Genomic DNA, 288,358 nt, shown 5'->3' on the forward strand with positions numbered 1-288,358 from the left:
ATTTAATTGTTAATTCCACGCACATTTCCCTTTCCTTAGTAGCCAGAAAAATGTTGTCCACGTACTGCAGGAGTACATACAAGGATGGGGATATTGTTACCTGGGTTATCTTCCATTCCTCCAGCTCCTTGGCCACTTGGTTTCCAAAATTAGTAGGGCTATTTTTAAATCCCTATGGGATTATGGTCCATGTAAGCTGCTTCTTTCTCCCAAAATTAGGACTCTCCCACTCGAAGGCAAAATATTTCCTACTCTCTACTGCCAGTGGGATGCAGAAGAAGGCATCTTTAAGGTCAATCACTGAGAACCATTTAAACTCCTCTGATACAGATATTAACAAGGGGTAAGGATTAGCAACAACTGGATGTATGTCTTTCACTATTTCATTAAGAGCCCTCAAGTCCTGTACCAAACGGTACTTACCATTAGGTTTCTTCACTGGAAAAATTGGAGTATTATACTCCGATTCACATTCCTGTAATATTCCTTGAACCAAATATTGTTTAATTAACGGGGCTACTCCCCTCCTTGCCTCAAGCTTCAAAGGGTATTGCTTTATCCTCACTGGTCAGGCCCCTTCCTTTAGTTCCACCTTTACTGGCTGCGCAGCTTTAGATTTTCCGGGGACCCCTGACTCCCTTACCCAGGGTACTACAGCCTGCTCAATTTCTTCTGGAATAGGAGAGGCATCCACTTCCTTGATCACAAAAATGCCTGCTATTTGTTCCTCAGGTATTTCCAATTTCACCCTTCCCCCTTCAAATATTATTTTCACATCAAATCAGGACAACAGGTCTCTGCCAAGAAGAGGTGTGGGGCAGTTTGGCATATACAAAAATTGGTGATCTAATTCCTTCCCCCCAAACCTAAGATTTAAAGGCTGTAGAAATGGTTGTTCCTCTAGCTTCCCTGTTGCCCCCACCACCTGTACCGTTGTGTCACTCAAAGGTCCCAATCGTCTATTGAGTACAGAATAAGTAGCTCCAGTGTCTACCATAAATTCTTGATCTTTTCCATCTATCTCTAAAACTACCCTCAAATCCTTTTCTAGTTAGCTTTGATTCTGATAGTTTCCTAAAACTAGTGCTTGAGCGGCCTCTGCTGATCCTCCCGTAAATCCTCCCACAGGAGTGTTCCTCATTGGACCTGTCCTTAATCCCATGTTTCCCATGCCCATACCTCCTTAACTGGGCATTCATTTTTCCAGTGTCCCAATTGTCGGCAAAACGCACACTGGTTTAGATCCAACCTCCCCATGTTAGGTACAAAGCCAAATCCTCCCCGACCTCTTGCCAAACCCCTTTGTCCACGATTAGCTCCTCCCCGACCTCGACCCCTAATGGGTCTTCCTCCTACCCCTGTCTGTTGCATTACAGCCAGAATACTAGCTTGTTGTCTTTTTGCAGTTTCTTTTTCCCTGTTGTTGTATACCTTCCACGCTACCTCCAGCATTTTATCCAAACTCCGAGTATCCTCCCCTTCCAGCTTTTGTAACTTTTTCCTAATATCCTCTTGTGATTGCCCCATAAACAACAATGCCAATTGAAGTTTTCCTGATTGATCCTCTACATCTAAATTAGTAAACTTCCGAGCCATGTCTTTTAATCGTTCTAAAAAGGCAGACGGAGACTCATTCTTGTCCTGCTTGACCGAATACAACTTAGACCAGTTCATAGTCTTAGGTATTCCTGTCCTAATTCCTTCCACCAACAACTCCTGATATCATTTTACAGCCCTCATTCCTCCCGTAGAGTTTGGGTCCCACTTAGGTTCCTCACTTGGTACCAATTCATCAACTGTCTCATTTAGTTGTCTCAACCGAATTTCCTCACGAGCCTTTTCTCTAGTGGCTCTAATAACCATTTCCTTTTCCGTGGAATCCATTATAGTATCTAATAATACCTGTAAATCATTCCAGTCTGGATTCTGAGTCTTTATTACCATTTTAACCACCCTTGCCACCCTTTCAGGATCCTCCTGATAACTCCCCGCTGATTGCTTCCATATTATCAAATCCCCGGGGGAGAAAGGCACCTTTATAAGTATCCTTTCTCCCTGTGGTCCCACAGCTTCCCTTAACGGTGCAATTAACTGTGGCCCCTTCTGCCCCTTCCTTCCCTTGCGAGTCCACCCTGCTAACGGAGTTCTTTTAACATTCTCATTCTTTTCACCATCACCACCATCACTATCACTCTCACTAGATCCCGTTTTTATAGCTATATCCGCAAGGGGAGCAGGGGGCACATTAGGAGCAACCTGAACCCTCGGAGGTGCTATACAGTAAGACAAATCTTCCTCGACTGAAGGATACAAATTATGCTCCTTTCTTTACATCCCACACACTCCCTTTCATCATTCACTTCTAAAACCAATATACCACATTCCTTTTGCCATTCCTCTTTCCGATATAAAACGAAAAACAAATCCAAATATGGTATTTCATCCCATTTCTCATTTCTCCTTAAAAATTGCATCAAAGATTCCATTATCCCCAATTACGGATTCACCGGCCATCCCGCTTCCCCAATCTCATATTCAGGCCACCAATGATTACAATAATCTATCATTTTACTTTTATCCAATTCTTGATAATATCCTTCACTTTTCCACCGTTTCAATATACAACCTAATGGCGTATTTCCAGGTATTTTACCAGTGGCTTGCACTAAGGTTTTAAAAGTTTTAAAAGACATCATATTACAACCTTTAATTCCACCTTTAATCCCAATAAATCAATATACCTAAAACCAATATACCTTCTCGCTGTCCTTCCCTAAAAAAAAAACAGGAAGCGAGTTCCGGTCCTGCGTCCTTAGACGTCTTATGGAAGGAGCCTAGGCTTTTTTTTTTTTACCAACCACCAAATCCAAGTCCAATTATCAACTTTTTCCAATATAAAGCACCTTCGGGCTTACCTTACTGCAGTTGTCCGAAAGGCGCGTGGTCGGGCACGACTGATGTCTCCCCGAGAACTGCTCGGTGCCGGCTTGGAGTGGATTGGGACGCGAACCGCCCCAGCAACCTTTGGAGTCCTGCCGCGGTCGCCAGAAAACTGTTGCCCGATTGATAAATGACACAAAACTCGGATAAGTTTTGTGGGTGCTTTATTAAGGGCCCGGGGAGCTTGGGCGACTCACGTCCCAAAAACCCAAGCCCCCAAATTCACGTATGGGTGCTTCCCTCTTATACATGCGATTCACAACAAAGTCTCCAAGAAACAGTTCCCCGTTCCCCTTGCCTAGCCTCCAAGAAACAGTTCCCCGTTCCCCTTGCCTAGTCACAGGCCCCTTGTGATACATTCCTTGGTTCACAAACAAGATCATTAATCTTCTGCTTATCTTATTCTAAGAGCATTGTATGCTGCCTCCAGACAGGTTAGCATTCTTACTTTCCTGCACTAGTTTAATTATTTATTAAATCCCTAAGACTACCTGCTAGGTTACACACAAAACCCAACACACTTTCAACGGCTACAAAACTACTTTTTAAAAAACCAATTCACACAACTCACTATAATTAAATATTTTGCTAAATTTCATTTCTTTTCCAACAGCTGTGAGCAGGCTGGTGGCAAACAGCATGGCTGGGCTCTGCACGGGCCCTGGGGGAGATGGGAAGGAGCAGCAGAGCAGGGGCTGATCCATCCCCAGTGTGCTGCACAGCCCAGGACAGCGTCCCAGAGCATCCTCATGGAGCTGCCAACAACATCACCCCTCTGCAGCCCTGGCCTCTCCCCCAGTTCACACAGGTGCCCCATCCTTGCAGGCACAGACACGGCAGCACTGGCTCACCAGCCCCTGTTTGCATTGCACACAGCAGGGGCTGCACCCCCATGCTGTTGGTGTGTGGACATGAACCTGAGGGAGCAAAAATGCCATCAGTCCCTGGAGCCAGCAAGGGCTGGGGCACACCAGGGGAACCACTCAGCTTTGTCCTGGCCTCTGCAGTCAGCCTGAAAGTTTGTTCCCATCAGCTGGGAGTTTCCTGTGCCACTGCAGACACTGTTGCTCAGAGCCAGGGCTGCCTGGCAGTCCCCCCCAAATTGCCCTGACCATTTCCTGTGCTTCACCTCTGATTTCTTTACTCTTCCTACTACAAATGTCTTCCCATTTCCCACCCCTGTTCCCTCCCCTGCAAACAGCCCATCCCTGTTTGCACTTTTGTGGAGAGCATTATTAATAATTGGTTAGCTGAGAAAGGCCACACTGACATAATGCCGCTGGTTAAGCTGAAGGAGAAAAGTCAGCAGTCAGCAAGCTGAAAGGAAAAGTCTGCAGTGACCTTGCTGCAACATGAGGATAGGGAGTAGAGATTAGTCCTGAATATATCCTAAGAATATGTAGAAAGTATCAAAAGTAGAACCATAGGAATGTAGAAGTAGGCGTAGGTGCTGATATGTAACTGACCAATCCTGAGCTCAACTTTTGCAATATGTATGAAGCTCATTATTAACTGTATTTAACCCGCCGTACTGATCAATAAAATTGAGCCTGTGATGATCAAATTGATGTCCTGGTTCCCTTCCGCCGACAAATGGTGGAGAATGCGGGCATAACCAAATCTCTGCCCTTTTTCTCGGATTAAAAGAAAAAGGGATTACGCCACAGTCCAGGAAGTTGGGTTTGGGTCCTTGCAGCCGGGACGGTGCCGGAATTTGAAGCACCCTTAAGGTTCACAACTGTGACTTAAGCCAATACCTGTCCGCCGGAGCCTGGAGAGCTGCAACAGCGCGCGCTGATTAATAGGTATGGATAGGCAAGCGGCATATGATTTATTTACCGCCTATTTAGAGCGGCGTGGGATAAAAGGGATAGATTTAAAAAAGGAGTTACCAGGGTTATTAGCTTATGGCCATGCTAAGGGTATCTTTTCTAATCCTCATACAGTTCATGAGTTATCAGAGTGGAGAAAGTTTGGGGAAATATTGTGGGATACAGTACTAGACGATGATAAGTCAGCAAAGAAATTCGGGAAGTTATGGCGGGTGGTGTATAACACGTTACTTCAGCAGGTCTCTGAAAGGCAGCAGAAAGGGCAACAGAAGCTCATAAGAGGAATATAGGGTATGGTCGTGAAGATGATCCCCTGGCACCTTCTGTAACTAAGGTACTTATGCCTAAGAGTCCCCAGCAAAGTGGTGTGGAGGATTTTTCTATAGGCGCAGTGGAACCGTCTGCACCTTTCCTGTCAGAGGGGGAGGGCGAGTAGGATGGTGGGGGTAAGAGCAAACCAGCTTTGCCTCCGCCACCAGCTTCAGGCGGGTCGGATGGTGGGGGTGGGAGCAAGCCAGCTTCGCCTCCGCCGCCAGCTTTGCCTCCTCCGCTTCCCCTCAGCGAGCCGGCTCCGGTTACAGCTTCAGCGGGGGAAGGGCCCATTCCGCCGCACGAGCCGGCTCCAGCGGGGGGGCTGATTGCCCCCTGCAGGCTGGCTCCGCTTGAGTCGGCTCCGGTTTCACTGTCAGCTCCAGCGGGGCTTCCCCCGCGCGAGCCAGCCTCTGCTTCACTGCCCCCCCCGCGCGAAACCTCGTTATCTGCACCAAAGCGCCAGCAGCATAGCACCCTTAAAGAGCCAGATCCCATCCCAGAGGCACACCGTGATCCATGGGGGGAGATGGCTAAACAGAGGAGGGAAGCTTGGGCTGCTTTGGCGAAAGAAGTAATGCAAATGGGGGATGGTGAAGCAGTGGAAATAGCTTCTAGTCTTGCATGTCCAGTTACATACACACCACAGTAGGATGCACAGGGGAACCTTACGCATAATATAGCAGAATATACTCCCTTAGATTGGAAGCTGCTAACTCAGCTACGTTCTACGGTTAGTCAGTTTGGAGTAAAAAGTGAACCTGTTAAGCAAATGTTAGATTATCTTTTTAATACTCAGGTTTTATGTCCTAATGATTTAAGAGGAATAGTTCGGTTGATATTCACTCAGCATCAGCAGTTATTATTTAACGCCCATTGGCACGCGTTGGTAAATGAATCGCTTGCTGTACAACGAGCCCAGGGAGACCCATTACATGGGGTGACAGTAGAGGAGCTGATGGGCTTAGGGGCATATTTACATACAGAGGCACAGATGATATCGGGAGCTGATAAACTTAGAGAGTCTATGCGGTTGGTGCGTGCTGCAATAGACATGGTTAAAGAGCCAGGAGGGTTACCAGCTTATATGGGTATTAAGCAAGGAAGGGAAGAATCATTTGGAAATTTTATTGATAGAGCAGCTACTGCTATAGATCGGGCTGGTGTAGCAGACTATGTGAAGGGGGCGCTATTGAAGCAGTGTGTCTTGCAAAATAGCAATCCAGCAACCCAGAGAGTGTTAGCTACTTTAGGGGCAAATTGGACTATTGAGGAAGCATTGGAGCGAATGGCATTAATGCCAACAGCTTCACAGGCATTTATAGCAGAAGCCTTAAAGGAATTAGGATTGGGGTTGCAAAAGCAACCAGACTCCACTCAAAATCAGGTGCTAGCTGCTCTTGCTCCTCTCCGAAACGGCTCTTTGGCATTCACTCAAGGAGGTTCGAAGCCATTCCTCAAGTGTTACTGATGCAGCAACGAAGGACATACACGCTGAACGTGCCGAGCGACTGGCGTATGGTGTCAACACTGCTGATCCAGCTCCCACAACACTACGGCTTGTAGGCGCCGGTCGGGAAACTATTTGCGGAGCGCGAATCATGGGGGCCACGCCCAGACACAAGTTGCCGCCGTGACATCGGAGACACCAGCAGCTGCCGTGACATCACTGCCACCTCCTGTCTGCAACCCGCAACAACCGGGAGCCTCGGCTTGGACTTATCAGCAGCAGTAGACGTCACACTAATGACGAACCGGCATGAGAGGATACCCACTGGAGTAAAAGGTCCTCTTATATTAAATGGACAAACATGTGGAGCATTGTTGCTGGGACGTTCCTCTATAACTATGTTGGGATTATTTGTTTTGCCTGGTGTTATCGATGCGGACTTTACAGGGGAAATACAAATTATGGCTTACACCCTTTATCCTCCGATTAAAATTACAAAAGGACAACGCATTGCACAATTGGTACCACTGTCGCAAATGACATCAGGAATACAATCATTTACTGGGCAAGCACGGGATGAAAAAGGTTTTGGCTCTACTGGTGTTACACTTTTAACTGTGGATTTACAAAATAGACCAAAGCAAAAGGTTGAAATTACCTATGGGCATCAAAGCATAACCCTTTATGGATTATTGGATACAGGAGCAGATACTAGCATCATTTCTCCAGAAGCATGGCCACAACATTGGCCTCTATTTCCTTCATCAAACATGCTCACAGGAGTGGGAGGATTTACATTGGCAAGCAGGTCGCCGTCTTTGTCTGTGTGCATTGAGAATCAACAAATATCTGCTGTGTTTTCAATTGTTCAACTGCCTCCTACAGTTTCCTGCTTAATTGGAAGGGACATTTTAACACAATTGGGAGTGGTGTTAACTAATCAGCACCCTTTGGGGTAATTGCCATTGCTTGGACTTTCCCCATTCCACTCACCTGGAAAACGGATACACCAGTGATGGTTAAGCAATGGCCATTAAAAGGGGAGAGTCTTATGCATGCCCATGAATTGGTACAGGAACAATATGCAAAAGGGCACCTGCGACTGTCCACAAGCCCTTGGAATACACCTATTTTTGTAATCAAAAAGAAATCAGGGAAATATCGTTTGATACATGATTTGAGGGCTGTAAATGACCAAATGGAACGAATGGGGGCCTTACAGCCTGGTCTTCCAAATCCAGCTATGATTCCAGAACACTGGCCACTTTTAATTATTGACCTAAAGGATTGTTTTTTCACTATTGGCCTGCATCCTGATGACATGAAGAGATTTGCTTTTACTTTACCAGCAATAAATCGTGGGGAACCGGATAAAAGATTTGAATGGACATCTCTTCCGCAGGGCATGCGCAACTCCCCCACTTTATGTCAGCTTTATGTTGATGCAGCATTACAGCCACTACGTCGTAAATGGCCAGCAACTATAATATATCATTACATGGACGATATTTTGTTTGCACAGCAGCAGCCATTCTCCTCTTTACAGATTAACACCATTATAAATACTCTTGCTGCATATTCACTTGTTATTGCTGCAGAGAAAATTCAGACTACAAAGCCCTGGAAATATTTGGGATGGACTTTGATGGATCAAATAGTGATACCACAAAAATTAGAATTACAATTGGACATTAAAACTCTACATGATGCACAGAAGTTGCTGGGAGACTTACAGTGGCTGAAGCCTATTGTGGGAATACCAAATCACTTATTAGAAGCCCTACGGCCTTTGTTAAGAGGCGTGGACCCTACTACTCCTGTACACCTGACAAAGGAGCATCGTCTTGCCTTGCAGCAAATTAGTAACTGTGTACACAAGGGTATGTGTCTCGTCGACAACTCGACCACCCCATTGACCTTACTATCTGGAATAGCCCTTGCCACTTGCTTGGTGCTCTCTCTCAGTTGCAAAAGAAAACGGGGGAGATATGGGTGTTGGAGTGGTTATCACCACCACTACAGCATAAGAAAACAATATCTTCAAAAATTGAACAATTGGCTGCATTAATCAAAAAGGGGCGTCTCAGAATTCTTGAAGTGGATGGTAGAGAACCTGCTACTATTAGATTACCTATGGAAAAAGAAACCTTGGACTGGTACTTGATAAATTCAAAGAATTTACAAGAAGCATTATTGATGTCACCTGCTAAAGTAGAGACTAGTAAATTAGTGCCTAGAGTTTTGCAATGGATGACAGAATGGAACTGGATCACTCGACCTTTGAGAGAAGAAAACCCCATAGAAGGAGCTATTACGGTTTTTACAGATGCAGGAAAGAAATCAAGGCGTGCTGCTGTTACCTGGCAAGAAAAAGGACAATGGAAGCATCAACTCCTCACAGCAGACCCTACAGATAGCTTACAAACTTTGGAATTGTTAGCAGTAGTATGGGCGGTGTCCAACTTACAGGAGCCTTTAAATGTGGTCACAGACTCTATGTATGTTGCAGGAGTAGTCAAACGAATAGAGGAAGCAGCAATTAAGGAAGTGAATAATAAACGATTGTATGAGTTACTGATACAGTTGAGGAAGGCTTTACGAGAAAGAAATGCAGCATATTCTGTGATTCATATTTGGAGCCATAAATGGTCTGAAGGTTTAGGAGAAGGGAATGAACGTGCAGATAAATTGGTTACCCTACCCATTGATAATTCTTGTCCTATTGACAAGCACACATTGGCCAGAGAAGCACATAGTAGATATCATTAAAATGCAAGAGGTTTAGCAAAACACTTTGAGCTGAGTTTGTCAGAAGCCAAGGCCATTGTCAGAGCATGTCCAACATGTAGTTATCATAATGGTGGGATAGGTCTAGGCATCGGGGTTAATCCTCGAGGTTTAAAAATAAATGAGATATGGCAAATGGATGTTACACACATAGCTAGATTCGGTAAAGTCAAGCATGTGCACGTCACCATAGATACATACAGTCATTACATATGGGCTACGGCTCAGGCAGGACAGAAAGCTATACAGGTTATCAGACATCTGTTAAGTTGTTTCGCTGTTATGGGAGTTCCAAAGAGTATCAAAACGGATAATGGTCGAGGTTATGTAAGTGCTAGGGTCCGGAAATTTTTGAATCAGTGGTCTCTCAAGCATGTGACAGGTATTCCACACTCTTCTACTGGACAGGCAATAGTGGAAAGAGCAAACGGTACCCTTAAGCAATATATTGAAAAACATCAAGATTTGACAGATCCACAAGCATGTTTGGCTAAGGTTTTGTATGTGATTAATCATTTATGCATTTTTGGGGAAGATGATATCCCCCCTGCAATGAAACATCATCCGAGGTCAGGTCAGGAAAATACTAAGGAAGCAGAGGTCTGGGTTAAGTATAAGAACCCGAGTACAGGATTATGGGAAAAACCTGCAAAAGTATTATATTGGGGTCAGGGGTATCTTTGTGTTTCCTCACCTACAGGGCCTTTGTGGGTGCCTGCTAAGTGGACTAAACCTGTTTTTGATGCAGCCTCTGGTGGATCGCCTTACGGAGGAGGACAAGGAGCGACTGGGGAAGAAACTGCTTCTAGTCCTACAACCACTACTGTTACAATTGAAGGGGTACTCGAAAGCAGTGGACAGAGCACTGACACGTCACTATTGGACGGGTCAGGAGTTGATTAGTTTTATTGACTCATTATCAACTTTTCCCTTAACAGATCCAGCGAAACTACATTGCCTTGACTGTCATAATACACATTGTGCTGCCTGGATAGCTCTACGTTGTGGGGGTTGTAAAAGAACTTTTTGGATAGAACAATCATTATTACGGGATTTGTGGTGTCATACTTGTGAACATGAGCACACGTGGGGCAAAAGCTGGCAAGATGAATTATGGAGACAAACAGGGCAAAACGCATATATAGCTTTAAATCTTTATGAGTCTCCTGAACAGAAGGTTCTTGCTTATTATCGATGGGAAATACAATGTATTGTAAATAGAATTAAGGTTCAAAGTAAATCACGTATAGTTTCTATAAGGTGTAGGAAATTAGTGCCTTTAACACAGCATTCAGTTGTGGGACCCTTCCAAGGGGATCCTGATAGAGCATTAGATTGCTGCATTGATAAGTTGCAAAAATTAAGTTTGAAAGTGGCAGGACCAGTGAAATTAGGAGCAGCGAGATTGAAGACAGATGAGAAAAAGAAGGCAAAAAAGGGAACGGTCTCATTTGAATAGGGGTATCAGTGATTGCTAATTGATTTTCTATGATTAGAACACTTTTACAGTTGTGGGACCCTCAGGAGGATATAGTTGTTGAGGAGGATAACGAACAAGAACTATGATTACGAAATAAAATACACCTTGTGTTAAAGAAAGACCTTGAGCTGTTAGCCTCATATAGTAAAAAGGCTGAAGAGGCTTTGCGATCACCACCATTGAATTGGTTGCTTTGGGTTGAAGAACCAGAATTTTATACTGGTCCTTACTTACATTTGCTTCCTTGTTATGTTTGCAAAAAGGATAAAGATAAATGCTATGCATGGGTAGCTTTGCATTGTGCAGATTGTAATCAGGTTTATTGGTATTCACAGAGGTCATTGGGATATTTATGGTGTACATCTTGTTTTGGAAAGTGGATTCGAAATCATATCTGGGTTAGAGCTCTTGAACAAAGTACTGGCCTGCCAGGACGGACAGGATTACAGCTCTTTGAGAGTGCAGAACAAGTGATTATAGCATATCTTAGGTGGAAGTTGCAGGAAAACCTTAGAATATTTGAAATTACTAAAGCCTCATGCATCATAGCAGCTCGCTGTAAAGCTGATTTGCCTTCAAACTTACCTCATGCTATACCTGTGAGCAAGGATGCTGATTTAGAATTAGATCAGTATATTCAAAAATTGACTCAGCCTTACAATAGACAATCTAGCAAACCAGGGAAAAGACAGCGAAGAAAGGAAAAACAGCGCAAACAGAAGGAAGAAAAGGAGAAGCAAAGCAAGCAGAAAGAAAAATGAGGTTTGTTTTTGTTATACTGCTCAATGCTGTAGCAAGTGAAGCAGTAGGAGTAACACACTTTATTCAACCAAGGGAAAATTTATGGGTAACACTTGCTAATCAAACTAACCAATCATCACTTTGTCTTAGTCTTGGAGGAGTCACTAACCCATTTCGAACATGCCTGGTGGGACTTCCGGTGTGGTCTCCTGGAGAATTTTGCAGTTTGATAAACAATCAAACCTTATGTATGTCTAACATGTCAAACATCACATTGCCGGTGCAACAAGGGTATACTGCAGGTCAGAGTGATGGCTATCGTCAATGCTTACTAATCCAATCACTTAACACCTCTTTGCATTCTCCTCCTGAAGAATTGGATCTTTTCGGAAGTACAAATGCCAGCATATCTAACACTACAGCTGGTGGATGGTTTAGCTTCAAACTTTCGGGTGCTCAGAATTTAAACCAACCTAAAGAAACATGGGCCACCCTAGATTCATCCCTGAATGTGAGTGAATTCTCTCCACAGCATTACAGTCAATGTAACGGCACAAATATCACAGCACCAATGAAATTACCCACAGGAATATTTTTGATTTGTGGAGACAGGGCATGGAATGGTATACCAGCTAAACCACAGGGTGGACCCTGTTTTTTTGGAAAATTGTCACTGTTTCATCCTAATGTGTCCTTGCTAATGCAGCTGAGTCAAAATTCAAACAGGAGAAAACGTAGCATACATGACTTAGACTGCAGCAAGATAGGAGATCCACGGTTTTGGGGCACATTCAAACAGGTGGTGGTTTCAACTATCTTACCAGGAGGATCTGCCAATAAAGCCATGAATTTAGCAAAACAATTAGGATGCTGGGCAAGGGATGAGCTGAACAAGACATCACAAATCCTAGACATGCTAACTGCAGATGTGCAAAGTGTTAACCATGCTGTTTTGCAAAATAGAGCTGCTGTAGATTTTTTGCTCTTAGCACAAGGGCATGGATGGGAAGAGTTCGAGGGAATGTGTTGCATGAATCTGTCTGATCATTCAGTGTCCATTCACACTAAGATAAAAGAATTACAACAGGGACTTCACAAACTTAAGGAAGAAGACGGTTTAGGAATTGACGAATGGCTTAAAGGCTTAGGACTCGGACCGTGGCTGAGGAACCTTGTGATCTATGCTATAGGACTGCTGGGTGTAATTTTACTGTTTTTGCTTATTTTGCCTTGTATCTTTAACTGTATTCAAAACATGGTCAGCCGTACAATAGCAAAAACATGGCAAACTAATCTCCTTGCACAAGAAGAAAACGGGGGAAATGTGGAGAGCATTATTAATAATTGGTTAGCTGAGAAAGGCCACACTGCCATAATGCCACTGGTTAAGCTGAAGGAGAAAAGTCAGCAGTCAGCAGGCTGAAAGGAAGAGTCAGCAGTGACCTTGCTGCAACATGAGGATAGGGAGTAGATATTAGTCCTGAATATATCCTAAGAATATGTAGAAAGTATCAAAAGTAGAACCATAGGAATGTAGAAGTAGGCGTAGGTGCTGATATGTAAGCTGACCAATCCTGAGCTCAACTTTTGCAATATGTATGAAGCTCATTATTAACTGTATTTAACCCGCCGTACTGATCAATAAATGTGAGCCCGTGATGATCAAATTGATGTCCTGGTTCCCTTCCGCCGACACCCTTTCCTCTCTGGCCCCACTCCCCATTGCAGTTCCTGACTTGGCCCTATGGGAACGTCCCTTGGGCAGCAGCATCATGCTACAAGTGCTGCAGGAATTGTCTGCAGGCTCCTGCAGTGCCTCCTGCTGCTCCCTTGCCAGAGGCACCTCAGGCCAGGGGGGCACATCTGGGCTGCTGTGTCTGGCTCTGGGGCTCCCTGTTCTGGTCAGTGAGGAGTTTCTGCAGAGGCTCTGCAGGACTGACAGGATGGGCTTTGGGGCTGGCAGGAGATGCTGAGGGACCTGGGCGGCTGGAGCTTCTGAAGAGGAGGGCCAGGACTCATCGTGCAACTGCTCCAAGAGTGGTTTCAGAGAATCCCAGAATCAGCAAGGTTGGAAAAGTCTTTGGAGATCATCAAGTCCAGCCTGTGCCCTGACTCCACCTTGTCTGCCCTGAGCCTCCTCTTCTCCAGGATAAACAACCCCAGCGGCTCCCTCAGCCTCTCCTCACAGGACTTGTGCTCCAGACTCCTCCCCAGCCTTGTTGTCCTTCTCTGGACACGCTCCAGCCCCTCCATGGCTTTCCTAAATTGAGGGACCCAGAACTGGAAACAGCACTCGAGGTGTGGCCTCACCAGTTCTGAGCACAGGAGAAGAATCCCTGCCCTGCTCCTGCTGGCCACACCATTCCTGATCCAGGCCAGGAGCCATTGGCCTTCTTGGCCACCTGGGCACTCTGCTGGCTCATGTCCAGCCTGCTGTCCATCAGTCCCTGCAGGTCCCTTTCTGCCTGGCTGCTGTCGAGTCTCTCTGTCCACAGGCTGTAGTGCTGCAGGGGTTGTTGTCGCCTAAGTGCAGGACCCAGCACTTGGACTTGTTAAACGTCACCTTGTTAGATTTGGGCCCTGGATCCAGCCTGTCCAGGGCCCTGTGCAGAGCCCTCCTACCCTCCAGCAGATCCACACTCCCAGCCAACTTGGTGTCACCACAGTTTCATTGGGCCCCAGAGTTTCCCAATGGTCTCCATTATTCCATGAGGCGTCCCAGTGTCACAGTGTCTCTTTGGTTCCATGGGACCCCTTGGTGTCACAAAGTCCCTTGGATCCTTGGGCCCCACAGTGTCACAATGGCCCTTGGTCCCCCAAGGCCCTGCAGTGTTACAATGGATCCATGGTTCCCTGAGGTCTGGTAGTGCAGCAATGCTCTCCTTGGTTCCATATTTTCACAATGGCCTCTTGGTCCCAAGGGCCACCACGGTGTCAAACATGTTTCTTTCATCATAGGAATTCCTGAGGAGCAGCACTAGCCCCTTGGTTCCACGGGGCCCTGCAGTGTCACAATGGTCCCATCGTGACACCAGGTCCTGCTCTGTCACAAAGCTCTGCATGGTTCCACAAGGCCCTGCAGGGTCACAGTGGCCTCTTGGTTCCATGAGGCCTCAGAGTTCCATAATGATTTCCTTGGTGCTGCAGTGTCACAATGGAGCCCTGGTGACACAAGACCCTGCAGTGTCACCAGGGACCGTTGGTTCTACGGGGCACTACAGTGTCACAATTGTTCCCTCAGTTCCCAGAGTCCTTGCAATGCTGCAATGCCCACTTGATTCCATTGTAGCCATGCTCTCCCAAGGGTCTCCTTGGTTCCACAGTGGCACAATGGCCCCTTGGTTCCACAAGGCCCTGCAGCGTCCCAGTGGTTTCTGTGGTTCCAGGAGGACTCAGATTGTCACAATGGACTCCTTGCTTCCATTCAGCCCCACAGTGTCACAATGGCCCCTTGGCTCTGTGCTGCCATGTCACACACAGTGTCACGATTGTCCCCTTAGTGCTACCAGTCCCCTTGATTAGTGTCACAATGGCCCCTTGCTTCCCCAGCCCCCTTGCTTAGTGTCACAATCTTCAGAGAATCAACCAGGCTGCAAAAGACCTTGGAGAGCATCAAGTCCAACCTGGAACCCAACACCACCTTGTCACCCAGACCATGGCACTGAGTGCCACATCCAGTCTTTGCTTAAACACTTCCAGGAATGGCATCCTACCTGTTCCTGATCCATAGGATTCTCAGGGTTTGGATGAGGGAAATTGTGGGTAAGTGATGGGGACAAAGCATTACTGATTGTCAGCTTTAAACTCTTGATTTTAATATTTATTCAGACTGCATTGGAAGGTGCTGGGGTCAATATCAATTGTACATTGCTGAAATCACTCTATAAACAGGAAAAGAAAACTTAACAGGATAAATCAGTTCTCTCTTCATTGTTTTCAATACAGTATATTCAGTTTGAATACACTTCAGAAATGTGTCTAATTAACCACAAAAGAATTGAAAACCTAGAGTATTCCCTGTGGCTTTTCTTGTTCAGGTGTTTTGAACAAATTTTTATGAGCCTTTTCCCATGAATTCCTGAACTGAAGAGCTCAAGAAAGAAGAGGCCTCTGCAGCAGGAAAAATCATCATCAAACTCCAAGTGGCTGGGAACCAATCCTCATCAGAGCAGCAATGAACAGAAATGGGCACAGCTTTGTGGCTGCCCCACCTTTGGCATGGGCCCTGGGCCTGGAGCAGGAGCAGCTCTTGAGGGCCCCAAGGCCAGGGCTCTTGTGCTGCCCTGGGCAGATGGGATGGCAGCAGGGGCTGCAGAGCTCTCAGCACCTCAGCCCAAGGGCAGCAGGGCAGCCAAGGAGCTTCCTTTGGCCTTGGCCCAGCACCTTCCCCCATGGCTGGGGCTGCGTCCTGTGGCAGCTGCAGCTGCTGCTGTGCCCTTGCCAGGGGCTGAGGCCATGGGGCAGTGCCCAGAGCAGCCTGGCCTGAGCAGAGCTGTGGGGCCAGAGCCGGCTGGGCTGGGCTGGGCTGGGGAGAGGCCCTTGGTGCTGCCCAGAGCTCAGGGCAGCTGGCAGAGCTTGCAGGGAGCTGGGCAGAGCTCTGAGAGCCTGGCCCAGAAACCATCAGTGTCCAGCTCAGCCTGGCTGAGTGTGCAGGGGCAGGACTCAGGCCAGGCCTTGTGCAAGGCATTGCAAACAGGCAAGTGGCCCAGAGAGGAGGCTGCTCTGTGCCCTTGGTGGCATGGACAGAGCAGGGAGGGGGCTCAGGACATTGTCAGTGCCAGCCTCTGTGCCCAGCCCTTGGCAGCCCTGGCTGCTGAGCCCAGCTTTGGCCTGGGCTGAGTTTGGCTGTGGCCCAGCTCCATCCTCCTGTGGGGCTCAGGGCCTGTTCCCAGCCATGGCCAGCCCTGGCTGCCTCTCTGCTGTCCCAGAGGCCAGCAGAGCCCGGGGCAGGGCTGTCTGTGCAGCCCCACAGGTGCCACGGGCTCTGCAGGAGCTGGCAGAGACTGCCCAGCAGGGAGGCCATGGGGCACAGAGCCCCAAGGCTGCTGTGGGCACCACGGCACAGGGGCCGTTCCCAGCCGCAATGCTCCTTGCCTGGGCTGGGCCTTCACAGGGGCTGGGCCACCATGGATGGGCCAGCACAGGGCCACAAAGGGGCCATGCAGCCGCTGCCAGGGCTGACAGCAAGGCCAGGCACACACAAGCAATTGCTGAGCATGGCCTGCGCTGGCCAGGCCTGACTGTGCCAAAGGCAGAGCTCAGCTGCCCCTGGGGGCTGCAGGAACAGACCAGAGCCCAAAGAGCCTCCATGGCTGTGCTGGAGACCCTCCAGCCCTGCAGGAGGGAAATGCAGGGCTGCTGCGGGATGGGGAGGGCATTGAATTCCAGCACACACCTCAGCTCTCTGATAATCCTGGCACCATGCTGGGCCCTGTTTCAGACTGGAGCAGGGCAGATGTTGATGGAACAGGAGCCCTGCAGGGCTGTCAGGGACCTGCAGCTTGCAAGGATCTCTGCTCTCTCTCAGGTGCTCTCGGAGAGATCCAATCCCAGCTGGGCACCTCAGGGCACAAGTGGCACTACCTGTTCATGGCCACACCACTGATGTCTGCCTGGAAAGGGACACAGGTTTAATACTTGTACATTTCACATTATATGAGTATATTTTTGTAATTTTGGTGACATTAGTGCTTTTGAGAACTGTCAGAGTTTTCCCACCAGGAACAAAAATTTCCCGGAAGTTGGCTGATTTCATGAAAAGAAATACTGATTTTCCCAGCTACTTGTGTCACCAATTTTTAGTCTATTATTTCCTTTCCCTCTTCCTTCAAGTGTTTCCCACTCATCTGTTGAAATGGCCATGTCTAAGGACATGTCTTCACAAGACCAGCTGGATCCTGTGTAGTTCCTGTTGCTGCCAAAGTTTCTCCTCCAGATGCTCTCTGGTCATTCAAATGCCTCTCAACTGACTGGCTTCATACTTTCAGCTGCAGGGAATGACCAAATCTTTGAAGTTTAAACAAATATGAAATAAATATCTCATTGTGGTTATATCTATCACAGAATTGCCTTTTCTCAAGTTTCTGTCAAAAACTGTTCCTCTATGGAAATTCCTTGGGGGTGGGGGACATGTCAGATGCCGCTGGGATATCACAGAGAGCTGAGTGAAGAGCTGTGATGGTTATTCAACTGTTGAAATGTCCAACTTGTGTTTGTTGGCAAGAAACCTTTCTGTGCCTCTGAGTGTCACCAGTCCCTGAGCCCAAAGGACACAAACCTGATGAGTTGTGGTTCCCACTGCAGGGGCTGCACTTGGACCTTGGCTCTGCACAGGAGAGCTCTTAATGCACTTTCTCTCTTTTCCTCCCTCTTGCCATGGAGGGAGCTCCTGACTTCAGCCTGTGACTTGTGTGTGCAAAGAGCAAATCTGGGCAGAATCGGGGCAGGGAGGGTTTGGGGGGACCTTAGTATCAGTGCTGGGCACAGAAGGTGTTTTCCATTGCTCTGAGACTGTCTGCTGTGCAAAGTGGATTTAATATCCAGCAGAGGAATGACTTTTGCTTTTGATGGAGCTCTGCTTCCCTTGGCTTTGTTGGCTGATAAGAAATGAACATCCCTCTGTGTCTCGGGCAGCTGCTTCTCCAAGGAAAGCAGGTGGGAGTTGGAGCCAAGGAGCTGAAAGCTGCAGGCGTAGCCTGGGCTGGAGGGAGCTCAGATTTGCACAAGGCTGCTCTGAGTGCCAGGGCTTGGATGGGGGAAATGGTGGGGTTGGGGTAGGCACAGAGTCTGATTGATTGTCAGCCATGAAGGGTCTTGATTTTCATATCTATTCAAACTGAATGAGGAGGTACTTGGATTCAGTGTCAACTGGAAATTGCACATAACAATTCATGAACAGGGAAAAAAACCTCAACACAACCTAAAAAAATCTACTCCGACTTTCTTTTTAAATAAAATCTATTCACTTTGAATACACTACTGAAATCTGTCTAATTAACCAGAAAAGATTTGAAAATTAAAATCAAATTATTCCCAGGGGCTTGGCTTGTTAAGGCACCCTGAATGTTACTGAGCCCTGGAGGCACTGAATTCCTGCACTCAAGAACTGAAGGCTGAAGAAGCCTCTGGATCAGAAAAATTCAGCAGCAGCCTCCAAGTTGCTGAGGATGTCAGCAGCCCCCACTGAGGCCATCCCTGCCCAGAGACCGTGGGGGAATGGGCAGACAAGGAGAGCGTCCCTGGGGCTGGGGCAGCACAACTCAAAGGCACCAGCGGCTCCAGCTGGGAAATGGAGTGTGGAATGTGGCTGGGAAAGCTCTGCCTGGGCTGTGCCAAGCAGGACAGATAAACCCTGACTCCCATCTCCCAGACAACTCTCTCAATGGGACATTTACAAGGAATTACAGCTCTTTGCGTCCTCTGAGTTGGATGCACTGGAGAAACAACAGAAGAGCTCCTTAGAAGCTCAAAACATTTAAACAGCCTTTTCTGGAAACTTTAAAAAATCAGAGAAACTTTGGCATAAGGTTTATTATGGCTTTGTAGTGGTTTTTGTTTGTTAATTTAAGTTTTTTCTAATGTTGAGATTTCTTAATTAATGGATTGATGAGTGTGGTGGGTTTTAGTGTCAGTTAATTTTTTTTTTTTTGTGAGATAGGATTATGAGAAAGGTAAAGTAGGCCTAAAACTTTGAAAAGGGCATAAAATAATTTTTTTCTAAATGTAAATACAAGTACAAAGGCAGTAAGCATTAAAGTAAATGCTTTGGAACACTTTTTTTCTTTGCAACTTTCTTTTTTTTACTGACAATGTAAAGAAAGTAAACTTAAAATTTCTAGTTAAGTTATTATTTCTAGAATACTCTCTTTTTAGTTTACTTTTGGAGAGAAGTTTTCTTGTTAAGGTTCTGGAGATTTTTTTACAAGAGGAAAAACAGGGTTTTTGGGGTTTTAATTTTGTCATGGATTACAGTTGTCTGGGGAACTTTGTTATTGTGAGGCAGGTTTTATTGCTACAAGCTTTTTTACAGCTCACTGATGGGCCATGTCGACTTATGGGGTATTGTTTTAAAGATCAATTCTTTAAAAGTAAAAGTTTTAATTATTTACTTTTAAAATTATTTTTATCTCTGGGGATAGAGATCGTCTCTTGGGGATAGTGGATTGCTTTTTTTCTGTTTAAAATTTTGAAGAAATTACAGTTATTTTAACATTTGTTTATTTTGCATGGAGGTTTTTGTAATGGGTTAAAACTTTAAGTTTGTTCATCAAAGCTGACAAAGTTGCACCACCTCAATTTGTTTGCTTAAGTAAATTTCCAGACTTAAAAGGATAAGGAAGGTGAAACCAAAGACAACGGGTTTCATAAACATTTGTTTATCTGTTTAGTAAACTGTTAATATGGGTGGGGGATTTGCTATGATTGATAGCACAGTATCAGGTTATCCGCTCAGTAAACCTAAGATTCCAGGAACTCGGCAGATTGAGCCTAAAATTCCAGGAACCAGACAAAGGAAAATACCAATCTTCATCTTCAGACCCCCTGGGGATGGACTATGACCACCTAGACACAAAAGAAGAATACGCAGAGCGCTACACATCAACCGAGAAGCAGGACTGTATAAGAACTCCACGAAATATCAGAGGAGTGCGGCAGTGGTGGAGTGGGGACTCCCCTGTCGCCCAGCATGCCCGGGGCGCTGACTTTGCCTATTATCACTTGCTGTATCAATTAATAAATTTCATTTTATTTGGACTTATTAGTCAGTGATTAATTCCCCACTGCAACTAACCTATAACAAATTGGTGCTGTGACTCGGATTTGGGCTAATTCCTGGAGAAGATAACCTGTTTGGGGAGGCGCCCCACTTCCCAGTGGCTCCAGGGTTGCTATTCTCCAGGGTCACCAACCTGACGAACCAAAATTCAGGTAATAGGCAAAGGAAAGCCGGCAACAACCCCATAATCTTTGTGCACAAAGTCCAGACCAAGAGACAGGCAAGCGTTTACGTGAGTATGAACAAGGGGCAACAAGGGGCAGTCCGGTTGGGATGTTGGAGAGTGTGTTCCCGGAGTGTGGTGTATGTGACGTCATCTGGACGACGCAATTGCGGACCTCCTATAGTGCAGTTCCCACATACCCGTGAGGGACTTGGCCACAAATGGAGGGGGCAAGTGTGTGTGTGTGGAGACACTCCGGGAGGTCGATTGGGGGACAGGAGAAGAGCAAGCCCTTCAAGAACACTCCCTATTGGTATCAGGGTGTCCAGTTGAAATATATTAATTTGATTTGTCAGGCTCTGAACATAAATGTCAATTTAAGGGAATCATTTAGTATGGAAAGACCTTGATTGGTTGTTTGCTATTATTGTGGGAAGGGAGGACACCTGGAACAAACATGTCGAAAAAGGGAAAAGGATGAAGAACGATTTCAAGACCTGGGTTTCTATTTGCTGGGGACAAGAAAACAAGAGAAGCCCCTGATAACACTTAAGATAGGTCCCCAGCAACAGATACATGAGTTCCTTGTGGACTCGGGGATCAAGTGATCTACGATTCAAACCCTCCCCAAAGGATGCACCCTTTCCGCAGAAATGGTGCAGCTGAAGGGATCTAAAGGGGAACCCTTCGGGGTACCTATAATAAAAGATGTAATAATTAAAAGACCCTCCAAAATGGGAATAGGGTTTCTATTCCTGGTCCCAGAAGCTGATTGTAATCTTTTAGGGCGGGATCTTATGATTGAATTCGGAATAGGAATAGAGGTATCTAAAGGCAAATTAAGCATAAAATTATGTCCTTTAGAAATTAACAATGAACAAATGTACCCCCTAAGGGAGAAGGATGACTGCATAAATTATAAAAATAATAAGAAGGAGGAGGTTCCCTTAATACCACCATCATATACTCCTCCCCCACCAAATGCACCCCCTGTTCAAACTGGGAGTCAGAAAGGGGATCCCCTCCCCTTCCCGGAGTAGTTATCTAGACGATTGGGAACCACTGACTCCAAGCACAACTGAAAAAGCTACACCTCTATGCCCTGAGGGAAATGCCGATGCAGGTGCTCAAGCTGAGATTGAGTTTATTTCAGTTCCCCTTAAGGGACAAAATATCGACAAAGTAATTAATAAGAAACAGGAGAAAAATAATTACTTAGATGAGCTCCTAAGAGAAGCTCAGAAAGTGTATGCCAGAAGAGATGATGAAAAGGGACGAATGTTGCAAAAAAGGAAAAGGGAAGGAGCTGGAGTTCCAAGGACTAAAAGAAGGGAGGAGATTGTTTGTTTTTATTGTGGGAATAAAGGACATTTTAGGAGTGAATGCCGTAAGAGGAAGAGGGATGAGAAAAAGGAATGGATGCAAGATGAAGATGGAAGGTCTGAAAATAGGGTTTCGTGGGTAAATTGGCAAGCAATTGCAAGGGAGGCAAGAGATCATCAGGATTATGACTTCCTGAATACTATGAGTGAGATACAAGCTTTCCCTGTGGTAAATACAACCAATAGTCAGGGAAATATCGATGTCACAAATGCTCCAGTTGATCAGAAATTATTACTCAACTGCAGAGTACGGTCAATGAATCTGGCCTCCACAGCGAAACAAAAATGATAGAGGCAATTCTAACAGACAGACAGCCTCTAGATCGGTTAAAAACAATTACAACTAAAACAAAGGAAATTGAACAGGCCTACAGACAAGACTGTGAAACCTTTAGCATGGTAGTTAAGATGTTAGTAGAAAAAGACCCATCATTAGAGAAGCCCATTCAGTTCGCCCTGAGGCAGGACTTGTATGAAAGAGGTGAGCGATGCGTTGAAGAACTCAAACATTTCATTGTTCAGTATGATGCTGCGAACCAAAATGTGTTAGAGCCTCTCAGAGAAGGCTCATACTAAAGATAAAAATATGCTTTTAGATTTTTTGCATTTTGTCTACCATAGTACATAAATCTGCTTTATAGGATTACAATTTGAAGTGATAAAAGCAAATAATTTGGGGTAAAAGCTTTTATAGTAAGGAATGTACATTTTATGTAGTTTGGCCAAACTAGGTGTGTGAGTGTTTGATAGGTATTATTTGTTTTGTTTGTCAAAGTAATTGTGTTATAGCAGAGGGAAAATGTGCAATGTATACCAAAGGCTGACTAAAAGGTATAGTTTATGTCCACTACAATTTTTTTTGCAAGCTACTAATTGTAGACATTATGTTTGAAAGTTTATAAAAGAGAGGAGTTTCGCTGAAATCTCCTGGAAAATTAAGTCCTCCAATGTAGATATAAATTTTGAGAACATTATGTAATTGCTAAAGTCTGGGTAAATATTTGACAACTTTGTTTAACATTTAATAGCCTAGCTCGTTTACAGATGGCTCTAATATTTTGAACAAGATCAGAGTGTTTTCCTAATAGTAAAAGAGATATCAGCATGGTGAATGCGTTGGGCCAAAATTTGGCTGATTTGGCTTAGCATCCATTATACTGCCTTAAAAATCACCTGTATTAACATAGACTTTAAACATCAGAAGCCCAGATAACTCAGTTGGTGGAAAGTTAAATTGTCTATTAAGTGTTATTAAGGGTTAAATACTGTTAAAGTTAAGTGTTTAAAGTTCCATTTCTGTTAAGTTAAAGTGTTCTTAAGTTTAAGTTATGTAGAATTTAAAGTCGGTTGAGTTTTGTTAAAGTTAAGTTCTGTTAAATTTAAGTGATTTTACATATAAGTTCTGTTGATTTGAAAATCTGTTAAGTTTAAGTTCTGTTAAGTTTAAATTTTGTTAAAGTTAAGGTCTGCTAAACTAAGTTCTATTAAGTTGAAATTCTGTTGAGTTTAATTTCTGTTAAGTTTAAGTAAAGATAAGTTTTAGTGATGTTAAGTTCTGTTAAGCTCAAATGTTTTAAGTTTAAGTGTTTTAAGTTTAAGTGTTATTAGGTTTAAGTGATGTTAGATAAATTTATGCTAAACGCTTATTTTATGATTTGTGTGTAAAATGTTAACATGAACATCAGAGAAATTTCCATTGGAGCCTAGCCCTGTTCAAAACATATACCAATTGTCTGAGAATGGAGAACAGGCTTAGCAAGCAGTTAATACTGATGAAATTTGTACATATGTTATTCTTTTGGTTTATTGTAAAAAACCGCTCATAATTATTTTTGAACATGACAAAAATGTTTTTGTGCCTTATTCTTATTTTTTTAAGTGGTATGCAAAGAGTGAATAATCCTTTTGTATGCCTTTGAAGTTTGCCGGGAGCGGTGGCAAGTCCATCACCACCAGGAAAAGATTTTTGACTAAAAATTTATAAAGGGTGTTAAAGGGGAATAGACGGAAATTGTTCTATAATTAGAGAAGCTTTAGGGAAAATAGGTAGGACATAAATTTTAAGAATAATAGGGGTATATAACATAACAAAACAGGTAATCAGAGGATGTGTAACCTGCTGTAAGGTAAACAAAGCCCATTTTCAAGAACATCCCTTTGAGGGGCGGGGGGGGGTTGCAGACCTCTAGCTTACCGGCTATTTTCACACATTTAGATTGATTTTACTAAACTGGCTAAAGTAGGGAGACATCGATACCTGCTACATCTGGTTTGTGGAGTTAAAATTTTGTTTGAAAATATTATACCAAGATATAAGGTCATGGAAGTAATTCACTCTGATAGAAGACTACATTTTGTGTTTTAAGTTATTCAGGAAGTAATGAAAATAATGGGAGACAATGAGACCATCACACTCTGTGGCACAGGAAAAGTTGAGAGGATGAATGGGGAAATAAAGAAACAACTCACCAAATTGATGATAGAAACAAAGTCGTTATGAATCAAGTGTTTACCATTGGTACTATTAAATATTAGAACTCAGCCTAGGGCTGATGTGGGGGTTTCCCCCTTCGAAATGCTGTACGGGATACACCCCAAGACCACCCCAGCCTCAGGGACCAGCAGATTAACACATACTTGACCGCCCTAATGCAATATAGGGAAGAACTGCAGAAAAGAGCATGATAGCCCAAAGACCACCACAGAAAGAAGGTGAATTTCATGCCAGCAGAATCAAAAGACTTGTGAAGAAACCTGGAAAACGGACTATCACATTTAAACCGGGTGATTGGATATTAATTAAATCATGGAAAAAGACTTCATTTACCCCACAGTAGAGGGTGTAAATGTAAAATTTGTCAGGATAGAAGGTGGAATCAGCCACAAGAGAAAAAGGGAGGAGTCAGGTTCTTGGCAAAATCATAGACGGTGCCCCTGTAATCCGATCCCTCGTACCCTTTGATAATGAGCTCTCTCTCTCTGAAACAGCATAACAGTGATAGGTTAGACCCTCCTGAAGAAATACCCCTGCTGCCGAGAAGACTATACCTCTCTCGTAGCTCGAGGCAACCGAGTTGACGAGCAAAGGCAGAGTGGTAGTACCTGTGGAGGAATAGATTCTAACCTAACAAAGAGAAAGATTATGGAACAGGCGGAGCATAAACTCCTAAAAAGAAAAGGGGAACAGTCACTAAATGGGGGAATGAATTGGCAAATATTTCAATTCAGAGGCAATATCTACCGTCTGACCTGGCAGGTTCTGGGTTTTTTTTCTTCTAAATATTGTGACCTGAGTGGATAGGTTCTGCCAGAGTTTTATATTGGGGAAGGGGATATCCCTGTGTCTCTACTCCTACAGGAGCTGTATAACTACCTGTGAAGTGGACCAAGCCTGCTTTCAATGCAACGGCGGGTGGACAATCTGGCAGACAAAGACAAAAAGCGTCTAAGAGGAGAAGCTGCCCCTGATCCTGCGGCCACTACTGATACAACTGAAGGGACACTCAAAAGTGGTCAACAGGGCCGTGACACGCCGCCAAACGGCTAAGGAATTGATTGACACTGTTGAATCATTATCGGCTTTTTACATAAGGGGACCAGCGGGGAAAAACTGCCCTGAGTGTTATAGGCCGTATTGTGCCACTTGGGTAGCACTGTATTGGGGGAGTAGTGGTAAAACCTTTTGGGTGGAACAGTCTTTGCTCTGGCACTTATGGTGCAACACATGCCAGCACAAGCACATATTTGATAGCTGGCAGATGAACCTGAGGAGGCAGATGGGGCTGGATACAGCTTCGGCTTTAGATCTTTACGAATCTCCTGAACAGAAGATTTTGGCTTACTATCGATGGGAGATAAAGCATACTATAAAAAGGGTTAAAGCTCAAAGTAGGTCTTACATAGCTTCCGCATGGTGTACGAGATTGGTGCCCTTAACACGGCGTTCTATTTTAGGGCCCGTTAAAGGAGACTCTGATAAAGCATTAGATCAATGTATAAAAGAATTACAGGAGTTTAGAATACAACAGCCAGGAGTAAAGCTAAAGGTTGATAGAAAAAGGAAGGGAAAGAGAAAGGGAAAAGAAAAATAAAACATATTTTTTATTGTATTTCTTAGCACTGTAACAGCTAAGTAAATTTCCAGACTTAAAAGGATAAGGAAGGTGAAACCAAAGACAACGGGTTTCATAAACATTTGTTTATCTGTTTAGTGAAATGTTAATATGGGTGGGGGGTTTGCTATGATTGATAGCACAGTATCAGGTTATCCGCTCAGTAAACCTAAGATTCCAGGAACTCGGCAGATTGAGCCTAAAATTCCAGGAACCAGACAAAGGAAAATACCAATCTTCATCTTCAGACCCCCTGGGGATGGACTATGACCACCTAGACACAAAAGAAGAATATGCAGAGCACTACACATCAACCCAGAAGCAGGACTGTATAAGAACTCCACGAAATATCAGAGGAGTGCGGCAGTGGTGGAGTGGGGACTCCCCTGTCGCCCAGCATGCCCGGGGCGCTGACTTTGCCTATTATCGCTTGCTGTATCAATTAATAAATTTCATTTTATTTGGACTTATTAGTCAGTGATTAATTCCCCACCGCAACTAACCTATAACAGTTTTTATTTGATATTAATTTGTGTATTTTGATTTTTTTTATAGTTTTCTGTGTTATAATGGAAAACAATTTTTTCATTATAGTTTGTAGGAGGATTTTAGTGTTAAGATTAAAGTTTTTTGGGGTTTTTTTTATTTGCAATTTCATTTCTTCTTTAGTGATTTTGATGGGTTTATGTTGTTTTTTGTATGCTTGTATTTCGTTTTCTAGTTTTACTTGAGGGAAGATTGAAGAATTGAAAGGGTTAACACCTGACCTGCTAGTAACTTGTGGTTGGATTGTGTTAGGTCTGGTTTTATGGTTGGTTTTTGGGGTTTTTAGTGTTTAAATTTTTAGTTGTGGGGTTATTTTGTATGGGTTGTAGGTTGTAGGGGTTTTTTATTTTAGTTTTTTGGGGGGAGGGGACTTGATTGTAAGATTTTAATAGCTGTGGCTAGCTTTCTTTTGGTTGGGGTTTTGTAGCCTCTTTTGTTTTCCTGTTTGGTAGTTGTTGGGGTTTGGTTTGGTTAGAATTGGGCTGATGGGGGAGGTGGCCTGGGGATGGGTGAAGGGGCTCAGCCCACGGCAGGGTTGCTTGGTTGGGTTTGGTTTGGTTTGGTTGAGATGGGGGCTGCAGCCAGGGCCCACTGCTTCTTCGTTGACTGGAAAAGAAAGAGGAGGTTCCTGGGTTTTTTTGTCTTTAACATTTGTGTTTAACAGAGGCGTGTTCAGTATCTTAGTGGTTTAACAGATTGTCAGTTACACAAAAAGTTTTGTATTACTTTTTAAAATTCTTCTCATGTCAAACTACAACAGACATTCAACCAATAAAAAACACTTCTTAAACCATTGACTTAGTGCTTTCAACCGCACAAACTCTAAGCCTGTTTAATGTAATGTTAATCAAAATTTGCAGGAGAAACAGAAGAAGACACAGAAAGAAAGAAAAGATACAGAGAAGCACACACACAGCTACCAACTCCTGGATTTCAGGAGTGTTCACATAAAAATTCCAAGAGGAGGCTGGATCAAGATGTGTGCTCGCCTTGTGGTCAGCCTTAAATACCCCTTAGTCTCCCTGGGCCCTTCCCCCAGGTGGGACTGTGGGTCATTTGGTCCCTCAGGAGCTGGGCTGGGGGCTGCAGAGGTGGCTGTGGAGCATTGCCTGTGCTGTGCCAGGAACTGGCAGACACTGCTGGGCTGTGATAGAGGCTCTGGGGGAATTGGGGTTCCAGGGCAGGGCAGTGCTGGGGTTCCAGGGCAGGGCAAGACTGCACCTACCCCTTCCTCTCTCACACATGAAATGTTTCTGGACAACAATCTCCTCCAGTCTGACACAACAGGGAATGTTGGAGGTGAAATCCCAATTGTGGCTATGGGCACTTGGCTGAGAAGGACAGTTCTTCTCCAGAGGAAGGAAAGCACAGAGCCCCAGTGTTTGGAAGGCAGGTGAGAGCCTCACTAGTCCAAGGCCAGCCAGACTTGTCAGGAATGGCAGATTTTCTCTGGGAGCAGATATAGGGAATTATGGAGGTGGAACTCCAATCTCGCCATCAGCACCTGGAGAAGCAGGACAGTTCTTTCTCATAGGAAGGAAAGCACAGACCCTTCCCCAGGGTTTTAGGGACAAATGAGACCTGACCCTTGTGAAACCATTGCCAGCCAGACTTGTCCTGGCAATATTCCTATGGGAAAAACCTTGGATATAAGGAAATTTGGAGGTGAAATCCCAATTCTGACCATGACTGCCTGGAGGAGAAGGAGAGTTCTTTTTAATGGCAAGAAAAGCATGGAGTCCCAGTGTTTCAGTAGTAGATGAGAAGAGACCCTAACCATGGCAAGGTCAGTTGGACTAGTCAGGTGACCCCTGGGAGGCCAAACCAGCCAGTTCTGTGTTCCCTTGGTATTGTGGGGCTCACAGTGTCACAATGGTGCCTTGATTACAAGAAGACCTGCAGTGTCACACTGGCCCCTTGGTTTGATGGGGTACCAGTGTCACAGTGGCCCATGGTTCCATTGGGCCCTGCAATGTCACAATGGTCCCAACAATTCCATGAGGCCTTGCAGTGTCACAATGGTCTCTGTTGTTCCCCAGGTCCCACAATGTCACATGACTCCTCTGTTCCATGAGCCCTGCAATGTCACAATTGACCTTTGGACCCTGGGGGTTTGCAGTGTCACAATGGTCTGCTTTGGCTCCACAGTGTCACAATGGACAACTGATGAAACGAGGCCCTGCTATGTCACAATGGACCTTTGGTTCCATGCAGCCCTGCAGTGTCACAAAGGCCTCTTGGTTTTATGAGGGATCCCCAGAGTCACAGTGGTTTCACTGGTTCCATGAGGCTTCACAGTGTCACAATGCATTGTTTATTCCATGGATCGTCATAGCACCACAATGGTCTCCATGATTCCATGAGTCCCCTCAGTGTCACAATGGTCTCCTTGGTTCCATGACACCCCAAAGTGTCACAACGGTCTCCATGGCTCCATAAGGCTCAAAAATGTCACAGTGGTCTCCATGATTCCATGAAACCCCCAGAGTGTCACAATGGTCCCTTGGTCTCACAGGGGCCCACAGTGTCACTATGGCCCCTTGGTCTCACAGGGCCCCACAGTGTCACAATGGTCCCTTGGTTCCATGGCCCTGTGCTGCAGCATTTCCCCTCCCCTTCTCAGGCCACCCTGCCAGCTGAGAAATGCTCCTTGGGCTCGGCCTTGGCCAACAGCCCCTGGGCTCAGCTCCTCTGCAGCTCATCACAAACACTGTCTGCTCCAGGCACTGCTGCTGCCCAACCAGCTCCTGCTTTCTGTAGGAGCAGCCCTGGGAACTGTTTTTGTTCCCTCAATGGCACAACATCCCTGTTCACACAATGCCAAAGAAAGCTGTTGGTGCCAAGTGTGGCCAGGATGAACCATTGCTGGGACTGAAGCCCCTCTTTTGGGGCCCTGCACTCAGTGCTCCAAAAGGAGCCCTTGGAGCTCTCCTGTGCCAGCGACTCCCTCTGAGTGGGGCCTCTCCCAGCCGGGAACTCTCCCGTTTGCTGCACTCGGGGATCCCCAACAACGACGGAGCCTGGGCCGATCCCCCCACTCCTCCAGGCTCAACCCTTTGTCTGCTGGAGAGATGCCAAAGCATCAGCAGTGAGCATTTCCTGCCCTCAGGGGAATTTCTCACAGGTGCCTTGCACTGACTCTTTGTGTCTGTGTGCACACAGGAGTGCCTGTGCTGGAGAAATGGGGCAGAAATGCTTCTCTCTGAGGGGTTGGAGTGGCTTGGATAGCTGAGTCAGTCAGGCCTGTAAGTGAAGTTTAAGTCATGAAGGTCTAAGTGAAGTTAAATGCTGCTGAGAGCTGTTATTTTGCTAAACTGGTTTGTTTAATATAAGTTATAAGCTAAGTTGAATATAATTAAATGTTATTCCTCTTTTAAATAGCAAAGTCATAGATTATAAGTAAAGTTAAATACTGTTAAGTGCTGTTCTTTTGCTAAATTGTGAGGTTTAAGGTATCAGTTAAGGTTAAGGTGTAAGTTCGGTCCTGTTAAGTTTTAGCTCTGTTAAGTTTTTAGGCCATATTGCTTTTATCCTTGCCCTCAGTGTCCTTGTGTCACACACACACACACACACACACACACAGGGACAGTTCTCAGTTAATTTCTGGTTTGATTGCCTGGGTTCTGTTTGGTTTTGTGGTTGCTTTGTTTCCTTGGTGTGCCTGAAGCGTCCAGTCAGGAGAAGAAGGACTCTTGCCAAGGAACTTTGTGCTGCTGTCCCTTAATATTAAATCTGGTTTTTGCTGATCCCTTGCTGGGGATTTTTTCAGCGCTCTTAGCCCCTTGTTGGTATCAGGGTGAAGGAGCCCTGGCCCAGGCTCTGGCCCTGGGGGACATGGGGAAGCTGCCGGGGGGTCCCTGTCCCCCTGTGCCACCCCCAGGGCCCCGGCCCCCTGTCCCCGTGTCAGGCTCTGGGGTTGATCTCATGGAACATCCCATGGGGGAGGCTGCGGATCTGGGGGCGGGGGGACCCAGGGGGGACAGGGAGGGACCGCGCTGTGCATGAGCAGGGTTGGACTGCTCTGGGGGGAGCGGTGAGGGGGGCTGGGGCAGAGTGACCTCCCCAGTGACCTCACACTGCCCCTGTGATGTCACACAGCACCTGTGATGTCACACAGCCCCTGTGATGTCACACAGCTCCTGTGATGTCACACTGCCCTTGTGATGTCACACAGCCTCTTGTGATGTCACACAGCCATCTGTGATGTCACACAGCCTGTGATTTCACAGAAACAGGGGATATCGTAAATCTGCACTGTGATGTCTCAGAAGACTCTGTGATGTCACAAAGTCACACTTTCATATCACTGTCTGTTCTGTGATGTCACAGCCAGCTCTGTGATGTCACACAGTCCCCTCTATGATGTTGTAGCTTCTCAATGACCTCACACAACAAACTCTGTGATGTCACAGCCCAATCTGTGACCTCACACAGCCCACTCTGTGCTGTCACACAGCCCCTGGCTGACATCACAGCTGCTCTGTGGCTCTGTTACACAGCCACAGAGGTGCTGCTGTGACACAGCCCCCTCTGGGACATGCCACAGCCCCTGCCAGTGCTGAGCCCCTGTGAGCTCTGTCTGTGCCCTGTTGGTGTCCCTGAGGGGACCTGGCAGTGCCCCAGCCCTGCTGGGCTGTGCACAGGAGCTGCTCCTGACCAGAGCTGTCTCTCTGCAGCGCTGCCCTTGCCAGGAGCTGCCTCTGGGCCAGGAGCCCAGCCCAGCTCAGCAGCACAGACACAGCACAGGGACTTTAATGAGCCTCTGGGGCTTTGCTGCTCTTTGCATCAGACCCAGTCCCTCAGAATGTGCTCAAAAAATTTCTCAGGAACTCAATGTAAGATTGAAACACTGAAGTTTCTTGTACTTTACGTAGATACCTGTGAGGCATAAGACTGACAAAGTGTCCCCAGGTTCCAGGTGGAGGAGAAAACTGCTGGCAGGGATGACAGATGGGGACAAGCAAGGGAAAGGTGTCTCTGGTGCTGAGCAAACCTGTGTCTCTGTCTCTGTCCCTGCAGGCTGTCAGCATCCCCCGGCTGCCCCACCTGGCTGGCCCCTTCCTTTGCTGACAGCTTTGCCTCCTGCCTGCCTCTGCCTGCCCACACAGAGCCTTGGGCTGCTCCAGGCTCCTGCTGGAGATGTGCTGCACCACAGTCCTGTCCTGGAAGGGAAATTCCTTTCTCCTGGTTCCAGTCTGATTTTCCCCAGGTGCCCTTGGAATTAATTCTTTCTTTCTCTGGCTGTTTTCTACTATGTGAAAAGGATCCAACATCTCTGAAACCACCCTTCCGTCCATCCCAGGGCTCTCCTCTGCTGTCCTCACTCCCCACCTCACTGAGCACAGAGCTCCCATGTCCCTATAAATTGTCAAGTGCTTGAGGCCAGGAGCACGTGGACATGAGGGACAGTTCTTTTGTATAGGAAGGAAACCGCAGAACCCCAGGGTTTTAAGGCATATGAGAAGCAGTCACCAGAAGCCAAGGCCAGCCAGACCTGTCTATCCTTGCAGATTTTGTCTTACAGTAACCCTTAGATATTCAGGGACTTTTGGGGGTGGAATTCCATTTCAGCCATGGGTTCCTGGACTGGAATGACTGTTCTCCATAGGAAGGAAAGGTGGAGACCCAGTATTTCAAAGGCTGATTAGAGGCAGCCCTAAGGAGGCCAAGGCCAGCCAGACTTGTTGTCAGGGGAGAATCCTTGGAGAGAAAGAATTTGGGAGGCCAAACCCCACTTTCGTCTAGGGGCATTTGGATGAGAAGGACAGTTCTTTTCCATAGGATGGAAAGTACAGAGCCCCAGTGTTTCAAAGGCAGATGAGAGCTGGCCCTCAGGAAACCAAGGGAACTTGGACAGTCCTAGCAGCTTTTGTTTGGGAGCTATCCTTATATCCAAGGCAGAGTAAGAACAAGTTATTAATGAGAGCAGGGTCAGGGGACCCACTAGAGACCTTATTTTTAAAGGCAACACCTAGACTCCTTTCCCACTCTACCTTGCTCCCAGGCACAGTTTGTGATTGTCTCTGTCCACATCTCCCAGTATTACTTCATGCCCAACTGCCAATACCAGTTGCCCATCTTCACTCATCTTGTCTGGATTTATGGGACCATCTTCTTCATCCTCTTCTCCAGCTTTTGGTACCAGTCCTACACCAAGGGCAAGCGGTTGCCCAGGGTGGATCAACAAGCAGCCCAGCACAACAGTAGCAGCATCCATGAAAATGGCACTGTCACCAATGGCAAGGTCAAAGCCAACTAGAGGGTGAAGTGCTCTCAGAGCCAATGAGAGCCCCACGGCAGAGGCAGCTGGGACCTGTCCCTCTGCTCTTGGGTGCCACTAGCCAAGTCAAGTGCCTACAGACTGTTGTACCCCTGTGCCCAGTCCTGCTGCCCCCTGTCTGCATGCTCAGCCCCCCTGCTCTGAGCAGCCATGGGCCACTTCTGCTCCTGGGAGGGCTTGTGCTGTTTCGCAGTGTTGCTGAGCAGAGAGGCAGCTGCCTGCATCAGAGCTGTGGGGCTGCAGTCCCATTCCAGTGTTTCCAAAGGAACTTTCTTCAAGTGCCTACATCTGGCTCTTCTGCCTAGCCGCCATTTCCTTCTGAGTAGGACCAAAAGAAGAGACTGCTTCCTGTCCTGGTGCCCTCTCCTCTTCCCTGTCTCACAAGAGCTTGTATTCATCCCTGGCTGCTTGTTACTGCTAGCTCATGTGTGAGCGCTCCTGCTCTATGATGCCTTGTGCCACTTTGTTCCATGCCACAGTGCTGCATGTCCCTTCTGGTCTCTGTGTGCCCAGCTTGGGAGTCCTGCCCTGGCATATCTGTGCCCAGGTGTCAGTGGAGAATGTAGGGGCAGTACTTATGGGACTTAAGGGCCCAGACCTGCCCAGTACGGTACCCATGCCCTGTGCCTAGTACATAGCAGGGGCTGTGACAGCCTGAAAGACTTCCCCCTTGTGATAAGCCCAGGTTGCCTTGCTCTCCTTGTGCCTGGGCTGGGTGCTCAGTGTGTGCTTAAGCCACACTTACCTGATCCTCTAAGGCAGCTGGTGGCTTGCTCCATAGTGGGGGAGACCAAGCTCAGCCTAGTCTTGGACCATTTCCATTCCTGTAAATTCAAGACTTGAGCAATAATTGCCCCTAAAATCAGCTCCTGGGCTCTCCTGCTTGGGTCCAGCCTTGCTCTGGCCTAGCCTGAGTAGAGTAGAGGGCGGTTTTAAGTGAGCACCTCTTGCCTTTGTGGATCTGACTGGGCCTGTGTGAAGATGTGCTCTGTCCTTCAGCAAGGCAGTGCAGCAGCTCTTCTGGCCTGGTGCCCAACACCTGCCCTGATTGTAACCAAAACATGCTGATGGCCTCGAGAACGAGGTGAAGGAGCCAGGCCCTGTCAGATTGGGCTGCTCTTCTATCACAAATAAACAAACAGAAGGAGAAATGCCTCTATTCTCTTGTTTTCATGGCTCAATATAAGCAAAAGCTCTTCCAAATGCTTGGTCCTGCCCAGCGTGGTTGAAGGCAGGGCTGGGAGAAGCAGCTGGTGTAGCAGGTTTGTGCTGGGGGAAGAGGGTGATGGCTGTGTGCTGATGAAGCAGATGGCAGATTGTTTCCAACTGTTTTGGTAGAGCAGTGCTCAGGGCTGGATGTGTGTCAAGGCTTCTGTTGTGAAAGCGACTCCACCCTGTCAAAAAATGGCTGGGGTGGAGTGTGGGTGTGGGCTGGGCCCTGGGCCACCTGCCCAGGAGGAACTGCTGCTTTTCAGAAATTATGGGGATTTGAGGTGTGGCAGAGCAGGGAATAGAGACTTTGGAAACTTGAGTGCTTGAGAAACAGCAGTTTGTTGCTTTCTGAATCTGCCAAAGCAGAAACTGCTGCTATCTGTGAATGCCCCTGCAGCATGGATCTGTGCACAATGTAGCTGGTTAATGTTGCTGTCTTGCTTTTGCTGCAGAAGTGCATCTTTGCCTGGCTGGGCTTTGTTATTTTTCCAACTGTCTCATTCTGGTATCTCTTTGGTACTGTTGGGGTGTAGGGCTGCCATCCCCCTTCTCATCCCCCCATGACTGGGCCCTCTTGAGCAGAGGGCAGCCTGAGTGCTGACTCAAGCCTGGGAAGAAGAGTGGGGAGCCAGCTGGGCAGCATGTGGCTGGGAGAAATGTGTTAGATCAGCAGCCTCCAGATGCTGAGTTTCGCTGTAGGGTTGGGTTGTGGGGTGGGAGGGCTTTAGTGGATGTCCAGCGAAAGCCCTGGAGCAGAGCTTGGTGTGAGAGAGCTCTGCTGATCTGACCTGGGCTGCTGTACACCTCAAGGCCCTGCTCTGAAATGCAGGAAAACATCTTCAAGTGCCCTGAACTGGTGTGACTAATATGCCTAAGCTGCACACAGCCATCACTCTCTTTTACAGCACTCAATGTCCTTGTATGTGAGAAGTCATGCAGTGTTCTCCCAGTTGTTGATGCTTCTCTGGGAGTAAAGACTTGGATGAGAATTTGTTCTTGTCCATGCTGAAGCGGGGTGTAATGTTAGTTCAGTGCTCAGAAGTCACCACTTCAGGAGCTGTAGGTGGTCCAGCTGACATGGACCTTTTCCTGTCAAGCCTCCTTCTCCCCTCCTGCTGGCTCTTGCTTAAAGACAGGATTGTCTTTGCTTTTGCCCAAAATAGTAACAATGCTTTAAACTACTTATGCTTGGTATTTTAGAATGGGCTGTTCCCTGCATGTGCTCTGCTCTCCCTTCCTCCAATTATTCCTGTTAGCTGTGCTCTTCTATGGGCTGGCCATGGCACTTGGTAATTAATATGCTGTCATGCTGTGAACTGAATTCACACCTTATAGGGCTGTGTTTACTGGGCCTGCTGGATCAGTGCCCACTTCCTTCCTCTGCTCCTCCTCACTCCAGGACTGTGAGAGACCAGCATGGGGTCAAAGACCCTGCAGTATCATTACCCTCTGGTAATTCTCAGAGGTCCTCTAAGGACTATGTAATACACAGCATCTGGGTGTGCGGCATGTGCTAAGGAGAAAGAAAGAGTCTGTGACAAAACTGAGCTGCTCTTACATGGGACTGAAAAAATGACAGGAACTTCTGGCATATAAAGCTTTCCTTCCAGGTCAGGGACCAGGGAAGGCCTAATCAGCTGTGGCCCTACAGGACAAGTCTGTGATAACTCCCAGCACCAAGTGCAGGGCTGTGGGGCAGGGCTCCTACAACAACAGCGCAGCTCTGTGGAAGAGCCCAGCCTTGCATCAGGGTTCCTGCTTGCTTCCCCTTTAGAGACAGCTGTGGCCCTAGGATTTGTGTCTGAGGGAGAGCTCCATCCTTGGACCTCCTGATCTTTCCCAAGTGGCCAAATGGGGATGCACCAGAAGCACTGCTGGGAAGGTGCTGGCTCAGTGGCTGTTTGTTGAGACTGTGACCCCATATCAGCTTTATGTGTGTGTGGGGGGGGGTGCTCTGGTGGGTGTGGTTACACACTCACTGGCCTTGGCAGAGCACAAGTCGGAACCTTTGAAGGTTCCAGCTGCTGTGAGGCTCAGGAGGCAGAGCTGGTGCTAGGCACAGTGTGGTACTGTGCTGAGAGAAAGGTGAAAACAGTTAATAATCTACCCTCACCTAATCACTGAGGGCTGATGGGAGGCACAGGCTTGGTGGAGCTGCTTTGTACAGGCCAAGGTGCTTATCAGCTGTGCAGTGTTCCCAGCAGCCCCTGGCAATGCTGGTGCAGCTGAAGGACAGGCTTGATGGTTCCGGTGCTGCCCCACAACCTCAGACACTGCATCTCCACCGTGCAAAGCATCATGGCTGAGCTGGTTGTTGGTCAGGTAAGGGCTCAAATATATTTCCTGCAACTTGCTCCAGCACAGTTCAGCCTGGAAAAAAGGCATTTTTCCAAGTGTAGGGGATTCAAACTCCAATAAATGTCAGCTGAGCCCTGGTGCTTGCTCCCCTGCATGAAGCCTCAGTGAGGCACCAGGGCCTCCTGTCAGCAGGAGGGGAAGGGAGATCAGAGTTCTTGGAAGAATACGTGACTGAAGGCTGAGCACAGGGTTGGTGGTGCTTTGCGTGGCTCTTGCATGACATCCAGGCTGGCTGTGGCAGTGTAAGCCAACCTTTTGTTTTGCATCAGGCTTTATGCCAGAGCCAGCCCCTTTCCAGCCTTTGGGGTGATTACAGTTGTTGCTCTATATTTCCCTCCCTCCTTTTTTTTCCAACAGCTAGTCTACTCCAGCACCATAGGCAGGCAGTGATGGCTGCCTGTAGCTAACAAGACAAACTGAGATCTGCCTGCAGAGCCATAGGAAGGTGTCCCTGGGCTTGTGAGACAGGCCAGGACAACACAAACTGAGGCCACAGCCATGCTGTGCTTTCAGTTGAGCCTGTGATGGAGCTGCTGTGCTTGTAGTCAGCATCTAGATGGGGCAGGTGACATATCTATCTTAGCTGGGACAGAAACAGAAGTACAGCCCTTGCACAGCATCCTTCTGCTAGGCTGTGCTAAGCTCAGGGGCCTCTAAACTGGCCCTTAAGACCTAGGTCTCCACTCCTTGCCCAGATCCCCAGCCTCAGGGAGAAAGACTTGGGTTTAGGAGCCATGGCTTTTTCTTCCACCAGACTCCATTAAGAAAAAGTCAAGTTAAGCAGTTCATTAACATTTAAAATACTGCACAGTGTGTAAACCAAATATCCCCCTCCCCACAACAATCCTGTGCTCTCAGTGGACGCTCTGGTGAAGAATACTGCTTTTGGCATTGTTTGCCTTCTCCTTCTTCTTGTTCTTTATGAGATCCATCTCAAAACAGCGGCAGATCCGCAGTGTCTCATCAGCAGCTGCTGAGGCCACTGCTGTACCATTAGGGCTCATGGTCAGGTTCAAGATTCTATCAGTATCACCTGAGGAGGAGAAGGAATGTGCAGTCAGGGCTGAGCTGATCAGCACATGCACATTTACTCCTGTATGTTCCCATGAGCCCTGCCAGCTTGCATAGCTGTCTCCCCAGTGGCTGTGGCAGCATGATTTCAGACCCCAAGCACACACTTGGATCAATGCTATCTCTTCCACAGCCCCGTGGGCATGCTTTACTCCTAGCAGCATGGCCCCGGATACTGTCCTGTATCAGTGATGCTGCAGGCTCAAACCAAGGAGTGCAGCTGTCTTCAACCTCTGACAGCCCCCCCACCCAGGCCCTGTCCATCTACCTTACAGCTCTGCAACCTTGTTCATTCTTAGATACTTCCATATAACCAGCTGATTCTGTGCAAAGCCATGGCCTGAAATGAGCTCCTTGTAGTTTGTGGACCATAGGATAGAAGTCACCTGCAAAGAGGCAGTAACACAGGTGAGGCGAGGTGCATGTGCTGATGCTCACCACTCGGAGGCAAGCATGGTCCCCCTCCTTCCCTGTGCCTCTGGGCCTGAGGAGCCAGTAGCTCTGTGGAGGTGTGCTGCCAGAAGGTGTTTGTCTCCAAGCTGATGTTCAGCTCTCACCTGGGAAAGGGTATCAACAGCACTGAGGCAGGTGCCAGAACACACGTTCCAGATGCGGATATGTCTGTCACTAGTGCCACCTCCAGTGGCTAGAACATTCATCTGCCATGGGCACCACGCCACAGCCTGAGAGAGGAGAGTTCATTTTAAAACATACCAGAGGCAACCTGCACCCAGCCAGTGCTGCATGCCTGCCTTGCACACACATATCCGCCCGTGGCAGCTCTGTGCTCACCTTGACAGCACCCTGGTGCTGAGTGAAGGTCTGCACAGGAGCAAAGTCGCCACCCCCACCTTGGGTGCATGGCCAGACGTTCACCAGACTGTCTTGCCACCACTGTCCAGGTAGCGGCCATCCAGAGACCATCTGAGTCCACACACCTCGTGTGTGTGGCCAGCAAGGGCGGCCACGTGATGCTCAGCCACTCGGACATCGTGGTGATGGATGTGCCCAGTCCGTGCACCACTGCAGAGAGAAGAGAAGGCTTGCAGGGTCAAGCTGCACATTTTCACCTAAATCCATTTTTGTTGTTGCAAGACTGCTATAGCTGCCACTGGGTTTCAACCAGTGTTACCAGCAACACAGGTCTGTTGGTGTGAGTGAAACACTCACACAAGCTCTTTACAACTTCAGCACAAATTGCAATACAGGAAAGAGGCCTTCTCCTCACAGCCCCAACAGATAAGGCTGAGTAAGAATCCCAAGCCAGGACAAACTTCTCTCTGCCATCCCTAACCCATGCCAAACATAGATTGATGGATAGGAGTTTGCAACAACTGGAAACTGCCCTTGACCCACTGCATTACCTGGAGAGGATGTAACTGTTCCAGATGAGGGTTCCCACATGGCCACAATGGCTGGTCATGGTTCGGAGATGTTTCTGCTGCTCAGCGTCCCATAGCTGGAGAGGCAAAGCAAAAAGTTCTTCAGAAGAAACCCAATCCTGTTTCTATGCCCTAGGAACCTCACTGCACAGGCTCTGGCATTCAGCTTTCTCAGTAAGGGAACAGAGAAAGTGTGTATCTCATGACTATAGCACAGAAGGTAACGCTACTTATCAGAAAACCCCCAAACGAAACGCTGCCTTGCACACTGGGCAGTTCCACCCCACACCAGGGAAGACAAGTCAGGTGCATGGCATCCTTCCTCTGCCAGGCAAGGTTTTGTCCCCAGTTCTGTCAATCCCTAGAAAACACCTCTAGTTTTACTCTTGCATTCACCTGAACCTCAGCACTACTTGTGCCAACAGCAAGGTAGTCTCCATCTTTAATCCATGACACAGAGGAAATATAAACATCTGGATGCTCCATCTGCAGCAGGGGGATAATCTCCCTAGTAGTGTGATTCCACAGATAAACAGTGTTGTCCAGAACCACTGCCAGGAAGTTCTGGGAGCTCCAGTCTACAAGATTCAGATCTACACTTTGAAAGAGCAATGCAGGTCACACCATGCTTGGCTAGAGAGCCCTGCCCTTCACCCGTGCTGATGCAGCAGGTGTGGGTGCACATGTGCACACACACACGTACAGGTGAGGGGCAGCCTTCTGAGTGTCACTATGCCCAGCTGCTGGGGCCAGGTACCCTGCTCCAAGGCACCTACACAGTGCCCTAGACCACTGTCCCTGTAAGGCCACACAGGGACACTCCAGAAGTGGTCTGTGCTAGCCTGGGTACACAAAATAATACAGACAGCCCAGTTACACTGTCCTAGGAACAGCAATCCAGTGCAAAATGTTCTGGATGCCCAGCACTCAACCCTGTAGCCTACTTACAGTAGTCGTTGAACGTCTCTGGTGCATCCAAGACCCGTTCTGGCTTTGAGGGAATATTTCTGCTATTCTTCCTGCTGAATCCAGGTGCCATTTTCTGACTGTAGAGCACTTTCAGGTTATTCTGATAGCCTGTGTGCAGGGGAACAGGTTTGTTAACCTGAGTTAGTTTCCTCCCAGCTGAGTGCTGCTCACCCACCTAGGAATCCCTTGGAATGAAAATGAAGTCCTAAGAGAAACACTCACAAGCCTGCAGTGCACTAAAATCACTGGCAGTATGAACTGCTGAACAGGGGTGAGCTACAATTTCGTCATTCATGGAAACAAATTTAACAAACACTTGGGTTTTTGAATCCCATTATATTTAGTTGCAGTTTAAGCTAGAAAGTGCACAGCAGAGGGTTTGATGCTCTTACAGACTTCATGAAGGTTTGGAACCTGCAGTACAGGTGAAATGTCACCGACATCTTTTCATAAAAATCCTTTCTTTAGGATTTTTCTCCCTTCTGAGAAGCTGTGGCCTCAGCAACAAAATGTAAACAAATGGTTATCTGCTGCTGTGGAATGCAACAGGTGGATGCGTGATTGGTCTCGGGTGAATGTTTGGATTTACTGACCACTCACAGCAGAGCTGGGTCTCACCCTCTGCTGAGACACAGCCCTTTGTTTATTCATTCTTTTTCTATTCTTAGCTTAGCTAGCTTCTGAGAACTTTCCTTCTATTTCATTTAGTATAGTAACAATGTAATATATATCATAAAATAATAAATCAAGCCTTCTGAACATGAGGTCAAGATTCTCATCTCTCTCTTCACCCTGAAGACCCTTGCAAGCCCTGTAACAGGTGACCAACTGGCAGTCATAGCACCTCTCCTAAATAAATTCACTGTAACTGTTATGCCCTCCCTCGACCTCAGGAACCATAAGAAAGGAGACTCCAGCCTGTGCAGCTCTCAGAAACCAGTTGATTTCTCCTGTGACCACACACAGAGCCTCTGTGTTGCTGTTCCCCTGACCTGATCTCTGCTGCTGATTCAGCTCACACAGACTCTGTATCATACCTTCTGGAGCATTCTCTAGTTTTCCACTGAGGTGGAGGATCTTTGCCTCTTCTACATCAAAACCATTCAGATGCACTGCCCAGGCTTTCTGTTGCTCCTACAGAGACAAATCACCCTCAGTGCAATGCATTTAAAACAATTCCCACACTGCAATTTAAACAGACACCTAAGTCCCCTTTTCTTAGAATCTGAAGATGTTTGCCTGTGCTGCAAAGGTCAGTCACACAGAGGCAGGTCAAAGCAATTTTTCCTCAGACTTTCATATATTGTCCTGCTCACATTTTCACACAATGGCAAATTCAGTGTTATTGCCAGTGGGAAAAGCCACAGCCACAAAGCGACCAAATGCTTCACAAACAGATTTCAGAACACAGTGTAAAACATTCCAGAAGTGTTCCCTGTGGAGACATTGTCCTAGAATAGCTACCACCAGTAGTTTCACTTTGCATAGGCTTACAGCTTTGTGTTTTTGTAACCTGCTACATTTTAAAGCCTCATTAGTCAAAAGCTAAATTTTGCTTCCAGAAGCAGCATAGGCTTAGAGTGCATGGCAGTCTCTACAGCTTCAATCACATCCTAGGCTCCTGAAGCCCAGAGCTGCAAGTAGTGATGGCTGGGACTTGTCAGTCCCGTGTGCCCACTTGATAGAACCTATAGTTTACTGCTCTGTAAAGGGGCAGGAAGGAGTAGCGGTTGTTTAAGTAATTGTAACTTAGCAACATGCTCACCTTCTTGGTAGAGGAATCCTCAGCAGGGTCATTCTTTTTGCTTAGGAGGAAATTTGCCATCTCCATCTGCATAGTGCTGCGGTTGGGAATGTAGCGATCCCCCCCAGCCTTTTTGGGGATGCTTTGAATTTTGGATCAAGATTTACCTGCATTCACATATGAAAATATTGTCTTACAGCTATTTAACAGCCTGTATTAAAGCTTTCATGGGAGTAAACCCAACACTCTTCCACATCACACCCACCAGACAAGTAGGACTCTGAGGTCTCATGCCACCCAGTCACAACTAACTTATATTTTCCTCCCTGCCACCAAGTTGGTTAGGGACTGTGTGCACTTGGGTCTAGTGCAACAATTCCAGAGTCCAGAGATAAGGGGAAGATACAGAAACGCTCACAGGATGTAAAGCTGTCAGCTGACAGTCCCGCCCACACTCATCCTAGCATACAGCTGTGCCAGCAAGGCTCAGCTGGGCGAACAGCAGCTGGCCAGCCCCAGTGCTCAGAGCTCTGCCCCTCATGCTGGCAAGGAGGTGGGTGGCTGTCAGGAGCACAACCCACCTCCTCCTGCCTGAGCAGCAGCCGGTAGGGGAGCGTGGCAGGGAGCCTAGAGCCCCATGGCTACGGACAAGCAGCCTGGGCCAGGCTCCCGCACTCAACCTCTGCCGCCGGTGGCCGGCGCTCACTGGGTATCTTGGATGGCGTCTTGCTGGAGCTGTGGGAGCGATTGGCTGGCTTCATGGGCGACACGCCGACGGGGCTGGGCCCGGGGCATCTCTCCTTGGCCTTGCGCTGCCATCGCGCAGGCGGCGCATTCGGGATCAGCGTGTCCAGCTTCAGCAGCCCGTGCAGGTCCGCCTCCAACAGGAACTGCACCATGGTCCTGCGGGCGGGCGGCGTTGGCCGTGCCCACCGGCCGGGCTGTGCCTACTCCGACAGGCCCCGCCGGCCTCCCCACCACGGGACCGTGCAAGCGCTCCGGCCGCTCCTCCCCACCAACGCACACCCCCACTCTCCCCAGCCGCTCCTCGGGACACTCGGTCAGCCGATACGCCCTCCCTCCGCTCCTCGGGGGTCCTTGATCAGCCGGTACCCCTTCCAGCTGCTCTTCGGGGCACTCTCAGGTAAGCGACATTCTCCCTTCCCCTGCCTTTCAAGAGCAATCTCGTCCCTGCTCTTTCTCTTCCCCACTGTGCTTTGCCTCTGCCCTGTGCCCCTGGGGCTGCTCTTGGCCAGGCAGCCTCAGTGGGAGCCAGCATTGGCTGCAGCCCCAGCGGGCCCCCCAGGAAAAGGCCCAGCAATTAGGAGGCCAGTGAAAGCTCTGGGCAGCAGCAGAACCCTCAGCAGAGTTCTTTAAACAATCATGGACTGGCCACACCTACACTGCAGCCTCACTGGGAATGTTTCCTATGTAGAGTAGACTTTCAAAAGAAGTCTACTTTCAAAAGAAGCTGTTTGAGGGAAAGGTGAACTAAACACTCACTGTCTTCTCGTAAGTCCAAATTTGGACAGAGCGTAAGATGAAAATCAGCTCCAAAACAAGCAGGCCTGCCAGGAAGCCCAGCCAGCAGCCTGTTCACTGACAGAAACCCCTTCCAAGGCCCTTCTGGGCATCAGGAACATGTACTGTGGTTCCAGCTGCACCTGTGGGAGCAATGGGGAGCGTCAGCCCGTGCTGTGCTGCACTGCTGAGCTGGCAGCACGGTGTATGCAGGCAGGACATTCTCCGTTTCCCCCAGAGATGGGGCCTGCAGGCACCTTGCCGCACCTTGGCACAGGCTGTGCCACCCAACCAAGCCCAGCAGGCCGGGAGGAGAGCCTGGGGCCAGCAGCAAGCTGAGAGAAGGCCCTGCTCTAGAACTGAGGGAGTTCCACCAGAAGCAAACAAAGATGGTAACTTGAAGAGATGCCCACTGTGCTCATAGTTTGTCTGAGAACACTAAGACGTGAGCTTGTCAAAAATCTTAAGTAACAGGGAAAAGGTTTTATGTATGTTGGTTGTGACTAGGTACAAAGCTCCTGCGGGAAAAGAGCCTCTGCAGCAGGCTGTCTGGCTGAAGGGGTCTTACTTCTTCCTAGAATAAAGATTAGCACTGAAATGCAATTTTATTTTTTATTGTATGTGGAGAGTTTAGTTCAAGCATGGCTTAAAGAAAAAGGCCATGAAGGCATACAATTGAGAGAAAAGTAAAAGGTAGTTGCAAAGCAGTTCCAAAAGCAGTTCCCAGCCTGATTTCTATAAACAATTAGACTTTCTCAGGCATCACTTTATAAACAATAGGGTTCTCAGGCAGTCTTCCCATAACAAGCAAACACCCTCTCTGGGAAAAGATGGCACCCTGAGAACAGATGTGGAAATTTTGAGAACCTTTCATATCACAGTGGGGACACTGGTTTTGTTTTGTGTAAGCAATTAACGGTATTGTAAAACAAAGGGAGTGGTTAGAGTTTTCTCTGTTAGCCTATCATGAACCTGGATTTTGGAATATGCATGAAGTTCGTTAACACTGTTATTTAAAGTGACTGATCGATCAATAAACTTGAGTTCGATGCATTAATGGATGGTCGTTCTCCCTTCATCTCAACAAATGGTGACACCCGACCATGATAGCGAACACCTTGGGGATTGCGAACGCCACAGGAGGTGAGGATTGGTTCAGGTTCCGAAGCAGCCGGAATGGCAATAAGCACGAATAAACAAAGCGGAGGAAAAGCCGCCGAGATGCGCCGTGCCCTAGGCGACCGTATAGACGGGCCTGGCTGATACGTGTGGCCGGAAGCCTTGAGGACCTGCAAAGTGCGCACTTATATAGGTATGGAAAGGCAAGCCGCATATGAACTTTTTATTACTTTCTTGCAAAAAAGGTAAATTAAGGGAATAGACTTACAGAAAGAATTACCAGGTCTTTTGGCTTATGGTTTGGAACGGGGAATCTTTGTGAATTCCCACACAGTTCATGAATTGTCGGAATGGCATAAATTTGGTGATATATTATGGCAGGTTACGTTAGACGATGATAAAACTGCTAAAAAGTGGGGTAAATTATGGCGGGTCGTTAATACCGAACTGTTGCAGTTTCAGGCTGAAAAAAGGGCTGCCCACCAGGCTACTGCCGCTCATGATGGTAACAAAGAGTACGATCAAGACAGGGAGTTTGATACGGAGTCAGGAACTCCTCTTGGCCCCGCTATGAGGACTGTTTTATTACCAGCCTCACCAACTCCCTCTGCGAGCCAGGCTGTGAGCCAGGCTGCGAGCCAGGCTTTAAGCCAGGCGCCACAGAGCGCTGCATGACCCACTTCGCCGCCTCCCTTAATGAGCCAGCCCCCCTTAACGAGCCAAGCTCCGCAGGGTGCTTTATTGCCCGCTTTGCCGCAGGCTACACGGAGCACCTCTGAGTCTCCCGTATCTGCTGTATCGCAGCAGCCGGGGCCAAAACCGATACTCCGTTCCCGAAAAGCAGTCAGTCAGTCCCTGGGTCGGAAAACGATCTAGCAGCGATGATTGCAAGGGAAAGACGAGATGCGTGGGCTGCCCTGGCCAAGGATACAATGGAAAAGGGAGACCAAGAGCTGATAAGCATGGCGAGCAAACTGGCTTGTCCGGTTATTTTTACCCCTCAGGCCGGAGGCAGTATACAGGCGACAATCAGTGCTTTAGACTGGAAAATGTTATCTCAATTGCGAGCTACTGTTAGTCAGTTTGGATTTAAAAGCGAACCAGCCAAGCAAATGCTCGATTATATTTTTGACACCAGCATCCTTCTCGTTAATGATTGCTGTGGCATAGTTAAACTAATCTTTACCCAACATCAACAATTGCTGTTTAATGCTCACTGGCAAGAGCTCGTTAACGAGTGCGTGGCAGTTCAAAGGCAGCCAGGTGACCCCCTCCATGGCGTCACTGTTAATGAGCTTATGGGTCTGGGACCTTTCCTTCGCACTGAGGCACAAGCCTTAACAGGTCAGGAGAAGTGCCGAGAGGCAATGAGGTTAGTCAGACTCGCAATAGAAAGGGTAAAGGAACCAGGAGGGATACCAGTATATATGGGAATTAAGCAAGGCAGAGAGGAATCATTTGGCACTTTTATTGATAGAGCTGCGGCTGCAATTGAGAGCGCTGGAGTAGCAGAATATATGCGCGGGGCCCTCCTCAAACAGTGTGCGATTCAAAATTGTAATTCTGCTACTAGAAACATACTTAATACCTTAGGTGCAAATTGGACTATAGAGGAGGCATTAGAGAGGATGCCTCTCATACCAACCGGGCAGCAGGCTTTAGTGGTAGACGCAATTAAACAGTTAGGAATAGGCTTGCAAGAACAGGCAAAGTCCTCTCAGAGTCAGGTTGCAGTTAGCCGCTGTTGCACCTCTCCAAGCATCAGCCGCATTTGCAGCATCAAATAAAAGGGGCCGCGTGAAATGTTACCGATGCGGAGGCATGGGCCATGTACGCCAGGAATGCCAGGCTGTCGGAATCTGGTGCCAGAAATGCCGTATGGACAATCATAATACGAGCGCTTGTAGACGGAGGTCGGGAAACTTCTCCAGGAGCGCGTAGTCTCACAGCAGCCGCGCCCAGACACAAATTGCCACTGCAGCAACAACACCCCCCCATGCCTCCAACCCTCCGCAGCAGGCAGCCTCCAACCCATCGCAGCCGGGAGTCTCCAGCCCGCCACCGCAGGGAGCCTCGGCATGGACCTGGCAGCCGCAGTAGATGTAATGTTGATGACTCTGCACCCGCAAAAAATCCCTACGGGGGTCCAAGGACCTATTATTATACAGAACAAAGCGGTGGGTGCGCTACTATTTGGGAGATCTTCTGCATCTATGTTAGGACTGTTTGTTTTGCCTGGCGTTATTGACGCAGATTGCACGGGAGAGATTATGGTAATGGCTTACATCCCTTTTCCTCCTCTTCAAATAAACAAGGGACAAAGGATTGCTCAGCTGGTACCGCTTGAGCAAATGACGAAAGGAATACAACCCATAAAAACTCAAGAGAGGAGAGACAGTGCTTTTGGTTCCACAGCAGAACTTACCTTGTTAACTTTAAATCTTGCCGAGAGACCCAAGAAAAAAGTAGAAGTAGAATTTAACGGACAGAAAAGGTCATATTCAGGTCTGCTGGATACTGGAGCAGATTCCAGCATCATTAGTCCTAACTGCTGGCCTCATCATTGGCCTTTGCAGCCGGCAGCCACTGCAGTATCCGGGGTAGGAGGACTTACCCTGGCTAGCCGCTCACCCCCCCTTCAAGTTTATATCGACGGGAAGCAGCTGACGGCGACTTTTTCGGTGGTGCAGTTACCACCTACTGTTCAATGCCTTATAGGTCGGGACATTATGGTTCAGCTAGGGGTTGTTTTAACAAATGAACACCCTTTGGAGTAAAAGCCATTGCTTGGACTTTCCCAATTCCCATTACCTGGATCGTTGACACTCTGGTATGGGTTAAGCAATGGCCTTTGAAAGGGGAAAGTCTGCAACACGCATATCAGCTCGTCTCAGAACAGTTCCAACAGGGACACTTGCGTTTGTCTACCAGCCCCTGGAATACTCCAATTTTTGTAATTAAAAAGAAGTCAGGAAAATACAGACTGCTCCATGATTTGCGTGCTGTTAATGATCAGATGGAACCTATGGGCTCATTGCAACCTGGATTACCTAACCCAGCCATGATCCCGATGGATTGGCCTTTGCTGATTATTGATCTCAAGGACTTCTTTTTTACTATCGCCCTCCACCCGCAGGATATGCGACGGTTTGCTTTCACATTACCTGCGATTAATAAAGAAGCACCCGATCAGAGGTTTGAATGGACGGTTCTTTTGCAGGGCATGCGAAACAGCCCTACCTTGTGTCAGCTTTATGTCAGTGCAGCTTTGCAACCTCTTAGGAAACAATGGCCTAATACAGTGATATATCATTATATGGATGATGTATTGTTTGCTCAGCTGATGCCTTTCACACAACAACAAGTCCAGGAAATAAGAGCAACACTGGCACAATATTCTCTAGTAGTAGCTCCTGAGAAGATCCAAACAACTGCTCCCTGGAAATACCTGGGATGGTCTATGACAGAACAAATTATCAAACCTCAAAAGCTGCAATTAAAAACAAAAATAACCACCTTAAATGACGCTCAAAAATTCTCGGGTGATTTACAGTGGTTAAAACCAATGGTGGGAATACCCAATGAACTGCTCGATGAGTTGTGTCCCCTGTTGAAAGGGACTGACCCAACTCATCCGGTGTGTATTACTGACAAACAACAGCGGGTCATTCAGCAAATCATGGACTGTGTTATGCATGGACATGTTCATTGAAGGGATCCAGACTTACCCATAGATCTGACCATTTGGAAGGGCCCACAGTATCTTTTGGGAGCACTTACGCAAAGCAAACAAGAAACAGGGGAAACACGGATATTAGAATGGATCTCCCCCCCCACTGCAGCAAAGTAAGACTCTTTTTCAAAAAATTGAAATGTTAGCAGATCTGATAAAGAAGGGCAGAGAAAGGATGTTGCAGGAGGCTGGGGCAGAACCAGCTGCCATCAAGATACCAATGAAAAAGGATACCTTGGACTGGTATTTGACTAATTCAGAGGAAATGCAGGAAGCTCTCTTGGGTGCATGTTGCCCTATTGAAACACACCAGCTTTGACCAGATTTGATTCAATGGATAGGGGACTGGGACTGGATAACTCGTCCAAAGCGAGAAAATTCTCCTATCTCAGGTGCCATTACTGCATTTACAGACGCTGGCAGGAAATCAAGAACTGCTGCAATTACCTGGCAGGAAAAGTGAGTATGGAAGCATCATATTCTGCAAGTGGAAGCAGTGGACAACTTACAAACCATGGAACTGTTAGCAGTGGTATGGGCAATGGCACAATTTAAGGAACCTTTGAATGTTGTTACAGACTCTCTGTATGTAGCAGGAGTTGTAGCAAGAATTGAAGACGCTTCCATAAAAGAGGTGCAAAATCAAAGACTATATGAGCTATTATTGCAGTTAAATAGAGCTACAAGATCCAGGGAGCATGCTTATGCTGTAATTCATATTAGAAGTCACAAATGGGATGTTGGTTTAGGTGAAGGAAATGATAGGGCAGATAGATTGTTCACTATTACCCAAAGCACACCTCTGTCAAGTCACCAATTGGCTCGAGACGCCCACTCAATGTTTCACCAAAATGCAAAAGGCTTAAGCAGAGAATTTAAGATAACATTCTCAGAAGCAAAAGCTATTGTGAGGGCTTGCCCGATTTGTAGTCACCATAATGGGGGAAGTGGTTTAGGCCTATGAGTAAACCCACGAGGCCTGCAAACAAATGAATTATGGCAAATGGACGTTACACACGTCCCTAGCTTTGGCAGACTAAAGTATGTACATGTGTCCGTTGATACTTATAGCAAATATATATGGGCAACAGCTCAGACAGGAGAAAGAGCTATACATGTGGAAAGACCTTTGTACAGTTGCTTTGCAGTGATGGGTACACCAAAAAGAATTAAAACAGATAACGGTTCTGCCTATATCAGCCAAAGGATAGAGAAATTCTTAAGGAATTGGGGAATTGAACATGTTATAGGTATCCCAAATTCCCCAACGGGGCAGGCCATCATCGAAAGGGCACATGGTACCTTAAAGAAGTATTTAGCCAAGCATGAGGAATAACTGACCCCCCGGCAAGATTATTGAAAAGTTTATTTGTGATTAATCATTTGTGTGTATTTGGAGATGTAGGGTAACCCCCAGCAGAACTACACTATAAGCCACAAGAGATTGGTGAACAGAAAAAAGAAGTATGGGTAAAATACCGAGATCCCAAGACAGGGTTATGGAAGTATCCTGCTAAGGTCCTGTTCTGGGGAAGGGGATATCTTTGTATTTCCACCCCTACAGGAGCATTGTGGGTACCTGCCAAGTGGACTAAACCTGTTCTTGATGCAGCGATTGGTGGAACAACTCACGGAAGAGGACAAGGACCGTCTGGAGAAGAAGCTGCTCCTGATCCTGAGATCACTACTGCTTCAACTGAAGGGACACTCGAAGGCGATCGACAGGGCCATAACACGCCATTGCTGGACGACCAGGGAACTGATTGACATTATTGAATCATTATCATCTTTCCATATAAAAGGACCAGCAAAAGAGAACTGCCTTGAATGTCACAGCCCAAATTGTGCTGCTTGGGTTGCACTGTGTTGTGGAGGTTGTGATAAGACCTTTTGGGTGGATCAGTTGTCGCTTTTTCATTTATGGTGTAACACCTGTAATTATAGACATACCTGGGAACATAATTGGGAGTGGGCACTACGGAATGAAACAGGGCTAAACACTGCCTCAGCTTTAGACCTTTATGAATCTCATGAGCAGAAAATCTTGGCCTATTATTGGTGGGAGATACAGTATATTTTGAAAAGGGTTAAAGCTCAAAGTGCATCATATATAGCCTCTGTAAGGTGTAGAAAACTGGTACCTTTAACACAACATTCTGTTGTAGGGCCTATAAGAGGAGATCCCAATCAGGCATTAGATAACTGCATTAGAAGGTTACAAAAGTGTGGTCTTCAGGTATCGGGAACAGCAAGGTTAAAAACTGATAAGAAAAAGAAGGTCAAAGTAAAAACAGAAAAATGAGATTTACTTTTATTATATTGCTTGGTGTAGTGGTAGCTGAAGAATTAAGGGTAACACATTTTAGTCAACCTAGAGATAATGTATGGATAACACTTGCTAGACAGATTAATCAGTCATCACTTTGTCTCAGCCTTGGAGGAGTTACTAATCCATTTCGAACGTGTTTGGTAGGGCTTCCAGGATGGTCTCCTCAAGAATTCTGCAGTCTTATTAATAACCGTGCCTTATGTATGCGCAATATGGTAAATATTAAATTGCCCGCACAAAAAGGGTATACTGCCAGTCAGAGTGATGGCTACCGCCAATGCCTGTTAATTCAATCACTTAATACTCCTTTGCATTCCCCACCTGAGGAGTTAGTTCTTTTTGGAAGTGCAAATGCTAGCATGACCAGCACTTCCAATGGTGGGTGGTTCAGCTTTGATTACTCTAATTCTCAGAAGATGAATCAGCATAAACAGACATGGGCTACTCTGGATTCATCTCTAAGCCCAGACATAGTGTCCAAACAGCTTTATAACCAATGTAAAGGCTCTAGTAGCATGACACCTAAGAAATTACCTACAGGGAAATTTCTAATTTGCAGAGATAGAGCCTGGAATGGAATACCAGCCCAGTCGCATGGTGGACCTTGTTATTTAGGCAAGTTATCATTATTCCACCCTAATATATCTGTATTAATGCAACTAAGTCATAAGACAAGCAGGCAAAGGCGCAGCTTACACAACTTAGACTGTAGTCAAATAGGAGATCCATGGTTCTGGAGTAAATTTAAACAAGTGATGGTTTCAGCTCTCCTACCATGGGGTGCTGCAAGCAAAGCAATGACTTTAGCAAAACAAATAGGGTGTTGGGCTAAGGGTGAATTGAATAAGACATCACAGATATTAGATATGTTAACTGCAGATGTACAGAGTGTTAATCACGCTGTTTTACAAAATAGAGCTGCCATAGATTTCTTACTCTTAGCACAAGGCCAAGGGTGTGAAGAGTTTGAAGGTATGTGTTGCATGAATTTATCTGATCATTCTGTATCTATTCATTCTAAGATAAAAGAGCTACCGCTAGGGCTTAACAGCCCTAAGGAAGAAGAAGGATTGGGAACTGATGAGTGGCTTAAAAGTTTAGGACTGGGACCATGGCAAAGAAACCTTGAAATATATGCTATAGGGATATTAGGTGTACTCTTATTGCTTTTACTTATTTTACCTTGTTTCTGTAGTTGTATCCAAAATATGGTTAGTAGGATGATAGAGAAAACCTGGCAAACTAACCTCCTTTCTCAAAAAGAAAAAGACGGGGGAGATGCGGAGAGTTTAGTTCAAGCATGGCTTAAATAAAAAGGCCATGAAGGCATACAGTTGAGAGAGCAGTAAAAGGTAGTTGCGAAGCAGTTCCAAAAGCAGTTTCCAGGCTGATTTCTATAAACAATTAGGCTCTCTCATGCATCACTTTATAAACAATAAGGTTCTCAGACAGTCTTCCCATAACAAGCAAAACACCCTCTCTGGGAAAAGATGGCACCCTGAGAACAGATATGGAAGTTTTGGGAACCTTTCATATCACAGTGTGAACACTGGTTTTGTTTTTAATAAACAATTATAGGCATTGTAAAACAAAGGGAGTGGTTAGAGTTTTCTCTGTTAGCCTATCGTGAACCTGGATTTTGGAATATGCATGAAGTTAATTAGCGCTGTTATTTAAAGTGACTGATCGATCAATAAATTGGAGTTCGATGCATTAAAGGATGGTCGTCTCCCCTTCACTTCAATAGTTGCCCTTCTCTGGACATGCTCCAGCCCCTCCATGGCCTTCCTAAATTGGGGGGCCCACGACTGGACACAGCATTTAAGGGGCTGCCCAACCAGTGCCCAGCACAGGGGAAGAATCACTGCCCTGCTCCTGCTGGCCACACTATTCCTGATCCAGGCCAGGAGCCATTGGCCTTCTTGCCCACCTGGGCACTCTGCTGGCTCATGCCCCGCCTGCTGTCCATCAGTCCCTGCAGGTGCCTTTCTGCCTGGCCACTGTCCAGCCACTCTGTCCCCAGCCTGTAGCACTGCAGGGGTTGTTGTGGCCAACATGCAGGGCCCAGCACTTGGACTTGTTAAACCTCACCGTGTTGGATTTGGGTCCTGGATCCAGCCTTTCCAGGTCCCTCTGCAGAGCCCTCCTACCCTCCAGCAGATCCACACTCACACCCAGCTTGGTGTCATCTGCAAATTTGCTGATGCTGGACTCAGTCCCCTCATCCAGTTCATCAATGCAGATATTGAAATCCATGCTGGCTGGCTCTGACCCCTCGGCCATCCTGTGGGCGCCCTGTGATGGCACTCAGGGTGATCTGTTCCATAACCTTGCTGGGCACCCAGGTCAGGCTGACAGGCCTGGAGTTCCCCAGATCCTCCTTCCAGCCCTTCTTTGGGATGGGCTCACACTGGCACCTCCAGTCCTCTGGGACCTCCCCACTGAGCCAGGACTGATGGTAAATGATGGAGAGCAGCTTGGGGAGCTCATCCACCAGCTCCCTCATGCCCCTAGGATGGATTCCATCCTGTCCCATACACCTGTGAGCATCTGAGTGGCTCAGCAGGTCACCAACTGCTCCCTCCTAGATGAGAAATGCTGTTCTGCTCCCTGTGCCCATCCACCAGCTCTGGAGAACACTTGTCCTGAGGGCAACCTGTCCAAATACTGAAAATTGACAAACAAGATATTAAGTAGCTTTGTCTTTTTCTTATTTTCAGTTACTTTATTCTCCCTCCTTCTCCCTCCTGTTGCTATAAATTTTTTTATAAAAACATTTTCATTCTTTTTAGACAAGCCTCCAGGTTAAATTCTAATTGAGCTTTCACCTCTCAACTTCCCTTTCTTAATAACCTAATGACATCCTTATACACTTCCTGCAATTCTGGTCTTTTCTTCTCCTGAGTTCCCAGAAAAGCTGCATGGGAAGCCGGGACAGTCCTTTTCCTCACTAGATCATTTTTTGGCACACTGGGACAGGCTGCTCCTTCCCCCTTAAGATTACTTTTTTAAAATGTGTCCATTCTTCCTGACCCCTTTTTATTTAAGGGCTGTTTCCCTTCAAAAAATCAGTACCTGATTTGGTACTCCCAAAATCAGCATCCTAAACAGGCCGAAGTCTGCCCTTCCAAATTCCAGTGCAGAAGTTTTGTTGCTGCCCCTCCGTCTTTCACAGAACATTGAAAACTTGATTATTTCATGCTCACTGTGCCCCAGGCAGCCTCTGAGCCCCACATCTGCCACCAGCCCTTCTCTGTTTGTGAACAGCAGCAGACAGAGCTTTCCATGGCAGTGGGTGTGTTACCAAAAATTTGGTAAAACAGAAAACTCCTTAACACCAATGTAGCATTAAGAAGTAGTATTCTTTATTCAGCTGGATGCACGGGGGATAGCTCCTCCCAAAGCCGTGCAGGCTGAGTACAGGGAAGTTTCAGTTTATATTCTGTATATTGCACACATATTCATTGATTTTCCCAGACTAAACATAAATATGATAATCATTTCCCCAAAATCATTCACATATTTCCCCTCCCATTAACCCATGCATTCTTCTGTCCTGGAGGTCTCTCTGGTAGTCTCTGGTGGTCGTGGATCCCAATGTTCCAGTGGCACTGGCTGTGACATTGGTCACAAGGGTTGCAGGCGAAGAGAGAGGCGAGAACGTTGATCCATGATCAGAAGGCTTGATTTATTATTTTATGATATATATATTACATTATAACTATACTAAAAGAAATAGAAGAGAAAGGTTCTCAGAAGGCTAGCTAAGCTAAGAATAGAAAAAAAAGAATGAATAACAAAGATCTGTGTCTCAGAGAGTGAGCAGGAGCCAGCTCTGCCGTGACTGGTCAGTAAATCCAAACATCCACAGGAGACCAATCACGGATCCACCTGTTGCACTGCACAGCAGCAGATAACGATTGTTTACATTTGTTGCTGAAACTTCTCAGCTTCAGCAGGAAAAATCTTAATGAAAGGATTTTAATGAAAAGATGTCTGTGACACCTGGCTGAGCTGGCAGGACACTGAGGCTGGTGAACTTCCAGTTCCCCTTCTCACACAATGGGCATTGTGTGGTTTCCATAGGCCTGGGGTTTTGGAGAACAAGCTCCAGGTGTCAGCTCACCTGGTGGAGACAATTTATCATCGCATGTTGATTTTTGTTTCTCCTGGCTGATTTATGACCGGAGATAGCTCAGGGACGCCACTTGTCGGTTTCTCGGCTGTTTAGGTGGCCTGGAAAGGCCCAGGACAGCCTTGGACAGCCCGGCGCTTCAAAGGACGAGGAGAGACTTCTGATCTTTTCTCGGTCTCGGTGTTTATTAATTGTTTATCTAAAAGATTTTCTTTCAGCCCAACAGAGGTCTGCACAGCAAGCCAGCCATGAGCACGCTGAGAGCCCCCGGGGCGGTCACTTTTCTTTATACCCGAAGTTACGTATACAATATTTATAATTTTTCCCCAATACCTTCTACCCTTATTAACCGGTGCACTTCTAGTAATAACCAATCCCAAAGTGCCACCATCACCACAGAAGATGGAGGCCAAGAAGAAGAAGAAGAAGGACAGGACACGCCCCAATTCCTCCATCTTACTTGTTTAGACCCCCCTGTACAGAAATCCTAAACCCTGTGTTTTACACTCTAATTAACTTATCCCTTCACCATTCACCCCAGTGAAATCCTCCTATCCTCATACAGGTGTCATCTCCTGTGTAGGGTCAAAGTCCTGCCACCAGACACTTCTGGCAACATTCCAGGACTCCCGAGCCCCCCAAGGGTGTTCTTGGCCACTCTGCACCTCCATCCTGAGGTGCTGAGATCCCACATCTCCCCCTTCTGTTTGCACCAGGAAGACCTCTTTTGCTATCCGATTCATAGCGTGTTTTAAACATGCAAATATGCATGGGACAACAAGTATGAGGACTAGGAGAACTATTAAAACATAGAATCCTACCCTTAAAATTCCTCTCCAAATGGGAGAGATGTCAAAGAAGTCTACCAGCTGAACGATCCATGATCCTGTGATCTCGCCAAGCTTATTTATGCTGTCCTTTATATTTTTGATACTTTCATGAATTGACCTTGAATGATCTGAGAGATTCATGCAGCACATCTCTTCAAACTCTTCACACCCATGTCCATGAATGAGCAATAGATAATCAATCGCCGCTCTGTTTTGAAGAGTCGCCTGCCTTACACCACTGATGTCTTTTAACATGTCATCAAATGTGACAGACACAGACCGTGCATGTTTGCTCAATCAACAACCCATGCGGTCGACTTGAGTCAAGGCTACCCCTGATGCTGCTTGAGGTGAGAAGATTGCTGTAGCAATACTCGCTTTCTTGTCCCAAGAAAATATTTTATCATTGCAATCTGCCGCATATTGTTCTATTGATCTTTTTTCTCTGCGTTTTCTCTCCCTCAACATGTTCAAATCAGGCGATAGCATTGAAATTTCCCCAATGCTGCATGGACATCCCGTGGCATTAGCAAGAATGCCATGCCAAATTCTGTCCCCGCAAATTAAAAACAAACCCCGTGGCAATTGCACTGGGACCTGGACCGATCCTCTGGTAGTTTTCTCTGTATATTTACACCATGCTGACGCATTCTTATAAAATTCATGAATGGGAATCAAATCGACAGTTTTCGCCTTTGTGACATTCGGAGCCTCAAACTGCATGCAGAGTTCCATTGTCATGGACCCAAAAATCTCCAATTCCTGAGGTTCCATTGGGACTTGCATGAATAATGGTGTCGTGGATGTCATTGGTGATTCATCGTGCCTCATTCCTCGCCTTGAGGTTTTTGGCCTCGCTCCTAGATCCGAAAAGGAAACTCGAGGATCCTGTAGATATTTCTTTTTCGCAGCATCAACTGAATGCAAGAAGCTTTTTGCTGCTTCCGCTGCTGACAGCATCCATGTCGGAACACCTTCTGATGCTGTGATCCGTATGACATCTTCTCCTTGTAGTTGTTCTTCATCTGAGCTTTCATCATCTTCATGAAATCCCGAAGTCGATGGATAATCCCTTTGTTGCGTTAATATTGTTTTCTTTAAAGTGCTTTTCTTTTTATATAATGTTGGAAAATATTGCTGCATTGTTGCAGCCTCGCCACGAGATGGCGCTGTGGCTCCGCCGAACCGGTCCGGCATGTCGTGCACTTCTGTCCTCCTGCCACTAGGTGGCGCTGTCACCGGCCTCCCCAGCTCGGATGACGGAATGAGCTCGACTGCTCTTCCTTTTCCGGTCGGCTGCCGTGTCGGCGATCTCATTTGAGACCGTGTTTGCTCGGCTTTTAATTCAGCTAAAGATGGAGCTTGAACACCAGAACGTCTCCCTTGAAGGGAAGGGACTGGAACTCCGAGGGTTTCATCCGAAGGTACCAAGTCTGGAGAGGGTGTGGTGCCGGGGGACGTAGAGTCCCGAGCACGGCCCCTCCTCGCCCGAGACGTCACAGGGGATCGGGCCCACCCCCGCCCGCGCTCTACTCTCTGCGCATGCGTGCTCTCAGAGCCGCTCCCTGTCTCTCCCGAGCTGACGTCACTCTCTCCCCCTTGTTCCACCTCTGAGGTCTCCTCCCTCGGTCTGTCCCTGACTTTGACGCTGTGTCCACTCCTCCCACCGGAGTGTACAGCCCGCCCCCCGCCGGCACCCGAGCCCACCCCGCAATTCGAGCCGACTTTGCCCGCGGGTTCTTGCGAGTTTTGCCCGCCGCGCGCGTCTCCGCTATTCTGCCGACTGGGGCAGCCGCCACCCCCGGCGCTGCGCTGACAAAAGCCGCACGGGAACTTGTGTCTCCCGTTATCTCTTTACTCGCGCCCCCCGCCTGCTCCGCCGCTGCCGCGCCGCGAGAAAGCACCCCCCCCGATCCCTTCTCTCCCCTCTGCACCCCCCCCTTCCGATCCTGACTCCCCTGTACTCTCCGGGGTTTCAGGACGCTTTAGGAGCTTCCTGGGGTTTCTGGGTTTTGGGACCGGGGGCTTTAATATTGTTTCCTGCTCTCTTTTCTTGAGAGCCCTTTCCCCCTGGCTTCTTGAGGCCAGAGCTAATTTTTTCCCGGAGCTTTGCTCCCCCCTTCCTTCTGAGGGTGCCGCAACTTTTCGTTGCTCTCCCAGTCTTTTCGACTGTACCAAAATGTCTTTTAGCATTAATCTTGCCGGCGAGAGCAGCTTTAACGCTGTCTCGTCTTTTTTTGTCGCTAAGAAATATAAGTGCCTATTGATTTCCTGCCAAAACCCCACTTCGAATAGCAGGCATGTTTCGGCAAGTGGGTAATTAAGCTTTGCCCACAACAATAACTGTTTTAATTCTTTCTTTGGGATCCCTTCTGTGTATGCTTGAGCCACGCCTTGTAAGGCAGACAAAATTTCCCGTTGTTCCTGGGAGAGTGTGCAATTATGTTCTTATTTTTTGACCTTCTCACCGAATCTGTCGTCAGAGCTGTCCGAAGGCTCCCGGTCTCTGTCCAGCAGGTCACAGGAGAAGGATCCAGAGGCGCCTTCCGGTTCCAATCCGGGCTGCTCTGCTACGAACTGTCTTCGGCAGAAGCTGAGAGATGTAATTCTCAGTGACTGTTGTTTTTTGCAGACTCTTCTGGCCGTTTTTTTTTTTTTTCTTCTTTTCTTTTCTCTTTTCCTCAGGCTTCTCTCCTCAGGAGCTATCAGTGCTCTCCTGGGAACTCGTCCTAGATCGGAGCTGCCCTCTTGGCTTTTCAGCTCTTTAGCTCTTCAGCTCTTCAGGGCTGATCCCCCCCCGAAAGGGTTGGTGGGGAGTAGCCCACGCAGCGAACGCCACTTGTTGATTTCTGTTTCTCCTGGCTGATTTATGACCGGAGATAGCTCAGGGACGCCACTTGTTGATTTCTGTTTCTCCTGGCTGATTTATGACCGGAGATAGCTCAGGGACGCCACTTGTTGGTTTCTCGGCTGTTTAGGTGGCCTGGAAAGGCCCAGGGTGGCCTTGGACAGCCCGGCACTTCAAAGGACGAGGAGAGACTTCTGATCTTTTCTCGGTCTCGGTGTTTATTAATTGTTTATCTAAAAGATTTTCTTTCAGCCCAACAGAGGTCTGCACAGCAAGCCAGCCATGAGCACGCTGAGAGCCCCCGGGGCGGTCACTTTTCTTTATACCCGAAGTTACGTATACAATATTTATAATTTTTCCCCAATACCTTCTACCCTTATTAACCGGTGCACTTCTAGTAATAACCAATCCCAAAGTGCCACCATCACCACAGAAGATGGAGGCCAAGAAGAAGAAGAAGAAGGACAGGACACGCCCCAATTCCTCCATCCTACTTGTTTAGATCCCCCTGTACAGAAATCCTAAACCCTGTGTTTTACACTCTAATTAACTTATCCCTTCACCATTCACCCCAGTGAAATCCTCCTATCCTCATACAGGTGTCATCTCCTGTGTAGGATCAAAGTCCTGCCACCAGACACTTCTGGCAACATTCCAGGACTCCCGAGCCCCCCAAGGGTGTTCTCGGCCACTCTGCACCTCCATCCTGAGGTGCTGAGATCCTACAATCTCATAACGTGAGGTCACAGAGTGGGCTATGACATCACAGAGTGGGTTATGTGAGGTGTTTGGGCAATATGACATCATATACTGCCTCTGTGACATCACAGAGCCGGCTGTGACATCAGAGGGCAGATGTCTGACGTCACAGAGCAGACTGTGACATCACAGAGTTGACTGTGACCAGCTGTTACCAGCCATCAGAGATCAGCTGTGGGGCATTGGAGAATGGGCTGTGATATCACAGAGCAGGCTGTGACATCCCAGAGGGGCTGTGTGACATCCCAGCAGGGCTGTGTCAGGTCACTGGGTTGGTCACTCTGCCCCAGCTCCCCCTCACAGTTTCTCCCAACAAGTCGAATGCTGTTCATGCCCAGCAGGGTCCCTGTCCCCTGGGATCCCCCCGGCCCACCTGGAGCCACAGCCTCCACCAAAGGATGTTCCACAGGATCCACCCCAGAGCCTGACATGGGGACAAGGGCCCAGGGCTGTGTGACCAGGACATCAAGGACAGCTATTATCCAGGTCACTGTGGCCTGGGTTCGGTTGGCCAGGGCAGGAAAGATGTCTGGCAGCTGGGGCAGGGTCTGGGAAGGGCCTCCAAGGTGGGGCTGGAGCCCTTAGGCTGTGAGCAGAGGCTGAGGGAGCTGGGCTTGTCCAGCCCGGAGCAGGGAAGGTTGAGGGGCTCCTCATGCCAGCCTGGCAGTGCCAGCGAGGAGGGGATGGAGAACACAGAGCCACACTCTTGACAGGGGGCTGGGGGGAGACAAAAGCCAATGGGTGGAAGGGGAAAGAGGGGAGATCAGCCAGGACAAGAGGAGATGAAATGAGTCAGGCTGCTTTCAGCTTTTCCTCACCACCAAGAGCAGCCTGACTTCCCTTCTCCATCCACCACTGACAGCTTTGCAAATCAGGAATTGTTTGAGCTGTTTTGTCCCCAAAACACAACGAGCATCCTGATAAAGGAACTTAATTGTGTTTATATCTATCACAGAACCACGTTTCTATAAAATTAATTTTAGTATGGAAATAACGTGTGAATGGTGGACTCATCAGATGCCGCTGGGGTGTTGCACATAGCTCAGGGAAGAGCGTGATTGTTATTAATTTGTGTCCTGTTCAACTGTGGTCCGTTGGCCATTAAGAGAATCTTTCCGTGCCTCTGAGTCTCATCAGTTCCTGACCCGCAAAGGACAGAAACCCTGATGAGCTGTGCTTCCCACTCCAGTGGTGGAACTTCCACCTTCCTCCATAGCCAAAGCAGAGCTGCCTTGTACCAGAAAGTCCCTGGCAATGGAGGAATGAAGGAAACAGGAGAGGCTGTGGGGATCAGGTGTGGGGTAGATTCAGGGACAAGACTGACTTTTGCATTTGATGGAGCTGTGCCTTCCCCTGGCTTTCTTGGCTGACAAGAAATGAACATCCCTCTGTGTCTTGGGCAGCTCCTTCTCCAAGGAAAGCAGGTGGGAGTTGGAGCCAAGGAGCTGAAAGCTGCAGGTGCAGCCTGGGCTGGAGGGAGCTCAGATTTGCACAAGGCTGCTCTGAGTGCCAGGGCTTGGATGGGGGAAATGGTGGGGTGGGGGTAGAGACAGAGTCACATTGATTGTCAGCCGAGAAGGGTCTTGACTTTCATGTCTATTCAAACTGCATGAAGAGGTACTTGGATTCAGTGTCAGCTGGAGATTGCACGTATCAATAAATTAGCAGGGAGAAGAAACCTGAATTGGACCTAGGAAATCTTTTCTCACTGTCTCTTTAAATAGAATCTATTAAACTTGAATACACTACTGGAATTCGTCTAATTAACCACAAAAGATTTGAAAATTAAATCAAATTACCCCCAGAGGCTTGGCTTGTTCAGGTGTTCTGAATGTTAATGAGCCCTGGGACACTGAATTCCTGCACTCAAGAGCTGAAGGCTGAATAAGCCTCTGGAGCAGGAAAATTCAGCAGCAGCCTCCAAGGTGCTGAGGATGTCAGCAGCCCCCACTGAGGCCATCCCTGCCCAGAGACCGTGGGGGAATGGGCAGACAAGGAGAGCGTCCCTGGGGCTGGGGCAGCACAACTCAAAGGCACCAGCGGCTCCAGCTGGGAAATGGAGTGTGGAATGTGGCTGGGAAAGCCCTGCCTGGGCTGGGCCAAGCAGGACACACAAGCCCTGACTCCCATCCCCCAAACAATTCTCTCAAGGAAACATTTAAAAGGAATTACAGTTGTTTGTGTACACTGAGTTGGACTCTATGAAGAAATACCAATAAGAGATTCTCAGGAGCCCAAACCAATCAAACAGCCTATACTGGCAGCTTTAGAAAATCAGAGAAACTTTGGTAAAGGGTTATGATAACATGATAACATTGTAGTGGTTTTGATCTGTTAATTTAAGATTTTTCTCATCTTGAGATTTCTTAATTAATGGATTGATGAGTGTGGTCGGTTTTAGTGTCGGTTAATTATTTATGTGTTTATTTTGTTGTGAGATAGGATTACGAGAAAGGTAAAGAAGACTTAAAATTTTAAACGGGTATAAAGAAAATTTTATTAAAAGCAAGTAAAAGAAAAAAGGTAGTAAGAATTAAAATAAATTCTTTAGAGCACTTTTTTTTCTTTACAATTTTTTTTAAATCTGACAATATAAAGAAAATAAAGTTTCTAGTGGTTTACTATTTCTAGAATTGTCTTTTTTTTAGTTTTAGGGTGATAAGTTTTTCTTGTCAAGATTATGGAGGTTTTTTACAGGAGGACATTTTTTTTTGTGGTACTTAATATTGTCATGGATAACAGTTGTCTGGGGAACTTCATTATTGTGAAATTGTCTTTATAGCTACAAGCATTTTACAGCTTGTTGATGGGCCATGTTGACTTGTGGGGTATTGTTTTAAAGATGAGTTATAATAAAGTTTTTATTATTTACTTTTAAAATTATTTTTATTTCTGGGAATAGAGATCTCTTGGGGATACTGAATTATGTTTTTTTTTCCTGTTTAAAATTCTCATGAAACTGCAGGTTTTTTACCATTTGTTTATTTTAGCATGGAGATTTTTGTTTGATACAAATTTGAATTTTTAAAAAAGTTTTGTAAAGAAAAAGAGTTTTTTCTTTATAGTTTATAGGAAGATTTTAGTTTTAAGATTAAGGTATTTTTTTCTTTCTTTTAAATTGGGATTTCATTTCTTCTTTACTGACTTTGGTGGTTTTATGTTTTTTTTTTATATGCTTGCATTTTTTTTTTCTTTAACTGGAGGGAGGATTGAAGTATTGAAAGGGTTAACATCTGACCTGCCAGTAACTTGTGGTGGAAGTCGTGGTTGTGTTGTGCTACAATTGGTTTTATGGTTGGTTTTTGGCTTTTTTATGTTTAAGTTTTTAGTTGTAAGGTTATTTTGTATGGGTTGTAGGTTGTAGGGGTTTTATGTTTTAGTTGTGTTGGGGGGAGGGGACTTGGTAAGATTTCAATAGCTGTGTCTTGCTTTGTTCTGGTTGTGGTTTTGTAGCCTCTTGTTTTCCTGTTTGGTAGTTGTTGGGGTTTGGTTTGGTTACAATGGGGCCAATGTGGAGAGGGGCAGCCTGCGGAGGGAATAAGGGGCTCAGCCCATGGCAGGGTTGCTTGGTTTGGTTGGGTTGGGTTGGGTTGGGTTGGTTGAGATGGGGGCCAGGACCAGGGCCCACTGCTTCTTTGTTGACTGGAAAAGAAAGAGGAAGTTCCTGGGCTTTTTCATCTTTAACATTTGTGTTTCACAGAGACGTGTTCAGTATTTCAGTGGTTTAACAGATTGTCACTTACACGAAAAAGTTTTACTTTTTAAAATTCTTCTCATCTCAAATTACAACAGACATTCAGTCAACATAAAACACTTCTCAAAGCATTGACTTGAGCCATTCAACTTCACAAATTCTAAGCCTCTTCCATTTAATATTAATCAAAATTTGCAGGAGCACAGAAAGAGAAGAAGACACAGAAAAGAGAGCAAGGCAAAAAGATGCAGAGAAGCACACACAGCTTCCAACTCCTGGATTCCAGCACTGTTCAGGTGGAAATTCCAAGAGGAGGCAGGGTCAAGATGTGTGCTTGCCTTGTGGTCAGCCTTCAATACCCCTTGGTCTTATTGGGTCCTTCCCCCAGGTTGGCCTTGGGCTCATTTGGTCCCTCAGGAGCTGGGCTGGGGGCTGCAAAGGTGACTGTGAAGCATTGCCTGTGCTGTGCCAGGGACTGGCAGACACTGCTGGGCTGGGATAGAGGCTCTGGGGGGACTGGGGTTCCAGGGAAGGGCAGTGCTGGGGTTCCAGGGCTCGGCAGGGCTGCCCCTTCCTCCCCCACACACAAAATGTTTAGAGCCAACAATCTCCTCCAGTCTGACACAACAGGCATGGTTGGAGGTGGAACCCCAGTTCTGGCATGGGCGCCTGAAAGAGAACAGCAGTTCTTTTCCATAGGAAGGAAAGCACAGAGCCCCAGTGTTTGGAAGGCTGGTGAGAGCCTCACTGGGCCAAGGCCAGCCAGACTTGTCAGGAATGGTAGATTTTGTCTGGGAGCAGTCTTTGGATTTAGGGAATTTTGGAGGTGAAAACACAATCTTGGCCATGGGCACCTGGAGAAGCAGGACAGTCCTTTCCGATAGGAAGGAAAGCGCAGAGATTTCCCCAATGTTTTGGGGACAGATGGGAAGTGACCCTTGTGAAACCACTGCAGGCAGATTTGTACTGGCAATATTCCTATGGGAACAATCCCTGGATATAAGGAAATTCGGAGGAGAAATCCCAAATCCGACCATGGGTTCCTGGAGGAGAAGGAGAGTTCTTTTCCATAGGAAGGAAAGCATGGAGTCCCCGTGCTTCAGCAGCAGATGAGAAGAGATCCTCAACATGCCAGGGTCATCTGGACCAGTCAGGTGGCCCCTGGGAGGCCAAACCAACCAGACCTGTTCTTTGCTCCTTTGGTTTTATGGGGCCCCACACTGTCAAAATGATGCCTTGGATCTATGAGGCCCCACAGTGCCATAATGGTGACCTGTTTCTATGGGGTCCAGCAGTGTCACAATGGTCCCTTGATTACAAGAAGACCTGCAGTGTCACAATAGACCCTTGGTTCAATGGAGTCCCACAGTGTCACAATGGCCCCTAGGTTCCAGAAGGCCCCGCAGTGTCACAATGGTTCCACTGATTCCATCAAGCCTTGCAGTGTCACAATGATCTCCATGGTTCCCCAGGTCCCACAATGTCATATGACTCTTCTTTTCCATGAGCCTTGCAATGTCACAATGGACCTTTGGATCCTGGGGGTTCGCAGTGTCACAATGGTCTCTTTGGTTCCACTGTGTCACAATGGACCATTGATGACAGGAGGCCACTGTGTGTCACCCTGGAGCTTTGGTTCCATGCAGGCCTGCAGCGTCACAATGAACCCTTGGTTCAATGGAGTTCCACAATGTCACCATGGCCTCGAGGTTCCATGAAGCCCTGTAGTGTCACAATGGTCTCCTTTGGTGGCCCAGTGTCACAATGGACCACTGATGACACGAGGCCCTGCAATGTCACAATGGACCTTTGGTTCCATGAGGCCCTGCAGTGTCACAATGCTTTGCTTATTCCATGGGGCCTCATAGTGTCACAATGATCTCCATGATTTCATGAGTCCCCTCAGTGTCACAATGGCCCCTTGGTTCCATGAGGCTGTCAAGTGTCTAAGTGAAGTTAAATGCTGCTAAGAATTGTTTTTTTGCTAAGTTTTGAAGTTTAATATAAGTTATAAGCTAAGTTAAATATTGATAACTGTTAGTCCTCTTTTAAATTGCTAAGTCATAGGTTACAATTTAAGTTAAATACTGTTTAGCAGCATTTAACTTCACTTAGACCTTGTGACTTACCTTACCTACATGCCTGACTGACTCAGCTATCCAAGGCACTCCAACCCCTCAGAGAGCAGCATTTCTGCGACATTTCCCCAGCACAGGCACTCCTGTGTGCACACAGACACAGAGTCAGTGCAAGGCACCTGTGGGCAATTCCCCTGAGGGAAGGGAATGCTCACTGTGGATCCTTTGGCATCTCCCCAGTGGGTGAAGGATTGAGCCTGGAGGAGTGGGGGCATCAGCCCAGACTCTGTGTCGTTGTTCAGGATCCCCAAGTGCAGCGAAGGGGAGAGTTCCCGGCTGGGAGAGGCCCCACCTTGAGGGAGTCGCTGGCCCAGGAGTGTCACTATAGGACACAAAAGAACACAAGCTGACATCGTTGTTCTCAAGGTGAAGAAAAAAGGGGAAGTTTATTTTCTGACTCCAACATTTACAGCTTTCCAAAAGTGACAGTGGATTGGAGGGTGACAGTGACACCTCTCCAATGACACTGGAAAAACCAACAGTCCATCAACTGTCTCCTCCAGAAAGGAATGGAAAACAATGAGTTATTTACAGAAAGTGTGTGAGAAAGTTCACTACAAGAATGTCAACATCAGAAGGCTTAGAAAGTCTGAAAAAAACAGGGCAACATCTCACCGTTTTCCTTTAAAAAAGAAAAAAAAGAAAATGAACAATATGATAAAGAAAATATGAACACTGTTCAGTGTCCACTTGCAGAGGAATCATCAGAGTGATCACTCTTATCATCTGCATCCGAATCATCACTCAATGATTCCCCCACTTGATGCCTTTCAGGTTGGTCATGGTTTCCATCTTGCTCATCAGCTGGATTCTGTCTCTGCGGTTGAAGGTTAGGGTGAACACACTTCAAAGGTACCCAGCGTACCCCAGTATTTGTGGATACTCAAGCATACCCGCACCCCGAAGCAATATGGTCATAGGGACCTTCCCACTATTTGGTGACTAAATTCTGCACCTGTACCTTCACTCAAGGCTGATGTGCCTCGTCCGCAGCCTGCAACGAGAGAAGGTGATTCAAAATGACAGGGTTATTTGAGTTCTGCTGCACAGTGAGATGACTGATTGTGCACAAGGCTTTTGCCAACTGACTGTGCGTGGTTTCACCCTGCATTCCCCGTTTTTGTTTTTGAAGAACCTGCTTCAGAGGACCATGAGTGTGTTCTACAATAGCTTGACCAGTTGGAGAATGAGGGATACCAAACTTGTGCAAGACACCCCACAACTGCAGGAACTGCCGCACCTTTTGCGATGTGTAAGCAGGACCATTGTCGGTTTTCACAGCAGAAGGTATGCCCAGAATGATGTCCTGCCTCCAGTGGGCAAGGATGTCATGTGCCTTCTCCCCAGTGTGAGCCGAAGCCCACATCACAGAGGAGAACGTGTCCACCGTGACATGCACATACTTAAACCAGCCAAACTCGGCAATCTGGGTGACATCGGTCAGCCAAAGCTCCAAGGCCCTAAGGCCTCTGGGATTTACCCCTGCCGGCAAAGGTGGAGCAAGTGCATGGCAGTCATCACATGACTCAACAATGTCACGAGCCTCAGTTTGCATCAGCTGAAAGTGCTTCTGCAGGGTATGTGCGTTCTGGTGGAAAAACCCATGCGATGCCTTGGCCTGTGTGAGTGTATCAGGCTGAGGCGCTCCCCACGCTGGATTAGCCAACTTGTCAGCCCTCGCATTACCTTCCACTATAAAGCCTGGCAAATTGGTGTGACTCCTGACATGCAGAACATAGAATGGATGAACCCAGGCCTAAATGGCACACCACAAAGTCTTCAGTAAATGAAACAAGGCAGGATTACTGACCTCTTTCAAAACGGAATGACCCAAACTCTGTGTGGTATTGGCCACATAGGTGGAATCCATGACCAGATTGAAAGGTTCCTGGGAAAATCAACCAATTGGGCTGACCCATCCTCATGAGCTTCCAGAACCTGCCACTCTGATTGGTCTCTCCAAGTAACAATGGCGTTTCCTGTTCTCCCTGAACCGTCAGTGAAGACAGTGGGTCCTTGCACAGATTCCTGGCTATTTTTGGGCCGCAAAGAGATTTGTGTGAATTTCACCATATGCAGTAGCCTATGACTGGGCAGATGATAAATGATCTGCCCTTAAAAATTTTCCAGAGCACTCTGCAGGGACACACTGTTTGCAAAGCTCCAGTCAAAATCCTCCCATTGCACCGGGAGTATGATCTTTGCAGGATCCGCACCCATCAATTGCAAACACCGTTGCCGGCATTTGATTATCCAGCAAGCAATCAGCTCAAGCAATGCAGTTGCCGTCTTCTGCAGCTGATGGGGCAGGAAAACTGATTCCAACATGTGCGAGGAATGGGACCATTTGTCACTCCATTGGCCAATAATGCCCGAGGGATGCGAATCTGGAGTGGTGATGAACACAGTGACATCAACAGAGGGATCAATGCGATAAACTTGGCAAGCCGAAACAGCTCGCTGAACCACCTCCAACGCCATAAGCGCCGCAGGGGCAGTGTGAGAGGTGACTTTAGATCAGAGTCTCTTTTCAACAAATCATACAGAGGAGACAGCTGTGCATCAGTTAGCCCCAAGTACAGACATGACCAAGTGATGACACCTACCAATTTCTGAGCATCATTCAGTGTCTTCACAGAATGCACAAATTGCACCTCCTGGTGATGGATCATCCCTTCCAGAATTTTGACCCCCAAATACTTCCAAGGTGGTTGTTGTTGAACCTTTTCTGGAGCCACCTGCAGTCCATGACCATGGAAAGCATCGAGCAACCGAGGCTGAATCCTCAGCAGCTCATCCTGGGTGGGCATAGCCACCAGAATGTTGTCCATATAATGATACAGACGTGCATCAGGAAACTGCTTGTGAACAACAGACAAGGCAGGAGAATTCTGCATGCCCTGGGGCAACGTCCTCCATTGATATCTCTGTGTGGGCTCAGCCTCAATAATCGCTGGCACTGAGAAGGCAAACATCGGACTGTCATCGGGATGCAAAGGAATCATAAAGAAACAATCCTTCAGATCCACAATGAGGACTGACCAGTCTGGGGGAAGCATGGTAGGCGATGGCATGCCCACCTGCAATGTTCCCATGCTTTCCATCACAGCATTAACCTTTCGGGGGTCTTGCAAAAACCTCCACTTCCCAGATTTCTTTTTGATGCAGAAGACAGGAGTGTTCCAGAGACTGGTAGAAGGCTCCAGATGACCCTGTGTGGAAATCCACAAAATTAGAGGATTTTGGGAAAGCTTCAAGATGCAGGCCTCAGAGACAGCAGAACTGTGAGCAGAGCTATGCAGCAGCCATGAGATAGGTCAGCAGAAAAATTATTTAAACTGGAGAAAAGCAAGGGCAAATAGAACAATGGTCTGTGTATTAACACTTGTCTAGAATAGCTCTGTAAGCTACGGAAAGTTTATCTAGCAAGATATTAGGAAGATTAAAGCTTAATAATGGAGCTCTGTGCATTGTGTTTTTAAGGCTAACAAGCAGGTATTGTATTCAAAATAAGAAAGCATTGTTTTAACCAAAGGTACGTGTGCTTATGGTGATTGGCTAGAACTGCTGTCAATGTGCTTTTGCTTTGTGTGATTGGTCAAGAAACTTATAAAGTAAGTTGTAACATTAAGTTCCTGGTCTGCTGCTTGGAATGTGAGCTGCTGGCATCTTCCCATTGTCATAACCATGTAATGAGACTGATGCTGAAAATTAAAGCAGCTCAAGGCACATTCTACAGCAGCCCTGTCTGGTTCGTGGTTTGTACAAAGCCCCCCTGCCATCTTCACCCTGATCCAAGTGCTGCTGCACCAGGTTCTGAAGGGCGACCAATTTATCTTGAGGGAGGGGCCACTGCTTCTCCCAGACAGATTTGTCCACCAGACACCAAATAGGAGGAGTAAGACACTCTGCGCCCTTCATCGCAGTGGCCCCCATCAAAAATCCGTCCCGATGCACAACCCTCAGACAGACAGAACATCCCTCCCCCAGAGGTTGGGAGGAGTTGAAGTAACATGAGGCCTAACCCAGGCTGTCTGTCCCTCTGGGTTCGCAACCAGCACTGGCTGCTCGCTCATGTAGCATTGCGCCGTCCCTCCCAGGCCCGCAACAGACATTCCCACAAGATCCAGGGGCCACTCTGGGGGCCAGGCTGAAAGGGAGAGGACCATGACATCAGCACCGCTGTTGAGAAGCCGGCAGAGGTGGATTTCCGATGGCATCGCACCAGGAACAGACAGGGTACGCAGCATCTCGGGACGGTCCTTGGTCAGGACAGCAGTCCAGCGAACTTGAGGCGGCTTCATGTTTCCCGAGCCCAGTAAAGCCTGGCCATTAACATGAACAGTCGCCTTGCAGATATTGGACATGTGATTCAGTCTACCACACCAACCTCATAGGAACATGGGGAATTTGACCTTCTGTGCTTTCTTCCCCCACTTCTTGCCAGCCTGCGCAGTCCCCTGCTGTGGCTGCCTGCCCTGCGGTGCTGCCCAGACTGGCTGCACAGCGGCAGCCACAGCAGCCAACTTCTGACCCGAGTTGATGATGTCTGCACAGGCCTCCACCATCTGGGAGACAGTAGGAAAACCAGGCACAGCCACTATGACCCTCCTACAAGCATCATTCCAATTTCACCTCGCAAGGTTTGCAATCCCAATCCTCTTTGCCACAGGATAAGACACCTACCTCTCCACAGACGCAGTCAGCCTTGCCGCAAATGCCATGAAAGACTCATCAAATCAACCCCCCGGCCAATGGTCGCAAACGGCTGCCACAGAGCAGCCATTTCCAGGGTCTGAACAATCGCTGCCGTGCCCAGCATGTGGCACTGGTCAAGCACAAGGGGATCATATCCAGCCTGTGCCTGAACATTGGCATAAAGCCCTGTGCCCAACAGCATGTCAGCGACAACCCCACGCCTGGGGTCCTGTGGCGCCAATGCAGCATTCTGCACCACCGCATGGGCCACCAAACGAGCCCACTTGGTCTCAAAAACACCAAATTGCACTCAGTCAAAAAGAGAATATGCCACACGATCGAGGTCATGAGGCGTCAGCATGTCTGTAGCAACCCTCCCGAGAGTCTGCATAACCTCAGTAGACCCCAAATCATGCTGAGCAACCGCATCATGGACTTCCCTCTCCAACTTATACAAAAGCAGTTCATAAGTGTTGTGAGTAACACCCCTGAGCATAGGGAAAGCCTGGGAAACCCCTGGCAAAGCCACAGCACCTGCTGTGTTCTGCTACTTGGGCCCCACAGGGACAAGAGGTGATAACTGATTGGGAGCCAGGTCAACACCACTCACCCCCACACCCCCTGCAGCATTGGATGAGCCAGAGGACCCTGCTCTGGGACCTAGCAGATGCCGCAAGGAGGCAGGCTCAGACATCTCGTTAGTCTTAGTTCTGGCTTCTTGCCAGAAAGGCACGGGGTCCCTCGGACACACAGTCACCTGGCACGAGGGAAGCGTCCACAAATTTGACAAGGAGACGCCATGGCCCCGGGAACCCACCGGCCTCCCACCGGCTATATCGGCATTCGTGCTAAAGATAAATACCTCAGTGCCATGTCGTGCCGCAGCCCTGGCAGGGGGCGCCTTGGCAGGCACAGGTGCCGGCATGGCCTGCAAACCCTATGTGGACTGGCACATGTGACCTTGGTCACAGGGGTTTTCAGGATGAGAGAGAGACAAGAATGTTGACTCCACGATCAGAAGGCTTGATTTATTATTTTATTATATATACACTACATTGTAACTATACTAAAAAGAAATAGAAAGGAAAAGGTTTCTCAGGAGGCTAAGCTAAAAATAGAATTGAAAAGAATGAATAACAAAGATCTGTGTCTTGGCAGAGAGAAAGAGCAGCTCTGCCGTGAGTGGTCAGTAAATCCAAACATCCACAGGAGACCAATCATGGATCCACCTGTTGCATTCCACAGCAGCAGATAACCATTGTTTACACTTTGTTGCTGAAAGGTCTCAACTTCAGCAGGAAAAATCCTAATGAAAGGATTTTAATGAAAAGATGTTTGCGACGGGACGAGACCGGCGCGGGGCCCTGTCCCTGAAATGGAGGAGGGGAGGGGTGCCGGGAGAGGTGCAGCCTGCGGAGCTGCATCACTGCAGAGTGGCACAAGGGAGCCTGGCACAGCCAAATCCACCCCAGGGGAACAATTGCCATCCCCCGTGTTGGACCCGTCCCCCAGCACACCGTCCCAGGGTGGGGAGAGAGCTCCACATCGCACAGAAACTCAAACTTCCCCTCGTCCATGTCCGAGACAGAAGGGCTCCACTGGGAACTCTGAGGGGTACAAGAGCCACACCCCTGCCAAAGAGCCTCATACTTTTTCCACTGCACCAGCAGCAATCCCACGTCTACAGTGCAATCATCAAAGAGGGCCTCCATGCGGAGGACCCCCACAAGAGACCACTCCTCCTTGGAGAACGGCTTTGCAGAGTCCGAAAAGAGCCCTCGCTCTCGGGCCCACAGAAACAATCGCTCAAAATCATACCAGGAAATAGAAACCTGTTTCCACTCCAGGACCCCCTCCAGAAGTCCAAAATGAGGGAATCCTTCTCGAAACCCACAGAGGTTGCCATCACCCCAAGTACAGCAGGCAAAGCACCAAAGAGGGGTGACAATACCGGCAATCTGTCTAAGCCTAGGCTGCAGTACACGTTGGCAGTCACCTGATGTCACTAGAGGACAGGAAAGAACAGAAGTGCACACCACTGTTCTCAAGGTGAAAGAAAAAAGGGAAGTTTATATTCTGACTCCAACATTTATAGTTTTCCAAAAGTGACAGTGGATCGGAAGGTGACAGTGCCACCTCTCCAATGATACTGGTCAAACCAACAGCCCTTCAACTCTCTCCTCCTCCATAAAGGAATGCAAAACAATGAGTTATTTATACAAAGTGTGTGAGAAAGTTCACTACAAGAATGTCAACATCAGAAGGTTTAGAAAATCTTAAAAAATCAGGATGACACAAGTCTGGCTAGGCTTGGCCTCTGGTTACTGCCTCTCTGGTGACTGCCCCTGCACCACTGGGGCTCACTTGTTTCCTTCCTATGGAGACCATTGTGACACTGCGGAGCATTGTGGAAACAATGGACCATGGTGACACTGCAGGCCCTTGTGGAACCTGTTACACTGTAAACCCTTAAGGAACCAAGAGGAACATTGTGACCCTACAGGGTATCGTGGATCCCAGGGGCCACAGTGACACTGTGGGGCCTTGTGGAACCAAGGATATCTGGATATCTTTGTGGGTCCAGTTGGGCTGCATGGTCCCAAGGGGCCAGTGTGAAGCAGAAGGGCTTTGTGGAACCAAGAGGCCATTGCTGCATTTCAGGGCCTCGTGGAGCCAAAGGGCCATTGTGATCCTGCAGGGCACCATGGATCCATGGAGGGCACTGTGGCATTGCATGGAATCATGGAGACCATTGTGACCCTGCAGGGCCTTATGGAAGGAAGGGGCCATTGTGACACTATGGGAAGTTGTGGAACCAAGGGAATCATTGTTGCACTACTGGACCCCAATGGAACCAAGGGGCCATTGGACACAGTGAGGCTTCATGGAAACCAAAGTCCATTATGGCACTGTGGGACCTTGTGCTTGTGGAACCATGGAGACCATTAGGATCCTTAAGGACTTGTATAATCAAGGAGCTATTATGACACCTCAGGGCATCATGGAAGCAAGAGAATCATTGCGGCACTGCAAGGGCTCATAGAAGCAAGGAGCCATTGTGACACTGCAGGGCCCTGTGGAACCAAGGCAACATGAAATAGGTGTGGCTGCCTTGGCCTCCCAGGGTTCACCTGACAGGTCTGGCTGACCTTGGAATGTGGAAGGACACTGCCATCTGCCCCTGAAACACTGAGGCTCTGCACTTTCTTACTTAAGAAAAGAACTGTCCATCTTTTCCTGGCATCCATGGCCAAAATCAGTATTCCACCTCCAAATTTCTGTGTATCCAAGGATTCCTCCCAGACAAAAGCTCCCAGGACAGACAAGTCTGGCTGGTCTTTGACTCCTGAGGAGCAGCACTCACCTGTTTTCCAAACACTGGTGTCGTGGGATATGTTGTTTTGCTGTGGTTACCAATGGGTGTTCGGATTTTAAGATGAGCACCTGGTTTGACCAGTGGGGCATTGGATCCGCCTCTTGAGACTACAAACCCAAGGAGTTAAAAGCAGAGCTCTTGTCCTTCAGAGCACTCTTGGGATTTCCGGCGTGAAGGGTTGGGCCTCCCTCTCCCGGCCCAGTTGCTGGCTGGGCTGGGGGAGGGGAAAGCCACGTGGACCATCTGCGGTAGGCCCGGATTCAGTGGAAGGGTGGAGGGGAACCGAGCGACCTGTTTACCCCCCCCCCCCCTTCTCCTCCCCCCACCTTTTTGGAGACAAAGAGAATGCAGCCTGTGCTGTTATCTTGAAACTTGGTATCATGTGCCGGCAGCACGGCTGAGAGGAGAAGGGGGGGGGTTTGAGCAGCCCAGCGGCCTGGGAGAGCTTTTAACTCTTGTAGATAGTGAGAACTTCACAGAACATTACCTTTCCTAGGAAAAGGATAAGAGTGGAAGATGAAGGAAGAAACAGGCCAGTAAGGGGGTCTGGCAAAGAGAAAGAGAGATGTTGAAGAAATGGGGGAAGATGGAGTGGCAACTTTGCTGGACTCTTTTATTGTAGATCCATGGACTGTTTCCTGGTGATACAGAGGCTGCATTGCAGGGGGAAGTGGAGGCTCGGAGCCAGGAGAGTTCGGTGTTGAGACCCCTCGGCCCCAGGGGGTATAGAAGAAATGGGGGGGACAAAGGTCCCAGAGATGAGAGTGTGCTCTGCTTGGAACGAGACGAGGCATCCTTAAAAAGGCCCACCCTGAAAGCAGGCCTCTGCTTCATCCCATGCCTGGTGGTGAGAGCACCTTGGCATGGAAAGGAGAAGTCACGAGATAGCGGGACTCCGGGCGGTGTGCTAATTGTGACAAGAAGTCCGTGGTACAAGGAAGGATTCCGTCTACTCTTCATAAGCTGAAGATTTGATTTTCTAAAGGGTGGTGCCAGACCGAGTGTGGATAATTTTGGGAGTGTGGATAATTTTGGGAGATGAATTGTACTGGGATCTGGAGGAGGAGGGGGAAGTGTTTCTGTGTAGTTTTCATTCTCCTTGTGATTTATTTTTTTTTTTGTGTGTGTGTAGTTAAGTAATTGTGTGTAGTTTACTAATTGTGTGTAGTTTAGGTAATAAACTTTTCTTTACGTTTAAGCTGGAGCCTGCTTTGCTTATTCCTGTTCACATCTCACAGCAGATATCAGGTAGAGGGTAGACTCATGGGGGCTCTGGCTTTGCCAGGCCCAAACCATAACAACTGGAAAGGGCTCTGTGCTCTTCTTTTTATGAAAAAAACCCCATCCCTCTTCTCCAGGCACAAATGTTTTAAATTAGGACTCCACATTCATCATTTCAAAAATCCAAGAGTTGCTCCAAGCAAACCTGCCAGGACAGACAGGTCAGGCTTGCCTTGGCCTCTGGTGATTGCTGTTCATCAGCTCCTGAAACATGAGGGCTGCGTGGTTTCCTTCCTATGGAGACCAATGTGACATTTGAGAGCCTTGTGAAATGAAGGGGCCATTGTGACACTGCCAAGCACCATGGATTCAAGGGACCATTGTGATACTGTGGAGCCTTGTGGAACCCAGGACATCTTTGTGGCTCTGTTGGGCCACACGGTCCCAAGGGACCAGGGCAAAGCAGCGGTGTGTGAGTTAGCCCAGCTGTAATTCAGTCAGACAGATTTTACCTTGGAAGTACTGGGCTCGAGTTTCAAGCCCTGGGAATCATTTGTTTAACTTAAGGTGAGTTAGAGAGTTGCCCCATGAGCCTTTAGTGTTGTTATGCCAAGTTGTCCAAGTTCTCCTCCCCTACTGGTTACTTGTGTCCCCTATATGGTTATTGTTCTAGAGTGTTCTACCCTCGAGTGCATATATTGTTGCTTCACCTTTATCTCAGGTCTTTGAATCCCACCCCTTGCATTGCGCTTGAAGTACTGGATGCTAAAGGATGTCCCAGAAGAGTTTTCTGTAGAGATGCCCTTTTGTTGCCTTCTCTGGATCTGCAACAGCAATGTCTGTGTGCAGAGCTGGAGGCAGATCAGGGTTGGCCCAGCAGCTGTGCCCAGCAGCAGCAGCACTTGGTGTTGCCAGTGCTGCTGCCGTGGCCCTGCCCCGCTGCCCTGCTGGCCCTGGTGTTGCTGCAGCGCCTTAGTGCTCTCGAGGCCGGGCACAGCCCTGGGAGTGGCAGTGCTGGGGCTGCAGCAGAGACAGGCCATGGGCACTGCTGGGACAGTGCTGACAACTCAGCCCAGGGCCTGGGGACTCCAGGCTCCTTGCCCAGGCTCTCTCAAGAACACACCCAGGCCAATGCTCAGCACAGAAAAATCCCGTGAGCAGCCACAGGCTGGCCATGGGCAGGCTGGGGGCAAACAGCATGGCCCTTAGCTCTGCAAGGGCCCTGGGGCAGACGGGAAGGAGCAGCAGAGCAGGGCTGATCCATCCCCAGTGCGCTGCACAGCCCAGGGCAGCGTCCCAGAGTGTCCTCATGGAGCTGCCAACAACATTCCCCCTCTGCAGCCCTGGCCTCTCCCCCAGCTCACACAGGTGCCCCATCCTTGCAGGCACAGACACGGCAGCACTGGCTCAGCAGCCCCTGTTTGCATTGCACATAGCAGGGGGAGCACCCCCATGCTGATGCTGTGGGGACATGAACCTGAGGGAGCACAAATGCCATCAGCCCCTGGGGCCAGCTAGGGCTGGGGGACACCAGGGAAACCACTCAGCTTTGTCGTGTCCTCTGCACTCAGCCAGAAAGTTTGTTCCCATCAGCTGGGAGTTTCCTGTCCCACTGCAGACGCTGTTGCTCAGAGTCAGGGCTGCCTGGCAGCCACCCCCAAACTGCCCTGAGCATTTCCTTTAGTTCACCTTTGCTTTCTTTACTCTTCCTGATACAAATTTCTTCTAATTCCCCAACCCAGTGGACCCAGACCTAGACATAGCACTCGAGGTGCTGCCCAACCAGTGCCCAGCACAGGGGAAGAATCACTGCCCTGCTCCTGCTGGCCACACCATTCCTGATCCAGGCCAGGAGCCATTGGCCTTCTTGCCCACCTGGGCACACTGCTGCCTCATGCCCAGCCTGCTGTCCATCAGTCCCTGCAGGTCCCTTTCTGCCTGGCTGCTGTCCAGCCTCTCTGTCCCCAGCCTGTCGTGCTGCAGGGGTTGTTGTGGCCAAAGTTCAGGACCCGGCACTTGGACTTGTTAAACCTCACCTTGTTGGATCACACATCCTTGTTAAACCGCACCTGGATCCAGCCTGTCCAGGGCCCTGTGCAGAGCCCTCCTACCTCCATCCTCCATCAGACCCAAACTCACACCCAGTTTGGTGTCATCTGCAGATTTGCTGATGTTGGACACAATCCTCTCATCCAAACCATTCCATGCAGATATTGAAATCCACGCTGGCTGGCTCTGATCCCTCGGCCATCCCATGGGTGCCCTGTGATGGCACTCAGGGTGATCTGTTCCATAACCTTGCCAGGCAATCAGGTCAGGCTGACAGGCCTGGAGTTCCCCAGATCCTCCTTCCAGCCCTTCTTGGGGATGGGCTCACATGGGCACCTCCAGTCCTCTGGGCCCTCCCTGCTGAGCCAGCACTGATGGTAAATGATGGAGAGCAGCTTGGGGAGCTCATCCACCAGCTCCCTCATCCCCCTGGGATGGATTCCATCCAATCCCACACACCTGTGAGCATCTGAGTGGCTCAGCAGGTCACAAACTGCTTCCTCCTCGATTACAGGGGCTGTTCTGGTCCCTGTGCCCATCTACCAGCTCAGCAGAACACTTGTCCTGAGGACAGCCTGTCCTATAATCAAAAATTGAGAGAAACAAGATGTTAAGTAGCTCTGCCTTCTCCTTAACTTTAGTTACTATATTCCCCACTGCATCCAATAAAGAGTAGAGCTTCTCCTTATCCCATGTTTTGCTATTTATTTAATTGTGGAAACATTGTCTATTTTTTTTCACAGAAGTGGTCAGGTTAAACTCTAATTGAGCTTTCACCTCGTCTTTTTTTCTGCACGACTTCACAATATCCTTAAACATTTCCTAAGCTGCTTGACCTTCTGTCAAAGTTGATGCACCTCTTGTTACCCTTGAGTTCCCACAAAATCTCCATGGCCAGCCAGGCCAGTCATTTTCCTCACTAGCTCATCATTTGCCACACTGGGACAGGCTGCTCCTTCCCCCTTAAGATTACTTCCTTGAAATGTGTCCATCCTTCCTGGATCCCTTTGTTTTTAAGGGATGTTTTCCTTAAAAAAAAAATCAGTGCCTGATTCTGTACTCCCCAAATCTGCATCCTAAATAGGCCAAAGTCTGCCCTTCCTAATTCCAGTGTAGAAGTTTTGTTGCTGCCCCTCCTCTTTCCCAGAACATTGAAAACTTGATTATTTCATGGTCACTGTGCTCCAGGCAACCTCTGAGCCCCACATCTGCCACCAGCCCTTCTCTGTTTGTGAACAGCAGGAGACAGAGCTTTCCTTCGCAGTGGGAGTGTTGCCAAAAATTCAGTAAGACAGAAAACTCCTTAACACCAGTGTAGCATTAAGAATCAGCATTCTTTATTCAGCTGGATGCACGGGGGATGGCTCCTCCCAAAGCCATGCAGGATGAGTGCAGGAAAGTTTCCCTTTATTTTCTCTATTTTGCACACATATTCATTGATTTTCCTGGACCAAACTTACATATGATAATCATTTCCCCTAAATCATTAACATATTTACCATCCCCTATACCCATGCGTTCTTCTCTTCTGGGGGTCTCTCTGGTGGTCGTGGACCCCAATGTTCCAGTGGGTCTGGCTGAGCTGGCAGGACACTAAAGCTGCTGAACTTCCAGTTCCCCTTCTAACAAAATGGGCATTGTGTGGTTTCCATAGGCCTGGTGTTGTGGAGAACAAGCTCCAGGTGTCAGCTCACCTGGTGGAGACAATTTATCATCTGGCAACATGAGGTCACAGAGTGGGCTTTGACATCACAGAGCGGGTTATGTGCGGTCATGGAAAAGCTATGGCATCATAGAGTGCCTCTGTGACATCATGGAGCCATCTGTGACATCAGAGGGAAGAGGTCTGACATCACAGAGGAGGTGTGACATCAGAGATCAGCTGTGTGACATTGGAGAATGAGCTGTGACATCACAGTGCAGGCTGTGACATCAGAGACCAGCTGTGTGACATCCTGGCAGGGCTGTGTCAGGTCACTGGGTTGGTCACTCTGCCCCAGCTCCCCCTCACAGTTTCTCCCAACAAGTCCAATGCTGTTCGTGCCCAGCAGGGTCCCTGTCCCCCGGGATCCCCCTGGCCCACCTGGAGCCACAGCCTCCACCAAAGGATGTTCCACAGGATCCACCCCAGAGCCTGACAGGGGACAAGGGGCCAGGGCTGTGTGACCAGGACATCAAGGACAGCTATTATCCAGGTCACTGTGGCCTGGGTTTGGTTGGCCAGGGCAGGAAAGATGTCTGGCAGCTGGAGCAGGGTCTGGGAAGGGCCTCCAAGGTGGGGCTGGAGCCCTTGGGCTGTGAGCAGAGGCTGAGGGAGCTGGGCTTGTCCAGCCCGGAGCAGGGAAGGTTGAGGGGCTCCTCATCCCAGCCTGGCAGTGCCAGTGAGGAGGGGATGGAGAACACAGAGCCAGGCTCTTGACAGGGGGCTGGGGGGAGACAAAAGCCAATGGGTGGAAGGGGAAAGAGGGGAGATCAGCCAGGGCATGGGGAGATGAAATGAGTCAGGCTGTGTTGTGGTGTGCTGTAATGTCCCATTTTGGCCTTCCAGGTCATTTCTCCAAGTGTGCTTATACCTCTCTCCCTTCCCCCTTACCCCCATGCTGAGTGAGTCCTGTCAATCAGACTTAACATTCCAGCAAGGCGTCATGTGGTTGGTCAAGTTCAAAGGATGCCCCTATGCCCATAGGTCATTGGCCTTTCTGGGTGTCATCTTCCCCTGAGACCCTGCCCCTCTCACCTGATTTGTGGCTCACCTGTACCTCCCCTTCCCCTGTCCCTGAGCTTAAAAATGTGATCACAGCATGCGGTCGGAGTTCTGTTGGAGCAGTTGCTCACGTTCAGACCTCTGTAACCATGGAATAAACCTCTGGACATTAAACCCTCTAGCAGAATCCTCTCCTTTTTCTCTTCACCATCGCCTGAAGCCATTCCTCCTGAGGTAAAACGGGGTTCCTAACAAGCCTGGACTTGTTCAGTGCCCAGCTGCAACCACCAGCAAGCCAAGGTATCTCTGGGGTGATACACTGCAATTGCTGCCTTTGGCCCAGCAGCGAGGGTCAGACTGGCCAAGGCACAATCTAACTGGTAATATTGGGAGCCTTTTTTTCCAATAAGGCTGGTTTCAGCATTTCCTCAACACCAAGAGCAGCCTGACCTCCCTTCTCCATTCACCAGTGAGAGCTTTGCAAATCAGGAGTTGTTTGAGCTGTTTTTCCCCCACTCCAGGATGAGCATCCTGATAGAAGAACTTAATTGTGTTTATATCTATCACAGAACCACATTTGTCTGAAAGTAATTTTAGTATGGAAATCCCTTGTGGATGGTGGACTCATCAGATCCTTCTGGGATGTTGCACATGGCTCAGGGAAGAGTGTGATTGTTATTAAATTGTGTCCTGTACAACTATGGTCTGTTGGCCATGAAAAGAAACTTTCAGTGCCTCTGAGTGTCACCAGTTCCTGGTCCCTCAAAGGACACAAAGCTGATGAGTTGTGGTTCCTACTCCAGTGGCTGCACTGGCACCTCCCTCCATAGCCAGAGCAGAGCTCCCTTGTCCCAGAAAGTCCCTGGCAATGGAGGGATGAAGGAGACAGGACAGGCTGTGGGGATCAGGGGCAGGGCAGAGCCAGGGAGAAGAATGACTTTTGCATTTGATGGAGCTGTGCCTTCCCTTGGCTTTGTTGGCTGACAAGAAATGAACATCCCTCTGTGTCTCGGGCAGATCCTTCTCCAAGAAAGCAGGTTGGAGTTGGAGCCAAGGAGCTGAAAGCTGCAGGTGCAGCCTGGGCTGGAGGGAGCTCAGATTTGCACGAGGCTGCTCTGAGTGCCAGGGCTTGGATGGGGGAAATGGTGGGGTGGGGATAGGGACAGAGTCTGATTGATTGTCAGCCATGAATGGTGTTGATTTTTATATCTTCAAACTGTGTGAGGAGGTACTTGGTTTCAATGTCAAGTGGAGATTGCTATTAACAGGGAAAAAAAAAACAAAACTAAACAGGTCCTACAAAATGTTTTCTCACAGTATTTTTAAATAGAACATATTCAGTTGAATGCACTTCTGAAATCTCTCTTTTTAACCACACAAGATTTGGTAACTGAAATCAAATTATTCCCAGAGGCTTTGGTTGTTAAGGTGTTCTGAATGTTAATGAGCCCTGGGACACTGAATTCCTGCACTCAAGAGCTGAAGGCTGAATACGCCTCTGGAGCAGGAAAATTCAGCAGCAGCCTCTAAGTTGTTGAGGATGGCAGCAGCCCCCACTGAGGCCATCCCTGCCCAGAGACCGTGGGGGAATGGGCAGACAAGGAGAGCATCCCTGGGGCTGGGGCAGCACAACTCAGAGGCACCAGTGGCTCCAGCTGGGAAATGGAGTGTGGAATGTGGCTGGGAAAGCCCTGCCTGGGCTGTGCCAAGCAGGACACACAAGCCCTGACCCCTAAACGCCAAACAATTCTCTCAAGGAGACATTTGAAAAGAATTACAATTGCTTGTGTACTGTGAGTTGGACTCCCTAGAGATATACGAACTGGAGATTCTCAGGAACTCAAAACAACAAAACAGCCTATACTGGTAACTTTGGAAAATCAGAGAAACTTTGGCAAAATGTTTTTTATGACACTGTAGTGCTTTTTGTTTGTTAATTATAGATCTTTCTAATCTTGAGATTTCCTAATTAATGTACTGATGAGTATGTTGGGTTGTAGTGCTGGTTAATTATTTATGTATTTATCTTGTTGTGAGATAGGATTACAAGAAAGGTATAGGAGGCTTAAAATTTTAAAAGGTATAAATAAATATTTATTAAAAGTAAAATTAAGTAAAAGGTAGTAAGAATTAAAATAAATTTTTTAGAATACTTTTTTTTTCTTCACATCTTTTTCATTTTTCTGAAAATGTAAAGAAACTAAACTAGAAATTGCTAGTCAGTTCACTATTTCTAGAAGGAATTTTTTTACTTCACTGTGGGGAGAAGTTTTTCTTGTTAAGGTTATGGAGATTTTTTTACAAGAGGAAAAAATAGGTTGTTTTTTGTTCTTAGTTTTGTCATGGATAACAGTTGTCTGGGGATCTTTGTTATTGTGATGTTTTTATTGCTACAAGCTTTTTTACAGCTTGTTGATGGGCCATGTCAGCTTAAGGGGTATTGTTTTAAAGATGAGCTGTTTAAAGGTAAAAGTTTTTATTATTTTCTTTTAAAATTATTTTTATCTCTGACAATAGAGATCTTCTCTTGGGGATACTGGATTACTTTTTTTTCCCCCTGTTTAAACTTTTTGTAAAATTACAGTTATTTTAACATTTATTTATTTAACATGCAGGTTTTTCTTTGATTAATTTGAAATATTTTGATTAATTTGTATTTTTTTATAGTTTCATGTGTTATTAAGAAAAATAGTTTTTTCTTTATAGTTTATAAGAAGATTTTAGTTTTAAGATAAAGGTATTTTTTCTTCTTTTTTGGGGGAGGGATTTAACTTTTTACTGACTTTTATGGTTTTAAAGTTTTTTGTTTGGTTTTTATTTTTTTTTCCAGTTGAGGGAGGATTGAATTATTGAAAGGATTTACCCCTGACCTGCTGATAACTTGTGGGGGAAGTTGTGGTTGAGTTATATTAAGATTGCTTTTATGACTGGTTTGGGGCTTTTTATTGTGTTTAATATTAGTTGTAGGGTTATTTTGTATGGGTTGTAGGTTGTAAATTTTTTAGTTTTAATTGTCTTGGGAGAGGGGACTTGATGGTAAGATTTTAATTTCTGTGGCCAGCTTTGTTCTGGCTGAGGTTTTGTAGCCTCTTTTGTTTTCCTGTTTGGGAGCTGTTGGGGTTTGGTTTGGTTAGAATAGGGCCAATGGAGGGGGGCAGTCTGGGGAGGGGGGGGGGGGCTCAGCCCACGGCAGGGTTCCTTGGTTTGGTTTGGTTTGGTTTGGTTTGGTTTGGTTTGGTTTGGTTTGGTTTGGTTTGGTTTGGTTTGGTTGAGATGGGGGCTGGGGCCAGGGCCTGCTGCTTCTTTGCTGACTGGAAAAGAAAGAGGAGGTTCCTGGTTTATTTCATCTTTAACATTTGTGTTTCACAGAGGCGTGTTCAGTGTCTTTGTGGTTTAACAGATTGTCAGTTACACAAAATTTTTGTATTACTTTTTAAAATTCTTCTCATGTCAAACTACAACAGACATTCAATCAACAAAACACACATCTCAAAGCATTGACTTGGCCCATTTGACTTCACAAACTCTAAGCCTGTTCAATTTCATGTTATTCAATATCTGCAGAAGCAAAGAAACATAAGAAGACATGGAAAGAGAGAAAGACAAAAAAGATTTAGAGAAGCACACACAGAGCTACCAACTCCTGGATTCCAGGAGTGTTCAGATGGAAATTCCAAGAGGAGGCAGAGTCAAGATGTGTGCTTGCCTTGTGGTCAGCCTCAAATACCCCTTGGTCTTCCTGGGCCCTTCCCCCAGGTGGGCCTTGGGCTCATTTGGTCCCTCAGGAGCTGGGCTGGGGCTTCAGAGGAGGCTGTGGAGCATTGCCTGTGCTGTGCCAGGGACTGGCAGCCACTGCTGTGCTGGGATAGAGGCTCTGGGGGGATTGGGGCTCCAGGGCAGGGCAAGGCTGCACCTGCCCCTTCCTCCCTTCACACATGAAAAGTTTTGATCCAACAATCTCCTCCAGCCTTTCACAACAGTAAATTTTAGAGGGGGAACCCAAATTCTGGCCATGGGCACCTGGGTGAGAAGGACAGTTTCACAGGTAGGAAAGCACAGAGACCCAGTGTTTGGAAAGCAGCTGAAAGGCTCACTAGGCCAAGGCCAGCCAGACTTGTCAGGAATGGCAGATTTTGTGGGGAAGCAGTCTTTGGATCTAGGGAGTTGTGGAGGTGGAGGACCAATCTCACCCATGGACACCTGGAGAAGCAGCACAATTCTTTCATGTAGAAAGGAAAACACAGAGCCTTCCCCATGTTTTGGGGAAAGATGAGAGGTGACCCTTGCAAAACCACTGCCAGAAAAACTTGTCCTGGCAATATTCCAGGGAACAATCCCTGGATAAAAGGAAGTTTGGAGGTGAAATCTCAATTCAGGCCATGGGTGCCTGGAGAAGAAGGACAGTTCTTTTCCATCAGAAAGAAAGCACAGAGCCCCAGTATTTCAGCAGCAGATGAGAAGCAACCTTCAACATGCCAAGCTCAGCTGGACCAGTCAGGCAGTCCATGGGAGGCAAAACCAGCCAGACCTGTTCTGTGTTCCCTTGGCTTTATGGTGCTCCATAGTGTCACAATGGCGCCTTGGTTCCACAGTGTCCAGCAGTGTCACACTCGCCCCTTGGTTCCATAAGGCCCCACAGTGTCACAATGGTCCCAATGATTCCATGAGTCACTGCAATGTCACAATGGTCTCTGTGGTTCCCTGTCAGGACCCAGGACATCCCCCTGGCTGTCCTGAGCAGCCACGACCCCTGTCAGGGGTCTCAGAGACCCTGGCATAGGGCCCAAAATGCCCCTGTGGTTTTGATTATGACCCGTGGAGCAAATTACCAACCTTGTATGAAGATCAGCAAGCCACAACAGTTTAAATAGAATATTAGTGAAGTTTTCACAGGGTGGAAAAGTAGATTTTTGCGTTTTTGGTATGGGGGCAAGATGGAGGGAACTAAGTGTGTCCAGCCTTTCTCCGTCTTCTTGGCCTCCATCTTCTGCTGTGGTGTTGGCACTTAGAGATTGGTTTAGAGTAGAAGCTCAAGGTCTAACATAGGTGATAGGTTTTGGAAATTGTAAACATTGTATACATAGTTTTTGTATAAAGACATAATACAGCCCTGTGGGCAGGCAGAATGCCTCGGACTGTCTTTGTGAGCTGACCTCGGCAGGGCACTAGAAAATTTTTAATAGATAAGATAAAATAAACAACCTTGAGATCGAGAAATGAAGAGCCCTGACTCCTTCAAGCACTGGGCTGGGAAAAGAGACTTTCGAACTTTTCTCAGGGTCACTCTGAAAAGCTAATGATCCCGACAGTTCCCCAGGCCCCACAATGACATGTGACTCCTCTGTTCCAAGCAGCCTGCAATGTTACAATGGGCCTTTGGATCCTGGGGGTTTGTGGTGTCACAATGGTCTCCCTTTGGCTCCACAGTGTCACAATGGACAATTGATAACAGGAGGCCACTGTGTGTCACCCTGGAGCTTTGGTTCCATGAAGCCTGCAGTGTCACAATGAACCCTTGGTTCAATGGAGTTCCAAAATGTCACCATGGCCCCTCGGTTCTATGCAGCCTGCAGTGTCACAATGGTCTCCTTTGGTGGCCCAGTGTCACAATGGACAACTGATGTCATGAGGCCTTGCAATATCACCCTGGACCTTTGGTTCCATGCAGCCCTGAAGTGTCACAACGGCCTCTTTGTTTCACAAGGCCCCACAGTATCACAACAGTCTTCTTGGTTCTGTGAGGATCCCCAGGGTCACAATGGTCTCACTGGTTCCATGAGGCTTCAGAGTGTCACAATGCTTTCCTTATTCCATAGAGCCTCACAGTGTCCCAATGATTCTATGAATTCCCTCTAGTGTCAAAATGGACCTTGGTTCCATGAGGCTCTGCAGTGCCCAAATGGTCTCTCCATTAGGTTCTATGAGGTCTTGCAATGTCACAAGGGACCTTTGGCTCCATGGGGCCTTGCAGTGTCACAATGGCCCCTTGGTTTGATGGGGCCATTGTGTCAGTGTCACAATGATGCCTACATCATGGAGCCACACAGTGTCAGTACTGTCCCTTTGGTTCCATGAGGCTCACCAATGTCGCAGTGCTCTCTATGATTCCATGAGGCCCCACAGAGTCAAAATGGTCCCTTGGTCTCATAGGGCCCCACAGTGTCACAATGGTCCCTTGGTCTCACAAGGCCCCACAGTGTCACAACGGTGCCTTGGTCTCACAGGGCCCCACAGTGTCACAAAGGTCCCTTGGTCTCACAAGGCCCTACAGTGTCACAATGGTCCCTTGGTCTCACAAGGCCCCACAGTGTCACAATTGTCCCTTGGTCTCACAGGGCCCCACGATGTCACAATGGTCCCTTGGTTCCATGGGCCTGCGCTGCTGCATTCCCCCCTCCCCTTCTCAGGCCACACTGCCAGCTGAGAAATGCTCCTTGGGCCTTGGCCTTGGCCAACAGCCCCTGGGCTCAGCTCCTCTGCAGCTCATCACAAACACTGTCTGCTCCAGGCACTGCTGCTGCCCAACCAGCTCCTGCTTTCTGTAGGAGCAGCCCTGGGAACTGCTTTTGTTCCCTCAGTGGCACAACATCCCTGTTCTCACACTGCCAAAGGAAGCTGTTGGTGCCAAGTGTGACCAGGATGAACCATTGCTGGGACTGAAGCCCCTCTTTTGGGGCCCTGCACTCAGCGCTCCAAAAGGAGCCCTTGGAGCTCTCCTGGGCCAGCGACTCCCTCTGAGTGGGGCCTCTCCAAGCTGGGAACTCTCCCATTTGCTGCACTTGGGGATCCCAAACAACGACGGAGCCTGGGCCAGTCCCCCCACTCCTCCAGGCTCAACCCTTCATCCGCTGGGGAGATGGCAAAGGATCCACAGGGAGCATTTCCTGCCCTCAGGGGAATTGCTCCCAGGTGCCTTGCACTGTCTCTGTGTCTGTGTACACACAGGAATGCCTGAAATGTGGCAGAAATGCTGCTCTCTGAGGGGTTGGAGTGCCTTGGATAGCTGAGTCAGTCAGATATCCAGATATCAGTAAGTAAGTATAAGTCACGAGGTCTAAATGAAGTTAAATGCGGCTAAAAGTTGCTCTTTTTCTAAGAGCATTGTTACATTTAATTTATTAGCTAAGTTAAGGATTGTTAAATGTAATTCCTCTGTTAAATTTCTAACTCATAGGTTTTAAGTTAGATTAAATAGTGTTAAGTGCTGTTCTTTTGCTAAATTGGGGAGTTGAAGGTACCAGTTAAAGTTAAGGTATAAGTAAAGTCCTGTTAAGTTTGACCTCTGTTAAGCTTTTGGCCCATATTCCTTTTATCTTTGCCCTCAATGTCCTTGTGTCACACACATACCCAGGAAGAGTTCTTGCCTGATTTCTGGTGTGATTGCCTGGATTTGGTTTGGTTTTGTTGTTGCTTTGTTTCCTTGGTGTGCCTGAAGGGTCCAGTGAGGAGCAGAGTGACTCTTGCCAAGGAACTTTGTGCTGCTGGCCCTTAATATTAAATCTGGTTTTTGCTTCTTCCTTGCCAGGGATTTTTTCAGCGCTCTCAAGGCCTCGTTTGTTACAGGGTGAAGGAGCCCTGGCCAGGCTCTGGCCCTGGGGGACACAGGGACGCTGCCGGGGGGTCTCTGTCCTCCTGTGCCACCCCCAGGGCCCCGGCCCCCCGGCCCTGTGTCAGGCTCTGGGGTTGATCTCATGGAACATCCCCTCTGTGGGAGGCTGCAAGGCTGGGGGACCCGGGTGGACAGGGGACCCCACTGTGCACGAGCAGGGTTGGACTGCTCTGGGGGGAACTGTGAGGGGGGCTGGGGCAGAGTGACCTCCCCAGGGACCTCACACAGCCCCTGTGATGCCACAGCCCCCTATGATGCCACACAGCTCTTTTGCAATGTCACACAGTCATCTGTGATGTCACTGCCCACTCTGTGACATCACGGAGGACCCTTATGATGTGACAGAGCCAGCTATGGGATGTCACCCTGGAATGTCATGCACCTGCACTGTGATTTCACAGAAGACTCTGTGGTGTCAGAAAGTCACTATGTGATGTCACAGCCCATCCTATGATGTTACATAGCCACCCAGTGATGTCACAACCCACTCTCTGATGTCATAGAGCCAGCCTCTATGATGGCAGGATCTGCTCTGTGGCCGCTCATTCTACCCTGTGATGTCAAAGACAGTTATGTGATGTCACAATCCCATCAGTGATGTCACAAAACCCTCTCTGTGATGTCATACATCTACTCTGTATTGGCACAGCACACACTTTGACATCACAGCCTGCTCTATGATGTCATCCAGTCATGCCACGATGTCACAGCCTGCTTTGTGATGTCACAGAATCCCCTCTGTGATGCTGTAGCTGCTCACTGACCTCACACAACAAACTCTGTGATGTCATAGCCCTACCTGTGACCTCACACAACCCACTCTGTGCTGTCCTTGGCCTCTTGGGGACCACCCCTCATCTGCTTTCAAAACACCTGGGGGCCTGTGCTTTTCATCTCATTGAAAAAAACATCTCTCAAGTCCAGGCATCCATGGCCAAAATAGAGAATCAGCCTCCAAAATTCCTTATATCCAAGGATATCTCCCAGAAAAAAGCTGCCAGGTCTGTCCAGGTTCTCTTGGTTTCCTGAGGGCCAGATCTCATCTGCCTTTGAAACACTGGGGCTCTGCACTTTCCTTCCCATGGAGAACTGTCATTCCAGTCCAGGAACCCATGGCTGAAATGGAATTCCCCCCCCAAAACTCCCTGAATATCTAAGGGTTACTGTAAGACAAAAACTGCTAGGAAAGACAGGTCTGGCTGGCTTTGGCTTCTGGTGACTGCTTCTCATCTGCTTTCAAACCCTGGGGTTCTGTGGTTTCCTTCCTATAGAAAAGAACCGTCCCTCTTGTCCAGGTGCTCCTGGCCTCAAGCACATGACAATTTATAGGGACATGGGAGCCCTGTGCTCAGTGGGGTGGGGAGTGAGGACAGCAGAGGAGAGCCCTGGAAGGGATTGAAGGGTGGTTTCAGAGATGGTGGATCCTTTTCACATAGTAGAAAACAGCCAGAGAAAGAAAGAATTAATTCCAAAGGCACCTGAGGAGACCCAGACTGGACACCAGGATAAAGGAATTTCCCTGCCAGGGCAGGGCTGTGGTCCAGCACGGCCCCAGAAGGAGCCTGAAGCAGCCCAAGGCTTTGTGTGGGCAGGCAGAGGCAGACAGGAGGAAGAGCTGGCAGCAAAGGAAGGGCCCAGCCAGGTGGGGCAGCCGGGGGATGCTGACAGACTGCAGGGACAGAGGCACAGGGCAGGGACACCATGGGACAGCCTGGGCTGCACAGGGCACAGGGATGGGCAGCAGCTGCAAGACAGCCCTGCCAGAGCCAACTTGGACAGCACTTTGGCCATGGCAGCTGGCCTGGGCCTGAGGCCACGAGGGGACAAGTGACCCTTGCAGGGCTGGGGCCTCATTGCCTCCTTGTCCCTGCTCAGCAGCCTGGCAGGGGCTGCCCCATTGTCGCAGACATTTCTCCACAGAAATCCTTTCTTTCGGATTTCTGCGTCTTCGGGAGGCCAGAGGCCTCCGAAGAGAAGGTAAACAATTATTATCAGATGCTGTGGAATGCAACAGGGACACCTTGATTGGTTCATTTCCTATGTTTATAATTAAGGGCCACCACCAGTGCAAGCTAGGGGACTGAGTCCTTGAACACAACTTTGTTGTAGATCCTTTTCTATCTATTCTTAGCTAGCCTAGCTGCTCTGCAAACCTCTCTCTATATTCTTTTAGTATAGTCTTAATGTATTATATATAATATCTTAATAAATCAAGCCTTCTGATTCAAGAAACAAGATTCACCGTCTCTCTCTCACCAGCCGTGCCCACTCAGGCGCGGTAATACCCCATGCTCCTGCCCTTGCCATTGCCCATCCCCACATGCCAGTGCCCATCCTGGGAAGAGCCCTGAGCAAGGAGGGAGGGACAGGATCTGCCTGGCCAGGGGCTGGGGCTCAGGCCTGGGCCCTTTGCATTCCTCAAACACATCCCGATTTGCTCAGCACCAGAGACATCTTTGCCTTGCTTGTCCCCAGGTGCCGTCACTGCCTCCAGTGTTCTGCTCTAACTGGAACCTGGGGACACTTTCACAAGTGTTATGTCCCTCAGTGGGCCCCATTTAACTACAAGAAACTTCCATGTTTCAACTTAACTTCAAGTTCTTGAGAAGTTCTTTGAGTCCACTCAGAGGGACAGAATCTGATGCAACTAGCACCAAAGGCCCAGAGGATCATTAAAGTCCCTGTGCTGTGTCTGTGCTGCTGAGCTGGGCCGGGCTCCTGGCCCAGAGGCAGCTCCTGGCAAGGGCAGCGCTGCAGAGAGACAGCTCTTGCCAGGAGCAGCTCCTGTGCACAGCCCAGCAGGGCTGGGGCACTGCCAGGGCCCCTCAGGGACACCAGCAGGGCACAGACAGAGCTCACAGGGGCTCAGCCCTGGCAGGGGCTGTGGGATGGCCCTGAGGGGGCTGTGTCACAGCAGCACCTCTGTGGCTGTGTCATAGAGGCACAGAGCAGCTGTGATGTCAGCAAGGGGCTGTGTGACACCACAAAGTGGGTTGTGTGAGGTCACAGATTGGGCTGTGACACTACAGAGTTTGTTGTGTGAGGTCATTGAGCAGCTACAGCATCACAAAGGGGATTCTATGAAATAACAGAGCAGGCTGTGACATCATGGCATGACTGGATGTCATCATAGAGCCAGCAGTGAGGTCAAAGTGTGTGCTGTGAAATTACAGAGTGGCAGTATGACATCACAGGGAGGGTTTTGTGACATCCCTGAAGGTGTGTAAGGTGTGAGGCCATAGAACAGATGCTGCAATCATAGAGGGTGGTTCTGTGGCATCACAGAGTGGGTTGTGACATCACTTGGTGGCTGTGTAACATCATAGAGGAGGCTGTGATATCACAGAAAAGACTGTGACATCACATGGTGACTTTGTGACATCACAGCACCCTCTGTGACATGACAGTGCAGCTGCATGACATTCCAGGCTGACATCCCAGATTTGGTTCTGTGGCATCACAAGGGTGCTGTGTGACATCCCAGAGTGGGCTGTGACATCACAGGTAGCTGTGTGACATCATAAGGGGTTGTGTGACATCACAGGGGCAGTGTGACATCACAGGGGGCTGTGTGACATCACAGGGCCTGTGTGACATCACAGGGGCAGTGTGACATCACAGGGGCTGTGTGAGGTCCCTGGGGAGGTCACTCTGCCCCAGCCCCCCTCACAGATCCCCCCAGAGCAGTCCAACCGTGCTCGTGCACAGCGGGGTCCCCTGTCCCCCCGGGTCCCCACGGGTCCTCCCGCCCCCGGCCCCGCAGCCTCCCCCAGAGGATGTTCCACGAGATCGACCCCAGAGCCTGACACGGGGACGGGGGGCCGGGGCCCTGGGGGTGGCACAGGGGGACAGGGACCCCCCGGCAGTGTCCCCGTGTCCCCCAGGGCCAGAGCCTGGCCAGGGCTACCAACAAGGCCTTGAGAGCACTGAAAAAATCCCCGGCAAGGGAGCAGCAAAAACCAGATTTAATATTAAGGGACAGCAGCACAAAGTTTCTTGGCAAGAGTCACTCTGCTCCTGACTGAACAATTCAGGCACGCGAAGGAAATAAAGCAACAACAAAACCAAACAAAATCCAGGCAATCACACCAGAAATTAACTGAGAACTGTCCCTCTGTGTGTATGATATAAGGATAATGAGGGTAAGGATAAAAGGAATGTGGCCCAAAAGCTTACAGAGGACAAACCTAACGGGACTTAACTTACACTTAACCTTAACTGATACCTTAAAAGAACAGCACTTAACAGTATTTGACCTAACTTATACCCATGAATAAGAAATTTAACAGAGGGATAACAGTTAACAATATTTAACTTACCTAATAACTTAAATTAAACCTAATAACTTAGCAAAAGAACAACTCCTAGGAGCATTTAACTTCGTTTAGACCTTCTGACTAAACTGTACTTACTGATATCTGGATATCTGAGTGACTCAACTATCCAAGGCGCTCAAGCCCCTCAGAGAGCAGCATTTCTGCCACATTTCCCCAGCACAGGCACTCCTGTGTGCACACAGGCACAAAGAGTCAGTGCAAGGCACCTGGGAGCAATTCCCCTGAGGACAGAAAATGCTCCCTGTGGATCCTTTGCCATCTCCCCAGTGGGTGAAGGGTTGAGCTTGGAGGAGTGAGAGGATCAGCCCAGGCTCCGTCGTTGTTCAGGATCCCTGAGTGCAGCAAACGGGAGAGTTCCCGGCTGGGAGAGGCCCCACTCAGAGGGAGTCGCTGACCAGGAGAGCTCCAAGGGCTCCTTTTGGAGTGCTGTTTGTAGGGCCCCAAAAGAGGGGCTTCAGTCCCAGCAATGGCTCATCCTGGCCGCACTTGGCACCAACAGCTTTCTTTGGCAGTGTGAGAACAGGGATGTTGTGCCACTGAGGGAACAAAAACAGTTCCCAGGTCTGCTCCTACAGAAAGCAGGAGCTGGTTGGGCAGCAGCAGTGCCTGGAGCAGACAGTGTTTGTGAATAGCTGCAGAGGAGCTGAGCCCAGGGGCTGTTGGCCAAGGCCAAGGCCCAAGGAGCATTTCTCAGCTGGCAGTGTGGCCTGAGAAGGGGAGGGGGGAATGCAGCAGCACAGGGCCCATGGAACCAAGGGACCACTGTGACACTGTGGGGCCCTGTGAGACCAAGGGACCATTGTGACACTGTGGGGCCCTGTGAGACCAAGGGACTATTGTGACATTGCTGGGCCTCATGGAACAAGGGAATTGTAGTGATAGTATGTGGTCCATGAATGTAGGGATCATTGTGACACTGGCAGGCCCCATCAAACCAAGGGTCCACTATGACTCTGTGGAGCCTCATGGAACCAGTGAGACAATTGTGACCCTGGGGTTCCTTACAGAACCAAGAGGACCATTGTGATACTGTGGGGCCTCATGAAACCAAGAGGCTTTGTGACACTGCAGGGCTGCATGGAACAAACCATTGTGACACTGTGGGGACTCATGTCATAATTGGTCCCTTGTGACACTGTTGACCCAAAGGAGAACATTGTGACACTAGAAACTCCCAGGGTCCAAAGGGCCATTGTGACATTTCAGGGCTCATGGAACAGAGGAGTCACGTGATATTGTGGGGCCTGGAGAGCTACGGAGACCATTGTGACACTGCAAAGCCTCATGGATTCGTTGGGACCATTGTGACACCACTGGGCCTTATGAAACATAGGGACCACTGTGACAATGTTGGACTTGATTGAACCAAGGGTCCATTGTGACACTGCAGGTCTTCTTGTAATCAACAGGCAATTGTCCAGCTGACCTTGGCACATTGAGAGTCTCCTCATCTGCTATTGAAATACTGGGACTCTGTGCTTTCCTTCTCATGGAAAAGAACTGGCCTTCTCCTCCAGACACCCATGGCCAGAATTGGGATTTCACCTCCAAAATTCCATATATCCAGAGATTGTTCCAATAGGAAGATTGTCAGGACAAATCTGGCTGGTAATGGTTTCACAAGGGTCACCTTTCATCTGTCCCAAAAACTCTGGGGAAGGTTCTGTGCTTTCCTTCCTTTGGGAAAGAACTGTCCTTCTAGTCCAGGTGCCCATGTCCAAGATTGGGATTTCACCTCCAACATTCCCTGTTGTGAGAGACTGGAGATTGTTGGCTGAAAACATTTTGTCAGGGGTGGGGGGGGAGGAAGGGGCAGGTCCAGCCTTGCCCTGCCCTGGAACCCTAGCCTTGCCCTGTCCTGGAACCCCAATCCCCCCAGAGCCTCTATCCCAGCCCAGAAGTGTCGGCCAGTCCCTGGCACAGCACAGGCAATGCTCCACAGCCACCTCTGCAGCCCCAGCCCAGCTCCTGAGGGACCAAATGAGCCCAAGTCCCACCTGGGGGAAGGGCCCAGGAAGACCAAGGGGTATTGAAGACTGACCACAAGGAGAGCACACATCTTGACCCTCCCTCCTCTTGGAATTTCCATCTGAAATGTGCTGGAATCCATGAGTTGGTATCTCTGTTTGTGCTCCTCTGTGTTTTTTTGCCTTTCCCTCTTTCTGTCATTTCCTTCTATTTCTGTCCTTTTGTAAATTTGAGTAGTGTAAAATTCAAATAGCTTAGAGTTTGTGAAGTTGAATGGGCCAAGTCAGTGCTATAAGTGTTTCTGTGTTGATTGATTGTTGTTTTAAACCAGTTGCTAAAATTTCTCTCATTTTGTAAAGTTGCCAGCAAAGTCTGTTTTGTTGTTTTGGGGTCCTGAAAATCTCTTGCTGGTATTTCTCCAGTATATCCTACTCAAAGGACACAAACAATGGTAATTCCTTTTAAATGTCTCCTTGAGAGAGTTTTTTGGGGAATGGGAGTCAGGGCTTGTGTGTCCTGCTTGGCACAGCCCAGGCAGGGCTTTCCCAGCCCCATTCCACACTCCATTTCCCAGCTGGAGCCACTGCTGCCTCTGAGATGTGCTGCCCCGGCCCCAGGGACGCTCTCCTTGTCTGCCGATTCCCCCACGGTCCCTGGGCAGGGATGGCCTCAGTGGGGGCTGCTGACATCCTCAGCAACTTGGAGGCTGCTGCAGAATTTTCCTGCTCCAGAGGCTTGTTCAGCCTTCAGCTCTTGAGTGCAGGAATTCAGTGTCCCTGGGCTCATTAACATTCAGAACACCTGAACAAGCCAAGCCTCTGGGAATAATTTGAGTTTAATTTTCAAATCTTTTGTGGTTAATTAGATGAATTCCAGGAGTCTATTCAAGGTGAATAGATTCTATTTAAAAAGACAGTGAGAAAAGATTACTTAGGCCAAATTTAGGGGTTTTTCCCTGTCAATTTATTGATACGTGCTATCTCCAGCTGACACTGAATCCAAGTACCTCCTCATGCAGTTTGAATGGATATGAAAATCAAGACCCTTCATGGCTGACAGTGAATCAGACTCTGTCCCTACCCCCACCCCACCATTTCCCCATCCAAGCCCTGGCACTCAGAGCAGCCTTGTGCAAATCTGAGCTCCCTCCAGCCCAGGCTGCACCTGCAGCTTTCAGCTCCTTGGCTCCAACTCCCACCTGCTTTCCTTGGAGAAGGAGCTGCCCAAGACACAGAGGGCTGTTCATTTATTGTCAGCCAACAAAGCCAAGGGAAGGCACAGCTCCATCAAAAAGTCATTCCTCTGCTGGATATTAAATCCACTTTCCACAGCAGACAGTCTCAGAGCAGTGGAAAACACCTTCTGTGCCCAGCACAGATCTCAAGGTCTCCCCATATCCTCCCTGCCCCGATTCTGCCCAGATTTTCTCTTTGCACACACAAGTCACAGGCTGAAGTCAGGAGCTCCCTCCATGCCCACAGGGAGGAAAAAAATGAAAGGGGATGAAGAGCTCTCCTGTGCAGAGCCCCTGCAGTGGGAACCACAACTTACCAGGTTTGTGTCCTTTGGGCTCAGGAACTGGTGACATTCAGAGGCACAGAAGGGTTTCTTGCCAAAAAAACACAATTTGAACAGGATACAGTTTAACATTGCAGCAAACAGAGTTCTCCATGATGTCCCAGCAGCATCTGACATGTCCACCATTCCCCAGGGATTTCTGTACAGGAATAGTTTTAGACAAAGACATAAGAAAAGGCAGTTCTGTGATAGATATAAACACAATAAAGATGTTGACTATTGATATATTTATTTGCACTTCAGAATGATTGGGCAACTTCCTGCAGCTCAAAGCAGGAAGCCAGTCAGTTGAGAGGCATGACCAGAGAGCATCTGGATGAGGAAATCTGGGAGCAATGGGAAGCATAAATATCCAGCTCATCTAGTCAAGAGATGTCCTTAGACATTTCAATAAGAGAGCTTGAAACCCCAAATGGAAAAGAGAGATTTATGTAATAGAACGAATACTGGTGACACCAGTAGAAGGCAAGATCAGTACTTCTTCTCCTGCTATCTGTACACCTCCAGGAAAACCCTGTTCCTGGTGGGAAAACTTTGCCATTTCTTAACAGTACTCAAATGACCCAGATGATAAAGTTGTGCCTGTATATGATGAAACTAACAGGTATTAAAACCTGTGCCCCTTTCCAGGCAGACATCAGCTGTGTGCCCGTGAAAAGGCAGGGCCACTTGTACCCTGAGGTGCCCAGCTGGGATTGGATCACTCCAAGAGCACCTGAGGGAGAGCAGGGCACTTTGCAAGCTGCAGGTCCCTGACAACCCCACAGGGCTCCTCACCCATCAACATCTGCTCTGCTCCAGTCTGAAACAGGGCTCAGCACGGTGCCGGGATCATCAGAGAGCTGAGGTATGTGCTGGAATTCAATGCCCTTCCCATCCCACAGCAGCCCTGCATTTCCCTGCTGCAGCCTTGGACTCCAGCACAGCCATGGAGGCTTTTTGGGCTCAGGACTGTTCCTGCAGCCCCTAAGGGCAGCTGAGCTCTGCCTTTGGCACAGTCAGGCCTGACCAGCGCAGGCCGTGCTTAGCAATTCCCTGTGTGTGCCTGGCCTTGCGGTCAGCCCCAGCAGCGGCTGCGTGGCCCCTTTGTGGCCCTGTGCTGGCCCAGCTATGGTGGCCCAGCCCCTGTGCAGGCCGAGCCCAGGCCAGGAGCATTGTGGCTGGGAACGGCCCCTGTGCCATGGTGCCCACAGCAGCCTTGGGGCTCTGTGCCCCATGGCCTCCCTTCTGGGCAGCCTCTGCCAGCTCCTGCAGAGCCCAGGGCACCTGTGGGGCTGCACAGACAGCCCTGCCCTGGGCTCTGCCGGCCTCTGGGCCACCAGAGAGGCAGCCAGGGCTGGCCATGGCCAGGAACAGGCTTTGAGCCCTGCAGGAGGATGGAGCTGGGCCACAGCCAAACTCAGCCCAGGCCAAAGCTGGGCTCAGCAGCCAGGCCTGCCAATGCATTGGCACAGAGGCTGGTGCTGGCAAATGTCCTGGGCCCCCTCCCTGCTCTGTCCATGCCACCAAGGACACAGAGCAGCCTCCTCTCTGGGCCACTTGCCTGTTTGCAATGCCTTGCACAGGTGCTGGCCCTGCCCCACAAGGCCTGGCCTGAGTCCTGCCCCTGCACGCTCAGCCAGGCTGAGATGGACACTGATGGTTTCTGGGCCAGACTCTCTGAGCCCAGCCCAGCTCCGTGCAAGCTCTGCCAGCTGCCCTGAGCTCTGGACAGCACCAAGGGCCTCTCCCCAGCCCAGCCCAGCCGGCTCTGGCCCCAAAGCTCTGCTCAAGCCAGGCTGCTCTGGGCACTGGCCCACGGCCTCAGCCCCTGGCATGGGCACAGCAGCAGCTGCAGCTGCTACAGGACTCAGCCTCAGCTATGGGGGAAGGTGCTTGGCCAAGGCCAGAGGAGGCTCCCTGGCTGCCCTGCTCCCCTCTGGCTGAGGTGCTGAGAGCTCTGCAGCCCCTGCTGCCATCCCATCTGCCCAGGGCAGCACAAGAGCCCCGGCCTTGGGGCCCTCAAGAGCTGCTCCTGCTCCAGGCCCAGGGCCCATGCCAAAGCTGGGCCTGCCAAAAAGCTGTGCCCATTTCTGTTCATTGCTGTTCTGATGGCAATGGATCCTCAGCCACTTGGAGGTTGATGATGAATTTTATTTCTCCAGAGGCCTCTTTGTTCTTGAGGTCTTCTGTTCAGAAATTCAATGTAAAAGGCTAATAAATATTTGTTCCAAACACACCTGAACAAGAAAAGCCCTTGGAAATAATAAAAGTGGTTTTTGGTTAATTAGACAGATTTCAGAAGTCTATTTAATGTGAATATACTGTATTTAAAACAATGCAGAGAGAATTGTTTTTTCCTGTTTTCTTATTTTGCTCATAGATTGATATCAGCAATGTCCAATTGATATTGACCCCCAGCACCTCTTCATGCAGTTTGAAGAGATATGAGAATCCAGACCCTTCATGGCTGACAATCAATCACACTTTGTCTCTATCTCCTCCCCACCATTTCCCTCATCCAACCCCTGGCACTCAGAGCAGCTGAGGAATGGAGTCACATCCAGGGGTGTCCCCAGGTCTCTGAACTGGGGCTAGGTCAGTTCAATCTCTTTATTGCTGATATGGATGAGGCCATCGAGAGTACCCTCAGTCAGTTCCCAGGTGAGCCCAAGCTGGGTGGGAGTGTGGCTGTGCTGGAGGGCAGGAAGCCTCTGCAGATAGATCTGGACAGGATGGAGCCATGGGCCCAGGACAATTGGATGAGGTTCACCACAGCCAAGGGCCGGGTCCTACCCGGGGCTTACAACCACCCCAAATCCCTGGCCCTACCCTGCCCCTGATCCCCACAGCCTGTCCGGTTTCCTTCATCCCTGCATTGCCAGGGACTTTGTGGGATAAGGGAGCTCTGCTCTGGCTATGGAGGGAGGTCCAAGTGCTACCACTGGAGTGGGAACCACAACTCTTCACGTTTGTGTCTTTTGCGGGGTTTAGAACTGGTGACACTTTGAGGCACAGAAAATTTCTCTTCATGGGAAACAGGCCCCAGTTGAACAGGACACCATTTCATAACAATCACAATCCTCCCTGAGATATGTGCAACGTCTCAGCAGCATCTGATGAGTCCACCATTCACAGGTGATTTCCATACTAAAATTAATTTCAGACAAAAGAACAATTAAGTTCTTGTATCAGGATGCTCGTCCTGGAGTGGGTGCAAAACAGCTCCAACAATTCCTGATTTGCCAAGCTGTCATTGGTGGATGCAGATTGGAGGTCAGGCTACTCTTGCTGTTGAGGAAATGCTGAAAGCAGCCTGACTCATTTCATCTCCTCATGCCCTGGCTGATGTCTCCTCTTTTCTTCCACCCATTTTGGCTTTTGTCTCCCACCAGCCCCCCGGTGAAGAGCCTGGCTGTCGACGGAAGGGAACCAGGAAATCAATTTGATCATCACAGGCTCAATTTTATTGATCAGTACGGCGGGTTAAATACAGTTAATAATGAGCTTCATACATATTGCAAAAGTTGAGCTCAGGATTGGTCAGTTACATATCAGCACCTACGCCTACTTCTACATTCCTATGGTTCTACTTTTGATACTTTCTGCATCTTCTCAGGATGTATTCAGGACTAATCTCTACTCCCTATCCTCATGTTGCAGCAAGGTCACTGCTGACTTTTCCTTTCAGCTTGCTGACTGCTGACTTTCCTCCTTCAGCTTAACCAGCGGCATTATGTCAGTATGGCCTTTCTCAGCTAACCAATTATTAATAATACTCTCCACACCTGGCTCTGTGTTCTCCTTCCCCTCCTCACTGGCACTGCCGGGCTGGGATGAGGAGCCCCTCAGCCTTCCCTGCTCCAGGCTGGACAAACCCAGCTCCCTCAGCCTCTGCTCACAGCCCAAGGGCTCCAGCCCCACCTTGGAGGCCCTTCCCAGACCCTGCTCCAGCTGTCAGACATCTTGCCTGCCCTGGCCAACCCAACCCAGGCCACAGTGACCTGGATAATCCCCGTCCTTGATGTCCTGGTCACACATCCCTGGCCCCTTGTCCCCATGTCAGGCTCTGGGGTGGATCCTGGGGAACATCCTTTGGTGGAGGGTGTGGCTCCAGGTGCGCTGGGGGGATCCCAGGGGACAGGGACCCTGCTGGGCATGAACAGCATTGGAGTTCTTGGGAGAAACTATGAGAGGGAGCTGGGGCAGAGTGACCAACCTAGTGAGCTGACACAGACCTGCTGGGATGTCACACAGCCCCTCTGGGATGTCACAGCCTGCTCTGTGATGTCACAGCCCATTCTCTAATGTCACACAGCTGGTCTCTGATGTTACAGCCAAATCTGTGATGTCACAGTCGGCTCTGGAATGTCAGACCTCTGCCCTGTCACAGCTGGCTCTGTGATGTCACAGAGGCAGTATATGATGTCATAGCTGCTCAAGCACCTTACCTAACCCACTCTGTGACATCATAGCCTCATCTGTGACCTCATGTTATGGGATGATAAATTGTCTACACCAGGTGAGTTGACACCTGAAGCTTGTTCTCCAAAGCCCCAGGCCTATGGAAACCACACAATGCCCATTGTGTGAGAAGGGGAACTGGATGTCCACCAGCCTCAGTTTCCTGCTAGCTCAGCAAGGCCCACCAGAATATTGGGGTCCACAACCACCAGAGACCACCCCAGGATAGAAGAACACATGGGTAAGGGGAGGGGAAATATGTGAATGATTTTGGGGAAATGATTATCATATATAGGTTTAGTTTAGGACAATCAATGAATAAATGTGAATAAATACAGAAAATAAACAGAAGCTTTCCTGTACTCAGCATGCACAGCTTTGGAAGGAGCTATCCCCCATGCATCCAGCTGAATAAAGAATGCTGCTTCTTAATGCTGCATTGGTGTTAAGGAGTTTTCTGTTTTACCAAATTTTTGGTGACACACTGCCAAGGAAAGCTCTGTCTGCTGCTGTTCACAAACAGAGAAGGGCTGGTGGCAGATGTGGGGCTTGGAGGCTGCCTGGGGCACAGTGACCATGAAATAATCAAGTGTTCAATGTTCTGTGAAAGAAGGAGGGACAGCAACAAAACTTCTACACTGGAATTAGGAAGGGCAGACTTTGGCCTGTTTAGGATGCAGATTTGGGGAGTACCAAATCAGGTACTGTGGAGAGTTTAGTTCAGGCATGGCTTGAAGAAAAAGGCCATGAAGCCATGAAACTGAGAGAAAAGTAACAGGTAGCTGTGAAGCAGTTCCCAGCCTGACTTCTATAAACAATTAGACTCTTTCAGGCATCATTGTATAAACAATAAAGTTCTCAGGCAGTCTTCTCATAACAAGTGTAACACTCTCTCTGGGAAAAGATGGCACCCTGAGAACAGATGTGGAAGTTTTGGGAACCGTTCGCATCACAGTGAGAACACTGGTTTTGTTTTGTGTAAACAATCAACGGTGTAGTAAAACAAAAGGTGTGGTTAGAGTTTTCTCTGTTAGCCTATCATAAACCTGTATTACAGAATATGCATGAAGTTCGTTAACACTATTATTTAAGCTGACTGATCGATCAATAAATCGAGTTCGATGCATCACAGGATGGTCGTTCTCCCCTCACTTCAACAAATGGTGACCACCCGGACGTGATAGCGGACACCACGACGATCGTAACCACCACGGGGATTGCGAACACCACGAGAAGTGAGGACTGGTTCGAGCTCCGAAGCAGCGGGAGCGGCAAATAAGCGCGAAACCAAAGCGGAGAAAAAAAAGCCGCCGATACGCGCCGTGCCCTGGCGACCATATAGATGGGACCAGTCGATACGTGTGGCCGGTGTCTGGAAATCGCTGCTAGGTAAAAGTGCGCACTTAAAAAGAGGTATGGACAGACAAGCCGCATATGAACTTTTTATTACTTTTTTGCAAAAAAGGCAAATTAAGGGAATAGATTTACAGAAGGAATTGCAAGGTCTTTTGGCTTATGGTCTGGAACGGGGAGTCTTTGTGAATCCCCACACGGTTCGCGAGTTGTCTGAGTGGCGTAAATTTGGTGATATATTATGGCAGGCTACGTTAGACGATGATAAAACTGCTAGGAAAATGGGTAAATTATGGCGGGTCATTAACACCGAACTGTTGCAGTTTCAGGCGGAAAAGAGAGCTGCCCATCAGGCTACTGCCGCTCACGATCGTAATAAAGAATACGATCGAGACAGGGAGTTTGATAAAGAGTCGGGGACCCCTCTCGGCCCCGCAATGAGGACGGTTTTATTACCAGCCTCGCCACCTCCCTCGGCAACCCCGGCTGCGAGCCAGGCTGTGAGCCAGGCGCCGAGCCAGGCTGCGAGCCAGGCTGCGAGCCAGGTTCCGAGCCAGGTTCCTGCGAACCAGGTTCCGAGCCAGGCTGTGAGCCCGGCTACAAGCCAGGTTCCGAGCCAAGCTCCACAGGCCGCTTTACTACCCGCCGCGCCGCTTCCAGCGCCGCTTCCAGCGCCGCTTCCACCGCCTCCTTTAGCCGCGCCGCTTCCAGCGCCGCTTCCACCGCCTCCTTTAACAAACCAGCCCCCCCTAACGAGCCAAGCTCCGCAGGGTGCTTCGCAGGGTGCTCCGCAGGGTGCTTTATTGCCCGCTTTGCCGCAGGCTATTCGTAGCACTTCTGAGCCTCCCGTATCGCTCGCATCGCAGCAGCCAGAGCCAAAAACGTGTGTTCTGTTCTCGAAAAGTAATCAGAGCCCTGGGTTGGAAAACGATCGAGCGGCGATGATTGCACGGGAAAGACGGGATACGTGGGCAGCTCTGGCCAAAGATGCAGTGGAAAAAGGAGACCAGGAGTTGATTAGCTTAGCGAGCGAACTGGCTTGTCCGGTTATTTTCACCCCTCAGGCTGGTGGAGGCATGCAAGCGACAATTAGCGCTTTAGATTGGAAGATGTTATCTCAGTTGCGAGCCACGGTTAGTCAGTTTGGCTTTAAAAGCGAACCAGCCAAGCAAATGCTGGACTATATTTTTGACACCAGTATTCTTCTTATTAATGATTGTCGTGGCATAGTCAAATTAATCTTTACCCAACATCAGCAATTGCTTTTTAACGCCCATTGGCAAGCTTTAGTAAATGAGTGCGTGGCAGTGCAAAGACAGCAGGGTGACCCCCTCCATGGCGTCACTGTTAATGAGCTTATGGGTCTGGGACCTTTTCTTCGCACTGAGGCGCAAGCTTTAATAGGTCAGGAGAAGTGCCGGGAGGCAATGAGGTTAGTCAGACTCGCAATAGAAAGGGTAAAGGAACCAGGAGGGATACCAGTTTATATGGGAATTAAGCAAGGTAGAGAGGAATCATTTGGCGCTTTTATTGATAGAGCTGCGGCTGCAATTGAGAGGGCTGGAGTAGCCGAATTTATGCGCGGGGCCCTTCTCAAGCAGTGTGCGATCCAAAATTGTAATTCTGCCACTAGAAACATACTTAATACCTTAGGAGCAAATTGGACTATTGAGGAGGCATTGGAGAGGATGGCTCTTGTACCAACCGGGCAGCAGGCTTTAGTGGTAGACGCAATTAAACAGCTAGGAGTAGGGTTGCAAGAACAGGCAAAATCTTCTCAGAGTCAGGTTTTAGCCGCGCTTGCACCTCTTCAAGCGTCAGCCGCGTTTGCAGCGTCAAGTAAAAAGGGCCGCATAAAATGTTTCCGCTGCGGAGGCTTTGGACATACGCGCCAGGAGTGCCAGGCTACTGGAATCTGGTGCCAGAAATGCCGTATGGATAATCATCATACAAGCGCTTGTAAGCGGAGGTCGGGAAACTTCTCCAGGAGCGCGTATTCCCGCAGCAGCCGCGCCCAGACACAAGTTGCCGCTGCAGAGTTAACACCCCCCCACACTTTCAACCCTCCGCAGCAGGGAGCCTCCAACCCGCCGCAACAGGCAGTCTCCAACCCGCCGCAGCCGGGAGTCTCCAACCCGCCACCGCAGGGAGCCTCGGCATGGACCTGGCAGCCGCAGTAGACGTAACGCTGATGACTCCGCACCCGCAAAAAGTCCCTACGGGGGTTCAAGGACCTATTATTATACAAAACAAAGCGATGGGTGCGCTGCTATTTGGGAGATCTTCCGCATCTATGTTAGGACTGTTTGTTTTACCTGGCGTTATTGACGCGGATTACACGGGAGAAATCATGGTCATGGTTTATACTCCTTTTCCTCCTCTCCAAATTAACAAGGGACAAAGAATTGCTCAGCTGGTACCGCTTGAGCAAATGACGAAAGGAATACAACCCATAAAAACTCAAGAGAGGAGAGACAACGCTTTTGGTTCTACAGGAGGACTTACTTTGTTAACTTTGAATCTTACCGAGAGACCGAAGAAAAAAGTTGAGATAGAATATAACGGACAGAAAAGGTCATTTTCAGGTCTGCTGGATACTGGAGCAGATTCCAGCATTATTAGTCCTAGCTGCTGGCCTCATCACTGGCCCTTGCAGCCGGCAGCCACTGCCGTATCCGGGGTAGGAGGATTTACCTTGGCAAGCCGTTCGCCCCCCCTTCAAGTTCACATCGACGGCAAGCAGCTGACGGCGACTTTCTCAGTGGTGCAGTTACCACCTACTGTTCAATGCCTTATAGGCCGGGACATTATGGCTCAGCTAGGGGTTGTTCTAACAAATGAACACCCTTTGGAGTAAAAGCCATTGCTTGGACTTTCCCAATTCCCATCACCTGGATCGATGACACCCCGGTATGGGTTAAGCAATGGCCGTTGAAAGGGGAAAGTTTACAACACGCACATCAGCTCGTTTCAGAACAGTTTCAACAGGGACATTTGCGTTTGTCTACCAGCCCCTGGAATACTCCAATTTTTGTAATCAAAAAGAAATCAGGGAAATACAGACTGCTCCATGACTTGCGTGCTGTGAATGATCAGATGGAACCTATGGGCTCATTGCAACCTGGATTACCTAACCCAGCCATGATCCCGATGGATTGGCCTTTGCTGATTATTGATCTCAAGGACTGCTTTTTTACTATTGCCCTTCACCCGCAGGATATGCGACGATTTGCATTCACATTACCTGCGATTAACAAAGAAGCACCCGATCAGAGGTTTGAATGGACCGTTCTTCCGCAGGGCATGCGGAACAGCCCTACCTTGTGTCAGCTTTATGTAAGTGCAGCTTTGCAACCTCTCAGGAAGCAATGGCCTAATACAGTGATATATCACTACATGGATGATGTATTGTTTGCTCAGCCGATGCCTTTCACACAACAACAAGTCCAGGAAATAAGAACAACACTGGCACAATATTCTTTAGTAGTAGCTCCTGAGAAAATTCAAACAACTGCTCCCTGGAAATATCTGGGATGGTCTATGACAGAACAAATTGTTAAACCTCAAAAGCTGCAATTAAAAACAAAAATAACTACCTTAAATGAAGCTCAGAGATTCTTAGGTGATTTACAGTGGTTAAAACCAATGGTGGGGATACCTAATGAACTGCTTGATGAGCTGCGTCCACTGTTAAAAGGAACTGATCCAGCTCATCCGGTGTGCATCACTGATAAGCAACAGCAGGCCATTCAGCAAATTATGGACTGTGTTATGCATGGACATGTTCATCGAAGGGATCCAGAAGTACCCATAGATCTGACCATCTGGAAAGGCCCACAATATCTTTTGGGAGCACTTACACAATGTAAAAAAGAAACAGGGGAAACACGGATATTAGAGTGGATATCCCCCCCCACTACAGCAAAGCAAGACTCTTCTTCAAAAAATTGAAATGTTAGCAAATTTGATAAAGAAGGGCAGAGAAAGGATGTTGCAGGTAGCTGGGTCAGAACCAGCTGCCATCAAGATTCCAATGAAGAAGGATACCTTGGACTGGTATTTGACTAATTCAGAGGAAATGCAGGAAGCCCTTTTGGGTGCATGTTGCCCTATTGAAACACACCAGCTTTGACCAGCATCTATTCAATGGATAGGGGACTGGGACTGGATAACTCGTCCAAAGCGAGAGAATTCTCCTATCTCAGGTGCCATTACTGCATTTACAGACGCTGGCAGGAAATCAAGAACTGCTGCAATAACCTGGCAAGAAAAGGGAGCATGGAAGCATCATATTCTGCAAGCAGAAGCAGTGGACAGCCTACAAACCATGGAACTGTTAGCAGTGGTATGGGCAATGGTACAATTTAAGGAACCTTTGAATGTTGTTACAGACTCTCTGTATGTAGCAGGAGTTGTAGCAAGAATTGAAGATGCTTCCATAAAAGAGGTGCAAAATCAGAGACTATATGAACTACTATTGCAGCTAAAAAGAGCTACAAGATCCAGGGAACATGCTTATGCTGTAATACATATTAGAAGTCATAAATGGAAGGTTGGTTTAGGTGAAGGAAATGATAGGGCAGATAGATTGGTTACTATTACCCAAAGTACACCTCTGTCAAGTCACCAATTGGCTCGAGAAGCTCACTCAATGTTTCACCAGAATGCAAAAGGCTTAAGCAGAGAATTTAAATTAACACTCTCAGAAGCTAAAGCCATTGTGAGGGCCTGCCCTATTTGTAGTCACCATAATGGGGGAAGTGGTTTAGGCCTAGGAGTAAATCCACGAGGCCTGCAAACAAATGAATTGTGGCAAATGGACGTTACACATGTCCCTAGTTTTGGCAACCTAAAGTATGTACATGTGTCCGTTGATACTTATAGCAAATATATATGGGCAACAGCTCAGTCAGGAGAAAAAGCTATACATGTAGAAAGACATCTGTACAGTTGCTTTGCAGTGATGGGTACACCAAAAAGAATTAAAACAGATAATGGTTCTGCCTATACTAGTCATAGAATAGGGAAATTCTTTAGAAATTGGGGGATTGAACATGTTACAGGTATTCCTAATTCCCCAACAGGGCAGGCCATCATTGAAAGGGCACATGGTACCTTAAAGAAGTATTTAGCCAAACAGGAAGAGGTAACTGACCCCCACTCCAGATTACTAAAAAGCTTATTTGTGATCAATCATTTGTGTGTGTTTGGTGATGTAGGGCAGCCCCCAGCAGAGCTACACTATAAGTCACCAGAAACTGGTGAGCAGGAAAAAGAGGTATGGGTAAAATACCGAGACCCCAAAACAGGGCTATGGAAGGATCCTGCTAAGGTCCTGTTCTGGGGAAGGGGATATGTTTGTATTTCCACCCCTACAGGAGCATTGTGGGTACCTGCCAAGTGGACTAAACCTGTTCTTGATGCAGCGCCTGGTGGATCAACTCACAGAAGAGGACAAGGACCGTCTGGAGAAGAAGCTGTTCCTGATCCTGAGACCACTACTGCTTCAACTGAAGGGACACTCGAAGGCGATCGACAGGGCCATAACACGCAGTTGCCGGACAACCAGGGAACTGATTGACATTATTGAATCATTATCATCTTTCCATATAAAAGGACCGGCAAAAGAGAACTGCCTTGAATGTCACAGCCCACATTGTGCTGCTTGGGTTGCACTGTGTTGTGGGGGTTGTGACAGGACTTTTTGGGTGGATCAGTTGTCACTTTTTCATTTATGGTGTAATACCTGTAATTATAGACATAACTGGGAACATAATTGGGAGTGGGCACTACGGAATGAAACAGGACTAAACACTGCCTCAGCTTTAGACCTTTATGAGTCACATGAGCAGAAAATCTTGGCTTATTATCGGTGGGAGGTACAGTGTATTTTGAAAAGGGTTAAAGCTCAAGGTGCATCATATATTACCTCTGTCAGGTGTAGAAAACTGGTGCCTTTAGCACAACATTCCATTGTAGGGCCTATAAAAGGAGATCCCAATCAGGCATTAGACAATTGCATTAGAAGGTTACAAAGGTGTGGTCTTCGAGCCTCGGGAACAGTAAGGTTAAAAACTGATAAGAAGAAGAAGGTCAAAGTAAAACCAGAAAAATGAGGTTTCCTTTTATTATATTACTTGGTGTAGTGGTAGCTGAAGAATTAAAGGTAACACATTTTAGTCAATCTAGAGATAATGTATGGTTAACACTTGCTAGGCAGATTAATCAGACATCGCTTTGTCTCAGCATTGGAGGAGTTACTAACCCCTTTCGCACATGTTTGGTAGGACTTCCAGTATGGTCTCCTCAAGAATTCTGCAGTTTTATTAACAACCGTGCCTTATGTATGAGCAGTATGGTAAATATCAAATTGCCTAAAGGGTATACTGCCAGTCAGAGTGACGGCTACCGTCAGTGCCTGTTAATTCAATCACTTAATATTCCTTTGCATTCTCCACCTGAGGAATTGGAGCTTTTCGGGAGTGCAAATGCTAGCATGACCAGCACTTCCGACGGTGGGTGGTTTAGCTTTGATTATTCTAATCCTCAAAAGATGAATCCACATACACAAACGTGGGCTACCCTGGATTCAGCCCTAAAGCCAAACATAGTGTCTAAACAACTCTACAATCATTGTAAAGGCTCTAGCATCATAACACCTAAGAAATTACCTACGGGTATATTTCTAATTTGCGGAGATAGAGCCTGGAATGGTATACCTGCCCAGCCTCAGGGTGGACCTTGTTATTTAGGCAAGTTATCTTTATTCCACCCTAATATATCTGTGCTAATGCAATTAAGCCATAAGATAAGCAGGCAAAAGCGTAGCTTACATAATTTAGACTGTAGTCAAATAGGAGATCCGTGGTTCTGGAGTAAATTTAAGCAAGTGATGGTTTCAGCTTTCCTACCGTGGGGTGCTGCCAGCAAAGCATTGACTCTAGCAAAGCAAATAGGGTGTTGGGCTAAGGGTGAACTGAATAAAACTTCACAGATATTAGATATGTTAACTTCAGATGTACAAAGTGTTAATCACGCTGTTCTGCAAAATAGAGCTGCTATAGATTTTTTATTATTAGCACAAGGCCATGGGTGTGAAGAATTTGAAGGAATGTGTTGCATGAACTTATCTGATCATTCTGTATCTATTCATGCTAAGTTAAAAGAGCTACGACTAGGTTTTAACAAACTTAAGGAAGAAGAAGGATTGGGTATTGATGAGTGGCTGAAAAGTTTCGGATTGGGACCCTGGCTAAGAAACCTTATAACATATGCTATAGGGGTATTAGGGGTACTCTTATTACTTTTACTTATATTACCTTGTTTCTGTAGCTGTATTCAGAAGATGGTTAGTAGGATGATAGAGAATACCTGGCAAACTAACCTCCTTTCTCTTAAAGAAAAAAGCGGGGGAAGTGTGGAGAGTTTAGTTCAGGCATGGCTTGAAGAAAAAGGCCATGAAGCCATGAAACTGAGAGAAAAGTAACAGGTAGCTGTGAAGCAGTTCCCAGCCTGACTTCTATAAACAATTAGACTCTTTCAGGCATCATTGTATAAACAATAAAGTTCTCAGGCAGTCTTCTCATAACAAGTGTAACACTCTCTCTGGGAAAAGATGGCACCCTGAGAACAGATGTGGAAGTTTTGGGAACCGTTCGCATCACAGTGAGAACACTGGTTTTGTTTTGTGTAAACAATCAACGGTGTAGTAAAACAAAAGGTGTGGTTAGAGTTTTCTCTGTTAGCCTATCATAAACCTGTATTACAGAATATGCATGAAGTTCGTTAACACTATTATTTAAGCTGACTGATCGATCAATAAATCGAGTTCGATGCATCACAGGATGGTCGTTCTCCCCTCACTTCAACAAGGTACTGGTTCTTTTAAAGAGAAAGAGCCCTTAAAATCAAAAAGGTTCAGGAAGGACCGACACAGTTCAAGAAAACAATTTTAAAGGGGAAGGAGCAGCCTGTAGCAGGGAGCCAAAAAATGATCCTAGTGAGGATAATGACTGGCCTTGCTGCCCATGGAGCTTTTGTGGGAACTCAGGGGTAAAAAGGACTGGCAATGCAGGAAGTGTTTAAGGATGTCCAAAGATTATCCGAAAGAAAATTAGAGAGGTGAAAGTTCAATGAGAACTTAACCTGGCCCATCCTTTAAAAAAAAGTTTGTGAAAAAACACATAAAGCAAAAGGAGGGAGAAGATGAACCTCTACTCTTTATTGATTGCAGTGGGGAATATAGTAACTAAAGATAAGGGAAAAGCAGAGCTACTTAAGAGCGTATTTGTCTCAGTTTACAATATTAGGACAGGTTGTCCTGAGGAGAAGTGTTCTCCTGAGCTGGTAGATGGGTACAGGGCAGAGAATAGACCCCTAGAATCCAGGAGGAAGCAGCTGGTGACATGCTGAGCAATTCAGATGCTCACAGGTGTCTCTGGGAGCAGATGGGATCCATCCTAGGGGGATGAGGGGGCTGGTGGATGAGCTCCCCAAACTGCTCTCCATCATTTACCATCAGTGCTGGCTCACCAGGGAGGTCCCAGGGGACTGGAGGTGCCAATGTGAGCCCATCCCCAAGAAGGGCTGGAAGGAGGAGCTGGGGAACTCCAGGCCTGTCAGCCTGATCTGGGTGCCCAGCAAGGTTATGGTACAGATCACCCTGAGTGCCATCACAGGGCACCCACAGGATGGCCAAGGGATCAGAGCCAGCCAGCGTGGATTCCAATGTCTGCATGGAATGGTCTGGATGAGGGGATTGTGTCCAAGATCAGCAAATTTGCAGATGACACCAAACTGGGTGTGAGTGTGGATCTGCTGGAGGGTAGGAGGGCTCTGCACAGGGCGCTGGACAGGCTGGATCCAGGGCCCAAATCCAACAAGCTGAGGTTGAACAAGACCAAGTGCTGGGTCCTGCACTTTGGCCACAACAACCCCTGCAGTGCTACAGGCTGGGGACAGAGAGGCTGGACAGCAGCCAGGCAGAAAGGGACCTGCAGGGACTGATGGACAGCAGGCTGGACATGAGCCAGCAGTGTGCCGCGGTGGGAAAGAAGGCCAATGGCTCCTGGGCTGGATCAGGAATGGTGTGGCCAGCAGGAGCAGGGCAGTGATTCTTCCCCTGTGCTCAGAACTTGTGAGGCCACACCTTTAGTGCTGTGTCCAGTTCTGGGACCCCAATTTAGGTAAGCCATGGAGGGGCTGGAGCGTGTCCAGAGAAGGGCAACAAGGCTGGGGAGGGGTCTGGAACACAAGTCCTGTGAGGAGCAGCTGAGGGAGCTGGGGTTGTTTATCCCTGAGAAGAGGAGGCTCAGGGGAAACAAGGTGCTGTCATGACACAGGTTGGATCTCATGATCTCCAATGAGATGATCCTGGAGATGATCTCCAGGATGACCTGGAGATCAGCCAGCCTGGCCTGGCTGATTCTGTGATTCTCTGAAACCACCCTTGGAGCACTTGCAGGAGGAGCCCTGGGCCTCCTCTTCAGGAGCTCCAGCAGCCCAGGTCCCTCAGCTTCTCCTGCCAGCCCCAAAGCCCATCCTGTCAGTCCTGCAGAGCCTCTGCAGCTCCTCCTCACTGCCCAGAACAGGGAGCCCCAGAGGCAGACACAGCAGCCCAGATGTGCCCCCCTGGCCTGGGGTGCCTCTGGCAAGTGTTGGGAAATTTAGGTGACTAGAGACTGCAAAAATACAAAGCCGTGGCTAATTCCAAGTTTTGCGCCTGCTAGACAGTGTGTCCTTGGGCCTAGCTGTAGTAGGATAACAAATAGTGAAAGAGACATGAGAAAAGAGAGATGTAACCCCTAAGGAATGAGGAAGCGTTCATGGTATAGTTTAACCAATAGATTGCTTGGCTTACAGGATATTCATAAGCTTGTTATTTGCTGTATAAGTGTTTGATGCTTTCTTTAATAAACTGGACCTGTGATGAACCATCTGGTGTCCTGGTCCCCTTCCTACGACAAATGGTGACCTCGAATGTTGACTCCTCGTCTCGCACTAAAAGACAAAGAGGGAGAACACGCCACGGTCGAGGAAGTTGGAGTTGGGTCCTGTTTGCAGCCGGGACGGTGCCGGAATTTTGAAGCATCCTCGGGGTTCACATCGGTGACTTGAGCCATACGTGTCTGCTGGAGCCTAGAAAGCTGCAAAGAGCGCTCACGAATAGGTATGGATAGGCAGGCAGCACATAATTTATTCGCCGCGTAACTAGAATGGCGAGGGGTAAAGGGGATAGATTTGTTATTAGCCTATGGATACACTAAAGAAGTTTTCCTTAACCCACATACGGTCCATGAACTCTCGGAACGGAGAAGATTTGGGGATATACTCTGAGAAGCGGTGTTAGAAGATGATAAGACGGCAACGAAACTGAGCAAGCCATGGCGGGTAGTGCACCATACACTGCTTCGGCATGTCTCTGAGCACAAGGCAGCAGCCGCGGCTCGGGGCGCCTGCGGGGCTGTGCTACTCCGAACTCAGCATGGGCGCAGTGGCGGTAGTGGCGGCAGCCGCAGGGGGAGCGGAGCCTCCACAGGGGGAGCGATCCACGCCGCGACGGGTGCAGCGCACGCAGTGAGTCAGCCTGCCCGCGAGTCTTGCGAAACAAGGAGCCCAGCGCGGGGGGGTCGCCCGCCGCGACACAAGCACCGCAGGACCAGAGCGCTTTTCCAGTGGGAGCGCTTCTCCCTCCGCCCCGCAGCCGGCAAAGGCTTCATTTTTAGACCTAACAGCCATAATAAATGTGACTCTTGCCAACAAAGAAGAGACCCCTACTGCAATTAAGAAACCAGTGAAAATAAACAAGTGACACCAAGGACCATTACTATCAAGACGTTTCTCACCTAAGTTAAAAAGACTTTTTGTTCTTCCTGCAGAGACTGTAAAAGAGCAATCAGCATAGTGTGAATGCATGGGTCAAATTTTGGCCGATTTGGCTTAGCATCCATTATGCTGGCTTAAAATCACTTCTATTCTCACAGACTTTAAACACCAGAAGCCCAAATAATTTAGTCAGTAGAACATCAAACTCTGAAGTTGTATTTTGAAAAATTTAAAAATGTTAAAGATATGTTAAAAAGATTGTATAAGCAAGATGTTATGACTGTGCTTTTTGGTATAAAAATGCTGCAGCAAATATGTGAAGAAAGTTGTTTTAGCTTAGTATTTTAGAATCAGGCCTGTAAGTAAGTTATAGTAAATGCTATATTCTATTTCTATAGTAAGTTTAATTTGTTATTAAGTAGTTTAAGTTAAATTATCTTTTAAGTGCCATTAAATGTTCAATATTGTTAAGGTCTGTTAAGTTTAAATCTTTTAAGTTTAAGTATTTTAAGTGCTATTAACTTTAAGTGATGTTAGATAGATTTATGCTTTTATGCCAGACGTTTATTTTATGACTTGTGTGTAAAGTGTTGTTGTGAACATCAGAGAAACTTTAGTTAAAAAGGACAATCAGAAGCATTTATGAGTAGAGCCGTTCCTGTTTGAAATATATCTGCTGTTTGAAAATAGAAAGCAAACTTACCAGTCAATCGACGCACATGAAACCTGCACACATGTTACTCCTTTAGCTTATTTTTGTAGGTTGTATTAGCACATCTGAGTTTTGTTTGAGCCTTTTAGCTCATAGAATTCTTTTTGTATCTGTTGTATAGCATATCCTATAAATAGTGACAGCCTTTTTGGTTTGTTTCCCTGGCTTAGATCCCTTATAAGAGAGAAAACTTGCTAGCTGAGAATATTGTTTAGTTGTTAGAATTACCTATTTTTGTGTTGCAAAGAGTGTGACACAGTTAGCCCATAGAATTTTGCTTCTCATAAAAAATAAAAACAGAGGAAGTGTTGGGAAATTTAGGTGACTAGAGACTGGAAAAATACAAAGCTGTGGCTAATTCCAAGTTTTGCACCTGCTAGATAGTGTGTCCTTGGGCCTACCTGTAGTAGGATAACAAATAGTGAAAGAGACATGAGAAAAGAGAGATGTAACCCCTAAGGAATGAGGAAGAGTTCATGGTATAGTTTGACCAATAGATTGCTTGGCTTACAGGATATTCATAAGCTTGTTATTTGCTGTATAAGTGTTTGATGCTTTCTTTAATAAACTGGACCTGTGATGAACCACCTGGTCTCCTGGTCACCTTCCTACGACAGGCAAGGGAGCAGGACCAGGCACTGCAGGAGCCTGCAGACAATTCCTGAAGTCACACCAGGACAAAAGACAAAGGTGAAGCAGAGGAAATGCTCAGGGCAGTTTGGGGCTGCCTGCCAGGCAGCCCTGGCTCTGAGCAACAGCGTCTGCAGTGGGACAGGAAACTCCCAGCTGATGGGAGCAAACTTTCTGGCTGACTGCAGAGGCCAGGACAAAGCTGAGTGGTTTCCCTGGTGTCCCCCAGCCCTTGCTGGCCCCAGGGGCTGATGGCATTTGTGCCCCCTCAGGTTCATGTCCCCACAGCAACAGCATGGGGGTGCTCCCCCTGCTCTGTGCAATGCAAACAGGGGCTGCTGAGCCAGTGCTGCCGTGTCTGTGCCTGCAAGGATGGGGCACCTGTGTGAGCTGGAGAAGAGACCAAGGCTGCAGAGGGGGAATGTTGTTGGCAGCTCCATCAGAACGCTCTGGGATGCTGCCCTGGGCTGTGCAGCGCACTGGGGATGGATCAGCCCCTGCTCTGCTGCTCCGTCCCGTCTGCCCCAGAGCCCTTTCAGAGCCCCAGCCATGCTGTTTGCCCCCAGCAGTGCCCACGGCCAGCCTGGTGCTGCTCATGGGGGTTTCTGTGCTGAGCATTGGCCTGGGCGTGTTCTTGAGAGAGCCTGGGCAAGGAGCCTGGAGCCCGCAGGGCCTGGCCTGAGGCGTCAGCGCTGCCCCAGCAGTGCCCATGGTCTGTCCCTGCTGCAGCCCTGGCACTGCCACCCCCAGGGCTGTGCCCGGCCCCGAGAGCACTCAGGCCCTGCAGCAACACCAGGGCCACCAGGGCAGCGGGGCAGGGCCATGGCAGCAGCACTGGCAACACCAAGTGCTGCTGCTGCTGGTGGGCACAGCTGCTGGGCCAGCACTGTTCTGCCTCCAGCTCTGCACACAGACATTGCTGCTGCCGCTCCAGAGAGGCAACTAAACGGCATCTCTGCAGAAAACTCTGCTGGGAGATCCTTTAGTTAATTTAAAGCCACCGAGAGTGCAGCCCCTCATTGACACAGTCTGTGTCCACAGGGAAGATGGAGAGAAACAAAATGAGAATTGGTACAAACAATGACATTTTTTGTGGGCAATATCAATACCTAAAACAAGGGAAAAAATATCACCACACCAAACCAACAAGAAGTATCAAAGATTACTTTTATTACAAGTGTTATGCAGTAATTGGCCAGCAGTTTAATGTTTCTGAAACCATCCAGTCACCAGTCTCCACACTTCAGCCTTGAGCTCCTGGTTCCTCAGGCTATAGATGAGGGGGTTCAGGGCTGGAGGCACCACCGAGTACAGAACTGACAGGGCCAGATCCAGGGATGGGGAGGACATAGAGAGGGGCTTCAGGTGAGAAAACAATGCAGTGCTGAGGAATAGGGAGACCACAGCCAGGTGAGGGAAGCAGGTGGAAAAGGCTTTCCACCGTCCCTGCTCAGAGAGGATCCTCAGCACAGCCTTGAAAATCTGAATGTAGGAGAAAACAATGAACACAAAACAGCCAAAAGCTAAACAGGCACTAACTGCAATGGGACCAAATTCCCTGAGTTGGTATTTGGAGCAGGAGAGCTTGAGGATCTGCGGGATTTCACAGAAGAACTGGCCCAGGGCATTGCCATGGCATAGGGGCAGGGAAAATGTATTGGCTGTGTGCAGCAGAGCATTGAGAAAGGCACTGGCCCAGGCAGCTGCTTCCATGTGGGCACAAGCTCTGCTGCCCAGGAGGGTCCCGTAGTGCAGGGGTTTGCAGATGGACACGTAGCGGTCATAGCACATGACGGTCAGGAGATAAAGCTCCAATGAAGAACATAAAGAAAAAGAGCTGAGCAGCACATCCAGTGTAGGAGATGTCTCTGGTGTCCCAGAGGGAATTGTGCATGGCTTTGGGGACAGTGGTGCAGATCATGCCCAGGTCGCTGAGGGCCAGGTTGAGCAGGAAGAAGAACATGGGCGTGTGCAGGTGGTGGCCGCAGGCTACGGCACTGATGATGAGGCCGTTGCCCAGGAGGGCAGCCAGGGAGATGCCCAGCAAGAGGCAGAAGTGCAGGAGCTGCAGCTGCCGCGTGTCTGCCAATGCCAGCAGGAGGAAGTGCCTGATGGAGCTGCTGTTGGACATTTGCTGGGGCTGCACACGCGGACCTGTTCATGGAGAAAAGACAGTAAAGATTTAGGGGAGGTACCTGTAAACAAAATCAAGGCCATTTCCCATACATCCTCCTCTGTAACACACAGACATTGTCCTTAATTTTTAAGAGTACTGAGGTTTTCTTTATAAGCTCCCCCCGTGTCTCTGTTGGTAGTTTTGGATATAAAAACATAAGCATGTCTGAGGCCCTCAGAGAGAACAGAGTGACTTCCCTGCGTCAAGGTGATGAATGCAGACTGAGGAGAGATGGTCTGTCATTCTGACCTGTTCAGAGTTTCTTTGGGCTTTAAACTTTCTCAGGTGGAAGGTGACCACCTTCTTATGCTTCCCTTAAAATGCCACCACCTACTGCTGAGAGCAGATATATCCACCACAGCCCAGCTCCACATTTGTAGCCAAGGACTCACTTTGGTCATTTCACCAACCCAGCAGCATTTTCTGTGTCACAACACCTCTGCCTTTCCCCATCAATCTCATAACTCAGAGATGCTCTAGGACAGGTTTGCACCCTGGATTGAAGTTCCCAGCTTGGACTGAAATCTCAGGGACACTTCCAAGTGTCCTTATGATGGCATTGGATGGAGGAAGATGCAGCTCCTTCCCTGGCTGCACTCACAGCATTGTCCAGAGCCGGGCACTGGGGACAGCGTCACCCTGAGCCAGCTGTGCCCCCTGCCAGAGGCCCCAGGACCGGGCAGCTGCTCCCAGCCCTGTGCTCTGCAGAGGGAACTGGGCCCGGGGCTGCAGAGCTGCCCCACAGCTCTGCTGCAGCTCTGCCAGCACAGGAGGGGCTGCACACCTTGGAGCCCTGGCCCTGAGGGCAGAGGCTGGGCTGGGGGCACAGGAGGGAGGGGGCTTGTTCAGAGGGAGGGGCTGCACTGCAGGGGATCCTGTGGACATCTCTAAACTCTCCCTGCCAGAGCATTGCTGGGTTTGTTTTCTCTCCTGGCCTGATCTTCCCTCTGCTTCCTGGAGATTTCCCTCCTGCAGGTGTTTCCCTGTGCCTGATCACTCCTTGACAGCACTCACAGACCCCAAATCTCTGTGAACGTATTGATCACTTAAAGTAACAGTTCAGATGTCTCAGGAATTTGTCAAAATTCATAATCAACCTTTAATATTTATCTGTCCTCCCTACCATTCTCCACTAGTAGGAAACTGAATACAAAGTATTAGGAAATGTCCTTTTTTTGCCAAATCTTTATCTTGGAAATATTGTATGACTGATCGGAACGCCTCAGCATTTTAGACCTTCACGAGAATTTCACCTCACCTGCACCAGAAATACCCAGAGTTGTACTCACAGAGTCTGTAGGCAGTGGGATGTTTCAGCTTTAGGAGTTCACTGCAGGTACTGCAGCTGCATTTTCCTGCAGCCAGAGGTTCCTGTGCCAAGGGCTGGCAGTGATTCTGCCCCAGGCACTTCTCAGCCCCTTCCCAGCCCTGACTGATTGAAGCTCTCTGTGCCTCTGTGCTGTGCCCGGGGTGGCTGCAGGCAGTGTCCCAGCCCTGCTGGGCTGGCAGAAGAGCTGCTCATCAAGAGAAATGTGCTTTTGAAGCTCCTCTTGGTTACCAGGAGCTGCCTCTGTGCCAGGAGCCCAGCCCAGCTCAGCAGCACAGACACAGCACCAGGACCTTAATGAGCCTCTGAGGCTTTGTGCTCAGGCCCTGAACATCAGTCCCTGAGAAGGAGTTGAAGAAACCTCTCCAGAACGCCAATTCAGAATCCAACTCCAAAGTTTCTGGGACTTTTAATGGGTCCCACTGAGGGACATGTCTGAGAAAGCGTCCCCAGGCCTTGGCAGAGCAGAGAACTGGAGGCAGTGATGACAGGTGGGGACAAAGAGAAGCCAGTTCTTGGTGCCCTGGGGCACAGCAGGGTCTGTGCCAATAAGGGCTGTGAGGAGACACCTTGTCCTGAGGCCCTGGGGCGTCCTGGCACAGCCCCAGCCAGGCTGGGCACTGTCAGCCCCTTGTTCTGCCCTCAGCATCCCCACCAGCACACATCCCAGGGGCCTCAAGGATCTGCTGGAAGGAGTCCCTGGGGAGCCTTGCTCAGCAATGGCCCTGGGGGCTCCCTAATGCTCCCTGTAGGGACTGCAGGTTTTTGAAAGGACTTTGGGTTTGACTTTTGCCTTGAGTCTCTGAGATGTCTCTGCCATCCTGGCCTCCAATTATCTGCTGTACTTAGTCCCTGGAGAGGCTTTGTCAGTAACAACACTCAGTGGGACGCATTAATACTTCAAAGTACTTAAGTTATTTTAAGGTACTTGATGTTTCCCTTTTGATACTGACTCTGTGAGAGGTTTGTGCAATCATGGCCCCAATTCTCTGCTTTAACGAGTCCCTTGAGAGCTTTGCACTGACACTCAGTAGGGCTCATTAGCACTTTGAGATACTCAAGGTTTTTAAGGTACTTTATGGATTTAGAGGATACTTTTAGGTACTTTTATGGATTTTTCTTCCGACACCGAGTCTCTGAGAGGTTTTTGTGCCATCATGGCCTCCAATTCTCTCGTCCAAGGAGTCCACGAGGATCCTGTGTTGGATATCTTCCCCCTTTTCTCTTGTACAACAAAGATGGAACTGAAAGAATTTTGTAAGACTTTCTAAAAGCATTCAAACAAACATGGGACAATTAACAACACAACAACAACTAAGAGAATGAATAGTCCTCTTTTAGGTAGACATCACCTAACCCTTTAGTCCTCATGATTGGAAGAGTTTATTGAACCAATCTTTGTTTTCCGCTTGAAGCTTCTTGAACCCTTCCTTCAGTGCCTGAATGCTCTTGTGGATTGACTCACTGTGGATGGAGAGGTTCACGCAACACATGCCCTCAGAGTCTACACAGCCATGTCCATGTGCGCAGAGTAAAAACTCTATTGCTGTTCTGCAAGGTGGCGTGTTTGATGAACTCTATGTCTGAGAGCAGACCACTCAATGTGAGGGAGGTAGCATTGGTTTGCTTACTTAACAGGCACCCAACATGGTCTAATTGTCCTAAAGCTTTAGCTGCAGTCACCCAAGGCAGTCCAAATTGGGGGTGCTACCATCCGATACCTGGATTAAAGCTTGCAAAGCCATCTCTTTGATATCATCCAATACTTCTCTCAGGACACCTGCTGCTTGATCATCTGGTAGGCTGTGTTGTCCTTCTCCAGCTGGATGATTGTTCGTCAATTCCGCCCTTGCCTCATTATTAGCATAGTCTGCTATTAATTGATTTACTAAACACTTCCATCCCCCTTCCCAAAGGGTGTATTCTGTAGGTGACAACAACATGGTCATAATATATTTTAAATCATATGAGGTTGAGACATGTGCTGTAATTATGGGCCTCATTAGTCCATTAAAACAAGGTAAGTCCTTCCTATGGTCTTTAGCTGCCCTACACAGATCCTTGACTTCCCTGTAAACCAATGGCTGATAGCTGGGATTCTGCCCTCTTCTTTCATAACATACCAGGGCAACGAGGAGTTTCAAGACTATTTGCCAGTCTCCTTCCTTTACTGCTTCTTTCTGGATCCTTTCCTGGGGATCTTCTGGGTTTGAGGGGCAAGATGCCTCTGGGGAATCCAAACTGTTTTGTAAGGAGGAAGAATAACTTGGAGGAGAAACATTTGGATTAGAAATAGTGTGACAGTTGGGCTTAGTATCTGTGACCATGGGGTTATATTGTTGCCGGAGGGTGAGGAGAAGGGCACTGCCATTTTGTCAGGTGTTGGGGAGGAAGGGTCTTGATTTAGGATGGCATACCCCTGGGCTGGCATTCTGGAGGCATGGCCCAGGCTGAAGGTGGAATGATTGAAAGTGGGGGCGTGACCTGCAGTTCTGGGGGTGGAGTCAGGAGGTTCATTCAGGGTGGAAGAGAAGGTTGTGGTAGCAGGAAGTGGAGGAGCCAAGATGGAGGGAGGACAGTCAGGCTCAGGGGGATCTGGAAAATTTTTAATGATCCACCTCACAATTGATTTTAATTTGTTCTTTGAAGATATTTGGTCATGATCAGTGAGAATTAACTTAGAGCATCCATATATGCACATTTCCACTTTAGAGATTCGGCTGCCCATTTTTCTCTTTCTCCACCTTAGGTGGAACAGCCACTGGAACACCCCAAATCAATAATGGGACGTGGGTGCATATTGTAAAAACACAGTGGCAAAATGGGCAATAATTGTCCTGCATTTCCCTAAACCCACCTGCAATCCTACACAGGTGAAACTGTCGTTCCTGGGGATCCTAGTGAAGATCCTGTGGAGAGCATTATTAATAATTGGTTAGCTTAGAAAGGCCACACTGATATAATGCCACTGGTTAAGCTGAAGGAGGAAAGTCAGCAGTCAGCAAGCTGAAAGGAAGAGTCAGCAGTGACCTTGCTGCAACATGAGGATAGGGAGTTGAGATTAGTCCTGAATACATCCTAAGAATATGTAGAAAGTATCAAAAGTAGAACCATAGGAATGTAGAAGTAGGCGTAGGTGCTGATATGTAAGCTGACCAATCCTGAGCTCAACTTTTGCAATATGTATGAAGCTCATTATTAACTGTATTTAACCCGCCGTACTGATCAATAAAATTGAGCCTGTGATGATCAAACTGATGTCCTGGTTCCCTTCCGTCGACAAATGGTGGAGAATGCGGGCATAACCGAATCTCTGCCCTTTTTCTCGGATTAAAAGAAAAAGGGATTACGCCACGGTTGGGGAAGTTGGGTTTGGGTCCCAGCAGCCGGGACGGTGCCGGAATTTGAAGCACCCTTAAGGTTCACAACTGTGACTTAAGCCAATACGTGTCCGCCGGAGCCTGGAGAGCTGCAACAGCGCGCACTGATTAATAGGTATGGATAGGCAAGCAGCATATGATTTATTTACCACCTATTTAGAGCGGCGTGGGATAAAAGGGATAGATTTGAAAAAGGAGTTACCAGGGTTATTAGCTTATGGCCATGCTAAGGGTATCTTTTCTAATCCTCATACAGTTCATGAGTTATCAGAGTGGAGAAAGTTTGGGGAAATATTGTGGGATACAGTACTAGATGATGATAAGTCAGCAAAGAAATTCGGGAAGTTATGGCGGGTGGTGTATAACACGTTACTTCAGCAGGTCTCTGAGAGAAAGGCAGCAGAAAGGGCAACAGAAGCTCATAAGAGGAATATAGGGTATGGTCGTGAAGATGATCCCCTGGCACCTTCTGTAACTAAGGTACTTATGCCTAAGAGTCCCCAGCAAAGTGGTGTGGAGGATTTTTCTATAGGCGCAGTGGAACCGTCTGCACCTTTCCTGTCAGAGGGGGAGGGCGAGTCGGATGGTGGGGGTAGGAGCAAACCAGCTTTGCCTCCGCCACCAGCTTCAGGCGGGTCGGATGGTGGGGGGAGGGGCAAGGCAGCTTCGCCTCCGCCGCCAGCCTTGCCTCCACCGCTACCCCTCAATGAGCCGGCTCAGGTTACAGCTTCGGTGGGGGAAGGGTTCATTTCCCCGCCAGAGCCGGCTCCAGCGGGGGGGCGGATTGCCCCCCGCAGGCCGGGTCCGCTTGAGTCGGCTCCGGTTTCACTGTCAGCTCCAGCGGGGGAGGGGGAGCTCCCGCTTCCCCCGCACGAGCCAGCCCCTGCTCCACTCCCCCCCCCCGCGCGAAAGCTCGGTGTCTGCACCAAAGCGCCAGCAGCATAGCACCCTTAAAGGGCCAGATCCCATCCCAGGGGCACACCGTGATCCATGGGGGGAGATGGCTAAACAGAGGAGGGAAGCTTGGGCTGCTTTGGCGAAAGAAGTAATGCAAATGGGGGATGGTGAGGCGGTGGAAATAGCTTCTAGTCTTGCATGTCCAGTTACATACACACCACAATATGATGCACAGGGGAACCTTACGCATAATATAGCAGAATATACTCCCTTAGATTGGAAGCTGTTAACTCAGCTACGTTCTACGGTTAGTCAGTTTGGAGTAAAAAGTGAACCTGTTAAGCAAATGTTAGATTATCTTTTTAATACTCAGGTTTTATGTCCTAATGATTTAAGAGGAATAGTTCGGTTGATATTCACTCAGCATCAGCAGTTATTATTTAATGCCCATTGGCACGCGTTGGTAAATGAATCGGTTGCTGTACAACGAGCCCAGGGAGACCCATTACATGGGGTGACAGTAGAGGAGCTGATGGGCTTAGGGGCATATTTGCGTACAGAGGCACAGATGATATCGGGAGCTGATAAACTTAGAGAGTCTATGAGGTTGGTGCGTGCTGCAATAGATATGGTTAAAGAGCCAGGAGGGTTACCGGCTTATATGGGTATTAAGCAAGGAAGGGAAGAATCATTTGGAAATTTTATTGATAGAGCAGCTACTGCTATAGATCGGGCTGGTGTTGCAGGGCGCTATTGAAGCAGGTGTACCTTGCAAAATAGCAATCCAGCAACCCAGAGAGTGTTAGCTACTTTAGGGGCAAATTGGACTATTGAGGAAGCATTAGAGCAAATGGCATTAATGCCAACAGCTTCACAGGCATTTATAGCAGAAGCCTTAAAGGAATTAGGATTGGGGTTGCAAAAGCAAGCACAGTCCACTCAAAATCAGGTGCTAGCTGCTCTTGCTCCTCTCCGAAATGGCTCTCTGGCATTCACTCAAGGAGGTTCGAAGCCATTCCTCAAGTGTTACCGATGTGGCAACGAAGGACATACACGCCGAACGTGCTGAGCAACTGGCGTATGGTGTCAACACTGCCGATCCAGCTCCCACAACACTACGGCTTGTAGGCGCCGGTCGGGAAACCATTTGCAGAGCGCGCATCTCGGGGGCCGCGCCCAGACACAAGTTGCCGCCGTGACATCGGAGACACCAGCAGCTGCCGTGACATCGCTGCTACGTCCTGTCTGCAACCCGCAACAACAGGGAGCCTCGGCTTGGACTTATCAGCAGCAGTAGACGTCACACTAATGACAAACCAGCCTGAGAGGATACCCACTGGAATAAAGGGTCCTCTTATACTAAATGGACAAACATGTGGAGCATTATTGCTGGGACGTTCCTCTATAACTATGTTGGGATTATTTGTTTTGCCTGGTGTTATCGATGCGGACTTTACAGGGGAAATACAGATTATGGCTTACACCCTTTATCCTCCGATTAAAATTACAAAAGGACAACGCATTGCACAATTGGTACCACTGTCACAAATGACATCAGGAATACAATCATTTACTGGACAAGCACGGGATGAAAAAGGTTTTGGCTCTACTGGTGTTACACTTTTAACTGTGGATTTACAAAATAGACCAAAGCAAAAGGTTGAAATTACCTATGGGCATCAAAGCATAACCCTTTATGGATTATTGGATACAGGAGCAGATACTAGCATCATTTCTCCAGAAGCATGGCCACAACATTGGCCTCTATTTCCCTCATCAAACATGCTCACAGGAGTGGGAGGATTTACATTGGCAAGCAGGTTGCCGTCTTCGTCTGTGTGCATTGAGAATCAACAAATATCTGCTGTGTTTTCAATTGTTCAACTGCCTCCTACAGTTTCCTGCTTAATTGGAAGGGACATTTTAACACAATTGGGAGTGGTGTTAACTAATCAGCACCCTTTGGGGTAATTGCCATTGCTTGGACTTTCCCCATTCCACTCACCTGGAAAACGGATACACCAGTGATGGTTAAGCAATGGCCATTAAAAGGGGAGAGTCTTATGCATGCCCATGAATTGGTACAGGAACAATATACAAAGGGACACCTGCGACTATCCACAAGCCCTTGGAATACACCTATTTTTGTAATCAAAAAGAAATCAGGGAAATATCGTTTGATACATGATTTGAGGGCTGTAAATGACCAAATGGAACGAATGGGGGCCTTACAGCCTGGTCTTCCAAATCCAGCTATGATTCCAGAACACTGGCCACTTTTAATTATTGACCTAAAGGATTGTTTTTTCACTATTGGCCTGCATCCTGATGACATGAAGAGATTTGCTTTTACTTTACCAGCAATAAATCGTGGGGAACCGGATAAAAGATTTGAATGGACATCTCTTCCGCAGGGCATGCGCAACTCTCCCACTTTATGTCAGCTTTATGTTGATGCAGCATTACAGCCACTACGTCGTAAATGGCCAGCAACTATAATATATCATTACATGGACGATATTTTGTTTGCACAGCAACAGCCATTCTCCTCTTTACAGATTAACACTATTATAAATACTCTTGCTGCATATTCACTTGTTATTGCTGCAGAGAATATTCAGACTACAAAGCCCTGGAAATATTTGGGATGGACTTTGACGGATCAAATAGTGATACCACAAAAATTGGAATTACAATTGGACATTAAAACTCTACATGATGCACAGAAGTTGCTGGGAGACTTACAGTGGCTGAAGCCTATTGTGGGAATACCAAATCACTTATTAGAAGCCCTACGGCCTTTGTTAAAAGGTGTGGACCCTACTACTCCTGTACACCTGACAAGGGAGCATCATCTTGCCTTGCAGCAAATTAGTAACTGTGTACAGCAAGGGTATGTGTCTCGTCAACAACTCGACCACCCCATTGACCTTACTATTTGGAATAGCCCTTGCCACTTGCTTGGTGCTCTCTCTCAGTTGCAAAAGAAAACGGGGGAGATACGGGTGTTGGAATGGTTATCACCACCACTACAGCATAAGAAAACAATATCTTCAAAAATTGAACAATTGGCTGCATTAATCAAAAAGGGGCGTCTCAGAATTCTTGAAGTGGATGGTAGAGAACCCGCTACTATTAGATTGCCTATGCAAAAAGAAACCTTGGACTGGTACTTGATAAATTCAAAGAATTTACAAGAAGCATTATTGATGTCACCTGCTAAAGTAGAGACTAGTAAATTAGTGCCTAGAGTTTTGCAATGGATGACAGAATGGAACTGGATTACTCGACCTTTAAGAGAAGAAAACCCCATAGAAGGAGCTATTACAGTTTTTACAGATGCAGGAAAGAAATCAAGGCGTGCTGCTGTTACCTGGCAAGAAAAAGGACAATGGAAGCATCAACTCCTCACAGCAGACCCTGCAGATAGCTTACAAACTTTGGAATTGTTAGCAGTAGTATGGGCGGTGTCCAACTTACAGGAGCCTTTAAATGTGGTCACAGACTCTATGTATGTTGCAGGAGTAGTCAAACGAATAGAGGAAGCAGCAATTAAGGAAGTGAATAATAAACGATTGTATAGTTACTAATACAGTTAAGGAAAGCTTTACGGGAAAGAGCAAATGGTACCCTTAGGCAGTATATTGAGAAACATCAAGATTTGACAGATCCACAAGCATGTTTGGCTAAGGTTTTGTATGTGATTAATCATTTATGCATTTTTGGGGAAGATGATACCCCTCCTGCAATGAAACATCATCCGAGGTCAGGTCAGAAAAATACTAAGGAAACAGAGGTCTGGGTTAAGTATAAGAACCCAAGTACAGGATTATGGGAAAATCCTGCAAAGGTATTATATTGGGGTCGGGGGTATCTTTGTGTTTCCTCACCTACAGGGCCTTTGTGGGTGCCTGCTAAGTGGACTAAACCTGTTTTTGATGCAGCCTCTGGTGGATCGCCTTACGGAGGAGGACAAGGAGCGACTGGGGAAGAAACTGCTTCTAGTCCTACAACCACTACTGTTTCAATTCAAGGGGTACTCGGAAGCGGTGGACAGAGCACTGACACGTCACTACCGGACAGCCCAGGAGTTGATTGGTTTCATTGACTCATTATCAACTTTTCATTTAACAGATCCAGCGAAACTACATTGCCTTGACTGTCACAATCCACATTGTGCTGCCTGGATAGCTCTACGTTGTGGGGGTTGTAAAAGAACTTTTTGGATAGAACAATCATTATTATGGGATTTGTGGTGTCATACTTGTGAACACGAGCATACGTGGGGAAAAAGCTGGCAAGATGAATTAAGGAGACAAACGGGGCAAAACGCATATATAGCTTTAAATCTTTATGAGTCTCCTGAACAGAAGGTTCTTGCTTATTATCGATGGGAAATACAATGTATTGTAAATAGAATTAAGGTTCAAAGTAAATCACGTATAGTTTCTATAAGGTGTAGGAAATTAGTGCCTTTAACACAGCATTCAGTTGTAGGACCCTTCCAAGGGGATCCTGATAGAGCATTAGATTGCTGCATTGATAAGTTGCAAAAATTAAGTTTGAAAGTGGCAGGACCAGTGAAATTAGGAGCAGCGAGATTGAAGACAGTTGAGAAAAAGAAGGCAAAAAAGGGAACGGTCTCATTTGAATAGGGGTATCAGTGATTGCTAATTAATTTTCTATGATTAGAACAATTTTACTGTTGTGGGACCCTCGGGAGGATATAGTTGTTGAGGAGGATAACGAACAAGAACTACGATTACGAAATAAGATACATCTTGTGTTAAAGAAAGACCTTGAGCTGTTAGCGTCATATAGTAAAAAGGCTGAAGAGGCTTTGCAATCACCACCATTGAATTGGTTGCATTGGGTTGAAGATACAGAATTTTATACTGGTCCTTACTTACATTCGCTTCCTTGTTATGTTTGCAAAAAGGATAAAGATAAATGCTATGCATGGGTAGCTTTGCATTGTGCAGATTGTAATCAGGTTTATTGGTATTCACAGAAGTCATTGGGATATTTATGGTGTACATCTTGTTTTGGAAAGTGGATTCGAAATCATATCTGGGTTAGAGCTCTTGAACAAAGTACTGGCCTGCCAGGACGGACAGGATTACAGCTCTTTGAGAGTGCAGAACAAGTGGTTATAGCATATCTTAGGTGGAAGTTACAGGAAAACCTTAGAATATTTGAAATTACTAAAGCCTCACGCATCATAGCAGCTCGCTGCAAAGCTGATTTGCCTTCAAACTTACCTCATGCTATACTTGTGAGCAAGGATGCTGATTTAGAATTAGATCAGTATATTCAAAAATTGACTCAGCCTTACAATAGACAATCTAGCAAACCAGGGAAAAGACAGCGAAGAAAGGAAAAACAACGTAAGCAGAAGGAAGAAAAGGAGAAGCAAAGCAAGCAGAAAGAAAAATGAGGTTTGTTTTTGTAATACTGCTCAATGCTGTAGCAAGTGAAGCAGTAGGAGTAACACACTTTAGTCAACCAAGGGAAAATTTATGGGTAACACTTGCTAATCAAACTAACCAATCATCACTTTGTCTTAGTCTTGGAGGAGTCACTAACCCATTTCGAACATGCCTGGTGGGACTTCCGGTGTGGTCTCCTGGAGAATTTTGCAGTTTGATAAACAATAAAACCTTATGTATGTCTAACATGTCAAACATCACATTGCCGGTACAACAAGGGTATACTGCAGGTCAGAGTGATGGCTATCGTCAATGCTTACTAATCCAATCACTTAACACCTCTTTGCATTCTCCTCATGAAGAATTGGATCTTTTTGGAAGTACAAATGCCAGCATATCTAACACTACAGCTGGTGGATGGTTTAGCTTCAAACTTTCGGGTGCTCAGAATTTAAACCAACCTAAAGAAACATGGGCCACCCTAGATTCATCCCTGAATGTGAGTGAATTCTCTCCACAGCATTACAGTCAATGTAACGGCACAAATATCACAGCACCAATGAAATTACCCACAGGAATATTTTTGATTTGTGGAGACAGGGCATGGAATGGTATACCAGCTAAACCACAGGGTGGACCCTGTTTTTTGGGAAAATTGTCACTGTTTCATCCTAATGTGTCCTTGCTAATGCAGCTGAGTCAAAATTCAAACAGGAGAAAACGTAGCATACATGACTTAGACTGCAGCAAGATAGGAGATCCACGGTTTTGGGGCACATTCAAACAGGTTGTGGTTTCAACTATCTTGCCAGGAGGATCTGCCAATAAAGCCATGAATTTAGCAAAACAATTAGGATGCTGAGCAAAGAATGAGCTGAACAAGACATCACAAATTCTAGACATGTTAACTGCAGATGTACAAAGTGTTAACCATGCTGTTTTGCAAAATAGAGCTGCTGTAGATTTTTTGCTCTTAGCACAAGGACATGGATGTTAAGAGTTTGAGGGAATGTGTTGCATGAATCTGTCTGATCATTCGGTGTCCATTCACACTAAGATAAAAGAATTACAACAGGGACTTCACAAACTTAAGGAAGAAGACGGTTTAGGAATTGACGAATGGCTTAAAGGCCTGGGACTCGGACCGTGGCTGAGGAACCTTGTGATCTATGCTATAGGACTGCTGGGTGTAATTTTACTGTTTTTGCTTATTTTGCCTTGTATCTTTAACTGTATTCAAAACATGGTCAGCCGTACAATAGCAAAAACGTGTCAAACTTATCTCCTTGCACAAGAAGAAAACGGGGGAAATGTGGAGAGCATTATTAATAATTGGTTAGCTGAGAAAGGCCACACTGATATAATGCCACTGGTTAAGCTGAAGGAGGAAAGTCAGCAGTCAGCAAGCTGAAAGGAAGAGTCAGCAGTGACCTTGCTGCAACATGAGGATAGGGAGTTGAGATTAGTCCTGAATACATCCTAAGAATATGTAGAAAGTATCAAAAGTAGAACCATAGGAATGTAGAAGTAGGCGTAGTTGCTGATATGTAAGCTGACCAATCCTGAGCTCAACTTTTGCAATATGTATGAAGCTCATTATTAACTGTATTTAACCCGCTGTACTGATCAATAAAATTGAGCCTGTGATGATCAAACTGATGTCCTGGTTCCCTTCCGTCGACAAGATCCCTCAAAACAATGATGAATCTGCCAGCCTGACACAATCCAAAATCCCGGGGAGCACTGGTCTATCCATCAGCCAACCACTCTGACGAGACTAAATGTCATGGTCTCTGTTTGGGCGGCAAAGGTCGCAATGAGAGTGGCTGTGACAAACCTTTCTGGTTCCCCAGCTTCAGGGCAAAGGTGGTGAAAACGAAAAGAAGTAGATGCTGGGGAAGATGAAACAGGAAAGCCTTATAAATATGATTGCCTGGCAAAAGATTTTGAGAATATGGAAACTATAAGTGAGATTAAAATGAAATCAAACTTTGAGATACCAAGCCTTAGTTACTGAACAACTGGAAAACAATGGTATGGCCAGCTGAAAGTAATCTTCCTTTGATGAAACAATACCCTCTGCTTGCAGACAGGTCCAAGTGTCAGAGCAGACTGTACTAGCTTGTCAGAAGGAGTCCAAAGAGTAGTTTTTAGGGTTTAAAATGTAGCACAGTATGGTAATGCAATCATTCTTATAGGCTGTATATAAATGCTATAAGATTTGTATCTTGTACTAGATTGGTTAGTGAAAATTAGAATATACAGCACAGAAGAAGATTTATTGTATAGTAATGGGAAGTCCCCTCCTCTTTCAGCCTTCTCTCAGTGCCTGAGGGTCCTGGACTCAGCCCCAAATCCACTGTGGCAATCATCAAAATACAGACAGCCCTCAGGAGCTCTTTTCCTTCTTTCTTTTCCTTCTTTTCCTTCTTTCTTTTCCTTCTTTTCCTTCTTTCTTTTCCTTATTTTCCTCCTTTTCCTTCTTTCTTTTCCTTATTTCCCTCCTTTTCCTTCTTTCTTTTCCTTCTTTTCCTTCTTTCTTTTCCTTCTTTTTCCTTCTTTTTCCTTCTTTTTCTTCTTTCTTTCTTTCTTTCTTTCCTTCCTTCCTTCCTTCCTTCCTTCCTTCCTTCCTTCCTTCCTTCCTTCCTTCCTTCCTTCCTTCCTTCCTTCCTTCCTTCCTTCCTTCCTTCCTTCCTTCCTTCCTTCCTTCCTTCCTTCCTTCCTTCCTTCCTTCCAGGGCTTTGGGAGCTGATTGGAGTCAGTTTGGAGTTCTGCTAAGGAGGAAGATTTCAAAATGCACCACATACTTTTTTTCTTTAATCAAGTGAGTATTTATTATTTTCCAGATCAGAGAAGAGCTGAGAGAAGCACTACCCAGGTGATCTTGATGCTGAATGTCTCCTTAGGAGGTCTGGGCACAGAGAAGAATGAGCCCCTTGAGGGCTGACCCTGTTTGGACAAGCTGCTTCTCACCCCCAGCCTCACCATGTCTGACATGGCCCACCTGGCACTGACATCCCTGTGCCCTGCAGCAGAACCTTTTCCCCTAAGCTCTGCAGCTCCATGTCCCAGCCCATTGCACCATGCCCCACCTGCTCTCCTCAGGGCTCTGCCTGCACACAGGCCCAGGAGAAGTTTTCCTTTTGGGAAGGAAAGAATGGCAAAGCCTGAGCAGGTTTCCTAAACAACAAACCCACTCAGGAACCACCTGCTCAGGCCAAGCTGCCTGGAATGGTGTCACCTTTCTCCAAGGGAAAGTGTGAGCAGAAATGATCTCTGGGAGCAGAATTCTCTGAGTCTCCCAGCTGAATTCTCTGTCCCTGTCCTTTCCCTGGATCTCTGTTGCAGATAGAAGCTGCTGGTGCCATCCTCACCGTTAACATCTCTCTTGAATGCAAACAAATATTTCCAGGTGTATTAAGCAGGATTTTTCCTTGTTTCTACAAAACTTTTGTGTTCCTCAAGGAACAAAGAGGCCCTTTTTTGCAGTGAGGGGGTCACGTGGAAGCAAGGAGTCAATTGTGACACTCGAGTCCCATGGAACCAAGGGGCCATGGTGACACAGCAGGGCCACGTGGATCCAGTGGGCCATTGTGACACTGTGGATCCAAGGAGACCATGGAGACACCCCCAGAACCTCCTGGAACCAAGGAGTCCATGGTGACCCAGCGGGGCTGCATGGAGCCAATGGTCCATGGTGACACTGCCCATCCAAGGAGTCCATTGTGACACTGCAGAAGCTCATGGAGCGAGGGAGGCCATTGTGACACTGAAGAACTTCATGGCACCAAATATCCATGGTGACACAGCAGGGCATCTTGGGAACCAAGGAACTGCGTTTGGCAGTAGGGAAACTCATGGAACCAGGGGCCCTTGTGGCACTGCAGAACCAACAGAGCTGCTGAGCCTTGTGCCCTGGCTCTGCACAGCTCCTTGGGAGGCACGGCAGGAGCAACACCCTGGGAGCCTCAGGAATGCCCTTCTGGGATCCTCGGCACACACTCCCAGGGGCTGGAATTCCAGTTCCCAGCCAGGAAAAGATTTTCCTGCCCTTGTAGACAAAGCTCTCAAGAAAGGGCTGAAAGCCAAGTGGAGCAAGATCCTACAGTGATATTTCACTGCCAGCCTTCATAACTTCTCCCATGGTTGTTGTAGCTCATGGATTGGAAATTTACTCAGGACAGGGTCTTTTGTGGGAGCTGCCCTTGGTCAAGGAAGACACTGAGAGAGAAACAGAGCATGGAAAGAAAGGCAAGAGAGAAAGGAGTGCACAAACACAATCAGCTGAGAACGTGGCATTCTGAAAAACATACCGGAATTGATGGAAAAGGAATGGGACAGAAATCAATAATTCTGGAAGTTTTATTTACTATCAAAATAGATCACACACACCCAGACCTACACAATCCTGATCCCACACCCTCAAATTTGTATGCCACTTCTCCCAATCTCCTTCCAACCCCATCTCATCCTGGAGGCTATGCAACTGAGTAATTTTGGCATGGGACAGAGTTTTTTTGAGGTGGGAACAAGGCAATTTGAAGTTGGATTGAGTCCTTTGGGGTAAGATTGTGGTGTTTTCAGTAGGACTCAGTCGTTCTGAGGTGACAGATCAATTCATCTTGACTTTTGGAGTGCAAAGATATGGAGAACACTTCCTGAAATCCCCCAAGAACCCACAAATCTTCCAGAATATGCCCCAAAACAATAAATTCCTGCTCAAGTAACTGTTAACTGATGGAGCTTTAGATGTCTTTGATCAATATCTTTCATTTTAGTCCTATTTCAGGTGTTTTTAAGTGATAAAGAAAAATCAGAAGAAAATTTGGCCATGGGCCAAACCAAAAGGATAACCAGCCAGGTGTCCTCCCAGTGCAAATCACAGGGAATGTAGGTCACCAGGGCTCTGCCTGATGTGGATCCTCCCATGGGGGATGGAGCTGGAGCGGTGCACAAAGCTCTTCCTGCAATAGGGGCATTTGCAGGGCTTCCCTTACCGGCGCGTCCGTAGGTGTCTGGTCAAGTGAGAGCTCATGGAGAACCTCTTCCCACACTGGGGACACTGGTAGGGCTTCTCCCCAGTGTGGATCTTTAGTTGGCAGATCAAGTGGGACTTCTGCCTGAAGCTCTACCAACATTACCCACACTCTTAGGGACGTTCCCTGCTGTGGGTCCTCTGGTGGTAGATAAGGTTGGAGCTCTGTCTAAAGCTCATCCCACATTCCCGACACTCATAGGGCCTCTCCCCAGTGTGGATGCGCCAGTGTCTGACAAGGTGGGATTTCTGCTTGAAGCCCATCCTGCAGTCGGGGCAGTGGAAGGGCCTCTGCTCGGTGTGAATCCGCTGGTGCAGGAGGATATTGGAGCTGGTCGGAAACCTCTTCTGACACTTGGGACATTCATGGGTCCTGTTCCTGGTGTGGATGGGTTGATGGATGATGAGGATGGATTGGTAGCTGAAGGCCTTCCCACATTCCCCACACTCATAGGGCCATCCTCTGGTGTGGATCATCTGGTGGCTGATCAGGGTGCTGCTCTGCCTGAAGGTCTTCCCACACTCCAAGCACTTGTGGGGCTTCTCTCCATGATGAAGCTGCTCATGGACCACCAGCTTCGAGCTCTGGCTGAAGCTCTCTCCACCTTCCTGGCTCAGGGTGGGTCTTTCCTCTTAAGAGCATCCTGTGCTGGGTTTGGAGCCCACCCTCATGCAGGATCTCTTTGGCTTTTCTTCCCTGTTGGATTCCGGTTCCCTGGAGTCACTCAAAATGGCCTCTTCCTTGAGGTTCTGCCATGGGGATTTGTCCTGCCTAGTCTCCACCCCCAGTTCCTTGTCTGGGAGAGGAAGGACAAGGAGACAATGGGATTTGCCTGTGTGCCAGAGGGAAGGGGAAAGAGATTCCCCCATTGCATCCCTGGGAGGACGGCATTGGCAGCAGTGTTGTCCTGCAGCTGGGGGCCGTGCTGGGCTTGGAGATGGAGCAGGAGAGAGAGGGAAAGGGGAACTGAATCCCTCCTCACCTGCCCGGGTATCCCAGGGCTCCTTCCTGTTCCTCGCATCCTCCTCCTCCATCTGGCAAAGGTTTGGGGATGGGAAATCCTGTTTAGGGAGGAAAACAAGGGATGAACACACTGTTTTTTGTACTAGTTGTAAGGCAAACCTGGGGAGGGTCTAAACCAGAATTACAATTTAATAAAAACATTTAGATCAAGACAATGATACAGAAACACTGCCTTAAACTGACAGAGTCAGGATATAACCTGACACCCTGTTGGTCAGGGTGGTGGCAGCAGTCCCATTAAATGGTGGCTGCAGTCCTGTTGGAGTGATCAAGGTGATTCTGTCAAAGCAGTGATCCTGCAGAAGGGTCTGGTCTTTCTCTCAAGGTCCAGTGGTGGTTATGGAGCAATTGTCCTCTGGGAATCCAGTAGGCAAGTGCTCCTGGTGCTTCAAGCCTCAGCTTATATCCAGGTAGGAATACTTGGATCCTCCCCCTGGGCGGAGCCTCCCACAGGGGGATGATGGAATTTTATCAGTCCTGCAGTGACATTCAATGGCCCATTCACAGAAGATATCTCCCTTGGAGGGCGTTATCAGGGGTGAGTCATGGAAGAGATAAAGAACACTGCCCCACCTGTTTATAACAGTTGATGAAGATGGTAATTGAAAACATGCATTTGGTTACATCTTACGTTTCAGCCTGAAACAGTGGGGTAATCCCCGCTCAGGGGGTGAACACCACCCCTTTACCCAAACTGGCTCAGGTGTAAACCCCCACCCTGGGAAGGCCACACACACAGGGGGCAATATCACACTTGCACCCACGTCAGGGGAGTGCTCTGTCCCTCTCACTGCCTTGGTTATCCTCCTTTGCTCTTTCACAGGATGGGGGCCTTTGTCAAATGTGAGAATCATTTTTCTCTTTGTCCGTCCTTGTCCTGTCACCTTGTGACAGCTTTTCCTGGGGTGACGTTATGATGCTTGTATCCCCATTCATCTGTTCTGTGCCTTTAAGCCCAGCTCTGAAGAGTGGAAGATATTTTTGGGTTTCTCTTATCAGGGACGCAGAGACAGGCAGTACACAGGGCTGTTTTTTGCTTCTTGCTTTCGGCTTGCTGCTTTTCTTGCTCTCTTTCTGCTCTCGCTTCTGCTCTGCTTTGGCCTCTGCTTATTAGCTAGCTCTAGCTAAACAGTCCAAATTCCTTCCTGGACTCTTTCTCTTCTCCTTTTCTTCGACCATCTCGAACCTGCTCCGGACTGGGGCCTGGGAACACCGAGGGTTGGCACCGTTTGGCTGCAGCAGCTGCCCCAGCGCCAGAGGGACTGAGAACAGAGCAACCACCCCCAAAAGAGACTTTCTGATATTGTCATCTTTCTCAGAGTGGTGTCATCTGGTATTGTTCATTTTGTGTGCTGGGGGGTGCTGTGCCTGTCAATAAACATGTTCTTTCTACCTCTCTCCGAGGAATTCTTCCCAAACCAATTGAGGGGAGGGGCCGTGTGGGTTTTGCTTTCTGGAGGGGCCCTCCTTTACAGATTCTTTAACAAATTTGCCCTAAACCAGGACAAATATTGGCACCCATCCTGGGGGCTCGAGAGAGTGGAAAAACCCTGTTTTGACTGCATTTTTGTTGCTATTACTCTGTGTTCATTTAAATCAGCTAATAGCCATGCTTTTTGAATTCATAATGTCTGTTGGGGTGAAGGTTTGCATGCATTTCTGGTCCCTAGGGTTTTTTGAGATTTTAATACCTCTCTGGTCCCTAGGTTTATTTTCTTATCCAGAAATAGCTTTTGTATTGTCCCTAATACGTAGTTTTTACAGCAGAGGGGCAGTGACCAGAGTAGCTATCCTGCTGGGCTTGGTGGCAATAATGTGCAAGAAGTTTATAAACATGCTAGGGTCTGCTCCAGGTATGAATGGTTCATGGCTATGGTTATGCATCCAGTTTGTTGCAGGAGGAGCAGCAGGGAATGAGGTTTTTCAGCCTCTGCTTTCCTCCTTCTCCTATGAATCAGTTGCATCACTAGTGAAGGATCTTCAGTTTCCCCTCAGTGTTAAAGAACCCATCTTTCTGGTATTCAATCTGGTAACCTTCCTCTATACAGCCTGCTGCTTCTCTAGAATGAGGGCTGAGATTTCTAGACGGGCTGATGAGACCCCTGACTCAGGAGTAAACCCTGGTGTGGAAAATCCTAAGTGGTGTGGGAAATGGAAGGATATGGGCCAAATCCTGAAGGAATTCTCTGACCCTATAGTCTGGGATTTTCCCCATGAACAAATTCAGAACCCAGCTGAGGTGGGGAAATATCTGAAAGAGAAGTACCAGGATGAGCCTAAGGAGAGGAAGGTCATTGCAGTGAGCTGGGCCCTGGCCCATGCTTATCGCTCACTGCTAGATACTGTCGGGCAGCAGACAGAGGCAGGCGGGCAGGGAGATAAATCAGCAACTGTCCCGGTGACTCAGGCTGCAGCCAACAGCCCAGGCTTGAAGCCAGCATCTAAACCCATGGCTGTTGCTACCAGCACTAGAAGTGGGAAATGCACGGACAAGACCAATCGACCAGGGGATGATGATGATGATGATGAAGGAGAAGGAACCTCAATGATTCCTGACATAAAATCAGGAGTCAAAGCAGCAGGTGCAAGATCAGATGAGTCCTTTTCCCTGAAGGACCTTCATGGCCTACAGAAGGACTACACTCAAAGGTCTGATGAATCCATAATTAGTTGGCTGGTCCGTCTCTGGGATGCTGCAGGCGAGGCTACAATTCTGGATGGCACTGAAGCGAGGCAGTTGGGATCCCTGTCACAGGATCCTGTCATAGACCAAGGAATGATGAGGGGGGCTAACCCTCACAGCCTCTGGGAATGGGTCCTAAGAAGCGTAGCAGAAAGATACCTGTGTGCAGATGATCTCTATATGCAGCAAATCCAGTGGAAGACAATAGAGCAAGGGATCCAACGCCTGAGAGAAATGGCAGTGGCAGAGATTGTCTTCTCAGATGATGTAATAACTAGGAACTCAGACTTGGTACCATGCACGTCTGTGATGTGGCGAAAACTCGTACGACTTGGGCCACATGAATATGCTTCTGCCTTAGCCATCATGAAGAGGGATGAGAGGGATGAGACTGTGCTTGACATGGCAAGGAAGCTCCGAGCATATGCAGATACTGTACATGGCCCGACACATGCCAGAATCGCAGCGGTAGAAACACGACTGCAGAACTTAGAGGATAAGATAGAGGAGAACCATAAGAAGCTCAGAGAGGAGATAAAAGAAGATCTTCAAATTTCAGCAGTACAGATCCGAGGTTCCGGTATCCAAGACAGATGTTTTCCAGATGGTGAGCAAAGGTACACCCCACGAGCTGAGCTGTGGTTTTACCTGTGTGATTGTGGGGAAAACATGAGAAGGTGAGATAGGAAACCTACTGCTGTTCTGGCATGACGGGTGCGTGAATTGAAGGAAGCGACCCGGAGAAAAGCAGCTCCAGTTGCCCGTAGTCAAATGGCCAGGTATGATGATGATGACATGTCTGATCCCCTCGAATGAACATCCAAAACATACGCCCAGGGAAAGAAGGATAACCAGGCTTAGAGGGGCCCTGCCTCTAGCCAGGTAGAGACTGGGGAAAATCGTGTTTATTGGTCTGTGTGGATTCGTTGGCCTGGCACATCGGAACCACAAGAGTACAAAGCTTTGGTCGATACTGGTGCACAATGCACATTAATCCCATCAAGACATGTGGGGACAGAGTCTGTTTCTATTGCTGGTGTGACAGGGGGATCCCAGGATTTCACTTTGGTGGAAGCTGATGTGAGCCTAACGGGAAATGAGTGGAAGAAGCATCCTATTGTGACTGGCCCAGAGGCCCCATGTATTTTGGGCATAGACTACCTTCGGAGTGGGTACTTCAAAGACCCAAAAGGACTCAGATGGGCATTTGGAATAGCTGATGTAGAGACAGAGGGCATCCAGCAATTGAACACCTTGCCTGGTTTGTCTGAGAATCCATCTGCAGTAGGATGCCTGACGGGAGAAGAGCAACGAGTGCCAATTGCCACTTCCATAGTGCATCGACGGCAGTATAGGACCACTCGAGATGCTGTGATCCCCATCCATAAGATGATCCGAGAGCTGGAGAGCCAAGGGGTGGTCAGCAAGAACCACTCACCCTTCAACAGCCCCATCTGGCCTGTGCGAAAATCTGAAGGAGAATGGAGATTGACTGTGGACTACCATGCATTGAATGAAGTGACTCCACCCCTGAGCGCTGCCGTGCCGGACATGCTGGAACTCCAGTGCAAGCTGGAGTTCAAGGCAGCAAGGTGGTACGCCACTATAGACATTGCCAATGCATTTGTCTCCATTCCTCTGGCAGCAGAATACAGGCCTCAGTTTGCCTTCTCATGGAAGGGAGTGCAGTACACCTGGAACCGACTGCCCCAGGGGTGGAAGCACAGTCCCACCATCTGCCATGGACTGATCCAGACTGCAGTGGAAAGGGGAGAGGCTCCAGAACATCTGCAGTATATTGATGACATCATTGTGTGGGGAAACACAGCTGCGGAAGTGTTCGAGAAAGGGAAGGAAATCATCCAGATCCTTCTGGGAGCTGGTTTCACCATTAAAAAGAGCAAAGTAATGGGACAAGCTCGTGAGATTCAATTCCTGGGAGTGAAGTGGCAAGATGGACAGCGTCAGATTCCTACAGATGTCATCAACAAGATCACAGCAATGTCTCCACCCACCAATAAGAAAGAGACACAAGCTTTCTTGGGTGCAATAGGTTTTTGGAGGATGCATATTCCTGAGTACAGTCAGATGGTGAGCCCTCTTTACCTGGTCACCCGCAAGAAGTACAATTTCCACTGGGGCCCAGAGCAGCAACAAGCCTTTGCACAGATCAAGCAGGAGATTGCTCATGCAGTGGCCCTTGGCCCAGTCAGGACAGGACCAGAGGTAAAGAACATGCTCTACTCTGCAGCCAGGAACCATGGCTTGTCCTGGAGCCTTTGGCAGAAGGTGCCTGAGGAGACTCAGGGTCGACCACTGGGATTTTGGAGTAGAAGTTACAGAGGGTCTGAAGCCAACTACACTCCAACAGAGAAAGAAATCCTGGCTGCCTATGAAGGAGTCCAGGCTGCCTCGAAGGTAATAGGCACTGAAGCACAACTCCTCCTGGCACCCCGACTATCAGTGCTGGGGTGGATGTTCAAAGGTAAGGCTCCTTCCACTCACCATGCCACCAGTGCTACATGGAGCAAGTAGATTGCTCTCATCACTCAGCACGCCCGTATAGGTAAACTGAATCGCCCTGGGATTTTGAAGGTCATTACAAATTGGCCCGAAAGTGAGAATTTTGGTGTCACAGATGAAGAGGAACAAGAACCAGTGACACGTGCTGAAGAGGCTCCTCCCTATAACCAACTGCCCCCAGAGGAAACACACTACGCTCTTTTCACTGATGGTTCCTGTTGCATCGTAGGAAGGAACCAGAAGTGGAAAGCAGCCGTATGGAGCCCCACACAACAGGTTGCGCAAGCTACCGAAGGAGAAGGTGGATCAAGCCAACTTGCTGAACTCAAAGCTGTTCAACTGGCCCTGGACATTGCTGAGAGAGAGAAGTGGCCAAAGCTCTACGTCTACACTGATTCATGGATGGTAGCCAATGCTCTGTGGGGATGGCTGGAAAGGTGGAAAAAGGCAAACTGGCAACGTAGAGGGAAGCCACTTTGGGCTGTTGATGAGTGGAAAGACATCGCTACCAGGGTAGGGAGGCTACCTGTGAAAGTCTGCCATGTAGATGCCCATGTACCCAAGAGTAGGGCCAATGAGGAGCACCAAAACAATGAGCAGGTAGACCAAGCTGCAAAGATAGGGGTGTCCAAAAGAGACCTAGATTGGGAACATAAGGGGGAGTTATTCCTAGCTTGATGGGCCCATGATGCCTCAGGCCATCAGGGCAGGGATGCCACCTATAAGTGGGCACGAGACCGAGGGGTGGATCTAACCATGGACAGTATTTCTCAGGTTATCCATGACTGTGAGACATGTGCTGCCATCAAGCAGGCCAAGCGAGTGAAGCCCCTCTGGTACGGTGGGCTGTGGTCCAAGTACAAGTATGGGGAGGCCTGGCAGATTGACTACATCACATTGCCCCAGACATGCCAGGGCAAGCGCTACGTGCTGACCATGGTGGAAGCCACCACTGGATGGGTTGGAAACCTACCCTGTGTCTCATGCTACAGCCCGGAACACCATCCTGGGCCTTGAAAAGCAAGTTCTGTGGAGACATGGCACCCCTGAGAGGATTGAGTCAGACAACAGGACTCATTTCAAGAACAGCCTTATCAACACCTGGTCTAGGGATCATGGCATTGAGTGGGTGTACGATATCCCCTACCGTGCACCAGCTGCAGGAAAAGTGGAGAGGTGCAATGGACTACTAAAAACCCAGTTGAAAGCTTTGGGTGGAGGATCTTTCAAGAATTGGGAGCAGCATTTAGCAAAGGCCACCTGGTTAGTTAACACCCAAGGTTCCACCAACCGAGCAGGTCCTGCCCAGTCTGAGTCCCTGAATGTAATAGAAGGAGACAAAGTCCCAGTGGTACATATCAGAGGTTTGTTAGGGAAGACTGTGTGGACCAATTCTGCCTCACGTACAGACAAACCCATTCGTGGGGTTGTCTTTGCTCAGGGACCAGGTTGCACGTGGTGGATAATGCAAAGAGATGGAACAACACGATGTTGTTGTTCACGGAGATCTGATTGTGGGGTAAGAATGATATGCAATATCACTGTTCATTGGATGTTACTGCCATTGTCTGTACATTAAACCATACAGACATGAGATAGAGGGAAATGTGTAAGTGTTGAAGGTCTGGGCAAGTGGAAGATGGAGAAGTAAATGTGTAAGTGTCGATGGTCTGAGCAACTGTTAGATGGAGCTTTAAGTGACTGAAGTGAAAAGGGGGAAACCTGCAGCTCTGTAATATAGGGCCTGGATTCAGTGGTCCAGTGTGGGGATGTGATGAAGGCATGATGGGTATTGCTTATAATTTTGGGGGAAGAGATGGAAATTTTGTATGAATAATGCATGATGTGTTGTAGTATGTTGATGATATGGGGATAAGGGGTGGAATGTCCTGGGGTGACGTTATGATGCTTGTATTCCCATTCATATGTTCTGTGCCTTTAAGACCGTCTCTGAGGAGTGGAATTTTTGTTTGGGTTTCTCTTATCAGGGACACAGAAACAGGCAGTACATAGGGCTGTTTTTCACTTCTTGCTTTCAGCTTGCTGCTTTGCTTGCTCTCTTTTCTGCTCTTGCTTCTGCTCTGCTTTGGCCTCTGCTTATTAGCTAGTTTAGCTAAACAGTCCAAATTCCTTCCTGGACTGTTTCTCCTCTCCTGTTTCTGTGACCATCTCGAACTTGCTCCGGACTTGGACCCGGGAACACCAAAGGTTTGGCTGCAGCAGCTGCCCCAGCGCTGGAGGGACTGAGAACAGAGCAACCACCCCCGAAAGAGACTTTCTGATTTTGTCATTTTCTCAGAGCGGTGTCATCGGGTATTGTTCATTTTGAGTGCTGGGGGGTGCTGTGTTTGAAATAAACAGGTTCTTTCCACCTCTCTCCAAGGAATTTTTTCCCGAACCGGTTGGGGGGAGGGGCCATGTGGGTTTTCCTTTCTGGAGGGGCCCCCTTTGCAGATTCTTTAACAAATTTGCCCTAAACCAGGACAGTCCCTAAGGTCGCCAACATCCCCAGTGCTCCCAATGTCCCCAAGGTCCCCAAGGTCCCCAGTGCCCCAACATCTCCAGTGTCCCCAAGGTTTTCCAATGTCCCCAAGGTCCCCATCACCCCAACATCTCCAATGTCCCCAGTGTCCCATCACCCCAACATCTCCAGGGTCCCCAATGTCCAAACATCTCCAATGTCCCCCAGGTTTTCCAATGTCCCCAAGGTCCCCATCACACCAACATCACCAATGTCCCCAGTGTCCCATCACCCCAACATCTCCAAGGTCCCCAACATCTCCAATGTCCCCAATGTCCCATCACCCCAACATCTCCAATGTCCAAACATCTCCAAGGTCCCCAAGGTTTCCAATGTCCCCAAGGTCCCCATCACCCCAACATCTCCAAGGTCCCCAATGTCCCCAACGGCCCCAACACCCTCCATATTCACAAGGCCCCCAAGGTTACCAAGGTCCCAAACATCTCCAGTGTCCCCAAGGTCCCCATCACCCCAATGTCCCCAGGGTCCTCAAGGTCCCCATTTCTCCAACATCCCCAATGTCCCCAGTGTCCTCCATACTCCCAAGGTCCTCAAGGTCCCCAACATCTCCAATGTCCCCAAGGTCTCCAATGTCCTCAGTATCCCCAAGGTCCCATCACCCCAACATCTCCAGTGTCCCCAACGTTCTCCAATGTCCCCAAGGTCCCCAAGGCCCCATCACCCCAGTGCACCTGATGTCCCCAGTGCCCCCAATGTCCCCAAGGTCCCCATTGCCCCAACATCTCCAATGTCCCCAGTGTTTTCCAATGTCTCCAATGTCCCATCACCCCAACATCTCCAGTGTGCCCAAGGTCCCCATCATCCTAATGTCCCCAAGGTCTCCAATGTCCCCATCACCCCAAAATCTCCAATGTCCCAAACATCTCCAATGTGCCCAACAACCTCCATATTCCCAAAGTCCCCAACGTCCTCAAGATTCCCAAGGTCTCCAACATCTCCAACGTCTCCAAGGTCCCCAGTGTCCCCAAGCTCCCCAAGGTCCCCAAGATCCCCATCACCCCAACATCTCCAACATCTCCAAGGTCGCCAAGGTCTCCAAGGTCTCCTCACTCGTGTCCCCTCTCCCCCAGGCTTGTCCCCAGTGTCCTGCCACCCTGTCCTGGCGGGTGACGCGCTATTCCTTGTGGTGGCCCAGCTGCCCCGGGTGTTCCTGTGGGGCGCCGGTGGCTTCGCGCCACATGTGGACATCCTGCACAGGGACATCCCACACGGGGACATCCCGCACGTGGACATCCCGCACATGGACATCCCACACAGGGACATCCCGCACAGGGACGTCCCGCACAGGGACATCCCGCACAGGGACATCCTGCACGTGGACATCCCGCACAGGGACGTCCCGCACAGGGACGTCCCGCACAGGGACATCCTGCACAGGGACATGTGGTTATGGGGTTCCATCAGGGTTATGGGGTCATGTGGTTATGGGGGTCCATCAAGATCATGGGAGTAAGCAGGGTCATGGGGTTATGGGGTTCCATCAAGGTCATGTGGTTATGGGGGTCCATCATGGTTATGGGGTTATGGGGTTCCATCAAGGCCATGTGGTTATGGGGGTCCATCAGGGTTATGGGGTTATGGAGGTCCATCATGGTTATGGAGCTATGGGGTTCCATCAAGGTCATGTGGTTATGGGGGTCCATCAGGGTTATGGGGTTATGAAGGTCTATCAGGGTCATGTGGTTATGGAGGTCCATCAAGGTCATGTGGTTATGAAGGTCTATCAGGGTCATGGGGTTCCATCATGGTTATGGGATAGATCATGGGGTTATGGGGGTCCATCAGGGTCATGGGTCCAGGGGGTTTCATCAGGGTTATGGGGCCATGTGGTTATGGGGGTCCATCATGGTTATGAGGTTATGGAGGCCCATCAAGGTCATGGGGCCATGTGGTTATGGGGGTCCATCAGGGTCATGGGGTTATGGAGGTCCATCAAGGCTATGGGGTTATGGGGGTCCATCAGGGTCATGGGGGTCCATCAGGGTCATGAGGGTCCATCAAGGTCATGGTGGGTCAGCAGGATCATGGGGTTATGGAGTTCCATCAGGGTCATGGGGTTATGGGGATCCATCAAGGTTATGTGGTTATGGGGGTCAATCAGGGTCATGGGGGTCCATCAATGTCCTCGGGGTCCATCAAGGTCAAGGGGTTATGGAGGTCCATCAAGGCCATGTGGTTATGGGGGTCCATCAAGGTTATGGCGTTATGGGGTTCCACCAGGGTCATGTGGTTATGGGGTTCTGTCGTAGGAAGGAGACCAGGACACCAGATGGTTCATCACAGGTCCTGTTTATTGAAGAAAGCTTCAAACACTTATACAGCAAATAATAAGCTCATGAATATTCTGTAAGCCAAGCAATCTATTGGTTAAACTATACCATGAACTCTTCCTCATTCCTTAGGGGTTACATCTCTCTTTTGTCATGTCTCTTTCACATTTGTTATCCTACTACAGCTAGGCCCAAGGACACGCTATCTCACAGGTGCAGGACTTGGAATTAGCCATGGCTTTGTACTTTTCCAATCTCTAGCCTCCTAAATTTCCCAACACTTCCCCTGTTTTTATTTTTTATGAAAAGGAAAATTCTATGGGCTGCGTCACACTCTTTGCAACACAAAAACAGGCAATTCTAACAACTAAGTAGTATTTCAAACAGTATTCTCAGCTAGCAAGGTTTCTCTCTTACAAGGGATCTAAGCCAGGGAAACAAACCAAAAAGGCTATCACTATTTATAGGATATGCTATACAACAGATACAAAAAGAATTCTATGTGCTACAAGGCTCAAACCAAACTCAGGTGTGCTAATACAACTTACAAAAATAAGCTAAAGGAGTAACGTGTGCAGGTTTCACCCGTGTCAATTATCTGGTCAGTTTGCTTTCTATTCTCAAACAGCAGATATACTTCAAACAGGAATGGCTCTACTTACAAATGCTTCTGATTGTCCTTTTTTAACTAAAGTTTCTCTGATGTTCACAACAACACTTCGCACACAAGTCATAAAAATAAACGCCTATCATAAAAGTATAGATCTATCTAACATCACTTAAACTTAATAGTACCTAGACTTAAAATGCTTAAACTTTAAATATTTAAACTTAATAGAACTTAACATTACTTAAACTTATCTTTACTTAAACTTAACAGATTTTTAAATCAACAGAACTTACATGTAAAATCACTTAAATCTAACAAAACTTTAACAAAACTTAACTGACTTTAAATTCTACATAACTTAAACCTAATATAACTTAAACAGAATCTAGCTTTACTTAAACTTAATAACACTTAAACTTAACAGGAGATAAACTTAACAAAACTAAACCTTAACAGTATTTAACATTTAATGGCACTTAATAGATAATTTAACTTAAACTACTTAGCAACGGATAATACTTACTATAGAAAGAGAATATAGCATTTACTATAACTTACTTACAGGCCTGATTCTAAAACACTAAGCTAAAACAAGTTTCTTCACGTATTTGCTGCAGCATTTTTATACTTGAATGCACTTAATCATAAGAAGTTTGTTCAAGGTATACCTGTGGAAAAATTCTTTTAAATTCAGTGCTTGCTTTTACTTTTATCACATCTAAACAAAGCTTAAAAAATACAAAAAACACACTCATTGCATCTTGCTTCTACAACCACTTTAACACATTTTTAACATTTTTAAATTTTTTCAAAATATAATTTCAGAGTTTAATGTTCTACTGCCTGAGTTAGTTGGGCTTCTGATATTTAAAGTCTCTTTTACAGTCTCTGCTAGGAAAAACAAAAAGTCCTTTTGAGTTAGGTGAAAAACGTCTTGACCGTAATGGTCCTCGGTGTCCTTTGTTTATTATCACTGGCTTCTTAATTGCAGTAGAAATCTTTCTTTTGTTGACAAGAGTCACATTTATTAAGCTGTTAGGCCTCACACTGAAGCTTTTGCCGGCTGCGGGGCGGAGGGAGAGCGCTCCCGCTGGAAGAAGCGCTCCGGTCCTGCGGCGCTTGTGTCGGAGGGGGCGAACCCCCCGCGGCTGCTGCTCTCCCCGCCGCTGCAGCACAGCATTTCAGGCGGCCGCTCACCGCGGCTGCTCCCCATGGCGGAGCGCCCATGCCGAGTTCAGAGCAGCACAGCCTCGCAGGCATCCTGAGCTGCAGCTGCTGCTGTGCACTCAGAGACATGCTGAAGTGTATTGTATATCACCTGCCATGCCTTGCTCGGTTTCTTTGCTGACTTATCATCTTCTAACACTGCTTCCCACAGTATATCCCCAGATTTTCTCCATTCCGAAAGTTCATGTGGGTTAAGGAAAGTTTCTCCAGCGTATCCGTAGGCTAATAACAAATCTATCCCCTTTATCCCTCGCCGTTCTAGATACGCGGCGGATAACTTATATGCTGCTTGCCTTTTCATACCTCTTTTGTGAGCGCTCTTGCAGCTTTCCAGGCTTCCGGCAGCACGTATGGCTCAGGTCACCGATGTGAACCCCAAGGGTGCTTCAAAATTCTGGCACCGATGATTTAAAATATATTATGTTGTTGTCATTTACAGAACACACCCTGTGGGAAGAGGGATGGAAGTGTTCATTATGCTAATAGCAATGAGTATGCTAATAATGAGGAAAGGGCGGAATTGACAATCAACCATCTAGCTGGAGAAGGACAACACAGCCTACCAGATGATCAAGCAGCAGGTATCCTCAGAGAAGTGTTGGATGATATCAAAGAGATGGCTTTGAAAGCTTTAATCCAGGTATTGGATGGTAGCACCCCCATTTGGACTAGCTTGGGTGGCTGCAGCTAAAGCTTTAGGACAATCACACCACCTTGGGTGCCTGTTAAGTAAGCAAAGCAATGCTACCTCCCTCACACTGAGTGGCCTGCTCTCAGACATAGAGACCCTCAAACATGCCACCTTGCAGAACAGCGATAGAATTTTTACTCTGGGCACATGGGCATGGTTGTGTAGACTCTGAGGGTATGTGATGCATGAACCTCTCCAGCCGCAGCTAGTCAATCCACAAGAGCATTCAACTACTGAATGAAGAGTTCAAGAAGCTTCAAGTGGAAAACAAAGACTGGTTCAATAAACTCTTCCAATCCAAGGGATAAAAGGGTTGGATGATGTCTATCTACAACAGGGCATTTAATTTTCCTAGTTGTTGTTGTATTGTTAATTGTCTCATATTTGTTTAGATGCTTTTAGAAAGTCTTACAAAATTCTTTCAGTTTTGTCTTTGTTGTAAAATAGAAAGAGGGAAGATAGCCAACACAGGCTCCTCATGGACTCCTTGGAGGAGAGAACTGGAGGTCAGGATGGCACAAAAACCTCTCAGACACTCAATTTTGGAAGGAAATTCCTTAAAAGTACCTAAAAGTATACTTAAATCCATAAAGTACCTTAAAAACCTTGAGTATCTCAAGCCATTAATGAGCCCCACTGAGTGTCAGTACAAAGCTCCCCAGGGACTCATTAAAGCAGAAAATTGGGGCCATGATTGTAAAACCTCTCACACCGTCTGTATCAAAAGGGAAACACAAAGTACCTTAAAATAACTGAAGTACCTTGTAGTATTAATGAGCCCCACTGAGTGTTGTTACTGACAAAGCCTCTCCAGGGAATAATTACTGCAGATAATTGGAGGCCATGATTGCACAAACCTCTCAGAGACTCCAAGGCAAAAGACAAACCCAAAGTTCTTTCAAAAACCTGCAGTCCCTGGGAGCATGAAGGAGCCCCCAGGGCCATTCCTGAGCAAATTCCCCAGGGACTCCTTCCAGCAGATCCTTGAGGCCACTGGGATGTGGGCAAGGGGAGATGCTGAGGGCAGGACAAGTGGCTGACAGTGCCCAGCTGTGCCAGGCTGAGGCTGTGCCAGGAGGCCCCAGTGCCTCAGGACAAGGTGTCTCCTTCCAGCCCTTGGTGGCACAGACCCTACTGTGCCTCAGGGCACCAAGACTTGGCTTCTCTTTGTCCCCACCTGTCAGCACTGTCTCTAGTTCTCTTCTCTGCTTGGGGCCTGGGGACACTTTCTCAGTTGTGCTCCTCAGTGGGACCCATTAAAAGTCCCAGAAACTTTGGAGTTTGATTCTGCCTTGGAGTTCTTGAGAGGTTTCTTCATCTCCCTCTCAGGGACTGATGTTCAGGGCCTGAGCACAAAGCCCCAGAGGCTCATTAAAGTCCTGGTGCTGTGTCTGTGCTGCTGAGCTGGGCTGGGCTCCTGGCAGCAGAGGCAGCTCCTGGTAAACAAGAAGAACTTCAAAAGCACATTTCTCTTGATGAGCAGCACTTCTGCCAGCCCAGCAGGGCTGGGGCACTGCCTGCAGCCATCCTGGGCACAGCACAGAGGCACAGAGAGCTTCAATCAGTCAGGGCTGGGAAGGTGCTGAGAAGTGCCTGGGGCAGAATCACTGCACGCCCTTGGCACAAGAACCGCTGGCTGCAGGACAATGCAGCTGCAGCTCCTGGAGCCATCTCCTAAAGCTGGAACATCCCAATGCCTACAGACTCTGTGAGTACATTCTCTGATTGTCTCTTGTGCAGAGCAGCCAGGGGTGCCCAGGGCTGTCCTGCAGAGCAGGGTCCTGCAGCCCAGGGTGTTGTGCCAGGGCAGGGACTCTGATGGCTGCCAGGGAATGCTCTCAGCCATCCCTGGCAGCTGCTCCCAGCACTGGGGGACAAGATCTGGGTGGCAGGAGACAGCTGGTCAAGCCTGGAAGTTTTCTACTTGTGTGGGGTGGATGCTGCATTGTTCAGGACTGCTCCCAGCAGGGCATTAAACTGCTGAACATTTGCAAATAGAACATGCAGGGAGCACAGCAAGGCAGGGGCTGCATAAAAGAGAAAATCATGCTTTTTATTCTACTACTCTGGGTTACCTGGATGGGAAGTTGCACACAGATATTAATCTCTCAGTTCACATTTTGGAAAAAAAATAAGTTACCTCAGATGTGGATAAACCTGGAGAGCCAGAGCTGCCACTGGGCAGTACCAGAGCTGGAATGTCTTGCAGGGCAGAGCTGAGCACCCAGGGCTGGGCTGGGCTCTGGCAGCACTGGCAGGGCCCAGCCCTGGGCACAAGGCGGCAGCTGCTGGCAGGGACAGCTCCAGGCAGCAGAGCCCTGGGCAGGCAGTGGGGGGAAAGTGCCCCCACACTGTGCTGGGATAGTTAAAGTGCTCTCCAAACCCAACTATTCCATGAATACTTTTCTTACAGATCCCCATGGCAAGACACAGTAAATGTCCAACAGCAGCTCCATCAGGCACTTCCTCCTGCTGGCATTGGCAGACACGCGGCAGCTGCAGCTCCTGCACTTCTGCCTCTTGCTGGGCATCTCCCTGGCTGCCCTCCTGGCCAACGGCCTCATCATCAGCGCCGTAGCCTGCAGCCACCACCTGCACACGCCCATGTTCTTCTTCCTGCTCAACCTGGCCCTCAGCGACCTGGGCTCCATCTGCACCACTGTCCCCAAAGCCATGCACAATTCCCTCTGGGACACCAGGGAAATCTCCTACACTGGATGTGCTGTTCAGCTCTTTTTCTTTATGTTCTTCATTGGATCAGAATTTTATCTACTGACTGTCATGTGCTACGACCGCTATGTGTCCATCTGCAAACCCCTGCACTACGGGACCCTCCTGGGCAGCAGAGCTTGTGCCCACATGGCAGCAGCTGCCTGGGCCAGTGCCTTTCTCACTGCTCTCATGCACACAGCCAATACATTTTCCCTGCCCCTGTGCCATGGCAATGCCCTGGGCCAGTTCTTCTGTGAAATCCCACATATCCTCAAGCTGTCCTGCTCCAAATCCCAACTCAGGGAAGTGGGACTTGTTGCTGTCAGTGCCTGTTTGGTATTTGGCTGTTTTGTGTTCATTGTTTTCTCCTATGTGCAGATCTTCAGGGCCGTGCTGAGGATCCCCTCTGAGCAGGGAAGGCACAAAGCCTTTTCCACCTGCCTCCCTCACCTGGCCATGGTATCCCTGTTCCTCAGCACTGGCATATTTTCTGACCTGAAGCCCCCCTCCATGTCCTCCCCATCCCTGGATCTGGCCCTGTCAGTTCTGTACTCGGTGGTGCCTCCAGCCCTGAACCCCCTCATCTACAGCCTGAGGAACCAGGAGCTCAAGGCTGCAGTGTGGAGACTGATGACAGGATGATTTTAGGAACATTAAAGTGCTGGGCAATTTCTGCAAATCACTTGTAATAAAAGTCATCTTTGATACTTCTTGTTCATTAGTTCTGGAAGTGTTTTTTAATTTACTTTTTTGATATTGTATACAAAGAAATGTCAGTGTTTGTACCGATTCTCATTTTATTTCTCTCCACCTTCCCTGCGGCCACAGACTGTGTCAATGAGGGGCTGTGTTCTTGGTGACTTTAAATGAGTTAAAGGAACTCCCAGCAGAGTTTTCTGCAGAGATGCCCTTTTCTTGCCTTCTCTGGAGCTGCAGCAGCAATGTCTGTGTGCAGAGCTAGGGCAGATCAGTGCTGGCACGGCAGCTGTGCCCAGCAGCAGCAGCACTTGGTGTTGCCAGTGCTGCTGCCGTGGCCCTGCCCCGCTGCCCTGGTGGCCCTGGTGTTGCTGTGGGGCCTGAGTGCTCTCAGGGCCGGGCACAGCCCTGGGGGTGGCAGTGCCAGGGCTGCAGCAGGGACAGGCCATGGGCACTGCTGGGGCAGCGCTGACGGCTCAGCCCAGGGCCTGGGGGCTCCAGGCTCCATGTCCAGGCTCTCTCAAGAACACACCCAGGCCAATGCTCAGCACAGAAAAGCCCCGTGAGCAGCCCCAGGCTGGCCATGGGCAGGCTGGGGGCAAACAGCATGGCTGGGGCTCTGCAAGGGCCCTGGGGCAGACAGGAAGGACCAGCAGAGCAGGGGCTGATCCATCCCCAGTGCGCTGCACAGCCCAGGGCAGCGTCCCAGAGCGTCCTCATGGAGCTGCCAACAACATCCCCCTTCTGCAGCCGTGGCCTCTCCCCTAGCTCACACAGGTGCCCCATCCTCGCAGGCACAGACACGGCAGCACTGGCTCAGCAGCCCCTGTTTGCATTGCACACAGCAGGGGGAGCACCCCCATGCTGTTGCTGTGGGGACATGAACCTGAGGGAGCACAAATGCCATCAGCCCCTGGGGCCAGCAAGGGCTGGGGGACACCAGGGAAACCTGTCAGGTTTGTCCTGGCCTCTGCAGTCAGCCAGAAAGTTTGTTCCCATCAGCTGGGAGTTTCCTGTCCCACTGCAGACACTGTTGCTCAGAGCCAGGGCTGCGTGGCAGCCATCCCCAAACTGCCCTGAGCATTTCCTTGGCTTCACCTTTCATTTTTTTACTATTATGTGGTACACATTTCTTCCCATTGCTCACCCCTATTCCCTGCCCTGAAACTGCCCATCCCTGTTTGCCCTTTCCTCTCTGGCCCCACTCCCCATTGCAGTTCCTGACTTGGCGCCATGGGAATGTCCCTTGGCGAGCAGGATCGTTTTACAAGTGCTGCAGGAATTGTCTGCAGGCTCCTGCAGTGCCTGGTGCTGCTCCTTTGCCAGAGGCACCCCAGGCCAGGGGGGCACATCTGCGCTGCTGTGTCTGCCTCTGGGGCTCCCTGTTCTGGGCAGTGAGGAGGAGCTGCAGAGGCTCTGCAGGACTGACAGGATGGGCTTTGGGGCTGGCAGGAGAAGCTGAGGGACCTGGGCTGCTGGAGCTGCTGAAGAGGAGGCCCAGGGCTCCTCCTGCAACTGCTCCAAGGGTGCTTTCAGAGAATCCCAGAATCAGAAAGGGTGGAACAGGCCATGGAGATCATCAAGTCTAACCTCTGCCCTGACACCGCCTTGTGTCCTCTGAGCCTCCCTTTGTCCAGGATAAACAACCCCAGCTCCCTTAGCCACTCCTCACAGGACTTGTGTTCCAGACCCCTCACCAGCCTTGTTGCCCTTCTCTGGACACGCTCCAGCCCCTCCATGTCCTTCCTAAACTGGTGGTCACAGAACTGGACACAGCACTTGATGTGCTGCCCAAGCAGTGCTGAGCACAGGGGAAGAATCACTGCCCTGATCCTGCTGGCCACACCATTCCTGAGCCAGGCCAGGAGCCATTGGCCTTCTTGGCCACCTGGGCACACTGCTGGCTCATGTCCAGCCTGCTGTCCATCAGTCCCTGCAGGTCCCTTTCTGCCTGGCTGCTCTCCAGCCCCTCTGTCCTCAGCCTGTAGTGCTGCAGGGGTTGTTGTGGCCAAAGTGCAGGACCTGGCACTTGGACTTGTTCAACCTCACCTTGTTGGATTTGGGCCCCTGCCTCGATCCTGTCCTGGAGCCCTGCTTCCAGCATGAGTCCAGTTGCTGCTCCTGTGTCCTTCCAGTTTCCTTGTCACTCCCAGGATGTTCCTGGTCACTTCCCCTCACTCCTGGCAGGATCCCTCCTCTTCCCAGTATGAGCCCAGGCACTCACAGTCATTCCCAATTATGATGCAATTTGTCCCCAACATGACCCCAGTTGCTCCCAGTTGCTCCCACTTTCATCCAGTGTATTCCCAGTTCTTCCAGTTGCCCCTAGTATAGTCCCAGTATCTCCCAGTATGATCCCAGTCTCTCCCAGCAGGGCCACAGTCACTCACACTTGCCCTCAGTTGCCCCCAGTGTTGTCCCAGTCACCACCTGCATGGTCGCAGACACTCCCAGTATATCCCAGTTGCCCTGAACATTCTCGTAGTCATTGCCAGGCACTTCCAGTTACCTCAGAGTGGTTCAGGTGCCCCCAGTTTTATCCCAGTCACTGCCAGGAAATCCCAGTTGTCACCAGCATGCATCCTGTCATTCCCAGTTTCTCCCAGTTCCTCCCAGTGTGTGCGCAGTCAGCTCCCAACATGGGCCTGGTAGCTCTCAGGAACCCCAGTCAGGGTCTATTGACACCCACTATAATCCCAGTGTGATCCCAGTCACTCCCAGTATGATGCCAGTGGCCCCCAGTGGGATCCTAGTTGCTCCCTGTCAATGCCAGCAGGACCCCAGTAGTGTCCAGTATGATCCTCATGACTCCCAGTCTCTCCCAGTATATCCCAGTTACCCCCAGCATGCTCCCAGTCACTCCCACTTCCTCACAGTTGCTTTCAGCATGATTCCAGTTGCCCACAACCCCTCCCAGTCAATCCCAGTATGATTCGAGTAACCCACAGTGTGATGCCAGTCTCAGCCAGCATGGACCCAGCTGCTCCCACTGTGATCCCAGTATGATCCCAGCTGCTGCCAGAATTGTTCCAGTTGTTCCCAGTTCCTGCCAGTATGATCTCAGTTGTCCCTAGAATAGCCCCAGTCCCTCTCAGCATGGTCCCACTCACTCCCAGTTGCTGCCGGCATGGTCCCAGCTGTTTGCAGTGTGGTTCCAGTGCCCCCAGTATGGTCACAGACACTCCCAGTATATCCCAGTGTGCCCAGTAATGTTCTGGTTAGCTCAGAATGATCCCAGTCTTTCCCAGTTCCTCCCAGTTGCCTCCAGCATGATTTCAATTTCTGGCAGATGCCTGAGGTAATGTCTAAGTTGCTCCCAATATAATCCCAGTTATAGTCTCAGTTCCCTCAGCATGGTTCCAGTACCTTCCAGTTGATCCCAGTTGCTCCCACTCTGTCCACATTTTCCTCCCAGCATGGGCCCAGTAGCTCCCAGTAACCCCCAGTCAGGATCCATTCGCATCTGCTGTAATCCCAGTGACCCCCGGGATGATCCCAGAGTCACCCAGTCCACACCAGTATGGTTACAACCACCCCCGGTATGATCCCAGTCACTCCCAGATCCTCCCAGTATGATTCCAGTCATGCTCAGAGTGACTCCCTGTCACTCCCTGTGTGGGCCCAGTTGCTCCCAGTCACCTCCAGCATAGTTCCAGTCACAGCCAGCACCTTTCCAGTCACTCCCAGTCTGGTTCCAGTAGGATCCCAGTCACTCTCAGATACTCCCAGTACTATTCCTGTCAATCCCAGTATGATGCCAACCAGTTCCAGTATGATCCCAGCATGGGCCCAGCTGCTCCCATTATCATCTAGGGGGGTTCCAGTTGCTCCCATTTACCCCCACTGTGGTTTCAATTGCTCCCAGCATATTCCAATTACTCCCAGCAGGTTCCCAATTAGTCCCAGTTGTCCTCAGTTGCTTCCAGCCTGATCCCAGTTGCTAACAGCCACTCCCAGTCACCCTCAGTGCAGTCCCAGTTGCTCCAAGTATGATCCAGTTTGATCCAAGTTGCCCCCAGCATGGTTCCAGTTGCTCCCTGTTCCTCCCAGTGTGATCCCAGTTGAACCCTGTTGTCCCTTCTATAGTCCCAGTCACTCCCCATGTGATCCCAGTCCCTGCCAGCATGATCCCAGTCATGCCCAGTTGCCCCCAGTGTAGACCCAGTCACTCCCACTCACTCCCAGTTGCCCCTACCATGGTCCCAGTTCTCCCCAGCATGGTCCCTCTTGTTCCCAGTCATTCCCAGTATGATTACAAACACTCCCAGTACATCCCAGTTGCCCTCAGCATGTCCATGGTCCTTCCCAGACACTCACAGTGTTCCCAGTAAGGTGCTTGTTATCCCAGTATGTTCTCAGTCATGCCCAGCATATCCCAGTTGCCTCCAGCCTGCATCCAGTCATTACCAGTTCCTCCAGTTTGCTTGCAGCATGATCCCAGTTTCTCTCAGTTGCTCCCAGTGGCCCAAAGTGTGATCCCAGCTGCTCCCTTTCAGTACCAATAGGAGCCTAGGAAGCTCCAGTATGATCCTTGTCACATGCCAGCACTCCCAGTATGGTCCCAGTATAATCCCAGTAACTTCCAATCGCTCCCAGTATGGTCACAGTTGCCTCCAGCTAGATCAACCCAGTCCGTCCCAGTATGATGCCATTTGCTGCCAGCGTGCTCCCAGTTGCTCCCAGTCAACCCCAGTATGGGGGATGATGTGCAGGGTGTGTTCCCAGTCACTCTCAGACGCTTCCAGTATTAGTCCAGTCCCTCCCAGTAGGATCCAGAGATGATCCCAGTGTGCTCCCAGTCCCTGCCAGTATGAACCAGTTGTGCCCCACATGGTTCCAGTTGTTCCCTTTCACCCTCACTTTTGTTCCAGTCACTTCCAGTCTCTCCCAGTGTAGCCCAGTTCCTTCCAGCACATTCCCAGTCACTCCCAGTTCCATCCAGCATGTTCCCATTTGCTCACAACCACTCCCAGTCAGCCTCAGTGTAGTGGCACTCACTGCCAGTATGATCCCAGTCACCTCCAGCATGATACCAGTTCATCCCAGTATAAACCCAGTGGCTTCCAATCACCCCAGCACGCACCCAGTCACTACCAGTTCCTCCCAGTTGCTCCTTGCATGATCCCAGTTGCTCAGAGCTGCTCCTGGTCACCCTCAGAATGATCCCAGTCACTCCCAGTATATCCCATCTGTCCCAAATATGGTCTCAATTGCCCCCTGCAGGCTCCAACTCCATCCCAGTATGATCCCAGTATGATCCCAGTATGATCCCAGTCTCCCTCCGTGTGATCGTAGTCTACCACGGCATGGGCCCAGCTGCTCCCAGTATGAACCCCATAGTATCCCAGTACAATCTCAGTCATTGGAGATGTTGATCTTTGACATCCCTGAAGGTCCCTTTTGGTCCTGAAACAGTCTTGCAGAATCCTGAAACAAAGAACTGCTAAAGAAAAATCACTAATAACTATTTTTAAAAATCCATTGATAATTATCAAACAATATTGAGAAAATTTCTGGAATGCTCTGGCCACTGTCCTTAATTGAATCACTTGGGCTGAGTCTGACTTGTGGCTTTCCCGTACTTTGAGCTGGTAGCTCTGGCCACCATTTTTTTTTTTTTTACCTGCACCACTGGGTGGGACAGAGTCCCTGGCCCCAGTCCGAGTGGGCGGACCAAGGACCCCAGACCTGGCCCACAGAACAGAGCCCCAGGCCTGAGTAGGGGCATCAAAGCCCACAAACCTGGAGTTGGGCAGGCCAAACAGCCCAGACCTGGCCTGCAGGGCAGGGTCTTTGTTCTCACAGCCCACCCGTACTCTGCTGCCAGTGCCTCGGCAGCATGAGTGACCAAACGCTTTTTCCCTCTTCTCCCCAGAACCACCAGTGCACGCCGGCAGCTGGGAAGGAGAAGCTTTCCCAGGGATCTCCATCCCGGCTCTGCGGATCTTCTTTCCCCGAATAAGTCAGCAGTGCTCGCTCTCCAACACCCCCACCCCACCCCGCGATTCAAATTCCAGTGTTCCCGCTTTCTGCTCCTCGGCACCACCCCCATCCCCTCCGGGCTTGTGGCCAGAGGCAGCACCTCTGGGAGCTGTTGGAATCCATAAGGTTAGAGGGTTTTTAGGAAATGGTTAAAAAAAGTATAGGCCTCAGACTGAAGTTTTGTTAGCATTGCAAATACAGCAGAAAAGTTTCCCATGCAAGTAGAAAAGTTTCCCAAGCAGTAGACGTGACAAAACAACAATAGGTCTCTGTGGAATTGGCTTTAGGATGGCAACAAGGTTATTTAATGTATATCTTTAGAAGGTTAGCATGAATAGAACTCTGTTCTTTGTCTCTTATGAACTAGTCTTTGTTTTAGCTACGATTACCTATGTTTTATAAGATTGGATAGAATGCTTGTCAATATGTGTTTTCTGTGTCTGATTGACTGAATTCTAGTCTGAGATGATTTTATGTATTGCTGTATGAGCCCTGTTGGAGGAGACATTTTTTGGTGTGGATCAGTGAGCTGTCATGTCTCCATTTTGTATCTTGAGACTGATGTGCTGTAAATAAAAGCAAAAATCTCTTCACTGGTCTGGTTACAATGTTATCCATATTTGGATATTTTGCCGCGGCCTAGTGGGTTCCTTTTTTAAGGCGTGGGTTCCTGACACCATTGGACTTATACCTGTCCCGTCCCCCGCATTTGGTGCCCCGTCCGAGGACGTAGAATAGAAGAAAAAAAAAAAAATAATCGTGGATGTCCCAGCCGCGGAGACCCAAGTGTTAACAAGGAGGACACTGTATCATCTCTCCCGCCGAAACCAAGAAAATTGTAAGTAACTTATCTCGGGAGAGTGCTTGGGTAACGTTGGGAGAAAAAATAGAGAAAAAGAAAATTATTAAAAGAACACAAAATTGGGAACGAATTTATCAAAAGTAGAATGGGATGTTTTTCATCAATTAGAGACAATGTTACAAGAAAAAGGTCACTCTGAAATTTCAAAAACGGAGCTTAAAAATTTACTTATCTGGGTTAAGGTGAATATGCAAGATTTAAATCTGCAGTCTGCTTTTACTTTTCATTTTTGGGATCAGATAAACTGGATAATCTATAATCTAGTCTCTCTCAAAAAAGATGAAAGCTTAAGAGAACTTATGCCGGTTTGTAGAGCGCTGTTGGAGTGTTTTAAACAAACTGATAATAATAAGATCAACTTGGACTCAGAAAACAAAGCTTCTGGTTCTGTCTCATTAAATTCCAGTAAACCGGAGACTGTGTGTGTATCGGAGAATGTTACAAGTGTTGTTGCAAATGCTGAAAGTATTGCTTTGAACTCTGTTGAACAAAATCTTTCTTCTCTCTCTCTGGGAAAAAACGAGACTCTTTTGGACTTTTCTTCACGTTGTTCTGTTAATGTAAAAATATGTGACTCTTGTAAGGGGGATGGAACAAAGTGTGTCAAAGATGGAAATGAAAAAGTGACTGTACTTCCTAAAATTGTTTGTGCAGGGACACTGAAACCTGAATTGGATTCTGTTGGGCCTGGGGTGGAGGCTGAGGTGGCTGCTTCCACTCGGGAAATTGTGGTTCCGGGGTACTCTTTTTCTGTTAAGCAAAAAGATGGTTGTTCTGGTGTTTGTCAATCTATAGAGACAGAGAAAGAAAAATTGGGGTGGAGTCCTTTGAAAGGATGGATAACTCTCAAAAATCTGAAAATGCACAGGTTGAGTTTTTAAAATGTCATGATCCTAATTCTTGTATTTTAAAACAAAACCATGTAAGTTTAAAACCTGGATTTGGGGACTCCCAAGCTGAGTTTTTCTTGGCAGGGAGACAATGTGAAACTTGTAGTAAAGTATCGAACTCAAGGTTAAATGACACTGTTCCCAGAAGAGAGGAACACGCCTCTGTCCCGGCCCCTTTGGGTCGGGCTTCAGAGGAGGCGTGTTGTTTGCGGGAGTCCACCCCTGCTTTTTATGGCTGAGTTCCCAGAACTGGCCAAGTTCCCAGAGTTGGCAGAACTCCTGGACAAGAGTACAGTGTCCCTGCCAGGAATTTGGATTTGGGCAGAGGGCCTGGAAGGTTTGGATTTAGTGATTTTTCAGAATCAGAAAATATATTGGTTAGAAGTAAAGGTCAACCTGTCATTGATCAAAGTGAGAATTTTGACTTTCCATTAAATTTACCTGATTGGTCATACATTAATCAGAAACTAGAAAAAGATTCGGATTTAAAGGAACAATATCTTGCTTTACCAGTAAAATATGGAAGAAATGACAGAAATCCAAAATATGAAAGACTTGATCATCATGATATAAAGGAGTTGCGACAGGCTTTGAAAGAGAGTGGATTTTGTTCTCCCTATTTTAATAGTGTGTTGAAAAATACTTTTAACTCTTATGACTTAGTTCCTGCTGATTGCAGGAATGTGGCTTCTCTGATCTTAACCAATTCAAAGTACCTACTATGGGAATTACAATGGAAAAAACTACTTAACAAGTTGGTTGAAAGATATGCAAATACTGATTATGCTAATCTAGATGTTGCTCAGCTAGCTGGTGATTCACCTTACAATAGGCCTGAAAATCAAGCAGCTGAACTGCCTCGGCCTGTGTTAACAGACATTAAAGATGCTGCTAGAAAGGCCTTGCTTTCACTTGAGCCTCCTGGCTCTCATTTGAATTCTTATCCACTGATCAAACAAGGTGAAACTGAATCTTATGTTCTTTTTTGGATAGATTAACTCAAGCAGTTGAAAGGCAATATCCAGATGAACAAGCCCGCTCTTATATCATTCAAAATCTTGCTTCCGTAAATGCTAATAATGAATGTAAAAAAATTATTTTAGCTTTGCCTGATCAGCCTCCAACAATTACACAGATGCTAACAGCTTGCAGTAGACTTATGGGTTCACAAAATGCTGCAAATTCACAGGTCAATGCTTTGGAAAAAACACTGGAACACAATTTGACACAACGAGTGGATAAAATTGAAAAGCTTTTAGAAAAACAAGAAAAACGTTGGGAAAATTCTGTTAATGCTGAACAAGTGGACTCTAATAAAAAGCCTGTCTGCTTTGGTTGTGGTAAACTAGGGCACCTTAAAAAGGATTGTCGTGGGACATCAAATCAAATTTCTATTTGCCCTCGATGCGGAAAAGGAAGGCATCTTGCTAAATTCTGTCATTCACTATTTGACATTAAGGGCAACCCACTGTCTTTAAACTTCAGAAACAGCGCGTTCCACCGCGCTCTGATATTCAAGCAGTAGAGGGATCCCCTCAAATTGTTGAGCTTGCTGCAGTAGTTCGAGCTTTTCAGCTGTTTCCTCAGCCTTTTAATTTGGTCACAGACTCTGCTTATGTTGCTAATGTAGTCAGGAGAATAGAATGTTCAATTTTAAAGGATGTTAGTAATGAAACTTTACATCGTTGGCTTTCATGTCTTTTTATAACTTTGCAATATAGAACTAATCCATATTTTGTTTCTCACATTAGGGCGCATTCTTCACTTCCTGGATTTTTAGTGGAAGGAAATGCAAGAGCGGACAAGCTGACAATAGTCATTTCTAACACACTGCCAAACATTTTTGAACAAGCAAAATTGAGTCATGCCTTTTTCCACCAAAATGCACAAGCACTCACGCGAATGTTCCAAATCACTAAAAGTCAAGCTAAAGCTATCATTCATACTTGTCCTGACTGTCAATTGGTACAACCTCCTGTTTCTACAGGAGCAATCAAACCCCGAGGCTTACAAAGCCTACAGTTGTGGCAAAAAGATGTTACTAAATATCCTTCTTTTGGTAAATTTAACAATATTCATGTTTCCGTGGACACATTCTCTGGTGCAGTTTTTGCTTCCCTTCACACAGGTGAAACTGGCAGCCATGCCTGTCATCATTTCCTGCAAGCTTTTGCTTCATTGGTTATACCCCAAGAAGTAAAAACTGACAATGGTCCCGCATACATATCTCAAAAACTGGCCACATTTTTAAATGAATGGGGTGTTCGACACATTTTTGGTATTCCCCACTCTCCCACAAGCCAAGCAATCATTGAAAGAACACATCAAACCTTAAAACGCATATTAGATCAACAGAGAGGGGGAACGGAGATCACCCCACAGATGAGACTGAGTAAGGCTTTGTATGTTTTTAATTTTCTAAATAGTTCAAGTACAGAACCAGATCCACCAATCTTTAGACACTTTTCAAATAACACACAGGCAAAACTGAAAGAACATCCTCCTGTTCTAATTAGAAACCCTGACTCTGGACAGATGGAAGGTCCGTTTCGATTAATAACGTGGAGCAAAGGGTATGCTTCTATTTCCACAGGTGCTGGAATTAAATGGGTTCCTGCCAAAAATGTCAAACCGTATCGCACTTCAGAACCTGTTGTCGAGCCCAGAACCGAGGAAGTGAGTACGCAGACATGAGCCGAAGTGAAGGATCCCGGGTCTCGCCTGACGCCTCTTGTGCCTGACGTTCTTTGTGCATCGGTGGAACCCATGAACTCTGATTTTGTGCCAATGTTATTTATGAGTATACTAATTGAATGCTGAATGTTTGTTTAACAAAGCTAATTTTTGGCTGAAAATTTAGGTTATTGTTTTTGTTTAGAAAGAATTCTGCCAAAACTTAGTTCCTGAAAGAGATGGAGCAAATTCAAATGGTATACTTGTTTTGCTTGATTTTAATTGTTTTTTGTCGTGCAGATTTGCCTGTGGATCAACCGAAAACGAATGTTTGGGTGACCTTAGCCAAGGCTGCCAGATCGGATACTATATGTTTGTCTAATTCGGAACCAGAAAAGCCTTTTTCAACCTGTTTGGTTGGTGTGCCAGTGAAAGAGTTGCCTTTGGTCAAAAAACAATCCAATGGTAAACCAGGTGGAATTGACAATGGAAACAATCCTTCCTTCAATTGGAACATTTAGTCCAAAAAACTTCTCAGGGCAGCATCTGAACCTCAAGAATTAGAAATCCTTGGTTCTTTGACCATGGATTTTTGTTTTACTTTCATGACTCCTGCCTGTGGAAAAGGTGATCCCTCAAAGTTCAGTGTTACTCCTCATTATTTTGCATATAAAAATTTGAGGTTTTGGTGTAATGTTTCAAACAGTTAGGATGCGTTTCCGGAGACGGATCAATATCCACGGCAATTGCCGAAAGGGTATTGGTTCATTTGCGGAGACAGAGCTTGGCAAGGCATTCCAGCTCACCTTGAAGGTGGCCCTTGTAGCATTGGTGTGCTCACCATAATTGCACCCACTGCCAAAGCAGTGATGAAAAAGAAACAAAGGAAAACGAGAGCTGTTCCTCATTATGATGAGAACTGTCAGAGTGATTTTATGCCTTGGAATGCCGCCAGAAGGGTTTCAGCAGGTATATTTCTACCCCAATTGGCTTCAGCTGTGGCATTGAGACAATTAGATCGAGTTGGATGTTGGCTGAGCAAACAAGCTAATGCCACATCCTCCGCAATCAGTGATATGTTGACCGATGTTGATAGTATTAGACATGCTACTCTTCAAAACGGAGCAGCCACTGATTTTCTTTTACTGGCACAAGGACATGGTTGTGAGGAGTTTGAAGGATTGTGTTGTATGAATTTGTCTGATCATTCTGAATCCATTCACAAAAGCATTCAAAAATTAAAGGATCTGACAGCCCAAATTAAAGAAGATGGAGGTTCCTGGTTGGATGATTTGTTTCAAAATTGGAGTTTTACACCTTGGCTAAGGCAACTTTGCAAGATAGGTCTTTACATATTAGGTGTTCTAATACTGATATTGATAGTGGTACCTTGTATACTCTGTTGTGTTCGGCGAATGATGAACAAAACAGTCCGAGAACTTTTTGTCATTCAAGCAGGAGAATTAGGAAGTAGAAGCACGGAGAGTGTACGAAATTTCACGAAAGCGGTAGATGAAGGTATTGACATGAACGAAGGCTTTGAATTAAGGCCTTGGAATAGACCAGAGTTTTTCGAACGATAACTTGTGACTGTTGACAAACGTGATTCATATCTCTTTCAGGGATTGAGTCTTCACAGCATTAAGTTGTTGTGCCATAATATAGCAATGCTTCAGTTTAGTGAAAATAGGTCTTCAACAGATGAAAAGCAGAAATTTTGCAATAGAGCTATGAAATGCAAGTAGCAAGCGACAAGAAAATGAAAGCTTCTGGGTCAGAGAGGGGGAAATGTTGGAATCCATAAAGTTAGAGGATTTTTAGGAAATGGTTAAAAGAAGTATGTAGGCCTCAGACTGAAGTTTTGTTAGCATTGCAAATACAGCAGAAAAGTTTCCCATGCAAGCAGAAAAGTTTCCCAAGCAGTAGACGTGACAAAATAACAATAGGTCTCTGTGGAATTGGCTTCAGGATGGCAACAAGGTTATTTAATGTATATCTTTAGAGGGTTAGCATGAATAGAACTCTGTTCTTTGTCTCTTATGAACTAATCTTTGTTTTAGCTACGATTACGTATGTTTTATAAGATTGGATTAGAATGCTTGTCAATATGTGTTTTCTGTGTCTGATTGACTGATTTCTAGTCTGAGATGATTTTATGTATTGCTGTATGAGCCCTGTTGGAGGAGACATTTTTTGGTGTGGATCAGTGAGCTGTCATGTCTCCATTTTGTATCTTGAGACTAATGTGCTGTAAATAAAAGCAAAAATCTCTTCACTGGTCTGGTTACAATGTTATCCATATTTGGATATTTTGCCGCGGCCTAGTGGGTTCCTTTTTTAAGGCGTGGGTTCCTGACACAATTGGACTTATACCTGTCCCGTCCCCCGCAACATGGAGGAAATGCCACAGAGATCCCACAGGAGGAGGGGTTCCAAAGCCAGCCCAGGATTCTCTGAGGAAGAAAGAACTACCCAGAACCAGGAAGGGGGACAGAGCTTTAGGCAGAGCTCAGAGATGGTGGTTCATGAGCAGCTTCATGATGGGGAGAAGCCCCACAAGTGCTTGCAGTGTGGGAAGAGCTTCAAACAGAGCAAGCACCTGGTCAGCCACCACATGATCCACACCGGGGAATGGGCCTACGAGTGTGGGGAATGTGGGAAGGGCTTCAGCTACAGATCCACCCTTGTGACCCACCAAGGCATCCACACTGGGGAGAGGCCCTGTGGGTGTCCCCAGTGACAGAAGAGGTTTCACACCAGCTCCAGGCTCCTCCAGCACCCACAGATTCACTCGGAGGAGAGGCCCTTCTGCTGTCCTGACTGTGGGAAGGGCTTCAACCACAGCTCCCACCTCATCAGGCACCAGCGCATCCACACTGGGGAGAGGCCCTACCAGTGCGCCACATGTGGGAAGAGGTTTCACACCAGCTCCCATCTCCTCCTGCATGAGTGGATTGACACAGATGAGAGGCCATTTTGCTGTCCCGACTGTGGGAAGGGCTTCAAGCACAACTTCACCCTCATCAGGCACTGGCGCATCCACACTGGGGAGAGGCGCTTCGAGTGTCCCCAGTGTGGGAAGAGCTTCACCAGGAGCTCTCACTTGACAAGACACCAACAGAGCCACCAGTAAGGGAGGCCCTGCAAATGCCCCAGCTGCAGGAACAGCTTCATGCACTGCTCTATCTTCATCACCCATGGGAGAACCCACATTGAGAAGAGCCCTTGTGATCCATTTTCCCTGTGATCCATGCTGGGAAGACACCTGCCCGTTGTCCTGCCCCTGCCCTTGACATGATGTGGGATTGAAGAACATGAGAGTCTGGCCATGGCCCTGTCATTACATTCACTCCCACCTCAGGTTATTGCCAGGGGCGGGAAAGGGACTCTGTATGTCTCTTTCCCTGAGGAGAGGAGTGCCCTTTCCAGGCAGGGGGAAATACGTGGCCAGGAAGAGCCTGCTGTTGATATTGTAGTTTTCCCTGTAAATAGCTTTTCTTATCTCTTCTGTTATCAATATTGTTTCTGTTCCATTTTTTCCTTATCTCGTTGCTGTTCCCAATAAATTGAACTTATCCCAGCCCAGGATCTTTGACTTTTGTGCCTTCCATTGGAGGCAGAAGGGCAGTGAGGGAAGCGCACTTTCAGCAGGAGCAGGAAATTGTGGAATCCCATTCCTGAACTCCGGCCCGTGGAAACCAAGCATCCCAGCTGGTCCCAGCCCTGGTGGCCATGGCAACAGCCTTGGGAGCGGGTCCCTGGCTGGGGCTGTGGGAACCTCTTCCCTCTGGTGCCCAGGGACAGGAGTGGAGGGAACGGCTGCAGCTGAGTCAGGGCAGGCTCAGGTTGGATGTCAGGAAAAGGTTTTTGCCCAGAAGCTGCTGGGGCCCTGCCCAGGCTCCCCAGGGAAGGGTCCCAGCTCCAGGGCTCTCTGAGCTGCAGCAGCATTTGGACAGCACTGCCAGGCCCAGGCTGGCACTGTTGGGGTGTCCTGTGCAGGGCCAGCAGTTGGACTGGAGGATCCTGATGGGTCCGTCCCAGCTCAGCCAATTCTGTGGTTCTGGGATCCCATGAGCCTGGGGATGGGGCTGCCAATGGTTGCCATGGAAACAGGCTCTGGCTGCAGGCCTGAGCTGGTGTCCATGGCAACCACCTCTGGCATGGGGTGTCCATGGATCTGCCATGGAAACTGACCATAGCAAGAGGGGCTGGTGATGGTTGCCATGGAAACTGACCATAGCAACAGGGGGCTGGTGATGGTTGCCATGGAAATGTACCATAGCAACAGGGGGGCCCTGATGGTTGCCTGCTAAGGATCAGATTTGCCACAGGCCCTCAGAGGGGTTCCATGGGGATTTCTAAGAGTCTCCAGGCTGTTCCAGAGCTGGAATGTCACAAGCACACACAGGGGCTCCATGGAGACCTCCCAGGGCTTTCTGGGGATGGTAAAGAGCCCTGTGGTCAGAGGCAGTCACAGCCATTCCATGGTGACATCCCAGAGGACCTTGGGCTGCAAAGGCACCGATCTGTCACAGGCACTCACAGGGGCTCCATGGGGACATCCCAGGAGTCCCCAGGCTGCCAAAGAGCCGGGATGTCCTAGACACTCACAGGGGTTTCTGTCATGGGCAGAGTGGGAGCTTCAGGCAAAGTTTATTAGAGAAGCTCCTGTTGGGTCACAAGGTGCAGAAAGGATTCCCAATAGCCCCCATAAATCCCCAAATGTCATTGTTGAATCAGAGATGACAGACTCAGATCAGAAGGCTAAGGGCTAAAAGCCACCCTTTTTTCAATCCTCTTCTTTTATACCTTAGTTTGCTACACATGGACCTCATTGGTCATTTAATCAACACATTTCACGTGATTGGCTAATTAAGACAACATTCTTCATTAAACAACTTTATGGAAAAAACAACCTATTATAAATATTGTCAAGGTGCCAGTTATTGATGTTTGTTTTACATTCAGCCTTTGTGGGCGCTCTCTGGATGTGGGAAACCCTCCTGTAGCAGTTCTGTGCCAGGTAAAAGGAGATGCACAGGACTTTTTTGGTCTTCAGCTTCTTGTGTATTGTTATCTTCTCTAAAGTTTTGCATGCTGTGCATACCAGGCTAAGCATGCTGGATAAACACCTCAAAATGGCTCTAAAATGTACGGTTTCAAGGTCTTTTAAAGTTGTCTCACTTATTAACTCTTAAAATGTATATTATTTCTACTTATCTACCAATTACTCATCCCTTGACTGTCCACATAACCTCTACACTGTGCTTTCCTCGACCAATGACCCTGTGCCACCAACACTGCAGAACATGGAGTAGATGAAGAAGATGAAAGGGACTACATCCAAATTCCTCCATCTTGCTTCCTATCTACATCATATTAAAAATCCCAACACCTAAATTTCTCACCCAAGGCACATGCTATACTACCCTCTAATCTATTTTGGACTTTGATAAATTCTAACCTGTCTCAAAGTCCTGGAAGTCCTCTCCATGGGGAACGGTTAAAGGCAGCGTTTCTCTGGGGGTCAGGACCCCTTTAGAGCAGACAGAGAAATATTCCCTGTGCCCTGGATTCCCACACATTTAACCTAAAACCCTTTAATCCTTGACATGTGAAGTTACCCCAAAATGCTCCAGGTAAGTAGGATTAGAAGGAGAAGAAATAGAGAACAACAGAAAGAAGATCCATAGAAAGAGACGCACATAGGTACCAACTGCTGGGGTTCCAGCATCACCAACAGAGAAACCCCAGGAGAAGGCAGGATCCAGATCATTGGCTGGCCTCGGGCTCTGGCTTTTAACCCCCTGCTCCTTCATGGGCCTGCCCCTGGGGTGGGACTGCCAGTTGCTTGTCCAATCAGAGCCATGGTAGGCACCAGCGGCTGGTGTGTGATTGATTGACAGCTCAGCCAATCAGAACTATGTTAGCACTGCCCGTACTGTGTGACTGACAGCTCTGCCAGGCCAGGGCTGGGGGTGGGGTTCTGTCCCACCACAAACCAAGGCCTGACCCGGACCTGGCCCCACATGGGCATTCTTAGCATCCCAAGGTGTCTCAGGACATCAATCTCATCCAGCCTCTGACAGCAACCACGATGACAATACAGAATCTCATGGAATCAAGGGTCAGTTGTGACCTCATGGTGCCTCATGGAATCAAGGAGACCATTGTGGAACTCAGGGGCAGTACGGCTGCAAGGGTCAAAAATTAAACACTGGGGTCCATAGAAGCAAGGAACCATTGTGACACAGCGAGGCCGCATGGAGCCAAGGGAACCCTGTGACTCTGTTGGGGCTCATGAAACCAAGAAGCCATTGTGACATTGCAAGACTTCATGGAATCAAGGAGAATACTGTGACAGTGTGGGGACCCATGAAATCAAGGAACCATGGAACAGGTCTGCCTGCTTTGACCTCCTGGGGGCTGTTTGACAGGTCCCACTGAATTTGACATGTCAAGGGCCCCTTCTCATCTGACTGTGAAGCACTGGGGCTCTGTGCTTTCTTTCCTATGGAAAAGAGCTCTCTTTCTTGTCTAGGCATCTATGCCTGAAATTAGGATTCCACCTCTTAAATTCCCTATATGCAAGGGTTTCTCCCAAACAAAATCTGCCAATACAGTCAAGTGTGGCTAGACGGCCTCTGGTGACTGCCTCTCATCTGCCCCGGTGTTCGGTTGTTTCCTTCCTATGGAGACCATTGTGACAATGTGGGGGGTTGTGGAGCCAAAGGGCATTGTTACACTGTAGGAACTTGTGGAACCAAGGGAATCATTGTGGCACTGTGAGTACCATGGATCCAAGGGGCCATTATGACACTGTGGAGTCTTGAGGAACTATGGGGGCCATTGTGACACTTTGAGGTCTACTGAAATGCAGGAAACATCACTGTGGTTCTGTTGGGCTGCATGGTCCCAAGGGGCCAATGTGAAGCCACGGGGCTTTGTGGAACCAAGAGGCAATTGTACTATTTCAGGGCCTCATGGAGCCAAAGGGTCATTGTGATCCTGCAGGGCACCGTGGATCCGTGGAGAAAATTGTGGTAATGCAAGGCCCCATGGAATCATGGAGACCATTGTGACCCTGCAGGGCCTCATGGAGGGAAGGGGCCATTGTGACACTATGGGAACTTGTGGAGCCAAGGGGATCATTGTGGTACCACTGGAGCCCATGGAACCAAGGGGCCATGGTGACCAAGAGGAGCTTCATGGAACCAATAGATAATTATGATAGCCTGGGCTTTTGGAACCATGGAGACCATTTAGATCCTTAAAGACTTGTGTAAACAAGGGGCCATTATGACACCAGAGGGCATCATGGAAGCAAGAGAACCATTGTGACACTGCAGGGCCCTGTGGAACCAAGGGAATGTGAAATAGGTGTGGCTGCCTTGGACTCCCAGGGTTCACCTGACAGGTCTGGCCGACCTTGGAATGTGGAAGGCCACTCCCATCTGCCCCTGAAACACTGGGGCTCTGGGCTTTCCTTTGTATAGAAAAGAACTGTCCATCTTTTCCAGGTATCCATGGCCAAAACTTGGATTCCACCTCCAAATTTCTGTGTATCCAAGGAATACTGCCAGACAAAAGTTGCCAGGACAGAGAGGTCTGGCTGGTCTTTGATTCCTGAGTGCCAGCACTTACCTGTTTTGCAAACACTGGAAAGGGCTCTGTGCTTTTCTTTTTATGGAAGAAAAACATCCATCTTCTCCAGGCACAAATGTCTGAAATTAGGATTCCACATCCATAATTTCAAATATCCAATGGTTGGTCCAAGCAAACACGCCAGGACAGACTAGTCAAGCTTGCCTTGGCCTCTGGTGGTTGCCATGCATCAGCTTCTGAAACATGGGGGCTCCGTAGCTTTCTTCCTATGGAGACCAAAGTGACATTTGGGAGCCTTGTGAAATGAAGGGGCCATTGTGACACTGCAGAGCACCATGGGTCCAAGGGACATCATTGTGGCTCTGTTGGGCTGCATGGTCCCAAGGGACCATTGAAAATCAGCAATGTGAGAATTAGCCCAGCTGTAACTCAGAGTCAGCCAGATTTTACCCCAGAAGAACTGGGCGTGAGTTTCAAGTCCTAGGAGTCATTCAAAGAACAAATTAAATCAATCATGAGGTGGATCATTAACAATTTTCCAGATGCCTCTGCTGATAAAATCCATACCACTGAATTTTGCAACTCAGTGGGAGTTGATCTGTATAATTTTTGATCAAAAGGGACCCCATTGCACTCTGCGTGCTCCCCATCTTCCATACCACACTTGACCAGCAAGCAGTGTGTTGAAAACTCAATCCGTTGGTAACTCCTAACTCGGGAACTCCCCTCAAACCTGCCTTTCTCAAACCTTTAATGATGGTCCAAGATGGCAATGGCCATGCTGTCTTGGAGCATCATGCCCTGGAGACTCAAGACAGAACGAGCCAAAATATGGCTCAGGAGCCTGACCACCCTCCCTCCATCTTGGCTCCTCCACTTCCTGCTACCACAACTTTCGCCGCTGCCCTGAAAAAAGCTCCAGACTGCAACCACACAACTACGGGTCCTGCCCTCACTGTCAATCATTCCCTCTCCACACTGGACCATGCCTCCAGTTAAGGTAGGAGACTGGCACATAGCCTCGAAATTCCTCATTGCGCTGTTATGTTATGAAAAAAGGGGGCAGAATCCCAGGTATCAGCTACTGGTTTGCAGGGAAATCAAGGATCTTTGTATCTAAAGACCATAGGAAGGACTTACCTTGCTTTAATGAACTAATGAGGGCCATGTTTACAGCACATGTCTGTAAACATGATGAACACATGTCTGTAAACATGAACACCTATGATTTAAAATATATTATGTTGTTGTCACCTACAGAAAACACCCGGTGGGAAGAGGGGTGGAAGTGTTTATTATGCTAATAGCAATGACTATGCTAATAATGAAGCAAGGGCGGAATTGACAATCAACTATCTAGCTGGAGAATGACAACACAGCCTACCAGATGATCAAGCAGTAGGTATCGCCAGAGAAGTATTGAATGATATCAAAGAGATGGCTTTGAAAGCTTTAATCCAGGTATCAGATGGTAACACCCCCAATTTGAAATAATTTGGGTGGCTGCAGCTAAAGCTCTAGGACAATCAGACCATCCTGGGTGCCTGTTAAGTAAGCAAAGCAATGCTACCTCCCTCACACTGAGTGGCCTGCTCTCAGACATAGAGACCATCAGACATGCCACCGTGCAGAACAGCCATAGAGTTTTTACTCTGGGCACATGGGCATGGCTGTGTAGACTCTGAGGGCGTGTGCTTCATGAACCTCTCCATCCACAGCGAGTCAATCCACAAGAGCATTCAGGTACTGAAGGAAGGGTTCAAGAAGCTTCAAGTGGAAAACAACAACTGGTTCAATAAACTCTTCCAATCCAAGGGACTAAAGGGTTGGATGATGTCTATCTAAAACAGGACTATTCATTCTCTTAGTGGTTGTTGCTGCATTGTTAATTGTCCCATGTTTGTTTGGATGCTTTTAGAAAGTCTTACAAAATTCTTTCAGTTCCATCTTTGTTGTAAAACAGAAAGGGGGAAGATACCTAACACAGGCTCCTCATGGGCACCTTGGACAAGAGAATTGGAGGCCAGGATGGCACAAAAACCTCTCAGAGACTCAATTTTGGAAGGAAATTCCTTAAAAGTACCTAAAAGTATACTTAAATCCATAAAGTACCTTAAAAACCTTGAGTATCTCAAAGTGTTAATAAGCCCTTCTAAGTTTCAGTACAAAGCTCTCCAGGGACTCATTAAAGCAGATAATTGGGGCCACGATGGCACAAACCTTTCACACAGTGTGTATCAAAAGGGAAACACCAAGTACCTTAAAATAACTGAAGTACCCTGCAGTATTAATGAGCCCCACTGAGTGTTGTTACTGAGAAAGCCTCTCCAGGGAGTAATTACCGCAGAAAATTGGAGGCCACGATTGCACAAAGCTCTCAGAGACTCCAAGGCAAAAGCCAAACTCAAAGTCCTTTGAAAAACGCTGTGAGCATGAAGGAGCCCCAAGGGCCATTGTTGAGCAAGGCTCCCCAGGGACTCCTTCCAGCAGATTCTTGAGGCCACTGGGATGTGGTCTAGGGGCGGATGCTGATGGCAGGACAAGGGGCTGACAGTGCCCAGCCTGGCTGGTGCTGTGCCAGGAGCCCCCAGGGCCTCAGGACAAGGTGTCTCCTCATAGCCCTTGGTGGCACAGACCCTGCTGTGCCCCAGGGCACCTAGACTTGGCTTCTCTTTGTCCCCACCTGCCATCACTGCCTCCAATTCTCTGCTCTGCCTAGGGCCTGGGGACACTTTCTCAGTCGTGTCCCTCAGTGGGACCCATTAAATGTCCAAGAAATTTTGGAGTTGGATTCTGACTTGGAGTTCTGGAGAGGTTTCCTCAGCTCCCTCTCAGGGACTGATGTTCAGGGCCTGAGCACAATGCCCCAGAGGCTCATTAAAGTCCTGTTGCTGTATCTGTGCTGCTGAGCTGGGCTGGGCTCCTGGCACAGAGGCAGCGCCTGGTAACCAAGAAGAGCTTCAAAAGCACATTTCTCTTGATGAGCAGCTCTTCTCCAGCCCAGTAGGGCTGGGGCACTGCCTGCAGCCACCCTGGGCACAGCACAGAGGCACAGAGCTTCAATCAGTCAGGGCTGGGAAGGTGCTGAGAAGTGCTGGGGCAGAATCACTGCCAGCCCTTGGCACAGGAACCTCTGGCTGCAGGACAATGCAGCTGCAGCTCCTGGAGCCATCTCCTAAAGCTGGAACATCCCAATGCCTACAGACTCTGTGAGTACATTCTCTGATTGTCTCTTGTGCAGAGCAGCCAGGGGTGCCCAGGGCTGTCCTGCAGAGCAGGGTCCTGCACTCCAGGGCGCCTTTCTAGGGCAGGGACTCTGCTGCCAGCCAGGGACAGCTCTCAGCCAGTCCTGGCAGCTGCTCCCGGCACTGGGGGACAAGATCTGGGTGGGAGGAGACAGCTGGTAAGGCTTGGAAGTGTTCTTCTTGTGTGGGGAGGATGCTGCATGGTTCAGGACTGCTCCCATCAGGGCATTTGACTGTAGAATATTTCCAAGTAGATTTTACAGGGAGCATAGCGAAGCAGGGGCTGCAGAAAAGGGAAAATCCTGCCTGTTTTAATCAACTGGTCTGGGTTGGAAATTGCACATAGATATTCATCACTCAGTTAAAGTTGGAAAATTACATTCTCTGTGATCTTAATAAAACAGGCAGCAACAGCGATTAGCACAGGACGCCAATGGCAGCATAAGTGTCACTTTTCCAGATTCCTCAGGGTTGCTCTGACTTTGCCATCAGAGCCTGCAGAGCCAGAGCTGCCCCTGGGCAGTGCCTGAGCTGGGAGGGGTCTGCAGGGCAGAGCTGAGCCCCCAGGGCTGGGCTGGGCTCTGGCAGCACTGGCAGGGCCCAGCCCTGGGCACAGGGAAGGAGCTGCTGGCAGGGACAGCTCCAGGAAGCAGAGCCCTGGGCAGGCAGTGGGGGAAAAGTGCCCCCAGGCTGTGCTGGGATATTTAAAGTCCTCTCCAAACCCAACTATGTCATGATTACTTTTTTACAGATCCCATGCCAAGGCACAGTAAATGTCCAACCGCAGCTCCATCAGGCATTTCCTCCTGCTGGCATTGGCAGACACGCGGCAGCTGCAGCTCCTGCACTTCTGCCTCTTGCTGGGCATCTCCCTGGCTGCCCTCCTGGGCAACGACCTCATCATCAGCGCCGTGGCCTGCGGCCACCACCTGCACACGCCCATGTTCTTCTTCCTGCTCCACCTGGCCCTCAGCGACCTGGGCTCCATCTGCACCACTGTCCCCAAAGCCATGCACAATTCCCTCTGGGACACCAGGGAAATCTACACTGGATGTGCTGCCCAAGTCTTTCTGATTTTCTTCTTCCTGTCAGCAGAGTATTTCCTCCTGACCATTATGTCCTATGACCGCTACGTGTCCATCTGCAAACCCCTGCACTACGGGACCCTCCTGGGCAGCAGAGCTTGTGCCCACATGGCAGCAGCTGCCTGGGCCAGTGCCTTTCTCTATTCACTGCTGCACACAGCCAATACATTTTCCCTGCCCCTGTGCCATGGTAATGCCTTGGGCCAGTTCTTCTGTGAAATCCCACAGATCCTCAAGCTCTCCTGCTCCAAATCCTACCTCCGGGAACTTGGGCTCATTGCAGTTAGTGTCTGTTTGGTATTTGGTTGTTTTGTGTTCATTGTTTTCTCCTATGTGCAGATCTTCAGGGCTGTGCTGAGGATCCCCTCTGAGCAGGGACGGCACAAAGCCTTTTCCACCTGCCTCCCTCACCTGGCCGTGGTCTCCCTATTCCTCAGCACTAGTACATTTTATTATCTTAAGCCCCCCTCCATGTCCTCCCCATCCCTGGATCTGGCCCTGTCAGTTCTGTACTCGGTGGTGCCTCCAGCCCTGAACCCCCTTATCTACAGCCTGAGGAACCAGGAGCTCAAGGCTGCAGTGTGGAGACTGAGGACTGGATGGTTTCAGAAGCATTAAACTGCTGGGCAGTTTCTGCAAATCACTTGTAATAAAAGTCATCTTTGATGCTTCTTGATGGTTTCATTTTGGTCGTTCTTTATCTATTTATTTTACTTTTTAAATCTTGTCCACTAATAAATATAAATATTTGTGCCATTTTTCATTTTGTTTCTCTCCACCTTCCCTGTGGCCCCAGACTGTCCAATAAGGGACTGCACTCTTTGTTGCTTTAAAGAAACTAAAGGATCTCCCAGCAGAGTTTTCTGCAGAGATGGTCTTTTGTTGCCTTCTCTGGAGCTGCAGCAGCAATGTCTGTGTGCAGAGATGGGGGCAGATCAGTGCTGGCCCAGCAGCTGTGCTCAGCAGCAGCAGCAGCACTTGGTGTTGCCAGTTCTGCTGCCATGGCCCTGCCCCGCTGCCCTGGTGGCCCTGGTGTTGCTGCAGGGCCTGAGTGCTCTGGGGGCCGGGCACTGCCCTGGTGGTGGCAGTGCTGGGGCGGCAGCAGGGACAGGCCATGGGCACTGCTGGGGCACTGCTGATGCCTCAGCCCAGGGCCCTGGGGGCTCCAGGCTCCTTGCCCAGGCTCTCTCAAGAACACAGCCAGGCCAATGCTGAGCACAGAAAAGCCCCGTGAGCAGCCCCAGGCTGGCCGTGGGCAGGCTGGGGGCAAACAGCATGGCTGGGGCTCTGCATGGGCCCTGGGGCAGATGGGAAGGAGCAGCAGAGCAGGGGCTGATCCATCCCCAGTGCACTGCACAGCCCAGGGCAGTGTCCCAGAGCGTCCTCATGGAGCTGCCAACAACATCCCCCCTCTGCAGCCCTGGCCTCTCCCCCAGCTCACACAGGTGCCCCATCCTTGCAGGCACAGACACGGCAGCACTGGCTCAGCAGCCCCTGTTTGCATTGCACAGAGCAGGGGGAGTACCCCCATGCTGTTGCTGTGGGGACATGAACCTGAGGGGGCACAAATGCCATCAGCCCCTGGGGCCAGCAAGGGCTGGGGGACACCAGGGAAATCACTCAGCTTTGTCCTGGCCTCTGCAGTCAGCCAGAAATTTTGTTCCCATCAGCTGGGAGTTTCCTGTCCCACTGCAGACACTGTTGCTCAGAGCCAGGGCTGCCTGGCAGTCACCCCCAAACTGCCCTGAGCATTTCCCTGGCTTCACATTTGCTTTCTTTCCTTGTCCCTGATCCAGATTCCTTCCTATTGCCCATTGCTGTCCCCTCCCCTGCAAACAGCCCATCCCCGTTTGCCCTTTCCTCTCTGGCCCCACTCCCCATTGCCGTTCCTGACTTGGCACCATGGGAACGTCCCTTGGGAAACAGGATCATCCTACAAGTGCTGCAGGAATTGTCTACAGGCTCCTGCAGTGCCTGGTGCTGCTCCCTTGCCACTTCACTCCCAGAAACTGGATCTCTTGAGCAGGTCCCTTGACTGTGCTCTTCTTGATGGCAAAGCCAGCTTTTAGGAGAATCTGGATTATTTTCTCCCCTTTCTCAAACACCTCTGCTGCTGTCTTCCCCCACACAATGATGTCATCAATATATTGCAGGTGTTCTGGAGCCTCACGCTTTTCCAGTGCAGCCTGGATCAGTCCATGGCAGATGGTGGGGCTGTGCTTCCACCCCTGGGGCAGTTGGTTCCAGGTGTACTGCACTCACCTCCAGGTGAAAGCAAACTGAGGCCTGCATTCTGCTGCCAGAGGAATGGAGAAAAATGCATTGGCAATGTCTATAGTGGCGTACCACTTTGCTGCCGTGGACTCCAGCTCGTACTGGAGTTCCAGCATGTCCGGTACACCAGCGCGCAGGGGTGGGGTCACTTCATTCAATGCACGGTAGTCCACTGTCAATCTCCATTCTCCTTCAGATTTTCGCACAGGCCAAATGGGGCTGTTGAAGGGTGAGTGGGTCTTGCTGACCACCCCTTGGCTCTCCAACTCTCGGATCATCTTATGGATGGGGATCACAGCATCTCGAGTGGTCCTATACTGCCGTCGATGCACTATGGAAGTGGCAATTGGCACTCGTTGCTCTTCTCCCGTCAGGCATCCTACTGCAGATGGATTCTCAGACAACCCAGGCAAGGTGTTCAATTGCTGGATGCCCTCTGTCTCTACATCAGCTATTCCAAATGCCCATCTGCATCCTTTTGGGTCTTTGAAGTACCCACTCCAAAGGTAGTCTATGCCCAAAATACATGGGGCCTCTGGGCCAGTCACAATAGGATGCTTCTTCCACTCATTTCCCATTAGGCTCACATCAGCTTCCACCAAAGTGAAATCCTGGGATCCCCCTGTCACACCAGCAATAGAAACAGACTCTGTCCCCACATGTCTTGATGGGATTAATGTGCATTGTGCACCAGTATCAACCAAAGCTTTGTACTCTTGTGGTTCCGATGTGCCAGGCCAACGAATCCACACAGACCAATAAACACGATTTTCCCCAGCCTCTACCTGGCTAGAGGCAGGGCCCTTCTAAGCCTGGTTATCCTTCTTTCCCTGGGCGTATGTTTTGGATGTTCCTTCTAGGGGATCGGACATGTCATCATCATCATACCTGGCCGTTCGGCTACGGGCAACTGGAGCTGCTTTCCTCCTGGTGGCTTCCTTCAATTCACGTACCCGTCATGCCAGAACAGCAGTAGGTTTCCTATCCCACCTTCTCATGTTTTCCCCACAATCACGCAGGTAAAAACACAGCTCAGCTCGTGGGGTGTACCTTCGCTCACCATCAGGGAAACGTCTGCCTTGGAGACCAGAACCTCGGATCTGTACTGCTGAAATTTGGAGAAGGTCTTCTTTAATCTCCTCTCTAAGCTTCTTATGGTTCTCCTCTATCTTTTCCTCTAAGTTCTGCAGACGTGTTTCTACCGCTGCGATTCTGGCATGTGTCGGGCCATGTACAGCATCTGCATATGCTCGGAGCTTCCTTGCCATGTCAAGCACAGTCTCATCCCTCTCATCCCTCTTCATGATGGCTAAGGCAGAAGCATATTCATATGGCCCAAGTCGTACGAGTTTTCACCACATCACAGACGTGCATGGTACTAAGTCTGAGTTCCTAGTTGTTACATCATCTGAGAAGATAATCTCTGCCATGGCCATTTCTCTCAGGCGTTGGATCCCTTGCTCTATTGTCTTCCACTGAGTTTGCTGCATATAGAGATCGTCTGCACACAGGTATCTTTCTGCTACACTTCTTAGGACCCGTTCCCAGAGGCTGTGAGGGTTAGCCCCCCTCATCATTCCTTGGTCTATGACAGGATCCTGTGACAGGGATCCCAAATGCCTGGCTTCAGCGCCATCCAGAATTGTAGCCTCGCCTGCAGCATCCCAGAGATGGACCAGCCAACTAATTATGGATTCATCAGACTTCGAATGTAGTCCTTCTGTAGGTCACGAAGGTCCTTCAGGGAAAAGGACTCATCTGATCTTGCACCTGCTGCTTTGACTCCTGATTTTATGTCAGGAGGCACTGAGGTTCCTTCTCCTTCATCATCATCATCATCATCATCATCCCCTGGTCGATTGGTCTTGTCTGTGCATTTCCCACTTCTAGTGCTGGTAGCAACAGCCATGGGTTTAGATGCTGGCTTCAAGCCTGGGCTGTTGGCTGCAGCCTGAGTCACCGGGACAGTTGCTGATTTATCTCCCTGCCCGCCTGCCTCTGTCTGCTGCCCGACAGTATCTAGCAGTGTGTGATAAGCATAGGCCAGGGCCCAGCTCACTGCAATGACCTTCCTCTCTTTGGGCTCATCCTGGTACTTCTCTTTCAGATATTTCCACACCTCAGCTGGGTTCTGAATTTGTTCATGGGGAAAATCCCAGACTATAGGGTCAGAGAATTCCTTCAGGATTTGGCCCATATTCTCCCATTTCCCACACCACTTAGAATTTTTCACACCGAGGTTTACTCCTGAGTCAGGGGTCTCATCAGCCCATCTAGAAATCTCAGCCCTCATTCTAGAGAAGCAGCAGGCTGTATAGAGGAAGGTTACCAGATTGAATACCAGGAAGATGGTTTCTTTAACATTGAGGGGAAACTGAACATCCATCACTCGTGATGCAACTGATTCACAGGAGAAGGAGGAAAGCAGAGGCTGAAAAACCTCATTCCCTCCTGCTCCTCCTGCAACAAACTGGATGCATAACCATAGCCATGAACCATTAATACCTGGAGCAGACCCTAGCATGTTTATAAACTTCTTGCACATCATTGCCATCAAGCCCAGCAGGATAGCTACTCTGGTCACTGCCCCTCTGCTGTAAAAACTACTTATTAGGGACAATACAAAAGCTATTTCTGGATAAGAAAATAAACCTAGGGACCAGAGAGGTAATAAAATCTCAAAAAACCCTAGGGACCAGAAATGCATGCAAACCTTCACCCCAATAGACATTATGAATTCAAAAAGCATGGCTATTAGCTGATTTAAACGAACACAGAGTAATAGCAACAAAAATGCAGTCAAAACAGGGTTTTTCCACTCTCTCGAGCCCCCAGGATGGGCGCCAATATTTGTCCTGGTTTAGGGCAAATTTGTTAAAGAATCTGTAAAGGAGGGCCCCTCCAGAAAGCAAAACCCACACGGCCCCTCCCCTCAATTGGTTTGGGAAGAATTCCTCGGAGAGAGGTAGAAAGAACCTGTTTATTGACAGGCACAGCACCCCCCAGCACACAAAATGAACAATACCAGATGACAACACTCTGAGAAAGATGACAAAATCAGAAAGTCTCTTTTGGGGGTGGTTGCTCTGTTCTCAGTCCCTCTGGCGCTGGGGCAGCTGCTGCAGCCAAACGGTGCCAACCCTCGCTCCAGTTCCCAGGCTCCAGTCCGGAGCAGGTTCGAGATGGTCGAAGAAAAGGAGAAGAGAAAGAGTCCAGGAAGGAATTTGGACTGTTTAGCTAGAGCTAGCTAATAAGCAGAGGCCAAACCAGAGCAGAAGTGAGAGCAGAAAGAGAGCAAGAAAAGCAGCAAGCCGAAAGCAAGAAGCAAAAAACAGCCCTATGTACTGCCCGTCTCTGTGTCCCTGAGAAGAGAAACCCAAAAAAAACTTCCCCTCTTCAGAGCTGGTCTTAAAGGCACAGAACAGATGAATGGGGATGAATAAGCATCATAATGTCACCCCAGGACAAGCTGTCACAAGGTGACAGGACAAGGACGGACAAAGAGAAAAATGATTCTCACATTTGACAAAGGCCCCCAGCCTGTGAAAGAGCAAAGGAGAAAGATCAAGGCAGTGAGGGGGACAGAGCACTCCCCTGACATGGGTGCAAGTGTGATATTGTCCCCTGTGTGTGTGGCCTTCCCAGGGTGGGGGTTTACACCTGAGCCAGTTTGGGTAAGGGGGGTGGTGTTCACCCCCTGAGCGGGGATTACGCCACTGTTTCAGGCTGCAATGTAAAATATAACCAAATGCATGCTTTCAATTACCATCTTCATCAACTGTTATAAACAGGTGGGGCAGTGTTCTTTATCTCTTCCATGACTCACCCCTGATAACGCCCTCCAAGGGAGATATCTTCTGTGAATGGGCCATTGAATGTCACTGCAGGACTGATAAAATTCCATCATCCCATTGTGGGAGGCTCCCCCCAGGGGGAGGATCCAAGCATTCCTACCTGGATATAAGCTGAGGCTTGAAGCACCAGGAGCACCTTGCCTACTGGATTCCCAGAGGACAAGAGCTCCATAACCACCACTGGACCTTGAGAGAAAGACCAGACCCTTCTGCAGGATCACTGCTTTGACAGAATCACCTTGATCACTCCAACAGGACTGCAGCCACCATTTAATGGGACTGCTGCCACCACCCTGACCAACAGGGTGTCAGGTTATATCCTGACTCTGTCAGTTTAAGGCAGTGTTTCTGTATCATTGTCTTGATCTAAATGTTTTTATTAAATTGTAATTCTGGTTTAGACCCTCCCCAGGTTTGCCTTACAACTAGTACAAAAAACAGTGTGTTCATCCCTTGTTTTCCTCCCTAAACAGGATTTCCCATCCCCAAACCTTTGCCAGATGGAGGAGGAGGATGCGAGGAACAGGAAGGAGCCCTGGGATACCCAGGCAGGTGAGGAGGAAGTCAGTTCCCCTTTCCCTCTCTCTTCTGCTCCATCTCCCAGCCCAGCACGGCCCCCAGCTGCAGGACAACACTGCTGCCAATGCCGTCCTCCCAGGGATGCACTGGGGGAATCTCCTTCCCCTTCCCTCTGGCACGGAAACAAATCCCATTGTCTCCTTGTCCTTCCTCCCCCAGACAAGGAACTGGGGGTGGAGACTAGGCAGGACAAATCCCCATGGCAGAACCTCAAGGAAGAGTCCATTTTGAGTGACTCCAGGGAACCGGAATCCAACAGGGAAGAAAAGCCAAAGAGATCCTGCATGAGGGTGGGCTCCAAACCCAGCACAGGATGCTCTTAGGAGGAAAGACCCACCCTGAGCCAGGAAGGTGGAGAGATCTTCAGCCAGAGCTCGAAGCTGGTGGTCCATGAGCAGCTTCATCATGGGGAGAAGCCCCACAAGTGCTTGGAGTGTGGGAAGAGATTCAGGCAGAGCAGCACCCTGATCAGCCACCAGATGATCCACACCAGAGGATGGCCCTATGAGTGTGGGGAATGTGGGAAGGCCTTCAGCTACCGATCCATCCTCGTCATCCATCAACCCATCCACACCAGGAACAAGACCTATGAATGTCCCAAGTGTCAGAAGAAGTTTCCAACCAGCTCCAATCTCCTCCTGCACCAGCGGATTCACACCGAGCAGAGGCCCTTCCACTGCCCCGACTGCAGGATGGGCTTCAAGCAGAAATCCCACCTTGTCAGACACTGGCGCATCCACACTGGGGAGAGGCCCTATGAGTGTAGGGAATGTGGGATGAGCTTTAGACAGAGCTCCAACCTTATCTACCACCAGAGGACCCACAGCAGGGAACGTCCCTAAGAGTGTAGGTAATGTTGGTAGAGCTTCAGGCAGAAGTCCCACTTGATCTGCCTCCTAAGGATCTACACTGGGGAGAAGCCCTACCAGTGTCCCCAGTGTGGGAAGAGCTTCTCCATGAGCTCTCACTTGACCAGACACCTATGGACGCACCGGTAAGGGAAGCCCTGCAAATGCCCCAATTGCAGGAAGAGCTTTGTGCACCGCTCCAGCTCCATCCCCCATGGGAGGATGCATGTCAGGCAGAGCCCTGGTGACCTACATTCCCTGTGATTTGCACTGGGAGGACACCTGGCTGGTTATCCTTTTGGTTTGGCCCATGGCCAAATTTTCTTCTGATTTTTCTTTATCACTTAAAAACACCTGAAATAGGACTAAAATGAAAGATATTGATCAAAGACATCTTAAGTTCCATCAGTTAACAGTTACTTGAGCAGGAATTTATTGTTTTGGGGCATATTCTGGAAGATTTGTGGGTTCTTGGGGGATTTCAGGAAGTGTTCTCCATATCTTTGCACTCCAAAATTCAAGATGGATTGATCTGTCACCTCAAAACGACTGAGTCCAACTGAAAACACCACAATCTTACCCCAAAGGGCTCAATCCAACTTCAAATTGCCTTGTTCCCACCTCAAAAAAACTCTGTCCCATGCCAAAATTACTCAGTTGCATAGCCTCCAGGATGAGATGGGGTTGGAAGGAGACTGGGAGAAGTGGCATACAAATTTGAGGGTGTGGGATCAGGATTGTGTAGGTCTGGGTGTGTGTGATCTATTTTGATAGTAAATAAAACTTCCAGAATTATTGATTTCTGTCCCATTCCTTTTCCATCAATTCCGGTTTGTTTTTCAGAATGCCACCTTCTCAGCTGATTGTGTTTGTGCACTCCTTTCTCTCTTGCCTTTCTTTCCATGCTCTGTTTCTCCCTCAGTGTCTTCCTTGACCAAGGGCAGCTCCCACAAAAGACCCTGTCCTGAGTAAATTTCCAATCCACGAGCTATAACAACCATGGATGAAGTTATGAAGGCTGGCAGTGAAATATCACTGTAGGATCTTACTCCACTTGGCTTTCAGCCCTTTCTTGAGAGCTTTGTCTTCAAAGGCAGGAAAATCTTCTGGCTGGGAACTGGAATTCCAGCCCCTGGCAGTGTGTGCCGTGGATCCTGGGCGTTCCTGAGGCTCCCAGGGTGTTGCTCCTGCCGTGCCTCCCAAGGAGCTGTGCAGAGACAGGGCACAAGGTCCAGCAGCTCTGTTGGTTCTGCAGTGCCACAACAGCCCCTGGTTCCATGAGTTTCCCTACTGCCAAATGCGGTTCCTTGGTTCCCATGGATGTGTCACCATGGATATTTGGTGTCATGAAGTTCTTCAGTGTCACAATGGCCTCCCTCGCTCCATGAGCTTCTGCAGTGTCACAATGGACTCCTTGGATGGGCAGTGTCACCATGGACCATTGGCTCCATGCAGCCCCACTAGGACACCATGGACTCCTTGGTTCCAGGAGGTTCCGGGAGTGTCTCCATGGTCTCCTTGGATCCACAATGTCACAATGGACCACTGGATCCACGTGGCCCTGCCGTGTCACCATGGCCCCTTGGTTCCATGGGACTCGAATGTCACAATTGACTCCTTGCTTCCACATGACCCCCTCACTACAAAAAAGGGCCTCTTCGTTCCTTGAGGAACACAAAAGTTTTGTAGAAACAAGGAAAAATCCTGCTTAATACACCTGGAAATATTTGTTTGCATTCAAGAGAGATGTTAACGGTGAGGATGGCACCAGCAGCTTCTATCTGCAACAGAGATCCAGAGAAAGGACAGGGACAGAGAATTCAGCTGGGAGACTCAGAGAATTCTGCTCCCAGAGATCGTTTCTTCTCACACTGTCCCTTGGAGAAAGGTGACACCATTCCAGGCAGCCTGGACTGAGCAGGTGGTTCCTGAGTAGGGTTTGTTGTTTAGGAAACCAGCTCAGGCTTTTCCATGCTTTCCTTCCCAAAAGGAAAACTTCTCCTGGGCCTGTGTGCAGGGAGAGCTCTGAGGTGAGTAGGTGGGACATGGTGCAATGGGCTGGGACATGGAGCTGCAGAGCTCAGGGGACAAGGTTCTGCTGCAGGGCACAGGGATGCTAGTGCCAGGTGGGCCATGTCAGACATGGTGAGGCTGGGGGTGAGGAGCAGCTTGTCCAAACAGGGTCAGCCCTCAAGGGGCTCATTCTTCTCTGTGCCCAGACCTCCTAAGGAGACATTCAGCATCAAGATCACCTGGGGAATGCTTCTCTCAGCTCTTCTCTGATCTGGAAAATAATAAATACTCACTTGATTAAAGAAAAAAAGTATGTGGTGCATTTTGAAATCTTCCTCCTTAGCAGAACTCCAAACTGACTCCAATCAGCTGCACAAACCCTGCAGACGGAAGGAAGGAAGGAAGGAAGGAAGGAAGGAAGGAAGGAAGGAAGGAAGGAAGGAAGGAAGGAAGGAAGGAAGGAAGGAAGGAAGGAAGGAAGGAAGGAAGGAAGGAAGGAAGGAAGGAAGGAAGGAAGGAAGGAAGGAAGGAAGGAAGGAAGGAAGGAAACGAAGGAAACGAAGGAAAAAGAAGGAAAAGAAGGAAAAGAAGGAAATGAAGGAAAAGAAGGAAAAGAAGGAAAAGAAGGAAAAGAAGGAAAAGAAGGAAAAGAAGGAAAAGAACTCCTGAGGGCTTTCTGTATTTTGATGATCGCCACATTGGATTTGGGGCTGAGTCCAGGACCCTCAGGCACTGAGAGAAGGCTGAAGAAGCTGCTCAAGGAGTCAGAAGCAAAACTTCAAGTGCCTTGGAGCATGGCTGGGCCCCACTGAGGGCAGGGAGTGCCAAAGGCTCCCCAGGGACTGCTGAGAGCAGACCCTTGAGGCCAGGACTGCAGGGAGCCAAAGGCTCTGAGCAGGGAACTGCAATGCTGAGCAAGGCCTGGGCTGGCTGGGGGAAGCAGAAAGGCCAAGCCCTGAGCCCAGCCTGGGACAGCAGGGCCTGTCCCTCATGGGTGGCTTGGGGCTGTTTGTGGGCCAGGGGGATGTGAGGGACTGCAAGGACAAATGTCATAAACCTGTGTGACACTGCAGATCCTCATGGAACCAAGGGGCCAGTGGGACACTGTGAGGCCTCATGGAAACAAGAGGCCATTGTGAGCCTGCAGGGCTGGAACACCCCAAAACACTGAAATACTGGGGATAACCAAAGCTTCCTTTCCTTGAGTTTGGTGCACAGGAGAAACACCAACCAGATATTGTCAACATGGGCAGATACAAAGAACATTCTTGGTAGGAAGGCACCCACGAGGACCATCAAGTCCAGCTGTTAAGTGAATGGCCCACACAGGGATTAAACCCACAGCCTCAGTGATACCAGCACCATGCTCTAATCAACTGAGCTAAGAGGTCAAAATTACACCAAATTTTACTGGCAAAATACGGACAGTCAAGGAAATTTGGCAAAGGGTTTAACCTAAAAATCTTTAACCCTTAAGATGCTTAGTTACCCAAAAATGTTCCAGGTAAGTAGGATTAGAAGGAGAAGAAATAGAGAACATCAGAAAGACAGAAGATCTATAGAAAGAAACTCACATAGGTACCAACTATTTGGGCTCCAGCGTCACCAATGGAAGAACCCCTGGAGAAGGCAGGATCCAGACCATGAGCTGGTCTTGTGCTCTGGCTTTTAACACCCTGGGCCTTCATGGGCCCACCCATGGGGTGGGACTGCCAGTTGCTTGTCCAATCAGAGTCAGGCTAGACACCAGCTGTTACTGTGTGATTGATTGACAGCTCAGCCAATCAGAGTGGGGTTGGCACAGCATCTGCTGTGTGATTGACAGCTCTGCCAGGCCAGGACAAGGGGCGGGGCTCTGTCCCACCACGAACCAAAGCCTGACCCAGCCCTGGCCACACACGGGTATTCCAGACATCCCAAGGTATCTCGGGACATCGATCTCATCCAGCCTATGACAGCGACCCGAATGAGAATATAGAACCTCATGGAGTCATGAGTCACTTGTGACAATGCGGGTCCAAAGACACTACGGAACCTTATGGAATCAAGGAGATCATTGTGCAACTCAGGGGCCCTATGGGCGCAAGGGTCAGTAATCAAACACTGGGGTCCATAGAAACAAGGAGCTGTTGTGACACAGCGAGGCCGCATGGAGCCAAGGGAACCCTGTGACTCTGTTGGGGCTCATGAAACCAAGAAGCCATTGTGACACTGCAAGACTTCGTGGAATCAAGGAGACCATTGTGACAGTGTGGGCAACCATTTTAAAAAAAGGGAATATGGAACAGGTTTGCCTGGTTTGGCCATCTGGGGACTGTGTGACAGGTCCCACTGAATTTGACATGCCAAGGGCCACTTTCCATTTGACCGTGAAGCACTGGGGCTCTGTGCTTTCCTTCCTGTGGAAAAGGACTCTTTCTTGTCTAGGCTCACATGGCCAAAATTAGGATTCTACCTCTAAAATTCCCTATATTCAAGGGTTACTCTCCAAAAAAATCTACCAATACAGTCAAGTCTTGCCAGCCTTGGCCTCTGGTGACTGTCTTTCATCTGACCCTGCACCAATGGGGCTCACTTGTTTTCTTCCTATAGTCCATTGTGACACTGCAGCATGTTGTAGAGCCAAAGGGCATTGTTACACTGTAGGAACCTGTGGAACCAAGGGGATCATTGTGACACTGTGAGTGCCATGGATCCAAGGGGCCACTGTGACACTGTGGGGTCTTGAGGAGCCATGGAGACCATTGTGACACTCGGGAGCCTTGTGAAATGCAGGGCATCATAGTGACACTGCAGAGTACCATGGATGCAATGAACCATTGTGACACTGTGGGGCCTCATGGAACCAAGGACATCATTGTGGGTCTGGTGGGCCGCGTGGTCCCAAGGGGCCAGTGTGAAGCAGCGGGGCTTTGTGGAACCAAAGGGCCGTTGTGATCCTGCAGGGCACTGTGGATCTGTGGAGAGCATTGCAAGGCCCCATAGAATCATGGAGACCATTGTGACACTGTGGGGCCCCATGGAACCAAAGGGCCATTGTGATCCTGCAGGGGCTCATGGAAGGAAGGGGCCATTGTGACATTAAAGGAACTTGTGGAAATAAGAGGATCATTGTTGCACTACTGTGGGGCCCCAATAGAACCAAGGGGCCATGGTGATAAAGAGGGGCTTCATGGCACCCAAAGACCATTAAGACACTGTGGGGCCATTTGGAACCATAGGTACCATTAAGATCCTTAAGGACTTGTGTAACCAAGGGGCCATTATGACACCTGAGGGCATCATGGAAGCAAGGAGCCATTGTGACACTGCAGGGCCCTGTGGAAGCAAAGGAACATGAAATATGTGTGGCTGCCTTGGTCTCCCAGGGGTCATCTGTCAGGTCTGGCTGACCTTGGAATGTGGAAGGCCACTCCCATGTGCCCCTGAAACACTAGGGCCCTGGGCCTTTCTTTTTATGGAAAAGAACTTTCCATTTTTTCCAGGCGTCCATGGTCAAAATTGGGATTCCACCTCCAAATTTCATTGTATGGAAGGATTGCTGCCAGACAAAAGGTGCCAGGACAGACAGGTCTGGCTAGTCTTTAAGTCCTTAGTGCCAGCATTCACCTATTTTCCGAATACTGGAAAGGGCTCTTAGCTTTTCTTTGTATGGAAAAAATCATCCTTCTCCAGGCACAAATGTTCTAAATTAGGATTCCACATTCATAATTTTGAATATCCAAGGGTTGCTCCAAGCAAACCTGCCAGGACAGACAGGTCAGGCTTGCCTTGGCCTCTGGTGGTTGCCGTTCATCAGCTGCTGAAACCGGGGGCTCCATGGCTTTCTTCCTATGGATACCAATGTGACATTTGGGAGCCTTGTGAAATGCAGGAGCCATTGGAACAGTGCAAAGCAACATGGATCCAAGGGACCGTTGTGACACTGTGGAGCCTCGTGGAACCAAGGACATCATTGTGGGTCTGTTGGGCTGCATGGTCCCAAGCGGCCAGTGCAAATCAGCAATGTGGGAGTTAGCCCGGCTGTAGTTCAGAGTCAGCCAGATTTTACCCCGGAAGAACTGGACGTGAGTTTCAAGTCCTAGGAATCATTCTTTTAACTTAGGGTGAGCTTGAGAAATCCCCCATAAGCCTTTAGTGTTGTTATGCTAAGTTGTCCAAGTTCTACTCCCTTATTGGTTTATTGGTTACTTATTTCTTCTATATGATTATTGTTCTAGTTTTCTAGCCCCAAGTGTCTATGTTGTTGCTTCCCCTTTGTCTCAGGTTTTAGGATCCTGCCCCTTGTACTGTGCTGGACTTCTCCATGTTTATTATTTTTCACCCTGTTATTAAAATTCCTTTTAAACAACTCCATTGATCCTGCTCCTTTTCATTTTCACCACACTCACCCTGAACTCAGGGAGCCAGGGATGTTTGTCACAGCCACCCTCATTGGGACATTTGGCGCCCAAACAGAGACCATGACATTCAGGGATCCCTGTGTCAGTCATGTCAGCTGGGGTTAGCTGATGGATAGGCCAGTGCTCCCTGGGATTTTAGATTGTGCCAGGCCTGGCAGATTCATCGTTGCTTCAAGGGACCTTGCCCAGGATCAGCAGGGACAATGACGGTTTCACCTGTATAGGATTGCAGGTGGGTTTGGGGAAATGCAAGATATTTATTGCCCATTTTGCCACTGTGTTTTTACAGTATGCACCCATGTCCCATAATTAATTTGAGATGTTGCGGTGGCTCTTCTCCATAAGGCAAAGAAAGAAAAATGGCCAGCCAGGTGTCCACAGTAGAAAGGAGTGTATATGGATGCTTTAATTCTCACTGGTCATGATGAAATATTTTCAAAGAACAAATAAAAATCAATCACGAGGTGGATCATTAAAAAATTTCCAGACACCTCTGGTGTCGAAATCCATACCACTGAATTTTGAGACTAAGTGGAAGTTAAATTGTACAACCTTTTGATCAAAAGGGACTCCATTGCATCCCACATACTCCCCATCATCCACACCACCCTTGAGACCCTTCACCAGACAGCAGTGTGTTGAAAACTCAATCCATTGGTCTCTCCTAACTCGGGACCTCGCCCCAAACCTGCCTTTATCAGACTTTCCACAATGGTCCAAGATGGTGATGGCCATGCCCTCTTGGAGTATCATGCCCTGGAGAGTTAAGATGGAAGGAGCCTGAACGTGGCTCGAGAGCCCAATCATCCTCCCTCCATCTTGGCTCCTCCATTTCCTGCTACCACAACCTTCTCTTCCGCCTGAACGAACCTCCAGACTCCACCCCCAAAACTGTGGGTCACACCCCCACTGTCAATCATTCCACCTCCACCCTGGGACATGCCTCCAGAATGCCAGCCCAGTTGTTTGCCATCCTAAATCAAGGCCCTTCCTCCCCAACACCTGACAAAATGGCAGTGCCCTTTTCCTCACCCTCTGGCAACAATATGACCCCATGGTCAAAGATACTAAAGCCAACTGTCACACTATTTCTAATCCAAATGTTTCTCCTCCAAGTTATTCTTCCTCCTTAGAAAATAGTTTGGATTCTCCAGAGCCACCTCACCCCTTTAACCCCAGAAGATCCCTGGGAAATGATCTGGAAATAAGCAGTTAAGGAAGGAGACTGGCAAATAGTCTCGAAACTACTTGTTGCCCCGGTATGTTATGAAAGAAGGGGGCAGAATCCCAGGTATCAGCCATGGGTTTGAGGGGAAATCAAGGATCTGTGTAGGGCAGCTAAAGACCATAGGAGGGACTTCCTTTGTTTTAATGGCCTAATGAGGCCCATGTTTACAGCACATGTCTTAACTCCCTATGATTTAAAATATATTATGACCATGTTGTTGTCACCTACAAAATACACCCTGTGAAAAGGGGGATGGAAGTGTTTACTAAATCGATTAATAGCGACTATGCTAATAATGAGGCAAGAGCAGAATCAACCATCTAGCTGGAGAAGGACAACACAGCCTACCAGATGACCAAGCAGCAGGTATCCCTAGAGAAGTATTGGATGATATCAAAGACATGGCTTTGCAAGCTTTAATCCAGGTATTGGATGGTAGCATCCCCAGTGTGGACTACCTTGGGTGGCTGCAGCTAAAGCTTTAGGACAATGAGACCATCTTGGGTGCCTGTTAAGTAAGCAAGCCAATGCTACCTCCCTCACACTGAGTGGCCTGCTCTCAGACATAGAGACCATCAGACATGCCACCTTGCAGAACAGCGATAGAGTTTTAACTCTGGGCACATGGGCATGGCTGTGTAGACTCTGAGGGCATGGGTTGCATGAACCTCTCCACCCACAGTGAGTCAATCCACAAGAGCATTCAGGTACTTGAAGGATTCAAGAAGCTTCAAGTGGAAAAAAAGATTGGTTCAATAAACTCTTCCAGTCCAAGAGACTAAAGGGTTGGATGATGTCTATCTAAAACAGGACATTTATTTTCTTAGCTGTTGTTGTATTGTTAATTGTCTCATGTTTGTTTGGATGCTTTCAGAAAGTCTTACAAAATTCTTTCAGTTCCATCTTGGTTGTAAAACAGAAAGGGGAAAGATACCCAACACAGGCTCCTCATGGACTCCTTGGAGGAGAGAATTGGAGGCCAGGATGGCACAAAAACCTCTCAGAGACTCAGGGAAAATCCTTAAAAGTACCTAAAAGTATTCTTAAATCCATAAAGTACCTTAAAAACCTTGAGTATCTCAAAGCATTAATGAGCCCTGCTAAGTTTCAGGACAAAGCTCTCAAGGGACTCGTTAAAGCAGATAATTGGGGCCATGATTGCACAAACCTCTCACAGAGTCTGTATCAAAAGGGAAACACCAAGTAATTTGAAAAAACTGAAGTACCCTGAAGCATAAATGAGCCCCACTGAGTGTTGTTACTGACAAAGCCTCTTCAGGGACTAATTACAGCAGTAATTGGAGGCCATGATTGCACAAACCTTTCAGAGACTCCAAGGCAAAAGCCAAACCCAAATCCTTTCAAAAACCTGCACAGAGGCTCCTGGCACAGAGGCAGCTCCTGGCAAGGGCAGCGCTGCAGAGAGACGGCTCTGGCCAGGAGCAGCTCCTGTGCACAGCCCAGCAGGGCTGGGGCACTGCCTGCAGCCCCCTCGGGCACAGCACAGGAGCACGCAGGGGTTAAACTCAGCCTGGGCTGGGAGCACAGAGCAGAGCTCACTCAGGGCTCACAAGAGCAGAAATCATCGCAGGTTTGAAACAGTCATTCCCTGGCTGTGGGAAGAGAAGCTGCCGTTCCTGCCAGGATCTCCTGGAACTTGCACATCCCACAACTTTGAGGACCTTTCAGGAGGACTCTCAGAGCTGCTCCAGGGCAGGGCTGTGGCCCTAGGGCAGGGCTGGCTTTCCCTGCTGCCCCAGCCCAGGCACAGCCCAAGCCCACAGCTCCTGTTGCCCGGCTCTGCTGCAGGGCTGAGCAGACGGGGCTGCAGCCAGGGGTGCCCAGGGCTGTCCTGCAGAGCAGGGTCCTGCAGCCCAGGGCGCTGTGCTGGGGCAGGGACTCTGCTGCCTGCCAGGGACAGCTCTCAGCCAGCCCGGGGAGCTGCTCCCAGCACTGGAGAGAAGCTGTGGGGGGAAGGAGCCACCCTGAGCAGGGCAGGGGCTGCTGCTGAGAGGGGCTGGGTGGGGCAGGGCTGCTCCCAGCTCCAGACCTGCCTGGGCACAGCTCCGGAGGACACTTCCCAAAGAAGATAAGCCTGGGATTGCTGGAAAGACCAGGACCTTTCCTGAGAGTGTTTTCAATTTCCTACTTGGAGAAAGATGGGAAAGTTGGGGTGGTGACAAAAAGATTTGTACTTTTTACATTTTTATATATTCATAGCTCTCTAAATTACTATTATATAGTTACAATTCTATAATCCTTACTTAACTCTAATAAACTCTTAACTGTATTAAACCACTATTATATTCTTATATAGCTTTAATCCTGAATTAAATCTAGTATGTTTCCTTACCTTTCTCTTAATAACCTGACTGTCTAAATATATTCCTAAAATGCTGTATAGTCCTATTCTTTTATATAGTCCTGAAATACTATATAGTCTTCTAGGAACTGGACATATAGGAGCATTTTGGGTTTTGAGAATGAGCAGAATATGAGCAGTCATTATAAAAAGTGAAGGCAAAGATGTCGATGGAAGGGAACTAGGACATCAATTTGATCATCACAGGCTTAATTTTATTGATCAGTATGGCAGGTTAAATACAGTTAATAATGAGCTTCATACATATTGCAAAAGTTGAGCTCAGGATTGGTCAGTTACATATCAGCACTTACGCTTACTTCTGCATTCTTATCATTCTACTTTTGATACTTTCTACATATTCTCAGGATATATTCAGGAATAATCTCTACTCCCTATCCTCATGTTGCAGCAAGGTCACTGCTGACCTTTCCTTTCAGCTTGCTGACTGCTGACTTTCTTCCTTCAGCTTAACCAGCGGCATTATGTCAGTATGGCCTTTCTCAGCTAACCAATTATGAATAAATCTCTCCACACAAAGAAGCCTTTGGACCTACTCCAATGGGTTGACCCAAGGGTGTGTAACTAGGGAAACTGAATCTCCTTTTGGATGCTCCTGTTAAATATCCTAATTATCAACACTAATAAATTGTTGAAATCAGGAGGTGGGTGTGCCCTTTCCCACTGGGACACCTGGAAGCTTCCAATAAGTGTCTGGCTTTTACTTTACTTTACTGTTCTAACACTGCTGCAAGGGTTTTTTTTTTTTTTTTTTTTTTCTCTTTGGATTATAGACAACAGGGGAATGAGAGAAGCAGAACAGGAATTGTAATCCCAGAATCCCAGGACATTCTGAGTTGAAAGGGACACACAGGATCATCAAAGGAATGTTTGAGCATTTACGGGGACTCCAGAATTGTAACTTTGGGTGGTCAGTCTCTCTGCTGGGAGCCTCCCAAAAGGCCACCAGCCTCTCCTCAGCCCTGGGCAGCAGCAGCATCACCTCTGCAGGACCCAGCAGGGCTCTCCTGAACTGTCCCTGCCTAGCTGCACACAGAGCCTGCCCCAGCCAGGGCCCTGCACACAGGCAGGTTTCTGTAGGGCCCCAGCCAGGGCACACAGGCTGGGATGGGCTCTGTGAGCGCTGGCAGGGACAAGGCTCCTCTCAGGAGGGAATGACCGGGCCCAGGGAGATGCTCAGGGAAGGAGAGGGGGCTGAAGAGAGCGGTGCTGGGGCAGGATGAGGGCACTGTTGGTGTGTGGGAGGTGCCAGGCGCAGCTGGGTACAGGATCATTGTCCTGAGTGCCCGGCTGTCTCTGCCCTGCCCTCTCAGGCACAGCACCACAACATCTTCTCTTGGTTCTGCCCTGCCCTGATATTGACCCTGTTTTCTGCTGCTCTCAGGGAGGCTCTGGCATTTGCAGCAGCTGAGTCAGGCACTGCCCTTGGCATTCCTGCCAGGCAGGGCTGTCCATGGGAATGGGGTGTCCAAGCTTCCCTGGCAGCTGTGGGGCTGTGGGCAAAGCAGCCCATGGGAAAGGGGAATGAGCCGAGCCCCCTCCCTGAGATCCCATCATGGGCACAGCCAGGGATCTCCTTGCTGTGCCCTTCCAAGCTCTGAGCTGCCCTCCGGGGTGCAAATCTGTGCCAGAGCCTCTGGGAGTTCCCTGAATGTCCCACGGGGAAGGGCAGAGCTGCCAGAGCTGAGGAAATGCTGTTGGGTTTGCCAAGGGATCCATCAGTGTCCTTGGTACAAGGAGGTGCAGAGACCTTTCCCAGAGACCTTTAGAGAAGGTGAGACATTCAGGGATCCCTCTGCTCTGGGCAGGGTCTGGTTTATCCCAGGCTGACCCAGGAGTGTGATTGTGCTCTGGTTGCAGTCAAAGGTGCAAAGCCAGGGCAGCTGGGAACAAGCCCATACAGCCCCTCACCTTCCCTCAGCCGCAGGGAATCCTTTGCCTCTCTCATCTCGCAGTGGCAAACTCTGAGTGCAGCCAAAATGCTGGGGATTTCTGACCTCAGAGAGCCAGGAATGATCTGTGGGTAGGAAAAAAGTCCTTAAAACAGCTCCTGTAATCCATGTCCTAAAAACCTAGGAGTGCAGATGCTACCAAGCCTATCTCCATTCTGAGTGATTCCACTGAAAAATCCTGATTATCCAGGCTTGTCCCTCCGCCACATGGCCACAAACCCAGGGCAGTAGGGCAGGGATGGCTCCTTGAGGGCCCCCATGCACAGGCCTGGCTGCCCCTGGCACACTCAGCCAGCACAACTGGAGCTCAGGCAGGAACCTGGGTGAAGGATTTCCCAGAGCAGGAACAAGAGTGGGTGAGTCCCAGTGGGAAAGGCTACAGGGAATGGCCCAGGTTTGGCTCCAAGCAGCTTCTCCTGACTTGTCACTGTCCTTTCTCCATGAACAGGTCCCCATGTTCAGACCCAGCAAATGTCCAACAGCAGCTCCATCAGGCACTTCCTCCTGCTGGCATTGGCAGACACGCGGCAGCTGCAGCTCCTGCACTTCTGCCTCTTGCTGGGCATCTCCCTGGCTGCCCTCCTGGGCAACGGCCTCATCATCAGCGCCGTAGCCTGCAGCCACCACCTGCACACGCCCATGTTCTTCTTCCTGCTCCACCTGGCCCTCAGCGACCTGGGCTCCATCTGCACCACTGTCCCCAAAGCCATGCACAATTCCCTCTGGGACACCAGGGACATCTCCTACACTGGATGTGCTGCTCAGCTCTTTTTCTTTATGTTCTTCATTGGAGCAGAGTTTTATCTGCTGACCATCATGTGCTATGACCGCTACGTTTCCATCTGCAAACCCCTGCACTACGGGACCCTCCTGGGCAGCAGAGCTTGTGCCCACATGGCAGCAGCTGCCTGGGCCAGTGCCTTTCTCAATGCTCTGCTGCACACAGCCAATACATTTTCCCTGCCCCTGTGCCATGGCAATGCCCTGGGCCAGTTCTTCTGTGAAATCCCTCAGATCCTCAAGCTCTCCTGCTCAAAATCTTATCTCAGGGAACTGGGGCTCATTGCAATTAGTGCCTGTTTGGTATTTTGTTGTTTTGTGTTCATTGTTTTCTCCTATGTGCAGATCTTCAGGGCTGTGCTGAGGATCCCCTCTGAGCAGGGACGGCACAAAGCCTTTTCCACCTGCCTCCCTCACCTGGCCGTGGTCTCCCTCTTTGTCAGCACTGGCATTTTTGCCTCCCTGAAGCCCCCCTCCATGTCCTCCCCATCCCTGGATGTGGCAGTGACAGTTCTGTACTCAGTGGTGCCTCCAGCCCTGAACCCTCTCATCTACAGCCTGAGGAACCAGGAGCTCAAGGCTGCAGTCTGGAGACTGATGACTAGACAATTTAAGAAACATTAAATTGCTGGCCAGTTTCTGAAAATAATTTCTAATAAAAGTTGTCTTGATACTTCTTGTTGGTTTCATTTTGGAGCTTTTGTTTGGTTGTTTACCTATTTTAATGTTGTCCCTAAATGAAAGCAATCAATTTTGCCATATCTCATTTTGTTTCTCCACACGTCCACTGTGACCTGTAGACTGTGTCAGTGAGGAGCTGTGCTCTTGATACCTTTAAATGAAAAAAAGGATTTCTTTCATATGAAGCTATCAAGAACATAGCTCCTCAGTGCCACAGTCCAGCAAAGTTTTCTGTAGAGATGCCCTTTTGTTTCCTTCTCTGGAGCTGCAGCAGCAATGTCTGTGTGCAGAGCTGGGGGCAGATCAGGGCTGGCCCAGCAGCTGTGCCCAGCAGCAGCAGCACTTGTTGTTGGTGCTGCTGCTGTGCCCCTGTCCCGCTGCCCTGGTGGCCCTGGTGTTGCTGTAGGGCCTGAGTGCTCTCGGGGCCGGGCACTGCCCTGGGGGTGGCAGTGCCGGGGCTGCAGCAGGGACAGGCCATGGGCACTGCTGGGGCAGCGCTGATGCCTCAGGCCAGGCCCTGGGGGCTCCAGGCTCCTTGCCCAGGCTCTCTCAAGAACACGTCCAGGCCAATGCTCAGCACAGAAAAGCCCCGTGAGCAGCCCCAGGCTGGCCGTGGGCACTGCTGGGGGCAAACAGCATGGCTGGGGCTCTGCAAGGGCCCTGGGGCAGATGGGAAGGAGCAGCAGAGCAGGGGTAGATCTATCTCCAGTGTGCTGGCCTCTGCAGTCAGCCAGAAAGTTTGTTCCCATCAGCTGGGGTTTCCTATCCCACTGCAGATGCTGTTGCTCAGAGCCAGGGCTTCCTGGCAGCTGCCCCCAACAGCCCTGAGCATTTCCTCTGCTTCACATTTGCTTTCTTTGCACCTCCTGCTTCACATTTCTTCTAATTGCCCACCCCAGGGGGCCCACAACTGGATACAGCACTCGAGATGCTGCCCAACCAGTGCCCTGCACAGGGGAAGAATCACTGCCCTGCTCCTGCTGGCCACACCATTCCTGATGCAGGCCAGGAGCCATTGGCCTTCTTGGCCACCTGGGCACTCTGCTGCCTCATGTCCAGCCTGCTGTCCATCAGTCCCTGCAGGTCCCTTTCTGCCTGGCTGCTCTCCAGTCGCTCTGTCCCCAGCCTGTAGCACTGCAGGGGTTGTTGTGGCCAAAGTGCACAACCCAGCACTTGGTCTTCATAAACCCCACCTTTTTGGATTTGGGCCCTGGATCCAGCCTGTCCCAGGCACTGTGCAGAGCCCTCGTACCCTCAAGCAGATCAACACTCACACCTAGTTTGGTGTCATCTGCAAAGATGTCCTTGGTTCCATGGGGCCCCAAATATGACAATGGTCTCCTTGGTTCCATGGGGCTACACAGTGTGACAATGTTCTCGTTGGTGCTGCAGTTTCACAGGAGTCCCTTGGTTCCATGGGCCTCCGCAGTGTCAGAAAGGCCCCTTCATTCCGCCGGGCCGTGGAGTGTCCCAATGGTCTCCTTGATTTTGCAGTGCCAAAATGATGAAACCCCTTGGTTACACAAGGCCCTGCAGTGTCACAATGGTCTCTGTGGTTCCACGAGGACCCCGAGTGTCACGGCGCACTCCCTGGCTCCATTTGGCCCCAGAGCACCACAGTGGACCCCTGGTTCTGTGGGCCTGCACGGTGTCACCATGGTCCTCTTAGTTCCATGAGGCCCTGCAGTGTCACAATGGCCCCAGAGCGTCCCAATTATCACAGAATGACAGAATCAAATAGGCTCGATAACACCTTTGGGATCATCAAGCCCAACCAATACCCTAATACTCCCTTGTCACCCAGATCATGGCACTAAGTGCCACTGGAGAGGGACAGTGACTCTGCCACTTCCCCCCTGGCCAGCCCATTCCAATTCCCACTCACCCTTTCTGTGAAGAATTTCTTCCTATTGCCCAGCCTGAACCTCCCCTCGTGCAGCTTAAGGCTGTGTCTTCTTTACCTGCCCTCCGGCAGATCCACACTCACACCCAGCTTGGTGCCATCTGCAATTTGTGAATGCTGGACTCGATCCCCTCAGCCAGATCATCAGTGAAGATATTAAACAGGACTGGACCCAACGCAGATCCCTGGGGGACAGCACCAGTGCCTGGACACCAGCTGGGTGCAGCACCATCGCCACTACTCTCTGGGCCCAGCCTCCAGCCAGCTCTTAAATCTCCCAGCGAGGAGGGAACCTGCCCAAGCTGTGGGCTGCAGCTTTTCCAGGCAATGCTGTCAGAGAGTGTCAAAATCTTTGCTGAAATCCAGGCACACAACATCCACAGACTTTCCTGCATCCATAGGTGGGTCACCTGGTCATAAAAGGAGACCAGGTTGGTCAGGCAGGACCTGCCACTCCTAAATCCACGCTGGCTGGCTCTGATCCCTCAGCCATCCCGTGGGTGCCCTGTGATGGCACTCAGGGTGATCTGTACCATAACCTTGCCGGGCACCCAGGTCAGGCTGACAGGCCTGGAGTTCCCCAGATCCTCCTTCCAGCCCTTCTTGGGGATGGGCTCACACTGGCACCTCCAGTCCTCTGGGACCTCCCTGGTGAGCCAGCACTGATGGTAAATGATGGAGAGCAGCTTGGGGAGATCATCCACAGCTCCCTCATCCCCCTGGGATGGATCCCATCTGATCCCACACACCTGTGAGCATCTGAGGGGCTCAGCAGGTCACCAACTGCTTCCTCCTGGATTACAGGGGGCTGTTCTGCTCCCTGTGCCCACCTACCAGCTCAGGAAAGCACTTGTCCTGAAGACAGCCTGCCCTAATATTGAACATTGAGACATACAAGGTATTAAGCAGCTCAGCCTTTCCTTATCTTTAGTTACTATATTCTACACTGTGTCAAAAAAAAAGAGTAGAGGTTCTCTTTATCCCATATTTTGCTAAAAATTTATTTGTAGAAACATTTACTACTATTTTGCACAGAAGTGGCCAGGTTAAGTTCTAATTGATCTTTCACCTCTCAGCTTTTATTTCTGCATGACCTATCAAGATCCTTAAACTTTTCCTAAGTTGCCTGACCTTCTGTCCAAAGTTGATGCTCTTTCTTTTTTCCCCTGAGTTCCCACAAAATCTCCACGGCCAGCCAGGCCAGTCATTTACCTCACTAGCTCATCTTTTGCCACACTAGGACAGGCTGCTCCTTCCCCCTTAAGATTACTGTCTTGAAATGTGTCCATCCTTCCTGGATCCCTTTGTTTTTAAGGCCTGTTTCCCTTAAAATAATCAGTACCTGATTTGGTACCCCCCAAATCTGCATCCTTAATAGGCCAAAGTCTGCCCTTTCTAATTCCAGTGTAGAAGTTTTGTTGATGCCCCTCCTTCTTTCACAGAACATTAAAAACTTGGTTATTTCATGGTCACTGTGCCCCAGGCAGCCCCACATCTGCCACCAGCCCTTCTCTATTTGTTGACAGCAGGAGACAGAGCTTTCTTTGGCAGTGGGAGTGTTACCAAAATGTCACTAAAACAGAAATCTCCTTAACCCCAATGTAGCATTAAGAATCAGCATTCTTTATTCAGCTGTATGCACAGGGGATAGCTCCTCCCAAAGCCGTGCATGCTGAGTACAGGAAAAGTTTCTGTTTATTTTCTGTATATTGCACACATATTCATTGATTGTCTTAGACTAAACACACATATGGATAATCATTTCCTCAAAATAATTAACACATTTCCCCTCCCCTTTACTCATGAGTTCTTCTATCCTGGGGGTCTCTCTGGTGGTCCCTGGTGGTCACGGACCCCAATGTTCCCGTGGGCCTGGCTGAGCTGGCAGGACACTGAGGCGGCTGGACTTCCAGTTCCCTTATCACACAATGGGCACTGTGTGGTTTCCAGAGGTCTGGTGTTGTGGAAAACAAACCCCAGGTGTCAGCTGAGCTGGTGGATGCAATTTATCATCTGGTAACATGAGGTCACAGAGTGGGCAATGACATCACAGAGTAGGGTAGGTGAGGTCATGGAGAAGCTATGACATCATAGACTTCCTCTGTGACATCACAGAGCCAGCTGTGAAATCACAGGGCAGGGGTCCGACATCACAGAGCAGATTATGACATCACAGAGTGGGCTGTGACATCAGTGACCAGCGGTGTGATATTAGAGAATTGGCTGTGACCTCACAGAGCAGGCTGTGACATCACAGAGGGGCTGTGGGACATCCCAGCAGCGCTCTGTCAGGTCACTGGGTTGGTCACTCTGCCCCAGCTCCCCCTCACAGTTTCTCCCAACAAGTCCAATGCTGTTCATGCCCAGCAGGGTCCCTGTCCCCTGGGATCCCCCCGGCCCACCTGGAGCCACAGCCTCCACCAAAGGATGTTCCACAGGATCCACCCCAGAGCCTGACACGGGGACAAGGGGCCAGGGCTGTGTGACCAGGACATCAAGGATGTGGGTTCTCCAGTCACTGTGGCCTGGATTGGGTTGCCCAGGGCAGGAAAAATGTCTGGCAGCTGGAGCAGGGTCTGGGAAGGGCCTCCAAGGTGGGGCTGGAGCCCTTGGGCTGTGAGCAGAGGCTGAGGGAGCTGGGCTGGTCCAGCCTGGAGCAGGGAAGGCTGAGGGGCTCCTCATGCCAGCCTGGCAGTGCCAGCAAGGAGGGGATGGGGAACACAGAGCCAGGCTCTTCACAGGAGGCTGGTGGGAGACAAAAGCCAATGGATGGAAGGGGAAAGAGGAGAGATCAGCCGGGGCATGAGCAGATGAAATGAGTCAGCTTTTTTCAGCTTTTCCTCAACACCAAGAGCGGCCTGACCTCCCATCTCCATCCACCACTGACAGCTTGGCAAATCAGGAATTTTTGGAGCTGTTTTGCACCCACTCCAGGATGAGCATCCTGATACAAGAACTTAATTGTTCTTTAGTCTGAAAATAATTTTAGTAAGGAAATCACCTGTGAATGGTGGACTCATCAGATGCTGCTGGGACGTTGCACATATCTCAGGGAGGATTGTGATTGGTTTGAAATGGTGTCCTGTTCAACTGGAGCCTGTTTGCCATGAAGAGAAATTTTCTGTGCCTCTGAGTGTCACCAGTTCCACACCCCCCAAAAGACACAAAAGTGATGAGTTGTGGTTCCCACTCCAGTGGTAGCACTTGGACCTCCCTCCATAGCCAGAGCAGAGCTCCCTTATCCCACAAAGTCCCTGGCAATGCAGGGATGAAGGAAACAAGACAGGCTGTAGGGATCAGGGGCAGGGTAGGGTCAGGGATTTGGGGTGGTTGTAAGCCCAGGGTAGGACCCGGCCCTTGGCTGTGGTGAACCTCATCCGATTGTCCTGGGCCCATGGCTCCATCCTGTCCAGATCCCTCTGCAGAGCTTCCTGCCCTCCAGCACAGCCACACTCCCACCCAGCTTGGGCTCACCTGGGAACTGACTGAGGGTACTCTCGATGGCCTCATCCAGATCAGCAATAAAGAGATTGAACTGACCTAGCCCCAGTTCTGAGCCCTGGGGACACCCCTGGATGTGACTCCATTCCTCAGCTGCTCTGAGTGCCAGGGGCTAGATGAGGGAAATGGTGGGGAGGAGATAGAGACAAAGTGTGATGGATTGTCAGCCATGAAGTGTCTGGATTTTCATATCTGTTCAAACTGCATGAAGAGGTGCTGGGGGTCAATATCAATTGGACATTGCTGATATCAATCTATGAGCAAAATAAGAAAACAGGAAAAAACAATTCTCTCTGCATTGTTTTAAATACAGTATATTCACATTAAATAGACTTCTGAAATCTGTCTAATTAACCAAAAAACACTTTTATTATTTCCAAGGGCTTTTCTTGTTCAGGTGTGTTTGGAACAAATATTTCTTAGCCTTTTACACTGAATTTCTGAACAGAAGACCTCAAGAAAAAAGGGGCCTCTGGAGAAATAAAATTCATTATCAACCTCCAAGTGGCTGAGAATCCATCACCATCAGAGCAGCAATGAACAGAAATGGGCACAGTTTTTGGCAGGCCTAGCTTCGGCATGGGCCCTGGGCCTGGAGCAGAAGCAGCTCTTGAGGGCCCCAAGGCCAGGGCTCTTGTGCTGCCCTGGGCAGATGGGATGGCAGCAGGGGCTGCAGAGCTCTCAGCACCTCAGCCCGAGGGGAGCAGGGCAGCCAGGGAGCCTCCTTTGGCCTTAGCCAAGCACCTTCACCCATGGCTCGGGCTGAGTGCTGTGGCAGCTGCAGCTGCTGCTGTGCCCATGCCAGGGGCTGAGGCAATGGGGCAGTGCCCAGAGCAGCCTGGCCTGAGCAGAGCTGTGGGGCCAGAGCCAGCTGGGATGGGCTGGGCTGGGGAGAGGCCCTTGGTGCTGCCCAGAGCTCAGGGCAGCTGGCAGAGCTTGCAGGGAGCTGGGCTGGGCTCAGAGAGCCTGGCCCAGAAACCATCAGTGTCCATCTCAGCCTGGCTGAGCGTGCAGGGGCAGGACTCAGGCCAGGCCTTGTGGGGCAGGGCCAGTGCCTGTGCAAGGCATTGCAAACAGGCAAGTGGCCCAGAGAGGAGGCTGCTCTGTGCCCTTGGTGGCATGGACAGAGCAGGGAGGGGGCCCAGGACATTTGCCAGCACCAGCCTTTGTGCCTATGCATTGGCAGCCCTGGCTGCTGAGCCCAGCTTTGGCCTGGGCTGGGTTTGGCTGTGGCCCAGCTCCATCCTCCTGCGGGGCTCAGGTCCTGCTCCCAGCCATGGCCAGCCTTGGCTGCCTCTCTGCTGGCCTAGAGGCCGGCAGAGCCCGGGGCAGGGCTGTCTGTGCAGCCCCACAGGTGCCAGGGGCTCTGCAGGAGCTGGCAGAGGCTGCGCAGCAGGGAGGCCATGGGGCACAGAGCCCCAAGGCTGCTGTGGGCACCACGGCACAGGGGCCATTCCCAGCCACAATGCTCCTGGCCTGGGCTCGGCCTGCACAGGGGCTGGGCCACCATGGCTGGGCCAGAAAAGGGCCACAAAGGGGCCACGCAGCCGCTGCTGGGGCTGACAGCAAGGCCAGGCACACACAAGCAATTGCTAAGCATGGCCTGCGCTGGTCAGGCCTGACTGTGCCAAAGGCAGAGCTCAGCTGCCTTTGAGGGCTTCAGCAACAGTCCAGAGCCCAAAGAGCCTCCATGGCTGGGCTGGAGACCAAGGCTGCAGGAGGGAAATGCAGGGCTGCTGCGGGATGGGGCAGGCATTGAATTCCAGCACACACTTCAGCTCTCTGGGGATCCCGGCACCATGCTGGGCCCTGTTTCAGACTGGAACAGAGCAGATGTTGATGGGTGAGGAGCCCTGTGGGGCTGTCAGGGACCTGCAGCTTGCAAGGTGCTCTGCTCTCCCTCAGGTGCTCTTGGAGAGATGCAATCCCAGCTGGGCACCTCAGGGTACAAGTGGCCCTGCCTTTTCACAGGCACACAGCTGATATCTGCCTGGAAAGGGGCACAGGTTTTAATACCTGTTAGTTTCATCATATACAGGCAAAACTTTATCATCTGGGTCATTTGAGTACTGTTAAGAAATGGCAAAGTTTTCCCACCAGGAACAGGGTTTTCCTGGAGGTGTACAGATAGCAGGAGAAGAAGTACTGATCTTGCCTTCTACTGGTGTCACCAGTATTCATTCTATTATATAAATCTCTCTTTTCCATTTGGGGTTTCAAGCTCTCCTATTGAAATGGCCATGTCTAAGGACATCTCTTCACTAGACGAGCTGGATATTTATGCTTCCCATTGCTCCCAGATTTCCTCATCCAGATGCTCTCTGGTCATTCAAGTGCCTCTCAACAGACTGGCTTCATGCTTTGAGCTGCAGGAAGTTGCCCAATCATTCTGAAGTGCAAATAAATAATCAACATCTTTATGGTGTTTATATCTATCACAGAACTGCCTTTTCTTATGTCTTTGTCTAAAACTATTCCTGTACAGAAATCCCTTAGAGATGGTGGACATGTCAGATGCTGCTTGGACATCATGGAGAACTCTGCTGCAATGTTAAACTGTATCCTGTTCAAATTGTGGTTTTTTGGCAAGAAACCCTTCTGTGACTCTGAATATCACCAGTTCCTGAGCCCAAAGGACAAACCTGATAAGTTGTGGTTCCCAATGCAGGGGCTCTGCACAGGAGAAATCTTCATCCCCTTTCATTTTTTTCCTCCCTCTGGGCATGGAGGGAGCTCCTGACTTCAGCCTGTGACTTGTGTGTGCAAAGAGAAAATCTGGGCAGAATCGGGGCAGGGAGGGTTTGGGGGGACCTTGAGATCTGTGCTGGGCACAGAAGGTGTTTTCCACTGCTCTGAGACTGTCTGCTGTGGAAAGTGGATTTGATATCCAGCAGAGGAATGACTTTTGCATTTGATGGAGCCGTGCCTTCCCTTGGCTTTGTTGGCTGACAAGAAATGAACATCCCTCTGTGTCTCAGGCAGCTCCTTCTCCAAGGAAAGCAGGTGGGAGTTGGAGCCAAGGAGCTGAAAGCTGCAGGTGCAGCCTGGGCTGGAGGGAGCTCAGATTTGCACAAGGCAGCTCTGAGTGCCAGGGCTGGGATGGGGGAAATGGTGGGGTGGGGGTAGGGACAGAGTCTGATTCACTGTCAGCCATGAAGGATCTTGACTTTCATATCTATTCAAACTGCATGAGGAGGTCCTTGGATTCAGTGTCAGCTGGAGATAGCACGTATCAATAAATTGACAGGGAAAAAACCCCTAAATTTGGCCTAAGTAATCTTTTCTCACTGTCTTTTTAAATAGAATCTATTCACCTTGAATAGACTCCTGGAATACATCTAATTAACCACAAAAGATTTGAAAATTAAAATCAAATTATTCCCAGAGGCTTGGCTTGTTAAGGTGTTCTGAATGTTAATGAACCCTGGGACACTGAATTCCTGCACTCAAGAGCTGAAGGCTGAACAAGCCTCTGGAGCAGGAAAATTCAGCAGCAGCCTCCAAGTTGCTGAGGATGTCATCAGCCCCCACTGAGGCCATCCCTGCCCAGAGACCGTGGGGGAATGGGCAGACAAGGAGAGCGTCCCTGGGGCTGAGGCAGCACAACTCAGAGGCAGCAGCGGCTCCAGCTGGGCAATGGAGTGTGGAATGTGGCTGGGAAAGCCCTGCCTGGGCTGTGCCAAGCAGGACAGACAAGCCCTGACTCCCATTCCCAAAAATCTCTCTCAAAGAGACATTTAAAAGGAATTACAACTGTTTTTTGTCCTCTGAGTAGGATGTACTGGAGAAATACCAGCAAGAGATTTTCAGGACCCCAAAACAACAAAACAGACTTTGCTTGCAACTTTACAAAATGAGAGAAATTTTAGCAACTGGTTTAAAACGACATTCAATCCACACAGAACACTTCTTATAGCACTGACTTGGCCCATTCAACTTCACAAACTCTAAGCTATTTGAATTTTACACTACTCAAATTTACAAAAGGACAGAAATAGAAGGAAATGACAGAAAGAGGGAAAGGCAAAAAAATACAGAGGAGCACAAACAGAGGTACCAACTCCTGGATTCCAGCACATTTCAGATGGAAATTCCAAGAGGAGGTAGGGTCAAGATGTGTACTTGCCTTGTGATCAGCCTTAAATACCCCTTGGTCTTCCTGGGCCCTTCCTCCAGGTGGGACTTGGGCTCATTTGGTCCCTCAGGAGCTGGGCTGGGGGCTGCAGAGGTGGCTTTGGAGCATTGCCTGTGCTGTGCCAGGGACTGGCAGCCACTGCTGGGCTGGGATAGAGGCTCTGGGGGGATTGTGGTTCCAGGGCAGGGCAGGGCTGGGGTTCCAGGGCCGGGCAGGGCTGGACCTGGCCCTTCCTCCCCCCCACTCCTCACAAAATGTTTTCAGCCAACAATCTCCAGTCTCTCACAACAGGGAATGTTGGAGGTGAAATCCCAATCTTGGACATGGACACCTGGACTAGAAGGACAGTTCTTTCCCAAAGGAAGGAAAGCACAAAGCCTTCCCCAGAGTTTTGGGGACAGATGAAAGGTGACCCTTGTGAAACCATTACCAGCCAGATTTGTCCTGAAAATCTTCCTATTGGAACAATCTCTGGATAAATGGAATTTTGGAGGTGAAATCCCAATTCTGGCCATGGGTGTCTGGAGGAGAAGGCCAGTTCTTTTCCATGAGAAGGAAAGCACAGAGCCCCAGTATTTCAATAGCAGATGAGGAGACTCTCAATGTGCCAAGGTCATCTGGACCAGTCAGGCACAATCGCCTGTTGATTACAAGAAGACCTGCAGTGTCACAATGGACCCTTGGTTCAATGAAGTCCAGCATTGTCACAGTGGTCCCTAGGTTTCATAAGGCCCAGTGGTGTCACAATGGTCCCAACGAATCCATGAGGCTTTGCAGTGTCACAATGGTCTCGGTAGCTCTCCAGGCCCCACAATATCACGTGACTCCTCTGTTCCATGAGCCCTGAAATGTCACAATTGACCTTTTGACCCTGGGAGTTTCTAGTGTCACAATGTTCTCCTTTGGGTCAACAGTGTCACAATGGACCAATTATGACATGAGGCCCCACAGTGTCACAATGGTTGGTTCCATGCAGCCCTGCAGTGTCCCAAAGGCCTCTTGGTTTCACAAGGCCCCACAGTATCACAATGGTCCTCTTGGTTCTGTAAGGAACCCCAGGGTCACAATGGTCTCACTGGTTCCACGAGGCTCCACAGAGTCACGGTGGACCCTTGGTTTGATGGGGCCTGCCAGTGTCACAATGATCCCTACATTCATGGACCACACACTATCACTACAATTCCTTTGGTTCCATGAGGCCCAGCAATGTCACAGTGGTCTCCATAATTCCATGAGGCCCCACAGTGTCACAATGGTGCCTTGGTCTCACAGGGCCCCACAGTGTCACAATGGTCCCTTGGTCTCACAGGGCCCCACAGCGTCACAATGGTCCCTTGGTCTCACAGGGCCCCACAGTGTCACAGTGGTCCCTTGGTCTCACAGGGCCCTGCACTGCTGCATTCCCCCCTCCCCTTCTCAGGCCGTCCTGCCAGCTGAGAAATGCTCCTTGGGCCTCGGCCTTGGCCAACAGCCCCTGGGCTCAGCTCCTCTGCAGCCAGCTCATCACAAACACTGTCTGCTCCAGCCACTGCTGCTGCCCAACCAGCTCCTGGTTTCTCTAGGATCAGCCCTGGGAACTGTTTTTGTTCCCTCTGTGGCACAACATCCCTGTTCTCACACTGCCAAAGAAAGCTGTTGGTGCCAAGTGCGGCCAGGATGAGCCATTGCTGGGACTGAAGCCCCTCCTTGGGGCCCTACAAGCTGCGCTCCAAAAGGAGCCCTTGGAGCTCTCCTGGGCCAGCGACTCCCTCTGAGTGGGGCCTCTCCCAGCCAGGAGCTCTCCCGTTTGCTGCACTCAGGGATCCTGAAAAACGACGGAGCCTGGGCCGATTCCCCCACTCCTCCAGGCTCAGCCCTTTGCCCGCTGGGGAGATACCAAAGATCCACAGTGAGCATTCCCTGCCCTCAGGGGAATTTCTCACAGGTGCCTTGCACTGACTCTTTGTGTCTGTGTGCACACAGGAGTGCCTGTGCTGGGGAAATGTGGCAGAAATGCTGCTCTGTGAGGGGTTGGAGTGCCTTGGATAGCTGAGTCAGTCAGGCCTGTAGGGAAGGTGAAATCACAAGGCCTAAATGAAGTTAAATTCTGGCGAGAAGTTTGCTTTTGCTAAGCGGTTACCTTTAGTATAAGTTATATGTTAAGTTCAATATTGTTAAGTGTTATTCCTCTGTTAAATTGCGAAGTCATAGGTTTAAGTTAGGTTACATACTGTTATACTCTGCTCTTTTGCTAAACTGTGAGGTTGAAAGTATCAGTTAAGGTTAATGTATTAGTAAAGTCCTGTTAAGTTTGAGGTCTGTTAAGCTTTCAGGCCGTGTTCCTTTTATCCTTGCCCTTGCTGTCCTTGTGTCACACACACACACACACAGGGACACTTCTAGGTTAATTTCTGGTTTGATTGCCTGGATTTTGTTTGGTTTTGTTTTTGCTTTGTTTCCTTGGTGTGCCTGAAGTGCCCAGTCAGGAGCAGAGTGACTCTTGCCAAGGAACTTTGTGCTGCTGTTGGTTAATATTAAATCTGGTTTTTGCTGCTCCCTTGCTGGGGATTTTTTCAGCGCTCTCAAGGCCTCGTTGGTACCAGGGTGAAGGAGCCCTGGCCCAGGCTCTGGCCCTGGGGGACACGGGAACGCTGCCGGGGGGTCCCTGTCCCCGTGTGCCACCCCCAGGGCCCCGGCCCCGATTCAGGCTCTGGGGTCGATCTCGTGGAACATCCCCTCTGGGGGAGGCTGCGGGGCCGGGGGCAGGGGGACCTGGGAGGACAGGGGACCCCGCTGTGAACGAGCAGGGTTGGACTGCTCTGGGGGAGCTGTGAGGGGGGCCACGGCACAGTGACCTCCCTAGTGACCTCACACAGCCCCTGTGATGTCACACTGCCCCCATGATGTCACACAGCCCCTGTGATGTCACACTGACCCTGTGATATCATACTGACCCTTTGACGTCACAGAGCCAACTCTATGTCATCCTGTGATTTCATACAGCAGTGCTGTGACATCGCAGAAGACTGATGTCACAAAGTCACCCTGTGATGTCACAATCTGTTCTGTGATGTCACAGCCTCCTCTATGATGTTACACAGCCACCAGGTGATGTCACAACCCATTCTCTGATGCCTCAGAGACACCCTCTATGATGGCAGACACTGCTCTATGGCCTCCCAGCCAGCTCTGTGATGTCACAGCCAGCTCTGTGATGTCACAGAACCCTCAAGAACCCTCAAGAACTCAATTCTATTGAAACACTGATGTTTCTTGTACTGTGATGTACAGGGACACGACAGAGAAAGTGTCCCCAGGCCCCAGGCAGAGCAGAGATCTGCAGGCAGTGATGACAGGGGGGGACAAAGAGAAGCCAGTTCTTGGTGCCCTGGAGCACAGCAGCAGGGTCTGTGCCACCAAGGGCTGTGAGGAGACACTTTGTCCTGAGGCACTGGGGCCTCCTGGCACAGCCCCAGCCAGGCTGGGCACTGTCAGCCCCTTGTCCTGCACTCAGCATCCCTCCCTAGCCCACATCCCAGTGGCCTCAAGGATCTGCTGGAAGGAGTCCCTGGGGAGCCTTGCTCAGCAATGGCTCTGGGGGCTCCTTAATGCTCCCTGCAGGGCCTGCCGGTTTTTGAAAGGGCTTTGGGTTTTGCTTTTGCCTTGGAAACTCTGAGAGCTTTGTGCAGCCATGGCCTCCAATTATGTGTTGTAATTAGTCCCTGCAGAGGCTTTCTCAGTAACACCACTCAGTGGGGCTCATTAATGCTTCAAGTTACTTCAGTTCTTTTAAGGTACTTGGTGTTTCCCTTTGGATACAGACTCTGTGAGAGGTTTGTGCAATCATGGCCCCAAATATCTGCGTTAATTAGTCCCTTGAGAGCTTTGTACTGACACTCAGTGGGGCTCATTAATGCTTTGAGACTCAAGATGTTGAAGGTGCTTTGGATTTTCCTTTCCACACTGTCTGAGAGGTTTTTGTGCCATCCTGGCCACCAATTCCCTCCTCCAAGGAGTCCATGAGGAGCCTGTGGGAGGAACCTCAGTGGGAGCCATGAATGCCTGGAGACACTTTGGGTGTTTCCTCTGCCTTTGACTCCTGGCAAGGTTTGTGCAATCTCCTCCCAGGCCCTGAGGTTCAATGGCTCACTCTAAATGCACAGTGAGGCTCATGAGGATCAAGCAAGTCCTGACAAACCCTGGCTCTTGATTTCCCTCTGCTCCAGTGTATTTCATTAGGAGGTTTTCCTTTGACAGTTATGGACTAATAGTTCAAAGAGCTTCCAGGAAATATGTAGTCCTATTTTAAAGGGTGTCTTTTATTGCTGTTCCTATTACACAAGAGGTGATTGCAGCATTCAGTGACTGATACTGATCCAGGGACTCTCCTAAGGAGGTCTGGCCTGCTCACAGAAGCGGTGCCTTGAGCTCTGAGCCAGTGTGGACAACCTTGCTCCACTTTCCCCAAGCCCATTGTGTCTCTCCTCATTCACCTGGAACCTGCTTTGCTTGGAGAAGTGGCTGCACACAGCCAAAGAGGGATTTGCCTTCTTTGATTTTTGAAGCAATCTAAAACTCCTGAGTTTCCCCACTGCAAACAGACATCCTCCTCAAGTGTGTGCCAAGCCCAACCTGCCACCAGGAGCACTCCAGACCTGCCCTGGGCCAGCTGTGAGGGTGGATCATCATCCCAACATGCAGTGGTGCCATTGCAAGGGACTGTTGCCATGGACACTGCAATGACCCCACTGCTGGGTTTGGGTGCCATGGCAACCCCCATCAGTTCAGGTTTCCTTGGAAACCAGCCCAAGGAGCCATTTCTAAAGCCAGGTTCCATGGCCACTTACCTGCAGAGCTGTTGCTGTCCTCGGCTGCCATGGCAACCCTGGGACAAAGTGGTGCCAGGGCTGTTCCAGGTACAATTCCAGTGACAATTGTACCTGGAATTGGTGCCACCAGGTGCCATGGCAACGGCCACGGGGACCCGGTCCTTGGTTTGGTGCCATGGCAACCAATGCCCGGCCCCGTTGTGGTGGTTAGTGGCCATGGAAAGCTGCCCTGGGCCCTTGCTCAGGGCTGGTGTCAGTGCCCAGAGCCAGAGGGGATCTCTTGCTGGGGGCTGTGCCATGGCCACCTGCCCTGTGCCGCGCTGGCCGCTCTGGCACCAGGAACCAGCAGCCACCGGCACTGCCAGGGCCAAAGGCCAGGTCAGCCAGACAGAAAGGGGCAGGGCTGGGCACTGTTTCCATGGCAACCGGCACTGGGGGGACACCTGGGTCACCTGGCCTGGCAGTTGCCATGGAAACCCCCGGCAGGGACTGAGGGCACAGCCCTGGCAATGAGACACTGCTGGGCCGGGTGCTGAGCACAGGGCTGAGCACGCAGAGATGGTTTTGTTCTTGCTGAGCTGCAGCACAGCCAAGGCCTGTCCTGCCCTTCGTCCAGCCACGCTGGGGAGGGGCTGGGGCTGTGGGGGAGCTGGGCAGGGGACACAGCCAGGACAGGGGACCCCAACTGACCCGGGCATAGCCCAGACCAGAGCACATCATGCTCAGGGTGTGAAGGGGGGAACAGGGAGGAAGGAGGGAATTTTGGAGGGAGGGCTTTTGCCTTCTCAGGTAACACATAGGCAAGAGGGGGCCCTGTTTCACCAGTGGGCAGGGTCACTACCAAAGACACGGACAAGGAATTGTGTCATTTATATCATGCATAGCTGCAGAGATTTACAAAAGGATAAGCTCAGCAAAGCACATCATCATTAGCAAAGAATTACAAAAGAAGCTCAGCAATCCATCATAATCCATCATTACATTTTCATGACCAGTTCCTTGGTGAAACACTAGAGGTGTTTGTGGAGACAAAGATTGTGGCTGACAATCAAGGTACACCTTACAGATACCAGTAGTACTTTAGTGACACTGTTCTTCATTCTTTTTTTTCAATCTCATTCGAGTTAGGAACAAGAATTCTGTTGTCCATGGAGCTGGCACCTTTTTAATTCCAGAATAATGCCCCCAGGCCCTTTGCTGTTCAGCTTTACCATGCTGTCTGTGGCTAACAAGGCTTGGGGGGCCCTTTCCCCTCTGGCTGGAAGGGGCCGGGTCCCAGTCCCTGAGGGGCACCCAGGCTCCTGGATGGAATTCCTGTGCAAGTCCCTCAGTGTCACAGCAGCCTTCACATGGAGCCCCGTGGATCAGAGCATGTTCCACAGGGGCCCTTGGGGCAAACAGGGAGATCTGGTCTGGCAGGATGTGTAAAACCATATCCTGGCAGATCTACTTGTTCTCACACAGAATCCTTGGCTGCAGGGACGCATTCCCATTGTTCCTGCCCAGGTTTCAGGACTCAGAGTTGTCTTTCCCAGGAGCTGCTCCTTCAGCTGCATTGGGAGGGCCTTTTGGCCTCCAGACCCACATTCTGGCTCCATTATTAGAGCTGCTGCATCCAAAACCTTTTTCTCGAACAAAGGTGGTGACTGGAGCTGGATCTCCTTTTTTTTCAATTGCTCTTAAAGTTGCAATATCAATAATTGTGCTACCCTGTCATGGGGTTGAATAATCCAATCCTGGTCACTATTGCTTACCAGAATTACTGTAATTTCTCTCTGACATTCTGCATCAATTCCTCCTGCCATGACATGAACACATTGCAAGGCCAAGCTCCAAGGGAGCAGTTACCAAATCAAAGTGTCCTGGAGGAATCTGAACTCCTGTTTCAGTACTGATAGCTCTCATTTGCTTTGAATTTTTCCTAATGAATTCCAATGCATGAAGGCCCAGCCCTGCAGCCTCTGGGCTGGCCCTGCCAGGGGCCATCACAGCCAGAACAATTTCCCAGGCAGCCCAAGTCTCACTGCCCATGGCTGGATTTGCAAACTGGGGGCAGCCGTGCACAGCCAGGGGGTTCCATTTCCCCAGTGGGCCATTGTGAAGGACATGGAGCACATCTGGGAGATGAGTTCTCCATGGACAAAGGTTCTCATCTCCTCATTTTTCCAACTGCTCTTTTAACAACCCCTTCACCCTTTCAACCAATCCTGCAGCTTGTGCATCATCTGGTACATGAAAAACCCTGCAGGCTTAATCACTGTATTTTTCACAGGAACAGACAAAGCACTCTGCATCACAGTATCAGCAACCCCTGCAAAAATAGCCAATTTCCTCCCTTTCTCCTTTTTTCATTGTATACAATCTCAAAAAGTTGACCACTGACATGAGGGTCTGGCCAATTCTGTTCTGTAGGGTATTTAGTGTTACATCTCTGAGCATCCAAAGCTACCAAATTAGTATTGTCAGCACTATTTGACATTGTTATTATTTTAAATATAGATACACATATTGATATACATATAGACAGATAGATACAAACATATATATATAAATATATATATAAAGACATATATATTAATGCCTTCTTATTCTATAAATACATATATTGTTATTTATTATATTGATATTTCACTTGTACAAATGCATCTGAGCTCAAGATTAAAACCTTTTTCTGTTGCTCCATGTGGGAGCATTCCAACAATAATTGCTCCTTCTGAAGGTGCTGTTTCCTATGTACTCACAACAAATTCATCTTTGTCTGCCCAAACCCACAAGGTCTTTTCCTTTTCCATTTGCAATTTTTGGATGCATTTGAAGCCATCAATGAGTGCAGGTTCTTTTACCCGACTGCCCCACTGCTCCCACAGGGCTCTGACCTCAGCCCACTCTAGAGCCAGGGAACTCCAGGGAATGGCTTCCCAGCTGGGAATTTCTGATGGGACTGATTCCTCACACTGACACTAAACAAGTGACATTTTGTTGGGATGTGGCCAGACTGTGCCAGTTTTGTTTTGCCAGTGGGCAGGGTCAGCACCAAAGACACAGACTCCAACTGAAGGAATCAGTGTCATTTCCTGCAGTTCAGAGCAGCAAAGAATCACAAAAGGAGCAGCTCAGCAATGCACCCAACCATCCCCACCAAAGATTGCCTGCAGTGATTAAGAAAGATCCAGCAGCATTTACCCTCACAGACCCAGACCCACATAGCAGCTGGGGAAGCTGTCACAGCCAAGGGCTGCAGAGCCACTCCTGGGCACTGGGAATTCCTGCAGGTGCCTCCAGCCCCAGGTGAGGCTCCAACCCCGCTGGGAGAGGGCCCAGCTCTGACAGTGCTGAATGAACAAACTGACAGCACTGCTAGTGTGGCAACATCTGCTTTCATCCTCCTCTTGGGTCCCTCCCAAAGCCTGGCTAGGGCTCAAGGAGAAACCAAGGGAGCTGACTTTGACCATATAGCCCCAAACAAGGCCAGATGTCAGATTTCATGGCCTTGTCTGGCTTCTAAATACACAAAGGTCAAGACATGTTTCACTAATGAGTGGCTACATCTATCTCAGTGCTAAAAACCATGCACATTTCATTAGGGAGCAGATACAAAGATAACCTTTGCTTGGAAGGTTCTTCCAGAGGCCACCTTTGGCTCAGAGCCTGCTGTCCAGGCCTCACTCAGGGCTGGTGTCCAGGCCTTAGCACTTCAGGGACGTGGTTTAGTGCTGGGCTTGGCACTGCTGAGTGACCGGCTGCACTGGGCAAGCTCAGAGGGCTTTTCCAACAGAAAGGATTCTGTGATTCCATGATTCTATCCACTGCATTCAGCTGGGGCTATTTTAGCAGCATTCCTTTGCTCCAAAAGTTCCCTCCTGCCCAGCTCCTCTAGCCTGAGGCTTCAGCTTCTTCAGCTCCTGGTGCTGAGCTGCTCAAGCTGAACGAGACGGCTCAGAGAGAAGAACACAGTCCATGCAATCCCTTCTGGGACACGGAGAGGGGAGGCTGTGCAAACAGGAGCATTGTTTGCTGTGGCCTCGTCTCTGCCCTTCATGCCTTTCACTGCTTTGAACCAGCCAAGAGCTTTCTCCAAGAGTGCAATGAAGCAGCTGCTCCTGCTCCCAGGCCTGGCTCTCTCCAGTCTCTGCCCTTGCCTGGTTCTGTCCCTCTTGCTGTGCCCTCTGTTCCCCCAGGGCTCGCTGGCTGCTGCCCAGGACTGTGGCACTGGCACAGATCCAGTGCTCCAGAGCCTCCTTTCTGTGCCCTTGCAGCTGCCTGGGCACAGCAGCCTTTTCCATCTGGAAGCTCCCCATGGACAGGGAGTGCCCAGCTCCATTCCTTGCACAGCCTCCAGGAGCCCAGGGCTGCCATCTCCAGTTCCTGCTGGCACTGGGGGCTCCCAGGTGCCTCAGGCTGCTGTGACACCGCTGCACACGGGAGGGAAAAGGGGCAGGGGCTGTGCTCAAAGTCAGTTCCATGTGCTGCTGCTGCTACTGCTGCTGCTGCTGCTGCTGCTGCTGTGGGGTCATTTGTGCAGCCCTGGCCCAGAGTCAGGGATCAGATCCTGCCAGTCTCTTCCAGCCCTGGCTGCTCAGAGTTTGGGCCTTGGAGCCTCAGGTGGCCAAAGGCAGCTGCTGCTGGTCCCTCTGTGTGCCCGTGTTCAGCAGTGCTGCTCCATCAGTCTGTGCCCAGCAATGGGGAAAAGCCTCAGCCCTGCAGGGCCAGGAGCTGCCGGGCTCTACCTGAGCAGCTCAGCCAGCAGGACGGGAGCTGCTCCACACGGGAACCAGGAGCAAAGGACATTCCTTTGATAGGACATGTTTTCTTTTGAAAGGAAAAAAAAGGAAAAAAAAGGAAAAAGGAAAAAAAAATTGATAAATTGTAAAATATAATAATAAAATCCAAGTGTTAGTGAATAAACATAACACAATGTTAGTGAAAAAAAATAAAACATAAATGCAAAGTTACATTCTTTGTATTAAAAGGAAAATGATCTTTTTAAAAAGAGAACTCAGTCATTTACATTGTAAATGTGCTGATGGCACGGATCCATCTTACTGACCTCAGCAGCCTCTTAAAAGATTTTGGGCTTTGTTTCCAACACTGGTGTTTGAAATTGTGCTCGAAGGAAGAGAAAATTGCTTTGTGCCCTTCCAGCTCCAAGCAGGACTGGGATTGGAAACTTTGTCAAAGCCCGAATCCTTGAGAAGATCACCTTCCTTCTCACCCTGCGAATGAGCTGCACATTCCCTTTGAAACTGTCAGAGATTTCTTAGAGACACAAAGTCCCACTTAACGGCTTTTTGCTCTGGTTTGGCAGTGCAGAAGGGCAATTCTCCATCCACCAGCTCCAGACTGCACTGCCTCAGGAGCACGGCCCACTCGCCAGCTTTGGCCCACTCGTGGCACTGCTATAGGAGGAAGAAAGTGCAATTGCACAATTCCAGCCAATCAAGAAGGAAGAATGGGACACACAAAACACCCTGTGCAGATCCAGGCGTTCAGCTGGGACTGTGGAGAATTTGGGTCCTTGCCAGTTGGATGTGTGTCCCCAGCTGCAATCTCTGGGCCTGCAGCAGAGTCTCACTCACCTGCCAAAGCAGAAAGCTCAGGCACTGTGCTCGCAAGGGGCTCGTCTGATGCAGAGCTGTCAGAGCAATGTGAGGGCAGAGCCAGCCCAGCTGGGCCCAGGGCTGAGCCCAGCAGAGCCCTGGCAGAGCCCAGAACAGCCTCAGCACCTGCAGAGCCCGGCTGCAAGGAGAGAAAGCAGAAACCGCCCATCAGCTGAGGGCTCCTGTGCCCTTGTGCCAAGGCCTGCGGTGCCCAGGCCATGCTGGCCATGCCCAGAGCTGTGGCCAGAGCTGCCCATACCTGCTGCCTTTGGCACAGAGCAGGAGGGCAGGACATGTGCCCAGCCTGCAGCCAGCCAGGGCACATCCAGCTCTCAGCAGCTGCCCAGAGCAGGATGCTCCTGTGCTCGCTGCCATCTCCCAAAAGCCCTGATCCCATCCTGCCAAGCACACAGGGACCCACCTCACACCAGCCACGGCTGGAAGAAAAGCTGCTCCCAAACCATGGCCTCAGCCTTCTCCAAGGGCACGGCCCATCCACGCCACAGCTGCTCCCCAGCACTTCCCCATCCACACTGGACCACCTCGAATACTTCCTCTGGAAAAACAAACAACACATTATTGAAAAGAGGTTAGATGCAAAAAGGGAAAACAAGAAAAAAGGTAAAAACTGTTATCTCTGTCAGGGCCTTAAGGAAGGCCCAACCTCTGCATGCCGTGGAAAAACCCAGCCATGGAAGCCCACACTTTCTCTCTTCCCCCCTGCACTGCCCCCCAAAATCACAGTGATCTCAAAGCAAACAAGGGCAGTGGAGCAGCCCAGCCCTTCCTTGCCTGCACAGGCACAGGTTCTGGAGTCCCACCTCTGCTCCCACCATGGGGGTTTGTTTGTGTCAGGCTGGCTGCCCCAGCCCCAGCCCCAGCTCGGGGAACGGTGGGTGGTGGGGGCTGTTGGCAGGGCCAGGAGCCCACTCCCATTTCGTACCCACCCCAGCCCATGCCCCAGCCCTGCCAAAAGCAGCTGGGCAGCCACTGAAGAATGAGCTGCATCTGCCCCAGGAAAGGGGGAGCCTTTGGTTCCCCGCCACGCTGGGCAATGCCCAAATCTGGCAGAATTTCCCCAGATGGGGACTCATCTAGAAATTCCCTGTGGAGTTTGGCTTTGAAGAAGGTGCCAGAATCAAAGTGCATCACCTTCAGCCTCCCGTGGCCAGGCTGAGGAAGAGCTTGTCATCCCTGATGTCACCCTCACTGTCTCCTGCAGCAGCAGCAGCATCCCCACCCGGTGCAGATTCTCCAGGGGCTCCTTCTCCTTCTCTGGGGGGAGACCAGGCTCTCAGGGCTCTGCCCAGGGCCCCAGCTGTCAGGGAACCAGGACAAGCAAAACCAGCTGGGATGGTGGCCACCATTGCTGGGCAGAGCAGCTCAGCTCCAGCACAAGGGCTGTGTGTTCCCATCCCATGACCCTGGTGCAGTGACACAGGCAGTACAAAAAGCTCTGGGTTCCTTTGTTTCTGATTGCCAAGGCATATGTGGAGCAGGAACTTACCAGGGCCCTGGATCAAAGTGTGCCTGTGACTCTCTCCCTTCTTCTATGGCAGAGGAATATCCTGCACCCAAGGATCACAGAACAGGTTTTCTAAGGTGGGTCTGTCCAAGGAGTTCACAGATAAACACCACCTGATCAGATCTTTGCACTCTGGGGAGAGAAAGCAGAAACTGCCAGTCAGCCAGAGAAGGCTCCTATCTGCTTTGCCCCACTATTCCCATGCCCAGGCCATTCTGGATGCACTCAGAGCTGGGCCTAAAATTTCCCATCAATTCCCTGTTTTGGAGGAGAGCAGGACATGTGCCACCTCCTCAGCAGCTGCCAGAGTGGGATGCCCACGACCCTGCTGCTGGCTCCCAGCACTGGGATTCCCCCTGTGCCCAGAGAAGAGAATCCACCTTGAGAGAGACATTGTGGCAGTGGGAGCTGGCCCCTGTCGCAGACATTTTTCCACAGAAATCCTTTCTTTCAGATTTCTGTGTCTTCTGGAAGGCAGAGGCCTCAGAAGGGAAGGTAAACAATTGTTATCAGCTGCTGTGGAATGCAATAGGATTCACCTTGATTGGCTCATTTTCTATGTTTATAATTAAGGGCCAATCACCAGTGCAAGCAAGGGGACTGAGTCCCTGGACACAACTTTGTTATGGATTCTTTTCTTTCTATCTAAGCTTAGCTAGCAGCTCTGCAAACCTCTCTCTATATTCTATTAGGTATAGTAATAATGTATTATATATATTATCTTAATAAATCAAGCCTTCTGATCAAGAAACAAGATTCACCGTCTCTCTATCACCAGCTGCACCCACTCAGGTGCGGCAATAGGCCCCAGCTGAGGTTCTGGCCCCTCCTGAAAGGGTGCTCCCCGCAGACCATCTGGTGCAGCAGGATGCCCAGGGACCAGACCGTTGCTGCCTCACCATGGTACCAGCCAAAGTCGTTCCATTCCGGGGGGCTGTAGGACAGTGTTCCTATGGAATACAGATGGAGTTCAGCAGGGGGATGCTGCTGCTCCCAGAGCCTGGCCCCAGCATCCCTGCGCCTGCAGGGGCTGCATCAGGGGCACACAGGGTGACCACTGCCCTCTCGCCAGCACCTGGGACTTGTGCACAAACTTAGGGTTGGAAAAGAAGCCTCTGGTGTTGGAAGAGGGCAGCCCTGGCTAGGCCCGACCATGACAAGCAAAGGAAAAACCCTCCCTGGGCTGGGGAAAAAACCTGCCCTTATCCTCCCTGCCTGCATTGCCCCAAAAATATTATGAAGCCAAGGCAAACAGGGTGAGTGGAGCAGTCCAAGCTCTTCCTCTCGTCTGCACACCAAACTGGCTGGGGCACAGGTTCCGCCCCCCTCTCTGCTACCCCCACCCACGGGGGTTTTGGTCGGACTGGCTGCCCCAGCCCAGCCCCAGTCCTGGGCAGAGTGGCTGGCAAAGGCTGCCAGCAGGGCTGGAAGATGGCTGCCCACCCAGCCCTGCTCTAAAGCAATTCAGCTGAAGTCTCAGTGCCCTGACTGGCAGCAAAAGGGAGAACTCCCGCTGCCACAGCCAGCTCGGGCTGTGAGATGTTGGGCCATGAGATGTCAGCATCAGGAGCACAGCCCTGCGTGGGCTGACCTACAAAGTGAGTGTAGACTGTGTCTTGCAGGTAGGTGCCACAGCCAAAGTCAATTAGTTTGGCCTGCCCGGTGTCCAGGTCAACCAGGATGTTCTCTGGCTTGATGTCCCTGTGCAGGACCCCGCAGCTGGTGCAGTGCCGCACGGCCTCCAGCACCTGGCGGAACAGCTCCCGCGCCTCCTCCTCGGGCAGGAACCGCCGTGCTCGAATGAAATGCTGCAGGTCCTGACACCACTCTGGCCGCTCCAGCACCATCACGATGTAGTTGGGGAGCTCGAGCCACTCCAGCAGCTGGACCACACCGGGGAAGCCAGTGGACAACTTAGCATGCAGCACAATCTCCAGCGGGGCACTGGTGCAGTCGGGCTGTGGGAGGAGCACGACGCTGTCAGTGGGGCCAATGCCATGCCAGGGTTCGGGAAGCCCTCAGCCAGTCCGGGATGCTCTGCGCCCTGTGCTGGCCCCACGCCCGGTCTCCCTTGGGGCGTCCTGGCGGCTCCCACCCTGCCGGGCCCCGGCTCATCCCTCGCTAGCAGGCCTGGCTTCTGCTGCTGGCCCTGCTCAGTCACCAGCTCGCCCCAGTGCTGGACGCGGTTCCGTGGCACCCTTTTGATGGCCACCTGCAAGCCAAGGGCAGCAGCGGGGTGAGCTCGCCGCCCACACTGCGAGCCCCATCCTCCGCCCTCCGCCCTCCTCCTCCTCCATCCCCTCCTCCTGCACCTGCTGCCAGCTCCGCCGCTCACCAGGGTACCGTCCGAGAGCCGCGTGGCCGCGAAGACGCTGCCGAAGCCGCTGTGCCACAGCAGCGAGCCCAGCCGGTACCACTCCTGCAGGGCCTCCTGCGCCTTCCCTGCGGGCAGGACGCGGCTGTCAGCACTCGGACTGGGGCCAGCAACGGCCCCCGAGCGCCCCTCACCTGCCTCGGGCCGGCCATGCCCAGGCGTTCACTCCTTGGAACACTGTACGGCAGAGGAGAGGGACGCTGGGCAAGGGACCCGGAGAGAAGGGTGCCCGACAGCGGGAAAGGGAGAGAGAGAGAAAGAGAAAAAAAGAAAGAGCAAAAGAGTGTACAAAACTATCTGTTTGCTGCCACCACTGCTGCCGCCGCTGCTGCCGCCGCTGCTGCCGCCACTGCAACTGATGCACCGGGGCTGTTTATCCCCGTGTCCATTCCCGGCTCGCCCCACGAGCCCCACGTTTGAGCCCCGCGCGCCCTGGGGACAGCCCCTCCATCTGCCCAAACACGGGAACTTTGCTGCGCTGAGCCCGGATGCAGAGCCCTGACTCCTGCACAGTGGCACAGCGATCCCCTCGCTTGCTGCTGTTCATTGTCCTTGCTGAGGGTCAAACACTGTCGGGGCACCTTCCCTTGGGGTAGGATTCCTACCTGAGCCGAGCACTGCACTGACACCTCCAGTGTTGCTTTCCAGTAAAAACAGGGGAAGGAAAACTGTGTGTGGCTCATGGTATTTTAGAGTGCCTAAAAATCACTAAGTCACTGATCTTAGAGGTGAGGTGCATCTGGAATTACTGGGATGCAACATGGAAAAGGGGAGCACAGAAATAAATAGAGGAAAACATCTTGTATTGTTTCTTTCATTTTTGTTTTTATTTCATTTCTGGAAAGCTGTTGCAGTTTTCCAGGAGTCTTCTCCTGTCTGCTCTTTTCCAGAACCTCTCATGGAGAACCAGATCAAGCTTCTGTCACAAGATTTGCCACCAGGAAATTACGCCACTGGTGAAATTTTCATGATGACTATTTGTGCTGGTTTAGGGTAAATTTTGGGAGGAAACCTCCAAAAGGGGTTCGTCTGGAAAGCAAGTTCAATTGGCCCCTACCCCTGCTCATTCAGGAAAAGACTTCCCTTGAGAAAAGTGAAAAACTCCAGTTTATTTAACAAATAAAGTATGCACAAGCATGAAAAATGAATAATACTAAATAAAACCTCGGACAGTGCTGAAGAGATGGCAAATTCAGGAAGTCCTTTTTGTGGGTTGTAGTTGGCTCACTCGGTCTCTTCTAAGTCCCTTTGGTTCTGGAATGCAGCGTCCCAGAGCTCGGGGGGCCACAGGTGTGAGCTGTTGCCGGTGTTTTTCTGGGTTTTCAGTCCAGAGCAGGTTTAAACAGTTCCAAGAAAAAGGAAAGTCACAGTCCAAGGAACTTCTCTAGCCTAAGCGAGCTCAAACCAAATTGCTAGACCTGGGCTGTGAAGGCATCGGGAAATTTCCAAATCTGGGCACTGGCGGTCCCAGCAAACACCAGAGTTGGATGATGCTGGTGCCAGAACCTGCAGATTTCCAAACTTTGGTTGTCTGCGCCAGCAAATCACTGGACTTGGGCTGTGCCAGCAGCATGAAGTTTTCAGATCCGGGCGCTGGTGCTGCCAGCCAACACCAGATCTGGGTGGTGTCATTGCCGGCAACAAAAATCTGCCAGATTTGGGCTCTGCTGGCATCGGGAAATTTCCAAATCTGGGTTCTGGTGCAGGAAACACAAGATGTGGGGGCGGTGCCAGACCCAGTAGCAGGAAGCTGCCACAGGTTTTGGATTTCTGTGCCAGCAAATCGCTGCACTTGGGCTGTGCCAGAATAGGGAAATTTCCAGATCTGGGAACTGGCAGTGCCAGCAAACAGCCCATTTCAGGCTCCAGGCTCCAGGAAGGACTGGATCTGGATTCCTTCCTCTTTTCTTTCCTTCTTTCCTTCCTTCTTTCCTGGGAAATTGCCAGGTTTTTGCTTTCTTTGCCAGCAAATTGCTGGACATGGGCAGTGCCAGAAGAGGGAAATTGCCAGATGTGGGCACTGGCAGTGCCAGCGCACACCAGATCTGGGTGGGGAATGTGCCCGCACCAGGAAATTACCAAATGTTAACTTTCTGTGCCAGCATATTGCTGGAACTATGCTGTACAGGAACCTGAAAAATTCTGGATCTGGGCACTGGTTGTGCCAGCAAACACTGGATCTTGGCATTGCCAATGATGGTAGCAGGGAATTGCCAGATTGTGGCTTTCTTTACCAGAAAATTGCTGGACTTGGCTCTGCCAGAAGAGGGAAATATCCAGATGTGAGCACTGTCAGTGGCAGCAAACACCCGGACTGTGTGCCTGTATTGGCTTCAGGAAATTGCCAGATTTTGGCTTTCTGTGCCAGCAAATTGCTGGACATAGGCTGTGCCAGCACTGGGAAATTTGAAGATCTGGGAACTTGCACAGCAAACACCAGACCTGGGTGGTGCTGGTGGCAGCACCGGGAAGCTGCCGCGTTCTGGTTTTGTTTGCCAGAAAATTGCCACATTTGGGTTGTGCTGGTGCTGAGAAATTTCCAGATGCTAATTTTCTGTGCCAAACTGCAGGAATTAGGCTGTGCAGGCATCTGAAACATTCCCGATCTGGGTACTGGTGGTGTCAGCAAACCCGAGATCGGGTTGCTGTAGGTATCAGGTATTTGCTTGGTTTTGGCTTTCTTTGCCAGCAAGTTGCTGCACTTGGGCTGTGCCAGAATAGGGAAATATTACGATCTGGGAACTGGCAGTGTCAGCAAACACCACATTTCAGGAAGGACTGGATCTGGACCCGTTCCCTCCCTGCCTCCCTCCCTCAACAAGGCGCCAGAGTGGCTGGAGAGCAGCCAGGCAGAAAGGGACCTGCAGGGACTGATGGACAGCAGGCTGGACATGAGCCAGCAGTGTGCCCAGGTGGCCAAGAAGGCCAATGGCTCCTGGCCTGGCTCAGGAATGGTGTGGCCAGCAGGAGCAGGGCAGGGATTCTTCCCCAGTGCTCAGCACTGCTTGGGCAGCACCTTGAGTGCTGTTTGCAGTTCTGGGCCCCAATTTAGGAAGTACATGGAGGGGCTGGAGCGTGTCCAGAGAAGGGCAACAAGGCTGGTGAGGGGTCTGGAACAACACAAGTCCTGTGAGGAACGGCTGAGGGACCTGCAGTTGTTTATCCTGGAGGAGTCTCAGGGGAGACAAGGCGGTGTCAGAGCACAGGGTGGACTTGATGATCCCCATGGCCTGTTCCACCCTTGCTGATTCTGGGATTCTCGGAAACCACCCTTGGAGCAGTTGCAGGAGGAGCCCTGGGCCTCCTCTTCAGGAGCTCCAGCAGCCCAGGTCCCTCAGCTTCTCCTGCCAGCCCCAAAGCTCATCCTGTCAGTCCTGCAGAGCCTCTGCAGCTCCTCCTCACTGCCCAGAACAGGGAGCCCCAGAGGCAGACACAGCAGCCCAGATGTGTCCCCCTGGCCTGGGGTGCCTCTGGCAAGGGAGCAGCACCAGGCACTGCAGGAAACTGCAGACAATTGATCTGAAGGCCAAAGCTCCTTAGCTCCTTCTGAAAGAGCAGGAACAGATCTTCATTCCAATGAGGTGGAATTCTGGGCACCACAGTTCCAGGTGTGGACTGGACACAAGTTTGCTCCCACTGAGTGCTGGGATGGTTTCTGCAGGAACTCTGGGCTCCTGTGCTTGCCAGGCACAATGAGGAGAGAAGGATCCAAGTGCACTGATGTGGGAAATGGATTTGTAGAAAGTTTTTAGAGCCTAATAGAAGGTCCACACAGTATGCATCTGTATATAAACCTTGAGACAAGAAATGCTAACCTAAAAATGCCATGGAATAGGACAGATATTGTTGAGACAGAAATGGAGTTGAAAAAAAGTTTCAAAAGATGGCCTTGCAAATAAGATTTTGGAAAACCAGAGCTATGAAAGATGCATTGTAGTGGGACCCACATGGGGTAGTTTTAAATAACTGGCTTTAAGGCATCCACAACATGGCATGGCAAAAAGCTGATAGACCAAGAAATGCTGTAATTAGGAAACAGTTGGCTTCTAATTGTGATGGCATGAATTATGACATCTGTATTGTCTCACCATTCTCGTGAGACTGAAAATGGAATAAAAGGTTTTAAAACACCTCTCAGTGTCCCCATCTCTAGGTCAAGAAAAGAGTATTATCCAACACACTGACACACCTTTGCCCTGAGCATAACCCAGCCTGGACCAAACACCCTGAAAGGTTTCCCCTTTGGCCCATGTCTGGAAACATCAGGTCTGCTGTTTCACAATTCAGGTTGGGTTGGTGTCAAGAAGTTCCCTCAGAAATACTGTGTTTGTCTTCCTCTGTGCCTTCCCCTCAGCAGCCTTGGGGATGCTCCTGTGTGAAGCCATCTGTCTCACACAGTATGAGAAAACTTCAAACAGGATATTGTGCAATAAATCGTTTCCTCTAAAGTGTTCCAACAACCCCTTCCCAGCAAAAGGTAATTATTAGTAATAGATGAAAGTGGAAAACCCCCAACAGTTTATTAACAAACAGAATCCCCCATGACATGCGTCACAAGAAGGCGCCGGCGTCTCTCTCGGAAGAACAGGAGCTGTCACATAGCAGTTCCAGCAGCTGATGGAAGCTCAGGGGCTTGTCCGGCGTCAGCTTTGTCCCACGGCAGGGCTCCATGGAGCGGTCAGGGCACGTAAAGTAGGTGGGCCCCTCGCTGGAGCCCCTCGCTGCCTTTTCTCCCCGGTGTGGTTCAGCTCACAGACTCTCGGGCTGGGAGCGGGTCTACTCCGTACCTGCCAGCACCGTGTCCCTGGGCTTGGACAAACAGTTTCCTGCCAGGAGAGCCCTGCACACTGCTCCACAGATCTTTCATAAAGGCCCAAACCAACTCCAAACACTCTGTCTGCAGCAGCTTTTCACAAAGGGCTGCAGCAATCCAGGGCAGCTGCAGGTGAGTGTCGGAAGGCTCTTGTCTTGTTCCTGACAGCAGAATTCTTGATGATCTTGTGCAATTTTATTCAGATGTAACATGAGAGCTGATGTTTTTTTGTTAAAAGACTTTATGATGAATAACAAGCCTTGGGAGCATGAGGTACAGGACTGACATGCGAAAGCATGAGCATATCCTCCAAAGTGGCCAGTGTAATTGTCCATTTTATTACTCTTGTATTTACTGCACACTAATAAGGAAAACCCAGCTTTGCTTTGAGGCAAAACAGGCATGGGATACTCTACAGTCCCTCGATGGCTCAGCAGGGCTGGCAGTGACAGAGCAGGCAGTCTGCTTCATTGTGAACCACTACAGAGCTACATCCAAATCTGGTTTAAGTGGCGTGGTATTATTAAGAGCTCCTTTTCTGCATGAGACAGAAAAGTGAGATCCCAAATGATCTTCATGCAAGCATGCAGTAAAGAAGTGCTCCTGCTATCCCAACAAAGCGTTTGCTTTGGCAATTACACTCTTCCCATTCATCTTTTGATGCAGACACTTCAGGTTTTCCCCCACACCCCTGCAAGGCTGGCAGTCGCTGTTTCCCATTTCCTGTTCTTCCCTAGAGATGGTGCAGTGTCTGCTTTGAAACAAAAAGCCCTGGGATCTGGAGAGCTTGAAGGAGCATGAAATGCTAATTAAGTGCTCATATTAGTAACACCCAGGCCTGCCCTTCCCAGTCCTCTGCCGCAGCAGCAGGACCATGCATCATTCCTGTTGGTGGATGTTCATGTTTCTCAAGTGCAAGAGCAATGACTTTGAGGAGGGACAAAAATGCCCCTCTTCAAACAGTGGGTGTGCAATGAGATGTGAAGTTTCACAGCCTTTTCTAGGATATTTTAGAAAGATCTAAGAGAATATTGTGGCATGGAGTAGGTCCCTAATTTTGTCTCCAGAGGAATCCCCAAAGGGCACATTCACTCTGCTGCTGATGGCAACCCCATAAGCTCATGGACCAGTTTTCCCTGCAATGTGCCACCCTGCCTGGGCTTTACTAGGCCGGGACTAGACTCAGAGCTAAGCAAACACATACAGCCAGGTGACATTCTGTAACAACAGAAGCTGACAACCATGAGGATTTTGCTGTCAAAAGGTTACAGTTTGCACTGGGCCCAGAAGTGTTTTTCCCTAAGGCAAACAAATTGAAATGTGAAGTTTCAAGGCTTCAAATGACTATGAAAGGAAACTGCAGAATAATTTCTGGAAGGGCATCATTGTCAATGATCATGCAGCCCACCAACAGCTGGAGCTGAATCCAGAATTGCTTCTTCCAGCTGTGCAGGAATTCATTCCACTGGCAAGCACTGGTCCATGGGAACAAATGATCCCCTAGGTCTGGGCTGAATGGCAGCCAGGCTGCAGTGCAGATTGGAGGAACGCTTGCCACTTGTTATTGGCCTCCCAGTGCACTCATCGTTCTGCAAACAAGGGGCAAAAAACTCAGCTGCACTGCTGCCCTGGGTAAATATACATACAGTTGACTTTGCCAAAGCAGTGCATTTTTTCCCAGTGAAATACATGACCTCTTCTTACCTATGGAATTGTGATTGAAGACACCTGTGAGCCAGATCTGTGGGAGATTGCAAAGGAGCAAAGCTTTGGGGTATGGGCACACTTCTCTTGCTTTCTTTGCTCAGGCCTTCGGTGAGCACAGAACACCCCTAGGTAGAAAACCTTTGACTAGACAGGATTTTTGGATCCATTGTCCCCCAAACAGGTCAATGGTGACCCTGTTGTAATGCCAAGTAACAAAGAGCAGCACAGATGACACAAAGAAAACATGGTCAAACAGGAAGAGGAGCAGCTCAGTGAGGAAAGGATGTGGTGAGACACTGGCACATGGAGTGAGCTGCACTCCCATAATCTCTAGGCTAGCAGGTCCTGGTCACACATTCTTGTTGGAGAATTTTGCTCAGACATGGTTTATAGAGTTTTGTTCAGACATGCCATAATCATATACAGCTGATTGAAAAGTAAAAGGCAGCTGTAAGCAGCAAATTGTCAAGCCTGTTCCTGTAAATAACAAAATGCTCAGGCACGTTTCTGTAAACAGCAGAATTCTAAGGCTTGTTTTTTAATAACAAGTAAATATCTTGTCCTTGGATAGTTATGGGAAAGCAGAGTGACAAACGTGGAGGCCTTGAGAACCGTTCATAACAGGATGAGAAAAGCAAGTCTTGGTCTCAATAACAAACCACAGGTATTGAAAACAAAAGGAGGGGTTGGTGTGTAATCTGTAACCAATGATGAGCTCGGGTTTTGCAATATGCATGAACTTAATTAACACGGTTATAAAATGTGCATGTTGGATCAATAAATTGGAGTTCGATGCTGATTAAAGGATGGGTCGTCTCCCTTCGCTTCTACACATTCTCCTCTTGTTTTTTTCAATTTTGTTTATTTATTACTTTTTTTCATCATCAAAATAAAATATATACAATTAAAAATATGTCATCAAATTTTAAAGATACAATCAAAACACAGTAATTCAAAACTACGTGTGGAGAGTTTTATTAATAATTGGTTAGCTGAGAAAGGCCATGCTGACATAATGCCGCTGGTTAAGCTGAAAAAGGGAAGTCAGCAGTCAGTAAGCTGAAAAGGGAAGTCAGTAGTCAGTGACCAATGACAGGCAAGGACAGGATGCCCTTGCCGCAACATGAGGATAGGGAAGAGAGATTCTTCCTGAAAATATGTAGAAAGTATCAAAAGTATAACCATAAGAATGCAGAAGTAAGCGTAGTTGCTGATATATAACTAACCAATCCTGAGCTCAACTTTTGCAATATGTATGAAGCTCATTATGAACTGTATTTAACCTGCTGTATGATCAATGAAATTAGACCTGTGATGATCTAATTGATGTCCGGGTCTCCTTCCGTCGACAAATGGTGGAGAATGCGGGCAAAGCCGAACCTCTGCCCTTTTTTCTTGGATTAAAAGAAAAAAGGGAACGCGCCACGGTCGAGGAAGTTGGGTTTGAGTCCTTGCAGCCGGGATGGTGCCGGAATTTAAAGCACCCTTGGGGATCACAACGGTGACTCAAGTCAATACGTTCCGCAGGAGCCTGGAGAGCTGCAACAGCGTGCCCTGACTAATAGATATGGATAGGCAAGCGGCATACGATTTATTCGCCGCATATTTAGAACGGCGAGGAATAAAGGGGATAGATTTAAAAAAGGAGTTACCAGGGTTATTAGCTTACGGCCATGCTAAAGGGATTTTTGCCAACCCACATACAGTTCATGAGTTAACAGAGTGGAAGAAGTTTGGGGAAATACTGTGGGATACAGTGTTAGACGATGATAAGTCAGCCAAGAAATTAGGGAAGTTATGGCGGGTGGTGTATAACACGTTACTTCAGCAGGTCTCTGAGAGAAAGGCAGAAAAAAGGGCGACAGAAGCTCATAAGAGGAATATAGGGTATGGTCGTGAGGATGATCCCTTAGCACCTTCTGTAACTAAGATACTTATGCCTAAGAGTTCCCAGCAAAATGGTGTGGAGGATTTTCCTTTAGATATAGTGGAACCATCTGCACCCTTACTGTCAGAGGGGGAGGGCGAATTGGATGGTGGAGGTAAGAGCAAGCCAGCTTTGCCTCTGCCGCCAGCTTCAGGCGGGTTGGATGGTGGGGGTGGGAGCAAGCCAGCTTCGCCTCCGCCGCCAGCTTTGCCTCCGCCGCTTCCCCCGAGCAAGCTGGTTCCGGTTTCACTGCCAGCTCCAGCAGGGGGGCCGCTTCTTCCACGTGAGTCAGCTCCTGTTCCACCGCCTCCCCTGTGCGAAAACTCGGTGTCTGTACCGAAGTGCCAGCAGCATAGCACCCTTAAAGAGTCAGATCCCATCTCAGGAGCACACAGTGACCTATGGGGGGAAATGGCTAAACAGAGGAGGGAAGCTTGGGCTGCTTTGGCAAAAGAAGTAATGCAAATGGGGGATGGCGAGGTGATGGAGGTGGCTTCTAGTCTTGCATGTCCGGTCACATACACACCACAGTATGATGCACAGGGGAACCTTACGCATAATATAGCGGAATATACTCCCTTAGATTGGAAGCTGTTAACTCAGCTACGTTCTACGTAGATTGTCTTTTTAATACTCAGGTTTTATGCCCAAATGATTTAGGAGGAATAGTTCGGTTGATATTCACTCAGCATCAGCAGTTATTGTTTAATGCACATTGGCAAGCTCTGGTTAATGAGTTGGTTGCTGTACAATGAGCCCAGGGAGATCCATTACATGGAGTAACAGTAGAGGAGCTTATGGGCTTAGGGGCATATTTGCGTACAGAGGCACAGATGATATCGGGAGCAGATAAACTTAGAGAGTCTATGCGATTAGTGCGTGCTGCAATAGATATGATTAAAGAGCCAGGAGGGTTACCGGCTTATATGGGCATTAAACAAGGTAGAGAAAGGTCATTTGGAAATTTTATCGATAGAGCAGCTGCTGCTATAAATCGGGCTGGTGTTGCAGACTACATGAAGGGGGCGCTATTGAAACAGTGTGCCTTGCAAAATAGCAATCCAGCAACACAAAGAGTGTTAGCTACTTTAGGAGCAATATGGACTATTGAGGAGGCATTAGAGCGAATGGCATTAATGGCAACAGCTTCACAGGCATTTATAGGAGAAGCCTTAAAGGAATTAGGATTAGGGTTGCAAAAGCAAGCAGAGTCTACTCAGAGTCAGGTGTTAGCTGCTCTTGCTCCTCTCCGAAGTGGCTCACTGGCATTCACGCAAGGAGGTTCGAAACCATTCATCAAGTGTTACCGATGCGGCAATGAAGGACACACGCGCCGAACATGCTGAGCAACTGGCATATGGTGTCAAAACTGGCGATCTAGTTCCCATAATTCTACAGCTTGTAGGCGCCGGTCAGGAAACAATCGCAGGAGCGCGCATCATGGGGGCTGCACCCAGACACAAGTTGCCGCCGTGATGTCGGAGACACCAGCTGCTGCCATAACATCACTGCCACCTCCTGTCTGCAACCCGCAACAGCAGGGAGCCTCGGTTTGGACTTATCAGCAGCAGTAGACATCACGCTAATGACGAACCAGCCTGAGAGGATACCAACTGGAGTAAAGGGTCCTCTTATATTAAATGGACAAAGATGTGGAGCATTGGTACTAGGACGTTCCTCAACAACCATGCTGGGATTATTTGTATTGACTGGTGTTATTGATGCAGACTTTACAGGGGAAATACAAAACATGGTTTATACCCTTTATCCTCCTATTAAAATAACAAAAGGACAACGCATCACACAGTTGGTACCACTATCACAAATGACATCGGGAATACAATCATTTACTGGGCAAACACGGAATGAAAAAGGTTTTGGCTCTACTGGTGTTACACTTTTGACTGTGGATTTACAAAATAGACCAAAGTAAAAGGCTGAAATTACCCATGGACATCAAAGCATAACCCTTTATGGATTATTGGATACAGGAGCAGATATCAGCATCATTTCTCCAGAAGCGTGGCCACAACATTGGCCTCTATTTCCATCATCAAACATGCTCACAGGAGTAGGAGGATTTACATTGGCAAGCAGATCACCACCTTTGTCTGTGTGCATTGATAATCAACAAGTATCTGCTGTGTTTTCAATTGTTCAGCTGCCTCCTACAGTTTCCTGTTTAATTGGAAGAGACATTTTAACACAACTGGGAGTGGTGTTAACTAATCATCACCCTTTGGGGTAATTGCCATTGCTTGGACTTTCCCCATTCCACTCACCTGGGAAATGGATACACCGGTGATGGTTAAGCAATGGCCATTAAAAGGAGAGAGTCTTATGCATGCCCATGAATTAGTAAAGGAACAATATCCAAAGGGACACCTACGACTATCCACGAGCCCTTGGAATACACCTATTTTTGTAATCAAGAAGAAATCAGGGAAATACCATTTAATACATTATTTACGGGCTGTAAATGACCAGATGGAACCAATGGGGGCTTTACAGCCTGGTCTTCCAAATCCAGCTATGATCCCAGAACATTGGCCACTTTTAATTATTGATTAAAGGATTGTTTTTTCACTATTGGGCTGCATGCTGATGACATGAAGAGATTTGCTTTTACTTTACCGGCAATAAATCGTGGAGAACCGGATAAAAGATTTGAGTGGACGACTCTTCCGCAAGGCATGCACAATTCTCCGACTTTATGTCAGCTTTATGTTGATGCTGCATTACAGCCACTACGTCGCAAATGGCCAGCAACTATAATATATCATTACATGGACGATATTTTTTTGCACAGCAACAACCATTCTCCTCTTTGCAGATTGACAGCACTAAAAATACTCTTGCAGCATACTCGCTTGTTATTGCTACAGAGAAAATTCAGACCACAAAGCCCTGGAAATATTTGGGATGGACTTTGGTGGATCAAATAGTAATACCTCAAAAATTGGAATTACAATTAGACATTAAGACTCTACATGATGCACAGAAGTTGCTGGGAGACTTACAGTGGCTAAAGCCCATAGTGGAAATACCAAATCATTTGTTAGAAGCCCTACGGACTTTGTTAAAGGGCGTCGACCCCACTACTCCTGTATACCTGACAAAGGAGCATCGTCTTGCCTTGCAGCAAATTAGTAACTGTGTACAACAAGGGTATGTGTCTCGTCGACAACTCTGACCTTACTATCTGGAATAGCCCTTGTCACTTGCTTTGTGCTCTCTCTCAAGAACAAAGGAAAACAGGGGAGATACGGGTTTTGGTATGGTTGTCACCACCACTACAACATAAGAAAACAATATTTTCAAAAATCGAACAATTGGCTGCATTAATCAAAAAGGGGCGTCTCAGAATTCTTGAAGTGGATGGTAAAGAACCTGCTACCATTAGATTGCCTATGGAAAAAGAAACATTGGACTGCTATTTGATTAATTCGAAGGATTTACAGGAAGCATTATTGACGTCACCTGCTAAAGTAGAGACTAGCAAATTAGTGCCTAGAGTTTTGCAATGGATGACAGAATGGAACTGGATCACTCGACCTTTGAGAGAAGAACGCCCCATAGAAGGAGCTATTACAGCTTTTACAGATGCAGGAAAGAAATCAAGGCGTGCTGCTGTCACCTGGCAAGAAAAAGGACAATGGAAGCATCAACTTCTCACAGCAGACTCTGCAGATAGCTTACAAACTTTGGAATTGTTAGCAGTAGTATGGGCAGTGTCCAACTTACAGGAGCCTTTAAATGTGGTCACAGACTCTATGTATGTTGCAGGAGTAGTCAGACGAATAGAGGAAGCAGCAATTAAGGAAGTGAATAATAAATGATTGTATGAGTTACTGGTACAATTAAGGAAAGCTATACGGGAGAGAAATGCAGCATATTCTGTGATTCATATTAGGAGCCATAAATGGTCTGAAGGTTTAGGAGAAGGGAATGAACGTGCAGATAAATTGGTTACCCTACCCATTGATAACTCTTGTCCTATTGATAAGCATACATTGGCCAGAGAAGCACATAGTAGATATCATCAAAATGCAAAAGGATTAGCAAAACACTTTGAACTGAGTTTGTCAGAAGCTAAGGCCATTGTTAGAGCATGTCCAACATGTAGTTATCATAATGGTGGAATAGGTCTAGGCATCGGGGTTAATCCTCGAGGTTTAGAAATAAATGAAAAATGGCAAATGGATGTTACACATGTGGCTAAATTTGGTAGAGTCAAGTATGTACACGTCACTATAGATACATATAGTCATTACATATGGGCTACGGCTCAGGCAGGAGAGAAAGCTATACATGTTATCGGACACCTGTTAAGTTACTTCGTTGTCATGGGGGTCCCAAAGAGTATCGATACGGATAATGGTCGAGCTTATGTAAGTGCTAGGGTTCAAAAATTTTTGAATCAGTGGTCTGTTAAGCATACAACAGGTATTCCACACTCCCCTACTGGACAGGCAATAGAGGAAAGAGCAAATGGCACCCTTAAGCAGTATATTGAAAAGCATCAAGATTTAAGAGACCCACAAGCATGTTTGGCTAAGGTTTTGTATGTGATTAATCATTTATGTATTTTTGGGGAAGACGATACCCCTCCTGCAATGAAACATCATCCGAGGTCAGGTCAGGAAAATACTAAGGAAACAGAGGTCTGGGTTAAGTATAAGAACCCAAGTACAGGATTATGGGAAAATCCTGCAAAAGTATTATATTGGGGTCGGGGGTATCTTTGTGTTTCCTCACCTACAGGGCCTTTGTGGGTGCCTGCTAAGTGGACTAAACCTGTTTTTGATGCAGCCTCTGGTGGATCGCCTCACGGAGGAGGACAAGGAGCGACTGGGGAAGAAACTGCTTCTAGTCCTACGACCTCTACTGTTGCAATTGAAGGGGCACTTGAAAGCGGTGGACAGAGCACTGACACATCACTACCGGACAGCCCAGGAGCTGATTGGTTTTATTGACTCATTATCAACCTTTCGCTTAACAAATCCAGCGAAAGAACATTGCCTTGACTGTCACAATCCGCATTGTGCTGCCTGGATAGCCCTACGTTGTGGGGGTTGTGAAAGAACTTTTTGGATAGAACAATCATTATTATGGGATTTGTGGTGTCACATTTGTGAGCACGAGCACACGTGGGGTAAAAGCTGGCAAGATGAATTAAGGAGACAAACAGGGCAAAATGCATATATAGCTTTAAATCTTTATGAGTCTCCTGAACAGAAAATTCTTGCTTATTATCGATGGGAGGTACAATGTATTGTGAATAGAATTAAGGTTCAAAGTAAATCACGCATAGTCTCTGTAAGGTGTAGAAAATTAGTACCTTTAATGCAGCGTTCGATTGTAGGACCCTTCAGGGGGAATCCTAAAAGAGCACTAGACTGCTGCATTGAAAGGTTGCAAAAATTGAGTTTGCAAGTGACAGGACCAGTAAAATTAGGAGCAGCAAAAGTGAAGACAGATAAGAAAAAGAAGGCAAGAAAGGGAACGACCTCATCTAAATAAGGCTATTAGGGATTGCTAATTACTTTTCTATGAATAGGGCAATTTTATGTTTATGGGACCCTGCCTGGTGGGATGCTGTAGCTGTTGAAGAACAAGAACAGCGATTACGAGATAAGATACACTTTGCATTAAAGAAAGAGCTCGAACTGTTAGCTTCATATAGTAAGAAAGCTGAAGAAGCTTTGCAATCACCACCATTGAACTGGCTGGATTGGGTTACAGAGACGAACTTTAGTACTGATCCTTTCTTAAATACACTTCCTTGCTATGTTTGTAAAAAGGATAATGATAAGTGCTCTGCTTGGGTAGCTTTGCATTGTGCTGGTTGCAATAAGATTTATTGGTATTCACAGAGAACAGTAGGATTTTTATGGTGTCACTCTTGTTTTGGGAAGTGGATTCGATATTCTTCCTGGTATAGAGCTCTTGAGCAAAGTACTGCTCTACCAGGAAGGTCAGGATTACAACTTTATGAGAGTGCAGAACAAGTAGCCATAGCATATATGAAGTGGAAGTTACAGCAAGTACTTAGAGAGCTTGAAATTACTGCATCCTCACGCATCATAGCAGCTCACTGTAAAGCTGATTTGCCTTTAAACCTACCTGACGCTACACCTGTAAGCAAGGATGCTGATTTGGAATTAGATCAGTGTATTCAAAGATTGACTCAGCCTTACAATAGACGTTCTAGCAAGCCAGGGAAAAGACAACGAAGAAAGGAAACACAGAGAAAGCAGAAAGAAAAATGAGGTTTGTTTTTATTATACTGCTCAAAGCTATAGTGAGTGAAGCAGTAGGAATAACACACTTTAGTCAACCAAGAGAAAATTTATGGGTGACACTTGCTAATCAAACTAACCAATCATCACTTTGTCTTAGTCTTGGAGGAGTCACTAACCCATTTCCAACATGCCTGGTGGGACTTCCGGTGTGGTCTCCTGGAGAACTTTGCAGTTTGATAAATAATCGAACCTTATGTATGTCTAACATGTCAAACATCACATTGCCAGTACAACAAGCGTATACTGCAAGTCAGAGTGATGGCTATTGTCAATGCTTACTAATCCAATCACTTAACACCTCTTTGCATTCTCCTCCTGAGGAATTGGATCTTTTTGGAAGTACAAACGCCAGTATGTCTAACACTACAGCTGGTGGATGGTTTAGCTTCATATTTTCGGCTGCTCAGAATTTAAAGCAACCTAAAGAAACATGGGCCACCCTAGATTCATCCCTGAATGTGAGTGAATTCTCTCCACAGCATTACAGTCAATGTAACGGCACAAATATCACAGCACTAATGAAATTACCCACAGGAATATTTTTGATTTGTGGAGACAGGGCGTGGAATGGTATACCAGCTAAACCACAGGGTGGACCCTGTTATTTGGGAAAATTGCCATTTTTTCACCCTAATGTGTCCTTGCTAATGCAGCTGAGTCAAAATTCAAACAGGGAAAGATGTAGCATACATGACTTAGACTGCAGCCAGATAGGAGATCCACAGTTTTGGGGTTCATTCAAACAAGTGGTGGTTTCAACTATCTTGCTAGGAGGATCTGCCAATAAAGCTATGAATTTAGCAAAGCAATTAGGGTGCTGGGCAAAGGATGAACTAAACAAGACATCACAAATTCTAGACATGCTAACTGCAGATGTGCAAAGTGTTAACCATGCTGTTTTGCAAAATAGAGCTGCTGTAGGTTTTTTGCTCTTAGCACAAGGGCATGGATGTGAAGAGTTCGAGGGAATGTGTTGTATGAATTTGTCTGATCATTCGGTGTCCATTCACACTAAGATAAAGGAATTGCAACAGGGACTTCATAATCTCAAGGAAGAAGAAGGTTTAGGAATTGACAAATGGCTTAAAAGCTTAGGATTTGGGCCATGGCTAAGGAACCTGGTGATCTATGCTATAGGACTACTGGGTGTAATTTTACTGTTTTTGCTTATTTTGCCTTGTGTCTTTAATTGTATTCAAAACATGGTCAGCCGTACAATAGCAAGAACCTGGCAGACTAATCTTCTTGCTGTAGAAGAAAACGGGGGAAATGTGGAGAGTTTTATTAATAATTGGTTAGCTGAGAAAGGCCATGCTGACATAATGCCGCTGGTTAAGCTGGAAAAGGGAAGTCAGCAGTCAGTAAGCTGAAAAGGGAAGTCTGCAGTCAGTGACCAATGACAGGCAAGGACAGGATGCCCATGCCGCAACATGAGGATAGGGAAGAGAGATTCTTCCTGAAAATATGTAGAAAGTATCAAAAGTATAACCATAAGAATGCAGAAGTAAGCATAGTTGCTGATATGTAACTGACCAATCCTGAGCTCAACTTTTGCAATATGTATGAAGCTCATTATGAACTGTATTTAACCGGCTGTACCGATCAATAAAATTAGACATGTGATGATCTAATTGATGTCCGGGTCCCCTTCTGTCGAAAAGTACCTCTAAAGATCAGAACATATGTACAGCTGTAACTATGAAGCCTAATGCATCTATCCTATTCTTCAAACACTCTCCATACAGGCGGCAGCTTCTCCTGAGCTTGGAGGAAAGACAGCTCTTCTGGACAGGAGGCAAGGACTTTGTGGATGAGGGAACATTGGAAGTGTCCCGAGAAAACTTCTCCTTAACACTGTAACCAGTCAGATCTGCAAAATGGAGACACAAAGTTTAACAGAGGCCACAATGCAAACCTAAAGCATCTGAAGCTCCATATTTCATGGGACACATTTCCTGGAAATGTCCAAACAGCTGCACAGGGAAACATGCTCCTGCTGGCAGACACGTGAGGCAGGGCAGGGCAAAACCCTGAGCCACTTGCCCAGAGCTGGCAGAGGCACAGCCTGGCCTCTGGGCTGCCCTGGGACAGCAGGGAGCCCAGAGCCCTGTGCTCTCCAGGAATGGCTCAGCTGCACACGCACCCTCCTGCTCCTCTGCCTGCCCCACAGCTCAGCAGCCCCACAGCTCCAGGGGCACTGGCAGCAGCACAGCTCATTGCAGGGGCACATGCAGGGCACTGCTGTTCCCTGGCAATGTGCACAGCCTCTCTGGGCTGCCACAAGACCCTTCCTGCCAGCAGAGATTGGCCCAGCTCCCCCCTCACCTCTGTGTGAGGCTGAGTCATGATTGCCTTCACCTTGTCCTCCATCTGGAGCTGCTCAAGGCCCCCCATACCATGATTAGGAAGGGCAATGGAGAGAGTGGGGGCAAATGTACACCCTTCCTTAGGATTTTGTCATTTTTGGCACAGCTAAAAAGGCAAATCCAGAGGTGTCCAACTCAGCGCTTCCTCAGCCTTCTCGTGAACATCTCGCCTTCACCAGCCCAGCATTCTGGAGAGGTTTTCCCACACATGTGGAGGCTTGCTGGCAGCACATTCCTTCAGCGGGGTGTCCATCACCTTGCAGAGGGCAGAGGCCAGCTTGGTGGCCACGGTGCGGACATTGGCGCTCCGCACAGGCAGCGCCTTGTTCCCCAGGCAGGGCCAGAGCACGGGCAGGGCGTCGCGCTGGGCGACTTCAGGGCTCCTGGCATGAACCCCCTGCACAAGCACTGCCGGGACAGAGACACAGCTCCTTACCCACCAGCCTCACTGCAAACAAGGATCTGCCTCTGCTTCTGCTTCTTGCCAGCCTCTCTGGCCAAGATCAGCAAAATAGCACCCAGAGCCCCTTGGTCCAGAAACAGGCAAAGCAGCTGAGCATCCTGGAAACAGAACCACCCACCCTCAGCACTAATTGCTCCAACCAGAGCCCTGTCCCTGTGGCAGACTTCATACCTGTACTAAATTATTTCACAATCTCATTCTGCAGGAACAATGAATGAAATGTCCAATTGCCTTTGATTTCCATTAAGAAGTTGTCTAAATCCACACCGAAGATTTGGAAATGCACCATAGAGAGGAAATGGAGAGATTTCTAATAAAAGGGGTGATTCCATTTTTTGTAACTTTGATGTCAAGTGCCAGATGCCTAATCTGACTCTGCCCTGTGCTCAGCAGCACACAGCAAAGGGCAGGGTTAGAACACACCTCAAAACTCCAGCCCACCAGAGATGGCTGCTGCCTGACAGCTGGATGAGAAACATCAGTGACCAGCTGGGGTCTTTGGCAGAATGCTTTTGGAGCTTCCAACAAAGAGCTGTTTCAAACCTCAGGCCATCTTAGATAATTATCCAGACCCCATTGCCCTGGCATTTGGGCATCTCCACATTTTAATGCCATTTCCCCTCCCAATGTTAATGGCATTTTTTCCTATAATGTCCACTCAAATAGGGGCATAGAGAAAGAAAAATGCTACACAGGGGACTGAAATGTAACCAAAACATGAGTGTTTTTTCATATTGTCTCTGAAATCTTTCTGCCCATTTTCTGAACTAAACTGTATCAAACATGGACAAATGTTTACTAGCAACAGGCTCCTTGCAACAGGCAGATTTGGCTAAGAGATGAAAACCTGAAATGCTCTGGAGACCATTCTTATTTTCTGATCGGACAAAATGTTATTTAGCAGCAATTTAATATTCTGTGGTGGAAGAGACTTGATTTTCTCTATGCTGTTAATCCACCAGCAGTCATCAACATTGAAAGAGCTCCTGCAAGTACCCAAAACCAATTCTGCTAAGCAGGAAAGGGTTATGGTACATATTTTTAAATGGGAATGAATTTGAATTTAAATGCAATTAAAGACATTGGTGACTACTGAACGTGAGGAACAGCTGTCTGTTCCTACTAAATCTCAGAGAGAACATCTGCTTTTTCTAAAGTAGTCCTAATTTATGGTTAATTCCTTTATTTGAAAAAGAGATCAAAAGAACTGCTAAACTTAATTCCCCATTGCTGGAGATCTACTTTATTCAAATGCTCTTTATGGGCCTTTGACATTCCCAATCACTGAACATGCCCTTTTGAGATTCCTAATGAAGACTCTAAGTGTATTAAGCCTTGCATTCAAAGATGTTGGCATAATTAGCAGTGGATTTAGCCCCAGCTGAAGCAAGGCTATCAATCATCTTCTCTGCTATATATTGTGATTATCCTTTTTCCATTCCTTGGCTATTGCTGACACAGCAGGCTCCTCTGAGGAATCAATTATCAGCTGCATTTGTAGCATTTTGGACAGCGCTGGCACAGGCAGACACTGTTTGCACACCCTGAAAGGCTCAGTCCAAGGCCCCTCTGACAGCACAGGCAGGGAGCCTCAGCACTCTGCTTCTGTCCCTGTGCCCCAGAGGCTGCCTTGCACTAAACCTGTGCCTCTGATACCTCTGTTGAGTTCTGGCCTAAGCTGTGACCCCCAGGCTCTGCACGGTTCAGCCTCAAAACTTTCCAAGAGACAAACAAGAATTCTGTGAGGACAAAACAAACTGATGCCCTGAAACAGCATTTACCACCATTTCCCCTCAAAGATCACAGATGTCCCTGAGCTCCCCAGAGAGGAGCCAGCTGGGACATTTTTAGCCCTCCCTTTGCTGGAGGTGGTTCTGAGATGCCCCAGTGAGAGCTCAGCCCCAGGCCGAGCGCTGCCCCCATCTCAGGTGCTGCCCATATCTGCAGCAGCCAGGGAAAACCTGCCAAACCCACCTGCCTTGGCTATGGGGCAGCAGGGACATGCTCAGCACCTCCTGGTTTGGAGGAGCTGCTCTGCTGTCTGCTCACAGGCATTCCCTGTAAATGCTCCCTGGGAAGAGCTCTGGGCTCAGAAGGGGAGGCCAAACCTGTGATACGCTCGGTGACATCCAGCAGGGCTTGGCCACTCAGGTGATTCCATTGGCAGCTGAACTCTTTCAGCAGGGACACTTTATCTACAAGGGAAACACACGTTTCTTCTCACTTTTCTCAGGTCATAGGAGAAAGGGCAGGGCCAACCCCATTTTATAAAATCAAGCACATTTCTGCAGATGTTTGAATCCTATTCTCCTTTCCTTCCAGCATACTTGGCAGGGTTTTAAATTCCAAAAGGAAAGCTCTCCTTTCACATTTGTAAATCCAAACTTGTCTGCTGTAGCAGGAGCTGTGTTAAAACATTTCACATCAGGGACCTCAAGAGTTCAGTCACATGGAAGCAGTGGAAAGGTTTTGCATCCCAGAGCAAAAAGGAAGAGCCCCATACTTGGGTCACAGAAAGGCACTGAGTCAGGAAGTTCCTGAGATCACAGAGCAGCTGGGGAGGAGAAAGTGGAAAATCCCCTTGAAGACCTGCCTCTTCAACACTCCTTTTTTCAGGCATATGTCCCCAGTGCAGCATTCTCAGAGCTGACATAAATCTGTGTGGCAAATGAATTTAGAGCAGCCCTTGCCTATGTAGTTAATTGCTGTGGCCATCTTGCCCCACACAAAACAACAGGTGGAACAAGGCATCATTGACAGCTGGGTTTATACCTCTTTGTTCTAAAGAAATGAACTTGGTGAATCACAAGTTCCCCTTTGAACACAGAAGACAAAGAAGAAAAGTGGAAAATAGGCAGCTAATGCCTCTGATGTAGAGCCTTGCAGGTGGCTGCTCTGCAGAAGCTCTGATGGGTCAGTGTCCCTTCATGCCAACAGCAAAGCTGTTCATTTGGGAAGTCAGACAGGCCCAAGCAAACTCCAAACCCCCTTTGCCTCTGAACTTTAGCAGAGCTGTAGCCCAGGACTTGCTCTTCAGACAAGCAGCACAGAGCCAAGGGCTCCTGGGACTGTGGGGAAATGCTGATCCCATTCCAGCCTGTTGGGGATGGTGCATAAGGACGGCACCTGCACAGCCTCTGGTGGGTGTCAGCTGGAGTGTTCCACAGACAAGAGCAGCTGTCGAGGCACTCAGTGCTCTCTTGTGCAGGAGAGACAGAGACGAAGCTGAGGAGAGTCCCTGCCAGGGCTCAGCCTTACCCAAATGAGCAATGGATCCTTCCAGTGCTTTCACAGCTGCCCCACGAACCCTGCGATCCTTTGAGTTCAGGTTCTTTGTTATTCCTTCCACCAAACCAATGATCACTGGGTTCAAGGCATCTTTCAGGGCTCCTGTGATTTCAGCCAGCACATCCAGTGCCCTCTGCTTCACTTTGTGGCTGTCAGATATTCTCAGGACAAAATAATCAAAAATCTGTGAAGAGAACAAGCAACGTGAAAGCTGGATTCAAATGTCCTTGTTTGAAGAGTGGATGTAGCAGTCAGCAACGTCAAAGATGAAAGTGATCCTTTCTGTCAGGTCAGCACTCGCTTGCAAAATTTCACTGTTTTCCTGGGGGCAACTCACTGGAACGGTGGCACAACCTCATGCTGGTTGAAAGATTTTCTTCTGTTTTTAAGAGGTTTGGCTGGGGACAGAATAGTTCCTATGGTATTTCTCTCCATCTATAAATCATTAAATTAATTCCATTTATTAATGCTAAAGAGTACATTTGCTTTGAATGGAAGCAGATGTTTACAATGCCCGGTTTTCTATAGAGTTGCCTCAAGTAGTGAGGGCAGTTATGATTTTGCCAAAACTATGGCTGGAGGAGATCTAAGTTTTCTTTTGTTTGTCTCAGAGCCAGTGTCTGGAGAAGTGCAGGGCTATGATCAACTCTTCCAGGATCCAGACCATTTCTCTAAGTAACAAATAGACTTCTGAAATGTCATGTGCTGTACAGCTCTCATTAGAGCAGGTTCAGTCCCTTGACAGCCTCATTATCAGGCACCTTTTCCTGGAAAAAGGGAAAAAGCAGCTACTGGGAAGAGAAGGCAGAGATGAGCCCTTAGCTGTTTTCCTCCTTTTCCAAAGAGAAAAAAAGACCCCCAAGAAGGGAGAGCACTGTCTTTACCAAGAGGAATAGGAAGAAGGATGGAAATGAGTAGCCAGAGCTGTGCCTGTGTAAGACAAGATGGAGTATATAGAAGTGTTCTTAGAAAAAGCAACTGGGTTTAAACCAACCCAGCCTGATTCTTCTCTTCCCTATGCAAACCCATTTTTGGTCTAGAGAACAATTGCCATGCTTTCAGGGCCTGGATTCCCTTCACTTCACCCAACTGGGAGTAGGAGAGAGCAGCAGTTACACCAGCAGAAAATTCTGCCATCATCTGATGAACAGCATCAATAGGCACCTGCCAGACAAATACAGCTGGACTGAAACAACTTGTCCTGAAGCCTGGACCTGAATTAAATTTTTTCTGGGCAAGAGAGACGGGCGTGTCCCAAACAGCCAGGACAGAGTGCCAAGACACACTGAATTAACTTTGCTGCTACAGGCTTAGGAAAGGAGCCAAAGAAAAGGAGCAGTGAAGATACCCTACATACTTGGGCAATGTTAGTGGAGATGAGCTGGGGGCTGGTTTTGCACAGGTCTTGGAGAAGTTCCACTCCTTCCATCCTTGTCTGAAACCCCTTGGCTTCCAGGAGATGGTAAAGCTTCTGGAGCAGCTCCGTTTCTTCCACAGCTGGATGTGACGTGACCTGGGCTTGTGCACAGTGCAGGAGGTGTCCATCAGAGGTAGATTTCACCCTGGAAAATAAAACCAAATGAGGACCTGTTGGTTATAATTATCGTAGCATTGCATCCCCATAGTGGAAATAATTAGCATTGACTCCATGATTCCAGAAGGCTGATCAATCGCTATGCTATGCTATGCTATGCTACGCTACTTAACAAGTTGGTTGAAGGATATGCAAATACTGATTATGCTAATCTAGATGTTGCTCAATTAGCTGGTGATTCACCTTACAATAGGCCTGAAAATCAAGCAGCTGAACTGCCTCGGCCTGTGTTAACAGACATTAAAGATGCTGCTAGAAAGGCCTTGCTTTCACTTGAGCCTCCTGGCTCACATTTGAATTCTTATCCACTGATCAAACAAGGTGAAACTGAATCTTATGGTTCTTTTTTGGATAGACTAACTCAAGCAGTTGAAAGGCAATGTCCAGATGAACAAGCCCGCTCTTATATCATTCAAAATCTTGCTTCTGTAAATGCTAATAATGAATGTAGAAAAATTATTTTAGCTTTGCCTGATCAGCCTCCAACAATTACACAGATGCTAACAGCTTGCAGTAGACTTATGGGTTCACAAAATGCTGCAAATTCACAGGTCAATGCTTTGGAAAAAAACACTGGAACACAATTTGACACAACGAATGGATAAAATTGAAAAGCTTTTAGAAAAACAAGAAAAACGTTGGGAAAATTCTGTTAATGCTGTACAAGTGGACTCTCATAAAAAGCCTGCCTGCTTTGCTTCTGGTAAACTAGGGCACCTTAAAAAGGATTGTTGTGGGACATGAAATCAAATTTCTATTTGCCCTCGATGCTGCAAAGGAAGGCACCTTGCTAAATTCTGTCACTCACTATTTGACATCAATGGCAACCCACTGTTGCTAAACTTCAGAAACCCTTAGAGACAGTCTGATAGAGACAGACCAGATTGGTCAATTGAATCCAAAACACCATCACCAGTGGCCAATTAAGAAATTACCCTTTGGTAAACAAATCTCCATATCACATTCCACATATTCACAACAACGGGTGCAACAAGTGAAGATAAGAATTGTTTCTCACTCTTTTCTCTGATCTTCTAACATCCTTCCCCAGGACAATGCCTGGCAAAGTTGTGCCTGCTGCTCTCTATGGAGAGAGCTGCAGCCACAGACAATACCTTCAGTTAATTGTGAGCAAAACATCTTGAGCAGCTTTCCTAATCATGTGATTTCAAGCTGGAAAATCATGACGCTCTGAAGAACAACGTGGACCTCATGATAATCATTATGGCAGACAATCTGCAAGTGACATTCTCACCAGTGCTCACTCAGGAAAACCAAGGATGAGATGCATCTGATCTATCTTCAGATGGCTGCCAGGGCACACAGGTCACATTGCTTTGTGGAGAAAGAGAGACACCACTTCCAAGTTTAAATGCCTCCTCATATGGGACGTGTGTGTCATAGAATAAGGGAACTCATCACTCTGGAGAAGTGTCTCTACAACCAGGCATGACAATCTGGAAAAGTAGCTCAGATGCATCTGAACAGATAAACAGGGCCATATTTGAAGGATTCAGAAAATCAGTAACAGAGATAAAAACAAAAGCCAGACATCCCAGAACTACGCTCACATTTCATTTGCTTCCCTGGAGACTAGATGCACAGCTTCACAACCCCACTGGGAACAATTCTCCTGATAAACCTGTCTCTTCCAAGAGCACAGGAAGATGGTAGCTATGCTACTGAGGCATGTGGTCACTTTCCTGCCACTGCTGAGCAGGACAGAGCTAAATAAATCCCCTCTGCTATCAGAGGAGAACAGGTACAAGCAGCTCTGCAACTGCCATGAAGAGACAGCAAGAAGCAAATTCCTGTCTTAAATGCTGATTGCAGCACAGGGGGAAATAAACCAAACATGCTGTCCATCAAGCAAATTGCATGAAGAACAGGAATATCAAGGCACAAAGTCCACATTCAGACACCCGTTGACTGAAGTTGTTCAGGAATTGCCTCACTACTTACTACTCAAACTTGGTACTGTTTGAGGGAAAGAAAACCATGATTCAGCCAGGCCAAACCTCACAGATGAGAACTGCATCTTTGTGGAATGGCATCTTGCTTCCAAACTGAGATTTCTCATCAAAACACCCATCTGAAAACTACTCCACTCACGTGAAAAAAAGCTCTGTTTGAATTTACTTGTCCCAAGTCAGGCAGCAGAAACTTGGCCCTCTCCCAGCCTCCACAACACTGCCCTTGCCACTGCACTGGATCGTCTGAGCTGCAGCCAATGGGTGTCTTTTTGTCTCTCCATTTTTGTGGAAACCCCTCCAGAGAAGTTGTGTTCAGCACAATGCACAAGTAGACATTTTTTATCCTAGAGCATTTGTAGGGAAAGGAAACAATCTGTGGCATTGGTCATCTCTGCCAGAAAGTTTATCCTGAGGAAGAGGCATGTAAACTTGTCATGTGCTTTGTCACATCTAAGAAAAGTGCTCAGTACCGTTTGCCAGTAGACAGTGTGGCCTGGGGCTCCTTTGAGCCATCGTTCCTCTCCTTCACCGGCTCCTTGACAGATGGGCCTTCAGCCTTCTGGTTTTCCATCCCCTACAAAGACCCAGAGAAACCCCATCAATCTTTAGAATATAAAACAGGAAATTCCCTGCTGAAAACACAAGTTAGAACCAGGATCACTGCTAACAAGGCTTAGGGAAACATTTCCTAACTTACAGATGGAAACAGACCAGAGATTCAGTGATGCCAACTCTTTGTTTTCAACAGCCCAAGGCAGGTTATGGGTGCTACTACTCTGAGCAGCAATCTAAAATCCTAAATTCCTTAGTCTTGAGCACAAATGGGAATAATGCAAACTGGCAGGCAATGAGTGTTCGTGAAGGAAGCAGCAGAACAAACTGGACTCTTTAGGGGCTGGCCCACTGTGTTGGAAGTTGATTTGGTTCAACACTCACTCTCCCTGTGCCTGCACAAAGACAGACCCCTTCTGTAATGTCAATAAAAAAATGAAATTCCCCCCCCCCTCAAACAAAGAAGGGATTTTCCACTGGGTGCTGCTGAATTCACCAATCATCTTCCAGCTCCACAGGGCTGGACAGCAGGGCAGTTTTCCCAAAAGACAGACAGTAATTGTAGTAACTAGAATTGACTTGGACATCTTTTGGAATTTTGGGAATTTTCTTGGTACTACTACTTCCAGTGTCCTTTGCAAAGACTCTGTTACCTTCAGAAGCACAATTCTCACTTAATTGCTTTACAGGGGGCAGGGTAGGGAGAGCATGGTGGGGGGTTACCCTTAAATGTAAATCCATTTTCTCCTCTTTCCCTTTCCTCTTTGTGACCGATATTGAAATTATTCAAAACCCCATTTTTCCCTAATAATATCAGTTCTTTTGTGGTCTGCAGATGAACAGGCTGAGGATTCACAGCTCATTCCCAGGAGTAAAATGATTCAGCAGAAGAGGAATGAGCTAAAGACAGATTGGGTATCTTTGATTTCATATTAGCAGAGGCAATACTTGCACAAAGGAGACATTTCTCCTGCCAAGCACTTATTTTCTTCTTAATTCTTGTCAGAATATCTTCCAGGTCATGGGTGGGAAGAGATTGTTCCAAAAGCATTTGAAATTGTTGATGATTGAGAAATATCTTCACCATCTCCTGTCCATAATGTGGAAGGAAGGAAGGAAGGAAGGAAGGAAGGAAGGAAGGAAGGAAGGAAGGAAGGAAGGAAGGAAGGAAGGAAGGAAGGAAGGAAGGAAGGAAGGAAGGAAGGAAGGAAGGAAGGAAGGAAGGAAGGAAGGAAGGAAGGAAGGAAGGAAGGAAGGAAGGAAGGAAGGAAGGAAGGAAGGAAGGAAGGAAGGAAGGAAGGAAGGAAGGAAGGAAGGAAGGAAGGAAGGAAGGAAGGAAGGAAGGAAGGAAGGAAGGAAGGAAGGAAGGAAGGAAGGAAGGAAGGAAGGAAGGAAGGAAGGAAGGAAGGAAGGAAGGAAGGAAGGAAGGAAGGAAGGAAGGAAGGAAGGAAGGAAGGAAGGAAGGAAGGAAGGAAGGAAGGAAGGAAGGAAGGAAGGAAGGAAGGAAGGAAGGAAGGAAGGAAGGAAGGAAGGAAGGAAGGAAGGAAGGAAGGAAGGAAGGAAGGAAGGAAGGAAGGAAGGAAGGAAGGAAGGAAGGAAGGAAGGAAGGAAGGAAGGAAGGAAGGAAGGAAGGAAGGAAGGAAGGAAGGAAGGAAGGAAGGAAGGAAGGAAGGAAGGAAGGAAGGAAGGAAGGAAGGAAGGAAGGAAGGAAGGAAGGAAGGAAGGAAGGAAGGAAGGAAGGAAGGAAGGAAGGAAGGAAGGAAGGAAGGAAGGAAGGAAGGAAGGAAGGAAGGAAGGAAGGAAGGAAGGAAGGAAGGAAGCTCCTGAGGGATTTCTGTATTTTGATGATCTCCACAGTGGATTTGGGGCTGAGTCCAGGACCCTCAGGCACTGAGAGAAAGCTGAAAAGGCTGCTCAAGGAGTCAGAAGCAAAACTCCAACTCCCTTGAAGAATCAATGGGCGCCACTGAGAGCCAAAGGCTCCGCAGGGACTACTGAGAGCAGATCCTTGAGGCCAGGGTTGCAGGGAGCCAAAGGCTCTGAGCAGGGAACTGAAATGCTGAGCAAGGCCTGGGCTGGCTGGGGGAAGCAGAAAGGCCAAGCCCCGAGACCAGCCTGGGACAGCAGGGCCTATCCCTCACAGCTGCCTCGGGGCTGTTTGTGAGGCACTGGGATGTGAGGGGCAGCAAGGACAAATGTCATAAATCTGTGTGACACTGCAGATCCTCATGGAACCAAGGGGCCAGTGGGACACTGTGGGAAGTTGTGGAACCAAGGGGATCATTGTGGCACTGTTGGGGCCCATGCAACCAAGGGGCCAGTGTAACACAGCAAGGGTGCGTGGAGCTGAGGGGCCATGGTGACACATCAGGGCTTTGTGGAACCGCAAAGCTGTTGTGACATTGCAAGGCCCCATGGAAGCACGGGGCCATTGTGACACTGCAAAAGCAAGGGGAACATTGTGACACTGTGGGGTCCCATGAAACCAAGGGAACATGGAACAGGTCTGGCTGGCTGGGCCTCCTGGCAATCACCTGATAGTTCTGGCTGACCTTGGCATGTCGAGGGCTGCTTCTCATCAGCCCCTGAAGCACTCGGGCTCTTGGCTTTCCTTCCTATGGGAGAGGACTGTCCTTCTCCTCCAGGGGACCATGGCCAAAATTTGTATTCCTCCTCTAAATTTCCTTATATGCACAGATTGTTCTTAGATGAAATCTGCCAGGAGAGACAGATCTGGCTGCCTAGGCCACCCAGGGGCCATCTCTCAACTGCCTTTGAAACCCAGCGACCATGTGCTTTTCTTGCTTAGGGGAAAAAAACATCCATCTCGACCAGGTGCCCATGGCCAAAATTGGGAAACTGCCTCTGGAATTCCCTATATCCAAGGATAGCTCCCAGACAAAAGCTGCCAGGACTGACAAGTCTAGCTGGCCTTGGCTTCCTGAGGGCTGGCCCTCCTCTGCTTCTGAAACACTGGCACTCTGTGCTTTCCTTCCCAATAAAAAGAACTCTTCTTCCTGTCCAGGTGCTCATGGCCAAAACTGAGATTCCACCTCCAAAATGCCCAATGTCCAAGGATAGCCTCTAGATGAAAGGTGCCAAGAGAGACAGGTCTGGCTGCCCTTGGCCTAAGGTTGGCCACCCCCATCTTCTTCCAAAACACTTGGACATTTTACTTTTCTTTCCTATAGGAAAAAAACATCCATCTTGACAAGGTGCCCATGGCCAAATCTGCCATTCTACCTCCAAAACTCTGTACATCCAAGAATTGCTCCCAAGTTAAAAAGGTCTGGTTGCCCCTGGCCTCTTGGGAGCTGCCTCTCACCTGCTTTCCAAACACTGGGGCATAGTGTTTTCCTTCCTACGGCAATGAACAGTCCTTTCTATCTGTGCAGAAATGACCAAAAATGGGATTCCACCTCCAAAACTCCCTATATCCAAGGGTTGCTTTCAGACAAAAGCTACCAGGACAGAGAGCTCTGGTTGGCCTAGGCCTCTGATGGCCGCCTTTCATCTGCCCCTCAAACACTGGTGTTCTGTGCTTTCCTTCCTATCAAAAGAACGATCCTTCTTCTATAGGTGTCCATGTTCGAAACTGGACCTCTAAAATTCTGTATATCCAAGATTTGTTCCCAGGCAAAATCTGCCAGTACTGTCAAGTCTGGCTGGCCTTGGCCTCTGGTGGCTGCCCCTGCAACACTGGGACTGGGTTCTTTCCTTCCCATGGAGATCACTGGACACTGTAGGGACCTCATGGAACCAAGGGGATCATTGTGGCACCACTGGAGCCCATAGAACCAAGGGGATCATTGTGGCACCACTGGAGCCCATGGAACCAAGGGGCCATGGTGACACAGCGAGCTTCATGGAACCCAGAGACCATTATGACTCTGTGGGGCCTGATGGAACCATGGAGACCATTGTTACCCTTCAGGGCCTGGTGTCACCAAGGGGGCATTATGACACCTCAGGTCCTCATGGAAGTAAGGGACCATTGGGACACTGTGGGGCCCCATGGAACCGAGAGAACATGGACCAGGTCTGGCTGACTTGGCCTCCCAGGGGCCGCCTGACAGGTCTGGCTGATGTTGGGATGTCAAAGGCTGCCTCTCATCAGCTCCTGGAACACTGGGGCTCTGTGCTTTCCTTGCTATGGAAAAGAACCATTCCTCTTTTCAGATATGCATTGCCAAAATTGGTACTCTTCCTAAAAATTTCCTATATGCAAGGGTATCTCTCAGAACAAAATCTGCCAGCACTGGCTGGCCTTGGCCTCTGGTGGTCACCTCTCATCTGCCCCTGAAACACTGGGGCTCTCTTCCTTCATTCCTATGGAAAAGAACTGGCATTCTTGTCCAGGGACCATGGCCAAAATTAGAATTTGGCCTCCCAAATTCTGTATATCCAAGGATTGCTCCCAGACAAAAGTAGCCAGGACAGAGAGGTCGGGCTGGCCCTGTCCTCTGGTGATTTTCTTAGAGTAAAAGCTGAATGTTTTCATTTAAAAACACCTTGGAGAGGGCCCAGAGACCTCCTAAGGAGGGGTTTGGAGGCCTCGGGCACATGACCACTATATATGGACAAAAGGAGCTCTGTGCTCTTGTGGTGGTTTTGCATCACAGAAGTGATGTTCTAAGAGAAGATGCTAGGAATGTCCTCCGTGTCTGACAAAAAACCAATCAGTAATTAGCTTGGAGAATTGACAATCTGCTAAACTACTACGGAAACTGTACACACCTCTGTGAAGACACATGTTAAAGATGAAAAAACCGCTGGGGTTCAGCCACAAGCCCCGGGCAGGGGGAGGAGAAGCCATCGGCCCCTGGCCGTGCTGCTGCTGCTGTGTTCTGGCCTGGCTGCTACGATCCTGGCCCTCCCCCCAGCACGGCCCATCCTGACACAGCCCCAGCGCAGCCGCTGCAGAAACCTCCATCGGCCACAAGCACTGAGCCCAGCCAGGATCACAGAACCATCTGCAGGCCCCGGGTGAGATATGAACACTTTCAGTGCTTCTATCCTCCCTCGAGGGAGAGAAAAGGACAAAGTGCAGGGTCATAGAGGAGCAACATGACAACACCAAGGTCAGTGAAGAGGAAGTCGAGTCCCTGATGGGGGGGATGAGGAGATGTCCTGATCTTGGGGCTGAAATCCTCTTGTAAAGCTATGGAGAAGTATGTAATTGATACATCAGACTCTCTTTTTCCCTATAAGACATTGAAAAGTATGAGGAAACTACTTGTTCAGCAAAACCTTCTATGGCAGCAGCTCTCTGGCCATAGAGAGAAACAAAACTTTCCCAGGCATTGTTTTGGAAAAGCCTTTGGAGAAGATCAGAAAAAAGAAAAAATTCTTAGCTTGACTTGCTGCACTTGGTATTTTAAACAAGTTGAATTTGTTACGGAGATTTGTTTACCAAAGGGTGGGTTCTTAATTAGCCAATTGTGATGGTGTTTGGATTGGAGGATCAATTAGGTCAACTTGTAGCGAACTAGGGTATAAAAGTATGGGTTTGTTAATGAAGATTATTGATCAGCCTTCTGTGAATCATTGAGTCAATGTCTATTATTACCCGGCCGGGAGCCCTTAATGTGACAGGCCTCCATGCTAAAGTAAGCAAATGTTGAAATAGCTGTGATCCCATGAGAAGTCTGAACAGAGAAAGAGAGAAGAGTGTTGAGACCCTGTGCCCTCATGAAGAGGAGAAGTTCTCTGTATTCAGAGATGAAGATGATTTCAGAAATAGGTGAAGAGGACCTTTGCTCTTAAACAGCTCATCTTTAAAATAATACCCCATAAGCAGACATGGCCCATGAACACAGCTGTGGGAAAAGTTGTGGAAAAAAGGAGAGGGACTTCACAATTGCAGATTTGATTGGCAACTGCTATTCACTGAAATTGAGAGCAATGAGAGAATTATTTTCTTATGAAGAAGTCTCCATAGAATGAAAGAGAGACTCCTCTCCCCAAGAGAACTGAAGGAAGGCTCTTATACAAGTGGTAAACTGACTTAAACTTTTAGGATTTGTCTCATTACATTGTCAGTAACAAATAAAAGGTTGTAGGGAGAGGAGAAGTATTCTAAGAGTTTTGTTCTGCTTCTTATTTCTCTTTCTTTGAGATACTATTAATAATCTTTTCTTTATACCCTTTTAAAGTTTTGAGCCCACTTTGCCTTCTTCCAAATTTGATTTCACAGCAGAAAATCAGTAAGAATATTCTAGTGGGTGCACAGGTAATTAGCCAACACTTAACCCACCACACTAATTGATGCATTGGCTAAGAAATCTCATATTGGTGATCCAAAACCACTACAGAGAACTACCTGATGAACTGCATGAGAACAGAGGAAAATCAAGGCAGAGCCATGATTTGTCAGGACTTGCTTGATCCTAATGAGCCCTGTGGTGCATTTGGAGCTGAGCCCTGGAAGTTCAGGGCCTGAGAAGAGATTGCACAAACCTTTCCAGGAGTCAAAGTCAGAGGAAACACCCAAAGTGTCTCAAAGCATGAATATGTCCCACTGAGGTCCATCCCCAACACAGGCTCCTCATGGACTCCTTGGAGGAGAGAATTGGAGGCCAGGATGGCACTAAATGCTCTCAGAGACTCAATGTGGAAAGGAAAATCCAAAGTACCTTAAAAATTTTGAGTATCTCAAATCATTGATGAGCCCCACTGAGTGTCAGTACAGAGCTCTCAAGGGACTCATTAAAGCAGAAAATTGGGGTCATGATTGCACAAACTTCTCATAGAGTTTGTATGAAAAGTGAAACACCAAATACTTTAAAATAACTGAAGTACCTTGAAGCATAATGAGCCCACTGAGTATTGTTACTGACAAAGCCCCTCCAGGGACTAATTACAGCAGATAACTGGAGGCCATGTTTGCAATAAACCTCCCAGAAACTCCAAGGCAAAAGAAAACCCCAAAGTCCTTTGAAAAACCTACAGGCCCTGGGAGCATGAAGGAGCCCCCAGGGCCATTCCTGAGCAAGGCACCCCAGGGATTCCTTCCAGCAGATCCTTGAGGCCACTGGGATGTGGGCTAGGGGGAGGAACCTGAGGGCAGGAAAAGGGGCTGACAGTGCCCAGCCTGGATGGGGCTGTGCCAGGAGGCCCCAGAACCTCAGGACAAGGTGTCTCCTCCCAGCCCTTGGTGGCACAGACCCTGCTGTGCCCCAGGGCACCAAGACTTGGCTTCTCTTTGTCTCCACTGTCATCTGTGCCTGCAGTTCTCTGCTCTGCTTGGGGCCTGGGGACACTTTCTCAGTCGTGTCCCTTAGTGGGACCCATTAAAAGTCCAAGAAACTTTAGAGTTGGATTCTGCCGTGGAGTTCTGGAGAGGTTTCTTCAGCTCCCTCTCAGGGACTGATGTCCAGCGCCTGAGCACAAAGCCCCAGAGGTTCATTAATGTCCTTGTGCTGTGTCTGTGCTGCTGAGCTGGGCTGGGCTCCTGGCACAGAGGCAGCTCCTGGTCTCCAAGAAGAGCTTCAAAAGCACATTTCTCTTAATGAGCAGCTCTTCTGCCAGCCCAGCAGGGCTGGGGCACTGCCTGCAGCCACCCCGGGCACAACACAGAGGCACGGAGAGCTTCAATCAGTCAGGGCTGGGAAGGGGCTGAGAAGTGCCTGGGGCAGAATCACTGCCAGCCCTTGGCACAGGAACCTCTGGCTGCAGGACAATGCAGCTGCAGCTCTTGGAATGATCTCCTAAAGCAGGAATATCCCAATGCCTACAGACACTGTGAGTACATTCTCTGATTGTCTCTTGTGCAGAGCAGCCAGGGGTGCCCAAGGCTATCCTGCAGAGCAGGGTCCTGCAGCCCAGGGCGCTGTGCTGGGGCAGGGACTCTGCTGCCTGCCAGGGACAGCTCTCAGCCAGCCCTGGCAGCTGCTCCCAGCACTGGGGGGCAAGATCTGGGTGGGAGGAGACAGCTGGTAAGGCTTGGAAGTGTTCTCATGGTGTGGAGAGAATGCTGCATTGTTCAGGACTGCTTCTCAGATGTCACTTAACTGCAGAACATTTCCAAGTAGATTATACAGGCAGCACAGCAAGGCAGGGACTGCATTAAAGGGAAAATCTTGCCTTTGTTATTTAATGCTCTGGGTTGCCTGGATGGGAAATTGCACATAGGTATTCATCTTGCCGTTCAGGTTGAAAAACTAAAAACAAAAAATTCTCACAGATTTGAATAAAGCAGGCAGTGACAGAAATCAGCACAGGGCCCTTTACAGGCAGCATCAGTGTTGATTTTCTAGCGTCATCAGCATTCCTCTGACATTGCTGTCACAGCCTGCAGAGCCAGAGCTGCCCCTGGGCCTAAGCTGGGAGGGATTTGCAGGGCAGAGCTGAGCCCCCAGGGCTGGGCTGGGCTCTGGCAGCACTGCAGGGCCCAGCCCTGGGCACAGGGAAGCAGCTGCTGGCAGGGACAGATCCAGGCAATAGAGCCCTGAGCAGGCAGTGGGGGGAAACTTACTCCGGGATGCGCTGGGATATTTTAAATCCTCTCCAAACCCAACGATTCCATCATTTCTTTTCTTACATATCCTCATGTAAAGGCACTTTAAATGTCCAACAGCAGCTCCATCAGCCATTTCCTCCTGCTGGCATTGGCAGACACGCGGCAGCTGCAGCTCCTGCACTTCTGCCTCTTGCTGGGCATCTCCCTGGCTGCCCTCCTGGGCAACGGCCTCATCATCAGCGCCGTAGCCTGCAGCCACCACCTGCACACGCCCATGTTCTTCTTCCTGCTCAACCTGGCCCTCGCTGACCTGGGCTCCATCTGCACCACTGTCCCCAAAGCCATGCACAATTCCCTCTGGGACACCAGGAGCATCTCCTACACAGGATGTGCTGCACAGGTCTTTTTTTTTGCCTTTTTCATGTCAGCAGAGTTTTCTCTCCTGACCATCATGTGCTACGACCGCTATGTGTCCATCTGCAAACCCCTGCACTACGGGACCCTCCTGGGCAGCAGAGCTTGTGCCCACATGGCAGCAGCTGCCTGGGCCAGTGCCTTTCTCAATGCTCTGCTGCACACAGCCAATACATTTTCATTGCCCCTGTGCCATGGCAATGTCTTGGGCCAGTTCTTCTGTGAAATCCCACAGATCCTCAAGCTCTCCTGTGCTAAAACCTTTCTCAGAGAACTTGGGCTTCTTGCAGTGTGTGCCTGTTTAGGACTTGGATGTTTTGTGTTCATTGTTTTCTCCTATGTGCAGATCTTCAGGGCTGTGCTGAGGATCCTCTCTGAGCAGGGACGGCACAAAGCCTTTTCCACCTGCCTCCCTCACCTGGCTGTGGTCACCCTGTTCATCAGCACCTCATTTTTTACCTACCTAAAGCCCCCCTCCATGTCCTCTCCATCCCTGGATCTGGCTGTGTCAGTTCTGTTCTCAGTGGTGCCTCCAGCCCTGAACCCCCTCATCTACAGCCTGAGGAACCAGGAACTCAAGGCTGCAGTGTGGAGACTGATGACTGGATGGTTTCAGAAACATTAAACTGCTGGCCAGTTTCTGCAAATCACTTGTAATAAAAGTCATCTTTGATACTTCTGCTTGGTTTCATTTTGAAGGTTCTTTCTCTTTTTATTTTACTTTTTTCACCTTTTCCACTAATAAATATGATTGTGCCATTTCTAATTGTGTTTCTCTCCACCTTCCTTGTGGCAACAGCCTGTGTCAATGAGGGGCTGTGCTCTTGGTTGCTTTAAAGGAACTAAACGATCTCCCAGCATTGTTTTCACCAGAGATGCCCCTTCTGTTCTCTTCTCTGAAGCTGCAGCAGCAATGTCTGTGTGCAGAGCTGGGGGCAGATCAGTGCTGGCACAGCAGCTGTGCCAAGCAGCAGCAGCACTTGGTGTTGCCAGTGCTGCTGCCGTGGCCCTGCCCGGCTGCCCTGGTGGCCCTGGTGTTGCTGCAGGACCTGAGTGCTCTCAGGGCTGGGCACAGCCTTGGGGGTGGCAGTGCCGGGGCTGCAGCAGGGACAGGCCATGGGCACTGCTGGGGCAGTGCTGACGCCTCAGGCCAGGGCCCTGGGGGCTCCAGGCTCCTTGCCCAGGCTCTCTCAAGGACACGTCCAGGCCAATGCTCAGCACAGAAAAGCCCCGTGAGCAGCCCCAGGCTGGCTGTGGGCAGGCTGGGGGCAAACAGTATGGCTGGGGCTCTGCAAGGGCCCTGGGGCAGATGGGAAGGAGCAGCAGAGCAGGGGCTGATCCATCCCCACTGCGCTGGACAGCCCAGGGCAGCGTCCCAGAGCGTCCTCATGGAGCTGCCAACAACATCCCCCCTCTGCAGCCCTGGTCTCTCCCCCAGCTCACACAGGTGCCCCATCCTTGCAGGCACAGACACGGCAGCACTGGCTCAGCAGCCCCTGTTTGCATTGCACACAGCAGGGCGAGCACCCCCATGCTGTAGCTGTGGCGACATGAACCTGAGGGAGCACAAATGCCATCAGCCCCTGGGGCCAGCAAGGGCTGGGGGACACCAGGGAAACCACTCAGCTTTGTCCTGGCCTCTGCAGTCAGCCAGAAACTTTGTTCCCATCAGCTGGGAGTTTCCTGTCCCACTGCAGACGCTGTTGCTCAGAGCCAGGGCTGCCTGGCAGCCACCCCCAAACAGCCCTGAGCGTTTCCTTGGCTTCACCTTTGCTTTCTTTACTCTTCCTGCTCTAAATTTCTTCCTGTTGCCTGCCCCTGTTCCCTCCCCTTCAAACACCCCATCTCTGCCCTGGTACACCATTGCAGAGATTTGTATTGCCTGCAATGCTGGCACTGGCTACACCATTCCTGATCCAGCCAGGAGCCATTGCCCTTCTTGGCCACCTGGGCACACTGCTGGCTCATGTCCAGCCTGCTGTCCATCAGTGCCTTCAGGGCCCTTTCTGCCTGGCCGCTGTCCAGCCACTTTGTCCCCAGCCTATAGAGCTGCAGGGGTTGTTGTGGCCAACGTGCAGGATCCAATACATGGACTGGTTAAACCTCACCTTGTTGGATTTGGGCCCTGGATCCAGCCTGTCCAAATCCTGTGCAGAGCCCTCCTACCCTCAAGCAGATCAGCACTCCCAGACAACTTGGTGTCATCTGCAAATTTGCCAATGGTTGACTCAATCCCCTCATCCAGATCATCAGTGCAGATATTGAAATCCATGCTGGCTGGCTCTGATCCCTCGGCCATCCTGTGGGTGCCCTGTGATGGCACTCAAGGTGATCTGTTCCATAACCTTGCCAGCCACCCAGGTCAGGCTGACAGGCCTGGAGTTCCCCAGCTCCTCCTTCCAGCCCTTGTTTGGGTGGGGTCACACTGGCACCTCCAGTTCTCTGGGTGGGAGTGTTACCCAAAATTTGTTAAAATAGAAAACTCCTTAACACCAATGTAGCATTAAGAAGCAACATTCTTTATTCAGCCAGATACACGGGGGACAGCTCCTCCCAAAGCCGTGCATGCTGAGTACAGGAAAGTTTCTGTTTATTTTCTGTATTTTGCACACATATGCATTGATTGTCCTGGACTAAACACACGTATGAATATAATTTCCCCAAAATCATTAACGTATTTCCCCTCCCCTTTACCCATGTGTTCTTCTGTCTGGCGGTCTCTCTGGTGAGCCCTGGTGGTCGTGGACCCCAGTGTTCCCGTGGGCCTGGCTGAGCTGGCAGGACACTGAGGCTGCTGAACTTCCAGTTCCCCTTCTCACACAATGGGCATTGTGTGGTTTCCATAGGCCTGGGGTTGTGGAGAACAAGCTCCAGGTGTCAGCTTACCTGGTGCAGACAATTGATCATCTGGTATCATGAAGTCACAGAGTGGGCTGTGACATCACAGAGTGGGTTATGTGGGGTCATTGAGCAGCTATGACATAACAGATTGCCTCTGTGACACCACAGGACAGAAGTCTGAAATCACAGAGCTAACTGTGACATCACACTGCAGAGGTCTGCCATCACAGAATTGGCTGTGACATCAGAGACCAGCTGTGTGACATTAGAGAATGGGCTGTGACATCCCAGAGCAGGCTGTGACATCCCAGAGGGGCTGTGTGACATCCCAGAGGGGCTGTGTCAGGTCACTGGGTTGGTCACTCCGCCCCAGCTCCCCCTCACAGTTTCTCCCAACAAGTCCAATGCTGTTCATGCCCAGCAGGGTCCCTGTCCCCCAGGATCCCCCCGGCCCACCTGGAGCCACAGCCTCCACCAAAGGATGTTCCACAGGATCCACCCCAGAGCCTGACATGGGGACAAGGGACCAGGGCTGTGTGACCAGGACATCAAGGATATGGATTATCCAGATCACTGTGGCCTGGGTTGGGTTCCCCAGGGTAGGAAAGATGTCTGGCAGCTGGAGCAGTGTCTGGGAAGGGCCTCCAAGGTGGGGCTGGAGCCCTTGGGCTGTGAGCAGAGGCTGAGGGAGCTGGGCTTGTCCAGCCTGGAGAAGGGAAGGCTGAGGGGCTCCTCATGCCAGCCTGGCAGTGCCAGCGAGGAGGGGAAGGAGAACACAGAGCCAGGCTCTTCCCTGGGGGCTGGTGGGAGACAAAAGCCAATGGGTGGAAGGGGAAAGAGGGGAGATCAGCCAGGGCAGGGGGAGATGAATTGAGTCAGGATGCTTTCAGCATTTTGTCAACACCAAAAGCAGCCTGACCTCCCTTCTCTATCCACCACTGACAGCTTTGCAAATCAGGAATTGTTGGAGCTGTTTGTCCCCCATTCAAGGGCGAGCATCCTGATACAAGAACTTAATTGTGTTTATATCTATCACACAGCCCCATTTGTCCAAAATTACTTTTTAGTATGGAAATCACCTGTGGATGGTGCACTAATCAGATACTGCTGGGACATTGTACATAGCTCAGGAAAGAGGGTGATTGTTGTTAAATTGTGTCCTGTTCAGCTGTGGTCTGTTGGCCATGAAGAGAAACTTTGTGAGTCTCACCAGTTCCTGATCCCTCAAAAGACACAAACCTGATGAGTTGTGGTTCCCTCTCCAGTAGTGGCACTTGGACATCCCTCCATATCCAGAACAGAGCTCCCTTGTCCCAGAAAGTCCCTGGAAAAGGAAGAGTGAAGGAAACAGGACAGCCTGTGGGGATCAGGGGCAGGGCAGAGCCAGGGAGAAGAATGACTTTTGCATTTGATGGAGCTGTGCCTTCCCTTGGCTTTGTTGGCTGACAATAAATGAACATCCCTCTGTGTCTCGGGCAGCTCCTTGGCTCCAAGGAAAGCAGGTGGAGTTGGAGCCAAGGAGCTGAAAGCTGCAGGTGCAGCCTGGGCTGGAGGGAGCTCAGATTTGCACAAGGCTGCTCTGAGTGGCAGAGCTTGGATGGGGGAAATGGTGGGGTGGGGGTAGGGACAGAGTCTGATTGACTGTCAGCCATGAAGGGTCTTGATTTTTATATCTATTCAAACTGCATGAGGAGGTACTTGGATTCAGTGTCAATTGGAGATTGCACATATCAATGAATTAACAATAAAAAAATTACAGGACCTAAAAAAAATTTTTCTTGCTGTCTTTTTAAATATAGTGTATTCACATTGAACAGGCCTCTGAAATCTGTCTAATTAAGATTTTGAAATTAAAATCAAATCATTCCCAGAGGCTTGGCTTGTTAAGATGTTCTGAATGCTAATGAGCCTGGGGACACTGAATTCCTGCACTGAAGAGCTGAAGGCTGAACAAGGCTCTGGAGCAGTACAATTCAACAGCAGCCTCCAAGGTGCTGAGGATGTCAGCAGCCCCCACTGAGGCCATCCCTGCCCAGAGACCGTGGGGGAATGGGCAGACAAGGAGAGCGTCCCTGGGGCTGGGGCAGCACAACTCAGAGGCACCAGGGGCTCCAGCTGGGAAATGGAGTGTGGAATGTGGCTGGGAAAGCTCTGCCTGGGCTGTGCCAAGCAGGACAGACAAGCCCTGACTCCCATGCCCCAAACAATTCTCTCAAGGAGACATTTAAAAGGAATTACAATTGCTTGTGTACTGTGAGTTGGACTCCCTAGAGATATACGAACTGGAGATTCTCAGGAACTCAAAACAACAAAACAGCCTTTACTGGCAACTTTGGAAAATCAGAGAAACTTTGGCAAAATGTTTTTTATGACACTGTAGTGCTTTTTGTTTGTTAATTATAGATCTTTCTAATCTTGAGATTTCTTAATTAATGTACTGATGAGTATGTTGGGTTTTAGTGCTGGTTAATTATTTATGTATTTATCTTGTTGTGAGATAGGATTACAAGAAAGGTATAGTAGGCTTAAAATTTTAAAAGGGTATAAATAAAAATTTATTAAAAGTAAAATTAAATAAAAGGTAGTAAGAATTAAAATAAAATTTTTAGAATACTTTTTTTTTCTTTTCATCTTTTTCATTTTACTGAAAATGTAAAGAAAGTAAACCAGAAATTTCTAGTCAGTTCACTATTTCTAGAATCGACTTTTTTAGTTTACTGTGGGGAGAAGTTTTTCTTGTTACGGTTATGGAGATTTTTTTACAAGAGGAAAAAATAGGTTGTTTTTTGTTCTTAGTTTTGTCATGGATAACAGTTGTCTGGGGATCTTTGTTATTGTGATGTTGTTTTTATTGCTACAAGCTTTTTTACAGCTTGTTGATGGGTCATGTCAACTTAAAAGGGTATTGTTTTAAAGATGAGTTTTTTAAAGGTAAAATTTTTTATTATTTTCTTTTTAAATTATTTTTATATCTGACAATGGAGATCTTTTTTTGGGGATACTGGATTACTTTTTTCCCCCCTGTTTAAACTTTTTATAAAATTACAGTTATTTTAACATTTATTTATTTAACATGCAGGTTTTTCTTTGATTAATTTGAAATATTTTGATTAATTTGAATTTTTTTTATAGTTTTATGTGTTATAAAGAAAAAGAGTTTTTCTTTATAAGTTACAAGAAGATTTTAGTTTTAAGACTAAAGTATTTTTTCTTCTTTTTTAGGGGAGGGATTTAACTTTTTACTGACTTTTATATGGTTTTATGTTTTTTTTTTAGTTTTATTTTCTTTTTTTTAGTTGAGGGAGGATTGAAGTATTGAAAGGATTTACACCTGACCCACCGATAACTTGTGGGGGAAGTTGTGGTTGAGTTGTATTAGGATTGCTTTTATGACTGGTTTGGGGCTTTTTATTGTGTTTAATATTAGTTGTAGGGTTATTTTGTATGGGTTGTCGGTTGTAGGAGATTTTAGTTTTAATTGTGTTGGGGGAGGGGACTTGATGGTAAGATTTTAATTGCTGTGGCCAGCTTTGTTCTGGTTTTGTAGCCTCTTTTGTTTTCCTGTTTAAGAGTTGTTGGGGTTTGGTTTGGTTAGAATAGGGCCAATGGAGGGGAGCAGTCTGGGGAGGGGGGAAGGGGCTCAGCCCATGGCAGGGTTGCTTGGTTTGGTTTGGTTTGGTTTGGTTTGGTTTGGTTTGGTTTGGTTTGGTTTGGTTTGGTTTGGTTTGGTTTGGTTTGGTTTGGTTGAGATGGGGGCCAGGGCGAGGGCCCACTTCTTCTTTGTTGACTAGAAAAGAAAGAGGAGGTTCCTGGGTTTTTTAATCTTTAACATTTGTGTTTCACAGAGGTGTGTTCAGTATCTCAGTGGTTTAACAGATTTTCAGTTACACAAAAAGTTTTGTATTACTTTTTAAAATTCTTCTCATGTCAAACTGTAACAGACATTCAATCAACAAAAACCACTTCTGAAGGCATTGACTTGGCCCATTCAACTTCACAAACTCAAAGACTGTTCAATTTAATGTTAATCAAAATTTGCTGGAGCACAGAAACAGAAGAAGATGACACAGAAAGAGAGAAAGGCAAAAAAGATACAGAGGAGCACACAAACAGCTACCAACTCCTGGATTCCAGCACTGTTCAGATGGAAATTCCAAGAGGAGGTAGGGTCAAGATGTGTGCTTGCCTTGTGGTCAGCCTTCAATACCCCTTGGTCTTCCTGGGCCCTTCCCCCAGGTGGGCCTTGGGCTCATTTGGTCCCTCAGGAGCTGGGCTGGGGCTGCAGAGGTGGCTGTGGAGCATTGCCTGTGCTGTGCCAGGGACTGGCAGCCACTGCTGGGCTGGGATAGAGGCTCTGGGGGGATTGGGGTTCCAGGGCAGGGCAGTGCTGGGGTTCCAGGGCAGGACAAAGCTGGACCTGCCCCCTTCCTTCCCCCCACACATGAAATGTTTCGAGCCAACAATCTCCTCCAGTCTGTCACAATAGGGAATGTTGGAGGTGGAACCCAAATTCTGGCCATGGGCACCTGGATGAGAAGGACAGTTCTTTTGCACAGGAGGGAAAGCAGAGACTCCCAGTGTTTGGAGAGCCTCACTAGGCCAAGTCCAGCCAGACTTGTCAGTAATGGCAGATTTTGTCTGGGAGCAGTCTTAGGATTTAGGGAACTTTGGAGGTGGAACCGCAATCTCGGTCATGGGCACCTGGAGAGGCAGGACAGTTCTTTCCCATAGGAAGGAGGAATGGAGCCTTCCCCAATGTTTTGGGAACAGATGGGAGGTGAGTCATCTGAAACCATTGCCAGCCAGTCTTGTCCTGGCAATATTCCTATGGGAACAATCCCTGGATAGAAGGAATGTGGGCAGTGAAATCCCAATTCTGGCCATAGGTGCCTGGAGGAGAAGGAGAGTTCCATAGGAAAGCATGGGGCCCCAGACTTTCAGCAGCAGATGAGAAAAAACCCTCAACATGCCAAGGTCAGCTGGACCAGTCAGGTGGCCCCCAGGAGGCCAAGCCAGCCAGACATGTTCTGTGTTCCCTTGGTTTTATGGGGCCCTGAAGTATCACAAGGGTGCCTTGGTTCCATGAGGCCTTGCAGTGTCACAATGGTCTCTGTGGTTCCTCAGGCCCGACAATATCACGTGACTCCTCTATTCCATGAACCCTGCAATGTCACAATGGACCTTTGGACCCTGGGGATTTGCAGTGTCACAGTGGACTCTTGTGGCTCCTCAGTGTCACAATGGACCATTGACGACAGGAGACCCCTCTGTGTCACTCTGGAGCTTTGTTTCCATGCAGCCCTGCAGTGTCACATTGGTCTCCTGTAGTTCCCCAGTGTCACAATGGACCACTGATGACATGAGGCCCTGCAACGTCACAATGGACCTTTGGTTCCTTGCAGCCCTGCAGTGTCACAAAGGCCTCTTGGTTTCAAAAGGCCCCACAGGATCACAATGTTCCTCCTGGTTCTGTGGGGACCTCTAGGGCCAATATGTTCTCACTGGTTCCATGAGGCCTCACAGTGTCACAATGGTCTCCTTAGTTCCATGAGGCTGTGAAGTATCATAATGGTCTCTCCATGATTCTATGAGGCCTTGCAATGTTACAATTGACCTTTGAATCCATGGGGTGTCACAGTGTCACAATGATCCCTTGGTTCCATAACACTCCAAAGTGTCACAATGGTCCCCTTGGTCCCATGAGGCCCCGCAATGTCACAGGGCTCTCTATGATTCCATGAGTCCCTACAGTGTCACAAAGGTCCCTTGGTGCTGCATGGCCCCACAGTGTCACAATGGTGCCTTGGTCTTACAAGGCCCCACAGTGCCATATTGGGCCCTGTGTCTCAAGGGGCCCCACAGTGTCACAATGGCCCCTTGGTTCCATGACACCTCAAATCGTCATAATGTTCTCCACAGTTCCATGAGGCCCCGCGGTGTCACAATGGACCCTTGGTTTGATGAGGCCTCACAGTGTCACAATGATCCCTGCATTCCTTGGAGCCACACAGTGTCAGTACAGTCCCCTTGGTTCCATGAGGCCCAGCAATATCACAGTGCTCTCCATGATTCCATGAGGCCCCATAGTGTCACAATGGTCCCTTGGTTCCATGGGCCCTGTGCTGCTGCATTCCCCCCTCCCTTTCTCAGGCTGCCCTGCCAGCTGAGAAATGCTCCTTGGGCCTTGGCCTTGGCCACCAGCCCCTGGGCTCAGCTCCTCTGCAGCTCATCACAAACACTGTCTGCTCCAGGCACTGCTGCTGCCCAACCAGCTCCTGGTTCCTTAAGCAGCAGCCCTGGGAACTGTTTCTGTTCCCTCAGTGGCACAACATCCCTTTTCTCACACTGCCAAAGAAAGCTGTTGATGCCAAGTGTGACCAGGATGAGCCATTGCTGGGACTGCAGCCCCTTTCTTGGGGCCCGGCAAACAGCGCTCCAAAAGGAGCCCTTGGAGCTCTCCTGGGCCAGCGACTCCCTCTGACTGGGGCCTCTCCCAGCTGGGAATTCTCTTGTTTGCTGCACTCGGGGATCCTGAATAACGATGGAGCCTGGGCCAATCCGCCCACTCCTCCAGGCTCAACCCTTTGTCTCCTGGGGAGATGCCAAAGGATCCACTTTTGGCACTGGATTTAGTCAAATCCAGTGAGCATTTCCTGCCCTCAGGGGAATTGCTCACAGGTGTCTTGCACTGACTCCTTCTGTCTGTGTGCACACAGGAGTGCCTGTGCTGGGGAAATGTGGCAGAAATGTTGCTCTCTGAGGGATTTGGATAGCTGAGTCAGTCATGCCTGTAAGTAAGGTTAAGTCAAAAAGTGTAAGCTAAGGTAATTGCTGTGAAGAGTTGTTCTTTTGTTAAGTTGTTTAATATAAGTTATAAGCAGAGTTGAATACTTTTAAATGTTATTCCTCTGTTAAATGTCAAAGTCATAGGTTAGAAGTTAGGTTAAATACTGTTAAGTGCTGTTCTTTTGCACAATTGTGAAGTTTACAGTATCAGTCAAGGTTAAGTCCTGTTAAGTTTGAGCTCTCTTAAGTTTTTAGGAGGTATTCCTTTTATCCTTGCCCTCACTGCCTTTGTGTCACACACCACAGGGACAGTTCTCTGTTCATTTCTGGTTTGATTGCCAGGATTTGGTTTGGTTTTGTTGTTGCTTTGTTTCCTTGGTGTCCTAGAAGTCCAGTCTAGGACAGAGTGACTCTTGCCAAGAAACTTTGTGCTGCTGTCCCTTAATATTAAACCTGTTTTTTGCTGATCCCTCGCCAGGGACTTTTCAGGGCTCTGAAGCCCTTTTTTGTATCAGAGTGAAGGAGCCCTGGCCCAGGCTCTGGCCCTGGGGGACATGGGGATGCTGCCAGGAGGTCCCTGTCCCCCTGTGCCACCCCCAGGGCCCTGGCCCCCATCCCCGTGTCAGGCTCTGGGGTCGATCTCGTGGAACATCCTCTGGAGGAGGCTGTGGGGCCGGGGGCGCGGGGACCCGGGGGGACAGGGGATCCCGCTGTGCACGAGCAGGGTTGGACTGCTCTGGGGGGAACTGTGAGGGGGGCCGGGACAGAGTGACCTCCCCAAGGACCTCACACAGGCCCTGTGATGTCACAGAACATCCTGTGATGTCACACAGCCTCCTGTGATTTCACACAGCCTTCCTGTTATGTCACACCCTCCTGTTATGTCATGCAACCTGCTGTGATGTCACACAGCCCCTGTGATGTCACAGAGCCAACTCTGAGATGCCACCCTCTGATGTGATACAGCTGCTCTGTGATGTCACAGAAGTCTCTGTGATGTTACAGAGTCACCCTATGATTTCACAATCTGTACTGTAATGTCACCTCCTGCTCTATGACATTTCTCAGTCACCCAGTGATGTCACAACCCACTCTCTGATGCCCCAGTTCCACACTCGGTGATGGCAGAATTTGCTCTATGGCCTCATACCCTACTCTATGACATCACAGGCAGCTCTGTGCTGTCACAATCCCCTCAGTGATGTCACAAACCCTGTCTGTGAAGTGATACTGCCACTCTGTAATATCACAGCACACACTCTGACCTCACAGCCAGCTCTATGATGTCATACAGCCATGCCATGGTCTCACAGCCCGCTCTGTGGTGTCAAACAGTCCACTCTATGATGCCATAGCTGCTCAATGACCTCACACAACAAACTCTGTGATGTCATAGCCCAATCTGTGACCTCACCCAGCCCACTTTGTGCTGTCACACAGCCCCTTGCTGACATCACAGCTGCTCTGTGCCTCTGTGACACAGCCACAGAGGTGCTGCTGTGTCGGGACCATCCCACAGCCCCTGCCAGTGCTGAGCCCCTGTGAGCTCTGTCTGTGCCCTGCTGGTGTCCCTGAGGGGCCCTGGCAGTGCCCCAGCCCTGCTGGGCTGTGCACAGGAGCTGCTCCTGGCCAGAGCTTTCCCTCTGCAGCGCTGCCCCTGCCAGGAGCTGCCTCTGGGCCAGGAGCCCGGCCCAGCTCAGCAGCACAGACACAGCACAGGGACTTTAATGACCCTCTGGGGATTTGGTGCTCTTTGCATCAGACTGAGTCCCACAGACTGTTCCAAAAAAATTCTCAGGGACTCAAAAGGGAGTGAAACTGAAGTTTCTCATACTTTAAATAGATACATCTGAGGGACAGGCCTGGGAAAGTGTCCCCACATTCCAGGTACAGCAGAACACAAGTGGCAGGGATGACAGATGGGGACAAGCAAGGGAAAGGTGTCTCTGGTGCTGAGCAAACCTGCGCCTCTGTCCCAGCCCAGCAGTGTCTGCCAGTCCCTGGCACAGCACAGGCAATGCTCCACAGCCACCTCTGCAGCCCCAGCCCAGCTCCTGAGGGACCAAATGAGCCCAAGTCTCACCTGGGGGAAGGGCCCAGGAAAACCAAGGGGTATTTGAGGCTGACCACAAGGCAAGCACACATCTTGACCCTCCCTCCTTTTGGAATTTCCATCTGAACACTGCTGGAATCCAGGAGTTGGTAGCTATGTGTGTGCTGCTCTGTATTTTCTTGTATTACTTTCTCTCTTTCTGTGTTTTCTTTTCCTACTTCGAATTTCCTCTTCTTGCCAATTTTGAGTAACTTAAAATTGATCAAGCTAAGATTTTGTGAAGGTAAAGGGGCCAAGTTAAAGCTTTGAGAAGTGTCTTGTGTTGATTGAATGTCATATTAAACCTTTTCCCAATGTTTCTCTGTTATTCTAAATTTTCCAGTAAAAGCTGTTTTGTTGTTTTGAGCTCCTAAGAATCTTTTGTTGGTATTTCTCCAGTGAGTCCAACTCAAGAACGCAAAGAACTGTAATTAATTTTAAATTTCTCCTTGAGAGAATTGTTTGGGGCATGGGAGTCAGGGCTTGTGTGTCCTGCTTGGCACAGCCCAGCCAGGACTTTCCCAGCCACATTCCACACTCCATTGCCCAGATGGAGCTGCTGGTGCCTCTGAGTTGTGCTGCCCCAGCCCCAGGGATGCTCTCCTTGTCTGCCCATTCCCCCACGGTCTCTGGGCAGGGATGGGGGAATGGGCAGACAAGGAGAGTGGGGGCTGCTGACATCCTCAGCAACTTGGAGGCTGCTGCTGAATTTTCCTGCTGCAGAGCCTTGTTCAGCCTTCAGCTCCTCAGTGCAGGAATTCAGTGTCCCTGGGCTCATTAACATTCAGAACACCTTAACAAGCCAAGCCTGAGGGGAAAATTCGATTTAAGTGTTCAAATCTTTTGCGGGTAATTTGACAGATTTCAGTAGTGTGTTCAAAGTGAATGCATTATATTTAAAAATACAGTGAGAAAATATTTTTTACATCCTGTATAGGATTTTTTCCTGTTCATAAATCGATCTTTGCAGTCTCCAATTGACACTGAATCCAAGTACCTCCTCATACAATTGGAATAGATATGGAAATCAAGACCCTCCATGGCTGACAATCAATCAGACTCTGTCCCTACCCCCACTCCACCATTTCCCCCATCCAAGCCCTGGCACTCAGAGCAGCCTTGCGCAAATCTGAGCTCCCTCCAGCCCAGGCTGCACCTGCAGCTTTCAGCTCCTTGGCTCCAACTCCCACCTGCTTTCCTTGGAGAAGGAGCTGCCCAAGAAACAGAGGGATGTTTGTTTAATGTCAGCCAACAAAGCCAAGGGAAGGCACAGCTCCATCAAAGGCAAAAGTCATTTCTCTGCTGGATATTAAATCCACTTTCCACATCAGGCAGCCTCAGAGCAATGGAAAACACCTTTTGTGCCTTGCACAGATCCCAATGTCCCCCCAAACCCTCCCTGCCCCAATTCTGCCCAGATTTATTCTTTGCACACATGAGTCACAGGCTGAAGTCAGGAGCTCCCTCCATGCCCAGAGGGAGGAAAAGAGAGAAAGGGGATGAAGAGCTCTCCTGCACAGAGCCAAGGTCCAAGTGCCCCTGCAGTGGGAACCACAACTCATCAGGTTTGTGTCCTTTGGGCTCAGGGACTGGTGACACTCAGAGGCACAGAAAGGTTTCTTGCCAAAAAACACAAGTTGAACATTTGAACAGCTTAATAACCATCACAGCTCTTCCCTTAGTTCTCTGTGATGTGTCAGCAGCATCTGAAATGTGCCCCGTCCCCCAGGGATTTCTGTACATGAACAGTTTTAGAAAAAGTCATAAGGTAGTTCTGTGATAGATAAAAACACAATTAAAAGGATATTTATTATATATTTATTTGAACTTCAGAAATATTGGGCAATTTCTTCCAGCTCAAAGCATGAAGCCAGTCAGTTGAGAGGCACTTGAATGACCAGAGAGCATCTAGAGGAGGAAATCAGATAGCAGTAGAAGTACATAGATCCACCTGCCGTAAAGGAAGAGATGTTCTTAGACATGGCCATTTCAACAGAAGAGCTGAAAACACCTGAAGGAAAATGGAGAGGAAGTAATAAACAGAACATTGGTCACACCAGTAGAAGACAAGATCAGTATTTTTCCTCCTGCCATCTGTATACCTCCAGGAAATTCCTGTTCCTGATGGGAAAACTGTTCCATTTCTTAACAGTACTTAAATGACCCAGATAATAAAGATTTGCTTGTATATTATGAAACTAACAGGTAATAAAAGCTGTGCCCCTATTCAGGTTGACATAAGTTATGTGCCCATGAAGAGCCAGTGCCACTTATGCCCTGAGGTGCCCAGCTGGGATTGGATCACTCAGAGAGCACTTGAGGGAGAACAGAGCACCTTGTAAGCTGCAGGTCCCTGACAGCCCTGCAGGGCTCCTGTCCCATCAACATCTGCTCTGCTCCAGTCTGAAACAGGGCCCAGCATGGTGACAGGATCATCAGAGAGCTGAGGTGTGTACTGGAATTCAATGCCCTGCCTATCCCGCAGCAGCCCTGCATTTCCCTCCTGCAGCCTTGGTTTCCAGCACAGCCATGGAGGCTCTTTGGGCTCTGGACTGTTGCTGCAGCCCCCAAGGGCAGCTGAGCTCTGCCTTTGGCACAGTCAGGCCTGGCCAGTGCAGGCCATGCTCAGCAATTGCTTGTGTGTGCCTGGCCTTGCTGTCAGCCCCGGCAGCGGCTGCGTGGCCCCTTTGTGGCCCTGTGCTGGCCCAGCCATGGTGGCCCAGCCCCTGTGCAGGCCCAGCCCAGGCCAGGAGCATTGTGGATGGGAACGGCCCCTGTGCCATGGTGCCCACAGCAGCCTTGGGGCTCTGTGCCCCATGGCCTCCCTGCTGGGCAGCCTCTGCCAGCTCCTGCAGAGCTCATGGCACCTGTGGGGCTGCACAGACAGCCCTGCCCCGGGCTCTGCTGGCCTCTGGGCCAGCAGAGAGGCTGGCCAGGGGTGGCCAAGGCCGGGAACAGGCCCTGAGCCCCGCAGGAGGATGGAGCTGGGCCACAGCCAGACTCAGCCCAGACCAAAGCTGGGCTCAGCAGCCAGGACTGCCAATGCATGGGAACAGAGGCTGGTGCTGACAAATGTCCTGGGCCCCCTCCCTGCTCTGTCCGTGCCACCAAGGGCACAGAGCAGCCTCCTCTCTGGGCCACTTGCTTGTTTTCAATGCCTTGCAACAGGCACTGGCCCTGCCCCACAAGGCCTGGCCTGAGTCCTGCCCCTGCACGCTCAGCCAGGCTGAGATGGACACTGATGGTTTCTGGGCCAGGCTCTCTGAGCCCAGCCCAGCTCCCTGCAAGCTCTGCCAGCTGCCCTGAGCTCTGGACAGCACCAAGGGCCTCTCCCCAGCCCAGCCCAGCGGGCTCTGGCCCCACAGCTCTGCTCAGGCCAGGCTGCTCTGGGCACTGCCCCACGGCCTCAGCCCCTGGCAAGGGCACAGCAGCAGCTGCAGCTGCCACAGGACTCAGCCCCAGCCATGGGGGAAGGTGCTTGGCCAAGGCCAAAGGAGGCTCCCTGGCTGCCCTGCTCCCCTCGGGCTGAGGTGCTGAGAGCTCTGCAGCCCCTGCTGCCATCACATCTGCCCAGGGCAGCACAAGAGCCCTGGCCTTGTGAGGGGGGCCTTGTGAGCCCGGCCTTGTGAGGGCGCCCTCAAGAGCTGCTCCTGCTCCAGGCCCAGGGCCCACGCCAAACTGGGGCAGCCAAAAAGCTGTGCCCATTTCTGTTCATTGCTGCTCTGATGGGGATGGATCCTCAGCCACTTGGAGGTTGCTGATGAATTTTACTCCTCCAGAGGCCTCTTCTTTCTTGAGCTACTCAGTTGAGGAATTCAGTGAAAAAGGCTATTAAACATTTGTTTAAAACATTTAAACAAGAAAACCCTGTAGGAAAATTTGAAGTTTTCAATTGTTCTGTGGTTAATTAGTCAGATTTCAGACGTGTATTTAAAGTGAATATGGTATATTGAAAACTAAGCAGAGAGAACTGGTTTTGTCCAGTTTTCTTTTCTTGTTTATAGATTGGTATCAGCAATATCCAGTTGATATTGACCCCTAACCCCTTCAAATGCAGTCTGAACAGATATGAAAATCAAGACCCTTCGTGGCTGACAATCAATCACACTTTGTTCCCACCCCCACCCCGCCATTTCCCTCACCCAACTCCTGGCACTCAGAGCAGCTGAGGAATGGAGTCACATCCAGGGGTGTCCCCATGGCTCAGGATTGGGGCCAGGTCAGTGAAATCTCTTTATTGCTGATCTGGATGAGGCCATCGAGGGCACCCTCAGTCAGTTCCCAGGTGAGCCCAAGCTGGGTGGGGGTGTGGCTGTGCTGGAGGGCAGGAAGCTCTGTAGAGGGATATGGACAGGCTGGAGCCATCCATGGGCCCAGGACAGGTGGATGAGGTTCACCAAGGCCAGCGGACAAGCCCTGCCCTGGGCTCACAACCAGGCTCCAAATCCCTGGCTGTGCCCTGCCCCGATCCCCACAGCCTGTCCTGTTTCCTTCATCCCTGCATTGCCAGGGACTTTCTGGGACAAGGGAGCTCTGCTCTGAATATGGAGGGAGGTGCAAATGCCACCATTGGAGTGGGAACCACAACTCATCAAGTTTGTGTCCTTTGGGGGTCAGGAACTGGTGAGACTCAGAGGCACACAAAGTTTCTGTTCATGGCCAACAGACCACAGCTGAACAGGACACAATTTAATAACAATCACGCTCTTCCCTGAGCTATGTACAATGTCCCAGCAGTGTCTGATGTTCAATATCCACAAGTGATTTCCATACTAAAATTAATTTCAGACAAACGGCGTTTTGTGATAGGTATAAACACAATTAAGTTCTTGTATCAGGATGCTCCTTCTGGAGTGTGGGGAAATTGGCTCCAACAATTCCTGATTTGCAAAGCTGACAGTGGTGGATGGAGAAGGGAGTCAGGCTGCTTTGGTGTTGAGGAAATTCTGAAAGCAGCCTGACTCATTTCATCTCCTCATGCCCTGGCTGATCTCCCCTCTTTCCCCTTCCACCCATCAGATTTTCTCTCCCACCAGCCCCCTGTGAAGAGCCTGGCTGTGTGTTCTGCATCCCCTCCTGGCTGGCACTGCCAGGCTGGGATGAGGAGCCCCTCAGCCTTCCCTCCTCTGGGCTGGACAAGCCCAGCTCCCTCAGCCTCTGCTCACAGCCCAAGGGCTCCAGCCCCATCTTGGAGGCCCTTCCCAGACCCTGCTCCAGCTGCCAGACATCTTTCCTGCCCTGGGGACCCAACCCAGGCCGCAGTGATCTGGATAATCCCCGTCCTTGATGTCCTGGTCACACAGCCCTGGCCCCTTGTCCCCTGTCAGGCTCTGGGGTGGATCCTGTGGAACATCCTTTGGTGGAGGCTGTGGCTCCAGGTGGGCCGGGGGGATCCCGGGGGACAGGGACCCCGCTGGGCATGGACAGCATTGGACTTGTTGGGAGAAACTGTGAGGGGGAGCTGGGGCAGAGTGACCAACCCAGTGACCTGACACAGCCCTGCTGGGATGTCACACAGCCCCTCTGGGATGTCACACAGCCCCTCTGGGATGTCACAGCCTGCTCTGGGATGTCACAGACCATTCTCCATCGTCACACAGCTGGTCTCTGATGTCACACCAGAGTCTGTGATGCCGTAGTCTGCACTGTGATGTCAGACCTCTGCCCTGTGATGTCACAGCTGGCTCTGTTATATCACAGAGGCAGTGTATGATATCATAGCTCTGAATGACCTCACATAATCCACTCTGTGATGTCATAGCCCACTCTGTGACCTCTTGTTACCAGATGATATATTGTCTCCACCAGCTGAGCTGACACCTGGAGCTTGTTCTCCACAAACCCAGGCCTGTGGAAACTACACAATGCTCATTGTGTGAGAGGGGGAACTGGAAGTTCAGCAGCCTCAGTGTCCTGCCAGCTCAGCCAGGCCCACAGGAACATTGGGGTCCACGACCACCAGGGACCACCAGAGAGCCCCCAGGACATGGGTGAAGGGGAGGGGAAATATGTTAATGATATTCAGGAAACGATTGTCACATGTGTGTTTAGTCCAGGACAATCAATTAATATGTATGCAAAATACAGAATATAAACAGAAACTCTCCTGTACTCAGCATGCACGGCTTTGGGAGGAGCTATCCTCTGTTCATCCAGCTGAATAAAGAATGCTGCTTCTTAATGCTACACTTTGGTTAAGGAGTTTTCTGTTTTACTGAATTTTTGGTAACACTCCCACTGCCAACAAAAGCTCTGTCTGCTGCTGTTCACAAACAGAGAAGGGCTGGTGGCAGATGTGGGGCTCAGAGGCAGCCTGGGGCAGAGTGACCATGAAATAATCAAGTTTTCAATATTCTGTGAAAGAAGGAGGGGCAGTAACAAAACTTCTACACTGGAATTAGGAAGGGCTGACTTTGGCCTTTTTAGGAGGCAGATTTGGGGAATACCAAATCAGGTCCTTATTTTTTGAATGGAAACAGCCCTTAAAAACAAATGGGGCCCAGGAAGGATGGACGCATTTCAAGAAAGTAATGTTAAGCGGGAAGCATCAACATTGGATAGAAGATCAGGCAACTTAGGAAGTGTTTAAGGGTGTTGTTAGGTCATGCAGAATGAAAAGCTGAGATGTGAAAGCTCAATTTTAACTTAACCTGGCCACTTCTGTGAAAAATAATAGGAAACGTTTCTATAAATGAACTAATAGCAAAACATGGGATAAGGCGAACCTCTACTATTTATTGGATGCAGTGGAGAATATAGTAACCAAATATAAGGAAAAGGCTACACTACTTAACACCTTGATTGTCTCAATTTTCAATATTAAGACAGGTTGCCCTCAGGACAAGTGTTCTCCTGAGCTGGTAGATGGGCACAGGCAGCAGAACAGCCCCTGGAATCCAGGAGGAAGCAGTGGGTGACCTGCTGAGCCACTCAGATGCTCACAAGTGTATGGGAACAGACAGGATCCATCCTAGGAGGTTGAGGGAGCTGTGGATGAGCTCCCCAGGCTGTGCTCCATCATTTACCATCAGTGCTGGCTCAGCAGGGAGGTCCCAGAGGACTGGAGGTGCCAGTGTGAGCCCATCCCCAAGAAGGGCTGGAAGGAGGATCTGGGGACCTCCAGGCCTGTCAGCCTGACCTGGGTGCCCAGCAAGGTTATGGAACAGATCACCCTGAGTGCCATACCAGGGCACCCACAGGATGGCCGAGGGGTCAGGGCCAGCCAGCATGGATTTAGGAGTGGAAGGTCCTGCCTGAGTGATCTGATCTCCTTTTATGACCAGGTGACCCACCTATGGATGCAGGAAAGTCTGTGGATGTTGTGTGCCTGGAATTCAGCAAAGACTTTGACACTGTCTCTGACAGCATTCCCTGGAAAAGCTGCAGCCCACGGCTTGGGCAGGTTCCCTCCTCGCTGGGAGATTTAAGAGCTGGCTGGAGGCTGGGCTCAGAGAGTGGTGGGGATGGTGCTGCACCCAGCTGGTGTCCAGGCACTGCTGGTGTCCCCCAGGGATCTGTGTCGGGCCCAGTCATGTTTAATATCTTCACTGGTGATCTGGGTGAGGGGATCGAGTCCACCATTCACAACTTGCAGATGGCACCAAGCTGGGTGTGAGTGTGGATCTGCTGGAGGGCAGGACAAGAAGACACAGCCTTAAGCGGCACCAGGGGAGGTTCAGGCTGGAAAATAGGAAGGAGTTCTTCACAGAAAGGGTGAGTGAGAATTGGAATGGCTGGCCAGGGGAGGTGGCAGAGTCCCTGTCCCTCTTCAGTGGCACTTAGCGCCATGGTCTGTGTGACAAGGTAGTATTAGGGCATTGGTTGGACTTGATGATTCCAAAGGTCTTTTCCAGCCTATTTGATTCTGTCATTCTGTGATGATTGGGACACTGGGGCCATTGGGACACTGCAGAGCCTCATGGAACTAAGAGGACCATGGTGACACCATGCAGCCCCACAGAACCAGGAGTCCACTGTTGTGCTCTGAGGGCAAATGGAACCAGGCAGTGCACCGTGACACTCTGGGTCCTTGTGGAACCACAGAGGCCATTTGACACTGCAGGGCCTTGTGTAACCAAGGGGTTTCACCATTTTGACACTAGAACACCAAGGAGACCATTGGGAGACTCCAGGACCCAGTGGAACCAAGGGGCCATTCTGACACTGCGGGGCCTCATGGAACCAAGGGGACTTTGTGACAGTGCAGGATCCTGTGTCACCAAGGGGCCTCAGGGGATCTGGAAGAACGTTGTGACACTGTGTGGCCTTGTGGAAACAAGGAGTCCATTGCGACACTGAGGGGACTTGTGGAACTACAGAGACCATGGTGACAGTGTGGGACCTCATGTACCCATGGGGCCATTGTGACACTCTGGGGCCTCATGGAACCAAGGGGCCACTGTGAAACTGCAGCACAAACAAGAACATGTGAAGCCCCATGGAACCAAGGAGTCCATTGTCACATTTTGGGGCCCCACGGAAGCAAGGAGACCATTGTTGCTCTGCATGGTCTCATAGACCCAAGGAGAACACTGTGACAGTGCAGGGCCTTGTGTAACCAAGAGGCCATTGTAACACTGAGGGGGCCCCTGGAACCTAGGACATCTTTGCAGATGACACCAAGCTGGATGTGAGTGTTGATCTGTGGGAGCATAGAAGGGCTTTGCAGAGACCTGGACAGGCTGGATTGAAGGGCTGAATCCAGCAATTTCAGGTTTAAAAAATCCAAGTACCAGGCCCTGCAATTTGGCCCCAGTGCTATAGGCTGGGGATGGAGTGGCTGAACAGCAGCCAGGCAGAAAGGGACCTGCAGGGACTGATGGACAGCAGGCCAGACATGAGCCATCAGTGTGACCAGGTGGCCAAGAAGGCAAATGGCTCCTGGCCTGGCTCAGGAATGGTGTGGCCAGCAGGAGCAGGGCTGATGTGCCAGCAATCATCTGCCCCCAGCTCTGCACACAGACATTGCTGCTGCAGCTCCAGAGAAGGCAACAAAAGGACATCTCTGCAGAAAATTTTGCTGGGACATCCTTTACTTCCTTTAAATACACCAAGAGTGCAGTCCCCCATTGACACAGTCTGTGGCCACAGGGAAGGTGGAGAGAAACAAAATGAGAAATGGCACAAGCAATGATGTTTCTTTGTGGACAGAATGGAAAAACTAAAACAAAGGAAAGAAATCTCCAAAATGAAACCAACAAGAAGTATCAAAAACTAGTTTTATTACAAGTGATTTGCGGAAATTGACCAGCAGTTTAATGTTCCTGAAAGCATCCAGTCATCAGTCTCCTCACAGCAGCCTTGAGCTCCTGGTTCCTCAGGCTGTAGATGAGGGGGTTCAGGGCTGGAGGCACCACTGAGTACAGAACTGACACAGCCAGATCCAGGGATGGGGAGGAGAGGGAGGGAGGCTTCAGGTGAGCAAATATGGCACTGCTGATGAACAGGGAGACCACAGCCAGGTGAGGGAGGCAGGTGGAAAAGGCTTTGTGCCGCCCCTGCTCAGAGGGGATCCTCAGCACGACCCTGAAGATCTGCACATAGGAGAAAACAATGAACATAAAACAACCAAATAGCAAGCAGGCACTAACTGCAATTAGCCCCAGTTCCCTGAGTGAGGAATTTGAGCAGGAGAGCTTGAGGATCTGTGGGATTTCACAGAAGAACTGGCCCAGGACATTGCCATGGCACAGGGGCAGGGAAAATGTATTGGCTGTGTGCAGCAGCGAATAGAGAAAGGCACTGGCCCAGGCAGCTGCTGCCATGTGGGCACAAGCTCTGCTGCCCAGGAGGGTCCCGTAGTGCAGGGGTTTGCAGATGGACACGTAGCGGTCGTAGCACATGATGGTCAGGAGATAAAACTCTGCCACAATAAAGAAGAGAAAGAAAAAGAGCTGTGTAGCACATCCTTTGTAGGAGATGTCCCTGGTGTCCCAAAGGGAATTGTGCATGGCTTTGGGGACAGTGGTGCAGATGGAGCCCAGGTCGCTGAGGGCCAGGTTGAGCAGGAAGAAGAACATGGGTGTGTGCAGGTGGTGGCCGCAGGCTATGGTGCTGATGATGAGGCCGTTGCCCAGGAGGGCAGCCAGGGAGATGCCCAGCAAGAGGCAGAAGTGCAGGAGCTGCAGCTGCCGTGTGTCTGCCAATGCCAGCAGGAGGAAGTGGCTGATGGAGCTGCTGTTGGACATTTGAGCTCTCTTGGCATGGTGATCTGTAAGAAAAGTAATCATGGAATAGTTGGGTTTGGAGAGGACTTTAAATATCCCAGCACATCTTGGGGGTACTTTCCCCCCACTGCCTGCCCAGGGCTCTGCTGCCTGGAGCTATCCCTGCCAGCAGCTGCTTCCCTGTGCCCAGGGCTGGGCCCTGCCAGTGCTGCCAGAGCCCAGCCAAGCCCTGGGGGCTCAGCTCTGCCCTGAAGACCCCTCCCAGCTCTGGCACTGCCCAGGGGATGCTCTGGGTCTGCAGACTCTGATAGGAATGTCAGAGCAACCCTGAGGAGCCTGGAAAACCGACACTGATGCTGCCTCAAAGGGGCCTTGTGCAGATATCTGTCACTGCCTGCTTTATTCAGATCTGAGACAAAATGTTTTTATTATTCCATTCTGAACTGAAAGATGAAAATCTATAGGCTCCATCCAGGCAACCCAGAGCAGTATATTAAAAAAGCAGGATTTTCGCTTTTATGTAGCCCCTGCCTTGCTATGCTCCCTGTATAATGTACTTGGAAATGTGCTGCCGTTAAATGCCATGCTAAGAGGAGCCCTGAACAATGCAGCATCCTCACCACACAAGGAGAACACTTCCAAGCCTGACCAGTTGTCTCCTCCCACCCACATCTTGTCCCCCAGAGCTGGCAGCAGCTGCCAGGGCTGGCTGAGAGCGTTCCCTGGCAGCAGCAGAGTCCCTGCCCCAGCACAGCGCCCTGGGCTGCAGGACCCTGCTCTGCAGGACAGCCCTGGGCACCCCTGGCTGCTCTGCACAAGAGACAATCAGAGAAAATACTCACAGGGTCTGTAGGCATTGGGATGTTCCAGCTTGAGGAGATGGCTCCAGGAGCTGCAGCTGCATTGTCCTGCAGCCAGAGGTTCCTGTGCCAAGGGCTGGCAGTGATTCTGCCCCAGGCACTTCTCAGCCCCTTCCCAGCCCTGACTGATTGAAGCTCTCTGTGCCTCTGTGGTGTGCTTGGGGTGGCTGCAGGCAGTGCCCCAGCCCTGCTGGGCTGGCAGAAGAGCTGCTCATTAAGAGAAATGTGCTTTTGAAGCTCTTCTTGGTTACCAGGAGCTGCCTCTGTGCCAGGAGCCCAGCCCAGCTCATCAGCACAGACACAGCACCAGGACTTTAATGAGCCTCTGGGGCTTTGTGCTCAGGCCCTGAACATCAGTCCCTGAGAGGGAGCTGAAGAAACCTCTCCAGAAGTCCAAGTCAGAATCCAACTCCAAAGTTTCTTAGACTTTTAATGGGTCCCACTGAGGGACATGACTGAGAAAGTGTCCCCAGGCCCCAGGCAGAGCAGAGAACTGGAGGCAGTGATGACAGGTGGGGACAAAGAGAAGCCAAGTCTTGGTGCCCTGGGGCACAGCAGGGTCTGTGCCACCAAGGGCTGTGAGGAGACACCTTGTCCTGAGGCACTGGGGCCTCCTGGCACAGCCCCAGCCAGGCTGGGCACTGTCACGCCCTTGTCCTGCCCTCAGCAGCCCCCCTAGCCCACATCCCAGTGACCTCAAGGATCTGCTGGAAGGAGTCCCTGGGGAGCCTTGGCCAGGAATGGCCCTGGGTGTGCCTTAATGCTCCCTGCAGGTACTGCAGGTTTTTCAAAGGACTTTGGGTTTGGCTTTTGCCTTGGAGTCTCTGAGAGGTTTGTGCACTCATGGCCTCCAATTATCTACTAAAGTCCCTGGAGAGGCTTTGTCAGTAACAACACTCATTGGGGGTCATTAATGCTTCAAGGTACTTCAGTTATTTTAAGGTACTTGGTGTTGCCCTTTGGATACAGACTCTGTGAGAGGTTTGTGCAATCATGGCACCAATTATCTATTTTAATGAGTCCCTTGAGAGCTTTGTACTGACATTCAGTGGGGCTCATTAATGCTTTGAGGTATTCAAGGTTTTAAGGTACTTTGAATTTTTTTTCTCCACTCTCCATCTCTGAGAGGTTTTTGTGCCATCCTGGCCTCCAATTCTCTCCTGCAAGGAGTCCATGAGGAGCCTGTGTTGGAGAGGGACCTCAGTGGGACCCATTCATGTTTTGAGACACTTTGGGTCTTTTCTCTGACTTTGACTCCTGGAAAGGTTTGTGCAATCTCCTCTCAGGCCCTGAGGTTCAAGGGCTCAGCTTCAAATGCACCTCAGAACTCATTAGGATCAAGCAAGTCCTGCCAAACCATGGCTCTGCCTTGATTTCCCTCTGGTCTGGAGCAGCTCATCAGGAAGATTTCCTTTTACAGTTACAGAGAAATGTTTCAATGAGCTTCTAAGAAATATGTAATCCTATTTTAAAGACTGTATTTTATTAATTTTCTCTTTTGAGAAGAGGTGATTGCAGCATTCCGTTCCTGATATTGATGTAGTGCTGCTCCTAAGGAGGTCTGGCCATGTCAGAAGAGTTATACATTGGAACTGGAGTCCATTTTGGACAGCCATGCCTCAGATTCCCCAACCCCATGTGAGACATGATTTTCACTTTCAATATTTTCAATGGTTTATTAAGTCCTTATCAAAATACAACAGAAGGTTCTTGATTTCATATCTTTTCAAATACAACAGAAGACTGAATAAAGAAAATAATACAGTGCCGGAAGCAAAGAATTCAGTCACCATGTGCTCATCTACAAAATGGATGCTCTGTCTTTTACACCTCTAGCCCCTCCCAAAGTCTTGTCAATCGACTCCTTTTTCTCTGTCTAGTGGTGGAGATCACTGTCTTACACCTTGATTGGATGTCAGGTGCTGCCATAATAACAAGCCGACCCTCCCAAATGCCCCAGCTACTGAGGCCATCCTGTGATAACAATGCAAGGGGGAGAGGAAGGATAACTATACATCTACAAAACTTCTCTTAACATATAATTAATATTCACCCCTTAACTGTGAGAGTCAACCATAGAATTACTCATCTATAACAAACCTCCTTTTCTTTTTGTAGAAGTAATTTTGCACGAACAATTTAAGTAAAAAAATTTCTGTCTCTCTTGAATGAGTCACACCAGCATCTGTTGATGTGGCCAAGGACAGTGGGAACAGGAGAAAAAAATCTCCGGTTTTCCTTAGACACATTTATTTGGAATGCACAAAATGGCATCCCGGAGGTCCAGTATGGCTTTGACTCCCATCTACCGTGCCTATGTGGCTGCTATCCATAGTCAGTGTATTTTAGAGGTCAGTACAGAGGCCAACTCAGTCCTGCCCTCCAGTCCCTGTTGAATTAAAAGACAACTGAGGAATTATAGAGGTCTGGTATGGCCTTTTCTCCCCACCTTACCATGCCTACGGGGTTGTTACCCACAGCAGGGGTATGGAACCTTCTTGGTAGCAAACAAAGGGGCCAACCCAGTCTTGCTTCCCTTCTTTTGTCTTATTTTCTTAAAGAAGCTGTCCCATTACCTTTTACAGTCCCTTGTGTACTTCTCCTCAACAAATGCTGGTATTTCTCATCCATTAAAACAGGAAGAGTTCTCAAGCTGGTTGCTGGAAGCTTGACTCCACTTTTTGGGTGTCTTGGTGTTTTTCTGGTTGTCTTTCAGTCTCTGCTTGAGAGTCAATCTTGTTTCACCTGGCCTGTATGTTACAGTCCACTCTTTGGGCTCTTCTTCTGGGCCTTTGACTCTGTTGCCATGAATCCATCCCTGCTCTGCAGTTTACACGGCCGATTCGGTGGTGAGCAGTTCCTGAAAGGGACCTTCCCACTGGGGAGTTAGAGGCTGATCTCCCTGTGGCTTGATCATCACCCAATCCCCAGGATTAATATTATGGATTCTGCAATCCAGGCTGGTAGATTAAGTAATTGCCCCTTTATGTCTTAGCCCTTCTAAGGTTTGTGCTATGGACATAACAAATTTCTTGACATTGGTTTCCCCTTCCTCATAGGTGGCAACCTTCTGGGGTGAGGTCCAAAAGGGAAACCCAAACATAATTTCATAGGGTGACACCCCCAGATCTGACTGGGGTTGGGTTCTAATTCTTAATAATTCTTAATAAGGCCAAAGGGAGACATTTTATCCATGACACTTGGGTTTCAATCATTAGCTTAAATAGAGCTCTTTTAAGAGTTTGATTCATTCTCTCAACCTGACCAGAACTCTGTGGATGCCATGGAGTGTGTAATTCCCATTTTACTCCCAGGGCCTGAACAACTTTCTGCAATATCTTTAATGTGAAATGAGTTCCCCAGTCTGAATCAATCCTGTTTGCCATCCCATATCAGGGAATGATTGATTCTAGAAGTGTTTTACTCACAACATTGGCATTGGCTTTCACAGTGGGTACCACCTCTACCCAATGAGTCACGTGATCTACTATCAGTGGCAAAAATTTCTGCCATTGTACCTGGGGAAGCTCAGTAAAGTCTACTTGGATGTTTTGGAAGGGCTCTAAGGCTAGTTGTCACCCTCTTCTGGGTGTTTTCCTCATGATTTTCTTATTCACTTGTTGGCATATCACACACCCTCCAGTTACTTGCTTAGCTATTCTGAAAATTCCTTTGCATCCCAAATCCCTTAGAAATTGATCACTTAGCGCTTGTGTACCCGAATGTGTTGTTCCATGTATGCCTTCTAGCATTTTCCTGGCCAGGAGATTATTCAACATTTGCCTTCCATCTGCTAATCTCCACTTCTCTTTTTTATCTTTCTTGGCTCCTCTTTTAAGGAGTTCTTCCTCTTCTGTCCCACTGAATACAGGGACTTTTTGCATTTCTCTCATGGGTGTCAATACTATTATTAGTGTTTTTGTCTCTGATTCAATTGCATTTTTAGCCTCTAGATCAGCCTAATTGTTCCCTCGCTCCTCCTGAGTTGCCCCTTTTTTATGTCCTTTAACATACACCACTGCTACTTCCTCTGGTAATTGTAAGGTTTCTAACTGTTCTAAAAGAAATTTTTTGTGAATCAATCCTTTTCCCTTTGAGTTTAATAGCCCCCTCTCTTCCCAATTTTTTCCAAATATATGCACTATTCCAAAAGTGTATTTTCAGTCTGTATATATTGTTCCCCTTTTCTGTGCTAATATATCCAGAGCTTGTTTTAGGGCATACAACTCAATGCCTGGGCTGACCAGTTGGAAAGTAACTTTCTCTTTTCTATGGCTACCAACCCTTCCTGCACTATAGCGTACCCCAATACCCTGTGCCCCTTTATTACCTGTGAAGATCCATCGATGTACAATTGTTTTTCGCTTTGGAGTTGTTGATCTGTTACATCCTCTCTTACTCTAGTTTGACAGTTTATAACCTCTAGGCAATTATGTATTAGTGCCTCATCTGGTTCTCCATACAAAAACGGGGCAGGGTTGAGTTGGTTACTGACGATTGGCTCTAAAACATTATCTATTAAGATGGCTTCATACTTTAGCATTTGGGAATCAGTGAGCCATTTCTCAGGATACTCGTTACTGAGTCTGGGACATATATCTTCAATTTTCAATTAAATGGTTAATTTTTTGCTTTCTGCTATGAGTAGGGAAGTCACTGCTGCACCTGAATGCAGGTTGGCCACCCCTGGCTGACAGGCTCTAGTAATTTTGATAAATAGGCCACTGGTTTCCTGGATCCTCCTCAGTCCTAGGCTAACACTTCATGTGCTACCTCTTTTTCTATATCCACAGACAGATAGAAGGGTTTGTCTAAGGCAGGAAGACTCAGGGCTGGTGCACTGACTAATTTTTGCTTCACAGCTTCAAACGTTTGTTCATTGTCTTTTTCCCACCTAATCTCTCCAATTAACTTTTCACACAAGAACCAGATGGCCTGCGTGTATCCTCCAATCCATAGCCTACAATATCCCAACAGGCCTAAAACCTTCTGACTTCTTTCTTAGTTTTTGGCCGTGGCAGTGAGACTATTCCTGTAATTCTCTCAGGGTTCAGCCCCCAGCTCCCTTGACAAATCATATGTCCTGGATATTTCACTTCACTTTCTACAAATTCGAGTTTCCCTTTTGATACCTGAAGTCCTTGGTGCCCCAGAAAATTTAACAACACTATGGTGGATTCCCAAGCTTCTTTTTCTTCCCATCCTGAGAGAAGCAAATAATTTACATATTGGATGAGCTTTATCTCAGGTTTAATGGAGAAGAGTTGTGTTACTTCTCCTAGGGCTTGACCAAAGAGGTTTGGTATAGTAGGAGGCCTAGTAAAATATCTGTATTGTATTTGAATATCTGTATATAGGCCTTGCCCCGATAAGCGCTGGTTGTTCTTGATGGGCTGCAGCTGCGATGTCCTTAATTGGGCTGCAGCTGTAGCTAGTGAAGAAAACTGGGATAAAAGGGGCTGGGCTTGGCCAGTCAGGGAGAGCCTGGAAGGAGCCCTGACTAAGAAGCAGCAACATGAAGGAGGTGAAGTCTGTGATGTGAAGAACTGCCCCCAAGAAATATCACCGAGAAGGTACGAGACTTTAGAAATATGTTTGTGACAATATGGGACTTTAGAAATATGAAATACAAGAAGATAACAACAGTTTGGGGATTGAGAAAACCCTTGGAGTAACCCAGTCCACTGAAGCTGTTGCTTTCTCCCAGAATCGGGGTTCTCCCATTCAAGAGTAAATATAACCCACTTTCCTCTGCCAGTGGGTATGCCCAAAAAGCATCTTTTAGGTCTATCACGCTAAACCACTGGGATGTTACTTAGGAGTGTATAGGGATTAGGCACTACTGGGTACCGATTCACTGTTCTTTTGTTCACTTCTCTCCAATCTTAGACAAGCCTGTAAGTCCCATCTGACTTCTTTACTGGTAATATGGGTGTATTATGGGGGGACATACATGGTTCTAAGATCCTGTCCTCAAGTAGGTCCTGGATCAGTGGCTGCAGTCCCCATCTCCCCTCCAGGGAGAGTGGATATTGTCATAGCTGAACTGGATGGTTCACATTAACTATTTTTATTACTATAGGTTTCATGTTCAATTTACCTCAGTTTTTTGGTTTTGCCCAAATCATCTCTTGAATTTTCTCCTTGATTTCTTCCCTTAATTGGAGAAGCTTTACTACCATTTTCCCTTTCTCTGGGAGCACTCCAGAGAATGTCAAAATGCACCTGTAAATCCTGTCCTAATAAATTTCATCCTGCTTCTGGAACTAATAGAACATCCCCAATTCCCATTTGATTTGTTCCTCCAAACTTTGTTTGCTGTATAGCTGAGGCTTTGAAACTTTCCCCTTGTTAATGTTTGAAAAGACAGGTGTCAGCTAATGAAGGCAGGAGCCTCCCCTAAAATTGAAAATGTAAGCCCTCTTCCCTCTACATTGTTATAATTTTGAAATAAAGGGGGCTCTCAGGCACAGATATGGGAGCAGGAAATAACAGTTCTTTATTAGGGAAGAAAATTAAACAAATAAACAATGCAGTACATTGGAACAACATTGACAGGGTCACAACTCAACCTGACACCCTGTGGGTCAGGGTGTTGGCGGCAGTCCAATTGGAAATGTGGCTGCAGCCCTCCTGCAGCGTCAGGTGTGGTTCTGTTGGAGCAGGCGGTCCTGTAGAAAAGGATGTATTCTTCCTCTGAAAATCCAGTGGAAGAAGAGACAGCTGCTGTTCCTCTGGGGAATCCAGTGCAGAAAGCTGTTCTGGTATTCCAGAATCTCCAGATTATATCTGGGTAGCAATGCTTGGCTCCTCCCTCTGGACTCACATCTCACAATGGGATGCTGTAGTTCTTATCAGTCATGCAGTGACATTCAATAGCCCATTATAAGCAGATGTCCAGTCAGAGAGAGAAGGAAAACTGCCCACTTGACAAGACAACTGCCATAGAGATGGCAATAGAGTACGTCTTGCCTTGTAATCTGGAACAACCCCAGAGCCATCAGCCCATCTCTGCTGGTTATGTGATGAGGCCTCCAAATCCCATCTTGGGAGATTTTTGGTTCCTCTCCAAGGACTGTGAAAATGGAAAAATGTGGTCAAAGGCATTTTCTCCCAAATTTTGCAGTGACAGGCTCAATATCTCTAAATTGAATGAGGGTAGATTTTCATTTGTTAGAAAGAGGAAATATTTTATAATTATGAGAGTGGCACAAAATGGCAACCATTTTTTCAGAGAAGTGGATTCCCTATCCCAGGAATTGTCCAAGAGCAGGAGATTTGTGTAGCCTTGCCCATTGAAACCCTGTCATCCCCAGTGACAGAATTCCTGCATTGTGGGTTCTCTGATGTGCTGGGTGCCCTCACAAGGCTTCTGGCCAGAATGCCTGCTGAGGGCAGCCAGGCTGCTGCTGGGGCAGTGACCTCACAGCCATCACCATGGCAGCCCTGTCCCCTGGGCCTGGCTCTGCCCTTTCCTCTGCCCCTGCCTTGGCTCTGCTGGCATGAAGAGTTTTGTCATTAATATCTTGTCCCCAAGGTGCTGGGGCCAATGGCTTCCCAGTCAGGCTCCTGGAGCAGAAGTGGCTTTTCAGAGCCCAGCCAGGAATGAGCCCTGAGGCAGCAGCTCTGCAGTGGTGGCCCCAAGGCCGGGCTGCCAAGGGAGGCTTCTGGCCATGGCCTGCAAGCAGCTGCTGCTGCCAAGGTGCCTTTGGTGCCTCAGGCTCTGCCTGGCACAGCTCCCAGCATGACACTCTGCCCTTGTGCCCGAGCCCTTCCCTGTGCTGGGTCTGGCCTGGGGCTTTTCCTGCAGCGGGACCTGCCCTGCTGATGGCACAGGAAAGGCAGTTCCTGCTGGAGCAGGAGGCTCTGCCTGCAATGGACTCCAACAACTCCAGACAGGACCTGTTGACTTCAAAATTCCTTTCCAGGGAAGAATATTCTAATTGTTAGAGCTCCAGTGCTGTGGAGGAAATAACTCTAATCAAGATCTTTCTGTCTAAGCATGATCAGAATTTCTAGAAATCTGTCTGGTATACCATCATTAATTCTGTGGGATAAGTTCAATTCCCCCTGTCCAATCTTTTGCACCTTTGTCAATGTCTGGGGCTGGGATTGGATCCAGCCACTCCCAGTCTCCTCTCTGAGATGGAATTTTAGAAGTCTAGGGGTTCTGGAGGGTTTTATGGGTTCTATGGTGGCTGCTGTGTGCCATTTCTCCACCCCATGACTCAGCAGGAGTTTCTCCAAGGAAGAAACAAAGCTTTTGCCTGAATCTCCTGTTGAAGTGAGGGGAGAACGACCATCCTGTGATGCATCGAACTCGATTTATTGATCGATCAGTCAGCTTAAATAATAGTGTTAACGAACTTCATGCATATTCCGAAATACAGGTTTATGATAGGCTAACAGAGAAAACTCTAACCACACCTTTTGTTTTACTACACCGTTGATTGTTTACACAAAACAAAACCAGTGTTCTCACTGTGTTATGAACGGTTCCCAAAACTTCCACATCTGTTCTCAGGGTGCCATCTTTTCCCAGAGAGAGTGTTACACTTGTTATGAGAAGACTGCCTGAGAACTTTATTGTTTATACAATGATGCCTGAAAGAGTCTAATTGTTTATAGAAGTCAGGCTGGGAACTGCTTCACAGCTACCTGTTACTTTTCTCTCAATTGTATGCCTTCATGGCCTTTTTCTTTAAGCCATGCTTGAACTAAACTCCCGACATTTCCCCTGCTTTTTTCTTTTTGAGAAAGGAGTTTAGTTTGCCAGGTTTTCTCTATCATCCTATTAACCATCTTTTGAATACAGCTACAGAAACAAGGTAATATAAGTAAAAGTAATAAGACTACCCCTAATATCCCTATAGCATATGTTATAAGGTTTCTTAGCCAGGGTCCCAATCCGAAACTTTTCAGTCACTCATCAATACCCAATCCTTCTTCTTCCTTAAGTTTGTTAAAACCTAGCCATAGCTCTTTCAACTTAGCATGAATAGATACAGAATGATCAGATAAGTTCATGCAACACATTCCTTCAAACTCTTCACACCCATGGCCTTGTGCTAATAATAAGAAATCTATAGCAGCTCTATTTTGTAGAACAGCGTGATTAACACTTTGTACATCTGAAGTTAACATATCTAATATCTGTGAAGTTTTATTCAGTTCACCCTTAGCCCAACACCCTATTTGTTTTGCTAGAGTCAACGCTTTGCTGGCAGCACCCCATGGTAGGAAAGCTGAAACCATCACTTGCTTAAATTTACTCCAGAACCACGGATCTCCTATTTGACTACAGTCTAAATTATGTAAGCTACGCTTTTGCCTGCTTATCTTATGGCTTAATTGCATTAGCACAGATATATTAGGGTGGAATAAAGATAACTTGCCTAAATAACAAGGTCCACCCTGAGGCTGGGCAGGTATACCATTCCAGGCTCTATCTCCGCAAATTAGAAATATACCCGTAGGTAATTTCTTAGGTGTTATGATGCTAGAGCCTTTACAATGATTGTAGAGTTGTTTAGACACTATGTTTGGCTTTAGGGCTGAATCCAGGGTAGCCCACGTTTGTGTATGTGGATTCATCTTTTGAGGATTAGAATAATCAAAGCTAAACCACCCACCGTTGGAAGTGCTGGTCATGCTAGCATTTGCACTCCCGAAAAGCTCCAACTCCTCAGGTGGAGAATGCAAAGGAATATTAAGTGATTGAATTAACAGGCATTGACGGTAGCCGTCACTCTGACTGGCAGTATACCCTTTAGGCAATTTAATATTTACCATACTGCTCATACATAAGGCACGGTTGTTAATAAAACTGCAGAATTCTTGAGGAGACCATACTGGAAGTCCTACCAAACATGTTCGAAAGGGGTTAGTAACTCCTCCAATGCTGAGACAAAGCGATGTCTGATTAATCTGCCTAGCAAGTGTTAACCATACATTATCTCTAGATTGACTAAAATGTGTTACTTTTAATTCTTCAGCTACCACTACACCAAGTAATATAATAAAAGGAAACCTCATTTTTCTGGTTTTACTTTGACCTTCTTCTTCTTATCAGTTTTTAACCTTACTGTTCCTGAGGCCCGAAGACCACACCTTTGTAACCTTCTAATGCAGTTGTCTAATGCCTGATTGGGATCTCCTTTTATAGGCCCTACAATGGAATGTTGTGTTAAAGGCACCAGTTTTCTACACCTTACAGAGGTAATATATGATGCACTTTGAGCTTTAACCCTTTTCAAAATACACTGTACCTCCCACCGATAATAAGCCAAGATTTTCTGCTCATGTGACTCATAAAGAGCTAAAGCTGAGGCAGTGTTTAGTCCTGTTTCATTCCGTAGTGCCCACTCCCAATTATGTTCCCAGTTATGTTCATAATTACAGGTATTACACCATAAATGAAAAAGTGACAACTGATCCACCCAAAAAGTCCTGTCACAACCCCCACAACACAGTGCAACCAAAGCAGCACAATGTGGGCTGTGACATTCAAGGCAGTTCTCTTTTGCCGGTCCTTTTATATGGAAAGATGATAATGATTCAATAATGTCAATCAGTTCCCTGGTTGTCCGGCAACTGCGTGTTATGGCCCTGTCGATCGCCTTCGAGTGTCCCTTCAGTTGAAGCAGTAGTGGTCTCAGGATCAGGAACAGCTTCCTCTCCAGACGGTCCTTGTCCTCTTCTGTGAGTTGATCCACCAGGCGCTGCATCAAGAACAGGTTTAGTCCACTTGGCAGGTACCCACAATGCTCCTGTAGGGGTGGAAATACAAACATATCCCCTTCCCAAGAACAGGACCTTAGCAGGATCCTTCCACAGCCCTCTCTTGGGGTCTCGGTATTTTACCCATACCTCTTTTTCCTGCTCACCAGTTTCTGGTGGCTTATAGTGTAGTTCTGCTGGGGGCTGCCCTACATCACCAAACACACACAAATGATTGATCACAAATAAGCTTTTTAGTAATCTGGAGTGGGGGTCAGTTACCTCTTCCTGTTTGGCTAAATACTTCTTTAAGGTACCATGTGCCCTTTCAATGATGGCCTGCCCTGTTGGGGAATTAGGAATACCTGTAACATGTTCAATCCCCCAATTTCTAAAGAATTTCCCTATTCTATGACTAGTATAGGCAGAACCATTATCTGTTTTAATTCTTTTTGGTGTACCCATCACTGCAAAGCAACTGTACAGATGTCTTTCTACATGTATAGCTTTTTCTCCTGACTGAGCTGTTGCCCATATATATTTGCTATAAGTATCAACGGACACATGTACATACTTTAGGTTGCCAAAACTAGGGACATGTGTAACGTCCATTTGCCACAATTCATTTGTTTGCAGGCCTCGTGGATTTACTCCTAGGCCTAAACCACTTCCCCCATTATGGTGACTACAAATAGGGCAAGCCCTCACAATGGCTTTAGCTTCTGAGAGTGTTATCTTAAATTCTCTGCTTAAGCCTTTTGCATTCTGGTGAAACATTGAGTGAGCTTCTCGAGCCAATTGGTGACTTGACAGAGGTGTACTTTGGGTAATAGTAACCAATCTATCTGCCCTATCATTTCCTTCACCTAAACCAACCTTCCATTTATGACTTCTAATATGTATTACAGCATAAGCATGTTCCCTGGATCTTGTAGCTCTTTTTAGCTGCAATAGTAGTTCATATAGTCTTTGATTTTGCACCTCTTTTATGGAAGCATCTTCAATTCTTGCTACAACTCCTGCTACATACAGAGAGTCTGTAACAACATTCAAAGGTTCCTTAAATTGTACCATTGCCCATACCACTGCTAACAGTTCCATGGTTTGTAGGCTGTCCACTGCTTCTGCTTGCAGAATGTGATGCTTCCATACTCCCTTTTCTTGCCAGGTTATTGCAGCAGTTCTTGATTTCCTGCCAGCGTCTGTAAATGCAGTAATAGCACCTGAGATAGGAGAATTCTCTCGCTTTGGACGAGTTATCCAGTCCCAGTCCCCTATCCATTGAATAGATGCTGGTCGAAGCTGGTGTGTTTCAATAGGGCAACATGCACCCAAAAGGGCTTCCTGCATTTCCTCTGAATTAGTCAAATACCAGTCCAAGGTATCCTTCTTCATTGGAATCTTGATGGCAGCTGGTTCTGACCCAGCTACCTGCAACATCCTTTCTCTGCCCTTCTTTATCAAATTTGCTAACATTTCAATTTTTTGAAGAAGAGTCTTGCTTTGCTGTAGTGGGGGGGAGATCCATTCTAATATCCGTGTTTCCCCTGTTTCTTTTTTACATTGTGTAAGTGCTCCCAAAAGATATTGTGGGCCTTTCCAGATGGTCAGATCTATGGGTACTTCTGGATCCCTTCGATGAACATGTCCATGCATAACATAGTCCATAATTTGCTGAATGGCCTGCTGTTGCTTATCAGTGATGCACACCGGATGAGCTGGATCAGTTCCTTTTAACAGTGGACGCAGCTCATCAAGCAGTTCATTAGGTATCCCCACCATTGGTTTTAACCACTGTAAATCACCTAAGAATCTCTGAGCTTCATTTAAGGTAGTTATTTTTGTTTTTAATTGCAGCTTTTGAGGTTTAACAATTTGTTCTGTCATAGACCATCCCAGATATTTCCAGGGAGCAGTTGTTTGAATTTTCTCAGGAGCTACTACTAAAGAATATTGTGCCAGTGTTGTTCTTATTTCCTGGACTTGTTGTTGTGTGAAAGGCATCGGCTGAGCAAACAATACATCATCCATGTAATGATATATCACTGTATTAGGCCATTGCTTTCTGAGAGGTTGCAAAGCTGCACTTACATAAAGCTGACACAAGGTGGGGCTGTTCCACATGCCTTGCGGAAGAACGGTCCATTCAAACCTCTGATCGGGTGCTTCTTTGTTAATCGCGGGCAATGTGAATGCAAATCGTCGCATATCCTGCGGGTGAAGGGCAATAGTAAAAAAGCAGTCCTTGAGATCAATAATCAGCAAAGGCCAATCCATCGGGATCATGGCTGGGTTAGGTAATCCAGGTTGCAATGAGCCCATAGGTTCCATCTGATCATTCACAGCACGCAAGTCATGGAGCAGTCTGTATTTCCCTGATTTCTTTTTGATTACAAAAATTGGAGTATTCCAGGGGCTGGTAGACAAACGCAAATGTCCCTGTTGAAACTGTTCTGAAACGAGCTGATGTGCGTGTTGTAAACTTTCCCCTTTCAAAGGCCATTGCTTAACCCATACCGGGGTGTCATCGACCCAGGTGATGGGAATTGGGAAAGTCCAAGCAATGGCTTTTACTCCAAAGGGTGTTCATTTGTTAGAACAACCCCTAGCTGAGCCATAATGTCCCGGCCTATAAGGCATTGAACAGTAGGTGGTAACTGCACCACTGAGAAAGTCGCCGTCAGCTGCTTGCCGTCGATGTGAACTTGAAGGGGGGGCGAACGGCTTGCCAAGGTAAATCCTCCTACCCCGGATACGGCAGTGGCTGCCGGCTGCAAGGGCCAGTGATGAGGCCAGCAGCTAGGACTAATAATGCTGGAATCTGCTCCAGTATCCAGCAGACCTGAAAATGACCTTTTCTGTCCGTTATATTCTATCTCAACTTTTTTCTTCGGTCTCTCGGTAAGATTTAAAGTTAACAAAGTAAGTCCTCCTGTAGAACCAAAAGCGCTGTCTCTCCTCTCTTGAGTTTTTATGGGTTGTATTCCTTTCGTCATTTGCTCAAGCGGTACCAGCTGAGCAATTCTTTGTCCTTTGTTAATTTGGAGAGGAGGAAAAGGAGTATAAACCATGACCATAATTTCTCCCGTGTAATCCGCGTCAATAACGCCAGGTAAAACAAACAGTCCTAACATAGATGCGGAAGATCTCCCAAATAGCAGCGCACCCATCGCTTTGTTTTGTATAATAATAGGTCCTTGAACCCCCGTAGGGACTTTTTGCGGGTGCGGAGTCATCAGCGTTACGTCTACTGCGGCTGCCAGGTTCATGCCGAGGCTCCCTGTGGTGGTGGGTTGGAGACTCCCGGCTGCGGCGGGTTGGAGACTGCCTGCTGCGGCGGGTTGGAGGCTCCCTGCTGTGGAGGGTTGAAAGCGTGGGGGGGTGTTATCTCTGCAGCGGCAACTTGTGTCTGGGCGCGGTTGCTGCGGGAATACGCGCTCCTGGAGAAGTTTCCCGACCTTCGCTTACAAGCGCTTGTATGATGATTATCCATACGGCATTTCTGGCACCAGACTCCAGTAGCCTGGCACTCTTGGCGCGTATGTCCAAAGCCTCCGCAGCGAAAACATTTTATGCGGCCCTTTTTACTTGACGCTGCAAATGCGGCTGACGCTTGAAGAGGTGCAAGCGCGGCTAAAACCTGACTCTGAGAAGATTTTGCCTGTTCTTGCAACCCTACTCCTAGCTGTTTAATTGCGTCTACCACTAAAGCCTGCTGCCCGGTTGGCACAAGAGCCATCCTCTCCAATGCCTCCTCAATAGTCCAATTTGCTCCTAAGGTATTAAGTATGTTTCTAGTGGCAGAATTACAATTTTGGATCGCACACTGCTTGAGAAGGGCCCCGCGCATAAATTCGGCTACTCCAGCCCTCTCAATTGCAGCCGCAGCTCTATCAATAAAAGCGCCAAATGATTCCTCTCTACCTTGTTTAATTCCCATATATACTGGTATCCCTCCTGGTTCCTTTACCCTTTCTATTGCGAGTCTGACTAACCTCATTGCCTCCCGGCACTTCTCCTGACCTATTAAAGCTTGCGCCTCAGTGCGAAGAAAAGGTCCCAGACCCGTAAGCTCATTAACAGTGACGCCATGGAGGGGGTCACCCTGCTGTCTTTGCACTGCCACGCACTCATTTACTAAAGCTTGCCAATGGGCGTTAAAAAGCAATTGCTGATGTTGGGTAAAGATTAATTTGACTATGCCACGACAATCATTAATAAGAAGAATACTGGTGTCAAAAATATAGTCCAGCATTTGCTTGGCTGGTTCGCTTTTAAAGCCAAACTGACTAATAACCGTGGCTCGCAACTGAGATAACATCTTCCAATCTAAAGCACTAATTGTCGCTTGCATGCCTCCACCAGCCTGAGGGGTGAAAATAACCGGACAAGCCAGTTCGCTCGCTAAGCTAATCAACTCCTGGTCTCCTTTTTCCACTGCATCTTTGGCCAGAGCTGCCCACGCATCCCGTCTTTCCCGTGCAATCATCGCCGCTCGATCGTTTTCCAACCCAGGGCTCTGATTACTTTTCGAGAACGGAACACACGTTTTTGGCTCTGGCTGCTGCGATGCGAGCGATACGGGAGGCTCAGAAGTGCTACGGATAGCCTGCAGCAAAGCAGGCAATAAAGCACCCTGCGGAGCACCCTGCGGAGCTTGGCTCGTTAGGGGGGGCTGGTTTGTTAAAGGAGGCGGTGGAAGCGGCGCTGGAAGCGGCGCGGCTAAAGGAGGCGGTGGAAGCGGCGCTGGAAGCGGCGCTGGAAGCGGCGCGGCGGGTAGTAAAGCGGCCTGTGGAGTTTGGCTCGGAACCTGGCTTGTAGCCGGGCTCACAGCCTGGCTCGGAACCTGGTTCGCAGGAACCTGGCTCGGAACCTGGCTCGCAGCCTGGCTCGCAGCCTGGCTCGGCGCCTGGCTCACAGCCTGGCCCGCAGGCGGGCTTGCCGAGGGAGGTGGCGAGGCTGGTAATAAAACCGTCCTCATTGCGGGGCCGAGAGGGGTCCCCGACTCTTTATCAAACTCCCTGTCTTGATCGTATTCTTTATTACGATCGTGAGCGGCAGTAGCCTGATGGGCAGCCCTCTTTTCCGCCTGAAACTGCAACAGTTCGGTGTTAATGACACGCCATAATTTACCCATTTTCCTAGCAGTTTTATCATCGTCTAACGTAGCCTGCCATAATATATCACCAAATTTACGCCACTCATACAACTCGTGAATCGTGTGGGGATTCACAAAGACTCCCCGTTCCAGACCATAAGCCAAAAGACCTTGCAATTCCTTCTGTAAATCTATTCCCTTAATTTGCCTTTTTTGCAAAAAAGTAATAAAAAGTTCATATGCGGGTTGCCTTTCCATACCTCTTTTTAAGTGCGCACTTTTACCTAGCAGGGATTTCCAGGCATCGGCCACACGTATCAGCTGGACCCATCTAATATGGTCGCCAGGGCACGGCGCGTATCGGCGGCTTTTTTTTCTCCGCTTTGGTTTCGCGCTTATTTGCCGCTCCCACTGCTTCGGAGCCTGAACCAGTCCTCACTTCTCGTGGTGTTCTCAATCCCCGTGGTGGTCGCGATCGTCGTGTCCGCTATCACGTCGGGGTCACCATTTGTTGAAATGAGGGGAGAACGACCATCCTGTGATGCATCGAACTCGATTTATTGATCGATCAGTCAGCTTAAATAATAGTGTTAACGAACTTCATGCATATTCTGAAATACAGGTTTATGATAGGCTAACAGAGAAAACTCTAACCACACCTTTTGTTTTACTACACCGTTGATTGTTTACACAAAACAAAACCAGTGTTCTCACTGTGATGCGAACGGTTCCCAAAACTTCCACATCTGTTCTCAGGGTGCCATCTTTTCCCAGAGAGAGTGTTACACTTGTTATGAGAAGACTGCCTGAGAACTTTATTGTTTATACAATGATGCCTGAAAGAGTCTAATTGTTTATAGAAGTCAGGCTGGGAACTGCTTCACAGCTACCTGTTACTTTTCTCTCAGTTTCATGGCTTCATGGCCTTTTTCTTCAAGCCATGCCTGAACTAAACTCTCCACACTGGGGGACATTGGAGATGTTTGGACATTGGAGATGTTGGGGTGATGGGACACTGGGGACACTGGAGATGTTGGGGTGATGGAGACCTTGGGGACACTGGAAGCCTTGAGGACACTGGAGACATTGGGGACATTGGAGATGTTGGGGTGATGGGACCACATCCAGGAGCCGCTGCACAGCTGGGCCACCACCAGGAATAGCACGTCACCCACCAGGACGGGGTGGCAAGACACCGGGGACAAGCCTGGGGAAAAGGAGACCCGAGTGAGGAGACCTTGGAGACCTTGGAGATGTTGGAGATGTTGGGGTGATTGGGACCTTGGGAACCTTGGAGATGTTGGGGACCTTGGGACACTGCTGACCTTGGAGAAACTGGAGATATTGGGGACCTTTGGGACACTGGAGATGTTGGGGTGATGGGGCCTT

At 48.7% G+C, this 288,358-nt stretch overlaps 2 protein-coding genes and 1 pseudogene across 2 annotated transcripts; 2 read left to right on the forward strand and 1 right to left on the reverse strand.

The window, feature by feature from the left end:
• Window positions 1–37,240: 37,240 nt before the first annotated feature.
• On the reverse strand, window positions 37,241–42,433 carry LOC134413855 (cell division cycle protein 20 homolog; annotated as a pseudogene).
• Window positions 42,434–46,002: 3,569 nt separating this feature from the next.
• On the forward strand, window positions 46,003–170,514 carry LOC134413844 (olfactory receptor 14J1-like). Its single transcript, XM_063147886.1, has 3 exons — window positions 46,003–46,050; window positions 169,773–170,234; window positions 170,503–170,514. Exons 1-3 carry the CDS (start codon window positions 46,003–46,005, stop codon window positions 170,512–170,514), a joined length of 522 nt encoding a protein of 173 aa, XP_063003956.1.
• Window positions 170,515–190,092: 19,578 nt separating this feature from the next.
• Window positions 190,093–286,692, forward strand: LOC134413846 (olfactory receptor 14J1-like; the record flags this gene model as incomplete). The annotated part of the gene is made up of 2 exons (XM_063147887.1): window positions 190,093–190,554; window positions 286,561–286,692. Coding segments are annotated over 2 exons (594 nt in total), but the record flags the coding sequence as incomplete, so codon positions are not given.
• Window positions 286,693–288,358: the final 1,666 nt, after the last annotated feature.

Source organism: Melospiza melodia, unplaced genomic scaffold (assembly GCF_035770615.1).
Source record: "Melospiza melodia melodia isolate bMelMel2 unplaced genomic scaffold, bMelMel2.pri scaffold_54, whole genome shotgun sequence".
NCBI lineage: Eukaryota > Metazoa > Chordata > Aves > Passeriformes > Passerellidae > Melospiza > Melospiza melodia.

Coding starts and splice junctions, on each gene's coding strand:
- LOC134413844 (XM_063147886.1), top strand. CDS start 46,003: ATGTACGCCAGGAATGCCAGGCTGTCGGAATCTGGTGCCAGAAATGCC. Junction 46,051..169,772: donor AATCTGGTGCCAGAAATGCC/GTATGGACAATC, acceptor ATCTGCAAACCC/CTGCACTACGGGACCCTCCT.